The sequence below is a fragment of the Typopeltis vanoorti genome, chromosome 11, assembly GCF_054136105.1.
Source record: "Typopeltis vanoorti isolate ZY-2024b chromosome 11, IOZ_Tvanoo_1.0, whole genome shotgun sequence".
NCBI classification, from domain to species: domain Eukaryota; kingdom Metazoa; phylum Arthropoda; class Arachnida; order Uropygi; family Thelyphonidae; genus Typopeltis; species Typopeltis vanoorti.
In genome coordinates this window covers 68,004,705-68,259,501 of record NC_143559.1, presented here as the reverse complement: position 1 = coordinate 68,259,501, position 254,797 = coordinate 68,004,705, and the positions used below count along the sequence as shown (strand labels likewise).

At 35.8% G+C, this 254,797-nt stretch overlaps 1 protein-coding gene across 1 annotated transcript; it reads right to left on the bottom strand.

Annotated features, from left to right (window-relative positions):
- Positions 1–29,738: 29,738 nt before the first annotated feature.
- Positions 29,739–232,945, bottom strand: LOC150101694 (HAUS augmin-like complex subunit 3). Its single transcript, XM_090400697.1, has 14 exons — positions 232,914–232,945; positions 217,121–217,336; positions 206,797–206,898; positions 197,316–197,390; positions 180,151–180,262; positions 160,384–160,578; positions 135,387–135,541; positions 106,751–106,879; positions 87,546–87,729; positions 83,217–83,369; positions 68,805–68,889; positions 68,463–68,604; positions 56,225–56,405; positions 29,739–29,971 (listed from the first exon to the last, which is right to left on the bottom strand). Exons 2-14 carry the CDS (start codon positions 217,297–217,299, stop codon positions 29,843–29,845), a joined length of 1,821 nt encoding a protein of 606 aa, XP_090256823.1. The 5' UTR covers positions 217,300–217,336; positions 232,914–232,945; the 3' UTR covers positions 29,739–29,842.
- Between the last annotated feature and the right edge of the window lie 21,852 nt (positions 232,946–254,797).

The window sequence follows — 254,797 nt, the reverse complement described above, 5'->3', positions numbered from 1 at the left end:
TAAGCCATGTAAAAACAGTCCGTGACCACGGCGTCCAATCGGCAGTCGCCGTATGCGTGACGACACCGCTGAGTGAGGGAGCTGTTTTGAGGTATAAAGGTTTCGGCGGGGATTCGAATCGCTCTCTTGTCCCCAGATTTCATCGGCATCTAGTTTCCTGTCGGAGAGCTGTCTGGTTTCTTTACGGGAAAATCTCGCAGTGCTTTTTTCATTGTGCTAGTTTCAGTGTATTATATTTATTGTCTTTATCTAACATTCTACTAACTTTGTTTTGATTATTACTAACCTTTAACTTGCTGGTAGCACTTCATTTTGAAGTGCTACGGGATAAACTTTAGAGTCTACGGACTCTAATTCTTTTTTTTATTTCTTTTTCTAGACGCAGTGATCAAGTATGAGTCGAGTGATCCCCCCCCCCCAGGACTCGGACCTTAGGAGTGGAGATACCAGGGTTAGAGGACCCCCAGAGTGCTAACCAAAATCCTTAAGGAGCTAGTAGGAGCTCAGAATATCTTCTCCTTCACTTCTTACGGAGGAGGTAGATTTCTGATGGTAGTAAAGAATGTGACAACGAGAGAGAAACTGTTAGAGGGCTTCCAAGTCCAGGGGAAGCAGGTGACCCCTACCATGGTCGGGTGTGCGCCAGTTGACAATCAGCCGCTTCCCCATGGAATACATCGAAGCTGGTGATGACGTGCTCATTCAAACATTTAATAAGTGGGGGAAAGTGAGCAACATAAAGAAGAGCATCTCCCAGGAAGACCCTGCCTGGTTCTCCGGTGAAGTCACCTTCACCATGGACATGTGGCAACCAGTGCCAAATCTTGTGACCATTGGCACGGCGCGTGTAATGGTGAACTATCCTGGAGTGCAAAGACAGTGTCTGCAGTGTGGCTCGATTGAACATCTGGGCAGTGACTGCCCCCGAGCCAAGTGCTTCAACTGCTGCGTCGGCGTTGGGCACATCTCGCATCAGTGCCCACACCCCTGCCGTAAGTGTGCAAGCACCGAGCACACGGTAACATCTTGCTCTCTGTGCATATTTGCAGAGAGGGCAGGGGCGCCCATTGAGGCACTATCCCCGCAACCTATTAAAGACGCCGATGGATTTCCGGTACTCACCAACACCAACGGGGAGAAGACTTTCTCACAGACCGTCTTGGGGAAAATTAAGAAACGCCCCAGTGCAATAACATCAGCAGAAGAGACTGTTTCCCCTCCAGCAACAACATCCGCTGAGGAAGCAGTCCCCCATCGGAACAGGGACAAGAACAACAGACATCCGAGGGTACAGACGATGCTATGGATAGCACAACACCAGCTATCCCCCCTCAACAACATTAGAGGAAGTGTCGTCTATGGATGTTTTGCAAGCCCCCCCCCCCTGTAGTAACCAGTTAACCCCCTGCAGAAGAAGCTCAAATAAAGGAGGGGGGAAAACAACTACCACCTCCTAAAGAACCACCTAAAAAAAAAGAAAAGAAGAAGCTTCTCCAAAGACGGAAAAGAAGCACCGTACCCATTCAAGGAGAAGTAGGGAAACAACATCAGAATCGAAAATGGAAGTGGAAACCCCTCCTCACCGATCAGAGAGCATCAACTCAAAGATCGGAAGATATACCGGCTCCCAGTTCAACTGTTATGATTACAAAATAACAGAAAACAAAATCACCAGTTTGAAAATTAAGTACAGTCACTGCGAGTTCGAGGTTCTCTCGGGCTCGTGTGAAAAACTGGAAGCTGGTCTGCGAGGGGGGGGGAGGATACTCTGCCTCCTCCCTATGAGTCAATTCACTGGTCAAATACGTCAAACAACTACGTATCAAAGACCTAGGCCGGGTGTAAAAACTTAAAACATCGTAATGTCACCACCCCCCTTCTGTGTTGCCTCTCTCAACATCAGAGGGCTCCGTTCACCAGCCAAACAACAGGAAGTGTGGAACATCATGCTAGCATTTAACATCCGGCTCTTGTTCCTGCAAGAAACGCATTTCTTTCATTTCAAAGACATGCAGGAACTAAGCCATAAGTACCTCGTCCAATCCTACTGGAGTTTCGGCACAAATACCACCGCCGGGGGTCGGGGTACTTGTGCTAGTCCCCCTCCTCGGAGCCTTCCATAACATCCAGAGGGGAGAGTCCTTGCCGTCGACTGCAAGTACCGGGGCTGTACCACCAGGTACATTAACATCTATGCCCTGGTAGATGCAGATTGAACTTCTTCAACATCCTCAAAGAAGTTTAATGTGTCGGGGCTAACAGCCAACCCCGAGAAAACTAAGATCAAGTTGTACGGAGTCTGGGACCTGCGCAACATCGCTGCAGGCCTCGTCCCTCCTGCCGATCCCCTCACCATCCTGGGGGTCCCGTTTGAAGAACAGCCCGTGCTCAACATCGAACATCTCAACAACATCACCGTCGAGAAACTTGAGGACTGGAAAAATGGACAGCTGTCACTCTCCTCCAGGGCCATTGTCACCAAAACCACCGTATGCCCGGCGCTTCAGCACATCCTGAACATTACTAACATCAGCGAGGATCAGGAAATCCAGCTTTACAGGAAGCCCCTGAAGTTCTTCTGGGGAAATCTATGCCAGGAAGTTGGTCTCAACATCCTTCAGCTTCCGGAGAAGTAGGGAGACTTTGGCCTCCCCTCCTTTAACATCAGATACCTAAGTAATACCACTTTCCATCTAAACAGGGTACTGCAGACCGCACATCCTTGCAGCTATCCTGTGCAGTATTTCTTAGGTCACAAGCTTCCCCTTTTTGGGATCCCAGTCCACCAGGGTCCCAAGGCAGACATTGTTCCAGAAGACTACAACAGACTGTGCCAGCTAATGCAACAACTCCGCTCGTCGGGTGTGAACATCGCCGTGATCCGGAACAGTTATACATGGTACGAACACTTCTTCAACATCCTTCGTACCAATGTTCCAGATCTGGGGATCAACAACGAGATCCTCTTTGGCCACCTCTCCAAACATCGAGGCTACCCGTCGAGAAAGGACTTGGCATGGAGGATTGCGTATGGACACCTTCCAGTTAACACCAACATCTGGCGGTTCAACATCACCTGGAACCCCATGTGTGACTTCTGTGGGAGCCTGGACACCATGGAGCACGCCTTCTACTGGTGTCCCATTTCCATCTACATCTGGAGGAGGCTAAGCATCGAGCTCTGCATCCCCCTCCTACTGCAGGAGCAAGTCATCTTCCTGCAGTTCGCTTCCCCAGCCAACAAGCAGAAGTTAGTGGTATTTATTATTAATGAGCTCAAATACCACATCTGGAAGGTAAGAAAGAAATTTTCTAATCCTACTAATTCTCCCAATCTGTTGGATCTCTCCCGGATTGTTCTTTACAAGTTGTACGGTTCCTTAAGGAGATTCTTACATCTTGAAAGAGCGGCTCTGGGCGACACCGCATTTAAGATCAAGTGGTGTTCACCTCCAATCCTGTGTAATGTCAGCCACAACATCATCAAGTTCTGCCTGTTGCTGCTTTAAGATCTCCATCTGCAGCAGCAGCTCCACTCCGAGTCATTTCCTTGGTCTCTGCATTCCCCCTGAGGTCTGTTTTGTTCCCTGCTCTCCCACGGGGGTAGTTCGGAGGAAAAACCCAGGCAGCGCAGGCCTACTTGAGGCGGGTCACCTGGGCACCGGCTACCTCCGTGGTCTTTTCGATCTTGTGAGCCAGGCAGTGAGGTGGGGTGAAAGAGTATCATCTGATAGTGTGGAGCTAGAAAGATGTGAGATATGAGCTGAGGCCTACACTTCCTTTTTCCTACTCCCCACCCGCCCTTCCCATCCTATTCCCTCTCCTCTCCTTTTCCCCTTTCCCATCCCCCCTCATTTCCCCACCTTAACCTCACTGTCACTTCCCTTCCCTTCTTTCTCTTTTCTACTGGGGCACTCTGACCCCACTTCTTTTCAGTAGGCCAATGATGAGATTCCCCTCACTTAGTTTCCTGTCGGAGAGCTGTGTAGAGCTTGCCGCCAAGTGTAGCAAGAATCCCCCCTTGCTATGTATGCTATGTGGGCCAAGGCTGCAACTACAATTTATTCAGATCCATAAGAAGAAAGAGCCACTGATGAGATCGACGTCAGTGTTCAAATCTGTGTATGAGTGTTTTCGGTTCGTATGGAAACAAAGGAATAGCAAGGCGGCCATCAGTGAAGATACTGTAAGCAGACCAGAATATCCAGTTCAAGGCAAGAACGGTAAGTGTAAGATTTTCTTATGTTAAATGTTGGATTAAAGTAACCGTGGAGTAAGGAAGCAGAAGTTAAGGAAACATGCTATTTCCGTGTAGTGCTATAAGAACAGTCTGCGATTTGGACACTTTTGTCTGTGGTTGAGAAGAAAGCATATTAGGCTCCAGGCGAACAGGAGGCCGAGGTCCGAACTGTTTGTGTAATTTACGAACAGTAATGTTATATGGTCAGAACGTAATTAAATGTTAGCTAAAATTTTGGAGGGAGGATTAAGTAAGAATAAGAAGTATTACCCTAGAGAAGTTCATGTCAGAATTATTGAATTGTCTTGTGTATCTATGCAATATTACATGTGTGATAATATTAGGTAACTTAGTTATAAGAGTCTGAGAATAGACGTATGTATAGAAGTGAGAAATTTATGTCAAGTAAGGGACTATAATATAGAAGTTTTGGATGTGATTATTTAAGTAAAGGGAACCCAGACTCTTTTAAGATTAAGGATTTGATTAACATGTATATTTGTCTTTGTGCCATAATAAATGTATTTCTTTATATACAATGAAATGAGTTTGTCATGCTTTCTGCAGATTGAGCTACCGTTTGAAAACTTTACGTGCCGTGCATTAAGGGGGAAGCCAATAGTGATATAAGAATCGGGACTATGACTGCATGCCTCATGATCCCTACATTTTCTTTAAGTACTCTTGGATATTGTATCAGAGTTTAGTTGCCGGCTGGCGCAGTCTTTAATCAATACAAATTTGTCGGGAATATCTGATGTTAAGTGATACAAAAAATTAATGTTAACTGTAAAGTTGAAGTAAAGACAGTTAGAGATATAACAATAAGGTAGTCACATAGTCACACAGACCACATAAAAGTAGTATATAACACTGAGATAGGAGTAATGAGAGCTTTCTCCACCTTTGCAACGAGTTGCCTGGTGTTGCAGTACCTTACCCCCAGTCCTGAAGATACTTTCAGGCGCAAACTTTGTTTGCTCACACTTGGATAAAGGATTAAACTAAACTTATTATAGTCTAACCAAGTGAAAAATAAACTCTCAACATCCCTATCTTCACTTTTCATGTCACCTGCATCATCTTTGATTCCTTTTACAACACTTTTCCTGCATTTCTAAGCATTTTCAATAGCCTCCAGAACATTTTGCCTTCCTGATATTTATTTTCTATATTCTTACCAAAATTTTCCCATGACTTTTGTTTAGTTATAATACTTGTATATGTAGCTTAGTTCTCTTACTTTTTTTTTTTTTGTATTCTTTTAGGGCATCTGCTAACTTATTTACTAGGAACTTCTGTATGCTTTTTTTTTGTCCAGGACTGCTTGGTGTTCTTATTTTTGCTATTCTTGCATACAACTTTGCCACATACCTTATTAGCTGAATCAGTCAATGTTTTTTTTTTTTTTCCATAGGTTGCATTGAGACTCCAAGGTTTGGTCCTTGTTTTCGAACTATTTCATTTTATTTCTTTAATGATATTTTTTATCCTAATTAGCACTAAGCAGGATATAACTGGTCACTATATAGTGAATGAGGATTTTATTTCTTGCGCCTTCTCTCCATGTGAACTTTGCACATGGAGGTCGTTGCTAACGCCATGGCGTTACCAACTTTCTGAGCAGAAATCCAGCAGTTACCATTTATTTGCTTTGTTCTTTTCAAAAAGTGTTTGTATATGCATGGTAAGATTCGATTTTTTACTCTGCTGTTTAGATCTCCAACAAGGACCACTTTTTCCATTTTCTTTGTGTTGGCTGCCTGCTCTAATGACTTGCAAAATTCTTCCACTTCTTCCTTAGGAGAATCTTCTATGGGACTCTAGGCACAAATAAGTTTCATTGTCCATTTCCCCATTTTGAAGTGTGCCCATGTCACTCTACTTGAAACTGTACATTAAACAAGAAGTTTATCTTCACGTTTGGTGTTGAATGCTATCTCTATTCCTTCCTTTCCTTGATTGTTATTGCCTGAATATAACATCCTATACTTAATACTTAGATCTCGCTTGTTCTTGTCTTCTTTGTCTCATTAATACCAGTTATGTCCATGTGGTACTTTTTCAAGTCTACAAATTCAATTTCCTTTCCATTAATATTACTTTATATTGATAATACCTGTCTTCAGTTCCTCTGATGTTGGGTTTGAATCTTCTAGACATTGAGCCAGAGTTTGTTCCAGTAGCTGCTTTTCACGTTTCACCCTAGTTTCCTGATAAAAACACCGGGGGGGGGGGGGCATTGTTTAATCAGGCGATGTCCCAGCTGACATGAAATCCCTTGTTGTATCATCATTTCTATTTGTGGTTTAAGCCATAGAGAGTACAGTTTGCCAGCCCTTCCTCCTTCAGTACCCAGTGGATACTTACTAATGGGATGTTCCATGTGAAGGTGAGGAATGGACATTATGCTGCCTCTTACCTACCTAATTTAATCTCCTGATCTTTCAATCAATCAGATACCTTCTGAATAGAGACCAAGCAGCACTGATTTCCTTCCCATGCAATTCCTCATTCCATGATATTGCTTCAAGCCACCTCCTGAGTTTGAGCACTCCCAGTGAGTGCCCATCACCTTTATTCCTTAAAGGTGATGTGGAGGTATCTTCCCTGTTATTTGGCTTTGACCCTTAAGTGATCCCTAATTAGATGTTACAAAATATTTATGATTACTACACAGACATCTTCATGGAGTTTGAAGACCCACACACACATTGTGACTATTGTTCACACAGTGCTTATCATCTCTTCTTGAACTCATTTGACCAATTTCCAAGCAAACAACCTTGTTCTCATACACTTGCCAGCCATACTTTCTCTTGTGTTCTGTCATAGTGAAAAAACTGATTCAGCATAATCTATAAAACTCCCTTTAGTAATTCATGTTTCTATCATATATCTCCTCTTTTCAACATATCAACCAACTTTATAATCATTGGACTGTTAGTCAGTCCTTGTAAGAGAGCTGTGTATGTGTTTGATGAAATTCTGTCAAATACAGTTTAACACATCTTTCTAGTAGACATGTGTTGGTTGCTCATAACTATTATTTCTCAGGAAATAACATACTAAAATATCAATTATGATAAATTTAATCTGTGTGAAAAGTGCAGGCGATGATTTCAGGAGTAGAGCGAGTGTGCAAAAAAAGGATTAAGATAGCCAAGGATGTGGGGATGACATTTAGGTCTGGGGGGGGTGATATAAGTAATGATTGATAGGAATGGACAGACGGAGAGGTGTAGAGAAGTCATGTCTGAGAAGTGGGGTTAGTGGGACTTGTTATATACAGAAATGAGCTAGTGGGTATGTTTACAAATGCTAGAAGTATTTGAAACAAGGGGTATGAAATTGTAGAAGTGATAGTTCATTTGCCTAAAAATTGTTGGTATAAGTGAGACATGGTTGAATGAGGATGGAAGGATATGTTGCCTTTTGTGAAGACAGACAAAGCAAAAAGGAAGGAGTGGTTGAGATGCAAGAAGCAAAACACCAAGTGATTTTGAACCAGAATGGTATGGAGTTGGACAGGATGAAATGTTTAGTAGGGTGTTGCTATAGTCCTTGTAATATGGAAGGTAATGAGAAGGATCTGTATAGACAAATTGGTCTGGTTATTAAGAAAAGGGTAATCATTAAGGGCAATTTCAATTATGGTAATATAGACTGGAATGAAGAGACAGCATCAGGAACCAAAGAGAATGAATTTCTTGAGTTTTTAAGGGATAACTACCTTAAACAGAAGCAACATGTGGATTAAGGGTCTTGGATTTGATTATTTTATCAGAGGATATTGTTGTTGAAGTGTCACATCTTCCTCCATTTGGTGAAAGTGACCATGGAGTGTGATCACTTGGGTAGTGGCCAGCCTTATCTGGACTTGTGAGAAAGGGTTATGTGTAGAAGTATAAAGCAGGTGATTATGACAAACTCAGGAGGCGGCTTGAAGCAAAACCATGGAATGAAGAATTGCATGGGAAGGAAATCAGTGCTGCTTGGTCTCTACTTAGAAGGTATCTGACTGATTGAAAGATCAGGAGATTAAATAAGGTATGTGTAAAATGGATGATTGAAGAGGTGGTGTGCATTCTGGAAGAAAAAGGCATTGAAGAGGTGGCACAAGATGAGTGGAGATATTAGTTAAATGAGGAGTACAGAGAGCAAGGAAGGTGACTCAGTAAGGGTAGCAAAAGTGCAGTATGAGTAGCAGCAGTTAGCAAATGATGCTAAAAGAAATCCTAGGGAGTTTTTTTTGATATGTGGTCAGTAGAAGGAAGAATGATTACGGGAGAATGGTGTTGGTCAGTGAAAAGGAGGGTATAGTATAAGTGAGGAGGGTATAGTATAAGTGTTTAATGAGCAGTTCATTAAAGTATTCTCCTTTGATTGTAACATAATGCAGAACTTGAGAGCAGTGGGAATGGAGGAGGAACGATAAGGGTGAGTGAGCAGGAGGCATATAAGGAATTGAGTAAACTTGATGTCAACAAGGCCATGGGACTTGATGGTATGTTCCAAAGAGTTAGCATCAACTTTAATATACATTTTTAACATGAGTTGAAATTTAGGGGACATGCTACAAAGGTAACCAAAACAGAATATCAGAACAGCTAAAGGAGGCTGTTCTAAAAAAGAGAGGTAGATGGAATGCAAGAGAAGGTGGAGAAGTTGGTTTGGTAAGTTTTGTAACTGGTTTGTAAATGGGTGTTGACTAGCAACTGCTCTTTTCCTACTTTGATGAAAAGTGGAGGAATGACAATGGTGATTTCAGCAGAGCACTGTCAAGGCAGAAACTGAATGTCTGGGAGGAAGAGTTTGATCCTCAATCAACTGTATAACCTTCTTCTAGATGGTGTCAAGCAATTTTAGGATTTCAGTGCACCACCACAAATGTTTGAGCAGTAGTGCCTCGAGCAAGTAAACATACTTTTTTTTTGGCAATTGCTAATGCTGAAATGTATTTATTCTAGGTAAGGCTAAGATTCCTTTGGTTTATAAAATTCTAAGTTAACCAACCTACAATACCTTGCCATTAATTTATCTATTTTAGATTCTCTGGCATGATAAAAATTTACATTTATGTTTACACTGTCTGAATTCAGTATCTTTTTATTATCATCATTATTATTTTTATAATCAAGTGAAATTGAGTTGGATGCAGGAAATTTTTTTTTTTATGTTGAGCCCATACATGAAAGGTTGGTAGATCAACCTATAGTACATTAGTGTTATGTATGGGTTGGGAAAGAAGGTACTCGTTCACATTGGATTTGAATGACTGTATATATTGTATTCCTTAGGGAACACACCAAGGGGAAGACTGTTCCATAGTATAGCAGATGAAGAAGAAGAAACTTGTTCTGTGGGTTTCAAGGTGCACTGTAGGGATGTTGAGCAGCAGCTGCACGTGTTCCAACGAGCTTAGTACTAAGTGGGGGAATTATTGATGCTATTTCAGATGAACATTTTCCATGGAAATATCTGTAGAAAATACAGTGCAGAGACTGATCGTCTGTGCGAAAGTCAGGGACATGAGTTGGTAAGAGATGGGTCATTAATAAGTCTGATTGCTCTCCTCTGTATTGAGTCGAGCATTTTGAGGGAGCCCCACCCCATATGTGGGAGCAGTATTCGATAGTTGGGCGGATTTGTGATTTGTATAAGGTTAACAGCTGTTCAGGGGTAAAATAACATCTCGAGTGAAAGAGAAAGACTAGTTTTTAGAAGCTGAGGATGCAATGGTTATGTGTTTATGCCAAGAGAGGCTTGATATCAGGGTAATTCCAAGAAGAGAAATCACTGATTTTCTGGAAATTTGGGTGTTGTCAAAAATAATACTGGGAGAAAATGGTTTGTTTTTATGAGAAATGAGACAGTACAGGGTTTTATTTGCATTGAAATTGACTAGGTTATTTCAGCCCCATTGGAGGATGGCTTGGAGGTCGGAATTGTAATGTATTTGTTATAGGTAAGGCTAAGATTCCTTTGGTTTATAAAATTCTAAGTTAACCAACCTACGATACCTTGCCATTAATTGAGGTGAGTTGTGTGGAGTAAGGTTTATCAAAAGAAAGGGAGGAGTGCAACGTGCTGTTGTCTGCAAAACTGTGTATTGGGTTGGAGGTAAGCTGAAGTAGGTCATTGATATATAGTAGGAAGAGGGTTGGTGAGGAAATGGTATGCAGTGATGATACTGTTGGACTTTGCAATGGCATTTCACATGGAACTCTGTTGAAGCAAATGGAAAGGATATAATGCTGGTGATTTGAAGGTGGTTAATGGACAGATATCAAAAAAGTGGTGTGTGTGTGTGTGTGGGTTGGGGGGGGGGGTTGAGTCTAGGAGAAGGCAGGGCTCAGTATTTGGTCTTCTGCTGTTTATGTACATCAGTGACAACACAGGAAATCATTTAGGAGAAATATTCAGTTGTCAATGATGCAAAGCTAGGAAGAGCAATAGTCAATAAAGATTATGCAGAGATCCTGCAGGATGACTTAGACTAGCAGTTTGGGAAAACATAAATGACTGCCAGTTTAACATGACTGATCATAAGGATTCTTCCCAAAATGCATGATCAGTATGATCATGCATTTTGGGAAGAAGAGATCACACACACAGCATATTATATTGACAAAAGTGAACTGCAAGAAATCGAGGCTAGGGATTTGGGGATAATTGTGGACAGGGAGTTGAAGTTTAGGGGGGGAATGCTACAAAGGTAACCAAAACAGTAAGATTATGTTGCTGTTGAACACTATGACAAACAGGAATAGGACAGGGTATCCAGAGGTGAGTGACGAAGATTGTGACAGATCTATAGAATGTACCCTACGAACCCTACAATGGCAGATTGAAAGTCTGTGGGCTTAAAAAAAAAAAAAAAAACCTGGTAAGTGAAAACAAGGGGATATAGAAACATAAGCTATTAAAGGGGTTTTACAGAATTGACACAAACCTTTTTCAATACATAGCAGACATGGAGAGAAAAAAGAGGTCACTCCTGGAAATTGGTTAACATAGGTGTCAAATTAGATATTTTGCTTGGAGGGTGGTGAATGAGTTGCCAAAAGTAATTGTGAATTAAAGCCTGTAAATGAGTTCAAGGAAAAGTATGTTACATACTATGTGAATGATCATTAGAGTGGGTCCCCTGTGATGAGTCTTTGACTTCATGGAGATGCCTGAGAAAATTATTACTTCAACCTCCATTGAGTCAGACTCATCATGAGTGGCCCACAATTATTTTCCACTTTTGTTGTATATTTGAGATATGACATTTAAAACTTCCTTCCATACCTAAGTGTCTATGATGCACAGTTTATATCAAGAAAACCCTCTTATTAATATTTTCTCCTAATATATAAAGTATCTTTTTAGTCTTTCACAGCATACCTGATAGGATTTCCTACATCTTGAATCTAAAAATTTACTGAAGAAAATCTAAAATTTTATGTGGGCCTCTGAAGCCTTTTCTCCTAATTAACCAAAATATATACAAGATTTATCACTTGATAAAACTGTTTAGTGGCGATTTTCTAATATGATTTTGTGTTGTCTATTTTTTATTTTATTTTTTTGTGAATTTTAATTATCTTGTATTGTTTCTGGGTATTTATTTTGTCTTCCTATCCAGTATGAATTGCAGCAAAAAAAAAAAAAAAAAAAAAAAAAAAAAAAAAAAAAAAAAAAAAAAAGGTAGGAGACAGATGGGTGGGCGGGATGGATGGCAGTTCCTTCAAATCAGTCTAGTGTGAGATTGAAGCCAATAGGACAAAATAAATATATGGTTTGCTGTTATAGACAGGGGAGTTCCAAGGATGATATAGAAGACATGCATCCGCAAATTAGTACAATGAGTGCAATTTGAGTAATTATTTTTGGGATTTCAACTGTGAAGACACAGATGGAAGAAAGAAAGGGTGTATGGCAAGATGGAAATGGAATTTATACAGTTACTAAGGGATAATTACCTGAAAAAGCATGTAATGGAGGTGACCAGAAGGTAGAATACTGAATTTTGTAATAGCATCAGAGGATGGATTCATAACCACAGTTGACACTTTGCCAGTGATGGGAAAGTGAATGCAATCTCACCTGGAAGGTTGCTAAACCTTCTCTGTAAAGAAAGAATTTATGTTGACCTGCAAAGCTGGTAATTATGACAGGAGGCAGCTTGGAGCAGTGCCACAACTTAAGAAGCTACAAGGAAAGAATGTCAGAGTGCATGGGAAGTGGTCAGGATTGTTTGAAAGGAGCAGAATCAGACTAAATATCCAAGTCAGGAGTATAAACCAAGTGGTATTCAAGTACAGGAGTAGCAATATAAAGTAGGAGCTGTGGGGAAAAAAAAAAGGAATGATAACATTGTGCAGGGGAATGTAAAGAAATAGGTGATCAACGTAATCATGAACAGTACAAAGTGCAGGCAAGGAGGGTGACTACTATAGTAAGAGAGGCTAAATCAGACTATGTCACAAGTGAGAGGGAGAATATTAAGGAAGGATAATTTTAATACTGCCAAATGGTAGAAAAATGACAGAAGAAGAAAGCATCGAGTTATCAAGTGATAACTTTAAAGGTGCCTGTGGCATGATTATAAACAACAAATTACACTATAACCATAGTAATTAACTTTAATGAAATGAAAGTGGATATTTCATACTGAAAATTACAGTACATCATCAGTACATAGAAACAACCAAATCAAAGAAACAGGAAATGTTTCTTCAATCATTTCCTGTTTCTTTGATTTGCTTGTTTCTATGTGCTGATGATGTACTGTAATTTTCAGTACGAAATATCATACTTTTATGTCATTAAAGTTAATTACTGTGGTTATCATCTAGGTGGAGATTTTGTAGTCCTTGATGTGAAAATTGAGGTAGATGAATTGGAGATGTTCAGCATGTTGAAAAAACATCAACGTGATACAGCAGCAATAGTGGATGGAAGCATGTCAGGCTTGCAAGGTTCCAAGGGAGTGGAAAGAGGGTTAAATAGTTTTGTTACATGAAGGCAGCGCCCAGATTACTGGCCAATTAATATCTCAGGAGGTATTGAAAATGTTGGTTCAAGATAAAATCCAGCAGTCAGTGAATAGGAATACGATACTCTATAGTATGCAGCATGGCTTTGCAATAGGTCCTGCTTTTACTAATTTACTCACATTTTATAATAGAGTGGCAGCAGAATTAGATAAGGGAAATGGCTACACCATGATACTGCTGTACTTTGCAAAGGCATTTGACAGAATACTAGATGGAAAACTTACAAAAGTTTGAATAAATGGGCATGGGTAGGAAGTGGCTGAGAGAGATGCCAGAGAGTAGTATATGGTTGAGTGGAATCTATGGAGAATGAGGGTAACCAGTAGAGTGCTTCAGTGCTCTGTACTAGGGCCACTATTCTAATTTGTGTATTAATGATGTAGGGAAAGATTTAAGGGGGATATTCAGTTTTTGCTTGTGATGGAAAACTGGGGAGAGAAAATAGTTGATAAAAGTAATGTAGATATCTCGCAGGATGATTTGAATAAACTGATATTGTGGGCGAAGAATAACAATTTTGAATTTAATATAGAAAAATCTAAGGTTATGTAGTTCGGGTTGAAAAGGTTATATGTATATCAATTTCCCAATCCAGTATGATTAATGTGATACATAGTATATGTATCACATTAATCATACTGGATTGGGAAATTGATGAGGCTAGGGACTTGGGGTAATGGTGGTCAGAGAGTTGAAGTTCATAGTGTATATTGCAAAAATTGGCAAAACAGCTCAAAGGATAACTTGGATGTCGAAAAATATGCGAACAAGTAAGAAAGCTATTATCCCTCTTTATAAGGCCAGAATTCAGCTACATCTTTGCACAGATTTTTTCACCTGGGTTTCTTGTGGATCTGGAAGTGGTAGAGATTATTCAGAGACAAGCTGGTGACAGATCTGTGTGGAATGCTCTCTATGAGGACACAAGGTATGTGGGTTGCAAAGTTTAGTTTGCTACCCACATAGAGGGGAACATGTAGTAACTTATAACTTACTAAATGAGTTTTATGAGATTGACACAAAAGAAATTTTTCAATACATCATGAATGAATATAGAGAGAGAAAACTTGGAGGGGGGGGGGATTACCCCTGGAAGTTGTGTAAGAAGAATGCAGTTAGCAAATTCAGAGAATGAGTTTAAAGAGAGATAAGAGAGGTATTGTGTGAATATTTGTTAATATGAGTCTTTGGACTTCATAGAGATACCTGTATTATAATAGAATATCCAGATGGTTGCATATGATGAAAAAGTGGGTAGAGCAGTGGTCAATAAAAATGGATATAGAGATTGCAGTAAATGATTGAAAATAGACTGGTAATGGTTGCCAGTTTAACATGGCAAAGTGTAAGGTTTGGGATCAAATGATTATAAGTTGAATATTACATATGAAAATGGAGTGCAGAAAATTGACAGTGCTAGGGATTTGGTGAATGAACAGGGATTGGAAGTTCAGAGGAGATATAAAAAGTGAGCAGAATAGCTCAAAGAATCACATGGATGCTGCAGAGCACACAGAGATGAGGTTATTATTCTCTTTATAAGGATATAATGCAGAAACTGGGAACTACTGTGCATAGATTTAGTCATCTGGATTTCTTGGGAATTAAGCAGGAGAAAATGCAGATCAAGTGACCAAGTTGATGATGGGTCTGTAGAATACTTTGTGAGAGTTTGTAAGATTTGAGAGAGATATTTAGGGGGCTTGTAGGATTGGATGCAGAAAAAACATTTTTGGTACATGACATGAAGGGGAGGAGAACATGGGTCACACTGGCAATTGTGTTAAAGTGTAATTAGCAAGGGTGTGAGCATTAGATGTATCGCTTGGAGGTAAATAAATGCAATGATCTGCCAGAGAAGGGTGTTAACGGGTTCAATGTCTGACAGGTACTGTGTTAGTAATGGCCAGTATGAGTCTCTGACAAAGAGTCTTCACTCCATGGAGATGCCTACTGTATTTACTTGAATATAACTTGCACTTTTTCCCCCAAAATTAAAATTAAAAAATCATAGTGTGAGATATATGCAGGGATTTTTGGAAACTAAAGTTTTTCAGGAAAAAACTAAATTGACCTTTATAATTAAATGTTCAGTATTCATTATAATTTATAATTGCTCACATTATTCATAAAATTAATGCATTTAAATTTTAATTATCAATGTTATTTATGCGATTGGCTGCTTGCTCACCTTCATCATGCAATATATTTGAATCTTTAGCAACAATGCTTTTGCAATTAAATTAAAACAGTTTCATTATTGCTTGTCCTTTTATCATTTCAGAATCATTTTTGTTTGTGTCAAAATCACACATTAAACTGTCAATATCCTGAAAGGAAATGGAATAATCAGAGATGCCACTGAAAGAAAAATAGAAGGAAAAAGACCTAGAGAAAGAGTGAGGTTGCTGAATGGAGACATACAGATGGAGGATATGCTGAATGGAGACATACAAAACCTTGAAAGAGAAGGCTCAGAACAGAAGAAAGTGGAAGGAAAGTTTTTGCTATTAAAAGAAGAACCTGCTCAATTGCCATGTTTTTCTGCAAAATCAAAAACTTTGAGTTTAAAATCAGCACTGCAACTTGTATGTTTTTCCATATTTCAAGCAAAAATTACAGTAATTTACAAGACTTAAGATATGTTATAAACAGTGATTAAGTGAAAGTGGAGCGTGAAATGGACAGCAATGGTAGGCCAGTAGAGATAGAGCAGTAATGAAGATGTGCATATGATTGGTGCGGTATTAACAAAAGACAGCACGACTCAACACCAAAGGCAAGCCAACAATTGTTGAGTTGAAATGCTAATTCTATTCACCAAATTTCAAAATACCCAAAACTGCCATAATAACATTCACTATCTATTTCTTAAAGTTTTAAATTTTTTCGTGTGCGAGGTATATGCGAAGCTTTTTAATTTATTTTTTTCGTAAAGTAAAATCAGGGTTGTGAGATATATGTGAGGGAGAGTTATATTCGAGTAAATATATTTTTATTGATCCCATACATAAGTCGAAAGGCCTATGAGCACATCAGTACCATGAATGAATGTTTATGAATCTCTCACGCACATTACATGTTCCCATTGTTAACTCCTTAAAAGTAGAACAACCATACAAATCAACATAAGAAATACTGTTATTAAAAATCAAATAAATAACAATACAAAAAAATCCACTTCAATATCTGTGGTGTGGAGCCTGCACATTTGTTAAATCTGACATCCAGAGTCAGAGAAGGGCAAATCTTGAATTACCTCTTTATGATTTACTCTAGTTCAAAATTTCCTTATTAAATTCACAGTTGCATTTGTTTTTTTATTGCTCTGTCTCTATCACTCTTCAAATATTCTAATAACCCCAACCTATTTCAGTATTTATCTGTTGAATCTTGATTATTTTCAGTCCAAATACTCAAACTTGGTCACTTCAGTGTTGATAACTCAAGTGGATTCCATTTTCCTTCCACTATCTAAACTGGAAGAGATGAAAAGATATTTGCCAACAGCAACAATTTTTCACAATTTGTCATCTACCAACTGATAATCCGCTCCAACACTCCTGGTTTCCTCTTAATCAGTTCTCCTGAGTAACTGAACTAATTCTTGATGGAATGAAGGCCTTTTTATATAGTAAAACCTGTGGAGTATCCATAACTATAGAATAACGTGTATGCCACAGTAAATAACTTTTTTTTTTGTTATGTAAATAACAAAATGCCAGCCTGGCTGGCTGAGTGGTTAGTGTATCTGCTCTCCAGCCAAAAGGCTGTGGGTTCAAATTCCGCTGTGGGCATGGATGTTTGTGATTGTTTGTGGAAATACTAGTGTTAGTGGTTGGCGGTTGATGGCATTGGTGTAGTTGCGGTCAGTTGGTGGATTGTGAGTGGTGGAGACCGAGTTGTAGAGTAGGTGCTCTCCCTCAATGAATCTTTGGACTTCCTGGAGATGATATAATAATAAATATTTCGTCTTATGCATCATAAGACATCAGTACAACTATCAAACAATAATAGGAATTGAATTCAAAAAACAGTACTGCACATGCTTAAATTGGAATCCCTCTATGTATATAGTTGCATGTTCATGGATTAAAACTATTGGGCTGAAATTAAAATTAATTAAATTAAATTAAAATATAGCAGATAGTTATTTAATCCAATTGCGGTTAACAATTTCCCAAACTTTTGGAATAGCGAGACATTCATTCCAATTAAGATTAGGTCTATGAAGTAAGGCTTCAGCACTTTCTTTATATAAATGTTCATGTTTACATGTGAATCTTCTGTGGTTAGCGTTTTTGATTCCATGTTGTACAAGGCCAGATTTTGAATTCAATTCCTATTGTTGTTCTATAGTTGTACTGATGTCTTATGATACATAATAAAAAAGTTAGTTACTGTGGCATATGTGTTATTTTACAGTTATGAAGGCACCTGTTTTCTAACAGGTGTGCCAAGGCAGTCCAAGAAAATAAATCAGCATATTGCAGTGACTTTAAATCAAATCGATCGACAGCACCACACTTAGACTACATTGCAGTATGCCAGCAGCTGCAAAAAGACTATTAGCAAATCAAAGTCAGACTTTGTAAGACTCAGGGGCAGAAAAATTTGCTTCCTGCACAAATGACAGTTAGGCCTTCTGGTTGTTCTCCAGAGCCACTAGGCACAACTTCTGTTCTCAAATCCTAATGGTATTATTAAAATATCATCCTAAGACAAGGCTGATCTCTTGCAGTGATGATTGTCTTCATAAAGGCAATCCTCAGATTTTTTAAAAATGATTTAAATCCTTTCCATAGCTTTGTTTGATGCAGAATCATTAGCAGCTTTAAGATCTTCTATAACAAATGCTTTAAACTCTGATCTCTCTGCTGTTCCTCAGTTGACCAACAATAACCTCAAGACAGCACAGTGATGTCTTATTTCTTGCAAGAAAGATTACACATCAGTTCTTTTTACTCTTGATAATACTTAGCTCTGATTTTTTTTTTTCCTTCCAGATTTTTCTAGCCCTTTCCTGGCACAAACACGTCTCAGCTATAGCTTCTTCAGCCCTCATAAAATCTTGGTATTTACTTGAGACTACTTCTCATTAACACAAATCACAAACCTTCCCAACTTTGGAATACTGTTCACACATTTGGAATAGTGATCTGAAACCTCCCTATGAATGAGTGTCCAGAAGAGAATCTGACCTTGATATCCACATTTTTCTATAATGCAAAATGTACCATTAAAATAACATGGATACAAAGTTCAAGATGGTTGATATATTTCATCAACTATGGCCAGCTGGGTAGTTAACTAATAACTGTTTTGCATAAATTCACTCCAGTCACTCTTGCATAAGCATTCTGTTTCTGTCCATGTCTATTCTATTGACCAACCTTAAGACAGCACAGTGATGTCTTATTTCTTGCAAGAAAGATTACACATCAGTTCAATGGACAATGTTTTGCTGAATTGGCCACCATCATTTACCCCCACCTTTAAACTTAGTGAACAAACTTCTCTTTCTATTTTTCTTTGGAATAGCTTTCCTCACTCTGTGTCTGAAGGCTGTAATCCAAAAATGTTCAGATGTTCAAGAAACATGTCAGGAGATTCCCTTTCTTTTTAAAATCCAATCTCCCATATAGCACTGACGTATTACTGTAGGTTTTCAACCTTTTGCATATGTGTCTGATATGCAAAAAACTAAATGGAGATAGAGAGAGAAAAAAGATTAACAAAAACATGTTTGATGGGTGGAAAAAGACTCATGCAAATGACAAAAATAAATTTTGGTAGGAAGCTAATAATGTAAATTTATAGCAAATTTTTCTAGTGAGTCAGAAAGTAAATTATGCTATTCTTTTTATCCTTTACTGAGCAAACAAAAGTATGCACATTAATTCACGACTAGATACTTGTATGTAGAAGCAGTTACTTCACAACAAATTGCTTTAGTATGCTGTAATATGCATTGCTATGAATTATGGGAAAGGTCAGACTGGTTTCAAACTTCTCTCAGGTATCATCAATAGGAGCTAGATCTGCAGAGTAAAATTGATGGCAGATATATATATATATATATATATATATATACACACACACAAGTTTATCACCAAAAAATGTAAAGCAAAATGATATCACCATACTATTAAAATACTTAGAATGAGAGAGCTGTAGCAAAGTTTTTCTGCTGGTTTATAAAGTAAATTATACTTGATCAGAAATAAATAGATAAAGGATATTCTGCATTACAGAATACTATGGCAATGTGATGTGAAGTCAAGTTACCTGCCTCTATATATAAAAGACTAGTTGTGAAGCTACTTCATATCTGAACTTTTTGCTTGCTCAGGCATCAGTAAATGACTTTGCTTTCTAACTCATGGAAAACCTTGCTACAACTCTCTCATTCAGAGTCTTTTAATAACATGATACACAATTTTGATACTTGGATAGAAAATATGATACTTCAATTGATTTGGCCCTCAACATCTCCCTAGCTCCTTCCACTGATGAGATCTCAAATGTCAGAAGGGCAAATCTAGATAATGGACTCAACATACCATGAACATGTAACAAAATTTATAAATGTACATGTGCCATTCAACAGAAGAACAGTCAGAGGTGGATTATTCTTCCAGGAATAGCAGCCTGGAAGTGTATTTAAAACCACCATATTAGACAAAACAGAAGTCAACTCCAGAAGTGAAAAAGCAGGATAGTGCAATTAAAAGTGTGGCTTGACAATGTTCCACTAGCATGCATATGAAGAGATTCACAACCATCATCTCTTGGCTTACACTTGCACGAATCAGAGTAGAATGGAGTTTGTCCCCTCCCTTTCTCCTCGCATGCAGTGCAGATGGAAACTTCCCTGTTCATGCTCTCTACATGATAATTATTTAACTAGGCTGCCAGCCAGCACATCTACCATTTGAAGATACAGCAGTAAAGCATTTTTTTTTTGCAGGCTGCCAGATAGTACATGGAAATGAACCTGGTTGTATGAGTTTGGTAGGCTTCCTGATCAACGGGTGAATCATTCTGCTGCTGCTACCCTGCCAGGTTGTCAAAAAACCCTTCCTGATTGACTTTAACAACATCTGGGGATTCTAACATCAATGATGTGCACCACAACTACTGTGTATAGACAATCCAAACCAGATACATTATTCCTCACAACCTTAACTGGCATTTCCTGCAATTATATCTCACCACATTACATCATGCCTTTTGGAAAAAGGTTATCGATGCAAAATCTCTTTTATATGATCTTGGACCACTACTGTTCACTTTGTTCATTAACGATATAGGAAAGGATCTGAGAGGAACTGTTCATTTGTTTGCTGATGATGCAAAGTTGGGTAGAGCAATAGTGAGTGCACAGGATGTCAAAATTTTGCAGGATGATTTGGATAGTTTGGAGGACTGGGCTAAGGAGAATGGATGTCAATTTAATGTGGCAAAATGTAAGGTTATGCATTTTGGGGTGAAAAGATTAGCAGCAGTATATCACATTGGTGGAACTGTACTCCAGGAGATTGACGAGGCCAGGGATTTGGGAGTGTTGGTGGATAGAGAGTTGAAGTTTAGGGGACACATCGCAGAAGTGGCAAAATTGGCTCACCAAATCACTTGGTTGCCAAAAAATACTTTAACAAGCAGAGACAAACAGGTTATTGTTCCTCTGTATTGAGCCTTGATAAGACCCATCTAGACTACTGTGCCCAGATATGAGTGCCAGGATTTCTTCTGGATGGGGAGGAGGTGGAGAGGAGCCAGAGGCGAGTGACCAAGATAATAGCAGGTCTATGGAATGAACCTTATGAGAACAGGTTGAAGATTTGTGGGTTGCAGAAATTGGTTGATAGATGGAAAAGGGGTGATACGATTGAGACATTCAAATTACCGAAGGGTTTCTATAAGATTAATTCAGAAGATATTTTTGAGAATAGGACTGGTGGTGGGAGGACTAGGGGGCCATACATGGAAGCTCGGCAAGAGTGTGGTTAGTAAGGGTGTTACAGCTAGGTTTTTTTACTTGGAGAGTGGTGAATGAGTGGTCTACCCATAAGCATAAAACAGGACGGATCTCTGATCCTCCCTGTTTTATGGGTAGACTACACATACAGTCCTTTGGATACTTAAACATTCATAATTCAGACTATCCTCCCTTTTCTAATTTCACAGACCAAGCTGGAAGAGAAACGGAACTGTTTGCTCTAAGTGATACAAATTATTCACCAACTCACATATTAATTCAGATAATTCTCATTCTTGTAACACCATGGAATTTTTTTTAACTGGCTCTCACACAACTGATGTCAGTATCTTCTTGACAAGTATCACTAAAATGTTGTCTATGTTTCTTTTCTTTAGATTATCCTTCAAGTCAGCATCCTTCTTTACTTGTCTTCTTCAAACTCTGAAAGCCACTCAGACTTTTCTTCCATGAAGCTTGACTATTTGCAATCCAAATAGTGAAGTCATTTTGCTGGGTAACCTCAATGTCCAGAATTCCAGTTGGCTCCCTTTTTTCCAACACCACCAAGCTGGACAAGATGTGGAAATCTTTGCTGTAAGCAGTGACTTAACACAAATTGTACATTTACCTACCTGAATTCCTGATTACCCCTTCACTCTCAATCTCTTTTTAACAAGTTACCCTCCTCTTTCACAGAACACCCTTCTTCAAACTGCTCGCAACCTTACATTCTTTGGCACTACAAAGATGCCAAGTAGGATGACCTCTGGAATTTCTACTCATCCTTTCCATGGTCCGACTGTCACTTCCATTCCTCTGACCCAAACGACTGTTCTGAGTGAGTCACAGAAATTATCCTCACTGGTACAAAGGCCTTCATTCCCATTCTATCCAAAATTCTCATCTGCTTTCCAAGCCCAGTTCAACAGAAAGTGTACCAAAATAGTTCAAGGGAAAAATAAAAAACTCAGTTTAGCACAAGTGACTTGCACTGAGAACCCCATCTTCACACTCAACCTTTGCATATTTCAGTATAGGTTGAGTGTGAAGATGAGGTAAATGCAAAATGGTGATCAGCAGAAAACTTGTCTCCTGTCCAAATAGAAGCTGCACCCTTCTGGTCCCTTTGGATGCAATTTCTGCACTCTCACCTCCCCCTCTCTCTCTCTCATCCCGATGGCACCAGTGTTATAGCATCCAAAAACAGAAAACTGACCTCCTAGCATCAATCTTTTCCTTCAACCCCTGCATAGATGAAGTAGTCAAATCTCCTCCTACCATGCTAGTAGCTGAACACCGTATGCTTGTGGTTTTCCTCAAAAAAGTGATCACCAATATGGATTTTGTCACTCTCGCTCCACAGCAGATCCTCTAACAAATCTTATGCATCTTTGGACATAAGCTATTAAAAAGTTTGAAGAAACTCAAGATGTTACTCTTAATACTTCCAAGGTGTCTGAATCTCCATCATGGTCTCCTTACCAAGCTTACCACCTTATGATATTCATTGTTCTCTCTGCGAGTGAATTGCCAGCTATCTCTACAGTTGTTCATTGCAAGTCATAGTGGATAATTTCCTTTCATCAGATTTTTCAATCAGGGCTCTGTGCTTTCACCCATGCTCTTCTCTCTGAAAGCCAATCATATTCATAACTCTGCTCATGACAGTATGCTATTCCTCTTCTTCATTTGTCCAGTGAGTTTTAATCACAAAATTGTAATCTGTCTTATTTCCCAGAAGAAACAATGCTTCACTCCCAACAATATTCTGCTCACCAGCCAGGACGACCTTAGAATATTGTTTTTGCATTTGGGGTAATGCACCTAAAAAAAACCCTCAGAATGCTTGATTATATGCAGAAGAGTCCTGTTTCGTTTAATAGATATCTCTCTCTCTCTCTGACTTCCTCCAGTTTCTGTTCATAGATGCTCTGTTGCTGCATTGTACCTTTTCTATAATTCCATGGAGTCGGCTCCACTGAACTTTCCTTAAATCATGTATGAACATGATCAGCTGCTGGTCAAAATACATACATAGTTCAACTCCAAATGTATTGAAACAACTTCTCATCCTCCCTTTATTCTTGGAGTAGGCCATCCCAATACTGTTTTCCCCAAGACCGCAATCCTCAGTTTCATCTTCATGAAACAGATCATCAAATTTGTTCCTTCTCTCTCTCTCTCTCTGATCATGTGTCCACACACAATGACAATGTCATGTCATAAATTTTGCAACCTTTCGTGTGTGTGTGTGTGAGAAAGAGAGGGGGAAGAGACTGAAAAACAAACAAAAAAAAAAACTACCACATGGATAGAGATCAGTTCCAGCCCATCAGGACTTTCATCAGATTTGCCATCATTCTTTTCAACCAAACTTCAGACTCTTTGTTTCAACTGGAATAATGTTACTTGGAAAATTCAAAGAAGCTTTGGTGAAGTAAACACAAATTCCAATAAATCTTTCACAATTCTATATATCCTTGGCATCTCTGAAAATGTGGCCAAGATCTTAAAAAAATACAATCTTGTGACTATTTACAAACCATAAAGAACATTAACATCCCTTATCTGCTCTCCTAAAGACCAGCCACAACTTTTCCTATCATGGCAAAACAGGCAGGACAGCCAACATTAGGATATCAGAGCACCAAGACTACATCTGTTTCTACTACTTATCCAGGCATAGTGTATTAAACCTGAATAGTCAAAGGTTTAATACACTATGCCTGGATATCTGCCACAGGAACTGATGGGGGGAAAAAAAACCTCATTCTGTCAAAGCTAATTAAAATTTGGGAGGATTTTCCTCAAATCTACTTCTAAACTCATGAAGTATCCTAACCTAAAGAAATATGGTTACATGACACTGCCTCTCATATGGGAAACTCATCTATAGACCATCAGCCCAACAGCCAAGAACACTCAACCAAAGCCAATAGGTGATGTAATTTTTGGTCTATAGGTTGACCTGTACTTGTTCATTCTTATATTTACTGAAGTAGCATCTACATGCATGTTGATAGAAAAGTATTATGATTCTAAAGATGTCAATTTAACTTTGGTAAAATATTGGAAATAATAAGTAAATTTATTTAGTTATGTTGTTAATTTCCTTAAACAACATTATGTGTAATAAAATCAATGAATAAGCCTTAGCACCAAATTTTCATAGGGATTCTAAATACCAAATTTCATTTATTACATCTAGCCAGTGCAGAATTATAATTTTGCCAGTCAAATTACTCCAGTTGAAACCTAAATAGAATTATGTGGACTTACTCTCACATATGTCATAAATCCCAAATTTATTATTCCATCATAAATATAACTCTGCACCTCCACCAGTTATTGGAATATATAATTTTTACCATTCCAATGTTAAAATGCCCCTGCAAACATTTTATTGAAACAAAAATTTCTTGTAAAATCTATCTTTTCCTGGAATAACTCGCCTATAATAATAATAATAATAATAATAATAATAATAAATCTAATAGGTACTTAAACATTTTGTGAAACATACCTAATGATAGGAAACAAAATATATTAATGTTTAAAAAATGGGATTTTTTATTAATGTTTTGAGAGTGATATGAGATCAGTCTGTCAGGATCATATGTTTACTAAATGCTTATATATCATCAGTTTGGAATTTCAATAAGAAGCCATAAAAAAAAAAAAAAATGCTTTTTCTAATTTAGTACAATAAGTTACCAATGTATAATGCATCACTATGTATATCACTTTGAATTATTTTTTAAAACGATGCTTATGCACTAAAGCTAACTATGCTGGGCCTAGTTTTTCATCTTACTAAACAAGAAACTGGCATGCAACTGTCTGAAGATTTACTATGCAGATATGATTAATTTCCCTATCAAATCATTGATTAGATTTTCAAGAAGCCAATTACTTGGTCTCTTCTATAATAAAGGAAACATCTTGTATCTCTTCCCAGAAACTGGAGCACTCACCACACTCTGGTAACACACTCCACTTGTTCATCACCTGCCATGCAAAAAATTTTCCTTTTTCACTTCCTTACATGATCTTTGTATACAATTTCCAGCAATGACCTCTTGATCTCCCATTGCTGATTCCTCTAACATGCAGTTTTTCATGCCAAGATGTCTTGATACTGCTCAAGTTAAAATCACATAGCCACTTTCTCTCTCTCTCTGACTGGAGGTCAGAGAGAGAGAGAGAGAGAGAGAGAGAGAGAGAGAGGCTATCATCTCTCCTCTCCATATCCAACAAGCTCTGCAGACCATATTCCCTTGAACTGTCCCCGTACTCAATATTCTGGAATCCTGAGAACCACCTCTGCTCTCTCTCTCTCCCCCCAATGTTTTCCCTATTGCCAATATAGCCAGGTGAACAGATCTGTGCATAGAAATCCAAATGAGGCCTGCCTCCTCCTTATCCATACTTATGAGGATTCTTCACGCAGCAATTTTATGGGTAACCCTTACTACTTTTGCAGCACATCCTCCGAACATCAGTTCCCTATCGATCCAGATCCCTTGCCTCTTCCATCTTCTGAAGCAAAGTACCTCCACTCCAATTTGATAAACCTCATTCTATCTTCTTTGGCCAATATAAATTCACAGATGGTATTACTACATCCTATATTCTTGCACCATGAATTCCATGTGCTGCTTAAGGTAGTTTTTCTCTCATCTTAAATGCTTTCTCCTTCCCATGCATCTATAACTTAAATCATCCATAACGATGTTCCAGCGTATATATCCATAAGGTTTACTTGTCTATGCAGTTCACAGTCCTCTTCAGATGATGAAAGTTCTGTTATTTATCTGCCACCTCACATCCACCCAAACACTCTTTTTGTCTGTTGCTTGCATTACTCATACTACCAACATCACTATTTAGGATCTCTACTCAGGCTGCACTTAATTTCTATGCAATGATTAGCAACGCATTCTTTCTATTTTGTGTGTCTTGTCTGAATAGAACAGAAGATAACAATGATAGAATGTGATGGGCACAGCATATTGCTGTGAAGATCCTCTTCTGTTCTTCAGGTCTCACAATGCCAGTAATTTTTGATCTTATTTCATTCACCAAAGCTAAAAATTCAGTGCCTTTATTCATGATGCTTCTAACTTAGTGAATGCACATAACCAACCACCACAATAATGTGTTCAAGCTCTCATGCTTCACTGTTATACCTAGTTTCACTGAATATCTATTTTGCAGGAGAAATGAATATAATTTCTCCTGCATAGTTCATGCACTGAATCATTTGCACTCATAGCTCTCTGTCTCAGATCATTCATGCCATACTTGACAACATGCTCAAAATTCTGATTCTTTTGTTCTTTTTTGCTTCATTCAATAACTCTTTCATATCTTTTCTCAAAATAAATGAACTGCATTATCAATGAGAATGGGATATGAACCCAATAGATTAATAATCCACTGCATCTCTTTATACCATAAAAAAAGCAACTTCTCATAACAGATGCCATTATTTTTTACCCAAGTCATGCTTCTTATTAACTAAGAAAATGCTTTAAAAAAAATTACCCCCTCCCCCACCAACAGCTCATCATACACCTGTTACATTTCCTGAGATAGTACCACTACTGCAGTCATCATAGAGTAATTGCTATAGCAAACAATGCAGTGGTTCTCCTGAGACAAGTGAAGCAACAATCTCCACAGAGCATACAAACAAACAATTTTTTTAGGAAGAGATATAATTTGACAAATCATAGGTCATGTAATCTTTTATAAAATAAGGATTCAGGATTTTCAGTCTGCTTTTGTGATTTTGCAAGAAATCACAGCATTTGGAGAAGTAAGAACAAAAAGTGAACACACTCCTTTGATCCATCCACTTAGGATGAAGAAACTAGGATTTAATATATTTTTTACTCTATACGTAAAGAAAAATAATACTTCAGCCAACTATTTGGGAAAGGGATAACAGCTGCCAATTCAATGTGCCAAAGTGTAAAGTTATGCACTTGGGATGAAAAAAAAAGTCAGGTTGTCTATTATGCAGATGAAACTCAAAGGATAACTTGGATGTTAAGAAAAACTGACAAGTAGGGATAAGGAAGTTATTATCCCTCTGAATAAGCCTCTGATATGGTGTTGCAACATTTGAAATGTTGTGCACAGGTCAGCTGGAGTTTTTGCATATGTAGAAGTGGAGAACTCAAAGTTGAGTGATGAATGCTTCCCATGAGGGCAGAATGAAGATTTGTGGATTATAAAGTTTAGGTGAGTCAGAAAAGAGGGGATATGATAGAAACATAAGTTAATAAAAGCAATTTTATAGAGGATGATAAAGAAATTTTTCAAAATGTGACCACACAGAACGAGTAAGAGAGAGAACATAAGGATTATCTCAGGAAGTTGTGTAAGAGTAATTACCAAGGATATAAGGACTACATTTTTGCTTAGAGAAAGGTTGCCAAGACAATCATCAGTTTTTTTAATGAATGAGATTAAGGAGAGGCATGGCAGGCATTGTGTTATTATGGATAGTGTGGATCTCCCAGGATGAGTCTTCAGACTTCCTGAAGCTGTAACAATAATAATACTGAAATTGTGTGGTATACTGAAAAAAGATTTTCATAAGTAAGGACCAAAATGAACTGGTTATTAAAAAAAAAAAAAAAAAAAATATATATATATATATATATATATTACACAAATCCTAACTATGTAAGCAATTGTGTAACTAAATAAGAATGACACTGGTGGCTGAAGTATTTTTTCTTTTGAGCATATATCACAAACTTATTATGTGATTTCATTAAACAGGTTGAATAACACACAACTCACTGTATAGTTTTCCATTTGAATAATTCCTATCAAAGGATGTGAGGAACATTTATATAGACTTGACAACTCAAGATGAGTTAGGTCTTGTATAGAGGCGGCCAAGTTTTTCATCATGTGAGACATGCAATTTATGAATATACATGTAAGCAATTGTGTAACTAAATAAGAATGACACTGGTGGCTGAGATATTTTTTTCTTTTGAGCATATATCACAAACTTATTGTATGATGGAAGTTAATAAATCAACCTTTTGTGGGTAGGATTATTGCACACGCATACAGAAGGGAAAACATTCAATAACCCAGACAAATTGAAATCTTTAAATTGTGTTAATTGCAGTAGATTTAACTTAAACACATAATCATATGCATTATATATATAAAGTTGATTAACTTATTTTCCAAAATTAAAGTATTGCCAACTCATTCTTATGTTCAGGATCATCTTGATTGTAGGAAAATATATTATGAACCTTAAACTGGTAACATTCCACATCTTAAGGGAAAAATTTTAAATAACAATCTCATATTTCACAGAACTTATAATGCAAATGTAAATGGATTAAAGGACAGGGGGGGAAAATGTTTTGACACCGGATTTAAAAATGAAGGTTTTTCTAAAGAATGAAGAAAAGTTTATTTTTCACTTGGTTAGAATATAATAAATTTAGTTTAATCCTTTATCCAAGTGTGAGCAAACAAAGTTTGCACCTGAAAGTATCTTTAGGACTGGGGTAAGGTGGTGCAACACCAGGACGACTCATTGCAAAGGTGGAGCAAGATACTAGCACTCCTATCTCAGTATCTCCCATAATGCAAAACACATCTCCTTGTGGATATGTCTAATGTTATGCATTAAGGGAAAGGCCACTACCCAGACTAGTTTCGACCTTTATTGAGGTCTCTTCAGTGGGAGCCAGGCCCAAGTGGAGATACCAGCCAGAAGCATTAGCAAGGTCATCTCTACCACCTTATCCCAGTCCTGAAGATACTTTCAGGCGCAAACTTTGTTTGCTCACACTTGGATAAAGGATTAAACTAAATTTATTATATTCTAACCAAGTGAAAAATAAACTTTTCAACATCTTTCTCTAAATCCAGAGTAATTTATTAAAAAGGTGGCATACCATTTGGCAACTCCTATAGGTAGAGATGACCTTGCTAATGCTTCTGGCTGGTATCTCCACTTGGGCCTGGCTCCCACTGAAGAGACCTCAATAAAGGTCGAAACTAGTCTGGGTAGTGGCCCTTCCCTTAATGCATAACATTAGACATATCCGCAAGGAGATGTGTTTTGCATTATGGGAGATACTGAGATAGGAGTGCTAGTAGCTTGCTCCACCTTTGCAAGGAGTCGACCTGGTGTTGCACCACCTTACCCCAGTCTTGAAGATACTTTCAGGTGCAAACTTTGTTTGCTCACACTTGGATAAAGGATTAAACTAAATTTCTTATAAAGAATGAAGAGTTGAGACTTTAATCATCATGTTACATTAAGACTAACCCAATGGCACTGAAATGAAAGTATTCTATGTTATTCATATAAAGGTTAAAAACAAAACTGTATCCATATTTCAAAACAAATTCTAAATTTCTAAATAATCAAAATTTTTGGACATAAGGATTAAGGACTGCAGGCTAAAACCAAAAAAATAAGCCAAAAATTTATTTTTATTTGAGTACAGAAACAATACGGACATTATTCATTATGAATAAATCATGATAAGAAACTTGAATTAGTTATAAAAAATATCTTTACTGTTCTCTATTTTTTTCTAGCTTTGTTTCTAGAGATCTGACTTTCTTCACTAACTGCTTGGGATGAGTGAAAAAGTCTACAAACAAAGAACTCTCTTCTGATTTCAGAGGGTCTTCTTGTAGCACCTAGACAAAAAAACATTATGTTACTGAAGCCATAAAATTTATTTCCTGATTGTTCTATATAACAGTAACCAATTATAGGATGTAAAATTTTGTTGTTTTTCATTTATTTTATCTCCAATACATTAAATATTAAGTGTTAATGATCATTAATAAGAACATAATGTTAATGATGATAAATAAGAACCTGCTAATCATGATTGGCAGGTTCTTATTTATATTATGTAAACATTCATTTTATTTCATATATTGAGATATTTCCTGGAGCCTAGAAAATACCTCAATGCCAATATTTCCTTGCAAAAACTACATCCCCCCCCCATATGATACATTTTGATTGCTGTCAAGTAAAAAGGTCCCCTCTCCAGCAAAATTTGTCTGCCATACTTTATACTGGGATAACAAAATTAATTTTTATTATCTCAGTTTCAATATCATAATGAATATGGTAATCTTTTATGTAACCTTTGGCTTTCAAATTATTAATTGTTCAAGAATTCAGCTTAATAATGCCGAAGAATAAGCATTTTATATGAAGTATCTCATGTGGGCATAAAATACAAAAAAAAAAAAAAAAACCTCTTTCCATAAGTCTATCTTGTTATTACAAACAATTAAAGCAACATAAAATTCACTAAAGCATACCATTATTTACAAGTATGTTTTGAGAGGTCATGCAAAATATGTATTTTGCATGACCTCTCATGTCAATTTGACATAGTTAACAGTTAACTATGTCAAATGCTATTATATTATACTAAACTAGAAAACCCTCCAACAAAAGTTCCATTGGAACAAATCCTATTTCAAAGTGAATTCTCTAAAGCAAACAAATGCCCTGTTAAAAGTTGATTTTATGACCAAAGTGAGTACTTTCATGCTCTTTACTTTTATTGCCAAATGAGAATCATCTTCATTAATTTGCTAATTACTGTCCTTTTTCACAATATACAGGTGCACGCATGCGCACCACACACACACACACACACAAAAACACTGCTGCTGACTATGAGGCTTGTATCTTGTTTATTGAAATCTGTTTATGAAAGAAGTACTGCACTTTACTGGTCACTGAATTAGAAACTTATTTACTTTACAGACAGTGGTTTCCATATATATATATAGGTGTATGGCTACCAATACTAATCCTCTTCAATTCCCAGCACATAGTTCAGCGAGATGCAGGATAGGAACAGACTTCATTAAATGCAGGAAGTTCTGTTTGTCCGCACAAGCCTTCTCAGATGATGGCAATCTCATTCCTGACAAACTGTCTTAGAGCCACAGTTATGCTTCTTAGACAAGCAATGTGGGCTATATTTCCACTGATTAAACATCAGGGATATTTTACCTTTTGAGAAACCAGTCAGCTGTACTGTTTTCAAAATCATGGCTACAGCCAGATGGGCACCCACAATAAGCCTTTTATTGAACTTTGAAAGATCCTTTATTTTTTCCCCATTGTAATCATTCTTAAATAGTTACCTAAAACATGTGATGATGAACATGACCAAGTATTTTGCATATAATAAGTTGTGTAAGTGATGTTTACGTACATCTACATAAACGTTTCTCATTCTGTCGCTGGTATGTGTACAAAGAAAGTGCTAAAAGTACAAGCCATTATATATGTCTTCCTGTTTGCAAGCCTCTGAAAAAAAGAAAAAAAAAACATGGCACAACTAGATGACACTTGAAGATACTATGAGTTTCAACTAACCAACTAAGAGAGAAGTACCAAAAATTGCAAGCCACATGATGTTATAATTTTTACACCTATTCAGCATTTTAGAGTTAAGTAACTTACTTGAAATTGTAATGCCAAAGTTTAACGTGATACTATTATTTGGAAGTACGCTGTTTATGGTACTCACATGATAACCTTCACTTTGCTAAGATAAAACTTTCAGAAAGCAGTTTTATCTTAGCAGCTATCTCACTGCAAAACAATTACCATTAGCCTACTGATAACTTTTGCATAATCTGAAAATTATGTCATGACAGAGGATGAATTTTATTATTATTAATGCACAGGCACCTCCATAGAATCCTAGGGCTTACTGTAGGAGACCCAAACTATCAACACAATATCAAAAAGCACTCACAACTGACTCAGGCAACCCATTCCATTCATTCACTACTCTCCAAGTTAAAAATCTAGTCCTCCCACATTTTTTTACTCCCTCTAGCCAAGTGTTGAAATATTTCCTTTATATTAATCCTATAAAATCCTTTAAGTAACTTAAATGTTTCTATCATATTCTCCCTTTTTTTTGCCTCTCAACCAACTTTTGCAATTCACAAATTCTCAAGTTCTCTTCATAGGGAGTATTCCACAAAACTACTCACCATCTTGGTCTCTAGATCCTCTCCACAACTTCCTCATCCCCAAGATGCCCAGGTGATCAGACCTGAGCACAGATGTGGTCATATTAACACTTTACAGAGGAATGATAACTCCCTTATTTTGCTTGTTAGTGTGTTCTTCAATAACCAAGTAATCCTATGGGTTACCCTGACTTCATTAGCAATATACCTTCTAAATTTCCTTGGCTTCATCAAATCCCTGGAGTACATTTCCCCTCAATATGGTACACAGTTGTAATCTTTGGATCCCAAAATGCATACCTTTACACTTTTCCACATTAAATTGACATCTAATAAATTTTACACATATTGTCAGCCTATTTAAATCATCTGTGTGCTAAGTGTTAGGAGAAACCTGTGAGTGGCTTAATGGTGAAACAGTACTTTTCTGCAGACCATTTCTTTCCCACTGTTTAATAATAATATAATATAATAATAATTTAATTATTGCAAAAGCTGACAAACGGAAGGCTGCTTAGTTATTCAAGACAGAAGAGAATATGAGAGAAATTTTACATGACCAAACCCCTGAGATTAGTTTCATTCATGAATGCTACTAATGTTAAGTTCCTTCCTAATATCTTCATTTTTCATGATTTTTCTCTGAACATTCATATTTGTACTCTTCTGTCTTTGTTTTACTGCTGACCTAGCTCTTAAGAGCGCTTTTTTAATGTCAAGCCTCCTCGTCCTAATCTATCTTACTCTGAATTTAAAGCACTGAAATCACTGAAGAATAATAATAATTTAATTATTATAAAAGCTGACAAAGGGAATGCTGTAGTTATTCAAGACAGAAGAGAATAAGGGAGAAAAATGTCTTTATTGCTCTGCGACTATTCAACTTACAAGCCTCCTCTCATATCGGATCCTACCGGGAGTCAATTAAAAAGACTTAATTCTCTTATAGATAACGTATCTACATGGGATGAAGATCAAAATAAAAAACGTAAAACCTCCTTCGGTCGTCCACCTAGATTACATGGTCACCAAAAATTCATAAACCTGGTATTCTGTTAAGACCAGTTGTAGATTGTATAGGTTGTCCAACTTATAAAATTTCAAAATTTTTATCAAATTTACTCACTCCTTCAACTAGAAAAACTGCTACTTATATAAAAAATACTTGGGATTTCAAAAATAAAATTTCGGATCTTCATTTGGACACTTCGGATGATTAGTTTAGATGTTGTTTCATTATTTACTAATGTTCTTTTATCTGACAGCATTGAATTACTGCAACAAGAATTTCCTTCAGACATTGTTAAAATATTTGATTTTGTAATACATTCTGGTTATTTTTCCTTTATAAACAAGTTATATCAACAAGTCGAAGGAACAGCAATGGACAATCCTATTTCTCCTGCTGTTGCCAACTTCTTTATGGAGCACTTTGAACAACATATTTTTGAAAACATTTCACCTAGACCTACTCGTTGGTAGATATATGTAGATGACATTTTTGTTATCTGGAATGGCTCTTCTGATGAATTACAGCAGTTTTTCTCTAAATTAAATGCACTTCATCCAAGGATCCAGTTCACCCTAGAAGTAGAAGTAAATAAGCAGTTAGCCTTTTTAGATCTTTTAATTCTTTGCCAACCAGATGGTAACCTATATTTCTCAGTCTATAAGAAGAAGACTCATACAGGCCATTATATCCATGCTGAATCTCATCACCATAACAGTCAAAAGGTGGGAACTATTAAAAAACTGGTTTATCAGGCCCACTCCTTTTGTTCTTCAGATGAACTATTGCAGAAAGAATTGCAATATATTATTTCCTCTTTTTTATCTAATGGATATAAGAATTCCTTCATCAAAAGAACTTTGAGTAGCTTTGATACATTTTCCTCTTCAAATACAGAAGAAATAACGCGTATTCCTATCCCTATATGCAAGGCATTAGTGAATGCATAGCAAAAGTTTTAAAACCACTAAATATTTTGTTGCCTTTCGACCAATCAGAAAAATCTCCACCTTTCTCACTACTGGAAAGGACAAGCTTCCACATCTCAGTTATCCAGGTGTCTACCAGATTCCTTGCTCTTGTGGGTTATCTCATTTCAGACAAACAGGAAGATCTGTTTTTATTCGGCTAGAAGAACACAAGTATTATATTCAATACCTTGAACCTGAACAGTCTGGACTTGCAGAGCATGCCATCACCACTAGACATAGAGTTCATTGGAACAAGACAAGAGTCCTTCATTAAAGTCGGTTCTTCATGGAATGGCTTTATAAAACATGTGAAACTTTACTTCAATCTCCAAACTTAAACAGATCCGATGGTCTACGTCTATCCCTTTTGTGGGAGATAGGAAAGATTAGCTGATTTAAAAAGTACCAACTTTTTTAATTGTTGTGTGTGTGTGTGTGTATATATATAATTTATTTATTTCATTTTTATATAAACTGACTAAAAATCCCAGAATTATAACAAATTGAGATTTATTTGAAACTCAACATGTTTCGCCGGGATCGACTTCATCAGGCGTTAAGAACATAGAAAGTTATTAAAAGACACTGAAAACATTGAGACACTCTAAAGCTAAACAATTATAAAGCTATAATATTTGACTGTAAATTACAGTTATTATGAACTTGAGCTATAGTCCGTGTTAAAGTTCTATTGTTGTACACTTGTGCGTGTGTGGAACCACAAGATCTCCAGTATCTGATAGTAGAGCTGAAAGAGTCAGGCAAATTATAGCTGAGATTATTGTTCATATGAAGAGGGTCCAAGGTGATTTCTTTTGACACGACAATGTGCCGTTCTACCTCATCATGGCAAATGCGTAGGTCTGAAGTTGTTAAAGGTTTGGTACTGATGTGACCTGTGTCTGGTACAGACCTTTGATATCTTTGCAATATTAAAAAAAAAAAAAGCACTTAAGATCCATAAATCAAAATTGGTTAAACACTGATCTGTGTATAGCTAGTTTAGTCTTTTGACTAATTTTTCTCTTATTTCATATAAATTTATTTATTTATATTTTAATAAGTTAGGAAATTTAACGACTGTTTTTAGTTATCTTACATTAGCTACTTGGTGGTGCCTCTTGGAATTGTCAGTTATTGTTTAATTAGCTTTTTACATGTACTGAATGCCTCTTTTGCCAGGAACTTTACCTTCTATTACTGTTCTGAGAAGTCCTCCTTCCATCCTTTATATATGTCCAAAATATTTTAACTTTCTTCTGTCAATATCCTTAAGTAGCCTTAAAGTTCTACTAATCTTTTCTAACACCCATTCATTTGTACGCCTTTCATTGTATGATATCCTCAACAGCCTTCTGTAACACCACATCTCAAAAGCAGATATCCTTTTCTTATCTGACTTCTTTAGGTTCCAAGTCTTGCATCCCCATAAGTCGCTGTTGGAAAAACAATTGTGGTGGTGTTGGAGGTGGGCGATAGATGGCGTTGATTCGTAGTAGAGGTAAGGTGTAAAGACAGTTGAAGATGTCCTCCCGCGATGAGTCTTCGGACTCCTTGGAGGTATCAGGAATAATAATAATAATAATAATAACTTTGTTCCCATGGAGATAGATCCATCCTTCCAGATTTTAGACAGGTCTCTGACTGTTGTTTTAGCCATTCCTAACCTTTTTCTGACATCTTCTGAACAGCAATTCTTCACATTAATAATGGATCCCAGGTACTCAAACTTGCTGACTTCCTCAATTCTTTCTCCATTAAGATATATTCGATTCTCAAGAGCTTCTCTGTTTGTTTTTCCTTTGAGAACCATGAGTTGAGGCTGCCAGAAGGGCAAACAACAGGACTACATGGCGAGGCCTAGTATGGAACATCATCGAGCATCAGAGTGACCATATGGCATCTGTAGATGCCCAGTGAACATAGACAATTCCGTTATTATGTATACTTATGGTATTTCCTTACCGAAACATATAAGAGTGCTGACCTGGCTGGCCAAGAGGTTAGCATATCTACTGTCCAGCCAAGAGGCTGCAGGTTTGAATCCTGCCAAGGGCATGGATGTTTGTGATTGTCCTATTAACCAATTGCAATAGGTACTGATGTGACCTGTGTCTGGTACAGACCTTTGATATCTTTGCAATATTTAAAAAAAAAAAATAAATAAAATAAAATAAAATAAAAAAAAGCACTTAAGATCCATAAATCAAAATTGATTTAAACACTGATCTGTGTATAGCTAGTTTAGTCTTTTGACTAATTTTTTTCTTATTCCATATAAATTTATTCAGTTGACTATCCGCCAAAACAGATTAAATCTGTTGTCTGTTTCCATATTTAATTTATCTTCACTGAAAATTGCCTAAATAGTTAAAATGTTTACCCATTCTGGATTGCCAGCTTTCTGTCTGGATGCACGCTATGCATGGTGGTGGATGACTCCTTATCTTTTCACCTTGTGGAATCCTGGCAAAAGCCAGGATTCCACAAGGTTCTGTCCTCTCACCAACCCTCTTCCTGCTATATATCAATGACCTACTTCAGTTGACCTCCAATACAGTTTTGCAGATGACAGCACATTGCACTCCTCCCTTTCATTTGATAAACCTTACTCTACACAACTCACCTCAACCACCACCTCCCTCAATTCTGACCTCCAAGCCATCTTCCAATGGGGTTTAGATAACCTCATCAATTTCAATGCTAATAAAACTCACTTCTGTCTCATCTCTCATAAAAAAAAAAGAACCATTCTCTCCCTGTATTATTTTTGACAACACCCAATTTCCAGACAATATGAGATTTCTCTTTTTAGAATTACCTCGACATCAAGTCTCTCCTGGCATAAACATATCACAACCATTGCATCCTTAGCTTCTAAGAAACTAGCATTTCTCTTTCACTCAATATGTTACTTCACCCCTTAACAGCTGTTAACCTTATACAAATCCGCCCAACTATTGAACACTGCTCTCACATATGGAGTGAGGTCCCTAAAAGCTCCCTCAAAATGCTTGACTCAATATAGAGGAGAGCATAATAAATTTAGTTTAATCCTTTATCCAAGTGTGAGCAAACAAAGTTTGCACCTGAAGTATCTTCAGGACTGAGGCAACTCATGGTAAAGGTGGACCAAGCTCTCATCACTCCTTGTCTTAGTATCTTCCATAATGCAAAGCACATCTCCTTTCAGACATGTATAATGCTATACATTAAGGGAAGGGTCACTACCCAGGAGCCAGATCCAGTGGTCACCACCTCTGGGTCTGACTCCCACTGACGAGACCTCAATAAAGGTTGAAACCGATTTGGGTAGTGGCCCTTCCCTTAATACATAGCATTATACATGTCCGCAAGGAGATGTGCTTTGCATTATGGGAGATACTAAGACAAGGAGTGATGAGAACTTGGTCCACCTTTACGAGTTGCCTCAGTCCTGAAGATACTTCAGGCACAAACTTTGTTTGCTTACACTTGGATAAAGGATTAAACTAAATTTATTATAGTCTAACCAAGTGAAAAAGAAACTTCCAACAAAGGAGAGCAATTAGACTTATTAAGGACCCATCTCTTACCAACTCACTCTCCCCACTTTTGCACAGACATTTGGTTTCCACACTATGTGTATTCTACAAATATTTCCATGGGAAATGTTCATCTGAAATAGCATCAATAATTCCCCCACTTAGTACTAAGCTCATTGGAACACGTGCAGCTGCTGCTCAACATCCATTCACAGTGCATGAACAGGTTTATTTTCCTCCTCCTTCATCCTTGCAGCTCCTGTATTGTGGAACAGTCTTACCCCTGTCGTGTTTCCCAAGGAATACAATATAGTCTTTCAAAATCAAATGTAAACAAGTTCCTCCTTTCCCAACCCACCACACATATATGGTACTAATGTACTATAGGTTGATCAACCAGCATTTCATGTATAGGCTCAACACAAAAAATTCAGGATACACCTCAAATTTTCAGTGTGCATGTCTATTTTCATGGTCTTGTGCAAATTTGTTATGGTAGTCATTCTGTTTTGTTAAGGAATCCTGCAGACTTGTACTGGATTTATTTAGGAGTATAACATCATCAATTTTATGATATGTACCCTCAAGGGGAGTTCAAGTTACTATAACAGCACTATATGATTAAGTTGACATTATTATTAATCTCTCATCCACAGTTTCCCTCCAAATTAGTCTATTACTTATTAGTACTCTAATATTGTCATATTTAACATTTCATGCTTCTAAGACACTTCTAAGACACTCAGATTAGCTCTGCTTACACATTCATAAATGCTAACAATGTCAAGTTCCTTTCTAATATCTCCATTTTTAATGTAATTCTGCCATTGATGGCATCTGTTCACTCCTCTAATTTTACTCAGAACCCTCATATCTATAGTCTCTAGTCTTTGATCAAGTGCTTTATTTCTATCCCAACTCTCAGATCCATAACTTAAAACTGGTTCGAACACTGTCTTGTATACTGCTAGTTTGGTCTTTTGGCTAATTTCTCTTCTATTCCATATAAACTTATTCAGCTGGCTACCCATCACATCAGCTTTGCTTATTCTGTTATCTATTTCCAGATTTAACTTGCCATCTTGATTAAAACCTGTGCCTAAATAGCTAAAATATTTTACTTATTCCATATGATCTCAATTCTGAATGCAGTGAAGTTTTTCTATGTTCCTGTCTATTTTCATAGTTTTGGTCTTTTTATTGGTGATCAATTCAGTCAATTTAGTTAGAGAATCCTGGAGACTTGCACTAGATGTGTTTAGGAGTACAATATTATCCGCATAAAGCAAAGAGCTAAGTTTGGCATTTCCAATTCTAATATCAGGGCTAATACCGCCTTTCTTTCATAATGTGATTCATATAGATGATGAATAAGAGTGGAGATAATGTGCATCCTTATCTTACCCCTGATTTATCATCAAACTGTCTTCCTGCATTTCCTTCAATTCTAACTGCTGTCAACTTATATAGAGACTAAGCATTTCTCTGTATAAAGTTCCATTTACTCAATATCATTGTGATGTTTTGAAAAGCTTTTTTCTTGGCACCTTATCATATGCCTTTTCCAGATCTACAAAACTTAAGTACATCTTTGTCATATTCTCATGATTTCTCAGTTATACGTCTAAAGTGAAAATATGATTTTGAAAATCCCTATTTGGCCTGAACTTAGCTTGTTTCTTCTCCAAATTTCTCTCCCACAATCTTTCTCAACCTCTTTTCCAGTATAACTGCATAAATCTTCCCTGGAACAACAATTAGTAGAGAAATTCCTCTGTAATTCTCATTTTTAGCTTTATTCCCTTTTTTAATAGATGGGAACTATTACAGCTGTACTCTGAAATTGGACCTTCCAATGGCTTTCTGAATTATGCAGTATTAGCAGTGGTCTCAAACTCAAATTGCATGGGGCCAAATGCACGATGTGAAAGTAGCTGACAGGCCAGATTTTTATTTTTTTTTTTAACAAAAAAAAAAAAAAAAAAAGAAAAAAAAAAAAGAGACTGAATATATATATATATATATATATATATATATATTGAACAGTACTTACTCCTAATGTATGGATACCACCCCTTTATAACCTTTGTAATTCTGAAACCCTTTTATAACCTTCATAACTTGAGAATAAAAAATTAGAAACCTATTCTCTTCCTTTTATTTATTAAATTTTTCTTCGACACATACAGAAAAAATACATGTTTGTATGTAAATAATTATAAACTTCTTTATTTCTTCCTGCAACTTGACACTTGATGGCGTTTCGATTCTAATAAAGTTTGTAGCCTTGGACAAAAATTACTAGAAACTATCTTCATCACGGATTGTAGATGCTCATCAGTCAATCGGGTTCTTTTCTTAGACATATTAATTTTCAACTGCGAAAAAAACTGTTCACATATAAATGTACTCCCAAACAAAGCGATTATTCTTATTGCAAAAATTTGTAACTCAGAGTATTTATCTTTTGACAAGTACGAATAAAAGTTAATCAAATCTGTATCTTCAAATCTTTGAATAAGATTTATATCACACTGTAAATTAATTAGCTCCATTTGTAGATTTTCTGGTGCGTTATTCATCTTCGTTTTTAATGGTAATGAAAATAACGTAAAATCGGACTCCAAATCATTAAAATCTTTCTTCAAATTCTTGTCGTAATAATGCTATTTTTCTTGCATATTCTTGAGATTTTTCATTTGAAATAATAGGGCAGGATTTAAGATTAGGAAATGTACAAAATTTTTTGATTACAGTTGTGTTTCCCATAATTGCAATTTAACTTTAAAAGCTTTAATACAAGCATACATGTCAGTGATAAGTTTATTCTTTCCTTGTAGCTCTTTATTGAGAATATTTAAATGGCCGGTTAAGTCAACAAGAAATGCTAAATCTGTTATCCATGTGTCATACGTAGCTCGATGGTTTTATTTTTTTGTGTCATGAAAATTTTGATTTCATTTATTAAATCAAAAAACTGTTTTAATACATCTCCTCGACTTAACCATCTCACCTCATTATAATAAATCATTTCTCTGTACTCACTTTTAATTTCTTCAAGCAATGCAACAAATTTTCCTTTCATAGGAATTATTTCCAATTCATCAGTAACACCTCTTACGAAAACGGCACGTTGTAATATATCTGAGATGTCAGTACTCTCATCAACTGCTATTGAGAATGCTGCAAAATCTATACTTTTTTCTTTTAACTGACATCGTAAATCACTAGCAATTTCGTTAATACGTTCCGCTACCGTGTTGGCTGACAAACTAATATTTTTAAATAATTGTTGTTTGTCAGGACAAAGAAGTTCAGCAGACCTAATCAAACAATCTTTAAGGAATTCGCCATTAATAAATGTTTTTGATCGTTTTGCAATGTTGTGCGCGAGAGCAAAACTTGCATGAACTGTTGTTTCACTGGATTTGTAAAAAAAAATTGTTGTCGTTGTAAGCCAGATTTCAGAATCTGTAACTTTTCTTCCCTCAATTTGCCTTCCAACATTTCAAATTTTTCTTCATGATTCGTTTCGTAATGGCGACATAATTGTATTCTTTTGAAACTGATATTACCTTATTACAAATAAAACATACAATTTTATTGCGCACAACACCACAAAAGTACATAATTTCCCACTTATCTTGAAAAACATGTCCTTCTTCATCCACTTTTCTTTTACTCTTTGTTAAAGACATGGCTTACAGTTTAATCTCTTAATTAATATCACTATTATAATTTTATTTACAACTTTAATTCAACAAGATGAATTTTCGTATGAAAGCAACACTTAAAAGTTATGCACAAATAAACAGATTTAATAAGCCGTACGTTAGTTTGTCTTCATTTATATTGCATGAGCTGTGCATCGGAAACAACAGAATACTGAAGCGCCACCAACTGTTGGTTGGCAAACTAAATTTACTGATTGTAAATTGTAGATATGGACTGAGCTTATGCACACATAAGCTCAGTCCACATCTCTATGTCTCTAAAACTATAAGCGCCATATTTACAACAAATACATAATTGAAATGTATTCGCAGGCCGTGTAAAATTGCTTCGGGGGGTCAGCTGCCTGCAGGCCGCCAGTTCGAGACCACTGCAGTATAGCTATTGCATAATTTTATACTTCCATACTTAAAGCATATCTAGTTGAATATCATCTACTCCAGCTGCCTCTCTGCATTTCTTGCTTTTTCTAACTCAAGTATTGATATGTACTCCTCTTTGCATTTCTCTTGAAAATGTTATAGTATGGTTCTGTCGCTGCTTTTTTTTTTTTTTAATCAAAGATTACCTTTAACATCTTTGATTCCTTTTACAGTACTCGTTCCTCCATTTCTAAGCTTTTTCAATAGCCTCCAGAACATTTTGCAACCTTCCTGATATTTATTTTCTATATTCTTACCAATGCCTTTCCTTCACTTTTATTTAGCTACTTTTACACATAGCTTAGCTCTCTTACATTTTCCTCTGTATTCTTTTAGGTCTTCTGCCAACTTATTTGCTAGGAATTTTTGGTATGCATTCTTCTTTTTCAGAACTGGTTCTTTTAACTTCTTGTCCACCATAGTGTTCTTATTTTTCTATCCTTATAACAACTTCACCATATACCTCCATAGCTGAATCAATCAATATCTTCAATATTATTATTATTATTAAGAGAGACCTCCAGAGAGTCATCGAGGGAGGCCACATACTACACACACACCAGCTATCATACTTATTCTTGAATTCATTCACACTGCTTGCACTCACAACATCCAGTAGCAATCCATTCCAATCACGCACCACCCTATGAAAGAAAAATCTAGTCCTCATCCTCTTCTTAGCGGCCTTCATTCTCAGCTTCCAAGGATACCCCTCTCGTCATTTCCACACCCTCCATAATTTGAAAAAATACATCAATTGAAATCCTGTATGATCCTTTCAGAAGTAAGTCTCAATCATATCTTTCCTCTTTCTCCTGTCTACTAGTATCTGCAGTCTACAAATTCTCCTTTTACAGTACTTTTTCAATAGCCTCCAGAACATTTTGCAACCTTCTTGATATTTATTTTCTATATTCTTACCAATGCCTTTCCTTCACTTTTATTTAGCTACTTTTACACATAGGTTAGCTCTCTTACATTTTCCTCTGTATTCTTTTAGGTCTTCTGCCAACTTATTTGCTAGGAATTTTTGGTATGCATTCTTCTTTTTCAGAACTGGTTCTTTTAACTTCTTGTCCACCATAGTGTTCTTATTTTTCTATCCTTATAACAACTTCACCATATACCTCCATAGCTGAATCAATCAATATCTTCAATATTATTATTATTATTAAGAGAGACCTCCAGAGAGTCATCGAGGGAGGCCACATACTACACACACACCAGCTATCATACTTATTCTTGAATTCATTCACACTGCTTGCACTCACAACATCCAGTAGCAATCCATTCCAATCATGCACCACCCTATGAAAGAAAAATCTAGTCCTCATCCTCTTCTTAGCGGCCTTCATTCTCAGCTTCCAAGGATACCCCTCTCGTCATTTCCACACCCTCCATAATTTGAAAAAATCCATCAATTGAAATCCTGTATGATCCTTTCAGAAGTAAGTCTCAATCATATCTTTCCTCTTTCTCCTGTCTACTAGTATCTGCAGTCTACAAATTCTCAATGTCTTCATACTCAGTATTCCACAATCCTGATATCATTTTTAACACTCTGCTTTGTACTATCTCCAATATATCAGAATCACAATGGAAACCAGACCTGTGTGCACAATAATCCAAGTGAGGTCTTATCAAGGACTTGTAAAGAGGCAAAATAATATCCTTACCTTTACTTTACATGTGAATGTTTGCTTCAGCATTGCAATTATCTTTTGAGTTGTATTTGCAATCTTTGCCACATGACCCCTGAACTTCAACTTCCTATCTATTAACATCCCAAGATCCCTCGCCTCATCAGTTTCTTCTAGCCTAATCCCACCAATATAATACAACATTGGATATCTAATCACACTGAAGAGAATGTGACACCCATTTTCCCATGCCCACAATTCCAGCCTAATTCAAATCATTCTGCAAGTACTGCATATCAGCAGCATTCCTGATTACCCTAACTATCTTCGCATCATCAGCAAATAGCTGTATGTCACTTGTCAAATCCTTCCCAAATATCATTAATGTACAGATTGAATAACAGTGGGCCAAGCACTGATCCTTGTGGTACACCACTAGTTACCTTAAATCTTGCAGACTCACATTCCCCCGTATACCACTTTTTGATATCTGTCAGTCAGCCATCCTCTTATCCATGCTAATATTCTATAACCTAGATCCATTTTCTACAATTTATGCAGCAGTCGCTGTATTCTGTCAAAAGTCTTAGCAAAATCCAAAAGTATCGTAGTGTATCCATTCCCCTTGTCTAGTTCAATGGTAACATTGTTATAGAATGTGAGCAAGTTGCTAAAACATGATCTTCCCTTAGTAAACCCATGTTGTTCATTGCAAAGTAGAGATTCACTGTTATCCCATTTCTGAATGTCAGCCCTAACCAATTTTTCCAAAATCTTCACCACCACTCCTGAGATACTAATCAGTTGACAGTTGGATATATCAGTCTTTACACCACCTTTAAGCAATGGAATTACTATACATTCCTTCCATTCCTACAGAATCTTCCCTGTTCTGAGACTCATTAAACAGCCTGGTCAAAGGAATGGCCAGTTCAGCTGAACACTCTTTTAGCACATGTGCTGATATCCCATCAGTCCCCTATTGCTGAATTCTTATTCAATTTGTGCAACAGCTCTAATACCTCATCCTCATACACCTGCATTTCTTCATCTAGTGAAGAGGTAACAATAAGCAATGTTGCGTAACCCGTGTTGATAGCTTTTAACAAAATGGGTACTTGTTAACTGAACAACCTCTTCTGCATCTGTAACCCTCATGCCATCAGGATTTAGAAGAGTTATTCTTTCATATTCATTCTTTCTTTTACTTGCAGCATATCGATAGAATTCTTGTGGGTTGTCTTTAGCACATAGAGCCAGTTTCTTTTCATGCTCAGACTTTCCTTTCTGTACAACAGTCACAATTCTAGCCTGCTGCGTATAATGTTCATAGCTGATATCATTCTTATGCACATGGTATTCCTTCCACATCGTCCTTTTCTTACAAATCTCTTGCTTAATAAGATTACACATCCCTTTAACTCCCACTCTATTTATTCTTCGACCTCTCGGGACACATTGTGATAGCACATCACTCAAGTGTTGTTTAAATGCTTCTCATGCACTCTCGACATTTTTTCCATCCAGTAACCAATCCTATTCCACTGAACTCAGTATACTCCTCAGTTGGTCATAATTTCCTACTTTGTAGTTCAGTATGTAACCTTTTCTGAATGGAACATTCATAAACTTAGTCACTTCCCAAGTGAGAGAAAGAATTCGATATGATCACTGTCACCAATCGGAGGCAGAATAGTTATGTCTTTAACTGAAATGCTCTCTGACACTATAAATCTAACACTCTTTGCCCTCGAGTTCCTTCTGTCACATGCTGCTTGAGGAAGTTGTCCCACAACAGCTAAATAAATGCATTTTCATTCTTCTCATGAGATTCTACTGCTACCCAATCAATATTTGGATAATTAAAGTCTCCCATTATGATTACTCTTTTGGCACTCATCTTTTCTATTTGGTGATGCATTTCTTCATCATTAGCAACCAATCCACAATCTGTAACAACACCCCATTATGCAATTAGTCTTGTTACATTCCACCTCACACCAGATTGCTTCAAACTCGCTGTCACATGAAATATTGTCAGTAGTATTACTACAATCATAGGTCTCAACTGGATTCAAGCCATCTGATATCATTAGCAGCACGTTCCCTCCCCTCCTGTCCTTCCTAAAAATACTGTGCCCTTGACACTCAATACCAGTTAGTAGGTCTGATTCTGATATCCAGGTCTCACTAATACCTACAATCTGAGGTCGCAACATATTGACTAAGGCAACAAATTCTATCCTTTTGTTTCTGATACTCCTAGTATTTGTGTACAGACATAATAATCTACCTGTTTGTTCTTTTATATATACTGTATATCAGAGTTTGCCACTGAGATTGAATCCAAGGTTTCATTCTTGTTTTCAAACTGCTTCAAATTTTTTTCAATAATGTTTGTACGGTTGAGTCTACAGTTTACCTGCAAAAGCTGCTCAACTTGTAATGGTCACTTCCAATTTCAAATACTCTGTACACTTTTGTATGTTGAACCAGCATGAGGATATCATTATCAACAGTGATGTAGTCAATGAGGCTTATGCCTGTTCTAATGACTCAAAAAATTCTTTTACTTCCTTAGAAGAACCTTCTGTGGGACCATAGGCAGTTTCACTGTCTATTTCCCCATTATGATAACTGCCTAAACAATCAAGATGCTTATCTTCATGTTTGGTGTTGAATGCTATTGCTGCTGCTTCCTTTCCTAGATCATTATTGCCTGAATATAATATCCTATACTTATTATTTAGTAAAATCTCACGTATTTTTGTCTTTTTCTCAGTAATGCCAGTTATGTCCATGTGGTATGTTTTCTATTCTTCTGCAAATTTGATTTTCTTTCCATTAAAACTCTTTATACCGATGGTTCCTACCTTTAGGTCTCTGAAATTGGGTTTATTCTTCTTCTAAATGTTGAGCTGCTTTTTTTTTTTTTTTTTTATGTTGTGCCTATACACAAGAGGTTGGTTGATCAACCTATAGTACATTAATACCATGTATAGGTAGTGGGTGGAGAAAGGAACTTGTTTACATTTGATTTAAATGATTGTAAATTGTATTTCTTTGGAAGCAGCAGGGGGGGGGGACTGTTTCACAGTGCAGCAATTGCAAGGATGAAGGAGGAGGAAAAGAAACTTGTTCTGTTTGTTTCTAGATGTACTGTGAAGGGATGTTGAGCAGCAGCTGCACGTGCTCCAACAAGCTTAGCACTGAGCAGAGGAATTATTGATGTTATTTCAGATGAGGATTTCCCATGGAAATATTTGTAGAATACACATAGTGTGGAAACCAAATGTGTGCGAAAGTGGGGGGTGGGAGAGTGAGTTGGTAAGAAATGGGTCATTAATAAGTCTAATTGCTCTCCTCTGTATTGAGTCAGCATTTTTAGGGAGCTTTAGGGACCCCCCACTACATATGTGGGAGCAGTATTCAATAGCTGGATGGATTTGTGATTTGTATAATGTTAACAGCTGTTCAGTGGTGAAGAAACATCTTAAACGAAAGAGAAATTCTAGTTTTTTTGAAGCTGAGGATGCGATGTGCTTATGCCAGGACAGATCTGATGTGAGGGTAATTTCAAAAAAGAGATCTCAAACTGTCTGGAAATTTGGGTATCATCAAAAAGGATACTGGGAAAAATTGGTTCTTTTTTATAGGAAATAGGACAGAACTGGGTTTTATTAGCATTGAAATTGATGAGGTTATCCAAACCCCATTGTAGGATGGCTTGAAGATTGGAACTGAGGGTGGTGGTGGTGGTGGTGGTTGATGTTCTGTAGGTTGAGGTGAGTTGTGTAGGGGGTAAGGTTTATCAAATGAAAGCGAGGAGTGTAATGTGCTGTCATCTGCAAAACTGTGTATTGGGTTGAATGTCAACTGAATTAGCAGGAGGAAGAGGGTTAGTGAGAGGACAGAACCTTGTGGAACCCAAGTATTAATTGAATGGTGAGAGGATAGGGAGCCATCCACCATCACACACAGTGTGTGATGGTGTGTGTTCAGACAGAAAGTTGGCAATCCAACTACAGAAGTCCTGGGTCAGACCAAATGATGATAGTTTGCTTAGTAAGCCTTAGTGCCAGACCCAGTCAAAGGTTTTGGAGATATCAAGTGCAACCACTTGAGATTCACCAAACTGCTCCATGGCATTTGTCCAGAGATGGATGACATATGTGAGTATATCTCCTGTTGATTGGCAGTGATAGAATCTATACTGGCAGTCATTTATTAGATGGGTGTCTTCAAGGTAGTGTAGGAGTTGGGAATTGATGATTTTTCTCCATTACTTTAGACATGACTGACTTAGTGAGATAGTGTGGCAGTTGGAATGGCAGTGACTTGTCGCCCTTCTTGGGAATGGGTTGAACATATGAACATAGGCCAATTTTCAGTTTGTGGGATAGATTCCAGTGTAGCAAGAAAGTATATATAGGAGACATAGAATAGGAGTCAGTTTTGGTGCGCAAACTTTCAGGACAATTGGGGGAATGCCATCAAGTCCAGGAGACTTTTTTTGTGTCTAATTTGGACAGTATTTTTCTGATCTCATTCTGGCAAAAGGATATAGGGGCATTATATTTTGGGTGTCTGGAATGGTTAGAGGACATTTACCATCATCAGTTATGCATGAACTGGAAGCAAAGTGTGAAGCTAGAAGATTGGCTTTTTCTGCGGGTGATGATGGGATAGAGCCATCTGGGTATGATAAAGGTGAGAATAGTGCTGGGCAAAAGTTACAGCCAATTGCTTTGGCAAGAGACCAAAAGGCTCGGCTGCCGTTTGGACAGTCTGCTAGTTGCCTGTTTTTTGCTCTTTCAAACTCTGTTTTGGAAGCATTGACTGTTTTTTTTGCATCTATTTCGGGCTTCAGTATAAGCTCTAAAAGGAGGATGAGGTTCTTGATTTCAGTCAGTTAGGTATATCAGTTCAGAGTAGTGTGCAGAATGTATGTTTCCATGCCAGTGAGGATCTTTGGTAATAAGTTTGGTGCATATGTTTGGGTTGGAAGGACAGAAGCAATAGTCCCAACCATGGGAATGTGGCATAGAAGTTGCAGAGGCTGTGCCACTTGACACGGTTCTAATGCCAAATTACTCTTCTATGGGAGTGTCTATGAAAGCGTTGTTGCATGGAGGAGGAGATGAGCACTAGATTGTAGTCAGAATTACCTGGAGGGTGGGGGGGGGGGGCTCATTCATTATTTTCACTGTGTATTTGGAGGGGTCATTGGTGAGGAGGAGATCTAGGGTGTTTGGGGAGTGGTTCAGGTTATCTGGTATTCTGGCTGGCATCTGAACAAGTTGTATAAGGTTGATGGCAAATGTTTCAGCATCTCTACTTGCAAGATCTGTACAACTGGAAGAGGAGAGCCAGCTGGTGTTATGGACATTAAAATCTCCTAGGAGGATATTTTAATGCTCGCTGCTGGGAAAGTGGGATTGAAGAAAATCAATTTTTAAGGAGAGGAAATTGAAGAAGAGCTCAGAGTGGTTGGTTGCATTGGGGGAGCGATAGAGACAGCAAATGAATTTGACTGAGTGGGGAAGGGATATTTTCAACCAAAGAAGGTCAAAGTTGGGTGATTCTGGGTTGGGTGCATTAGCTTGTTCCTGTAGCTGACTTCTGACTGTTTACCCTGGTTCCCCAAGGAGAAAAGCAACCTGTGCTTAACCCAGGTGATGGATGCCCCAGTAGGCATGAAATCTCATGTTGTATAGTCATATGCATTTGTGGTTTAAGCCACCAGAGAGAGAGAGAGAGAGAGAGAGAGAGAACACAATTTGGTCAGCTAAGTCCCAAATTGCCAACCCATTCTCATTTCTTCAGTACATAGTAGATACTTATTAATGGGGTGCATCACGTTAAGGTTAGGGTTGGACATTAGGTCAGAAGCCGTAGTCGGTTCTCTGCATTTCTGAAAGGTGATGTGGAGGTCTCCTAGTTATTTGGCTCTGACCCTTAATAACTGAGATGAACACTTCTATTTTGATATTAGGTTTAATGCCAGTTTCTTTCATAATGTGATCCAGTAGAGCAGCTAGGAGGGGTGCGGAGGGGATGGTCTGCTCCGGGCAGCACTTTTTTTTGGGGGTTTTCACGTGAAACATGATTTTATTTGTTGATGATTCTTTTATTTATGTTAAATTATTAATTTTTATTACTTAATAAATAGTTTTTAATAACTATAATTACAACTAAAAGAAACAAAATATAAATATAACAAAACCATTACATCAGTGTTTCTCAGCATGGGGCATACGCCCCACAGGGGGGCAATTAGAAAACGTTGCATTCATCACCGATATACTCAAAAAAAACTCACATTGTCGGTGATAAATTATCGATGTTGCAACCCTGACTTTCCAAAAAAAAAAAAAAAAAAAAGCTGATATCGCTAGTACAGCAGTCAACATAAATACAGTATCAAGAACTCTCAGAAAAGCAAATTGTTGAGTCTATTAGAAATTTATTCAACATAAAAGGAACAATGGCATGGCTTTCTAAAGATAGAAAATGAAATACCGAAATTCAACTAGTTTTGCAATAAAATACTGTTGCCCTTCCCATCATCATATTTAGCTGAATGTGGCTTTAGTGCTGTAAATGACTTACTACTGAAAAAAAAGAAATCATCTGCATATCACAAATCATGGCAATTTGAGATTGAAAATGACTAAATTACTACCTCAAATAAAAACTCTTTTGCAGCAGACATCAAGCTCAAGGATCGCATTAACTTGGATTTTGTTTTCCTGAGTTCAGTTTGATTTATGTTTTATAATATACAAAGTGTAATATAAAATTTATATTCATTGAAGAAAGTCAAATTAAAAACAGTTTTACCTATGTTCCTTTTTTATTTAAAGTAGATATTTATGTTATACTTTTTCAGAACTTGGCTGATTATTAAGCTGGGGGGGGGGGGACATTAGGCCGTTGAGGTGGGGCATGATCCAAAAAACGTTGAGAAACACTGCTTTACATCGTACTATAATTCAAATTCTTAAAAAATAAAACAATAAAATGCATGGTAAGGTCATTGCTTTATTGGTTATTGCTTATACCGTGGCAGCTGCGTCTCAGCAGCAGGCACTGCACAGTCAGTAAACATTTGTGAAAACATGTTTTTTTTCTTTTTTTCTTCTTCTTCTAATTTTGCATATAACTAAGGCCATAGACAAGGTTTTAGGGTCCCGGTAATAATATTTCTGCAGTTCCCTATTATATTAGGGTTTTTGCTCAACCCTTTTGATGCGTTTATGCAGTGTATAAAAATTAACAGGCATGATTTCCTTTTTACCCTAAAAAATGCTAAAATGTCTGATTCATCATTAGTTTTTTTTTAATCTGTTACACATTTATATCATTTGCGTCATTATTGAAACTGTTGAAAACATATTCATTGTATTCTTTATCTATGGTTAGTCCAGAGCAGAGGTGAGCAACCCTTGGCATGCATGCCAAACGTGGCAAGCCAACGACTTTTTTTCTGGCATGCAACCCAGGGTTCACCTCAAAAAATAATTAAATAAAAAAATACATTTCAAAATCTTCACTGACTTGTATATTTTAAATTAATATAATACAATTTTATTAAGTACAGCGATACAGAATAAAAATGCAATGAAAAAGCAAACCCTACCAACTGTTTTAGTAATAATAAGTAATAAGAAACAAAGATCCTATATCCAAGCCATCTATCTCCGCAATATACTGATGTACAAGTTTCATTCGTCAGGCAGCCAGATGCTGCATGACTCCTTCACCATCATTTGATATATCTTTTATTTTGTGTTTTGTAAAGAACGTATCCATTTTCTAAAGTGTGTATATATGTGGATTTGGATTTTATTCAATTTTAAGTCATTAAAATATAGATTGGAAGTATTTCTTGTCAATTAATCTGTAAAGAGACATTTTGAAACTGTTCATAAGAAATTAAGTAATAAAAGTGAGCAAGAACAGAGAGAATTAATTTCTTATGAACTGAGCAAGACAAAAAACAGTCCAACACATTGATGAAATTTATTTCAGGTAAGCCTAGTTCCAACTTAGTTGCTGCTAGTTTTGAGGATTCAAAAGTTATTGAATCCTCAAAAAATTACATATAAAAGCAAATTTCCTTTACACTGGCATAAACATACTGTATTTACTCGAATGTAACTTGCACTTTTTCCTCCAAAAATTAAAGCTAAAAATCGTGGCGAGATATATGTGGAGATTTTCGGAAACTAAAGTTTTCATTTTTTTGTTGTAAAATCCCTGCATATATCTCGCACCACTATTGCTATTTCCTGCCTAGAGAGCAGTTTCCTTGTGTGCATCCTACCCATATAGCACCATCTTCTTTCCCATTATTTCAAGCAAATATTACCAGAAATTTCAAATTTAATGGGGGGTGGGGGGGGGGGGGGGTGGGGGGGGGGGGGGGTGGGGGGGGGGGGGGGTGGGGGGGGGGGGGGGTGGGGGGGGGGGGGGGTGGGGGGGGGGGGGGGTGGGGGGGGGGGGGGGTGGGGGGGGGGGGGGGTGGGGGGGGGGGGGGGTGGGGGGGGGGGGGGGTGGGGGGGGGGGGGGGTGGGGGGGGGGGGGGGTGGGGGGGGGGGGGGGTGGGGGGGGGGGGGGGTGGGGGGGGGGGGGGGTGGGGGGGGGGGGGGGTGGGGGGGGGGGGGGGTGGGGGGGGGGGGGGGTGGGGGGGGGGGGGGGTGGGGGGGGGGGGGGGTGGGGGGGGGGGGGGGTGGGGGGGGGGGGGGGTGGGGGGGGGGGGGGGTGGGGGGGGGGGGGGGTGGGGGGGGGGGGGGGTGGGGGGGGGGGGGGGTGGGGGGGGGGGGGGGTGGGGGGGGGGGGGGGTGGGGGGGGGGGGGGGTGGGGGGGGGGGGGGGTGGGGGGGGGGGGATATCCTGTACACCCCTTGAGGGTACATGGCAGGAATTTGATGATGATGATGATGATGATGATGAAGAATTCTCAATATATGTCCGGACAGTAATGAATCAAATTTTGCTATTAATCCCACCAGTTTTAAAAAATTACCATTATTGTGTTCATAGAGTTTATCTGATGATCCACGAAAGGATAAACACTGCTGTCCTAAAAATTGCACAATTGCCAAAAGCCATTCCAATACATTTTGCCAGTGACATGCTTCTGCATTCAAGATTCTCTGTTGGGTCTCATTAGTAGTTGTTTCAGACTTTACACTAACTTCCAATTCTATCCATTTGTTATGAGCTATTAAATGACTCTTACTGTTTTCATGGTCAATTAAAATTTCTCATAAATGTTTCCAGTCACTGTTACCTACTGTTGTCAATGCAATTTGAATAGACGAAAAAAGCTTACAACAAAAGCAAAACACTGTACTGTTTTTATGGGAATATATTAACCACGACCTTCACCATTATGTAATTGTCTTTTATAATATGATGGTTTGAAACGGCAACTATGACTGTCTTGCAGAAAATTAAATTTATTTTCTTCATCAGTTACCAATTTGTGCTAGTCCTTTCTCTACTATGAACAATCTCAATGAATCATTAATTATCTGAGGCCATTCTGTAGGATCATACGAAATTTCACTTCTTTGAGTTTCACTAGGGGTGCAACTGCTTGTAAATTCTTGTGATTCTATATTTTGCTTTTCTTTCAACACTTTGGAAAGTGGCGATTCGGAGATTAGTTCTTCCATAATTTCTAACATTATGATTTTCTCATTAGTTTCTTGATTTTGTGAAGTTGAAGCACTATTTCACTACCCCTATCATCATAATTATCTGATTTTAAGAATCTACTCAAGGAACCACTCATATTTTTAATATTTGCATCTTTTTCACTTTGCTTTTATGGTATAGAGCACCCGATAACTGTTTTATATCTCAACATAATTAACGAGATTTTTCAAATGCTTCCCTATGATGGTAGTCGTGCGAACACCACTGCGTGCCACCAAAAGTTTTAAGATGCGCAAAGTAAGCAAATCTGCATGATTGTGAATGTGAGTGCACTTAAGGAACTTGCTCAGTCAATCAATATTCAACTCGTGCTGTGTAATATAAATAAAAAAATATTAAAAAAATAATATGCCTGAAAATTTTGTATAAATTTATGAAAATTGGCTGCTCTTGCCATTTTCCGCCCTGGACAAATGCCCAGTTACCCATGCGGTAGTGGCAGCCCGTATTATGTGTAAAAATATCTCGTAGCACTAGTTAGTAGCTCAAATTTCATTTAGCAAAACTCTAAAGACACCATGTTCTATATTTTTAAAACTTGAATATATTTATATTAAAATATAGACTATTACCCACATTGATAATAGTCTATATGGATGAAATATATCACTTCTCATGCACTCTGTGTCCATTATATTTCAATGTAATATCAATCGTATTACAATATTACTATGCACTTCACATCCATGGTGACTTTGATATGTATACCTGTCAAGACTGGTTGTGTAGTTAATATTAGCAGATTACTGGAAAATCAACCCTGCTGATTTTCAAGTAATCTAGGGATCGTTAAAAATTGCCATTATTCTGCAAGTGTTGATGTGAGGTCATTTTCAAATAGTGTCACTATTATAGAAGAGTTCTAGAAAATGCAAAACTTTGACAGGAAGTAGCAGGATTTAAAGCCTTTTCTTGGAAAAAATTTTGAATTTCTCATAACAAAAATACAGCTGATAACATATTTTAAAAATTTCTTAAGCATTATTAGAAAAACTTTTGAATACAGACAAAATCTAATTCCAGTACTAATTTATTTTAAGATTTCAATATATGTTATCAAAAATCATTGAACACTCCAATTGTTTCCTACAACTGGAGTGTTCCTATATTGTCCATTAAGATAAGAGTAACTTCTCAGCTTGTGTTCCAAATAACGAGTATAGAAAAAGAGAATTTCACAGAGGAATAATAGTGGAGGTGTCATTTGGGATAAATACCTTCACAATGTAGCATTTAATTATTCTGAGACTTACAATTAGCAAATGCTGAAGAAATAAAGTACAAGAGACAATGACACCAAGACAATTAAGTAGGCCTAAAGTAGAACTGACAGGAGCTGCTCTTTGAAAAGGCTGACCTGACTATCTCATCTGTCAGAACCCAGAGAATCTGTATTTGGTGATAGCAAGATAAGCCATACCATGAGTGTTTCCATGATATGTAAAGAGCTGCAGCCTATAAGCAACAAATAGGCCTGGATCAATAGACATCAGTTTGGAGCCATACTATGTATTATTCCATTTGATGGAAACATTTCGGTAGCATCACTCCCAAACGTTAGCCAAGAAGATGATAAAGAGGTTCAACTTTATGTAAAGAGAGATTTATTTCTGACTAGATGATTGGAGTAGAGCTCTCGTAGTAGAGCTATATAAGTTGAGAAATCATGGGAATATGACAAAGATCTGTACTTAGGTTTTCTAGAACTAGAAAAGGTATATGACAAGGTGCCTTGAAGTGTTTTGAAAAGAAAAGCTTTTCAAAACACTAGTTATATAGGTTGAATGGAACATTATACAGAGCAATACATAGTCTATATTTGTTGTCAGTCAGCAGTCAGAATTAAAGGGAATACAGGACGATGGTTACATGTAAAATCAGGGATGCACTTTATGAAAGAAAGTGGCTTCAGGCCTGATGTTAGAATTGGATTTGTCAAACTTAGCTCTTTGCTTTATGCAGATGATGTACTCCTAAACACATTTAGTGCAAGTCTCCAGGATTCACTAACTAAATCGAATAACTGATGTAACAAATTTGGCATAAGGATCGGCAATAAAAATACTAAAAGCATAAAAAACTTAGCTGCATTCTGAATGGAGATTCTATAGAATAACTAAAATATTTCAACTATTTAGGCACAATTTTTAGTGAAGATGGCAGATTAAATATGGAAATAGACAGAATAAGCAAAGCTGGTATGGTGGGCAGCCAGCTGAATAAATTTATATGAAATAAGAGAGAAATTAGCCAAAAGACCAAACTAGCAGTATACAAGAGTGTGTTTAAACCAGTTTTAAGTTATGGATCTGAGAATTGGGTTGGAAATAAAACATTGGATCAAAGACTAGAGACCACAGATATGAGGGTTCTGAGAAAAATTAGGGGATTAAACCAAAAATCATATTAAAAATGAAGATATTAGAAATGAACTTGACATTGTTAGCATTCAAGAATGCGTCAGCAGAGCTAACCTAATGGAGGTACGAAGGTGGTATGGTGGTCACCTAAACAGAATGGCTGAGGAAAGATTAGCAAAACAGGTGTGATTCCAAGATGGCAGGAAGACCAACGTCTTGGTGGACTGATTCAGTCAGAAATGCTTTAGATGCACGGAATTTAGATATGTCAATCTTGGAGTGCTCACAAATAATAGATTGATTTGGAGGAAAATTGTCGATAGGAGATTAACAATAATATAAACTTAATTATGCAGTGCTGTTGTTGTAACCTGAACACCCCTTGGGGGGGGGGGGGTACATATCAGGAAATTGAAGATGATGATATTTATTTTAGATGGCCCTGGAGTGTATAGAATATATGGTTATGAAGAGCATAAAATAGAAAATTTTTTTGCTAGAGTTAAAGGGAGGTCAGGATCCTATTGAGATGACATACGTACCCTTTTTCTTTCTTCAACTTCTTTTATAATATCTGATAGATCTTCTTCAAGTACTTCTAATTTGTACTTTAGTGTGTTAATCACATCACCAAGATTCCTAAAATTTGAATTCAGAAGTCCATCTTTAAAAGTGCATTTATCTTTGGAAGTTAAAAGTTCGAGTGTTTCAAGACTATTTTCCCTGAAAAAAAAGGAGAAAACAAAATGAGACTGTTTACTTTCCACGTCCTGAGATATATTTACAGCATTTAAATGATGACAAATGAGAAACACACACTATATAATTTACATATTTATGCTTTATGCTAATACAAATACTCATTAGTATATTGGACAGACCATTTTTAAAAATTTCCTTGCTTTGATAGCATTTAAATTTATACACTCTGCAGGTAACTAACAAGTTATCCTAGAATGAATATATTACTAGACACTTATGATTCCATTCTTACTACAAAATATTATTATAAAAAGCCAAGCATACAATGTCTTCCAGCTTAGAAAACAGCAACACTTAATGGCACCATCTTCCTTTGGAAAATATAAATGTAAATAGAAGACTTAACAGTGATAGCAATTATTATTATTGTACAGGCATCTCCAAGGAGTCCTAAGACTCATCATGGGAGACACAGATTATCAACACAATTGTTGATACAATCAATGCAACATCAATTGTTGAATTGATTGTAATTGTTCATTCACCACTCTCCAAACAAAAAATCTAGTCCTCACACCTGTGCTAACCACACCCTTACCAAACTTCCAGGAATGCCCTCTTGTCCTGCCCCTCTAGCTAAGTGCTAAAATATTTCCCCTGCATGAATTCTATAAAATCCTTTAAGTAACTGAAACATATCAATCATATCCCCCCCTCCTCCCCTTTTCACCTATAAACCAACTTTTGCAATCCACAGACAGTCAATCTCTCATCATATGGAGTATTCCTCAGACCACTCACCATCTTGGTCACTCTTAACTACTTCTCCCACCACTTTCTCATCCCCAAGAAACCTAGGTGACCAGACCCAAGCACAGTAATTCAGATGTGGTTGTATCACAGTTTATAAAGAGGATGATAACTCTCATACATCTGCATGTTAGTGTGCTCTTCAGTACTCAAGTAATCCTATGAAGTACCCTAGTTACTTCAGCAATATGTCTCTAAACTTCAACTCTCTATCTACTACTACTCCCTGATTCAAGGCTTAATCAATTCCCTGGAGTCCAGTTCTCATAATGTGATACATAGCTTGTAATTGTGTATCTCAAAATGCATAACTTTTCGCTTTTCCACATTTAAATTAACATCCACCATGTTTTTCCCAAATGGTAAGCCTATTTAAATAATCCTGTAAGGTCTGTACATCACCTTGATTAACTATTACCTTACCCAACTTTGCATCATCAGCAAACTGCACATCACTCTTCAAATTATTTCCTATATCATTTATGTACAAATTAAACAAGTAGCCTGTGGCACACCACTAGTCACTTGCCTTCTCTTGGGGGGTTTATGCTCCTCCATATACACTACTTTTCAGTATCTATTCAACTATCATTTTATCCATATATGGATAAAAGGATATATCACCAATTTCATATCCATTCCCATGTGCTGCATAACATAGTGTCATGTGGTATCCTGTCAAATGCTTTTGCAAAATCAAACAGTATCATTGTGTAGTGATTCTCTTTATCCATATCAGCTGTCCTCCAAAAATTAGAAGATTACTAAGGCATGACCAACCCTTCACAAAGCCATTAGTTGCTCTTCACAGAGTATCATATTATTCTCCACCCATTCCTAAATTCTCTTTTTTGAGAAACTTTTCCAGTACTTTTATCACCAGTACTGAGACTGAGGTACTAATTGGTCCATAATTACTATCAGAGACTTCGTTCCTCCTTTATGTTGCCCTCCTTCCACTCTCTTACAACTTTGCAAGAGCTGAGACAAAATAGCAGCCTAGTCAAAGGCATCGACAGTTCCCATTCACATTCTCTTAAAATGCGAGCTGATATCACACAGCTGTATTTGCATTCAATTCAATATTCTGAAATATCCTAAATATCTCCAATTCATCCATCGCCGTTCTCACATCAGTCCCTGTCACATCTGCCATAATAATATCTTCACTTGCATAATATACCCTTGCAAAGCAGTCACTTAGTAGCTCAACAATTTTGTTGCCTCTGTCACTCCTCTGTAATCTGCTCATTAAGGTTATCATTCCATAATCATTCTTCCTCCTACTTGCCACATAATGAAAAAAAAAAAACTCTTTAGGATTTCCTTTTACCTGCTCAGCTAATTTCCTCTAATAACCTGATTTTGCTTTCCTTACCATGCTGGTCACCTTTCTTGCCTACTGCTTGTACTGTTCATGAGTTAGCCACTTATCTCCTTATATATCCTCCACAACATTTTCTTTTTTTTGCAGTCATGCTTAATGATACTACTCTCACCCATCGAACTTAATTATTTATTTTTATGTTGGGCCCATATATAAGAGATTGGTTGATCAACCTATAGTAACATATATAGGTAGTGGGTTGGGAAAGGAGAAACTTGATTACATATGATTGAAAAGCTTGCATATTGTATTCCTTGGGAAACACATCAGAGAGAAGACTATTCCACAGTACAGCAATAGCAGAAATGAAGGAGGAGGAGTAGAACAAACTTGTTCTATGGGTTTCAAGGTATACTGTGATGGGATGTTGGGTGGCAGTTGCACGTATTCCAATGGGCTTAATACTGAGTGGGGGAATTATTGACGCTATTTCAGATGAACATTTGTCATGGAAATATTTATAGAATACACAAGTTGTAGAAACCAAATGTCTGTGCAAAAGTGGGGGGGGGGGGGTGAGTTGGTAAGAGATGGGCCATTTATCAATCTAATTGCTCTCCTCTGTATCGAGCCAAGCATTTTGAGGAAGCTACTAGGAGCCCTACTCCAAATGTGAGAGCAGATTTGATTTGTGATTTGTATAAGGTTAACAGCTGTTCAGAGGTGAAGTAGCATTATTATTATTATTATGGGCGACTCAAAGGAGTCCTTAGACTCACTGAGGGAGGCCCTAAACATCATGTCCATCACAACTATTTGACATTCACACAGTATCTATCATACTTTGCCTTGACCTCATTCACTGTCATAGCACCCACAACAGACTCAGGCAGCTTATTCCATTCATTCACCACTCTAAAAGTAAAAAACTCAGCTGTAACACCCTTACTAACCACACTCTTGCCCAGCTTCCATGGATGTCCCCTAGTCCTCCCACCAATATCTTGAGTGAAAGAGAAATCCTAGTTTTATAGAAGCTCAGGATGCAAGGTTTTTGTGATGTGTTTATGGCAGGAGAGACTTGTTGTCAAGATAATTCCAAGAAGAGAAATCTCATATTGTCTGGAAATCTGAGTGTTATCAAAAATAATACTGGAGAAAATTATTCTTTTTTTGTGAGAAATAAGACAGAACTGGGTTTTACTAGCATTGAAATTAATGAAATTATCTTTACCCAATTGGAGGAATGGCTTGGAAATCAGAATCGAGGGCAGTGGTGATTGATGTTCCGTAGGTCGAGGCGAGTTGTGTAGAGTAAGGTCCATCAAATGAAAGCGAGTGTAATGTGCTGTCTGCAAAACTGTGTTTTGGGTTCAAGGTCAATTGAAGTAGGTCATTAGTATATAGAAGGAAGAGGGTTAGTGAAAGGGCAGAAGCTTGTGGAATCCCAGCATTAGTTGAATGGTGAGAGGATAAGGAACCATCCACCATCACACATAGTGTACATCCAGACAGAAAGCTGGCAATCCAACTACAGAAGTCCTGGGACAGATCAAACAATGTTAGTAAACCTTTGTGCCAGACCCAGTTAAAAGTTTTGGAGATATCAAGTACAACCACTTGAAATTCACCAAACTTTTCCATGACATATGTCCAGAGATAGGTGACATATGTGAGCAGATCTACTGTTGATTGGTAGTGACGATCAACAGTAGATCCATATTGGCAGTTGTTTATTAGGTGGGTGCCTTCAAGGTAGTGTAGGAGTTGGGAATTGATGATTTTTTCCATTACTTTAGATAGGACTGAGGTGGGCGAGATAGGGCAATAGTTGGACAGAAGAGACTTGTCATCCTTCTTGAAAATTGGTTGAATATAGGCCAATTTCCAGGTGTGAGATAGATTCCAGTGGAATAAGAGAGTATATACAGGCAACATTAGATAGGAGTCAGTTCTGGTGCACAAACTTTCAGGATAATTGGAGGAAGGCTATCAGGGCCAGGGAACGTTTTTTGTGTCTAATTTGTTCGGTATTTTTCTGACAAAAGGATATAGGAGGCACTGTATGTTGGGAATCTGGAATGGTTAGGGTGCATTTACTATTGTCAGTTATGCATGCATTGAAAGCAAAGTGTGAAACCAGGAGATTGGCTTTTTCTGTGGGTGATGATGCAATAGAGTAATCTGTGCATGATAGGAATTGGGCAGAAGTTACGACCAATTGCTTTGGAGAGAGACCAAAAGGCTCAGCTGCTGTTCGGGCAGACTGCCAGTTTCCTGCTTTTTGCTCTTCTGAACTCTGTTTTGTTCTTCTGCATCTGTTTCAGTCTTGAGTATAAATTCTAAAGGAGAATGGAGTTCTTGATTTGAGCCAGTTATGACATGTTTCGTTTTTCATTTGTACAGCTTTGGCACATCTTTTGGAGAACCAGGATTTACTTAGGGAATGGCAAGTCAGATTAGTGTGGGATTGTATTTTGCATGCAGTGAGGATTACTTTGGTGATAAGTTCTGTGCATATATTTGGATTGGAAGGCTGGATGCAATAGTCAAAGTAATAGAAGTCATGGAGGCTGTCCCACTTGGCACTGATATAATGCCAAACTACTCTTGTATGGGAGTGGCTGTGTAAGTGTTATTGTGGGGGGTGGGGGGGGAAAGAGCACTAGACACTAGACTGCAGTTAGAATTACTTAGAGGGTCCACTACATTCACTGTGTTGAAAGTTTTTTTCACTTGGTTGGACTATAAATTATATATTTAGTTTAATCCTTTATCCAAGTGTAAACAAACAAAGTTTGCACCTGAAGTATCATCAGGACTGGGGCAACTCGTGGCAAAGGTGGACTGAGTTCTCATCACTTTCTTTAGTATCCCATAATGCAAAGCACATCTCCTTGCAGACATGTATAATACTATGCATTATGGGAAGAGTCACTACCCAGACCCAGAGGTGATACCAAGGTTGAAGCAATGCACAAGTCATATTTCCATATGCCAGTTGCCAAAAGGTGTCACACCTTATTATTAAATTACTCTGGATTAGAGAAAGATGTTGGAAGTTTTTTCTCTTGGTTAGACTATAAATTATATATTTAGTTTAATCCTTTATCTAAGTGTAAGAAAACAAAGTTTGCACCTGAAGTATCTTCAGGACTCTGGCAACTCGTGGCAAAGGTGGACTGAGTTCTGATCACTTTCCTTAGTATCCCATAATGCAAAGCACATCTCCTTGCAGACATGTATAATGCTATGCATTATGGGAAGGGTCACTACCCAGACCAGTTTCGACCTTTATCGAGGTCTCAGAAATATGACCTCTGCATTGCTTCGACCTTGGTATCACCTCTGGGTCTGGCTCCCACTGAAGAGACCTCAATAAAGGTTGAAACCGGTCTGGGTAATGACCCTTCCCATAATGCATAGCATTATACATGTCCGCAAGGAGATGTGCTTTGCATTATGGGATACTAAGGAAAATGATGAGAACTCAGTCTGCCTTTGCCACGAGTTGCCCCACTCCTGAAGATACTTCAGGTGCAAACTTTGTTTGCTTACACTTGGATAAAGGATTAAACTAGATATATAATTTACATTCACTGTGTATTTGTAAGGGTCATGGGTGAGGAAGTGGCCTAGGGTGTTTGAAGGAGTGGTATGGGTTTTCTGGTATTCTGGTTGGCATCTGAACAAGTTGCGTAAGGTCATTAGCGATGGTAAATGTTTCAGAATTTCTGCCTGCAAGATCTGTACAACTGGAGAAGGAAAGCCAGTTGGGGTTGTGGAAATTAAAATCTCCTAGAAGGATGATTTTGCTGTTAGGAAAGTGGGATTGGAGAAAATCAATTTTTAAGGAGGGGAAATTAAACAGTTCAGAGTGGTTGATGACACTAGAGGAGCGATGACAGCAAATGAATTTGACTGAGTGGGGAAGGGATATTTTCAACCACAGAAGGTCAAAGTTGGGCGATTCTAGGTTGGGTGCATTAGCTTGTTCCTGTAGCTGACTTTTGACTGTTTACCCTGGTTCCCCAAGGAAAAAAAGCAACCTGTGTTTAACCAGGTGATGGATACCCAAGCAGGCATGAAATCTTATCATGTTGTATAGTCATATGCATTTGTGGTTTAAGCCACTAGAGATATTTTCAACCAAAGAAGGATATACATGCAGACGCCACCCTTGGGTCAAAAGGAGTTGAAGAGTATGTAGTTAGGTTGAGATGAATAGTGCTTTGTGGAGGCGAAATTTGAGTTTCTACCAAAAAGTGCGGGTGGGGTTTGATAGACTGAAGATAGTGGACACTATTAAGGTTGGAGTTGAGGCCATGGCTGTTAATGAAGTGGATGTGCAAGGTTCTGTGGGAATATATTTGACCACAAGTCTTGCACATTCTCTATGCAGTTCCTGCATACTGGTCTCCATGGTAGCTCACTTGATTTTTGCACTAATTTAACTTGTTTATAGCCGATGATTGAATTGCTGTCTCCATTTTGGCGTTTTTCTTCAAGTTGTCTTCGAAGATGATGACTGAGTGTCCTTGTTTTCTCTGGACAAATGTTGAATCAGGTTGAGGACATATGCACAACTGGAGGCAAGTGATCTTGAACGTGCTATTAATTTGGATGTGCTTGTCAGTCGATGTGTCACAGGTCACTTTCACGAGACGTGGAAAGTTCGTTCTATCCTTCCTTCCTTTTATTCATGGGTTCAAAACAATGGTACCTGACCATATTTATAACACCTACTCGATTTACACTCCTGACTTTGGATATTGGATATACAGTGTGATATTGTTTTCTCCAGATATCCCTTGACTATACTCCATGCATTGTGTACATTCTTCTTTTGCAGATCTTTATGTCATGTACTGCTTCAAGCTGCCTCCTAAGTGTATTATAATCATGCTTTATAGTTCCACATATACCATTTCTTAATTCAAGTAATTATCTCTCAGTAAATATATAAATTCCATTTCCTTCCTGCCATGTGGTCTTTCCTCCTTCCAATCTATGTCTTGGATGTTGAAGTCCTCAACAATAACTACTAAACTTATACTCATTGTACAAATCTACTGATGCATGTCTTCCACATCATCGCTTGCACCTCCTGGCTTAAAGCAGTAATCAATTTTATATTTTGTGCTATTGGCCTCAATCTCACACCAGAATGATTTAAAAGAATTGCCATCTATCTGACTACTTCCACTCTTGTTGGCTGCAATTCATCTGCTATCATCAACCCCCCCCCCCAATACTGTCTAGTCTGTTCTCCCTGAAAATGCTAAATCTATTGCATTCTATCTCCGCTACTATGTCATCTGCTGTTATCCAAGTCTAACTAATGCCTATAACTTTTGGCAAGGTTGCACTAACAGATACCAAAAAAATTCCTCCCTCTTATTCCTGATATTTTTAGCATTAATATATACCAATTAAATGAAAGCATTCTGTCTTATGCATTAAACAACCAATGCCTTGAACCTATTCTTGTGTGTAGAAGATGCACTTATTTTTAACTTAATGTAGCTATCTAAATAGGGACACCAGAGAGAGAGAGAGATTCTGGTGTCCCACTTTTCACAGACAATATCAAGGGGAAGGTTTCAGCTAGTTTTAATGTAGTTAAGTACTACATTAAAAGTTGATATACTTTTAACTAAAGATTATTATGAAATTTATAATTGCCTTCAAGATGTATCTGAGCAGATGGTTTTTGTCAAATATTTGAAATGTATATAGATTATAAGGAAAACAAAACAAAGAATCATTTAGGAGCAATTAAACATTTATATAAATCATATTTAAGTTTTAAAAAGATACTGTTCATATGGACATGCATAATACATTGTATATGGTCTAGTCTTGCTAAGCATACTATTCTGATAAACACAAGTTCAATGGAATAAAACTAAGGTTCCAAAGCCATTTTGTAATGGAAAGACATTATAAAAGAGCTATGAAGCTCTGCTCTACAAACCAAATTTAAACATGAATGATTGCCTTATTCTTTCCTAGTTTTGAGAAGTCATTCTGTTAAAGTTTTCAACACTGTTATTTTTTAAAACTTGAACTTTTTCTTGGTTTCATCCGTCGACCAGATATTAATAAATGATATGCACAAATTGTCAACAAGTTTCACCAGCTATTCTGTCTGGCTTCTTCAGGACAAGTATAATGGTACATACTAACATTTGCTAGTCAAAAAGAAGATTTGGAGTAACCCAGTCAAATAAATTAAAACTGATGTGTAACATCATAAGCATGGAACGTGATGTCTCAGTCATTGTTTATCGAGTGCATTATATAGTTTTTAGCGAAATGAAATTCTGGTAAGCTGAGTGAATTTATTAGGCTTTTCCAGATGTCTTTCAGAATCATTCCTTGATTTCTGTTTAGATTTTCTACAGAGCGGAGTATAACTGCGGCTTCTTTAAAGTATCTACATCAAAAATCTTCAATATAAGGCATGGAACTGTTATCCCAATCGATGATGTGGTTAAAGATCGAGAAGTGATGGGCTAATCCTGAAGTATCTGTTCTGTTGTTGTTCACGTCAACACATTTATATACGTTCTTCTTTTCGAATTTGCAGGTTTCTTGATGTTTGGCCTATGTAATTTAATCCACAGGAACATGGAATGTTGTCTACACCTGCATATTTAAAGAAGGCATTAATGTCTTTAGGAGATCTAAAAATGTGACGTATAGTTTTGACAGGTTTGAGAGCAACTATGACATTGAAAGACTTAAGGAGTTTGGCTATTTTTGTTGACACTGAGCCCGCATAATGGATGACGATGGATGATGTATATTGCGCGACAGGAGGTTGCTGCTATGGAGGGTTTCTATGAAGAATCTTTTTGATTATATTTTTTAGGTAACCGTTGTTTGCTAATGTTTGAGATATGAGAGTGAGTTCATCAAGGAGATCTTTTTCTTCTGAGATAATATTGTTCACTATTTTTAAGCATATGTATTATGCTGAGTTTTTGCACAATATGGTGAGATGATTTGAAGTGCAGGTAATGTCCAGTGTCTGTTGGTTTTTGATAGATTGTAAGCTGGATTTGTCCATTAAGTAAAATAAACTATTATTTTTTTCTTTCTTTTTAATGAAACTAAAATGGAAACTTAGATCCTAGTTCGCTGCTTGAAATTTCATGTCATTCTGTTCTGCTTTGTTTGTTCATTTTAATTTATGTAGCTAATAAAAGATGGCTGAATACTAGGCTGAAAATTTTGTTGAATAAACATATGTAAATTGTTATCTAATAATATACTTAGTAACATTTAGTATACATGCTGAGCTGCAGGCTATCCTATCATCCAAAGCATGGTATAGTTTCTTTTCACATTTACTTCTATGTCAAATATTCAGTACAATGCTGCTTTATATAATGTTGAAGAGATTAAATTAAAAATATATTTGTCTGTGTTCAATAAATGTAAATTTCAGAGAGTGGATTATGGCATCATTGCTAGAATCTGATTGGCTATAGTGAAAGCTGCTTCAAATGTTTTGAACTTTCACTGTTTGCAATAGTGAGCTTAAATTATTATTATTATATGGAGTATCTCCATGGAGTCAGAAGATTCATTGAAGGAGACCCATTATTCACGCAATACCACATGCGACAAATTAAAGGTTAAACTGCAATACTTCCATCATCCCACAATCTCCCTTACACCTTGTGTTGATTAGCCAACACCAGTTGTAAGGGAGTTGAATTCTCACTGAACAATACTTTCTCAAGACCCCCCCCCCCCCAGATCCCAAACCTATTCAAATGAAAGCCATCCACCTTATTTGTGATCATAGCTCTTCATCTCCACTCACTTGTGGCAAACAGACTCACAACTTTTATTTTCTCATTCTTCTTATTCATTTGTACCAGCAACTCTTTCACATCTTCTCACAATACCACACTTGTCACCTGCTAAATCATTTTACCAGCCAAAATAAACAGCTCCCTTCATCTTCACAGCATTGCCAACATCATTAATTTTGGTTCTAGAAAAGCATGATTTCATCACACTTGCCTCAAGCACTCCTTATGAATGAATGATCATACAAAATTTGATCCTTATTCTCCCTCTTTTTTGCTCTTTCATATTCTACTTTCTCTCCCCAATTCTTTTGCTTCTATGTCATATTTCTTCCAGGTGTTTCTCCAACCATTCAATCTTACATTTTGTTCTGTGAAGAACTCTACATAAGTGTGCTGTTATCTTTTATGTTACCATTTGGTTAATTCTCTTCATTTTCCACCATTTCATTCTTACTGTCAAGATCTTACCTCAAGATCAATATCGCTTTTCACAATCACATTTTCTCACATTCTGTCTTTTAACTCACTGCTGTTATTCTTCGTACTTTCTTTCACTTCTGGTATTTGTTCTTGAAGCACTTACGACATATCTACTTGCCAATCTCATTCTCCTTCCACAAATTTTTCATTCTAGACTTTTAGATAGACCTTTTGTCCATCCAGGAAATCTTTGAATTTAGAAACTCTCAACATCCTACTCTAGCACAACAGCTTGAAGCTATTTATCTTGTCCATATCTTCTTGCTGAGGGTCCAAGATTCAGCACGAAAAATGAAAGTCAAAAACACCAAGCTATTGACCAGGTCATGATTTAGTGGGGATAGAAATGTTTCTGTCCTTCCATATTTTCTGCATTTGCACCATTGCTGACCTTGCCATAGTAATTCTTTTTTTAATTTCTGGTTGCTTACTAGAGGAGCTCCAAGGTAAATGAATTTATCCACCTTCTCAAAGTCAATGTTATGGGCAAAATTATCATTTTCATCTATGCCCATGTATTTTGTTTTGTCCTGATTTCTTAAACCATATTTCAGGCTTTCCCATTCAACTCTTTTATTGAGGGACTCCAGTTTTCCTTTGCTCCTGTAATAAGAACAGTATTGCCTGCATACCTAAGATTATTTATCTTTTTGCCATCCAAATGAGAAACCACTATCATGTCTGTTAATTGCCTTTCTCATAATGTATTCTCCATAAAGATTGCACAGATCAGGGAAGAGTATGCATCCTTGCTTCTTCAACCTCTTCTTTTAAAATGTAAGGTTCCTTATGGAAGTCTCTGATGTCTTCTTTGGGGATTGAGATTGAATTATCTTTGTATAGATTTGAGCAACAGTCTTTCCACTAAAGATGTCCATTGGAACAGTAAAAATACAATTGTTGACACTAGCTATACTTGAATACTTCGGTTTAAATATGATAATTCATATAAATATGATGAATTAAATACAGAAAAATAAATAAATAAAAATCAATGAAAATACTACCACTGAAATACAAAGAAAATACTACAGATACATTCACTTAATAAGCAACAGACATGATTACATTCGCTTAATAAGCAATAGACACGAATTACATGTCATGAAAAAAAATGCTAGTTATTAACTGAAGCTGACATTTCACAGGAAACTATGATTTCAGTTGTGAAATCAATTTCTTTTGCAAAATTGAAAGAAATATAACAATATGACTACAGTTCCAACATATGCATAGCAGAAATATGATCAGCAGTAGAAATGAGTAGAGAGTAGCCCTCACTTTAGTTCAGCAGATGATAGTAATAGCATGCTATTATTTATTTATTTTACTAATGGTATAAAGATTTTATTAAATAGCAACTTCTGAAAGTTATGGATATGTGTTCTGAGAATCCTTTCATGTACAAGATGGTGATTTTGCTATTAAGTTTTGTGAATTCGGAAAGGGTGCACGTGGATTAGCTTCTTAATAAGGTGTGGATCATATATGCTGCTTATAATCATGCTTGCTTATGCTTTGATGACACAATTATTAATCATCGTCATCATCATTATATTAATGGTATATGTTTCTTTATCTGTGGCCAAATTAACATTTATAATTATAACAAGAGCAGCACTGTATACTCACATGTCAAGTAAATTTTGCATCTGATATGCAAAGGAGGAAGATGAAAATGACTGCTGTATGGAGAGTTCTTTTGACAAATGCTCAGCAACACTAGCAAGACCAGAATATGTTGGAAACAATCCTTTTTTATTTTGGTCATTACCTAGAACATGATATGAAAAATTTAGTTACATGGAATCTACTTGCTACCATAATCTATTTTTTTAACAAACACAATTAGCAATAGCATTATTATACAAATATCCTTTTTATCACATATGCAATATTTTAAAGTCAATTACTTGTTAATAAACAAGATTTTATTATAAATAATGATTTGCTATTATTTTAAACACAACATACCCAAAATTAGAAGGAGAGGCAAGTCTTGATTTTTTATTTCATCCACATTATTTGCTTCATTTTCTTTGAAAATTTTCATTGCCACCTTAAAAATACAATGACATACTGATAGAATATATCAACCTTAGCCTAAACAGGTCTTTAATAAATAGATTTCATTTGTAGCAATGGTCAAAATAAAAGATATTTATTAACTATACACTATAGAGGTAATTCAGTAAGTACAACTAACTAATGTAATTCAAAAAGTATAAAAGAAGTTACCAGTTTAATGTGTTTACTTTTTTTTTTTTTTTTTTAAACATTGATTCCATACATGAGAGGATGAATAATTTATAGGCATATCGGTGAAAAATATTACTGGCATTTTTCTTGAAGAGCTGTGGTTTTTTTTTTTTGAGAATACTTCATGGGGGAGGGCTATTCCAGAGGACAGAGGTAGATGGAATAAAAGAGGGAAAGGAAAAGCATGTTCAGTGTGTTTGCAGTTGCACTGAAAAGGAATGGTGAGCAGCTGCTGCTCTTGTTTTAACAGGAGCCAAACAGAAAATGGGGGAATGATGGTTGCCAGTTCAGTGACCATGGAAGTATTTGTAGAACAGGCACAGTGCTGAAACAATGTGTTTCAACTTTTATCTGTGAGTCTAAGGGAATGATCAGAATTTTTAGGGATATTTTAGGTGTGCATGAACAGTATTCTAAGGATGTATTCATTTCATGAGAAATAAAAATGTATTAGATAAAATAGGTAAACCCTGACCCTTGCAGGTTTTCTGCAATTGTATCAGTGATCTATGATCATTGCAAATCTCACAAAACCAATTCACGGCAATTTAATTTTTGAAACTTAATATAATATTTTACTAATTATATGAAGAGCCAAAGGCTTCAATTTGGCGACATGAACTTATTTAAGTTATGGGATATTACATCCCATATTGTTTCATGCCGAACATAGAAACTATATAAAGTTAGGCGATTCCAAGCATAAGCAAATACCTGGATAGTGCAACTGACCCATTTGGTAGTGCAACACTGAGGCAACTCATAGTAAGGGTGGAGCAAGCTCCGATCACTATTCTTGGTATTTTACCCATAATGTGAACTTAGCTCCTAGGAGCTGTATTACTGTTCTACATTATGAGAGAAGGTCACTACCCAGACCGGTTTCAACCTTTATTGAGGTCTCATCAGTGAGTAGGTAGACCTAGTTAATACTAAGTTTGTAGTGAACAGAACTCACATACCCTATTATGATAATTGCCAAGAAGGTGTTCTAATAAATTACTAATTATATGAAGAGCCAAAGGCTTCAATTCGGCGACATGAACTTATTTAAGTTAAGGGATATTACATCCCATATTGTAATTGTAATGGGATATTACATCCCATTTCTATATTCGGCATGGAACTCTTTGAGTTTCTTATTTGGCTAAGAAACAATATGGGATGTAATCCCTTAACTTAAAAACTTAATATAATATTTTTAGATAAGATGGGTAAGATGCAAGAAAAATAAATCTGGTACTGTTCTTCATTTGCGCCTCTGCACAAACAGTCAAAAGTATCAAAAACAGCTAATAGCTTGTCATTAATGTCAACTTCAATGCTAAAATGCACTCTTGTCTTGTTTTTTACTAAACCACAAAACCACATTTTCACTGATATGGTTGAACTCATGATTCAAACTTCTAGGACCTCAGAAATAGTTTGTTATAATGGATAGTGTGGTAGAATGAATTTCCTTTACAACAGGATTGTGTTTCTTAGGTTTTGAGCAAGAATTTTTTGATAGCAAATTTGTTATTGAATAAGTTTGTTATAATGGTGTTTGGCATAGTGAGAGTCGGCGTTTTCCAGCATAAACATAACACTCTTGGCTGTTAAGGGGAATGGCTTCTTGCCAGGTATTATTTTTCTTCTGAGCAATTACTTACTCTGCAAATCTCAAATCTCCCCCATCTCAGAACATTGTTCTTACATTTGGGCTGCTGCAATCTGTATAAAAATCCTTTATTCTATTTAGGAGAGAACAATTTAGCTAAATGATGCTCCTCTGTTATACTTCATTTCCTTGGAAGCTTTTTTTTGATTCTTTCTTTTTATCCAAAAGATAACCAGAGTTTATATTCATTTTTTTGTCCTCTGTACTTACCATCCTTTTGTGCTTTGTAAATTCAAGGAATATACTACATGATACGACAGGTATTATTATTAATAATATCTGTATATATTGATGATGATAACATCATCAAATTCCTGCCATGTATCCTCAAGGGGTGTACAGGGTATGATAGTACTACATGAAAAATTTAGATCATTACTAACTTCCTATCTACAATTTTCCTCCAAATCAGTCTGTTACTTGTCAAGACCCCAGCCTTCTTCAATTTACTGTTAAGCAAAGGCCTCTCCCAAATACCTCCACTCTTCTCTCTCATGGGCCACCCTCATCCAGTTGTTTCTTACTTTTTTTTAATTTAATTGTTTGGTGTTTTGAATAACATCAACAATTTTTTTGACCTGCCCAGTACTGAATTTTTGAACTTCACTGGTTTATAATTCTCAAATACTTATCTTCATTGCTTATTACTATAATCCGATTTTTGTACTTGTTTTTTAGTTAAAGACCAAGCTTTTAAGAGAGATGAACAAACTGCTCTTCAAATTTTTTATTTTTGGTCTTGTCCATTTTTGAAGGTTATCATTTGTTCCCATTACACACACACACACACACACACACACACACACACACACACACACACACTGGCACCAATACAATGTAGATGCCAATCTAGCAAGATAGAAATTTTGAGCTACTAGTCATGATTTTAGTTTCTGTAAAATTCAGTTCAAGTCTCACTAGTCTGCTTATGCTGTTTATTTCACTCATCATCTTCATCAATTTAGTGGGGAATTCCAAGAAGATGACAATATCATCAGCAAGTCAAAGATTTCTTTCCTAAAAGATACTGATACCCTTATCATTATCTTATCAGCATCTAGTGTTGAAGAGACATGAGAAAATAGCAAAGCTAATAGTAAGTAAATGCTATATTTTTGTTTAAAACGTGAATTGTTCTAAACATTTCTGTTCAGAAATGATTATAGTCATGTTTCCAATATAATGAGGTACATAAATTCACACCTAGAAAACGCACAGGATATATACAACAAACAAGGAACTGTGAAAATGATATAACACTTTTTACATAAAAATGTAAAAAAACAAACACAATAGGCAAAACATTTATGCAAAATTTTTACATGAGAACTTGTAATTTTTATTGATAGTGTTTGGTAAGTTCATAAAAGTGGGAACAGTTGGAATTTTCTTTTCTAGTCAGCTAGATAAAGATGTTTTTACTTAAGAGAGAGAGAGAGAGAATTATTTTCAATTATTTTCTTAAACATTTATTTGAAGGCATTTGAAGTGCTGATACAGTCAAAAATAAAAATGAGTGAGATGTGCATTGTAATATAAGCAGATTACAGTAGTCCGCGCGGTTAGCCTAGTGGCTTTGCGCTTCGCAACCATATGCCTGGGGAAGGAGTGTCCTAGGTTCGATTCCCGTCCACGACGTGAGGAGCTTAAGGATCTTCCTCAGCCATAGCCAAGTTAGCCGGTCTTGGGCGTGGGCAGCAGGGTTTTTTCCACCAGTTTATCTGGGGTTTTTCATCTCGCAAGCAGGCAAACCGGCCCCGTGAACACACAGGTTACAGTCATAAATACTTACGGCAAGGAAGGCAACGGGAAACCACCTTGCTCATAATCATCTCTCCCTAGAATGGTAGCATATAGCTACTCTCCCGCGGCCGTATGGCAGATGGGAACCAGAAGAAGATTACAGTAAAGTTATATTTTGTTTAAAACAGCATAATTTGAGCCCAGTTAAAGCTTTATTTATTTATTTACAGTTTTAAAACAAAGTATTTGCTTTTGTATATTTTTCTTTTAATTAATGTATTTTAGAATTATTAAACTATTTTCTTTTTAGTATTTTGTAGTGTGAAGACTCAATCCTCTTAATTATTGAGGATGTAAGATTGTTTTTTAAGGGTAGGAGAGAATTATCATTTGCAATATATACACATACTGGCCACTGAATTAGAAACTCTTATTTAATACTATGTTGGGCCTCCTTTAGCCTGAAATACAGCACATATACAGTTTGACATAGTTCCACAAGGTGTTGGATTGTATCTATGGCTACAACAAAACTGACTCAGATTTGATGGAAAAGGACTTTGTTCCCGGATCTGTTTTTCTAATATGCCCCATACATTCTCAATGGGATGCAGATCCAGGCTTTGTGGTGGCCAGGGAAAATGGAAGTTGCTGTCATGCTTACTGAACCACTGCTGAACAATTTTTGTGCGATGGACAGTAGCATTGTTGTCCATGAAGCAACCGTCACTTGCTGGATAAAAAGTCAACATTGCAGGATAGATTTTTATCAGCAACAATGTTCAGATATTCGTTGGAGGACAACTGACCTTCAAGTAATATCAGGGGATCCATTCTGTACCAACAGAATATGCCCCATGCCATGACACCACCTCCAGAACCTTGAGTTGTGTTTACAAGGCAAGCTGAGTTCACTGCTTCATGGGGCTCCTGCCAAACTCTGCCCGCTGTCGGTACAGATCAAGGTGTACCGTGACTCGTTGGATCGCATGATTTTTTCCAGTCTTTCAGTGTCCAGTTATGGTGTACCTGATGCCACTGTATATGAACTTTCTGGTTCTTCGCAGAAATCAGTGGTTTCTATATAGGCATGCGACTGCCAATACCAATCCTTTTCAATTCCCTTCACATAGTTCAGTGAGATAGGGGTTGGGAACAGTCTTCGTTAAATGCTTCAGTCAATTGCTGCACAGAAAGTTTGCTTGTCTGTATAAGCCTTCTCAGATGATGTTGTTCCTGACAGACTGCCTTAGGACCACAGTTATGTTCGCTCTTAGACAAGCAATGCGAGTTATTTTTCCACTCATTAAACACCTGGGGTATCTCACCTTTTGAAAAACCAGTCAGCTCTGCTGTTTTCAAAGTGGTTTCCCATATGACTGTTTGCTAGGCTTTTGCAGTCAGATGGGCAACCACAATAAGCCCTTTATCGAACTCCAAAAGATCCTTTGTTTTTTCCATTGTGATCAACATTATTGATGATTACTGACCAGCAGTATTTTTAAATAGCTGCCTAGAACACATTGTGATGCATGTGACTAAGTATTTTATATATATGCTACATAAGTGACATTTATGTACATCTGCATGAATAAAGGTTTCTAAAGTCAGTGGCACCAGTAGGATCAAACTTGCGTATTCAGATTTCAGCATAGAAATTTAATACCACTCATCACTGATAGAACAAATATTACAGCCAAGAGAGAACACAGCATCTTGTATGCAATAATTTTTGCGATATTCTTATCCTCCAATTACTTAATTCCACCCTTATCCACCAGTCCAGAGCTAGCCTTCTTTATATAATGGGACTATTTTGCCCTTTACCATTTCTTAGAACTTTAAAAGAGCTAAGACTTAAGCACCTCCAGTTCATCTACCTCTCTTCTCAACATCAGTTCATGTAACATATATAACTACAGTATCTCCACATGGATGGCACACCTTTGCAAAGTGATCACTCAGTAATTCAGCTATTCCTTCTGCTTCTGACATCCTTGTCACACAGTGAGAGTGAAAGAACTCTCTGGGTTTCCAACAGTTTGCTGGACTAATTTTTTTTCCTAATCTGATTTTGCATTCCTTATTATGATGTTTTAAGGAAGGTGAAAGGGTTATTTTGGATATTTAAGGATTTGCTTTCCAGCTGAATGGACTATCTGACTGAAATAAGATAGGCTGCAAGAGCATGGAATTGATAAACCTGTAGCAACAAAGGGAGAAGATTGTCTTGAAAGGAGCAATAGCTTGTGAATTTTGATGATGGGTTTTAAGGTGATAATGAGTTCAAACTTCCTGAGAACTTGCAACACATTCACAGGCACCTCCCATGACTAGAATAGGGATCTGTGGACTTTGTCTATGACCTGGAGGAGTGGTGAGAAATGTTCAATAATTTTTCAAGTCACTTTTCGATTGTATCCATAAAGACAATCGATATTTGCCTGACAGCTGAGATTTTTCTGTGGTTGGAGAACCCTAAGAGGAGCATATTGTGAGATCTGAAGCACCTCTGAACTTTGCAAGGATTCTCAGCTTTCCAGTTTCAGCTTGCTGCTACTTTCAAAACCATCAACTTTCTGTATCAGTTATTGCTGCCCCTCCCCTTCTCTCGAAGATGAAGCATTGCCCTTTGAAATTGCAGACACAGTTATCAGCAGGAATTCCTAAAAAAGTCAACTTACTATTGTACGCTCACACTTCCTAGAACCTAGTTTGGCGAATTGCCAAGAATAGTCGATTCATGCTGAAGGGGAGAAAGAAATAATGGATATATGAATTGGTCACCAACATGCGAAATCACGTGCTTTCTTGTCTGTTGCTGTAGTAGTAGCTTGATTTTTATCGTCGTTTTTTGCATTAATTTTTTTTATTATTAATTTGTATGATGGATCCAGTACAGTCAACAAGTTTTGGTGTTAAACCTTTCAGTAGCTCTTGCAAAAGAATATTGCATAATGTGCTGACATTCTCCAAAAAAGAATCATTAGAAGCCAGTCTCCTTGTTCCACTTTCTTATATCACAAAACGTGCAAGGTGAAATTGCAGGCATATCGGATTCGACTCTTAAAAGAATTCTGGAGGAGATATAAATTTTACAAAATTTATATCTCCTCCAGAGAAAGAAAACCACTGAAAACGTAGCTTTGAATGATTTTGATGTAGACGTTACAAGAAGTACTATTCACGAATTTTATGTGGTCGAGAAAAAAAAAAAGTGTCAACTGTTCCGAAATTGATTCCTGTGCTGAACAAAAAAATTTATTTTCTCTTGAAAAGAGAAAATTTAAGGAAAATACTTCATGAAATCAGATTTTGTTTCAAAACATACCAGAATGAAAGGAAACTTATTATGGAGTGAAGTGACATTGCTTTATCTAGAACACAGTATTTGAGAGAAATACGTTTCAGGTAGGAGAAAAGACTGATTGTGCATATAGATGAAACTTGGATTGACAGTAATTTAACTTATAGAAAATGTTGACAATCTAAAGAAGAATATGGAGTATTACAAACCGGAAATGCCTCGCAGGACATAATAATTTTGTGTGCGGGTGGAGAAATGGTTTTTTTTACCGAATTCAAACTTACTATACAAAGCCAATTCAACTACTGGAGATTACCATGGGCAAATGAATTCTACGATCTTCGAAAAGTGGGCAGAAGAAAAACTGATTCCAAACCTTCCTAAAAATGCTGTTGTTATAATTGATAATACTCCATTCAATTCAACAATGGGGTATCTCACCTTCTTCCAAATTCTTCTAATAAGAAGCAAGTCCTTATGGACTGGCTCTCTGCAAATAACATTTCTCATTCCCCAGATATGTGAAAAAAAAATTGAATTGGTCAACTTGGTCAAAAGAAACTCGCCCAGAACCTAAACTATTTAAATTCAACACGATGCTCAAAGAGCATGGATTCCTATCTTTGAGGCTACCACCATATAATTGTGATATTAATACTATTGAGCATGTTTGGGCAAAAGTGAAAAATTTCATTTGTCATCGCAACGTAACTGGGGATACTGCTATATTGAAACTTTTCAGAACAGGCAATTGAAAGTATTACAGTTCAAAACTGGGGAAAATATTGCTTTCATGTCACCTCATTGGAAAATATGTATTGGGACAGAGACGGAATTATCGAAGAATTATGCAAACCTTTGGTGATCAATGTAAGCGAAAATGATGGTGATTCGGACACCGATTCAGATGACTATGAAAATTAAAAGGATTTAATAATGGTATTTTTTTTTTAAAAAACTTTTTTGCATGGTTTTGTTAGAGTCAGAACAAATCATAAATAATTAATCGGTTTAAGACATTATAGTTCTCTCAACTGTAAGTTTAGAATATCTAAGTTCATTTGAAAAAATTTCTGTTTTTCTGTATAATTATTTTTATTTTATATAGAACTTTCTTAAAAATAAATTTTGTTATTTTATACCTTTTTTAATTTTATTAATACTATATGTATATTTTTTCCAGCTGTTATACAAGCAAAATAGTTACCACTTAAAAAAATACAATGTTCGTAAAAGAAAAGCTAAATTTTCCGACCTGTAATAATAAACAAACTCATCCCACAAGATGAATTGATTATCCTATTATCGGAATGGATTTTTCTTCTGACATGCACAGAAGTGTTGAAGGGTCTCGCATCTGTGGATGTACAGTAAACTCAACAACAGTTGAATTCAATGACAATTAAAAAAAATAATAATCAAGAATTATCATGCAAGGCCTATCAGAATATATGGTCTACAAATGGCCGCAAATCACATTGCTTTTTAAGGTCAATAATTGATTATGTTTGCATTCATGCTTATAAAAATGCCAAATTATTATCCCACATTACATATATGATCTCTCGTAGGTTGTTTGAGTTTGGGAGATCACTGTACTTTTTATGAGGCAAGATTTACATAACGATGTAAAGTAGATGATAAATTTGTTAATTGCTTAAATCATATGGTAATTGATAAAGTTAGAGGTAGAGATGACATATCTCCTCTGGTGGTGATCTTCTTCTTCAACCTTTTGGTTCTGCCCACTGCTGGACAATGGTCTCCCCCACGGTTTTCCAGACTACTCGGTTTTCTGCCTCTCCCATCCATCTCAACTCCCGCAACTTGTTCCAGTTCATCCCTCCACCTTCTTCTCAGTCTTCCTCTTTGTCTTGCTCCATCCATTGGTCTCCACTCTGTTGTTTTTCTAGTCCATCTCCCATCATTGCATCTGGCAATATGGCCAGTCCATTTCCGCTTAGCCTGTTTAATGTATTTTACAATATCAGTGACACCTGTTTGAGATCTTATCCAGGTGTCACTGATATTGTGTTGTTCTCATATTTCTCTCCATGTGATGTTGTGTTGTTCTCAGCTTTTTGTTTAGGGCTTCTGTTAAAGTCCATGTTTCTCCCCTGTATGTTAGGACAGGAAGTATACACTGGACGAAAGCTTTCCTTTGTAGACTCATAGGGAGATGTCACTTCTGAATATGTCTCTCATTTTCCCATAAGTCATCCATCAAAAGTGAATTCTTCATTCAATCTCTCTTTTTTGGCAATCCTCAAAGGATAACGATTGGTCCAAATATACATATGAGGACTAACTTGTTCTATTTCATGGTTTTCAACTTGGACAGTTTTTTGGTTTGTGTATTTATTCATCATTATTTTCATTACAATGAAAGAACGTTTCTTTTCCAAAATGTGGGAGTGTGTAATTAAAACTGTGTGGAATAATTTATTTTTTCCTTAGCTTCTTAACAGTGTTTGAACCTAGCATGCATGAGGCTACATTTAAAAAACATAACCATTGAATAACATGCAATCATAATCAAGTTTATTATTATTATTTCACTTTTTAGTAGTGATCAGATGTATGTAAAATGTAATCAATGTGCAATTTTGGGCATCTTTTTTGTTGCAATGATTAGAAACTCACAAGGGTTATCCCAATCCATAAGACAGATTCATTACATAAAGTGGAAATTACAGAAACATCATCAGTGAACAAAACAGAGAAAAATGGAGAAAGAAACAAGAAGAAAAAGTGAAATAATAATAATAATAAACTTGATTATAACTGCATGTTATTCAATGGTTATCTTTTTTAAATATAGCTTCATGAATGCTAGGTTCAAACACTGTTAAGAAGCTAAGGAAAAAATAAATTATTCCACACAGTTTTAATTACGCACTCTTAAACTTTGGAAATTAAAAGTTCTTTCATTGAGATTATGATTTTGAGGGTGTAATAAGGTTTCAGAGCTGTCTTTAAACAAACGTCCATGTTAAACCCTGCAGAGGACAAGCTCAGACAATGGAAGTAATTCATCATACATCAATTCTGCAAAAACAATAAAAATATATCCAAAAATATCTCTAACACAACAAAATTCCTTACAAAAACCTTTCACAGTGCCTTCACCAATAATCAAGACCATTGAATATATTTCCTGATATCCTTCTGATAAAAGAACAGAGGGGGTATGCTGTAGGTATTGTGGAATACTGGGATCTCAATACTGACATCAGTGACATGCACCACCACTTACAGGCATCCAAATCTGATCTGTTATTCATCACCGAATCCCAGTTGGTATCCTCTAAGACTACAGCTCACCTCACCTTTCCACATCACATCATGCATGATGGCTTCTGTAAGAAGGGTGGAAATATGCATTTGTCAGGTCTGATATTACATGCCAAATTGGCAGACCTAGCACTTGCTTAGATCAAATTATTATTATTAACATCTGATATCCATGGAGTCAGAGATTCATCATGGGAGGTACACACTAATGCACACAATGCTCATCCAATCATGCTTTAAACCAATTCAATGTGTCTGCATTCACAACACACTCAGGCAATGCATTCCACTCACCAACCACTCTCCCTGCAAAGAACCTTCTCCTCACTCCTCTGTTTGCACCCTCATACAGTTTCCAGTGATGGCCTCTTGTTCTAAACTGATGAATCCACCCCTCTCCTATTCTATGAAAAATCTCTTCCATGTCAACCTGATAATAACTGCTGACTAGTTTATATGTCTCAATCATATCCTCCCTCTTCCTCCTATTCATGAGGTTTTGCAACTTATATTCTCTCTCTCAATCTTTCCTTGTATTCCATGCCATCATTGCTTACCAAATCTCAAAACCTTACACTTTGCAACACTGAACTGACCATTTCACTTACCTGCTCATTCATGCAATCTTTCAAGTCCTCTTGACTTTGCATTGCTCTCCTCAGTTTTGCATCATCTGCAAACAGCTGCATATCACTAGTTAAACCCATCCCAATATCATTAACATACAAAATTAACAACAATGGTCCCAAAACTGACCCTGCAGTACACCACTAGTGACCTTCCTCTTTTGGGATACTGCACCCCCATACACAACTTTCTGATACTTATCTGATAGCCAGTCACTGATCCAACTCAGAAATCTGTTATCCAATCCAATCTGTTTCAAATTATTTACCAGCTTGTCATGTGGCAGTCTAGGTACAGCTAAGTACTAAGCTTGCATCCTGTTCAAATGGAAGTCAAGCCTTCTGTCATTTTGCTAAGGCTGTTGGGAAAAACTTCTGCCTTACCTCTTATCCTGATAGAACAATGGCAACATCTCCTAAAGATAATACAAAACTCTTGGCATCAGTCTTTTCCTTTACTTTTTGTTTAGATGACTAAGACAAATCTCCTTCCATTATTCCACAAACCACCTACAGCATACCTTCTCTGTTCTTTTGTCATCAGGAAAAATATTCAACAGTCTTGATACTAATATGTTTCCTGACCAAGATGGTATTCCTTCTGTTGCCACAAAGGCTTGTGCTCAAGAACTAATACCAATCCTTATCACCTTTACAAGCTATCATATTCTCTGGTACCTATCCAGCAGCATGGAAGCAAATTTTATCCAGTCTGTTGCTAAAAACATAGGAAATTACAGTTAATCATCTAACTCTTCTACTCTCACTTTATTACTCTCAAAAATAATAGTGGAAAAAGTCATTAATGATTAACTGCTTTGCAACTTGGAGACCTATGAATTAACTGATGATCACCAATATGGATGATTTCACCACTCTCATTCCATGGCAGATATTCTAACTAAATCTTACCCACCTCTCACACAAGCAGTGGAAATGTTTGGAGAAACTCAAGTAGTTGCTATTGATATTTCCAATGCCTTTGATCAAGTCTGGCATTGTGGATTTCTTACCAAGCCACCATCCTATGTTTCCCCTCCTACCCTTTGTGAATAATGGACTGTCAACTTTCTCTCTGGTCATTCAATGCATGTCATACTTCCCTCTAGTTGATTGTTCAATAAATGCTGAAGTTCCCCCACAGCACTATGAGACACTTCAGCACTGATGCAAGATCTATATCCTTCCTCCTACACATTAATGATATTCTCTCATTAATGCCCAAGAGAGAGATATTAATGTCATTCCAAGAAGAAAAATTCATCTTGTCTAGAGAACTGCTGAAAGTAAGGCTGAAAGAAATGGATTCTTTTTTGTGGAAAATAAAGCAACTGCATATTGCTAGCATTAAAATTAATAAGGTCATCCAAACTTCAGTGAAAAGTGGCTTGGAGGTCAGAATTTATGATATTCTGGAGGTTGAGATGGTTTGCAGAGTGCAAAGTTTAAAGAATTAGGAGGAATGCTGTCACCAGTAAAATTGAATACTGTGTTGACAATCAACTGGAGTTGATTGTCAACACAGTATACAGTATAGTTTTTATATCATAATAGGATGGATGAGAGAAGAGTCTTGTGGAATAACTTTTTTTTACTAGTGTACAGTAAATAGATTTTTCCTTACCATGTACTAGTGTACATGAAAAGGCAAAATCTAAAAGCAAAATAATGGATCTATAATGGGTTCCTTGAGCTCTCTCCCCTCCTTTGGCTAATTTCTATATAGGATATTTGGAGAACAAAGCTCTTAACATAGTTTCTCTCAAACCGTAGGTTACACTATGGAGATATGTTTGCCATTTGTCTTTCTGAAACATGCTACTATAGATTCTTGAACTCATTTAAACAGCCACCATCCTAAAATATACTTGATATTAGAAATAGAATAACTGACTGCTCTTTCATGACACAATAGTCATGCATCTTTCAAATGGTTCATTTTAATGTTTATAAAAAAAAAAAGCCAATGCATAAACAATCACATGATCATCCATCCCAATATGGAAACCTCAAAATACCAGCTCATAGAGTCAGGGCTATTTGTTCTAATGATGCAGTATGTTTGGCATGCTGCCCTCAAAGAGTATATATAATTCTCACTGAATACAGAAAGTGGAGAGGAGAGAGAAACTGGAATCCTTTCACTGAACTCAAATATGGTCACCCAGATCTCCCTATGTAGGGTTGTCTCTCACTGGGCAATGAAAGGTCATTTACTGATAAGAGGTCTAGGCAAATTGCTCATATTAGTCAAAACACATACTGATATCTCTCCACAACTTACATTTAAAAGATAACATGAGAGTTATATATATAAAAAAAAAAAAAGAACATGAAACATGAAAAAGAACTGGACCAAGAGGTAGCATGTATGAAATTTCTGGAGTAGTTATAGATGGCAAACTTGAGAGGTAAAAAAAAAAAGAAAGAAGATAGAGAGAATGATATAAGAGGATCTAGATTCTTTTAACAGGAAATTGTGTGTTTTCAGTAATTCATCTTCTGAAGAGTACCAGTAGTGGAGTAGGTTGACATCATTTTGGTCAGCTTGAATATGGATTTGTAGGTAATGCCCTCTAATGAGGAAGTGTGTGTGTGGGGGGGAAGGAGATTAATACTCAATACATATTTATTATGACGGTCGCAGTTTCAGAATAAATTAGATATCTATATTAGGTTGTCTATATTCAATCTACAGGGAGGTAGGGAAAGTCTCTGAGCAGTGTTAATGTAGTTAGCTAAAGTGCTCAATGTAAATTAAACTTTCTCTCAATCATTACTGGACTTTCATCTACTAATGACTGAGACCATATCAATCAATAATACTTTTACACTGTAACATTACTGACTGTATAAACTGCTTCCAAAGAAATACAACCCACAGAAGAAAGTAGAATAGGTAACATTGCCTTATAAATTATGTTGAAAGTAGTGTCCATTATGCTTCTCACATAAACAGGCATTATGAATCAAGATTTACAACCCTTGAATTTGCTGTAATATATCTGTCAATGTAGCATCTATTATATAGTAAATTTGAACCTTCATTCTTTGTGCCTATGTCTACGATTTGGATATGCAATATTCTTAAAAATTTCTAAAAACAAGAAAATCGACTGTAGATTTATTCTATTAATAGTTAGGTGAGGAAAAGGATGACATGTAGAATTTCTTTGAGCTGCATTTTAAAAACTCGTCATGAACAAAATGAAGCAAGAACTTATTTTGATAAAAATAATGGATACTACTTTTGACAATATCCATAATAATTTCTATAATATCAAGCCAAGGCAACATGATGTTGCCTTGGCTTTCTTCTATGGATTGTTGTTAACATACTATGTTGCATAAAACTGACATCAATTTTCATTTTATATAACCCATTTAATATAGAATTATAAATATGGATTCACAGTTAATGTGAGCAATGATAATAAAATAAGCTGAATACATTATGAACTGTAGAAACATGTAATAACTGAAAAAGATGCACAAACTTTTCGAAGACAAAACCCATTCCAGTCATCATCTGCCGTAGTCACCAGTTCTTTAAGAAGTTCTGATATTTCTTTTGTAATCTGCTCTTCTGTTTCGAGCATCATTTGCAGAAACATCTGTCTTGCTTGTTGAGAAAGTAAAATCTGAACAACCTATCAGATAGAAATGCTTCTAATATCATTCTTTTTAACCACACTCTCTCCAGCTAATGATTACTATAACTGCAGAAAATATGCAGGGCATGTAGTAATTAAAAATAAACTAGCGGCACTTATAGTTTATCATTAGTTATATTTTTAATATGATATATGCATAGTAATATATGTGAAATAACCTCATATAGCTCATAAATGTTAAATATTAAATAGCTTATAATATAATTAAATTTATAATTTATAAATTATAATTTATATTTATTTATATATTTATATTTATATTTATAAATTATAATTTACTATTTATAATTAAATAGCTCATAAATGTGAAATAACCTCACTTAATTATCATCTTTAAATTGCCTTGTAAATGAAAAAAAACTTTTGATATATTTATTTTAAAAATATTTACTATTGTTCTTCTTCCATATCCTTATCATAAATTAAATTACTTATGTCAATCCAGCTCATACAAAAAGAGTCATTAGAACCTATAGCACACATTACAAGAGCAGATGGATGGAAGGATGAACATATGGATTCACCATATGTTCATCCTGCAAAGGAGCATTGCAGAAAATTCAAACAATAATTAAAGCAATTCATAAAAACAAAGAGACAATTTGCTAAAAATCTACAACTAATCAAAGCAAGCAATCATTATTAGGGATTGCAATACTGATAAACTGATTTACCGGTAAGGACAAAAATCCTTTACAAATTTACAGGTAATGTGGTATTTTCTATTGGTAAATCCAAAATATTTTAATGCATGTTGTAATAATTTTAATACTGACTAAATATAAAATATACTTTCTTGTTTGAATCAACTGCTTGGACCTTAATGAGTCTTGTGTTAACATCTACTGCTTGCGTTGTTACCTCATTCTGTCCCCATGAATTACTCTGTGGCTTGTAACATGCTGATAGTTGGCGCCATCAATGCCATATATGGTATTAAGATAGCTTGCCAACATCCACTATGGGGGGAGAGAAAACTGAGGTCAAAGGGCCTGGTTGGCCAAGTGGTTAGCATATCTGCACTCAAGTTAAAAGGCTACGGGTTCAAATCCCGCATGGGCATGGATTTGTGATTGTCTGTGAAAATACTAGTGGTGGTAAATTGAGTAGGAGTTAGATGGATGAGAGTAGTCATTAAGCATGACTGCAAAAAAAGAAAACGTTGTGGAGGGTATAAGGAGATAGGTGACTATCTAACTCATGAACAGTACAAGCAGTAGGCAAGAAAGGTGGCCAGCATGGCAAGGAAAGCAAAATTAGATCATGAGAAGAAATTAGCTGAGCAGGTAAAAGGAAATCCCAAGCAGTTTTTTCATTATGTGGCAAGTAGGAGGAAGAATAACTATGGAAGGATAACAACTTTAATGAGTGCAGATTGTAGAGACGTAACAGAGGTATATGAAATTGTTGAGCTACTGCATGCAAGTGAAGATATTGTTATGGCAGATGATAGGGACAGATGTGAGAACAGAAGTGGACGAACTGGAGGTACTTTGGATATTGCAGAATCTGAATGCAAATACAGATGTGGGATTAGAAAAAACTTTTAATTAATACTTCCAGTATTTCAGCAAAGTCAAATTACCATCCTCAGAGAAACAAAGAAATAAATGTGATGTAAACAACAGGTGCCCTTCCAATCAATTCTATGTAGAGTATTCAGGGCATGATCAGAAAGGCCAGATTTACCATTGTTATGATTATGCCCTGAATACTCTACATAAAATTGATTGGAAAGGCACCTGTTGTTTACATCATGCCAAAATGTGATATCAACGTAAATTTAAGAAGGCCTGTGAAATTCTTATGAAGACCCTAATCTTAGCCATAATGGTCTAAAACTCCCAAGAATATGGAAGGCACATATTCTACTCACATAACCTTTCCATTTAAGAGTTAATTATAAATAGGACTGTATGTAATCCAGGATCTTAACTCTAATTTCAACCTGAAGGTTGAAACGTCGGGAAATTAAAGTAATTGTTTCTAATACATTTTGGAAAATTATGGAGACAACTACCGTATTTGAGTAAAACTTTTGTTTAATATAAACGAAAATCCACATTCGATTTCCACCTTTATATCAAGGTCATCTTCTGGAGCATATATACTATATAGAGAGAAACAAGCTGCACCACAATCTACATGGTTTGTTAAAGTTACTGACCAACCGTTACAACAATTATTGGCCTGACCTCTGGTGGAAAAAAAAAACTTAATACATCAATGCTAGAGTCCTATTATTAATATTATCTATTGGTTATAAAATTACAACATGGGAGCAACAACAAGTCTATATATATATATATATTAACACCATTATTATACATATAAATTCTAACCAGTTGGTATGGAATGGTTTCCAATACTAGTTGCCAATAGTCCTGAAGTATGCTGGATACTAAATATTAGGTAGGTCGAATGTGTGCCATCCAGGTTTTTGTATGGTGTAAAGAGCAGGTACTTTTCCAGTTGATTTGGTGTAAGGTGTTGAGAGCTTGATCTGAGAGGCCTGTTTCACCAAAATGGTTATATTTAATGTGTCTTATGTGTTCTTTCTTATGTATAGGGATTGAACGTCCTATTTCACCAATGTATGGCAAGTTACAGGTGCAGTGGATGCAATAAACTCCAGGACCTGCCAATGGGAGGAGAGGATCCTTAGAGGAGTTGAATATGTTTTTAAGTTTTGCACTACAATCTACAAACCATGTAGATTGTAGTGCAGCTTGTTTCTCTGTATATAGTATACCAGAGGGCTCCGTCCCCTGATGCCTACAGTGCCCAATTCCCCCCCCCCCCCCAAGTTCTAGACTGGTAGGCCGATTCTCCTTGAATTCTGATGACTCGAAAAGGGGTCCCCAACGATTACGGCGCCCAACTCCCGAGTTGCAGACAGCTTCTCCTTGAATTTTGATGACTCAAATTTTGAAAACTCAAAAGGGGGGGGGGTTCCCCCTTTCGAGTTTTCAGAAGATCCAATGGAAAAGCACCAAACTTCTACATAAATCCTCATATAAACATGAGTGTTTATATAAAGAAAGTGCTGAGGCCCTATGTCACAGACCCAACTTAAACCGTAATGACATTCTTACTATCCCTAAAGTCTGAGAAATTGTTCATCCTTAATTATGTAAAATAAATTTATGTGTTATTTTATTTTAAATTAATTCTATAACACGTTACTGCATGCATAATGAGATTCCATTGTAAGCATGTGTCCTAACTGTATGTTATTCCTGGTATTGTTTGAAATAACTGTACTGATGATGTCTTAAGACACTCAGGATGAAATATTTACTTATTAAAAATAATTTAATTACTGTGGTTCCGTGTGTATGTTTAGTTATGAATACTCCAGAAGTTTCACTATATAATAGAACTGATACCATTTTCTACTCTCAATGTTCAATCTATTCGATACCAAAATTTACTCATGACTGCATTCCCCTAATTATTTTCTATCACTTATCCTATTATGAGAAGCAGCAATGTTTAGCACTGCTCATCCATGTTATTAATTATTATTATTTTTTTTTATACCTTTTACTGAATCTACAAATCACAAATCATAATCAAGATGCTTATTACACACTAAGCAAAAATTCTATGAATAAATAATATTATATTTTTAAGTAAGTTACCCATATTTTTTTGAATGACATTCAAAAACTGCAATTTAAAAAACAAAGACTACCCAGTAACTTTAATTTTTTTAATTTATTTTTTGAGGGCGGGGGTTACTCTCTTTGGTGATCACTTTGTGTTTCAAAAAAGGATCTGACATCTCCCTTTCTTCAGTGACCTCTATCTGAAGATACAAATGAATAATCCACTTTCACAATGTTTTCTAATTCCTTCCCTATCTCTCTCTCTCTCTCTCTCCTTCCACTCTTTCCTCATTATATCCTCTCATATTAACAATTATCTTAATAATTATTAAAATGATACTAGATGCAAACCTTCTTCTGCACACTTAATGGAATTTCAAGCTAAATTGTAATTTCAAATTAAACCATGCACTGAAATCTAAATGGTAATGTAACAATATTCTGTATGCTGTATAGATTGTTACAACAAAGCTGACTGCTGTAGAATTTCATTCTATTTCATAAATTAAATATAAATGCTACTGTGGTAAACAATTCTTACCTGTTTTTGTTTATTATGAAAGTTTTGCTGGAACTCAATTTTGTGTTGATATTTGGACTGGATGACAGAACCTACACAGCTTTCTACAACTTTCTGTATAGCCACATTTATTTTTGGAAGAAGTGTGCCATTAATTTGATCCTCAATGGAATTAAATTTAGTCTGGCATGTTTGAATTTGTGTCCTAGTAAGTAATTCAAAATTTGAAGATATTAAATCACAATCATCTTTTACTTATCCACTACAATATTTCTTTGTATAATGCATTATAATATTAACACTGTATGTTGTATGTGTGAGGGAGGTATTTATTTTTACCTTCTCTCTCACACACTCCGAGTGGTTAAAACTCTTAATTTCAAATTAAAAAGAAAATACCAAACTAAACTCTAAATTAACCTTGCACACAGATTCATATCCCAGGATTTCTCATATGTAATCCCTTAAATTAACCTATTAACTAATTAAGAGATTAACTCTTCAGACTCTTGTAACCAAGTCTTTAATTTACAAAAAAGCAGAAATATATACAACAGAAAATCAATATAACTTAACAATGCAAGTGCCAATATCTTCATCACATCAAGAATACTTAAATGTGCACAACTTCCTTAGAATCACATAAACCAACAGTTATTATCCTATATGGAAAAAAACTCTTGGAACCTTAGTTGCCTGCCTCTTATAGAACTTTTATTCTTTCTTGATTTCACCCAGGAAAAAGACTAACACAAAAGTCCTCTCTATATGACAGCAACATAAGTGAGAACTCATCCAAGACATTCCTATAACTTCACTTTCTATATGAAAGTAAAAACAGCAAATTCTATTGAATAAACTACATCATCACTTTAGAATGAATTAACTTTCTATGTGAAAGACTCAACATTAGTCTTAAAACCTTATCAACTGTTTTTGTCATTTCAGAACAGCTCTGCCTTCTATATGAAAGTGTCTGAAGAAATAACTAAAGCCATGTGAACTGTTAGAAATCACTTGTCAGTGAGAATCCTAAATAAAATAAACTTTACTGGGTCCCATTCTATATGAAATGGAAATCAATAAACTCCACACTTATCTCTTCATCCAAGGATATCCTCTCCCAGTCTGCATTTCTAACTTTTCTTCTAATTTCTATCCTGTCTTCATATACTGAAGACACAGAAACTCCACAGTTTTTCTCCTTCTGTATTTCCTTCTTACTCCCTGAACAGCTGAATGCTTAGCAATGTTCAATAACATTCTTTTTACTTTTGTGCATGCTCAGAAATATACTAGAGTAACTTCTGCTCCAGTCCACCATCATGTGCTGGCAAAGATTTCTTCACCTCTCTCTCCTCTCAAAAAAATAATGGAGAAAAAGTTCTTTCTTCACAATGCAGAAGAGTTTATTTAATTATAATTTCATTATGAAACTGCCAGAATTTATAACAGTCTTTCATTGTCCTGTGGAAGCATTTAGTGAAATGCTTCCACAGGACAATCAGCACTCTTTGGTTTGAAAGATTCAACAATCTACTGAACTATTCTTTCTTTTAATGTTACATGGTGGTCAGCATTCATAATGAACAATTTATGGAGACAAAAACATACATGTTGAAGTAATTACCTTACTTATAATTAAGAAAATAACACTCAATTTCAACCTGTACATTAACGTCATCATCAGGAAAACATACATATGCACAGGACACAAGCTACATGACACTATAAAAAAGTAAGATAATCTAAATGCTTTGTTAATCGTTTACCTTATCCTGACCTCTGGTAAAAAAATAAAAAATAAAAAAAACTAACATAAAAAATAAAGAAAGAAAATAAAAATAAATAAATAAATAAAACATAAAAAAATTAAAATAAAATTTTTATAGTGGAACTACATTAAATACATCTATACGCTGCTCTTATATATTAAGGTTTTCTGTCATCGTGTTCTAGATATATATCGATTGCAAATAGATCCTCCAGATTCTTGGAATTACTAATCCATCATTCTTGTTTAGATTAGGATGATGTTTCAGCATCTCACAGGATACCTTGAACTTTCTTTCAAACAAGGTTTTGGTGCAGTGTAGGAACTTTATGTTTCCAGTTGATTCTGTGACATGGTCTGACAGGCTTGTTTTGTCATAGTGGAGGAATTTAATGTGATGTTTATGTTAATCTTTTCCTATCGGGATGCTGCACCCTGTTTCCCCTATGTAGAGCAGGTTGCAGGTGCACTGAATTTTGTACACCCCTGGGTGGACAAAGTAGGGAAGGGGATCTTTGGATGAGCTACGTATACTTCTTAATTTGGCAGGAAGTCTGAAGGTTTGCCTTAATGTTGCATTTATGTAGTGTTATATCTATTTTTTCTGATATTCCCCTAATGTATGGTATGGCTTGACTAATAATTTCATATTCTTTGTTCAGCACCTGCTCATTGGAGCAAATTGTTAGGGCACTATGTTTGAGGGTGCTGATGACCCATAGTTTTTGTGTTGCGATGCTAGAATGAATTATTATGTATGTATTGGCCTGTGTGCGTATAAGTTTGTGGTAGACTGTAAATTAAAAGTAGTCTGAAGGAAGACACGTGACAAGTGTGTCTGAAAAGGAAGAAAGTTATTGTTTCAATCTTGACGGTAAATTGGATATGTTTAAGTGTTGTTTATTCAGGTGGCTTAGGAACATATTTAATGTTTTGCAGACATGGGGCCAAATGGTAAAAATATTATCAACATAACTAAGGCAGACTTTGGGCTTGTTGAATCTAAAGCTCATTGCTCAGTCTTCCATGTAAAAGTTAGCTATGGAGGATGGGGGGGGGTGATCACATGGCTGCACCTTCTTTTTGCAGGTAGAAATTACTTTGGCACACAAAATATCCAGAGGGATGTAAGTAGGCAAAGAGGGTCATGATATCAGGCAGAAATATGTTCTGTATGAGAAGAATAGTATCATTGATCAGGACATTAGTGAAAAGGGCAGTTAAGTCAAATAAATCTTCATCATGGAGTGTGATGTTCTTAATTATGTTTGAGGTGTTGTGTATTTTTTTATGTAGGAGGGGAATGACATACCCACTCCTTGAGTGTAGCTGCTAATTTCTTGGCTAAGTGATAATTCCTTCAACTATCAGTCATGGAGGTGTGTTTGTTTTGTGTATTTTTGGGAGCCCATAAATGGGCCACATTATGGCCACACTCCCAGAATTTATGGCCTGCAACAATAATACCATTAAAAGCAGAAAAGATTACAAGAATGCCATAGCCACACCATATATTAGGGGAATATCAGAAAAAATAGATAGATAGAACACTACATAAATAAAACATTAAGGCAACCTTTAAACCTCCTGCGAAATTAAAAAAGTATATTCAGCTCATTCAAAGATCCCCTTCCCTACCTTGCCCACCCAGGGATTTACAAAATTCAGTGTACCTGCAATCTACCCTACATAGGGTAAACAGGGTGCACCATCACAATAAGAAAAGATGAACATAAACATCACATTAAATTCCACCATGATGGCAAAACAGGCCTGTCAGTCATGTACCCCAAACATTTCACAGAAACAACTGGAAAGCACCAAGTGTCTACACTGCACCAAAACCTTGTTTGAAAGAAAGTTCAAGGAATTTTGTGAGATGCTGAAACATCACCCTAATCTAAACAAGAATGATGGATTAGTAATTCCAAGGATCTGGAGGATCCATTTGCAACTGATATAGCATCTAGAACATGATGGCAGAACCCTAACACCTTAATATAAGAGGACTGTAGAGATGTGTTTAATGTAGTTCTCCTATAAAACTTTATTTTAATTGATTTAGATTTTTAAAATTTTTTAAAATATTTTCTTTCTTTCATTTTAGCTTTCATTTTATTTGTTTATTTATTTATTTTTTTCACTAGAAGTTCAGGACAGGGTAAACGATTAACAAAGCATTTAGATTTATCTTACTTTTGTGTAGTGTTATGTAACTTGTGTCCTGTGGATATGCATGTTTTCCTGATGATGACATTGATATAGAGGCCAAAATGTCGAGCGTTATTTTCTTAATTATAAGTAAAGTAATTACTCCAACATGTGTTTTTGTCTCTATAAAGCATACCGGTGTTTCTTCCAAATGCGCTATGGAGGTGCTTATTTTGGAAGATTTATATTGTTTTTGATTTATATACATACATATATATATATATATATATATATTAACAAGTCAAATATATGTCTAAAACAAAGTCATGCACACTTTTACTTACAATTGTTTGAGCTATTACCACTTTAGTTCACTAGAGTGTCAATGAAGAGCAGATAGTATTTTTTCTTCTTTATTTGTACTGAAAGGTAGAGTCAAGTGGCAAATAACACATAGTTTACAGAATTTTTAAACCCCCCTCCCAACCACGCATAAAACGAAAAATTTATAGCTTATAGTGTTGTGTGTGCAAGAAGAAAGAGGGAACCTGTTGATATGTTTTTTGAATAACCGGAGTTCTTAGTTCATGGGGAAAATGGTATAAGGCTATTCCAAAGTACATAGTTTGATGGAATAGGCTGTTAAAAGTTATTTATACTATATGCTTTCATTTCCAATTGGCATGAAAGAAAACTTTCTTTGGAGAAAATTATAATGTTATACTGCATTATACTCATAATGAACTGGATGATTTTAGTTTCATTTTTTGCCTAGTGTTGCTCAACATTAAAATTCATTGCATATCCATATCCAGCTTTCTTGGCAAAGACAGAAGAAAATATTATTACATACCTCCAAAGGCTCATCGATGGAAGGCAGCTACTCTACAACTCTCTGTCTCTGCCACTTAATCCATCAGCTACAGAAAACTGCAACTACCATCATCATCTACACCAACGCCATCTACTGCCCACCACCACTACTAATATTTTTGTGTGTAAATTGCACGTGTTGTAAAGGCCGATTTGTTTGTATGCAGGATGAAAAACTAAAGTTTTAGGGAGCAAAAACCCTGCTACCTCTTTATGAGCTCAGCTAACTCACTTTCAACTGAAAAAAAAAAAAAAAAAACATACAAAGATTTCTCTTGTCACGAAGAGAACTGAACTTAGGCCTTTTCCCATTGCAAAGGGTGCAGTATACCGGTGTTCTTCTAAATGTGCTATGGAGGTGCTTAATTTTGAAGAGTTATATTGTTTTTGATTTACACACACACACACACACACACACACACACACACACACACACACACACACACACACACACACACACACACACACATATATATATATATATATATTAGGGGAATATCAGAAAAAATAGATAGATAGAACACTAGGGGAATATTACATGTTTGAGCTATTCACTTTGTCAGACATAGTGGTCACCTACTTATTTGCAGCATGTTTACAATTTTTTTTTTTTTTTTTGTGAAACATCCAAATTATTTCAGTAGAGTATTGAACATTTTTTTCAATCCAAAGGATGCCTCCACACCTCTTAAACCTATCATTAATCATTAACCATCAACAAACAGCCGTTTGCCAATAGTATTATTTAATTAAATAAAATTAATTGTTAGTGAAAATTAATACTGATAATAATAGTACTTACAGTATTTTATTGTAATTACCATGAATTTTTTGTGAAACATCCAAATATAATACTTACCACACTGAGCTATTCATTTCACCATGGTGGCCATCTACTTTTTTTTTCCCCTACCCTAGGGTGAATGCTGCATATGCATATAACAATTAAACAACTTGTAGATGATATTTAAAAGACACTGTCACCTTAGAGAAAGGTTACAAATAATGGAAATAGATATCAGTATATCTAACTGGTTTTTGTATAGAGAATTTTCTCATCAACTTAGATAATTGCTATTTATCTATATTCATTAATTGTGGGATCTCACATTTCCTCTCTCTCTGTGTGGAGAAATCTTTTTTTTTTTTTTTTTTTTGTAAATTAATTATACTTAGCAATTCTACTGAAATGAATAAGGCAATTTAAGTTGCTTGATGATAAACTAAATTAGTATACAGAATAACAAAATAGTCATGTTGGGTAAATGGAATGTTTGCTACTTTAATGAAGAAATTGATTTTAAAAAAGCAAAAGGTTTCAAAAGTTTCATACTTTCTGAATTTGACAGTGATTAATTTGTTTCTTTTGGATAAAATAAATGATCAACTGTTTTCAGAATAAACTGAATATGGACAGAAAGGAACAATTTTTTTATATTATTATGAATGCCTTTTCTTCTATGAGTTACTTTGGATTCAATATGTGACCTTTTTCAAAATGTTTTATCTGATGTATCAAGGGACAACTATTTTTCTGTATAGTACAAACTTGAAAAGGTTGTTTTAATTATTATTATTTATTTTTTTAAGTGACATCTGAAAACTGAAAAGCTGCTGGTAATATTTAGATGAAGTGAAGAGAAATAATTGTATAATTTATCACAGGAAACACAGAGGAGAGATAACTGCAATTTATGAGTTCTGGGAATAAATATGAAAGAAGGAATTTCTTGCAATTACATGAACCAAGATCTATCGCAGGGTATAATAGTGAAGTAGTGAAGAAGAGAGTGAAAAGAAAAATATGTCCTTGCGCAACTTCACAGTTTAATAACTGTTTTTTTGTTTAATTTATTTCCAGATTTGGTACTATTAGTGTTTTAATGAGACCAAATTGTTGGAAGGGAGGAATGATGGTACAAACTGTTGATGGATAGAATTTCCCCTATAGACTGAAAAAGATATGCATTTAGTTGAAAGTTCACTAGAGTGTCGATGAAGAGCAGATAGTATTTTTTCTTCTTTATTTGTGCTGAAAGGCAGAGTCAAGTGGCAAATAACACATAGCGTACACAATTTTTAACCTCTTCCCCCAACCACACATAAAATGAAAAACTTATAGCTTATAGTGTTGTGTGTGCAAGAAGAAAGAAGGAACCTGTTGATATGTTTTTTGAATAACCGGAGTTCTTAGTTCATGAGGAAAATGGTATAAGGCTATTCCAAAGTACATAGTTTGATGGAATGAAAAAGGAGGAGGACAAGTTTGTGTGTGTGTATATATATATATATATATATGTGTGTGTGTGTGTGTGTGTGTGTATTTATATATATATATATATATATATACACACAGTCAATTCTCATAAAGCAAACTCATAGGGACCACAATAATAGGTTGTTATAGTGGAAAGTAGAGTGAACATTTTTTTTTTAGAAAAGAAGTATGCTACAGTGAACTTCCTTTAGAAAAGTACCATGCTTATGAAGATATGATCAAGATTTTTTAGTAGTCTCTTACAGTAGACAGAAAGAGAGTTTACATGTTTTTCATTCTGTTTATTTTGAAATATATTATTAATATTTAATCCATATACATTTCTGGATTTTTCTTTTGCATTCCGAAACATTTCAGACTTTTCAAAACTTTATTTCGAACTTATAACTTTCAAAAGCAAAGAGTCACTTTCAGCAAACTAGCTTGAACCAAATAGCTGCTAGGTGTCTTGAAAGTGACTACTTGCTGTTGGAAATGGCCCAACATTTTGTTAAATATATTTTTTCTTGCTATGTAAGCAATTGGTTCCCTGATAATTGTGGTATACTGTCAACCTAGTTGGCTGAGTTACTGTACTCCTCTCCAACCAACAAGTTGTTGCAGATTTTAATACCACATTGGGCATGGATGTGTAAAAATAATCATAATATACAATTATGAATCTTTTTATAATTGTTTCTCTATGTTAGTATATTATTGAAATTAACATCTCTGTTTAATTTTTTTTTCTTTTTTTTTTTTTTTCGGGTAAATAAATTTGTGATTTGTGCATTACACTGAACTGCATGAGGTAACATCATTTATGCTCCAATGAAACAGGAAGATGACAAAAAAAAATGTATGTAAAAAAAAAAGGATTTTGTGGAAATGAAGAGGTAGTTCTATATTTTCAGAAAAGACCTAACAAAGAAACTGATTTGAATGAACACTTGTTGTTTGTAGAAATTTATTGTGAAAACAAAATGTTCAGCCTGGTAGATATGACTAAGTATATGTTAAACAATCCAGTAATACAATGAGTCAGAGAATGAATGATTTCATTTTTTTAAGATAAGAAAATCTCTAAAGTGTAGACTTATTTTTATTTATATTTATATTTATTTAAATTAAATATAGTTATTTAATTTTATTTAAAATGTATATAATGTTTTAGTTTCATTAAATGTATATATCTTTTTATTTGGTCTTGAGTCAATTTTTCGGATTCTAAAAGAAATAGAGTCAAAAGTTATTGCACCAATCCGACTGAACTCTTCTCCAGCACTTTTTACACCGAGTGTTAAGTAATGTGCACATTACTTAACACTAGGTGTAAAAACAACTGCTTTACAGATATATAATATAAATGCCGCAGCTGAACAGAATTTTAAAATAACTGGAATGGATGACATGGCACAGCCGACAGGATTGGTTGTGACGACTTTATTTTAGACTCTAGAAAGTGTAATTTTAATTCAAGTAAAATGGCTACAGGAGAGAGTAATTCTAGTAGTGAAGTTTCTTCAATTAAGGATGAGGAATTTTTTAAGTTAGTTTATCCAAATTTAATAATACTTTTTTTCTCATGTGATTGTAATTAGAGCAAAGAAATATTTTTTTTAGATATGCAGAAAAAATTAGATTTAGGAAAATGGTCAGATTTCCATTTGTTAATTATACTTTGTAATAAATTGGGCAAAGCCAAAATGTTCTTAAACACATCTCCTTTATTAAGAGACACTGACAATTATGCAATCTTTAAAAGTTTACTGCTATCAGAATTTTCAAATGCAGGAGAATTAGGGCCTAACATTTGGAAAATTTATCAGTGCATTCAAGGTAATAGGAGTCTGTTTCAGAGTATTACCACAATATTTTGAGCACTGCATAAATTTAATGTTTCATCTGAAGACATATCTTTAGAATGGTTGCTGTTCATCAGTTTAGGCATGGCCTTAAAGATAATTTGAAACAGCTTACAAGAAAAAGGTTAAAAATCTTGAACAATATTTTCAACTTGTTAGGGAAAAGGAGGTGAAACATAGAGATATATTTCATTCCACAAACACTAAACAGGTAAACTCTTTTCAGTATAATGAAACTTATATTCCTAACACAGTGGCTGCAGATAAAGTGAGAGAAGGGAAGTTTCAAAAATTAAAATATATTAAGAATTTTGCTAAAGATGTTCCAGAATCAGAGTCCAAATTAAAGTCAGATGCTTTGGGACTTTTATTATTATTATTTGACACCTCCAGGGAGTCCAAAGACTCATCGAGGGAGAGTGCCAACAGCAATGAATGATTGGTCCCCTTCCAGCTACTAACCGCGCTCAAACTTACTTAACTGGGTCATTAGTAGCAGAGGCTCTACCAATCGACCAAATATTTCTTAGTGAAGAGATAGAAAGATAGCAGAGACCAACTGTGAAACGACAGGAACATCTGTTTAAGATGCTATCTGATTTAACTATTCAAGAATCCTCCTACAGATAATCAATCTTTCTCTTGCAAATTTGATGAAACAGGAATAAAACATCTCAAAAGAGAGATGTTTCTATGGTCCAAAATGTTTTAGATGCAGTAAACCTGGTCATTTTGCTGTTAAAGACTGTTGTGTTAGGGATAAACTTTGTTTCCAGCATAAGATATCTGAGAATATAGAAAAAATTAGAAATAATGATTTCAATAACATATTGGCAAGGACAGAAATGTCAAACTACTCATCAGACATGGGTAAAGCTAAAGGCAGCTCAAATACTGAAAGAGAGTGATGTAGCATTAGCTTCTTATACTGATGGAGATAATCCTTACAGTTCTACTACAAGGATTTATTGAAAATGTGCATGGTGAAATCTTACTAGACATAAGTGTACATATTTTATTCATTTCTTATAGTTTGTTTAAAAATTAAAACTCTAATTCCAAATGACATTTCAGTTTGAAGTTACCCAATTAAGCAAAAGGGAATATTTGAATCAGATAATTCAGTTGATAAGCAAATAAATGCTTTTATTTCAATCCTTTGTTTTCCTTTGAAAATTTGTCATCCATTGATAGTTTTTCCAAAATCCTCTAATCCAAAAGTACAAGTAATATTTAGAATTGATTTTCTGAAATCTCATGCTTTTGCATGTAATTTTGTTGATGGTGTCCTTGTGTGGACTAGAATATTGTTTAGACAGGGCATGAGATGACAAAGCAAAATTAGAGCAGTTTCCAGAAGTTTTTAAAAACACTGATGATAATGATCAAGTGTTTAAAAATGAGACTCGAAAAAAGGATGAGAGGGAAAACATTGAGGTAATAAAAGAGAACCCAGTGGAGAATTCAATGAAATTAGCAAATACTAATGAAGAAAGGAATAGGATTCTGAAATTCTTTAAATTTGGCTTTGAATTTTTCTCTGGTGTTTGCACAGAGGATATCAATTCAATGTCTTGCACTAATTCAGTAGAACACTCAGTGAAGATTTATACTCAATCTCCTATTTACATTAGGCAATATCAAACTCCATTGAAGTATATGGAGCATTTTCAGAAACTGCTGCAGGAATAATTGAGAAATTAAATTCTCTAAAAAGCCTATTAATTCCCCCACTGTGTTTAAGATTGAGGAATTATTAATGTTTGGAAGGAGCACAATATTTTACAAAGTTAGATTTAAATTTTGGCTACTTTCAGATCCCTTAGAACAGTGTTTCTCAAAGTGTGGTATGCATCCCCCCCCCGGGGAAGGGGGGGGGGCGAAAGGTCGTTAGGGGGTACATGGCAATTTTTGGCTATGCATAATTAAAGGAGTCATTATATTTTTCAACAAACAGTGCAATTAGAGACAACTAGGATAAAACGGCACTAACTAATGAATCACATCCCCTCTCCAACAGAAACAGCTGTATAGACCAAGCAAAACCACATGTTGCCGGTGGAACATATAGTTTTGCTTGACACCACCTCCCGTCGTTAATGTGTTAAAACTAAGAAACACATAGTGAATGTGTTTCAGATATTATAGAATTCGGTTGAAGGGAATTAGCATTTCAACTCAACTGTTGAAATGCTAATTTGTCTTTGGTTCGCATGATCTTTTGTTAATACCACACCAATCATATGCAGTTCTTCACTGCTCTATATCTCAAGTCTTGTAAATTACTGGTAATTTTTGCTTGAAATAATGGGAAAGAAGATGACCTTGATGATGCACACAAAGAAACTGTTCTCGATGCCAAAAGTAGTGATAGCGAGTAGGAGCTTCTTGGTAAATTGCACCATTTTCATTTTTTTCCTGAAAACTTTAGTTTCTGAAAATTCCCGCACATATCTCGCAACACGACTTTTTAGCTTTAATTTTGGGAAAAAAGTTAGAGTTATATTCAAGTAAATAAAGTATTTTTTTTAGCTTTCAAATTCTTACGTATGGCTCATTGGCTAAAGATTGGATTTATAAAACCCCCAAAAGAGAGCAATATAGCAAATACAAGTAGCTGTAAGCAACAATAAAATGTTGATATTGCATCTGGATCAAATGAAATTGATAAGCGTGTGTGTCGCCTGACATCTCTAGAGAACCAAAATTTAAAAATAAATCATATTTTTTGTTTACATGAACATATAAATTTAAATAAAATAGATATTTAATTTTAATTAATATTTTAAATTAATTAATTAATTAATGAATTAATTTTTTTAATTAATTAATTATAAGTACTTGGTAATAATGAAAATTTAAGAAGGGGTACATGGATATCTGAAGTTTGAGAAACACTGCCTTAGAAGAAAGAAAATACTTTGCATTTACTACTGGAAATATCAGCCATGTAGATTACCACAAGGTAAAAGAAATTCTGGCATGTCATTCCAGTCTTTAATGAATTTGGTCTTATCAGACAGTCTAGATAGACACTGTAAAATCCCGTGAAATGTTTTAAAGAATTAGATGGTGCTTTAAATGCCAATTTTTCTTAAAAGAAGTTGAGAATTTAGGTCATAAAATCAGCAACAAAGGAATTATGCCACCTCATCAAATGTAGAAGGCATATTATTAGCTAATCATCCAAAAATAGTTAGGCAAGGTCATAGATTCATTGGCATGGTAAATTTCTATAGAAAATGTATTCCTAATTGTTCACAGCTGTTGAGACCTATAGTGTACTTGAAAAAGAAAGATGTCAGATTGTTGGGATAAAGCCCAGCAAGAAGCATTTGACAACCTAAAACTGGCATTAACTAAAGTTCCAGTTCACATTTATCCTAAATATCTGCTGATGCATCAAACAACAGCATTGCTGCTTCATTAGAACAGAAATGAGATTTTAAACCAGTAGCTTTTATTAGTAAGAAATTATCAGGTCCCGAATTGAACTAGTCGATCTTAGAGAAGGAAGCACTAGTGATAATTTTTCCTTTGAGAAAATTTAGATACTTGTTGTTAGGGCAGCCTATTAAAATAAGATCTAATCATCAGCCTTTGTCATTCCTAAATACAATGAAAGATAAAAATCACCATATAACTAGGTGGGCACTGGAAATGCAGAAATATATTCCAGGAAAAAGAAATGTAGTAGCAGATTACCTATCTAGATTTTTAGGGTCTGATGATGATAAATCATCTAGGGAGAACTATTTGAATCAAGATGAAGAAAAGTCCGAAGTTCATGTTATTTGTAAGATGAATAAGGAACCTAGTTCATAAATTTAGGAAAAGGATGGATTGTTCAAGCTCAGAAAGATGATCCTGTACTCAAAACTTATGAAGCAGTACTGAGGGGTGAAACAAAATTAGATACATTTTTAAACCTGGAAAACTTATATTTAGATAAAGATGATTACTCTTATCTAGACAAATGGAAGAAGGAAGGTTGAAAGTGAAAATATTGGCACCAACTCAAATGATTCCTTGGATTATGCATATGTTCCATGATTCTGACTTGGCAGGACACCAAGGATTTTCTAGAACTTGGGAAAGAATAAAGGATCATTACATCTGGGAAGGTATGAAGAGTGACATATTTGCATATGTAAAATCATGTCATAAGTGCCAATTAAGATCCCCTTTCAGAGGTAAAGCTTCATTTCCAACAAGGCCTTTTCAGGCTGTCAATATTGATGTAGTAGTTCTACTACCAACTACTAAAAAGGGCAATAAGTATATTCTAGTAGCTATAGATATGCTAACTAAATTTCCTGAAACAGTCTCAATAAAAGATCAAACTGCAAAGACTATTTGCTCCTTGATCTGAAATTATTTTCAGATCAAGGAGCAAATTTTATATCTGAACTGCTGTTACGAGTTCAGAAGTACTGAAGTACTTTAAATCACTCTCAATGTTAAGATTTTTACTATACCTTACCACCCACAGTGTAATGGTATGTGTGAAAGGTTGAGTAAAAATATAAAGCAAATACTTTCCAATCTGGTGAACACTAAAACGAATGATTGGGGGACACACATTTTTCTCATGCGTTACCTGCATGTAGCTCTGCTTTATATTTCACTATCAAAGAAAAATCATCTTTTGCTTTATATGGTTTTGATCCAATCTTTTCTAATGAACTTGTTCAGTCATTTCTAATACAGGATACAATGACATAAATGAGCACCTGGAAACAGTGGTAGATAAATTTTCCACTACTTATAGGTTAGTAGGTGAAATAAGTAAATTAAGTTCACAGAAAACTAGGATTTTAATCAGTATATTAATTGTTTCAAAAAGTATGTCTTTTGCAGTAGGAGATTTATTATTGTTGGATGATAAATCTAGTATAAAAAGGATAAAGAAATTAGAAAGGAAAACATCAAATCCATATAGAATTTTAGACCAATTTTCTCCTTTGAATTTTAAGATTCAAGATGTGAGAAATCCTAATAAGATTATAAATATATACTCTGACAGGATAAAAAGGTCCCTTTTAAGAAGTAAAAATTTAATTATGTTAGGAGATAATATGAATTAAACGCTGAAAGATGAGGGTTGTTTTCCAGGTACATATTTTCATATACCTGGTGGGATTCATTTCCTGCTCTGCTGTTTGGATCTCCAACAAGAACCACTTTTTCCATTTTGGAAATCTAAACAGCAGAGTAGGAAATTAATTCCACCAATGTCAGCTGCCTGCTTTAATGACTTAAAAAACTGCCCCACTTCTTCCTTACGAGAACCTTCTGTGGGATCATAGGCACAAATAATTATACTGTCCATTTCCCCATTTTGAAGCTTGTCCACATAACTCTACTTGAAACTGCCCTCTATTCTAGAAGTTTATCTTCATGTTTGGCTTTGATTGTCATTGCTACATGTTCCTTTCATTGATTCTTATCACCCAAATATAACATCCTTTACTTATTATTTAGTAAGATCGCATCAGTTTTTGTCTTCTTTGTATTAGCAATGCCAATTATGTCCATGTGATACTAATAAAACAAAATTCAATAGAGTAAAAAAAATGAAAATATTTACGAAGAATGTCCATTACAACCTATAAATGCATGGAAAAAAAAAAAAAAAAAAGAGAGAGAGAGAGAGAGAGAGAGAGATTGGAATGGAATCAACATGCTAATAAGATGGACCCAAAGCGAATAATTAAACTGGCAAGTTACTGGAAACCAAATATGAAAAAAAAAACTAATTAGACCAAAAAAGCAATGGACAGACTGCCTGCATTAAAGTATTTGAGACACAACAAGCTGAAGCTTAAAGCAACAGGTAGAAGGAGGAATGTGTGAGCAGAGGTGGTATGGGTCAGTTAAGCAGAATGGAAGAGGAAAGATTAACAAGCAATGTTTGATATTATAGTAGAAAAATGACACAGAGAAAGACCAACATCTAGTCGGATTGATACAATTAGAAGTGCCTTAAACCCCCCAATCAGCCAGGATGTCAATAGATGTCCAGCTAAATCTGGATACGATTCAGACGACCTGTTGAAATAACATGTAAGAAGTGCAATTTAGCTGTCATGTCATTTAGAAGGTGTGATTATCTGTCACATTGAAGAGGACACTTAATCAGATTATCTCATGTTAAAAGCTGCATCTCAGTTGCCTATAACAAGAAATACAGTTCCTTGTTCTATGCTGGGTTAACCAGATTTTAGTTATATTGGATAAACTAAAAATATAGAAATAATATTTAATTTTGTTGTTTATTATTTTAACGGTATAATAGAACACAGAAACTAAGTAAATAATTTATTGACTTGATGCTGACAAACAGTGTTTTTGTGCTCTGAAGATGCTGGTTATAATACCAGCGAAATATCAGCATCAAGTCAATAAATTAATTATTTACTTAGTTTCTGTGTTCTATTATACTGTTAAAATAATAAACAACATGTTCGACGAACACATAAGTCTGTCCACACGTTTAATATTTAATTTTGTTTTCTCTTTTTATTGTACAATACAATTTTAGTGCCTGGACAAAATGAAAATCCTTGCATAGTTTCTTCACTTAAATATTACCTTTACCTTGGAACCAATTTCATTATTATTATTTTTTTTGCACTAATTTTTTCTAATCGCTTACTTGACAAAACATTTTCTTTGTTCTTGAAGAAATTAATTCATGATAATTATTTGAAATATTATTTAAAAAAAAATCAGCTGCCAACATTCCAGATTATGTTATTTTTGTTCAAAATCATATTTCAGAGAATACTTCACAGATTTCCTGAAGAACGTGCTTGGGTGACTTTGCTTTATAGAGAATAATATGAAATTCTTTAATCATATCACTAAATTTTTTTCCTTTATATCATAATCTGCTATTCTTTGCACTTTCACCTTCTTAGTTTCCCTGTATAATTGGTCATTACAAAATGAAATAAATGGTTATGATTTAAATTGATATGTATATATTTTCTGCTAATTCAGATATCATGCTCCAGTTTTAAAGCAAATGATACTTTTGCTTATACACACACACACACATAAAGTTTTGTAATAAAAATTTGTGCTACAATGAAGTTCAAAAGAATCAACATTATTGTCTTATTTCTTTTTCTCGTGTGAAAGGAGAAACGGTAAAATGTCACTCTTATAATTATAGCAGATGTTAAAAGTTTATTTTTCACTTAGTTAGACTATAATAAATTTAGTTTAATCCTTTATCCAAGTGTGAGCAAACAAAGTTTGCACATGAAAGTATCTCAGGACTGGGGTAAGGTGGTACAACACAGGGCACCCATGGCTTCGTTTCTCATTTACTGTGTTTAGTGCCTGCACGCGTCTTTATTGTAAGTTCCTTTGAAGATGGCAACATGACGTTGCCAAAATATTGGAAATATATTAAAGTTTAATTTAATGTATAGTCTATTGTACATGGTAATTTCCTTAAGTTATTTAGTAGGTTTAAGCCTTTCTACAAGAATAAACCAACCAGGTAAAAAAAAGAGAAAGAGAATGCTAGACTATCTTTTAAAGGGACCAACTGTGATTCTGAGCCTAGAACATTTGGTCATAACAACCTAAATTCTGAAACTGAATAATGATAACACAAACACACACCATATATATATATAGGGTCCATCAAAAAAATGTATACACACTTTAACAGATGTCATCTATGGACTTTTTTCGAAGTTGGATTGAATTATGGTAGCAATGTGTAGCATTCGCTCAAAAGATGTCGTTACTCACATGAATACTAGCATCGACACGTGAACGGTAGGACAGTCAAACAAAACGGCCAGGGCATGATTGTCATTCGAGGAATGCAAGACCATTTTAAAGTGGTATTTCAAATTTGAGAATGTTGAAGTTCAATGAGAATGGAGGCCTGAGTTTCCAACAAGCCTGACAATTGCACGCATTAGTGATAAGTTTGAGACCTATGGTACAATGTGTGATACGCACAAGGGAAGATCTGGGAGGACTCGCACAGCAACAAGTCCTGCTTCCTCAGCTATGGTATTGAAACAGTTTACATGCTTGCCACAGAAGTCTACCACACAATGTGCAAGTGAGACAGGAGTTAGCAGTGCATGCATATGGTGCATTCTTAAAGCACTAAATGGAAATTTTACATCCCAAGATTATTACATGCAATGAATGAAGATGATCCTGACTGAAGAATGCAGTATTGTGAGTGGTTTCAACACATAGTAGATGAAGAGTTTGTGAGGAAGATAGTTTGGTCTGATGAAGCAGAATTTAAGCTTAATGGAAGTGAATCGGCATAACTATTTACTAGGCTCAAGAAAATCTGGGCATTTATGTAGACAAGGCAGTCAGTAGGGGTTTAATAGGACCATTCTTTTTTGAAGATGGAATTTTTTCACTTAGCTATGCTACCAATTATATATTTGGTTTAATCCTTTATCCAAGTGTAGCAAACAAAGTTTGCGTTGAAGTATTTTCGGGACTGGGGCAACTCGTGGTAAAGGTGGTATAAGTTCCATAATGCATAGCAGTATACATACCAATAAAGATATGTGCTTTGCATTATGGGACACTAAGGCAAGTGATCAGAACTTATACCACCTCTACCACGAGTTGCCCCAGTCCTGAAAATACTTCAGGCTTTGAATAAAGGATTAAACCAAATATATAATCCTTTTCTGAAGGTACTATTACTGGTCAAGTGTATCTAGACATTCTATGCACATACATTTTACCTGTCATTCATGCACTTTATGGGAATGATCAATTTCTCTTCCAACAAGATGGCACACCACCCCACACTACCACTGAGACATGAGAACTTACCTCGATGAGAGTTTGCAGGGACAATGGATAGGATGAAGAGGTGCAGTTGCATCTCCCTCACATTCTACTGATTTAACACCCTTGGACTTCTACCTATGGGGGACTTTAAAGGATGTAGTGTATCATAAAAAACCAGCTATGTTGATAGCCCTTCGGAAAGAAACTGAAACGGCATGAACAACAATCCCATTGGACACTTTGGCCAACATTGCCCAAGCAGTAGTAGTTCGCCATAATAATAAGTGTCTGGATGCTAATGGTTTGAGAACCTTGTGTAATTGTAGAAGTCAAAGGTAACTTGTATTCATCTCTTGATGTCTGTATAAATTTAGTATTACAATTTTTAACTTGTCACATAATGATAATTTTTACAATTATCATTATGTGACACCTCCAGTGAGTCCAAAGACTCGTCGAAGGAGGCCACCCACTCTCTGTCTCCACCAACTACAATGAACCGCAACTACCACATCATCGTTTACACCAACGCCATCTACCTACCACCACCACCACTAGTATTTTCACAGATAATCACAAACATCCATGTCCATAGTGGGATTGGAACCAGCAGCCTTTTGGCTGGAGAGCAGATATGATAACCACTCGGCCAACCATGCCGGCAAAATTATTAGCAGAGCGTGGTTATACATACATATCTGGTAATGTTGGAGTCTTGACAAGTAACAGACTGATTTGGAGGAAAATTGTAGATAGGAAGTTAGTAATGATGTAAATTTTTCATGTAGTACTATCATATCCTGTACATCCCCTTGAGGGTACATGGCAGGAATTTGATGATGATGATGATAAAAAGTTATTTTCAATTTACCTTAAAAAAACAGTTCCTAAAACTTTATGGTGTCCTGTTTGTAAAACATTAATATAGACAATTATCTCTTATTTGTAAAGTATGCTTCCTTCAAAATTTAAAAAAAAAAAAAAAAATGAGAGAGAGAGAGAGAGAGACCACTTATTTTGAGTTTACTTTTCCTACTCTAACACTTTTCTTAGTTACCTGAATTCTTTTCTAGTTATTTACCATTTCCATATTAAGCAAACCTTCCAATCCTATAATCATAAAAGAGTGTCTATAGGATTATACAGTTTATAAAGAATACAAAGCAATAAATAGGCAATATACCAAAATACAGTCAACTGTCATTATAACAGCTATTGAAAAATCCTGGCCAGAGTGCTATATATGCTAAGCTAAAAGAAATTCACTATAACGAAATGTTGAAAGTTTGTTCACTTGGTTATGTTATAAATTAAAAATGCCAAGAGATTATATTCATAGCATCTTTAATTTATACTATAACAAGATATTTCTGTACTACCTACAAGTTTATTATGGCGAGAATCAAATGAAAGTGAAAAAAAAAAAAAAACAACAACAACAAAGTATTGCTTTTGCAGAGGGCAGACTAAAAGATTGACAGACAGTCCCTTAAAGAATAGCACATATTACCTGATTTCTATGGATGATGATGGTACAATGATATTGCCAGTGAGTATATTTTCAAGGAATTTGATCTTCCCCTTGGTTTCAAGTTCTTTCTGTAACCATTTTATTCTGGATTGATCAACAGTTTGAAGTCTGTAAAAGATAAGCAGCAAATAAATGTTTTTATATATGGTATATTTAATTCTAATTATTTCTTAGATTTTGATGCATTTTTATAAAAATTAACAAGTACTTTTCATATAAAGATGTACCAAAAGAAAAATGTTTAAAATACCAATGCTTTACCAACACCAACAACAACATTTCTAAAGCATATTTTTAAGCTCAATTTTAGTAATGAAATAATTTCACAGAAATTTTTTAATTGCCCTTTCCTGGAATACATTTTAATAAGGATAGGCAAGGTATTATGGTATTCAATGAAAGTAAAATCAGCATCACTTAAGCTAGTAAAATGGGAGGAGACACCCTACCCCATAGCCTATAAAAGAATGTGGAGAACCAACTTGTCTTTGCTCACACTGTTCAATCTTCACCTTATCATAATGTACCAGATATGTACCTTGATGTCACACTAGTTTGGATTACAAGCAGCTTTAAATAAGACATTTTGCTGCTTTTATAAACAGCGAGAAGTCAGGTATTGGTAGAACCTGAAATTTAACAGAATTGCAATAGGCACAACCATGTAAAAAAAAAAAAAAAAAAAAAGCATCAAAATGTGTTATCTTATCATCATCAAATTCCTGACATATGCCCTCGGGGGAGGGTGTACAGGATCTTATGATAGTACATGAAAAGTTACATCGTTACTATCAACAATTTTTCCTACAGATTAGCCTGTTATTTGTCAATGTTCCATTATCAGATCTTATACTTCCTGGAGAAAATAAACACAAGGTGTTTATTTTCTCCAGGAACTGAAGTAATTTTGACTCAGAGTCGGATCGAACTCATCGACAAAACTTAATCATATAACAAAGCTGAGGAAATATAATGCCAAAGAGTTGTTTTTCTAGATGCTTCATAAAATAATCAGCCAAGGGTGATGATATAGGATTGCCCATTGCTGTTTCTTCGATCTGTTTGAACAACTTATTATGCCATGTAAATAAAATTACATGGCATAAAAAGTAATATTTTGTTAATCACAAACGCATATATTTTGTTAAATGTGTAAGTCATGAAAGTTTTGAAATATGCATGGCACTGAGTTAGGATGTTTGGAGTTGTGGCTGGAGCAACTAAGACTGAGGCTAGAATATTATATCTGGTAATTGCCTGTGTTATTTGAAAGATCACATGCTTTTGCAGGAGGAAAACACTAATACGAGACTGGTTAATTAAGTTCAGATGAAAAACCATTATAGTCGACTTTGACTATTGACAAAATACTAAAAAGTTGACCAAATCCCAGAGGTACAAGGCTATACAAAAACAAATTTACTATAACACACTATCTACTATAACAAACTGTTCCTGTGATCATTCCAAGTTTTTCATAGTGATTGATTCTTCACATCATAGACGAAATTCATATTCTTTCTTTTTAACCCAAGGAAATCATCATTATTGACTGAATTACAGAAGTTGTAATTTGATTATGTAACTGCATAATGTTACACAGATAGCATAAAAAAAAAAAGGGAGGTGAAGTGCTTTTGATGATAGAAAGAGTTACAGGAAAACCTCACTTAACACAATTAATTAATCCATCAATGAAGGTGTGCTAAGCAAAATCCCATTAAGCGAATACAATAAACAATAGGCATACCATATTTTTCCATGACTGACACAATGAAAGCAACTGACACAATGAAAAAGGAAAAGAGGAACCCTACTTTTTCGAACCTAAAATTAAAAAATCAATATTTCAAACAGGAGTGCTTAAGGGTCAAAGCTGTATAACTGAGAGGAGACCTCCACATAGACTTTAAAGGAATGCGGAGAACCGACCAGGGCTTCTGACCTAATGTCCAATCCTCACCTTCTCGTGGTGCACCCTGTTGGGTATCTACTTGGATACTGAACGGACGAGGATGGGCTGGCAATTTGGGATTTAGCCTACCAAATTGAATTCTTATTGGTTAAACCAAAATATAGAATGATGGTACAACATGACAAAATTTCATGCCGGCTGGAGCGTCGCCTGGTTAAACAAGGCCCCCGTTGTTTTCCCCAGGGAACCAGGGCGAACAGCGAAAAGTCAGCTACTGGAACAAATCTGAAAACACACCCCAACTCAACATTACCAGAGTTAAAGATTGGTACTATCAACATAAGAAGCCTGAATGGCAAAGAAATGGAGCTAGCTCAGGAATTAGATAAGTACCAGATCAACATAATAGGGGTGGCTGAAACAAAAAAGACAAAAACTGGTGAGATTTTTCTGAGCAATAAATATAAAATGTTATATTCAGACAATGACAATCAAGGAAAAGAAGGAGTAGCCATAGTATTCAACACAAAATACGAGGCTAATCTTCTTGAATGGCAGGCAGTCTCAAGTAGAGTAATGTGGTCAAATATGAGAATGGGAAACTGGACAATGAGACTTATTTGTGCCATTGGTCCCACAGAAGGTTCTACTAAGGTATAAGTGGAGGAATTTTTTTAGGCTTTAGAGGAAGCAACTGACACAATGAAAAATGAAAAGTTGGTCCTTGTTAGGGATCTAAATAGCAGAGTAGGAAATGATTGTCAGACATACAAAAATATTTTGGGAAAATTTGGAGAAAAGAGCAAACCTAATAATAATGGCATATATTTGTTGGATTTCTGCTCAGGACATGGACTGGTTATTACTAACACCATGTTCCAACATAAAAATGTGCACAAATTCACATGGAGAGAAGAGGCAAAGAATAAGAAAAGTCTCATTGACTATGTTATTGTTGATAGTGATGTTTTCTCCCTGGTGCAGGACACCAGAGTGTACAGAGGATTTGAAATTGGAAGTGATCACTATTTAGTCTAGAGCAGGATAAAACTGAATTTCATATCGAAAAGAATAACATGCAAGAAAGTTTTAAAGCGAATAAAAGTTGAGCAGCTCTCAGATGTGAACTGTAGACAAAAATACACAAAGATTATTGAAGAAAAAATGAAAGAGTTTGAGAACAGGAATCAACCCTTGGAGATTCGGTGGCAAACTCTGAAGAAAACATTGATTAATTCTGCCAGAGAGGCGTGTGGTGAAGTTGTCTGCAAGGATAGAAAAATCAGAACTCCATGGTGGACACAGGAGGTTAAAGAGGCAGTGAAGGAAAAGAAGGAAGCATATCAAAAGTTCCTGATAAATAAGTCAGCTTGTGCTATTAGAGAATACAGAGACAAATGCAAGAATGCTAAACACTGTGTAAAAATAGCTAAATAAGTCATGGGAGGACTTTGGCAAGAATATAGAAAATAAATATCAAGAAGGTGGCAAAATATTCTGGAGGTTGTTGAAGAAGCTTAAGAATGGAGGAAAGAGTGCTGTAAAAGGAATTAGAGATGATAAAGATGACATGAAAATGGGAGAAAAAGATATCCTTGAAGTATGGAGTAATTACTTTGAAAAACTGCTAAATGAAACAAGCAGTGATAACAACACTGTAGTAAAAAACACTGACCAGGCATGCAGTCAGGAATACATATCCATACTTGAAGTAGAAAAAGCCATCAAAGGCTTAAAATGTGGAAAGGTAGGAGTAGACGATATTCAAGCAGAAATGCTGAAGTATGGTGGTATAAAAGTCTTACAGTGGCTGCACTGCATAGTTCAGAAAGCCTGGACAGAGGGACGAATTCCCGATGATTGGAATAGAGCTCTCACAGTACCCATACACAGGGTGTCCCAAAATTCACGCAAGAAGTAATTTTGATAGAAAACATAGGTTTTTAATTAAAAATTGAAATTTCTTATTGATTCATAAAGTATACAGTATAGGATTATGCATGGAATAGCATATCGGGTAAATGGCCTCCATGGCTTTGCTGGCACATACGCACTCTTTTGTCGAAATTTTCCATGACCGTTTTGCATAAATGTGGCTGAATTTCATCGATACAGCACTCAATTTCCTCCTTCAAGGTGTGGGTGTGGGCTTGTTGGCATAAACCTTTGACTTCAAAAAACCCCAAAGAAAAAAGTCCAACAGTGTTAAGTCACATGATCTGGGCGGCCAATTCTGATCACCAAATCGGGAAATTACACGACCAGGAAATGACGCATGCAGTAATTGAATTGTTTCTCGGGCTGTATGACATGTGGCACTGTCTTGTTGAAACCACATGTCATCCACATCCATATCTTGCAATTTAGGCACAAAATTTGGGGTTCAGAAAATCGTGGATTTTCTGAACCCCAAATGCGACAATTTTGTCAATTAATGAAGCCATCAAGATAAAAATGAGTGTCATTGCTGAAGATGATTTTGTTCGAAAAATAAGCATCCACTTGTTGTTGTTCCATAATCCATTCAACGAACTCTCTTCGCTGTGTGTGGTCAGTAGGCTTCAGTTCTTGAGTCAATTGAACTTTGTAAGCATAAAGATGCAAAACTTTCGTGAGAATACACTGTAGAGAGCTTCTCGAAATGCCCAATTCAAGACCATGGTGCCGAACTGATTTTCCTGGACTCTCAGCAACACTCTCACGAACTGCTTCGATGTTTTCTGTTGAACGACTTGTTGAAGGACGGCCAGAGTGTATAAGATCACTAATTGATCCAGTTTCCTTGAATTTTTTAATTAATCTTTTCACAGTTGATGAAGTTAAATCACTATTCCGTCAATTGAATACATTCATATGGAATAAGAGAGAAATTAGTCGGAACACTAAATTAGCTGTATACAAGACAGTGTTCAAACCAGTTTAAACTTATGGATCTGAGAGCTGGGTCAGAAGTAAAACACTTGACCAAAGACTAGAGACCGCAGATATGAGAGTCCTGAACAGATGGCATCAATGGCAATATCATATTAAAAATGAGGATATTAGGAAAGAACTTGACATTGTCAGCATCCAGGAATGTGTTAGCAGTGCTAATCTCAGGTGGTATGGTCACTTAAACAGAATGGGAGAGGAAAGATTAGCATAACAAGTGTTCTCTGCCAGGTTGGCCGGAAAACCACCCAGAGGAAGACTAAGATATAGGTGGATTGATATGGTACAAAGTGCCTTAGACAATAGAAATATAAGATCTGATAATGTTGGAGCCTTGACAAGTACAGACTGATTTGGAGGAAAATTGTAGATAGGAAGTTAGTAATGATGTAATTTTTTTCATGTAGTACTATCATATCCTGTATACCCCTTGAGGATACATGGCAGGAATTTGATGATGATATTTCAAACATAAAACATTTGATATTTAGGTTAAGGGATACTACATCCCATACTGTTTCTTAGCCGAATATAGATACTATATAAAGTTCGGCGATTCTAAGCGTAAGCAAATACCTGAATAGTGCAACACCTCACCCATTAGGTAGTGCGAACTGAGGCAACTCATAGTAAGGGTGGAGCAAGCTGCGATCACTATTCTTGGAATTTACCCATAATGTGAACTTAGCTCCTAGGAGCTGCATTACTATTCTACATCATGAGAGAAGGTCACTACCCAGACCGGTTTCAACCTTTATTGAGGTCTCATCAGTGAGTAGGTAGAATTAGCTAATACCAAGTTTGTAGCGAACAGAACTTACATCCCTTCTATTAGAATTGCCAAGAAGGTGTCCTAATAAATAACTAATTATATGAAGAGCCAAAGGCTTCAATTCGGTGACATGAACTTAAGTTAAGGGATATTACGTCTCATATTGTTTCTTAGCCGAATAAGAATTCAATTCCTGCCGCCCAATTGAAGCCTTTGGCTCTTCATATAATTAGTAATTTATTAGGACACCTTCTTGGCAATTCTCATAGTTCTCATATGTTCTATTCGCTAAAAACTTTATTAACTAAGTCTACCTCCTCACTGATGAGACCTCAATAAATGTTGAAACCGGTCTGTGTAGTGACCTTCTCTCATGATGTAGAACAGTAATGCAGCTCCTAGGAGCTAAGTTCACATTATGGGTAAATACCAAGCATAGTGATTGGAGCTTGCTAAACCCTTACTATGAGTTGCCTCAGTTTGCACTACCAAATGGGTCAGGTGTTGCACTATCCAGGTATTTGCTTATGCTTGGAATCGCAGAACTTTATATAGTTTCTATATTCGGCATGAAACTCTGAGTTTCTTATTCGGCTAAGAAACAATATGGGAATATCCCTCAATTTAAATAAGTTCATGTCGCTGAATTGAAGCCTTTGGCTCTTAATATAATTAGTAATTTATTAGGACATTTGATATTTTTTTAAAATATTCAAAGTATATTTAGTAATTAGGTAATATTTCCTAATTTTTCCTAATTAGGTAATATTTCTGAAAATAAAAAGCTATTGTTTTTTATTTTTGGACATTTTTATGGGCTAGTGCTCAAAATATTGTTAATGCATTAACTTACCCCGCCAATGAGTTGCAGATGTATGAATGCTTTCAGAGTTCTTATTAGTTTATTCAGAATCAGTTGTTAATAGCATCAATTGACAGAGTTAACAAAGGCTAGTGACTGGCAGAAGTCTGTTCACAGAGACAATATTTTTCTACAGCAACTGCAGGTCTGTCAACCGATTACCCCCGTGTATAAGATGACCCCAAATTTTTGGACTAAAAATTTTAGAAAAAAGTATTGTCTTATACATGGAAAAATACGGTAATTATAATTCATTCATGAGTTAGCGTAAATTTCAAAAAAATAAAATAAAATAAAAATAAAAATAAAATAAAATAAAATAAAAAAGAAATTAGAGTCTAAGTTATATTAGAGGATAAAATCATCAAAGTCAAAAATCATTTGCTTAAATTTTTATTTAATGTCTAAACATATGATTGAGCTACTTTTTCCAAAAAAAAAAGTAAAGATGATTGCATGGTGCTAGACTTTTTCATCTTGTCATGCAATTTGCGATGGCTGGCGACCGCTTTATCAAGATTTCAGTGCACTTTGAAGCTTCGTTCTATATCAAGATCAACATCAAACAAAATTTTCTTAGCATGTGCAATGTGACTGAAAACTAGCTAAAGTTCTATTGCAGTTAGATTCTTAGTCATAACATTCTCTTTTTGTTCGCACTCCTTATCTTCTTCTTCTTCATATGCACGGTGTTCTAGTTGAAGATCATTCTCGCTTAACTGTTCTGAATGGGAATCGAGCAAGTTTCTCACATCTTTATTATCCAGTTCATTAAATCCAAGTTCTTTTCCAATTGTGTTGATTTCTTCAATAATGTTAGATCTTTGGTTTTGCGCACGATAAACTAACATATGCTTGAGTTTAAAGTTGCCTTCTATACTGTCTCCTAATAAAAGCGTAAGACAATCTTTGGATACTTTGTATCCTAGTTGAAATGCTTCAGTTTTAGCTAGGAAAGTTTTTGTCAGCATATGCTTCCAAAAGAGACCAGTTTCGTCGATTGAATATTTGACGATCATCATAATCACCCTCCTGAATTATCCTTTGTAATTCTTCAGGTAACTTGGCTGGAGAATATTTATCAGCACTAGCAGATTTCCCAGTTATTCTTACATTATGCAGTTCAGCTCAATTTTAAAATGGTCAAACCATTCTAAACTCAGAGTAAAGCTTTCACATTCCTCTTGAAATTTGGTTTCTTTCAATGAGATAAAAATATTGAGAGCTTCTGCTTGAATATTCCTTATACTAAGAGGTATTTTTTTTTGGTTACAATCATCAATCTAGAGTGATAGAAGACGATCCATCTCGATCATTAAATGGCTTCTATTTTGGGTGATCTAGAATCTCCATAGCTCAGTCGGTATAGAAAAAGACCTTTGGTAGGAAAGACCTGGATTCAAATCCCATTACCGACGTGAAGAACCTTTATCTGGTCTCTTTTGACAAAAGGTAAGCTAGCCAGTCTCATAGGGGGGGGGGTGGAGTTTTTTCCACCCAGAAACTTGGGTTTTTTGTTCCCCAGAACAGGCAAGCCAGCCCCTTGAACACACACATCTACACAATAGGACACACTGGGAGGCATAGGGCAAACCATCTTATCCTCGAGTTACAGTTGCGAAGTAGTCAAGTCCAAGATTACTTGGAAAGGTCGTGGGTGCTTCAGTGCCTGTTAGGACCACTGATTGATAGATTTCGGGTGATCTGCATGGCTAAAGAAGCAGTAGCAACCTTTCTTTGTTCTTTGTATTTTTTGCTCTTATTTAATACAGTCTGAACTGTAGACTAGCTGTATCCCAGGTCTAGAACAATCACTGTATTACTAGCGCCACTTTCATGTGTCTTAATGACTTTCAGCTTTTCCTCTAACATAATTACTTTTCTTCTCTTTTTATGTCTTTCTCTTTTCCATATCAGGGATTGAATATAATAAAACCTTATAGGTATCTAAAATTAAAGCAAAATGATGGAAAAGTGACTGAGCAAGAGAACAGTGTTTGCACATGTGCTTGCAATGAGAGCTTTGAGTCAACTGCTGAGAGTCGGCACCACTGCTCCACAACACTGCCTGCTACGTTGGCAAGTGCCCTGCTGCAGATTGGTAACAAAAAATTTTGCATAACATAAAATTTCGCATAATGTAAAAAATTGCATTACTGATTAATCACTCGCTTAAAGCGGAAAATAGTATCATCTGACTCAATTGTGCTAACTGATTATCGTGCATATCGAATTTGTGTTAAGTGAGGTTTTCCTGTATGTCCACACAAGATAGAGATGCAAGGGGGAAATAGTGATAGTGGTTTTTGAGGCAGTATGGTGTGAGATAGAGGTGAATAGAATGAAATACTTCGTTGGATGTTGCTATAGATTTGATAATGTGGAGGGTAGTGACTAGGAATGTATAAACAAATTAGCCAAGCAAATGGGAAAAGGATGATCATTATGGGTGATTTTAATTATGGCAATACTGACTGAGATGACGAGATGGCAACTGGGAGTAAAGAAAATAGGAAGCTTGGAACTATAGAATGTAATGAGTAATTGGGTGGAAAGGAGATTAATGCTGCTTGGATGATATTCAAGAACTATCTAGAAGGAGCAATGTCTAAATGTATTCGAAAGGAAGAGATTAAGCATGCAATACAGAGAAAAAAGCATTATGGAGGCAACATAAGCAGAGTAGTAATAATCACCTGTAATAAAGATAATAGTAATAATAAAATGGTGAGCACTGCCACCAAAAAGGCATATCTTCCCTAGTTGGATGAAATGGCAACTTAACTTCTAGGTGGTAGATGCCTTTCATCACATGGTGAAATACAACCACCTTGCTTATTAGAGACCTGAAGTGGCTGCAGCCATGTTTGATTGCTAGAGAAAGGGTTCTGGTTTCTGTCTCCCCCACTCTTCTCGCATGCAGTGAGAGTGATATCCTCAAAGACATACCAATCTCACTGTAGGAGGGGGTCCAGAACCTTCCCCATTTGAGGGTGCAACAGTAAAATGGTTTTGCAGGCTGCTGGTTAGCACACAGGACCAAACCAGATAGTAACAAACCTGGAGTTTTTTCAATCAGCTAGCAAAAAATCCTGCAACCATATTTTGCCAGCTTGTGACTGGAGGAAGACCAAATATTGTGGCTGCAGGGGGAACTGTCAAGGCCATTTGGACAGGAGGCTGACTCCTCTCTGTGTGGGTGGTATGTTTGCAAGTCTGTCACCTCTTACTGCATGCTCCACTTCTTTTTTATCTCTTCCTCAAATGCAATGAGCCGCAACAGCAATATAAATGATGTGCACCACTACCTACAGTCATCTAAACCAGAACTGCTATTCCTTTCAGAACTCCAACTGCCCAAACTATGCATTATACAGCTCTTTCTGCCATAAAGGTGGCACTTATGCATTCGTGAGAACTGACATACCATGCCAGAGACTGCAAATCCTTGAATCCCCACTATTTGATCTGCATTGGCTCAAAATTTCTCTACCAAATCAACCTGCCATTTTCATATGCTCCCTCTATCACTCTCCACACTCTGTTAACCACTCTGACCTCTTAAACTTTCTCTCTCTAAAGCTCAACTTTTTGCAGTCTAAGCAGTGAGGCAATCCTTCTTGGGGACTTCAATGTCCACAACTCATATTGACTCCCCTTCCCCAGTTTCACCGATCAAGCAAGCAGGGATGCTGAGCTGTTTGCCATCAGCAATGACCTATCTCAGATCACCAATCCTCCAACCAGAATGCCAGACAACCCCCCACCAATTTGCCAACAAACTGGACCTCTTTCTAACAAGCTCCCCTTCCAGGTATACTGTGGTTGTAGGTTCTCCATCTGGAAACTTAGACCACAACTTCATACAAGTCTCTTTTGTTACAGAACAACCTACACCCACCAGTTCACAGTTTTGTGTCCTTTTGCACTATTGCTTCAGTTCTTTTGATCCAAACACTTGCTCAGACTGAATAACAGAAACTATCTCAGGAATGAAGCTTACATCCCCTATCCCAGTCCAAACTCTCAGCCACCACCCAAGCCTTGGTTCTTAAAAAAGTGTGCCAATGCTGTAAAAGAACAAACCTCTGCTTACTACAACTGACTCAAAACCAAAACTCCAGCTACCCTCTCTGCAGCCTGCAAAGTTGCAAAAGAGTCATCACCAAGTCAGACTTTGAAAGGGCCAAATGCTGCAAACTCACCTCCTGCCCAAATGGCCGTCTCTTCTTCTGGTCCCATGCCAAGTCTATTGACATGGGACCAGAAGAAGCAACTTACTTCTTCCTACCACTCTCACATCAAGATAGTACTGTAGTCACCTCACCAAAAGACAAGGCCAACTTACTTCTGACAAAAGAAGGCATCTGGTCCTGATGGCATCCTACCTATTGTGTGCTAAAAAATTGTGCCATAGAACCCAACACCTAGGCTGTATCCACATGTAGGTGCTAGGTTATTCATAAACTAAAATGTTTCTAATTGACATTAAACAAAATAAAATTGTCTTTCAGGTTAAATTAATAGGAATTTATTTTATTATTTTTTAAATTAATTTAAAAAATAATAAAATAAATTCCTATTAATTCTCTGTTATAATTCATTCACAAAAAAAGTTATAAAATACCGAAATTTAATATTTTAAAATGTTAACGTTTTAAAATATTTATCTTAACAGAATTTTAAATAGCATTTTAAAATATTTATCTTAACAGAATTTTAAATAGCGTTTTAAAATATTTATCTTAACAGAATTTTAAATAGCGGTAAGTTCAAATCATTTAGGTAAGGAACAAAAAAGAACCAAGAGTTAAATAGTAAAATAGTGTGATGTGTGAGGGATAAGGAAAAATAATCGATACCTAAATCATATATCACTATTTAATTTTGATATTTTAGTAAAGTATGAATAAAGCATAGCTTGAAGTTCTGTACCCCTTCATGGCTTGCGCCCTAGGCAGTTGCCTAGTTTGCCTAAATGGTAGCACCGGCCCTGGCTGAATCACCTCTTCAATCTATCCTATTCACTGGCCTGCTCACCAAAACTGTCATCCTATGGTCTGCCTTCCCAACTCTGCAACTGGATTGCCAACTTTCTCACTGGGAGCTCACTACATGTCATGGTGCACTGCTTATTCTCCTCTAATTTCCCTGCAAATACAGGATTACCCCAGGGTTTTGTTTTTTCATCTGCTCTCTTCCTCTTGTATATAAATGACCTGCTCTCACAGACTTCCCATCCTATACATAGCTTTCCTGACGATGGGACACTCCATTCCTCCTTTTCAGTAGACCAACCTCTTAGTGCTCAAATATTAGAATCCTCAAGATCTACTACAACTAGGGACCCTGAACTCAGATCTCCTAGCTACATCCTAGTGGAGGAAGGACAACCTTGTAAACTTCACTGCCACCAAAACTCAGTTCTATCTGATCTCTTGCAAGAAAGAGCTTGCATCTTTCCCATTACCTTCAGTAATACTCAGATATCAAAACATGATCAGATTTCTCTTCTTGGACTGACTTACACCTCCAATCTTTCCTGGCACAACCATATTTCAACTATAGCTTCTGCAGCCACCAAAAAACTTGGTGTCCTTTTCTGCACAAGACATTACTTCACACCTTCACAGCTGCTAACTCTATACAAAGCCAAATGCATCCAGGCATGGAATATTGCTCCCATATTGGTGTGGTGCAGCAAAATCCTCTCTAAGATTGCTCGTTTCTATCCAGAAGAGGACAAGCTGGCTAATTAATGATCCTTCTCTCACACAGACATCCTTTAATCCCTCTTTCATAGATGTTCAGTTTCTGCCTTTTCTACAGATACTTTTATGGACAGTACTCTGCTGAATTGGACACTATTATTCTGCCACACTCTCCTCCAAAATCATTGAAACAAGAGCCATTGCTAACCAACACCCTTTTACAGTCCACCTTAAAACTCACTGAACCAACTTCACTGCCTCCTCTTGTTCCATCTACTCTATCCTTCGGAACAGTCTCCCCCATTCTGCCTTCCCCAAAGATTACAATCTTCAGCTGTTCAAGCAAAATGCAAACAGACTCCTCCTTTGTTCTATTCTTCTTGCTCAGATATGGCACTAGTGAGCTATAGGTCTTGCGGACTAGATATTTAAAAAAATATCTGTGGACTAGATATTTAAAAAAAATTTTTTTTGAAATCAATTCCACGAGGAATACAAAGAACAGGCAAGGAGGGTGACTCAGAAAGAAAGGGTAGCAAAAGTTCAGAATGAGTAGCAGTTATCTAATGAAGAAAAAGATAAAAAAAATGAATTATTTTGATATGTAGCCAGCAAAAATAAGAATGATTATGGTAGGATGGCATTGAAGAAAATGGTATAAGGACAACTGCTGCAGAGGATATAGTTGAGATATTTAATGAGCAGCTCATAAAGGTTTTTCATCCTTGTGAAGGTGACATAATAGAGTTTGAGAGCAGCAGATGAGGAGGAGAGACTGACTGTGAGTGAGGAAGCAGTATATGGGAAAGTAAGCATTGATAATACGGCTGTAGGACTTGATGATATATCACCGTGTGTTTTGAAAGAATGTACCTTGACATATTTGTTTAATATGAGTCTTACCTTGGTTCAAGTTCCAAAGAAATGGAAGGAAGGCAAGATTGTACTACTTCATAAAGGAGATGACAGAATTCAAGCATCACATTATAGGCCAATCTGTGTGTCAGGTGTTGCAGTTAAAGTGCTGGAAAGACTGGTAAAAATCAGGATCCAGAATTGGGTTGAGAACAATGGCATTATCTTTGATGGACAACACGGATTTGGTAAAGGAAGGTCATATTTTAGTAATCTACTTACTTATTGCAAAGGCTTTTGATAGATTACTGCATGATAAGTCGATAGTCAAACTACAGTGGATGGGATTAGATATTAGATTAGTTCACTGGATTGTAGACTGGCTGCATGATAGGTATCAACAAGTTGTGTATGGGGGAACAATATCCCAGAAAAGGAAAGTCACTAGTGGTGTGCCTCAGGAGTCTGTTTTAGGGCCATTGCTGTTTAATCTGTATGTTAATGATATTGGGGAAGATTTGAATGGGGATATACAGTGGTTTGCAGAGGATACAAAGTTGGGATGAACTAGGAGGAGTGGAGCAGATGTTGTAGCCATACACTGAGTGACTTTTATGGGCATGTGAGTGAAGATACCAGTTCTATGTAGAAAAACTTAAGGTTTTAAAATATGGAAAACAAAGATGGGATGTAGAATTTACTCTTGGTGGGGATATATATTGTTGGAGGGAGAGGAAATAAGAGATCTTGGGGTGATGGTGAATAAGGATCTGAAATTTAGAGGATTGCCCAAATTGTGAGGACAACACAAGAAATTCTGGCAATGATAATGAGACGCTGACTTGTAGAAGTAAGGAAATTTTGGATACATTAGATGAGGCTCTGATTAGGCTGTATACAACGTGGAATAGTCCACATGGAATATCCATGTGGACTATTGTGCACAGATTTGGTCAGCTGGTTTTCAAAAGAATGAAGAGTTGTTGGAGAGGGTCCAGAGGCAATTGTCCAAAATGGCTTCTGATTTCTGGAATGGTGAATATGAAGAAAGGTTGAGACGATGCAATTTGCAGAGACTGGCGATAGAAGGAAGAGTGGCGATATGATAGAGACATACAAGTTAGTAAGAGGTTGTTATAGGATTAACGACGAAGTGGTTTTTCATAAAATAGTGGAAGACTGGGGAGAAGAAGAGGTCATACCTGGAAGCTGTATAAGGAGGGCTGTGCATGATTGGAATGCATTACCTAAGATTATGGTGTCTGCAGCAAATTTGAATGTGTTTAAGGCATGGTATGATGAGCTGTTTGTGCATATTACAAAAGGGACCTACGAGATGAGTCTGTGACTCCATGGGATCTTAGGATAATAACAACTATGCAATACCTCACGACCTAGTCAATCTGCAGAGCAAATTTCCACGTAAACCTGGAAGAAAATGGACCGGGGAACATCCAAATGGAACAAGATCACAAATTAATCATATTTTAATCAATAGAAAGTGGGTGAGATAAGCTCGAATTGCAGAGCTTATGTAAAATAGTGTAGAACTAAATTTCGATCATATGATAAGTAAACGGTAAGTGCACATATAAAACTTTGTCTCAGCACTTTTAAACCTAATAAAAGATTAACAAGTAAATATCACTGGAATGACCAGCTCTTCCTATCATACAAATTCAGTATAAAGAAGCACTACAAAACCAAGTAATGGAATGCTCAATGCCTGAAGAACCATCCCAGAGCTTTGCTCATATTGTACTATCTATCCATGAAGTAGAGGCAAAAACTTTAGTCACTAAGACTTTATCTTCTCAAAGGAAATGGGTAACACATGCCACTGAAGAATTGGTAAAGAAATGCAATGACATCATGCAGCAATATATGAATGGATGCACAAGCTACATATTCGGTTAAAAGAATTAAGTGATCAAGTATATATGGCCTTTTGAAATGACAAGGAAAATCCTACACAGGCTAACTATCAAAATACTCATAAAAACCACAGAAATGTCCTTGTAGCTAATTTGTTATGCATCACAGAAAATAATTATTATTAATAATATTATTATCAACATTCCGCCACTGAGTCAAGAGACTCAATGTGGCAGGTCCGACTCACATGCAGAGCTTATTATACCTCAACTTATATGCATTCACTGTCCCTGTACTCACCACACTCTCAGACAATGCATTCCAATTATTCACCACTCTACATACAAAAAATATACTCCTCAAATGCACCTGCACTCTACATAACTTCCAGGGATGGCCTCTCATTCTTCCCCCACCCCTGCCGTCTCCAGATATTCCATGAAAATTCTCATCCATGTTAATCTGGTTGTTATCCATTACCAACTTATACATCTCAATAATGTCTCCCCTCTTCCTTTTATCCACTAGACTAATTTGCTTCTCTCAATCTGTCCTCATATTCCACATTCCAGAGACCAAGTTGGTCAATCGACTCTCCAATATCTCATCATCCTCTTGAAAACTAGGCTTCAAATCTGTGCACAGTAATCCATATGTGGCCTGATCAAAGCCTTATATAATGGAATCAAAACATCCTTACTTCTATAACTTCTATATGCCAGTGTTCTCCACATCATTCCCATAATCTGCTGTATTGTTCTTACAATCACAAAATGTCCAGAACTTTCAAGTGTCTATCCACGATTATGCCCAGATCTTTCATTTCCTCCACCTCCTCTAAAATATCCCCACCAATTCTATACTCTTCATCCTATCTTTGCTTCACAAATTTTAAAACCTTACACTCTGCTCTATTAAACTAACATCCTACACACTCGCCCATTCAGACAATCTATTTAGGTCCTCTTGCAAAGCTCAATCTGCTCTATTTTTCATAACCTTCTCCAACTTTGCATCATCTGCAAATAGCTGTATATCACCATTTACAAATTTATCACCAATGTCATTTACATACAAATTAAACCACAATGACCCCAAAAACAAACCCCTGGGTGTGCCACTAGTGACTTTTCTCTCCTGGGATATCACTCCCTCCCATACACAACTGTTTATACCTATCACACAGCCAATCTCCAATCCAATGTGCTAATCTACTATCCAACCCCATCTGTTTCAATTTGGCAATCTATCAATAGATTTTGCAAAATCTAAACATACTGCTGTATATGCATTCCCTTGTCCAGTGTATTCATCAACTTGTTATAAGTAAGCACATTGCTACAACACAATCTACCTTTAGCAAACCCATGCTTTCCATTAACTATTGCAGTCAACCCAGTTCTGAATCCTTGTCCTCACTAGCTTCTCCAACATCTTGGCCACAACTCCAGATAAGCAGATTTGCATATAATTAAAAGACTGAAGTGGAACAATTTTGTCCTCTTTCCACTGCTTTGGAACTTTGGCAAATTTAAGACCCATGTTAAAGAAGCAAGTTAAAGCTGTTGTTAACTCCCTGGAACATTACTTCAAGTTTCATGGCCTTGCTGACATCAAATTTGCTCAATTCCTCATATGCCTCCTGTTCACTAACCATCATTGGTTCCTTCCCATTTCCAGTGCTTTCAAGTTCTGCATTATGTTACAATCACAAGGATGGAATACTTTAATGAACTGCTCATTAAACATCTCTACTATATCCTCCTCAGTGTTTAATAAATTTAGTTTAATCCTTTATCCAAGTGTGAGCAAACAAAGTTTGCACCTGAAAGTATTTTCAGGACTTGGGTAAGGTGGTTACCTTACCCAAGTCCTGAAGATACTTTCAGGCGCAAACTTTGTTTGCTCACACTTGGATAAAGGATTAAACTAAATTTATTATACTCTAACCAAGTGAAAAATAAACTTTCAACATCCTCCTCAGTGTTTATCAATTGCCCATTATCACTGACCAACATCATCCCCCATAATCATTCTTTCTACTGGCCACATATCGTAAAAACTCCCTAGGATTTCTTTTAGTGTCATTTGATAACTGCTGCTCATACTGTACTTTTGCTGCTACACTTATTAAGTGAGTCACCTTCCTTTCTTGCTCTTTGTACTCCTCATGTAACTGATTATCTCCACTCATCTTGTGAACCCCACCCCTCTGCAATGCCTTTTTTTTTTTTTAGATTGCATGCTTCATCCCCTTCAGACGTTCATTTTACACCTACCTTATTTAATCTCCTGATCTTTCAACCACATTCAGTCATTGCCTCTGCCAGACACTTCCTGAGACCAGACTAAGCAGAGTTGATTTCCTTCCCATCCAATTCCTCATTCCATGATATCGCTGCAAGCTGCCTCCTGAGTTTGTCATAATCACCCGTCTTATAATTTCACATATAACCCTTTCTCACAAAAGTCCTGATATGGCTGGCCAGCACCCAAGTGATCACTTTTACCAACTGCAGGAAGATGTGTCACTTCATTAACAACAATATCCTCTTATGAAATAATCAAATCCAAGACCCTCAATCCACATGTTGCCTCTGTTGTTGGCCCTTAAAAACTCACATTCATTCTCTTTGGTTCCTGATGCTCTCTCTTCATTACAGTCTATATTACAATAACTGAAATCACCCATAATAATTTTATTATTATGGGCTATTCCATGGAGTCATTAGACTCATTCAGAGAAGTTCTAAACATCATGCCAAGCACTATCCAACACATGTGGTATCTATCATACTTTGCTTTGAACTCATTCACAGTGATGGCACCTACAACAGACTTTGACAATCTATTCTGCTCATTCACCACTCTTCAAGCAAAAAATCTAGTTCTAACACCCTTGCTCAGTTTACAAGGATGGCTCCTCCCACCACCAGACCTGTTCTGATATATATACCCCCCCCCCTTGTTAACTGAAAATTCCACACATTTAGCCATCTCCCAAGTCAAAACCATATGATTATTCTCACCAACTGGTGGCAACGTCATATTTTTTACAGACAAATTCTCAGATGCAATTACTAGATCTAGCACTCTCAAATCCCTGGTATATTCCATCACATGTTGTCTCGGGTAATTATTCCTCAGTAAATGCACAAATTCCATTATCTTCTTCCAATCTATGTTTCCATAGTTGAAATCCTCCATAATAATTATCTGCCCAGCATTCATTAAGCTTATTTGCCAATGCATACTATTCCCATTATCTTTTCCATCCCTGGTCTACAGAACATCCAACTGCATATTTTGTTATCCTTGAGTCTATCTCACACCAGATAAACTCAAATGTGCTATTTATACTGGCCTGCAGTTGAACTTCTACTCTCTTTGGTTACAGTTCATTGGCTAGCATCACTAACACTCCATCCCATCAATAACATTTTTCTATATCCTCCATGAACACACTATACCCTTTATATTCTATCCCACTAACTATATCATCTTCTGTTAGCCATGCATCACTAATGTCAATAACCTTTGGCCTTCCTTTTGTTCTGAATGCTCCTGGCATTAGTGTACATAAAGTTGAAATGCCCCTTAGGCCCACAGCTATTCTGATGTTTTATACTAACCATCCCATTCTAGTTTGTTATCCAGTGGTACTAATGTTGTACAGCCTGCATCCACTGAGCTTCATTGCCAAAACATGGCATCCACATCTTCTTGTGGATAGTTGTGCAGGCTATGACAGAGGCAAATTAAAGAGAACGGTAGTGATTACAAATGATTCAATGCACAGAATGTGCAGAAGAAATGGTGCAGATGTTATAGACATATGGATTGAATTTGAAAGGCAGAAGGACTATCCACGGGAACATCTTCTGTCCATCAAATTCAATCCATAAACTCTACACCATTCCTTCTACAAAACTTGTGCATCGATTCATTTGTAATCACTGCAGTTCTCCTCAGTTTGCATCTATCATAGCCTGGAAGCAAACTTACAATCTTCACCTGATTGCTATTTTTTTTTTATTTCTTCCAATAACTCTTTGGTTACAGTTCATTGGCTAGCATCACTAACACTCCATCCCATCAATAACATTTTTCTATATCCTCCATGAACACACTATACCCTTTATATTCTATCCCACTAACTATATCATCTTCTGTTAGCCATGCATCACTAATGTCAATAACCTTTGGCCTTCCTTTTGTTCTGAATGCTCCTGGCATTAGTGTACATAAAGTTGAAATGCCCCTTAGGCCCACAGCTATTCTGATGTTTTATACTAACCATCCCATTCTAGTTTGTTATCCAGTGGTACTAATGTTGTACAGCCTGCATCCACTGAGCTTCATTGCCAAAACATGGCATCCACATCTTCTTGTGGATAGTTGTGCAGGCTATGACAGAGGCAAATTAAAGAGAACGGTAGTGATTACAAATGATTCAATGCACAGAATGTGCAGAAGAAATGGTGCAGATGTTATAGACATATGGATTGAATTTGAAAGGCAGAAGGACTATCCACGGGAACATCTTCTGTCCATCAAATTCAATCCATAAACTCTACACCATTCCTTCTACAAAACTTGTGCATCGATTCATTTGTAATCACTGCAGTTCTCCTCAGTTTGCATCTATCATAGCCTGGAAGCAAACTTACAATCTTCACCTGATTGCTATTTTTTTTTTATTTCTTCCAATAACTCTTTAATATCTTTTCTCACACAATAATTTTCATCTTTGAAATCATCAGTACCAGCTGAAACAATCAATTCTTCAACTTTTTAGTACTTTTTTTTTATTTAAAATAATTTTTTCTTTACTGTCTGACTTGTTTATTCATATGATCTTTTTTCTTAACTCATACATCTTCCTTTTTCTCTGTTCCAGCTCCACTATTCTCTTGATGTTTTTACAATCTTTCAATTTCATGTTTTTTCCTGTGAAATACTAAATGTAAGTGTTCTATTCCCTTTTTGAGGTTCTCTTCTTCTCCTGAGCTTCTAATCCCCCAGACCTGTCAATATTGTCTACATTACTATTATGTATTTTACTCAATCCACCTAATCGGCACTTATTCTGTAAACACTAAATATTCACTCACCAATCTTACTTTCCTTCCGCAAATCTTTAAATGTTCATACCAAATACATCTTACACACACAATACCCTGAACAAAATCTTGCATATTTAACTCACCTAACAAAGATATCTTGGCAGCCATTGTTTTCTACTACATACTGGCACCATATTGACAATATTTACTTAGCACAATAGATAGTAGGGATGGTATGGAGAAATACTAATTAAGACCAAGCTAACAGTATAGAAAATGGTGTTCAAAACAATTTTGACCTATGGATCATAAATCTAGGTTAGAAATAAAACAGTTAATCAAATAGTGTAAAGCACAGATATGAGAGTTCTGCAGAAAATTAAAGTAATCCATAGATGACGTGATTCTTGAAGTGTGGAATGGTATGTAGAATATTAGTAAATTAAGTATTGATACTTGAAGAAAAAAATGACAAGAACAAGATCCAGAGGAATGCCAAAATAGAAATGATTAATTCAGGCCTGTAAAATAAAATATCTTGAATAAAAAATGGTGAGTGAAAACTAGTGGAGAAATCTTAATGTTGCTAGACTTTAAAAATATCTTATCCTCTTGAAAGTATATACCAAATAATTATCATCATCAAATTCCTGACATATACCCTCAAGGGGAGTACAGGATATTATGATAGTACTACATGAAAAACTTACATCATTACTAACTTCCTATGAATTTGTTATCTGTCAAGATTCCAACATTATCAGATCTCATTTTTCTGTCTTCTAAGGCACTTTTCACTGCATCAATCCACCTATTTCTTGGTCTTCCTCTGGGTATTTTTCCTAAAGACTTGCAGAGAGCACTTCTTTTGCTAATCTTTCCTCTCTCATTCTGTTTAAGTGAGCATCCACCTGAAATTAGCACTGCTAACAATGTCAAGTTTTTTCCTAATATCCTTGTTTTTAATATGATATTGCCACTGATGCCATCTGTTCACTCCCCTAATCGGTGAAGTGTTTTATTTCTAACCCAGCTCTCAGATCCATAAGTTAAAATTCGTTTGAACACTGTTTTGTATACAGCTAATTTAGTGTTTTGACCAATTTCTCTCTTATTCCATATAAATTTATTCAGTTGACTTCCTACCATACCAGCTTTGTTAATTCTGTTGTCTATTTTCATATTTAATTTATCATCTTCACTAAAAATTGTGCCTAAAAGTAGCTGAAATGTTTTTTTTTTTTTTCTATAGGTTCTTTATTCATGATCTGCCTATTTTCATTATCTTTGTCTTGTTATTGCTAATTTTCATAAATTTATTACAACAATTATTCAATTTAGTCAGGGAATCTTGCAGACTTGTACTGGATCTATTTAAAAGTATAACATCATCTGCATAAAGTAAAGAGCTGAGATTAACATCTCCAATTTTGATATCAGGTTTAATACTGCTTTCCTTCATATACTACTTTCTCTATATCATATGTTATTCATAGATAATGAATAACAGAGGGGATAATGTACATCATGTCTGACACCAGATTTAACATCAAACTATCTTCCTGAACTTCCTTCAATTCTAACTACTGACTTACAACTCAAATAAAGACTAAGGATTGCTTGATATAATGCTCCATTGACACCAAATAACTGTAGCGTTTTGAAGAGCTTTTCTCTTGGCTCCTTGTCATATGCCTTTTGCAGGTCTACAAAACTGAAATACAGATCTTTGTTATAGTCCAATGATTTTTCAAATATTTGCCATAAAGTGAAAATCTGATCCTGACAGCCTCTATTTGACCTGAATCCAGCTTATTCTTCTTCACCAAGCTTCTCTTTCACAATCCTTCTCAACCATTTCTCAAGTATACTTACATAAATCTTACCAGGAACACTCAGTAGAGAAATACCTGTGTAATTCACATTGTTTTATTTCCCTTTTTATGTATGGGTACTGTGATTGCTCTACTCCAATCATCTGGAATTTGTTCCTCTCCAGGCCTTCTGAACTATGCAGCACAGCCACTGCATGACTTTTATGCCTCCATAAAAGAGCATTTCCACGTTTCAGCGTTTTCTACTTCAAGCATGAATATGTATTCCTGATTGCATGCCTGTTGAGTGTTTTTTGCCACTGTGCTGTCACTGCTTATTTCATTTAGTAATATTTCGCAGTAATTACTCCATACATCAAGGTTATCTTTTTCACATAATTTCATTTTTATCTATAATTGAGATTTCATTCTCTAATTCCTTTTAAAACACTCTTTACTCAATTTCTGAGCTTTTTCAACAGCCTCCAGAATATTTTGCCACCTTCCTGATATTTATTTTCTATGTTTTTATCAAAGTCTTCCTATGTCTTTTGTTTAGCTACTTTCACATATAGCTTAGCTCTCTTATAACAATGATAATAGAATACACAAAGATGGTATGATGAAGAGCCAAGTGAAGAAATTTATACGAAATCATTGAGATTTCATATAAATAAATCCCATAATCAAAATTTGTGTGAAATAAGAAATCAGACAAATGCCACAATAGTAGTTATACAATGTAGTGTTCATACCAATTTCAACTTTTGATTTGAAATTTGGGTTAGAAACCTAGAAGACTAGAAAACAGAGATATGAGAATTATGTTGAAAATTAGAATAAACAGATGGTATCAATGGCAGATCCATATTAAAAATGAAGACAGTGGAAAGTAACTTGACATTGTTAACAATCAAGAATGCATGAACAGAGTTACTTTAAGGTGGTTTGGTTGCTTCAACAAATGAGAGTAAAAAGGTTAGGAAAACAAGTGTTTCATAATTAGTGACATTCTGGAAGACAAAACTGTAATATCTCACAGTATTGGAGACAACAAATAACAGTAATATAGTAAAAAACTAGTAGCAAGCTAGTAATAACACAAACTTAGTATAATAACACAAACAAACTTAGTAATAACACAAACTTTTAGATAGTACCAAACACAAACTGTTTAGTACTATCGTAGTATCTAGGCAAATATCAGGAAAGGGCAATGAATAAAATTAATTAATTAATTACCATCTTTTTACCTATAATTTCCTAAAGTTAATCTGTTAAATAAATAAATTCTGTGTGATGATGCAGCATTCCTCCTTTATACGGGAGTTCACAGTACCATCTAGTCCCCCCAAATTTTATCCGGTCTCCGGAACTGGCATAGGCTGATGAATCAGACCTAGGGCTGGGTCAGTATTCCTGATTAACCCTCCTTACCTTAGATATGCAATTAATATGGCTTCATCTAGATGTCCCTTAACTATCTCCCATGCACTATTAACATCCTTTTCCTTGTGGGGTTTTATGCCATGGCACAGCTTCGAGATTCTAGATAATAAGTAAGCAGATTACTAAAGTGTGAAACTAAAAATAAAGCAAGACCACCAAGAGAATTCTGCAGCTGTCAACTCAGTTCTGAATCCTATACTTTGACCACAACTCCAGACAAGCAGATTGGCTTATAATTCAAAGCCTTAGTCTTACTGTCTTCTTTATGAAGCAGAACAATTTTGCCATCTTTTCACTGCTTTCGAACTTTGGCCAATCTAAGACCCATGTTAAAGAGGTAATTAAAGCTGCTGTCAACTCCCTGGAACACTGCTTACTCACTATCAGTGGCTCTTCCCCCCCCCCCCACCCTTCCTTTCCACCACTGTCAAATTCTGCATTATGATACATTTACAAGGATGGAAAACCTTAATGAATTACTCGTTTGACATTTTCATTATATCCTCCTTAGTGGTTATCTTTCTATCATTATTACTGATAACATCATCTTTCCATAATTATTCTTCTGACCACATATCAAAATACTTCTTAGCATTTCTTTTGGCCTCATTTGCTTCTTCTACAGCATTTTTTGCTACCCTTAACAAGCAAGTCATGTTCTTTGCTTCCTCTTTGAACCTCTCTTGTAACTGATTATTCCCACTCATCTTGTGCTGCTGCACAATTATCTTTTTCCCCCACCAGATTGCATACTTCACCTCTTCAATCATTCATTTCACAACTACCATTTTTAATCTCCTGACCTTTAATTTATTTATTGATTTTCATAACAGAAGGTTATGCTAGTTACTGTGGCTTACTATAGTACAACGCTAGATTAATTACTATTCTTTACTTATTTACTAAGGATTAATTACTAAGGTCAAAAAAATCAAAAAATTTAAATTTATTTTTACTCAACAAACAGTAATTGTACACAAAATCTCTTCTGATGTATGGAGCACATCATTCAAAGAGGAAAAACTAAATTTATAATATATTCAAGAGTATTATTTAAAAAAAAAAAAGAATTTTATCAATAAATTAATTATACAGATGTTTTATCAAAACAATAAAAATAATGTTTTTAATTAAATAAAAAAAGTACAAAAAAAAAAGTAAGAACGAGAATGGGATGGCAATTTGGGATTTAGCCAACCAAATTGTATTCTTATTGGTTTAAACCAGTGCTTCCCAAACTTATGGATGTGAAGACCCCCTTGAAAAAATTAAAATATTTCACAGCCCCCCATCAAAAAACAAATCGTATTACAGACATATATTATTATAATATTTATTGTATTTATATTCAATACAAAACATGCACAGCTAATATTGCAAAAATCAAATGCAAATATTACATTACCTGAGTATTTTTAGCATCTTACATACACATTTGACATGGCACACTTAGTCTTAAAACATTTTAAATTTGTTTTCATTATTTCATGGCCCTGAATGGGGCCGCAGCCCACAGTTCGGAAAGCGCTGGCTTAAACCACAATGTAAAATGGTAAAACATGACAAATTTTCATGTCGGCTGGGGCATCACCCAGTTAAACAAAGCCCCCATTGTTTTTGTCAGGGCGAATAACGAAAAGTCAGCTAGTGGAACAAATCCTGAAATGCATCAAAACTCAACATCACCAGAGTTCAAGATTGGTACTATCAACATAAGAGGAATGGCAAAACTAGCAGAAGAATTAGATAAGTATTAGATCGACATAATAGAGGTGACTGAAACAAAAAAAGAGAAAAATTGATGAAATCTTTCTAAGCAATAAATACAAAATGTTATATTCAGGCAATAACAATCAGGGAAAAGCAGGAGTAGTTATGGTATTCAACACTAAATATGAGGCTAATTTTCTTGAATCACACAGAATGGGGAACTGGTCAATGAGACTTATTTGTACCTATGGCCCCCTCTGAATAATCTACTAAGGTAGAAGTGGAGGAATTTTTTGAGACTTTTGGAGAAAGCAAATGAGGTCCTTATTAAAGACCAAATGATTTGGTCCTTATTAAAGATCTAAATAGCAGAGTAGGAAATGGCTGTTCGATATACAGAAATATTTTGGGAAAATTTGGAGAAAAGAGCAAATCTCACAATAATGGCAAATACCTGCTGGATTTCTGCTCAGGATATGGACTGATATGTACTAACATAATGTTTCAACGTAAAAATGTGCACAAATTCACATGGAGAGAAATGGCAAGGAATAAGAAAAGTCTCATTGACTATGTTATTGTTGATAGTCTGATATTTTCTCACTGGTGCAAGACACTAGAGTGTACAAATGATTTGAAGTTGAAAGGGATCACTATTTAGTCTTGAGCAGGATAAAATCGAATTTCGTATTTTAAATAAAAACATGTAAGAAAATTTTAAAGCAAATAAAAGTTGAGCAGCTCTCAGATGTGAACTGTGGATTAAAATACACAAACATTAATCAAGAAAAAACGAAAGAATTTGAGAACAGGAACTGAATATTGGAGATTCAGTGGCAGGTCATGAAGAAAACATTGATTGATTCGACCAGAGAGGCATTGTAGTGAGGTTGTCTGCAAGGATGGAAAAATCAGAACTTCATGGTGACATAGGAAATTAAACAGGTAGTGAAGGAAAAGAAGAGAGCATATCAAAAAGTTCCTGGCAAATAAGCCAGCTTGTGCTCTTAGAGAATACAGAGACAAATGTAAAATAGTTAAACACCGTGTAAAACTAGCTAAATAAAAGCCATATGAAGGGAAGATTTGGTAAGGTGGTAAAACATTCTGGAGGCTGTTGAAAAAGCTTACAAATGGAGGAAAGAGTGCTGTAATAGAATTAGAGATGATAAAGGTGACATGAAAACTGGAGAAAAAGATATCTTTGATGTATAGAGTAATTATTTTGAAAAATTGCTGATGAAACAAGCAGTGACAACACAGCAGAAAAAAACACTCAACAGGCATGCAATCAGGAATACATATCCATGCTGAAGTAGAAAAAGCCATCAAAAGCATGAAATATGGAAAAGCAGTGAGAGTAGATGATATTCAACCAGAAATGCTCAAGTATAGAGGTTATAAAAGTCTTGCAATGGCTGTACTGCATAGTTCAGAAGGCCTGAATAGAGGGATGAATTCTAGGTGATTGTAGTAGAGCTCTCATAGTATCCATAAATAAAAAGGGAAATAAAACTGAATGTGAGAATTACAGAGGTATTTCTCTACTGAGTGTTCCTAGTAAGATTTATGCAGGTATACTTGAGAAAGGGTTGAGAAGGATTGTGGAAGGGAAAATTAGTGAAAAATAAGCTAGATTCAGGCCAAATAGAGGCAGTCAGGATCAAATTTTCACTTTACACCAAATAGTTGAGAAATCATGAGAATACAAGAAAGATCTGTATTTAAGTTTTGTAGGCCTGCAAAAGGCATATGACAAGGTGTATTCAAAACACTACAGTAATATTGGTGCCAATGGGGTATAATATTAAGCAGTACTTAGTCTTCATGAGTTGTAAGTCAGCAGACAGAATTGAAAGAAGTACAGGAAGATGGTTTGATATTAAATATAGTGTCAGACAATGATGTACATTATCCCCTCTGTTATTCATTATTTATATGGATCACATTATGAAGGAAAGCAGTTTTAAACATCATCATACAAAGGGGGCAATCACAGAAACTTCAGTATTGAAACAAGGAATTATAAAGATATTTAAGGGAATGAGAGGGTCAGGGTTCTCTCTCTCTCTCTCAGTTCTTTTTTCATTTGTCCTTTACCATGCTCACAGGATCCAATTCTGATGGTGAGGAGACGAGGCATTACCTGTGGGTTCCTACTTCGATGCATGGAAGAACGAGAAGGGGACTACATGAGAATGTGACAGAGAGAGAGAGAGAGATCAACAGTTAATTCCTAGCAAGCTGATAGAAGATCGTAGCGGTTGTGTCAAAGGGATATCTCCCCGACATCATACTATTTCCAGGACATGGCCCTCTGCATGGATGCGAGTTCTCCTCAGTAAGGACCAAGTGACCGACCAGTGAGGGCAGAGACAGCCATTGTATGAAGTTCAAAGAAAGGATATCGTCCACAACCCTAGCTTAGAGCATCGTAATCGTCTATGGAGCACCCAAGTGACTATTGTACTCAGAAGTAAGGGAATAGAAGCAAGAAATCCAGACTGAAATATTATTCATGTGACTGGACTGTGAAATGTACTAACAGTAGACACTCTTTGTTAATGTTTTCTTTTCTTAGATGTATAAGATTATAATTAGTATGAGCGATATTTGTGCTTACAGAAAGGAGCTAGTGTGAATTTGAGTTTAGAAATGTAGATACACAAGTGTTATGATTATGTACAAAAAATGGAAAGAGCTAAATTAGATTAGAAAGAAGGGGACAATTGCTCCTATCTTGTAAATTTGTTGAACAACATCCTAAGGTTACGTGAAAGCTATGTGTTGACCATTAATTGTATGTTAGGCTGATTTGGTAGTTTGGTCAAGAGAAGTAGGTTCCTCCTCATGAATGTATTACTTGCAACATCTTACTAGTTAGAAATAAACTTGTTTTATTTGATTAAAGACGTTGCCTGATCTTTTGCCAATGCACTGTCTTGAAATAACTGCAATCCTGTGTGCAAATTGATTGAGATTCACCATGACATGCTGCATGAGTAGATGTAATTTAGCTGTAAATCTTGCCTATGTTCCCCTTCCTAAAATTCTCAGACTATATAAATTCAATTAGGCTGGCGCAGTCAATAATCAAACAAATTTGTCTAGTTGAGAAGTACGAGAATTTTGGCGAACTGCAAATCGTAAATTGGACACAATAGTAATCTTAAGGCCTGCTTTGTATACAGCAGGAACTAGGGACAGAGTTAAGAAAGGACAAAGAAAAAAAGGGTCAAGTGTAAAGTAGAATTAGTCAAAATAAAGTAACAAGGAGTCATTTTAATAGCCCATATTAAATTTTCAAAGACTCATTCAAGGATCTATCTGAGAGTAATTACATAAGAGTGAATGACCCAATGTTTACAAATCCAAGTATACAAAATCTGTCACGACAGATTTATAACAATTGAGAGAATATAACACTATCATAATATCCTGTACACCTCTTGAGAATACATGTCAGAAATTTGATGATGATAAAAAAAAAGTAATCTTTTTCATTGGATTTATGAATTCAATGAAGAAACAATAAACTGACTATATTGAATAATGTAAAAGTAAACTGTAATAAGGAACTTTAATAAAATCACAAATACAATCACTGCAGGAATTTTTTTTTCTTTTCTCTTTAATCAATGCAAAGGAAACTTACACATTCTTTAACCTATTCATTTCTTTCACTTCACATGAATATTTGCCTCCAGAATCTTGTAAATTGCTTTGAAATGCACTTTGCAAGTTCTTTGCTTTATTTTCTACATTGCTATCTTCAAGTAATATATCATTCTCAAGGAGTGAAGATAATGACTAAAGGAAAATATAAAGATCATATAATATAGTCATATTACTTTATATATATATTAACTAAGTTGGTTGATCTCTCACTCTTACTTTAAATATACTATTGAATAGATATTTCAAAGAGCCTGTGTAGCTCAGTAGAAGTGGCGTTTGCACTCTACGGTGCTTGACCACACGAAGAAAAGATTTGGTGGTTCAAATCTAGTCACTGACTAGATTTGAACCACCTACAACAAAGCTATATCCTATTTATAACATCATCAGAGAACAAATTCATATTAATACTTTTAATATTTTCAATAATTTAAATTAAGGACTGTACAATATCAGTTATGAGGATAGGCTGAGGAAATGTGGACTGCAGAGTTTGGTGAATAGAAGAAAAAGAAAAGAGATGATATGACTGAGACTTTTAAACTGTTGAGAGGCAGTTACAGGGTGAACATTGGGGGAGTTCTTTTGCTTGGTGGAACAGAGGGAAGGAGTGATGACAAGGAGCCATCCCTGGAAGTTATGGAAGGAAGCTGTGAACAAGATGGTGAGGAGTGGTTTCTTTGCATGGAGGGTAGTTGAACTGTGGAATGCATTGCCTGAGAGAGAGAGAGAGAGAGAGAGAGTGGTGAGAGAATGAGTTCAAGGAGTGGTACGATAGACTTTTTGTTTCCTAAGAAAGACCTCCCATGATGAGTCTCTTGACTCAATGGAGGCCTGAATAATAATAATAACAAAAAAGTTATGTAAAATATGTTCCATTAATATTCTTGGGATTTTTAGATCACCATTATGTAAAGAACAGGTGCCTTTCCAGTCAGTTTTATGTGGAGTATACAGAGCATGATTAGAAAGGCCAGATTTAACATACTTAATAAATTTAATGTGCAGTTTATGTTCTTTCTTTTTTTTTTTTTTTTCAGTTAGGAAGTGTGTGTCCTGTTTCACCTAAATAAAGCAAATTACAGTACAATGAATATGGTATACTAGGGTGGGCCAGCGAATCCTTGGAAGAGTCTTTAAAGAACTTAAAAAAATAAGTTCTTTAATTTTGCAGGAGGATTAAAGGTGGCATTAAGGTTGTATTTCTGTAGTATTCTGTTTATTTGTAAAATTATGTAAAATTCTTCACATGACTCCACTTAAAAAGAAAAATAAACTAGATTACAATAAAACTGTAGCCATTCCATACATCAGATAAAATCAGATGATATCAGATAAAATAAACAGAATACTACAGAAATACAATCTTAATACCATCTTTAAACCTTCTGCAAAATTAAAGAACTTATTCAACTCATCCAAGGATCTGCTTCCTCCGCTGGCCCACCCTGGAGTATACTGTATTCATTGCACCTGTGATTTACCCTATACAGGTGAAACAGGATGCACAATTCCTATCCAAACATAAACAGCACACTAAATTTAATAACTGTTAAATATGGCCTTTCTGATCATAGTTTATACTCTACATAGAATTGACTGGAAAGGCACCTGTTCTTTACATCACAGCAAAACATGATATGAGAGCAAAGTTAAAGAGAACTGTGAAATTCTTATCAACCACCGTACTCTTAACAATAATCGTGGTCTAAAAATCCCAAGTATATGGATGGCACATATTCTACCCACTTAACTTTCTGTTATAAGAGTTTATCATAATTAGGACCATGATCCATGATCTTATATTAAAGCTAAGATCCATGATCTTAGCTTTAATATAACAAACACTTATGTTAAATTATTAGAAGTATTAATATGAATTTGTTCTCTCACAATGCTACAAATAGGATATTTGTTATAGGATATAGCTTTGATGTACTTCCCCCACTCCATCCCACTTAGAGGTCAGGTCAGTAGAATAACAGCTGATCAAATCATCGTTGCTTTGATATACTGTTTGAAATGAAATATAGCTTATCTTTGTGTATGTGTGTACTCCAGGTGATATCCTTAATATGAAGGTCGAAAAGTAAGAAAATTAAAGTAATTATTTCTAACATGGTTGTAGTCTCCATAATTTACTGAAATGAATATATCAGCAAATTTCCATATGTTCTAATAAATTAACAAAATTTTAAAACAAATTTTCCTGTTGATAAGTTAATACTGCCAAATATTTGGCAGTATTAACTTATTTAACAATAACTTATCAAGTATATAATAATTTTTTTAGACATCTTATCAACAGAGCCAAACAAATGACATGAAATTACATGCAGAATTTACTGATAATATACAACTAAATTAAGATATCTTGTGAGCATATCTGAATTAATCAAATTTTACATGCCAATATCTTAGATAAAAATATATTATTATTATTAAAAGCGATCTCCAGGGAGTCAAGAACTCAGAGGGAAGCCATACCACTTGCAACAGCTGTAATATCTGTTCTTGAATTCATTCATGCTACTTGCACACACAACATCCAACGGCAATCCATTCCAATCATGTACCACTCTATAAGAGAAAAATTTTAGTCCTCACACCCTTTGTGACAACATTCATTCTCAACTTCCAAGGATGCCCTTTTCCATGCTCCATAAAATGAAAAATTCTATCTACTGAAATGCTGTATAACCCTTTCAGAAGTTTGTAAGTCTCAATCATATCGCCCCTTTTTCACCTGTATGTTAGTGTCTGCAGCCTACAAATTCTCAATCTAACTTCATAATCAGTATTTTGCAATTTTGATATAATTTTCAACACTCTCCTTTGCACTCTTTCCACTGTATCAGAATCACCATGGAAACAAGGAGACCAGACCTGCACACGATAGTCAAAGTGAGGTCTTATCAAGGCCTTGTAGAGAGGCAAAATGACTTCCTTATCTTTGCATGTCAAGATTTGTTTCAGCATTGCAATTATTCTATGAGTTGTATTTAAAATTTTTGCTATATGACCCTTGAACTTCAACTTCCTGTCTACTGAAACTCCAAGATCCTTAGCCTGATCAGTTTCTCCCAGCATAATCCCAACAATATAACATGACCTTGGATATCGAATCACACCAAAGTGCATGACCTTACATTTACTAACATTGAACTGACAGCCATTTTCACATGCCCACAATTCCAGCATATTCAAATCATTCTGCAAAGTACTGCATATTAACAACACTCCTGATCACCCTACCTATCTTTGTATCATCAGAAAATAGTTGTGTCAAATCCTTCCTAATGTCATTACTGTACACAATGAATACCAATGGATGGATCGATTCTTGAGGCACACCACTAGTTACTTTGAATCTTGCAGATTCACAAATTCACCCCCCCATATATGACTTTTTGATATCTGTCAGTGTCAGCCATCCTCTTATCCATGCCAACAGTCTATAATCCAATCCCATATTCTCCAATTTATGCCAAGAGTCTACCAGCTAATTTCTGCAAAATTCAAAAGTATCATGGTATATCCATTCCTCTTCTCTAACTCAGTAGTAACATTATCATAGAATGTGAGCAGGTTGCTAAAACATGACCTTCCCTTAGTAAACTCATTTTTCTCATTGCAAAGTAGAGATCCTCTGTCAACCCATTTCTGAATCAGAAATGGGTTGACAGAGAATCCTAACCAACTTTTCCAAAACCTTCACCACTACTCCTGAGATACGGATTGGTCGATAGTTAGATACATCGGTTTTGCACCACCCTTGTACAATGAGATTACCATATGTTCTTTCCACTCATGTGGAATCTTCCCTGTTCTCAGACTCAAATTATATAGTCTTTTAAAAGGAACAGTCAGTTCAGCTGAACACTCATTTAGTATGTATGCTAATATCCCATCACATTCCTATTGCAGAATTCTTATTCAGTGTGTGCAACAGCTTTAGTGCTTTCTCCTCATACACATCAGTTTCTTCACATAGTGAAGAGGTAGTGATGAGTTCAATGTTGCATTATCAGGTTGATAGCTTTTAGCAAGATGACAACTCATTAGTTGACAAATGTTTCTGCATCAGTCACCTACACACCATCTGCATTTAGTACAGTTATTCTTTCAAATTTATTTTTTCTTTTACTTTCAGCATAACAACAGAATTCTTTAGGTTGTCTTTAACTTGCAGAGCCAGTTTCTTTACATACTCAGACTTAACTTTCCATACAACATTTGTGACTTTTCTAGCATCTTATGCACACAGTATTCCTTCCACATCATCTTTTTCTTACAAAGCTCTTGCTTAATTAGATTACACATCTATTTCACTCCTGCTCTATTTTTCAAACCCTAGAGACACATTCTGATATTGCATGATTTAAGTATTTCTTTAAACACTTCCCATGCACTGTCAAATATCCTTCCCATCCAACAAATGATACCATGGTGCAGAATCCAGCATACTCCTCAGGTGGTCAAACAAAACCTTATTTGCTTTGTTAGACAATTGCTGCTTCATCAGTCACATGGATACCATCTGCTTTCAGTACAGTTATTCTTTCAAATTTATTTTTTCTTTTACTTTCAGCATAGTAGAACTTTGTAGTTCAGTGGAACATTCATAAACTTACCCACTTCCCAAGTGAGTACTGCATGATCACTGTCAACCAGAGGCAGAATAGTTATGTCTTTATCTGAATCCCCCCACCCTGACACTATAATCAGTTCTGACACTCTTCAAAATGAAAAGCCAAGTTCCTTCTATTATATGCTGCTTGAGGAAGTTATCTTGCAACAGTCAATAAATTCAGGTTTGAAGCCATCTGGTGTGAGATGGAGTCACACCAGATGGCTTCAAACTCACTGGAAAAACTGTTACTAATATTGCAGTCTCAACTCTAATTGGATTCAACTCATCTGATATCATTAGCAGCACACCTCCTCTCCTATCCTGTCTATCCTTCCTAAAAATACTGTATCCTTTGCACTAGATACCAGTTAGTATATTTGCTTCTGATAACCAAGTCTCATTAATGCCTACAATACGAGGTCCCAATATATTAACCAAGGCAACAAACTCTATTCCTTTGTTTCTGTATAATCCATTCGTGTACAGACATGATAAGTTACTTACGTGATGCTTTTAAGTATACTTTTGTCTAGCATGCATTACACAGTTCCACAACTTACAGATCTCTGTTCTTATCTAGTTCCTTACTTATGCAGATCTTTACACATGCTTGATAAATCATTTCTAATCATTTCCATAATAATAATCACTCCCATCATTAACACAGTTACCTAATATTGTCACTTTCACCCACAGATTCTCATGATTCCTCCCATTAGAATTCAGTTTCCCTGACTCTGTGATAGGTCTCATATCAATTAATAATTGCTCAAGACTCTTGATGCCCTATAAAATATAAAATAATATATAAATAAATAAATATATATATATATATAAAATGCCATATAAATATAAAAATGTAAATGTTGGAATAGTTTTGCTGTCTTGTACCTCAAGTCAAGATATTTAGCTTGCTGAAGACTCAATCTTGAACACCTGCATAACTGTGACTAATACCCAAAATGCAAGACCAGCGCCAACTGACTTAACATTCCCTAAATTGTTATTATTTTATCAGCATTTGCTCATATTATTTAATTTAAAAGATTTTGTGCATTAGTGTAACTAATACACAAACATTAGTAACACTAATGCACATGATATTTGATATTCTGATAACATATAGTGCTGATTTACTAACAGAGGCAGATCACATAACCACGAGGCTACTCTCTGAATCATAGTTGGGATGGCTTGAATTATAGCTGAAGTAACTAAAGCTCAAGCTTTGAGACCAGTGTATTATGTCTGTTAACTGTTTTGTATTTTCTGACTGGTTAGTATGTTTTGCAGGAAGAAAAATCCAAGTTTCCAGGATTAAAAAAATAAATTAAAAAAGCCCACAAGATTGGCGACTTGCCTTCAGATGAAAAAAATACAAGGGAGCTCATTTGTATTTTTCTACTGAAGGTGGATTACTGGATTACTTACCTGAACCTACAGTACATAAGATAAGATTTTATGAAGGATATGCGCATGAGAGAAAGACTATTATTAGAATTTGCTTACACAACTTTTCAGATCAACAACACACACACATTGAAGTTGCAAATAATGACAGCCCCTCTCATGTTTAGTGGCAGCTTATGATTCACAAATATTGATATGCTAATGCTCTTACAAAACAAACTGAAGCATAACAAAATGAAATAATTAATATTTTATGTAATATTTTATGTATAATATAATTTTGTTGTTTTAAGGGTCAAAGCTGTATAACTGAGAGGAGACCTCCACATAGCCTTTAAAGGAATGCGGAGAACCGACCAGGGCTTCTGACCTAATGTCCAATCCTCACCTTCTCATGGTGCACCCTGTTGTGTATCTACTTGGATACTGAACGGACGAGGATGGGCTGGCAATTTGGGATTTAGCCGACCAAATTGTATTCTTATTGGTTAAACCAAAATATAGAATGATGGTACAACATTACAAAATTTCATGCCGGCTGGGGCGTCGCCCGGTTAAACAAGGCCCCCGTTGTTTTCGCCAGGGAACCAGGGCGAACAGCGAAAAGTCAGCTACTGGAACAAATCTGAAAATAAACCCCAACTCGACATCACCAGAGTTAAAGATCGGTACTATCAACGTACGAAGCCTGAATGGCAAAGAAATGGAGCTAGCTGAGGAATTAGATAAGTACCAGATTGACATAATAGGGGTAACTGAAACAAAAAAGACCAAAACTGGTGAGATTTTTCTGAGCAATAAATACAAAATGTTATATTCAGGCAATGACAATCAAGGAAAAGAAGAAAAGGCAGTCTCAAGTAGAGTAATGTGGGCAAATATGAGAATGGGGAACTGGATAATGAGACTTATTTGTGCCTATGGTCCCATAGAAGGTTCTACTAAGGTAGAAGTGGAGGAATTTTTTGACGCTTTAGAAAAAGCAACTGACACAATGAAAAATGAAAAGTTGGTCCTTGTTGGGGATCTAAATAGCAGAGTAGGAAATGATTGTCAGACATACAAAAATATTTTGGGAAAATTTGGAGAAAAGAGCAAAGCTAATAATAATGGCAAATATCTGTTGGATTTCTGTTCAGGACATGGACTGGTTATTACTAACACCATGTTCCAACATAAAAATGTGCACAAATTCACATGGAGAGAAGAGGCTAGGAATAAGAAATGTCTTATAGACTATGTTACTGTTCATAGTGATGTTTTCTCCCTGGAGCAGGACACAAGAGTGTACAGAGGATTTGAAATTGGAAGTGATCACTATTTAGTCTTGAGCAGGATAAAATTGAATTTCATATTGAAAAGAATAACATGTAAGAAAGTTTTAAAGCGAATAAAAGTTGAGCAGCTCTCAGATGTGAACTGTAGACAAAAATACACAAAGATTATTGAAGAAAAAATGAAAGAGTTTGAGAACAGGAATCAACCCTTGGAGATTCGGTGGCAAACTCTGAAGAAAACATTGATTGATTCTGCCAGAGAGGCATGTGGTGAGGTTGTGTGCAAGGATAAAAAAATCAGAACTCCCTGGTGGACACAGGCAGTTAAAGAGACAGTGAAGGAAAAGAAGAAAGCATACCAAAAGTTCCTGTCAAATAAGTCAGCCTGTGCTCTTAGAGAATATAGAGACAAATGCCAGAATGCTAAACACTGTGTAAAACTAGCTAAACAAAAGTCATGGGAGGACTTTGGTAAGAATATAGAAAATAAATATCAAGAAGGTGGCAAAATATTCTGGAGGTTGTTGAAGAAGCTTAAGAATGGAGGAAAGAGTGCTGTGAAAGGAATTAGAGATGATAAAGATGACATGAAAATGGGAGAAAAAGATATCCTTGAAGTATGGAGTAATTACTTTGAAAAACTGCTAAATGAAACAAGCAGTGATGACAGCACAGTGGTAAAGAACACTGACCAGGCCTGCAGTCAGGAATACATATCCATACTTGAAGTAGAAAAAGCCATCAAAGGCTTGAAATGTGGAAAGGCAGCAGGAGTAGATGATATACGACCAGAAATGCTGAAGTATGGTGTTATAAGAGTCTTACAGTGGCTGCACTGCATAGTTCAGAATAGGCAGAATCATTGAAAATGTCAGCTGAGTTGTGAATTGTGAACCTGTGGAACAAGTAAAACATTTCAGCTACTAAGGCACGATTTTTACTGAAGATGGTAAATTAAATATAGAAAGAGACAAATCAGAATCAGCAAAGCTGGTATGGTGGGAAGTCAATTGAATAAATTCATATGGAATAAGAGAGAAATTAGTCAGAACACTAATTAGCTGTATACAAGACAGTGTTCAAACCAGTTTTAACTTATGGATCTGAGAGCTGGGTCAGAAGTAAAACGCTTGATCAAAGACTAGAGACCACAGATATGAGAGTCCTGAGAAAGATCAGAGGCGTGAACAGATGGCATCAATGGCAATATCATAATAAAAACGAGGATGTTAGGAAAATACTTAACATTGTCAGCATCCAGGAATGTGTTAGCAGAACTAATCTCAGGTGGTGTGGTCACTTAAACAGAATGGGCGAAGAAAGATTAGCAAAACAAGTGTTCTTTGCCAGGTTGGCAGCAAAACAACCCAGAGGAAGACCAAGATATAGGTGGATTGATACGGTACAAAGTGCTTTAGACGATAGAAATATAAGATCTGATAATGTTGGAGTCTTGACAAGTAACAGACTGATTTGGAAGAAAATTGTAGATAGGAAATTAATAATGTAATTTTTTTCATGTAGTACTATCATATCCTGTACACCCCTTGAGGGTACATGGCAGGAATTTGATGATGATGATGTTTTTACATAAAGTACAGTGGCATAAAAAATGGAATCAAGTGATTTAATTTTGTTTTTGCCCCTGCAGTTATGTAAAAGAATACTAATGCATTTTCAAGGTATTGAATCCAAATCTGTAATCCATAAAAATTCCATCATCTGACAAATTTATTTTTAATTTTTTAAAATTTATTATTATTGTTATTTGCTGTAGATTTGAAAATGAACAGACACAGTCAAAGCAAATTTAAACCCATTTTACATCATTGAATGCTGCAGCTAAACTGACCACCTCATTTGCATGCAGATGGCACTAAATCTACTCTTTTAGTTTTTATATTATTACTGTCACATTTAAAGTCAGAAGCAGATCATGTAACAGATTACTACTTCTGTATCTGGATTTTTAATAAAAAACAAACATTTGACATTGAACTTTAACTCTGAATCCATAAGACCATGACTCACATTTAGATCTTTTAATAAGTGCCCAACCACCATTGCAAGATATTGTGGTCATGATGGAAAATAAACCTACTTCCAGGAAGTCATATTATGAAGTTACTAACCTAATCTGAGTGAACAAAATGAATTAAAATAGTTTGTTAGAGATCTGTATTTATCCACATAAAACTTGAATTGCTTGAATCTCATTTTCAATGATTTTCCTAATTAGTTTCTGTAACAAAAATATCTGTTTTAAGAAATAGAAACAAAATCCTATCATAATGTTCCAAGACCATGAATGGAATTAGTTATTGCCATAACACAAATGACATTTGTATTAAATGAATTTTTTGGAGAAATGAATGCAGTTTATGAAAAAACATCTAACTCAAAACTTAATTTTTTTTACAAAGAATTCCAACTTTGTGGATGCCTACAAACAAGTTTAAAAACAGCATGATACTAACAAGAAGCTATCTATACCTCTTGCAATTAGAAAACATGTCTAAGCTGAAGTAATAAGATTAATGTTACATTTATTATTATATATAATAATAAATGCAAAATCTATTTTGCATATATAATATTATTATATTAGGGAAATCAGGGAAATGAGGGAACATTATGTCAAGAAAATAAGCCTTTCCTAAACAGATTTTAAACCAGAAAGAGGAGACATAAAACACAAAATTTTTATTGATATTAAAAAAAAAAAAAGGTTTCCTGCCACCAATACATTATTAAAATAGGCTGTATGAAAAACTTTTAAGGCACTGAACTGGTATATACTAAACAGCAAGAATTCCAAAAATTTCAGAAACTAAATGTAAAGAAGGTATTTTGTTAGACCTCTAATTGGGGCAGTATTAAAAGAAGAATCTGAAAAGAGTCTAGAGAGACTAGACTTTATTTCAAATATGCAGAAAGGAAACAGAAAAAGAATGAGGTAGTGTGTGAAAGAAGATCATGGTTAATAGTGTTCTGAAAATACATGCTTATGTCATAAAATAAATTTAGTTTAATCCTTTATCCAAGTGTGAGCAAACAAAGTTTGTGCCTGAAAATATCTTCAGGACTGAGGTAGTACAACACCAGGCAACTCGTAGCAAAGGTGGACCAAGCCAACATCACTCCTATCTCAGTATCTCCCATATTGCAAATCACATCTTGCAGATATGTATAATGTTATGCATTAAGGGAAGGGCCACTACCCAGACCGGTTTCGACCTTTATTGAGGTCTCGTCAGTGGGAGCCAGGCCCAGAAGTGAAGATACCAAGGCAGAAGCAATGGAGAGAACATCTTTACCTATAGTAGTTTCCAAAAGGTGTGCCAGCTTATTATTAAATTACTCTGGATTTAGAGAAAACGACCTCTCCATTGATTCTGCCTTGGTATCTTCATTTCTGGGCCTGGCTCCCACTGACAAGACCCCAATAAAGGTTGAAACCGGCCTGGGTAGTGGCCCTTCCCTTAATGCATAACATTATACATATCTGCAAGAAGATATGTTTTGCATTATGGGAGATACTGAGATAGGAGCGATGTTAGCTTGGTCCACCTTTGCTACGAGTTGCCCGGTGTTGTACTACCTTACGTCAGTCCTGAAGATATTTTCAGGTGCAAACTTTGTTTGCTCACACTTAGATAAAGGATTAAACTAAATTTATTATAGTCTAACCAAGTGAAAAATAAACTTTCAATATGTCATAAAAATTGGTGGTACTGCCATTTAATTTGTATTAGATTAAGTCTGTATTAGTTCAGATTTAGAAGTTTATTAAAATTTCAGAATATTGTAAGATAAGTGAAGATGCTATTGGAATTTGTTTACATGTCTGATTTGCAGTCAACTGCTGTAAAGGTAAGTTTTTTTTTTAATAATTAGCCTTTATGCATGACTATTTTTAATTAAATGCATATGTAGTTAAGTATTTTTAATAGTTATTTATATATACTGATTAGTGTAAGAATGTGTGCATGTGTGAATGAAAGCAGTGTAAAATCTTTCTTGTATAGAAAGATTTTAGAATAATAAATTTAGTGTAATCCTTTATCCATGTGTAACCAAAACGTTTGTACCTGAAGTATCTTCAGGACTGAGGCAACTTGTAGTAAAGGTGGACCAAGCTCTTATCACTCCTTGTCTCAGTATCTCCCATAATGCAAAGCACATATCCTTGCAGGCATGTATAATGCTATGCATTATTAAAGGGCTACTACCCAAACTGGTTTCGACCTTTATTGAGGTCTCGTCAGTGGGAGCCAGACCCACAAGTGGTGATACTTTGGTCCACCTTTACTATGAGTTGCCTCAGTCCTGAAGATACTTCAGGCACAAACTTTGTTTGCTCACATTTGGATAAAGGATTAAACTAAATTTATTATAGTCTAACCAAGTGGAAAATAAACTTCCAAGATTTTAGAATAAAATTTCTTCTATACTGATTTTACTTGGGAAATGAAAATAATATAATAATTTGTAATTTGATTAATACTTAACTCATTTTTGCTGTAATAAACCTGAAAAAAATTGTTAGAATAAAGTGTAATAAGGTAATTGTACAGACAAAGAAATAACTCAGACAGAATTAAGAATGTAAGACCTGAGGCTATCACAACTCGCGAAGGTCAACAAAGTACAGAGTTTCCTGCCTTAACTCAGCGACTGCAGGATGGCTGAGAAGACACCGTCAAGAAAAATCAGGGCGATTCAATCTGTAGGAGTTCCAAGATCGGGAGAGCAGAATAAAAGGGGGAAGAATCAATGTTGGAATTTGTTTACGTGTCTGATTTGCAGTCAACTGCTGTAAAGGTAAGTTTTTTTTTAATAATTAGCCTTTATGCATGACTATTTTTAATTAAATGTATATATAGTTAAGTATTTTTAATAGTTATTCAGGCTCGGCTTGGTGTTCTGGTTTTCTGTTCCTGTGCTTGCTGCGAGGAGTATCCAGTGTGCCGTGCCGTTCCAAGGATGGGGACCCAAGTCCCACCAGACGATGATAGGCGGTTCGTATTAGCAGTGACGGTCTGTTACAGAGTTCCCACTGCTGAGTTCCTTGATGATCTCCGCATGTGAAGTAGCATCGATGTCGTAAAAGGTGCCCATCTGTGAATTTTACCAGAAAATAGAAGGTGTTAATGATCTCTAGGATCTTGTGTAATAAACTGGATGACAAAGCAGCAAGTAAGACTTTTGTATAGGATTTTCCTAGATGTGAAATTTATGGCAAATGCTGATTTTATAGTTTGTTTGCATTAAGAACAGTAGTAAAGACAGAAAGCAGTTTTGTTAAATTAATTGTGAAGTAGTTTGTAGAGTTTTGAGGAATTAGCTAATGTTATATGTTGAAGAGGGAATTGCATGTGAAAGTAGTTTAAAAAAAAAAAAAAAAAAATCAGCTAACGCCTTTTTATTCCCCGTATATAGGGAGTAAGTGAGGCCGTTTAGCCCTTTCTAACTTTTGGCGACTGAGCGGGAAGTTCAATCTCCACTGGTACCCAATCAGAGATAGCTGGCCCAAGGCTATCACTAATTAAGTGGCACGCAGTGAAGAGAGACGGCTCAACAAGTGCCGCCATCTCGTGGTCCCTAACACTCGTATTTAATGTCTGAAAACAATGTGGGTTCTACGGTCGATTTTCTCGAGTTTAAGGGATGAAAAACCAGAGTTTCTGGGAGAAAAAACCCGCTTGCCCATGCCGGAGATAGACTAACTCGGGAACTGGTCAAAGAAGGGCTTAGAAAACTTTCTTCTAGTTGCCAACTAGATTCGAAACCAAGAAGTCTTCCTTTGTGCAGTCAAGCGCCATGGTGTGCCAACGCAACATAGTCTGAGTTAAATTAATGTAAAATGTATGCAAGTCTGCTTCTGTGTCTGATTTATATGTGAGCGTATTTATTGCATTAGTCATTGAGCTTAATCGAGAAATGTTTAATTAATCTAGAGGAGAACCAGACACGTGAATTTTATATTATTTCCATGTCATTTTATCTAGTGAATTTGATTTGGATTATTTTAGTATGTATTGTGTTACCCTTTATATGTACCTTGATTTAGCATGAATAAATTGTTTTGTTTGTCAAATAACTTGCCTGATTCTGCCTGACCAATGCACTTCTCATAAAAATATAGAACCTGTGTGACCTTACGAGTAAAAGTAGCCATGACTGATGAATAGTATATTTCTGATTTGCTTGAGTTAGAGATAAATATTAGCGACAATTCCGTGTTGTGCTGGGCAATTTTCTTACATGAATTGGAAAGATATACAATTCCTCTATGCAATCTCTGATGACACAGTCATAAATACAAATAAATTTTCAGTGATCAGCATGAGAAAAAGCCAGCTATTTGGACAAAGGAAATGGCTCCTGCCAGAGGCAATTCCAAATTCGTATTCTAAAATACGAAAACACGTGAAGTAGCATAGTCACGACCTTGAGAGAGGGGGGAAGGGGGAATAAACTGACAGAAAAGATTAAAGGCTATTCAAGCAGTGAGATTACAACTCAGAGTTATGACTAAGTTGAGTTAATTAAGTAAATAAGTTAAAGAAATCAAGTAAAGAAAAAATACTGAATTGAAGACATTTCGAATATAGTATAAAAAACAAATTAAAATACATATTTTTGCAGCAGAGGTCTCTGTATGAATTTGGTATGAACAATTTCATATGGCGTAGTGTGTACAGAATGCATGTGCTCATGATTATAAGTTAGTTAAGGTAATGAGAAAAAGTGGTGGTGCATGATTACACATAGGTATGCTAATTAGGCTGATAGAGGAACATGAAATGTTGAATGCAAGTGAAATTTTTGTAAGCAAGAATGCAAGTATTAGAATGCAAGAGGGTCTTCTTTCTGATCTCAAATCTTTCAAACTACTATCAGCATGAAAGATCTGTCAGAGTGTAGTAAAGATAATATGAGAGAATTAAAAAACCTGAAGATATCCAACTGTAACATGATGTTAGAAATTTTGAGGCTTGAAAATGAAACACATGAAATAAAATAAAGGTAGGCTCACAGGAAGCACAAACAAATAAAAAGGATAGTCACATAACTGCTTGGAAAGAAGTCAATGGACACCCCCCCCCTCACAGGCAAGGAGCAAGTGTCATGCAAATGAGTCATGTTTTTAGTATAAATTGGAGGATTATGATGCTCCTAAGTCAGTGCAACTGTGTCTGGGTGAAACGGCTGTGAGAAGGGAACTGACGGAGTTTAAAAGAGGCATTGTGATAGGATGCCATGCTGCAGGCCTATCTGTTCAGCAATTTGTTGACAAATTGGGCCATCCCAGGTTAACAATCAGTGATGCCATATTGAGATGGAAGCACAGGGAGTAAACTGCAAGTGCTACCCATAGTGGATGACCCACCACACTCACTGAATGTGACTATAGGGTACTATGAAGGATAATATGTAAAAACTGCCATTTGTCAGCCGACACATTGAATATACAGTTCCACACATCGACTGGAACACGAATATGCACAAAAACATTCAGAAACTTTGAAAGCTGTGTTATCAAGCAACAAATCACACAACACTCTCTACTAAGCAAATGGACGGGTGTAGCAGATGCCTGGTGAATGTCTGTTACCAGAGTGCATAACTCCAACTATGAAATTTGAAGGTGGCAGTGTGATGACATAGTCCTGTTTTTCATGGTTTGGTCTCAGACCTCTGTTTGCGATGCCATGAGCATTGAACTCTGAGAGGTAACTGCATGGTTTGTAGATATCAATGTCACCACACTGGACTGGCTTCCACAGAGCATTGGATGAGGTCAAGAGATGTCCACCACACAACATTCCAAGAACTCATTACATGCCTACTGGAAGAATGGTCTCCAAAATTCCCTTTGACTGCTATTGTATACTTGTGGAAAGTATACCCCATAGGATTGCTGCAGCCATTGAGCAAAAGGAAGTCCTACATCTTATTAAGGTGAGTGAAATGGCTGTTTGTTCCTCACACTGTGGTGTCCATTCACTTCTTTCTAAGCAGTGTATAGTCATTCCAGGATTAGGGGTATACCGGATGAGTGAGCAACAAAAGCATGTTTTTGGAGAGTGAAAATTTGTAATATGAGTGAAGAAATAAACTAGTAAAACGTGTGTGTGGGGGGGGGGTGAATATGGTTGTGTTAATTAGAACAAACGCTTTGAAAGAAAATAGGTATAGAGTATAAGAAAGAGTTTTTGAGTGAGACAAAAATAAACGAGTAAAAGAGTCAAGATTTTGAGTCAATTGCACAGTATGACAGGAGTGAGCAAAGGAACAGAGCTGCAATTGCAAATGATTCAGTAAATAGATTGTGTATGAGAAATAGTGTACACTATGCTAATGTAGGGAGTGACCATGATGAGTGAAAGGATTTGTACTTGCAAGGTAGACTGCAGTTGAATGGTTCTGGTGCCAGGTCATTGGAGAAATGGTTGTTCAGTGAAAGAGCGAATGTGAAGGAAATTAGAATATGTCCAGGTGGATGCACCAAAGCATGCATTAAATTAAGTGACAAAAATTGTGGGTGTAATGACAACCACAATGAGAGTGAGAATAACAGCTTGCTAAGGACATCCCCAATGAAATGCAGACCTGGTTATGTCAAGAAAGAAAAGTAAAGTGTCAAAATAAGGAGGGGGGGGGGATTTTGTTGAATGAGAAATAAATGCAAGAAGTTTTTAGCATTGGAAAATGTAGCAGGACTAAAAATTATCGACATTAGTGAGACCTGGCTGATGGAGAGTATGTTACAGGAATAAAATGCAATGTGTTCTGCATAAAGAACACATTGAATTTTCAGAGAAAACAGTAGAGATAGGAAGGCTGGGGGAGGGGAGGAATACTGCTAATGGTTGCAAAGGAGTTTGATTCAAACAGAGCAGAAATCTACAATGTTGGTTATAGTATGAGTAAGTATGAGTAAGACAGTGAGTTTGAAGCTGTGCGGTGTGAGACAGATATTAACAGGACTAAATACACAATTGAATGCTGCTACAGACCAGGTCATCTGAAGAAGAGTGTGAACTGCATAGATGGATAAATCTTATGGATACAAAGAAGATCTATCATTAATGAGTAACTTCAACTATGGTGATAGAGACTGGTGTGAGGAGAATACATCTAAGTTGAGAGAAAGATAATTTATAGAATTACATACGAATATCTATCTACCTTAACTGGCACTTGATGGAAGGGATTCATGGTATTAGAACACTGGATTCAGTTGGCATAATAGTCAGCTCATTTATATGAAGATTCTTATATTCTATTTACTATATCCGTGTTCTAATATCACAATCAAAATGGTAATCAGTGAGAATGATTATGCCATTCTAACCTGGGAAGACAACAACATGTGAGCTTTAAAAAGTTGCATATGTGGAATTATAAGGCAATGTGGATAATAATAAACTGGAATAACCTTGAAGCTTGCCTTTGCATGAGAAAAGCATGCTAGAGGAATCACAGTTCATGGGAGGTCAAAGAACATTTGAAGGTAGCAATATCTGACTATATACCTAGAATTAGAGGAAAAAATTGCATGGGAATTAAATGGATGAATAACACATTAAAACAAGATCTGCATAAAAACAAAGAGATGTTGTGGATCTAATATTGTGAAAAGAGTGATTACGAGACAAAGAAGCACAATATAATATATAGAGCAAATCAAGAAAGTGAGGGCCATGGCAAAGAAGATCAAATCAGATTATGAATTTTTTTATTCATAATTAAAATTTCATAATTTTATTCATAATTGAACAATTCAAAAATTTGAACTGTTAGTCAAATAGTTCAAATAAATGCAAGAGAATTTTATCACTATGTAACAAGTTAAAAAAAAGTGTGATCATGGAAGAACATCTGCAGTTAATGCAGATGGCAGAAAGTGATGGATCCACTCAAAAGGTTGAGTTGCTATGTATAACTTATTGAAGTAGTCACATTTTAAGTAGGTCCATTAGCTCTGTGGATGTAGAGAGAAAAGTGGATGCAACAACATAAGTAGATGAGCCAAGGTATTAGAGATATTACAAGATCTTGGTGTAAACACAGCAGTTGAAATGGATGGAATACTGGCCAAAAGAACATGCAAGAGAGTTAGCAATGCTTTTGAACTAGTTGTTCAATTTGAGTGGAAAAACGAGCAAGATAATTCCAGTATAGAAAGCTAAAGCTAGAAATGATGCAGCAAATTACAGTCCTTTGGTGTGGTCATCAAGGTTTTGGAAGGGCTGATTAGGAATGACCTTCTAATCAGCATAAATTAGGATGCTGATTACAATGTAATACATTAAATCACTATTCATTCAGCACAGATGGCATAGATTTGTTAAAGAGGGAGGGGATCTTACATTAGCATTCAGCACAGGTTGTACAGTGACAGTAGAGTTAGATAATAGGAATGGGGATATCCTGATATGTTTGAATTTTTTTCATACTTCTCTCTCAAAGGGACAGACATGAAAGTTAAAAAAAACCGGCAGGCTGACCTAGCTGACTAATTTCATGGGAAAATAGTAGTGATGCAATTTAATGCTTCTAAATGTAAGTTATGCATTATGGATGAAGAAAATTGCAGACAGTGCATCTATTAATGGGAATCTGCTGTAAATAGTCAATAAATCAAAAGATTTGGGGATTATAGTGGAGATTTAGTTAAAATTTAGGGGTTAAAAAAGTAGTTAAAATTACCACATAACCTGCTCTTTTTAAGAGATCGCTAACTTGTGATGCAAAATAAATGATACTCAGTTTTATTAGGCCATAATAGTAGAGATGATCATATTGATTAGTTTCACCACATATTCTAGCAGCTTCTGGGTTAGGAAGAACAAAAAAAAAATATAATATAATAAAAGGGTAAATGTGAACCATTACATAACTAAAAAACAGAACATAGAAACTGGTGTGGGTCAGTCACTGTTCAATAAGTGCACGTGATCCTATCCTATCCTATGAGTGGTTCTAACAGGCACTAAGCACCCATGACCTTTCCAAGTGTTCTTGGACTTTGCAACCATAACTTGAAGATAAGAAGATTAGCCCTATGCCTCCCGGTGTGTCCTATGTCAATAGGTGCATGTATTCACAGGGCCAGTTTGCCTGTTCTGGAGGATGAAAAATCCGAGTTTCCAGATGGAAAAACTCCCTACCTCTGTATGAGAACAGCTAACTCACCTTTTGTCAAAAAAGCCCAGATAATGGTTCCTCACACTGACAGGAATCGAACCCAGGTCTTTCTGATCAAAGGCTTTGTCTATACCGACTAAGCTACAGAGGCTCTAAATGCACGCGATAGTTGGTAGAAAAGTTGAGTCTGATGTGCGGAAAGATCTAATAAGTGACTTCCAAATATCACATAGAATCATTCATTGGTTTCTGTTTACCTTATGTACCTTATGAGTGGATAACCATCACAGATTTTTTTGATGTTGGGAACACTGAAGTTGTCCTCTATGTAAGACATTAGGCTCTTATCGAATTCAATATTATAGTGGATGTGGGAGAAGTGGGAAAGCTAGGCCTGAGATGTTGTTGTTAACATCTCCAATATGTTCTTTTCTGTTGTTGTTATTAACATCTCCAAAATGTTCTTTTGGTCTTGTTTCCAAACTTCTAATTGTTTGCCTTATGTAAGAAAGGCCACAAGGACATGGATTATATACTCTAGATATTTGTTGTGGTCCTCAGGTGAATGTAATAAAGCGTGTATAGTTTCAATTGGATTTCAACACTTTTATGTCATGAAATTTCAGGAGAATAGAAATTTTGATAGAAAGCCTACCAATATAAGGGATGGAAACTGAGATTCTGTAGTGAACAAATGTCAGGAATTTGTCGTGGAGCAGGAGTAGAGAATAGTATTCTTTCTACCATTTTCTTAGAATATCCATTGTTCACCAGTAGATACTGTAATTCTTTCGTTCTTTCTTCATCTCTTGTAACAGAGATCACCCTTTTTTTTTTTGAGTCTATGTATAATACCTAATTTTTGTAATATATGGTGCAATATGCTAAGAGAGAGAGGCCTCCTTCTGCTTTTTTTTTTTTTAATTAAAACACCTAGGAAAAGTAATTTTCCTTCATTTTCAAGTTTAAAAGTGAATTTAATTTTATGATGGAAAGAATTGATAAACGAAAGAAAATCATGCAACTCAGAAACACTGTATTTCCAGATAATAAATACATCATCTATGTATTTATCTCTCATCTATAAATCAAAAACCTCCACCAAAGTGAAGGCTTTTGATTTGTAGATGTGAGTAAATGTTTTTCAAAGTTTTTCCATGAATAAGTCAGCACCTATAAATGCCATAACTTGTCCACAGGAACATTGGTGAACAAGGATACAATATCTAGACCAGCTAGAATATCCGATGGTAAGAGGGAATTTCTCTGAGTTTTTGATGAACCATATGCCTGATGTGGTTCTTTAAATGTTTAGCCAGATGTTTTGATAACAGATAAGTAGGCAAATTAATACCATCGACGATAGGCCAATGTCAATTATTTCATGTCATGTTTGTTTCTTGGTCAAAAATTCTGTATAATCATCAAGATCACTAAGAAAAAAGAAATTATTCTCCAACTTTACAATCCTTTGATAAAACCATATCTGGACTACTGTGTAGATATAGTCACCTGAGTTCTGAGGAGATAGCTGAAAAGATTCAGTAGTGAGTAACTAAGATGATAAATGGTCTATGGAATTATGTATATGAGAATATATTAAAGAGATGTGGTCTTCAAAGTTTGAGGAACAGTTGGATGAGAGGGAACATGAAAGAATTATATAAGTTAGTAATAGAATCTTACAGTATAGATATGTGAGATTTTTGTAGACTAAGAGTGATACAAGCAGAATTCAGAGTTATCCCTGGAAACTGACTAAGCATGTGGCTAGGAAGATTGGAGGTGCAGATTCTTTTCATAGTATGTGTGTGTGTGTGTGTGTGTGTGTGTGTGTGTGTGGAATGGGCTGCCTTTAGATGTTGGTGAGTGTTTTTAGAGTGAATGTGTTCAAGGTGAGATACGATAGGAATTATTCTCTCTCTCTCTCTCTTGATGGTTCTTGGATTCCCTAGAGGAGCAAACATAAATATAAGAAGAAGAATAGAAGCTGTTTAAAGATATTACTGAAGGTTTTTTTGGGAAAATAAAAGGTTGAAAATTATAAAGAGTTAACTGACCAATTTTTAAACCAATATCACAAGATTAGGGAAAGGATGTTGCTAAAGATTTACTTCTTTCATTCTCGCCTAGATTTTTTTTTGGAAAACTTTAGGGTAAAGTGGGAATAGTACCATTAGGACATCGTGGTAATGGAGCAAAGATACATGGAAAATGGAATGCTAGGAGGATAAGAAATCACTATTTGTTTCTTCAATGAAAGACATGTGATGATATTTATATGAGGAAATGAAGTAGATAATTATAAGCACTTCTAAGTTTATATATATTTTTTAACAATTTTTTACTTTCTTCCTTTGTAAATAAAGTATAAAATATGCAAGCACTTGAATTTTAGTGCTTATATTTGTTTTATGATTTTCTTTTTTAATTCACAATTTTTTTTTTTAAATGTTTATCACTGAACAATACTTAGTCAAGCTAATGTTTAACATACATCTCATACTGACATGATGGAAAAAACTAGTTCCATTTTTAAATTCTATGCCCTAAAATACATATAATTAAACTGATTTGATCTTGGTTACAAGATCCTTGTTGATCAGTTTTATTGTTAAACCTTGTTTTCATAATTATGATTTTCCTTCCTTAGTTCCAGTCTAATGGACTATAATGGCAGTTCAGATGGAGCTCATTTGTAATTCCACGTTTTAGTGCATAATATGAATTACTGTTTTATTCTCTTTCCTTAAGTGATCACCTTACTCAATGCTATGGCAAAGAAAATGATTTGGACTCTTGGTTGAAAATTATACTATAAGTGAAAATTTTCACAAGTTTAATCCACATAATATTATTAAAACCAGTTTGCTAGTCTCTTTGTCTATGAAATGTAGCTCATCTAAATGACTGACTGTGCTGCTATCTGTCAAAATACTAGGTAGCAAGATATTCAAAGTTTCTTACTCTAGATACAAAGGTATTACTTGTATCATGTTGAGAACATTTTCCATTTAAACATTTCACTATCTTAAGAATGTAGTTATTGTCAGTTAAGCTTTTAAATGAAAGGGCAAATTTATAGTTGGACTGAGGTGATCATAATGAATTTAACTTTGGACAGGACTGGTTGCTGGATAGTTTGCAAAAAAATCTTTTAATTTTTTAAAATATGTTTTTGCAAATATCTATTAAGGTGCAGCGGGCCTGGTTGGCCGAGTGGTTAGTGTATCCAGTCTCCAGCCAAGAGGCTGCGGGTTCGAATCCCAAATAGGCATGGATGTTTATGATTGTCTTCCACCGTCATACAATCATTCACCCAAGTATAGATACACTCTCCCAATATACTGAGTCACCATGGGAGTAGTAGACCCAAACCTCCCTCAATGGGAGAGGCCTTCACACTGCAGTGGGTAGAAAAATAGGCTGTTCATCATCATCAAGAATGCATAAAATTTGATATGCAGAGTAATTTGCTAGCTTAGGTGGCAGAGAGAGAGAGAGAGAGAAGGGGGGAGGGATATGTCTCATTTTTGTTACCAACAGACTGTGAATTTGAATTCTATAATGATATAGATATTCGTGAATGAGTTTATTTATTTAATTATTTTATTTTATTAATTTTTCATGTGAAACCCATCCATGAAAGGCATAAACCTATAGTACATTACCATCAGTGCCAGAGTCATACTAAACATTACATATTAAATGATTATTTTGTGTGGAGTAGTGTTTTTAGGAAGCTACTATAAAATTGGTGATCCCCCCCCCCCCGATTTATTAATTTTCATAAATTAATTTGTGCATTTTTAGCATGTTATTGTAGTTTTTAGTGGATTTATTATATTTTGCCAGCCTAGTTGGCTGAGTGGTTAGCATACCCGGACTTCAACCAACAGGCTGCAGGTTCGAATCCCGCTGTGGGTATGGATGTTTGTGATTGTCTTAGGTGGAAGATGAATTTCATCACCTGATGTGAGACCACCACCCTACTTATTGAAGGTCTGAAGTGGTTTGAAAAAGTTCCATGTTTTATCTCTAGAGCAGAATTTCAGACTGCTTCAAAAATAAATTAAAAATATATAAAATTGATAAAAATAGGAGAAAAAAAAATCCTTAGCCCACTCATGATACAAAATGTACTATAAGTTTGTAAATAACCTTTCATGGGTGGAAGAAACATTAAAAATAAATAAATAAAAAACTAGTGCATTTAGTAATATAATTGTAGATATATTGTTAAACGTAGGTTGTTTTAAAACTGGCAACAAAAATCTTTAAGAACAAAGCACAAATTAACAAAACTTCTGGAGATGGAAACCTTCATACAGCTGGGCAGAAGCATTGCAGAATCCTTGTTAAAGATGTGAGGATAACTTAATTTTTGAAAAATCCCGATTAAAACAAATTATCACACAATCGATGAGAATTAGAGAGTTGGAAAAATTAAAGAAACTCGGACAGAACAAGAAGAAAATGTTGAAGCAGGTAAGGTAATATTTCAAAAAGGTAAGTCAGTCAGAAGATAAGAAAAACATAATATGGTATGGGGCGATTTGATCAAGAAAATTGCACTTGCTGAAGGAATTACTACTTTTAGCTTTCTGGATTAAAGATATGGCAAATGTAATAGAGAAAAACAAAAAAAAAAGTAAAGGAGATGTTAGTGCTTGTTGAAACTAATGATTTAAGTAGTAGCATAAGTGTGTTTCAGAACATATGATATTGTGGTCTGTATCTATTCCATGTTTTGCAAGGACAGATTTCTCGGATTTCTTATTGATGGCATTAGACTGGTGTTCTAGTATTTTTATTTTCCCCCACTGAATGTCCAGCAAAAAAAAAAAATCAAATAAACTAGAATACAGTTATTGTTTGATGAAGTATAAACATTGATGGGAATACCAGAGACAAACTAAAACTTTATTTTGCTAGAACCCCCCCCCCCCCTTCTATGGTCTGCCAAAGATCCAGAAGGAAGGCATTCCTATTTGTCCAATTGTTGACTACACAGATTCTTCAACATATCACACAGCAAAGTTTCTGCCACATTTATTAAAAGCTCATATTAGTAATTCCTGCTCTTTCATAAAAAATTCCACTGATTTGATAAAGTGAAAAAGTTTTCATACAGCCTAAAGATTTAACGATAGGTTTCAATATTGAATCGCTTTTCACTAATGTGCCTCCAGAAGACACAGTTCATTTGCTCTCACAAGCTTTTCAACCGAATACAGTGAAATTATTCAACTTTGTCATTCACTCTGTTTTTTTTTTGTCAAAACAGAATCTACATGCAAGTTGAAGGAACTGCTATTGGAAATCCACTCTCTTCTGCTCTTGCCAACTTGTATTTGGCACATTTAGAAGACATTATTATCGCATTAAATAGATGACAATTCTGAGATTTGGTCCCACAACAAAGTTATATTACCTGACTTTCTAGCAACCATAAGCAATCTGCATCCATGAATTAATTTAATTATGGAAACAGAAAAAGAAAACAAATTATCCTTCTTAGATATTCTACTCTGCCCATCGTCAAGTGAACTAATTATCTCCATGTATTGAAAACCTACTTTCATGAGATGCTATATTCAACAGCAATCAGCTCACTATCCCTTTCATGCAAAGTTCTTGCTGTAGTTATTTGCAGCATAGAACAAATGATGTGAGCACATCATAATAAAGATTAGAATTATCAAAACTTTATTATCATGTGCTCACATCATTTGTTCTATGCTGCAAATAACTACAGCAAGAACTTTTAAATATCAAACGATATATGAAACTCAATGGCTTCTCACACCAGACCACACAATGTCTTTTGGATTCCTATATTCCAAGCTCAAATAACGAGGACACAGTACATAGCGTCACTATTCCATCCATTTCTGGCATCTCAGAACCAATTTCTAGAATTCTTAAGAAGTACAATCTAGTGGCTACATTTATTCCAATCAACAAACTATCATCATGGTTCCCATCTTCTAAAGATAAATGAAGACAAATTGAGAGTATGTGGACTGCAGACATAGGTAAATACGTGAAAGAGTGGTGATGTGATAGAGGTCTATAAACTTCTGACAGGGTTATCAACTGATGAAATTTTTCGTTATATGGAAGGTGGGAAGAGGACAAGGGTGTGTATGATTAAGAAATGGCCATGTGAGAGCTAGTGAATGAAACAGTTTTCCCCTTGAAGTGATCACTGAATCCAGCGTGAATGAGTTTAAGAAACTTGATGAGTCCTTGGTTTCCTGGAGGCCTCTGATAATAATAATAATAATTTTTATTGTGAGACTGTTACCTGCTTACTGGAAGCACAAAGTGTTGAAAACTGTGTTTTGCACAGTTTTCAATTTATGTAATCTCTGGCAGATCCATGGTATTAATATGCTATGGATTTCCTACAGTATGTAAGTGGATTGCCATAAAAAAAAAAATAAGAAGGATGTTAAAATGAACTATTAAGAAAAAAACAGAAACTGCACCTTTGAAAAATGCTTTTTAACAAATATATCCAGATTTTTTAGTACAGTATCCTCAGCTATTTGATATTCATGAATATCAGTATAAGATAACAATGGCATTTGTCCAGTGGTTTCTATATTTGTTTGCATTGCTTTGTTTTCCTCTTGAATAAGTGATTGCAGATCTTTCACAGTAGCCACCAAGACACCAGTTTCCTACAGGCATGAAAAAAGAAATGAATGCAATGAAGACTTCAACATAATTAAAAAAAAATTCATAATAATAAGAAATACCATATATCACATATATATACATATATAAATATATAATACGTTATATATATAAAATGTATTATATATTTAAAACATATAAAATGTAAAACTTACAATTCCTACACTAATATGTTACTTCAGCACTTTTCTGAAACTACAGTTTCATGTTGTTCCTGTAATTATAGTAATGATGGAAATAGCTATGCTTATTGGAGCTATCTCCTTATCAACCATATGCAAATTTACATTTAATATAAAATTTAGATTATATTAACAATAGTTAAAAGAACATACTGGGTAGGTTTCAGAAAGTAGGGATAACAAGATATTTGGAGCTAAACTTGATAAGTCAAAAAGTAAAATGCGAGAGAGAGATGTTGAGAACGAAACTCTGTTATGTGAAAGTTAGATATATAAACTGAATAGACAAAAATAAAATAAACATGAATATAAACAGTAAAGAAGAAAGATGATGAATGGAATGAATATAGATTTAGAATCTAAAATTATGAAACCTAAAATTTTGGAAAAAAGTAAAATCAATGAATAAAAGGAAACATGCAAACAAACAAGCAAAAGATAGTAAAGTATATATAGAAACAATGACATAATGGTCTATTGGCTATTTCCTTGGGGTAGGGACACATCAGATTATGAACGGTGCAAACCAACAGTGAATTTGTGTAGTTATGATTATGTATTAAGAGGAATTTGGGTAGTTCAAGATTAATGGTGAGTAATGTAATTTATTTAACTGCCAAGAGAGTGAGACGAGAAACATTATTTTTGTGTTTATAGCATCCTGACTGGTTGATTTGGAGCAAAATTTGGTTTCATTTTCTTGGAAAAAATCAATGAAAACTTCATTGATAATTTGTCAATTTCAGGAGTGTGTTGGATCATATAGTGAGTAATTATATTTTGGGAGTGGGATTTTTATTGATATTATTAGTATGGGGGATATTATAATCATGATCATATTCCAATATGCGAGACTTTAAAAATGAATGTTTGATTCAATGCAGCAGGTACTGTATCCTCATTGGTAGTTAAACTTGTAAATGACATCAGACCATAGTAGTATATCAGTGTGAGACATTGCATTCTGTTTTAGCAAATTTTGTAGTTTATTATTTTGGTAAAAACAATTTTGTAATTAGAATATGTGAAGATGTGTTTGATGGTTATGTAAATATTGTAAATATAAGAGAATATCAGAATGGTGTAGAATTTAGTTAAGTTGCTTTGGGAGTGAGAAATGCAATTTTGGGTTGCGTAAATGGCATAATTCTTGTTGGAGGTATTGGTGAGAACAGAACAAGTCTTTTAAGTATGTGATTTCTTGGTTTAGGCCAGTAATCAAGGAAGAGTATATGTAAGCATTGATGAACTGTGCAAAGATTAGAGAACATTTTAATCATTTAATTTAAAGAGTGATAGGAAGAGAAATATAAGTAGCTTCAAATCTTGGTAGATTTGTGCATACTTTCATACTAATGGTCAGATCTAGCAACAGTTAAAAAAAGTTTATAGATTTATCTTTCTTATATTCGATGGAGAATTCAATCTGTGTCTAAAGATATTGAAAGTTACAGTGAGTTTTTTTTATAGCATTCTTGTTACTGAAACATAATGGAAAGGATGATAAGAATTGTTTCCATGAGAGCAAGGAAAAGTTCAGCAAGTTCACTGCTAATATTTCGGCTTATGGAGAGACTGAAAATCTGTTCATAAATATGACCATTATGTTTAAAGAAATTTGCTGAAATTATAATCTTAATCAGAGAAAGAATGATGTTGGAGGGGGATAATTATGTTTTTGATAGATTGTGGTCATTTATAAGAGGTGTGTGTGTGTGTGTGTGGAAGTCAATGTTGGTGTATAAAGGAAGAAGAATTGAAAGAAGAGGAAACATTGCTGGGTAATGTGATAATTTGTTTTATATGTTTCTGGAGCTTATCAGCATTTTTTATCATAAATTTTGTATTTTTAAGTAATAGTTTGATAAATAGATAGACATTTCATCATGTCAGATATGGTGATCTCAAACAGCAACTGTATTCAGTGAATTGGCTGCAAACAGCATCTGTACTCCATGTTAGGAGCAGCTGAATTCAGGTCAAGGAGAGGGGGGGGGGGTTGATACTTGACGAAATTTAACCATTGAAACTGAATGAACTCAAACCAACCTAAAAATGCATGCAGGCTCGACCATCACCTGGTCACACAAGGATCATGCCCACTATTAGGGAACCAAGATAGTGAAGGCGAAAAATATGTTATTGAAACAAAACATCGCATAGACAAGAAAAACATAAGCATAGGAACATGGAACGTTAGAACCATTTACCAAAAAGGAGCACTGAAAATACTACTACATGAATTAGAACCAGCACTTCCCAAACTGTGGGCCATGGCCCCCTTGGAGGGACAGTTAATTTTGTTGAGTGGGGCTGTGAAATAATGTAAACAAATTTAAAATGTTTTAAGACTAAGTAGATATTTTTTATCTTAAAAGAAACGTATTTAATTTTTATTATTTCTTTTTTGTTATTTTTAAATATTTTGATGGAAAAATTTACACATTGGTGTTGGTTCACAAATTTTGCTTCCTGCGTATTTCGGCATGAAATTTTAAAATTTTTTCAAAGGGAGCCTTGACATCCATAAGTTTGGGAAGCACTGAATTAGACAACTACAGATAGGAAGTGATTGGACTCTGCAAAACAAAATGGACTGGAAAAGGAGAATTTCACCATGGACAATATGAAATTTCAACTTCAAGCAGGGAGGACAACAAACACAGGCTCAAAACTCTCTATTGTTTTACAATCCTATCTCACCTAGGATAATTAAAGCAAAATTTAAACATCAATTGGATCGCTGACTATTATTCAAGTCAGTGATCCAACTTCAACATCATCAGATGAAGAAGACACTGAGGAGTTCTATATGGATCTGCAAAAAGCAGTACAGCAGGCATCAAGCCAAGATCTAATTGTAATGGGGGACTTAAATGCAACAAGTAGGCTAAGACTGGGATACATGGCGAAGAGTAATCAGACAGTTTGGGTATGGAGAAAGCAATGAACGTGGTGAAAGACTGCTAAACTTCTGCTTAATAGACTAACAATAACCAACACTTTCTTTAAACAACCAAAACCCCAAAGAAAATGGACATGCATATCACCAGACAGACAAAACCAACAATATGACTGACTATATTATTGTAAACCAAAGATGGAAATCAAGTATCCTAAATTGCGGATCCCTTGCTGCAGACTGTGGATCAGACCATAAACTAGTACTAGCAAACCTAAGAATAAAGTTAAAATCTGAAAGCACTTTTAGAGTCAAAAGGAGACTGAATGTAAATAAGCTACAAGACAATAATATTCTAAGAAAATATCAACTAGAACTAGATAAAAACCTGAAGGAACTACCAAAAAAGAATATAAGCATCGAAGAACATTGGTGCAAATTGAAAGAAATAATATTAAAATTTGCAGAAAATACAATAGGTTACTCAAGAAAGAGAAAATAAAAAGCATTAGATCTCAAATGAAGGAAAAAGGTTAAGTGAACAAAGGAAAAGCATGAAATTAAAACAGGACTATAACATCCTATCCCTCTCATCCATCCTAGGACGGGTTGAGTTTCCTCCTAATGAGGGGTTACTGGCGTATTAATGCAGCGGGTTTGCCACTACTCTGCTGCATCCCCTAAGGGTGATATTCATGACTGTAATCCGTGTGTGTTCACAGGGCCGGTTTGCCTGCTTGCGGGATAAAAAACCTCAAATAAACAGAGGAGAAAAACCCTGCTGTCCATGCCCAAGACCGGCTAACTTGGCTATGGCTGAGGAAGATACTTGAGCTCCTCACGTCGTTGACGGGAATTGAACTCAGGACACTCCTTCCCCAGGCATATGATTGCAAATCGCATAGCCACTAGGCTAGCCATGTGGATGGACTATAACATAACTGTCAGATTTTAGGGCAAGAAATCTTATACTAGAATATTAATTAATACTTCCTATATTTCAATAATGTTACATTACCATCTTCAGGATCACAAAATAATGATATGTGCACACAGGCACTAACATTAAGCAAATACGGCTGAAAAGCAAATAAGACTATAACAGAAATGAATATAACAGATTAACCAGAGAAATTAGAAAATTAGTTAAAAGAGACAAGAATAACTGGTTAGAAGAAAAATGCAAAATGACAGAGAAGCTATCAAAAGAAAATAACTTCCATGGATTATATAAAGAAATAAAACAAATAAGACACAGACAACAAAAATGATAATGATCAAAAACAAAGAGGAACAACTAATTGAAAGTAAAACAAAAAGAATTTCTAGAGGAAGAATACTTTAGAGCATAGGTTCCCAAGGTGGGTGGTACCGCCCCCCAGGGGTGCTGAAGCCTTCTCTGGGGGGGGCTATAGTAAGATCAGAAGCATTTGGGGGCTTCAGGCAGTCAGGGGTCGGTGGCCCTTTATAGAAGAAATTAATAATATATAATATATATTAAAAATTAATTATTTTCATGATTTTGCGATTAGATAATCATTTAAAATTTAAATATTGAATTTTAATTCATCTTATGCCCGTCTTTCACGATCAGTTTTTATCAATTTTCTATTCATTTGAAAATTTACCATGTCAGAAATAGATGTCAATTTTCTATGCCAATGAGAAAATTGAACGTGTCATACAGGATATTTTAACTTCTATTTTTTATATACTTAAAAAATTTATTCATTTTTTGCTATTGGAAAAATTCATTGTGCCATACAGGCTTTAGTCTATCCACGCAGCAGACGAGTCTTAACTAGTAGTATGTCGGTCAACTATTATGTAGGTAATTCACTCAATTCAGCATGTTTTGACAGGAATATGGGTGCTTGCAGTGACTTGTTCAAAGCACGAGTACGATGGTATTGCAAACAAGTCAATGCATGCAAGTCGATTTGGGCTAGATTTCAAATCTATAAATACCAGTGGTTTAGGAATAAGTTTCATTATTTTTTGTGTGCTTTGGCAACAATCAACAGTCGAAAGTGTAATAGATAAGTGGAGTCATACAAAGTGTAAATTAAATCTTTTATTTTGTGAATATTTTTGCACATTTTATTACCGCATTATGTCTGAATATAAGAAGAAATGTTGGCAGTACAGTATTGAGTATTTGAAATATGGTTTTATTCAGTCTCAAATATTTGAAATATGGTTTTATTCAAAATGTTATAATGGGGGCGTTACAAAATTTATGTATTGCAAAGTGGGCGGTGGCTAGAAAACGTTTGGCAACCTATGCTTTACAGACTTATATAATAAAAACAGCTCTCAGGATATTATTATTCCAGACACTGAAATGGAAGAGGAAACAAATATCTTTACCAAAGAAACATTAGCACACAGCATAGATAAACTTAAAACTAGGAAAGCACCTGGTATTGATCAGATACATGCAGAATTCTTAAAAGCAGGAAAGGAACAACTTCTGGAACCATTAAAAGCATTATTTGAAAGGATCTACAAAAATGAAGCAATACCTACTGATTGGAGCAAATCAGTTATAACTCCTATACTCAAAAAAGGAGATAAAACAGAATGAATTACAGAGGCATTACCCTCCTAAATATTCCAAGTAAGGTTATAAATTTCATAGACTTTCATTAGTCATTTGATTCAATCCATAGAAGGAACTATGGAAAACTATGAAAGAATTTGGAATTCCAAACAAAACTATAAGAATAATAAAGAATCTATATGAAAAATCCGAAAGTGCAGTATGAGTGGAGTAAAACAGGAATGCAATCTTTCACTAGACCTATAAATTAAAGATACAAAAAAAAAAAAAAAAATACATACTTGGTTTAATCCTTTATCCAAGTGAAAGCAAGTTTGCGCCTGAACTATTTTCAGGACTGGGGTAACTCGTATAAAGAAGCTAATGACTCCACATCACTTGCCTTAGTATACCATAATGCAAAGCACATCTCTTTGAAGAAATGTATAATGCTATGCATTATAGGAAGGGTCACTACCCGTTACATTTACGTTTACATTTATTGAGGTCTCATTAGTGGGAGCCAAACCCAGAGTATACAATTTCTTGTATATAACTAAGTATATAATTTCTTGGTATCTTGAATTTATAGTATAACCAAGTGGAAAAACTTTCAACAACTTTCTCTAATCCAGAGTATTTTAGTAATAAGATGTGACACCTTTTGGCTACTTTTATATGCATATATGACTTCTGCATTACTTCAACCTTAGTATCACCTCTGGTCTGGCTCCCACTGACGAGACCTCAATAAAGGTTGAAACTGGCTCAGGTCTGGCTCTGCTTTGGGGTCAGGTTTTTGCCTGTCTCTGAGTGGGGCCACTGCTGATATCATGGCTCTGCTTGGTGTTGGGTGAGCCTGTCACTGAGTGGAACAACACGGAGTTGGGCGATCTTTTGGGATTGTCTTATTTTTAGAATCCACTTCACCTATACAAAGGTCAAAACTGGTCTGGGTAGTGACCCTTCCCAAAATGCATTGCATTATACATGTCCTCAAAGAGATGTGCTTTGCATTATGGGATACTAAGGCAAGTGATGTGAAGTCATTAGCTTCTTTATACAAGTTGCCCCAGTCCTGAAAATATTCAGGCACAGACTTGTTTGCTTACACTTGGATAAAGGATTAAACCAAGTATATAATTTCTTGGTATCTTTAATTTATAGTATAACCAAGTGGAAAAACTTCCAACAACTGCCACCAGACTGTTCAATCTTACACTGGAAGAAGCAACCAGTAAGGCCTTAAACAAAGAAGACTCTGGAATCAAAATATATGGGGAAAATATAACAAACTTAAAATTTGCTGACGATACTGCATTACTTGCAAGCACAGAAGAAGATCTACAATGAATTTCTGATAAAATAAAGCAAGAATGTATGAAATTTGGATTAAACCTAAATATAGACAAAACAAAAATTATGCAAATAGAAAAAAGAAACACCAATCTGAAAATTGAAATTAATAGTAAGAATCTAGAGGCAGGTAGAAAACTTCACCTACCTCGGATGAGTAATCGAGTACAACGGTGAAATTACAAAAGATATAAACAGACAAATTAGACAAGCATCCCAAACTTTTGGATGACTATATAAAATATGGAAGTCAAGAGACATGAAACAAGTAACAAAAGTAAGAATCTATGAGACAATGGTCCTCCCAATACTTCTCTATGGAAGTGAATGCTGGAATCTCAACAAAGCTGAAGAGAAAAAATTAACTACTGAAATGGGTTGGCTAAGAAGATTACTTGGAGTATCTCTGCTGGACAGCCTAAGAAATGAAGACATATGGAAACAACTAAAACAAGAAATAACAATAATAGACAAAATCCAAGAAAGAAGACTGCAATAATTTTCCCATGTGACCAGAATGGGAACAAAAAGATTACCAACTAAAGACCTGTATACAATGATGGAAGGTAAAAGATCCAAAGGACGGCCCAGAATTAGATGGATAGACAAAAAATAAAAGAGGACCAAAAAAACCAAATCGCAACAAGTGACACAAAAGTGGACAGAACTGTTCACTCTCCAGTGACAGACAGAAGTGAAAAGAGTTCATTCGACCTCATCATCATCCACATAGATGATGGAAGAGAGAAGTAGTTTGATAAATTAGGAAATAAATTTGGATGCAGTGTGTTTATAAGAATTTATGGGGTAAGCAGGATGGTAACTTCTCCGAGTATAGTAGGTGTTCTTTAAGTTCATGTAAAAGTTTTGCAATTTGTTTTATGATGTTTTAGGTACGGTTTTCTATAATTACTTTATAAGTATTAGTATCACTGACAATGTCTACAATTTTATTGTGGTAATCAGATTTGTCAATTACAGTAATATTGCCCTTAACATTAGGCAGATAATTTTTTTTTTTTTTTTTCAATTTTTTTATGGCTTTTGTAAGATGAGTGGATAAATTAGGTTTTGGAAATATTTTACTATTTATGATAATGTTTATTTAAATTATATCTATGTTTGGATCCTTTTAAGTTTAAATTCTATTATATGCTCTCTCTTTTTTTTTTTTTTTAGGAAAGCGTTTTGGGGAATAGTAAAATTTAAGCCTTTTGTTTACTACTTCAATTTCATCCTGAAAAACTTGTATTCCTCACAGTGGAATACCAATCCCCAACATATTGGATTGCACGAAGAGCAAGTTACTCTGATTTTCCCTGAATCACACATGAAGTAAAGGAATAAACCATATGATGCTTTCTCTCTCTAAGTATATACATTATCTCTAATATTTGTGAGCCTCCATAGCTCAGTTGGTATAGACAAAGCCCTTTGGTTAGAAAGACCTGGGTTTGATTCCTGATGTGAGAAACTTCATCTTGTCTCTTTTGACTAAAGGTGAGTAACTGGTCTCATGTGGAGGTAGAGGGTTTTTTTCACCCAGAAACTTGGGTTTTTCATCCCTCAGAAAATGCAAACCAGCCTTGAACACACATGGATCCACAGTCAAAAATACATACTTAAAAATCCCTCATTGGAGGGCTCAACCAGTCCTAAGCGATGGTTGAGGAAAATTGGGGGAATCCTACATGACGACGACAACAACAACTAACAATTGCCCAGACACTCTTGTTATTTGGAACATTCCGGGTTTGTTAATAACAAAAATCAGTGTACAGATAGTAGGAAGCAGTATTTCATCATAACAGTTATGATGGTGATGTGATCAACAAAATGAAGATGTTCTGGCATTACTAGCACAGGAAAACACTCAGGATGGCTGCTGAAAATGATTGACAGGGAAGGAGGGTGTTAAAATGGGGTGGTTAACTGGCTACAATCGACACGGACCATCCATGATGAGTTCCAGAGCACCAGTAACACCATGGTGAGCATTAATACTGTACAAAAAGAACCCCATTTACTGGGTTTCTACAGAAGAGCAGTGGCACACAAGCCAAACATCACAACAACAAACAAGGCAACTTGTCCGGCCTAGTGCAAAGAGCATGTGAACTGGACAACTGACCAGTGGAAAATGGTACTCTGGAGTGATGAACCAAGGTTCACCTGCTTCCAGTCTGATGGCAGCGTGTGGGTATGGAGGCAGCCTGGTGAATGCTTGTTACCACAGTGTGTTGTATACCCATAGTAAAGTTTGGTGGTGAAAGAGTTGGTGTGGAGTGGGACCACTGGTCATTATCCATGGTTCCATGAAAGCAGTGCAGTACCTGATATTCTGGATAATCAGGTGCTGCCTACACTGTGGAGTTTTTATGGAACAGACCTGTGTTGCTATCAAGACAACAATGTCCCATGCCACAAAGCTGCAGCTTTTATGGAATGATATGAAGAGATGGTGTTAAACAACTGTCCTGCGCAGAGTCCTGACTTCAATCCCATTGAACACCTGTGGGATGAATTGAAGTGGCAATTAAGGCCCAGAGTCATGTCCTCAATCTGTCACTGAACTCAGTGCTGCTTTGATGGAAGAATGGAAACAAATTCCGCATGATGTCTGCCCCATATCGGTGGAAAGCCTCCCTCAAAGGGCACAGGAGGTGATCAAACCCAAAGATGGACATACCTGATAATAGGGTTTGCCAGCTGGTATCAATTGTAAATTGCTAAAGTGTCCAGACAATTATTGGTAGATAGTGTGTGTGTGTGTGTGTGTGTGTGTATATTCAGACTTCTTGAGCTATATTTGCATTATGGAGCAATGAGATTGCAGGTTATGTTCTATAATGCAAATATAGCTCAAGAGGTCTGAACAGACAAAGGATTTGATTATAATCACTTCCTCTGTCTGGGAGAGGTTATTATTGTTCTGTAAGGCTTTGAATATATGGACTATGCCTGGATTCCTTGGGGATGGGCAGAAGAAATGCTGGAGAGAATCCAGGAGCACATGAAGTGACTAAGAGTTCTGTGGAATGCTCCCTATGAGAATAGAAGTTGAAGTTTAGTTCAATTTTCTAGTGAATTTTTCAGCGAATTTTTTCTGTGATGAATTGTCCATGACCCATTAGTAATCTCCTATCAACAATTTTTCTCAAAATTAGTCTGGCGCTTCTCGACACACCAATATTGCCAGATCTTATATTTAAGTCTTAGGCACTTTAACTGCATGAATCCACCTAGATCACAGTCTTCCTCTGGATCTTTTTCCGCCATCAAACACCTGTTTTGCTTTCCTCTCTCTCATTTTATTTAAGTATACTACCTTAGATTATCTCTGCTCACATACTTTTCAATGTTAATAATGTCAAGTTCCTTCCTAATATCTTCATTTTTAATAAGGAAACATTTTACTATCGATACCATCTGTTTGCTGTCCTAATTTTTCTCAGAACTCTCATGTCTGTGGTCTTTGGGCAATGATTGTTTTATTTCTCTAACCCAACTCTCAGATTCATAACTTCAAACTGGTTGGAATGCTGTCTTGTATACTACCAGTTCAATGTTTTGGCTAATTTCTCTCTTATTCAAGTGGCTTCCTGCCATACTAGTTACACTTATTTTGCTATGTATTACCATATTTAATTTACTATCTTCACTAATGTTCCCACATAGTTAAAATATTTTACTTGTTCTGTAGGCTCTACTGAGAAATGCAGCTGAAGTTTTCCATGTCCATCCTGCATATTTCCATAGTAGTTTTGGTCTATTATTGCTGTTTTCATGCTACAGCAGTTATTCAATATAGTTAACGAATCCAAGAGATGGACTTGCACTGAATTTATTTAGTAGTATAATAAGTTTGATTTCCCCGATTTTGATATCAAGTTTAATGCTACTTTTGTTTATAATGTGATCCATTATAAACATATGATGAATAAGAATAGAGATGGCATGCACCCTTGGTTATAATTGATTTTATATGAACTTCTTTCTATATGTCTTCCATTCAAACTGCTGACTCACAATTTAAACAGACTATGTATTATTTAGTATATAATGTTTATTTACTATAACAAACTGTAGTATTTGGAAAAGCTTTTCTGTTGGCACCTCACATGCTTTTTCCAGATCTACAAAACTAAAAGTACTGATTCCTGTTATATTCCCATGATTTCTCAACTATTTGTTGTCAAGCAAAAATCTGATCCTTACAATCCTTATTTGGCATGAACCCAGCTTGTTCTTTTCCAAGTATTTCTTTTCACAATTTTACTCAACCTTGAATATGTCTGTTATTATGAATATTAATTATTGTGTATTAATTGCATACTAACTCTGATAGGCTATCATAATATCTGGTACACACCTTTCTAGGTATACAGGAGAAACTGACGATGATGACAACAACGTATATGTGTGGAAACAACACCAAATTTATTATATATAACAGATCATATAGATAGAAAAGTCAATAGGGATAAAAATAATTGTGCAGATATAGAACATTATATAAAGGAGAAATCTGAACTTCTAATCCTGTCCGTAGATGCCGCTAATGTGCTACAGGTTCTGAAACTTCTCTTGTGGGATATGTTAGAGGTTGAAGAATTGGAGGTGCTTAGGCTATTGCAGAACCTTAATGAGAACACTACCATGGGGTTAGATGGCATATCAGCCCATGTATTATGTGAATGTACAAAGGAATTATCAATTCATTTTATTAAGATGTTACTGGGAAGGTGCCAATGGAATGGAAAGAAGGCAAAGGAGTCTCACTGCATAAGTATCTTAAGGGTGATAGGTAAGGCACAATTCCTAAAAGACAGAATTCAGGACTGAGTAGACAGGAATATAATGCTTTATAAGGGTTTTGTGATTCCACATGGAACTCAGTTGCATAAATTGGAGCAAATGAGAATGAATATGAATCTGGTGATTTGGATTGAAAGGTGGCTGATGAACAGATATCAAAGAGTGGTTTATGGAGAAGCCAAGTTCAGAAGGCATATGACTAGTGGTGCACCACAGGACTCAGTACTTGGTCCTCTGTTGTTTAATCTGCACATCAATGATGCAGCTCTACAGCTGCAATCACCTCTTAATTCGAAGAAAACCGTGACCAGCGAAGAAGAGTTTTAGTTTTGGGAAGAGATAGAAGTCAGAGGGAGCCAAATCTGGGGAATAGAGTGGATGTTCCAACAATTCATAGCGCAGATCCCTTAATTTTTCCATTGCTAAAACACCTTTGTGGACAGCTGCATTGTCCTGATGAAAGATGATTTTTTTCTTCTGCAAACCGGGTCTTTTCTCATGAAATTTTTGTCTAGTCTGGTTAAAAGATCAGAATAACATTCCCCGGTTATTGTTTTATCCTTCTCAAGATAATTAATAAACAAAATGCCTTTAAGCATCCCAAAAACCGATGCCATAACCTTTCATGCTGGTGGAACTGACTTTGTCTTCGGCACTGAACAACCAGCTTCTCTCTACTGTTTTCACTGCTGTTTGGATTCTGGTTATGTATATGTAATGGTGAATCCAAGTCTCATCCACAGTAATAAATGGACGCAAAAAAATCAGTTTTATTCTTGCTAAAACAATCCAAGCACTATTCAGAGATTTTCATGCCAGTGCATTTTTGATCTGCTGTGAGCAAGTGTGGCACCCATCCTGTGCAAAGCTTTTTTCATTTGCAATTCTTCATGCGAAATATATCCTACACATTCTTTAGAAATGCCTATAGTCTCAGCAATTTCACAGACTTTGACTTGCCGGTCATCCAATACCATTTCATGTACTTGATCAATAATTTCTGGTGTTGTTACACTTTATGGACATCTTTCAAGTGGATCATCTTCAAGGCTGGTACGGTCACATTATACTCGGCAGCCCATTTCTTAATTGTCAGAAATGAAGGAGAAGAGTTCCTATAAACTTTTATGAACTTTGAATGAATTTCATTTTTCTTTAAATCTTCTTTTACAAAGAATTTTATAACCGCATGATACTTAATTTATCCATTTCAAGGGATACAGACAACTTTTGCTTCAGATAGCTGTATAAAACAAACTACTTGATAGAATGACTTGCAATTTCACATGGATGCTTATGACAGATGTACCGACTTAAATAAAAAATAAATTAAAGATAGTAAACCAAGTATATAATTTCTTGGTAAACCAAGAAATTATATACTTGGTTTACCAAAGGTAAGCAAACAAAGTTTGCACCTGAAGTATTTTCAGGAACTGGGGCAACTCATATAAGGAAGCTAAGACTTCACATCACTTGATTTAGTAATTCATAATGCAAAGCACATACATGTATAATGCTATGCATTATGGGAAGGGTCACAACACAGACCGGTTTCGAATTTTATTCAGGTCTCTTCAGTGGGAGCCAGACCCAGAGGTGATACTAAGGTTGAAGTAATGCAGAAGTCATATTTTCACATATATATATATATATATATATATATATATACATATATATACGAGTTGCCAAAAGGTGCCCAAGTCTTGAAAATACTTCAGATGCAAACTTTGTTTGCTTATATATACTTGGATAAAGGATTACCCGAAGTATATGATTTCTTGGTATCTTTAATTTATAGTATTATTGAGTGAAAAAACTTCTAACAACCTTTCTCTACTCTAATCCAGAGTAATTTAATAATAAGGTATGACACCATGTCTGCAAGGAGATGTGCTTTGCATTATGGGCTACTAAAGCAAGTGATGTAAAGTCTTACCTCCTTATACGAGTTGCCCCAGTCCTGAAAATACTTCAAGCACAAACTTTGTTTGTTTACACTGGATGAAAGATTAAACCAAGTAGATAATTTCTTGGTATATTTAATGGGGTGCTTAAGGGTCAAAGCTGTATAACTGAGAGGAGACCTCCACATAGCCTTTAAAGGAATGCGGAGAACCGACCAGGGCTTCTGATCTAATGTACAATCCTCACCTTCTCGTGGTGCACCCTGTTATCTACCTGGATACTGAACAAACAAGAATGGGCTGGCAATTTAGGATTTAGCCGACCAAATTGTATTCTTATTGGTTAAACTAAAATAAAAAATGATGGTACAAATGACAAAATTTCATGCCGGCTGGGGTGTCGCCCGGTTAAACAAGCTCCCTCCCCCCCGTTGTTTTTGCAAGGGAACCAGAGCGAACAGCGAAAAGTCAGTTACTGAAACAAATCTGAAAACACACCCCAACTCAACATCACCAGAGTTAAAGATCAGTACTATCAACATAAGAAGCCTGAATGGCAAAGAAATGGGGCTAGTGGAGGAATTAGATAAGTATCAGATCGACATAATAGGGGTGACTGAAACAAAAAAGACAAAAACTGGTGAGATCTTTCTGAGCAATAAATACAAAATGTTATATTCAGGCAATGACAATCAAGGAAAAGAAAGAGTAGCCATAGTATTCAACACAAAATACAAGGCTAATCTTCTTGAATGGCAGGCAGTCTCAAGTAGAGTGATATGGGCAAATATCAGAATGTGGAACTGGACAATAAGATTTCTTTGTGCCTATGGTCCCATAGAAGGTTCTACTAAGGTAGAAGTAGAGGAATTTTTTCAGGATTTAGAGAAAGCAGCTGACACAACGAAAAAGGAAAAGTTGGTCCTTGTTGGGGATCTGAATTGCAGAGTAGGAAATGATTGTCAGACATACAAAAATATTTTGGGAAAATTTGGAGAAAAGAGGAAAGCTAATAATAACGGCAAATACTTGTTGGATTTCTGTTCAGCACATGGACTGGTTATGACTAACACCATGTTCCAACATAAAAATGTGCACAAATTCACATGGAGAGAAGAGGCAAGGAATAAGAAAAGTCTCATTGACTATGTTATTGTTGATAGTGATGTTTTTAACATGGTGCAGGACACCAGAGTGTACAGAGGATTTGAAATTAGAAGCGATCACTATTTAGTCTTGAGCAAGATAAAATTGAATTTCATATTGAAAAGAAAAACATGTACGAAAGTTTTAAAGCGAATAAAAGTCAAGCAGCTCTCTAGTAGACTAACATACACAAAGATTATTAAAGAAAAAATGAAAGAGTTTGAGAACAGGACCCAAACCTTCTGATTGATTCAGAGAGAGAGAGAGGGAGGGAGGGAGGGGCATGTGGTGAGGTTCTCTGCATGGATAGAAAAAGCAGGCAGTGAAGGAAAAGAAGAAAGCATATCAAAAGTTCCTGGCAAATAAGTCAGCTTTTGCTCTTAGAGAATACAGAGACAAATGTAAGAAATCAAAACACTGTGTAAATTAGCTAAACAAAAGTCATGGGAGGACTTTCGCAAGATCATAGAAAAAAATTTCAAGAAGGTGGTAAGATATTCTGGAGGTTGTTGAAGAAGCTTAGAAATGGAACAAAGAGTGCTGTAAAAGGAGTTATAGATGATAAAGGTGACATGAAAACAGGAGAAAAAGATATCCTTGAAGTATGGAGCAATTACCTCGAAAAATTGCTAAGTGAAACAAGCAGTGATAGCACAGTGGTAAAAAACACTCAACAGGCATACAATCAGGAATATATATATATATATATATATATATATACATACTTGAAGTAGAAAAAGCCATCAAAGGCTTGAAATGTGGAAAGGCAGCAGGAGTAGATGATATTCGACCAGAAATGCTGAAGTATGGTGGTATAAAAGTCTTACAGTGGCTGCACTGCATAGTTCAGAAAGCCTGGACAGAGAGACGAATTCCCGATGATTGGAGTAGAGCTCTAATAGTGCCCATATATAAAAGGGGAAATAAAACTGAATAAAATGAAAACTGAAAATTACAGAGGTATTTCTCCACTGAGTGTTCCTGGTAAGATCTATGCAAGTATACCTGAGAAACGGTCGAGAAGAATTGTGAAAGAAAAGCTTGGTGAAGAACAAGTAGTATTCAGGCCAAATAGAGGCTGTCAGGATCAGATCTTCACTTTACGACAAATAGTCGAGAAAGCATGGGAATATAACAAAGATCTGTATTTAAGTTTTGTCAATCTTGAAAAAGCATATGACATTTTGCCAAGAGAGAAGCTATTCAATACGCTACAGTTATATGGTGTCAATGGGGCATTATATCAAGCAATACTTAGTCTGTATTTCAGTTGTAAGTCGGCAGTTAGAATTGAAGGATGTACTGGAAGATGGTTTAATGTTAAATCTGGTGTGAGACAAGGATGTTCATTATTCCCTCTGTTATTCATTAACTATATGGATCACATTATGAAGGAAAGTGGTATTAAACATGATATCAGAATTAGAGAAGTTAATGTCAGCTCTTTGCTTTATGCAGATGATGTTATACTTCTAAATAAATCCGCTACAAGTCTGCAAGATTCTCTGACTAAATTGAATAACTGTTGTAATAGATATGGTATGAAGGTCAGCATTAAAAAGACAAATACAATGAAAATAGGTAGAGTTGTTGAAAATGTCAACTGTGTTGTGAATGGGGAACCTGTGGAACAAGTAAAACATTTCAGCTACTTAGGCACGATTTTTAGTGAAGATGGTAAATTAAATATAGAAATAGACAACAGAATCAGCAAAGCTGGTTCTGTTGTCTATTTCTATGGTGGGAAGTCAACTGAATAAATTCATATGGAATAAGAGAGAAATCAGTCGGAACACTAAATTAGCTGTATACAAGACCGTGTTCAAACCAGTTTTAACTTATGGATCTGAAAGCTGGGTCAGAAGTAAAGCACTTGACCAAAGACTAGAGAAAGCAGATATGAGAGTCCTGAGAAAGATTAGAGGCGTTAACAGATGGCATCAATGGCAATATCATATTAAAAATGAGGATATTAGGAAAGAACTTGACATTGTTGGCATCCGGGAGTGCATTAGCAGAGCTAATCTCAGGTGGTATGGTGACTTAAACAGAATGGATGAGGAAAGATTCCTGCCAACCTGGCAGAGTGTTCTCTGCCAGATTGGCAGGAAAACGACTCAGAGGAAGACCAATATATAGGTGGATTGATACAGTACAACGTGTCTTAGATGATAGAAATATAAGATCTGATAATGATAATATTGGAGTCTTGACAAGTAATAGACTGATTTGGAAGAAAATTGTAAATAGGAAGTTAGTAATAATGTAAATTTTTCATGTAGTACTATCATATCCTGTACACCCCTTGAAGGTACATGTCAGGAATATGATGATGATGATATCTTTAATTTATAATATAACCACGTGAAAAAACTTCCAATAACTATCCCTATGCTGCTGCATGTGTGAATGAATGATATCCTTGTTTTTAGATTTACAGTGAACTGCTTAAGTTTCATTGTCAATATATGATTAATAGACAAATGCAGACACAAGAAATTAATAATAATTTAATAATGCAGATATTTTGATCTGAATCTAATTGATCATCATGATTAGTGCAGACGCAATCAAAAGCAATCAACCACAATAATGTTTTTTTTTTTTCTTTTTCCCCTTGAACATATATGAGCTGCTCTAGAGTAACACCACACATGGATGGTAAGGAATGAGAAAAATCAAATACAGAAAATAATATAAAATGAATTAGACAAAATAAAAATAAAATAAAAATTACAAAAAATATATATAAAAAGTGGAGATTACTGTTTGGCAATGATCAAGATGAGGCTCCCAAATTTTTATTTTTACTCTCTTCGAAAAATTGCTCAAAAACTTAAACTGATAGCTATGTAACATGCAAGTCTTGGATCAGAGGATATTATGGTCAGTGTCTACTTCATGCTGTGCCTTACCATATTTTTGGTCTGGGACAGCAAACAGTGGAAAATGACCACATTTATGGATGATGTAAGATCAGTGTTCCTGCCCATATATATTTGTTAGTTATTTAATTTTAATGTAAGTCCTTCACAAAGTCATTGACAGGTTTTTGATAAAAAGCATAAAATACAGTTGAGAAAATAAACATAATATTAATGCAAGTATTAGTTCAAATCTGATATCCTTGGATTAATGGAGATGAACTGGACAGCATAAAAGGAGATGTGAGGTAAAAAAAATCATTTGGTGTGGTGGCAGGAGTTGGATTTCATCTCAGTAGAAGAAAAAGAGAAGCAATATTAAGATACAAACCTGTAAATGAAAGAATCACATACAAGATCAATCCTAACATTGATTAACAAAAAGGAAGCAACATGAAACTGCAAAACTACAGAACAATTGCTTTAACAAGCCATGTAGGAAAAGTATTTATGATGATATTAACAGAAAGAATAAGGAAAAGTAATGGAAACAAATCTGGAAGATGAGCCATCAGAATTTAGAAGACACAGAAGTACTGTGCACCCAATATTAGGATTAATTGTGGAGAAAGCTCAATGTAAAAATAAAAATGTTTATACCTGCTTTGATGACTTTCAGAAAGCATTTGACAGTATAGTTCCGAAAGTGGCATGGGCTGCACTCAAATCTTATGGAGTGGAAATCTGTATATCTATTGCAGAACATTAGTGACCATACAGAGGCTGATGTGAGAAATTTTGGAGACATAAGAAGAGGCACAAGACGGGACCAATTATCCACATGCATCTTTATTATGCTTTTGGAAAGAATAGATGTCATAAAGGATAATATAAGGAGAATTTCAATTCACAGTACAAAAATAAATAATTTAATCTGCAGATGACATAATCATTGATGAAATAGATGAAGAGGAACTAGAAAGAAAGAATAGTGCTGAAGTTAAATGAAGAAGGAAAGAGATACAGGTTGATAATGAACACTGAAAAAACAAAAATGATATTTAGAGATAGAGAGAGAGAGAGAAGAGGATGAAACAGCAGATAAAGGTCAACAGACAAGAGCTGGAAGAGGGTTAGGAACTTCACATACCTAGGGAGCAACATGATACATAATTTAGACTGTTAAACAGAGATAAGATCTTGGATAACAAAAACAAAAAGTAAATTTATAGGCAATGGACAAGAGATAGAAAAGTAAATCAGTGAGCCTTCCCGTAAAGCTGGGAGGATTGCTGGAAACATGCATATTCACAAGAGCTCTCTCTATGGCTCTGTGAGACGAATATTGGTTTCTGAAAGAACATGCTATAGAAAGATGCTACAAATGAGTAACAAATGAAAACAATATAGCAAAGTAAACTGCAAACAGAATCTAATGCAGAAAATAATTTGAAGGAAACTAAAACTTTTTGGACAAATCTGTAGAATAGATAGCAGTAGAAAAATCACCTTCATGCTTGGTACAGTGGATGGTATAAACTGAAGAGGACTGCCAAGCCAAGAATGGGTAGATGATGTGAAGGAGTGGTGTGGAAAGCGTTTACAGGATTTGAGTCAGGCAATGGACAGAGAGAAATGGCAAAAAATGGGTGAAACAAGCATGAGACACCAATGGGCACTGGACCCATGGGTCCAGTGCCCATTGGGGATTAGCTCTAATGATGATCAGTTCAAATGCTTTCATCATGTCAACTTGACATTACATCAATAAAGTTACAGTAAAAAGTTGAATATGAAAAGGATTTTAAAAATGACAAAAAAAAAAAAAAAATAATTTACCTTTCTTCCTAAGGTAATCTCTTTTTGTTCCTCTATATATAATTCATGTTTCTTTTGATTAATTAATTTCTGTAATGCATCATTTTGATGAGCAATCTGTATCTCTTGAGTGCTAATGCCATAAAATGTAAATATATTCTTAGAAACTACTTACACAGCATTTTAAACAGAACTGATTATTATTATTTTACCTAACCTCTCAAAATATTTATTTTGTGATTCATGCTAAATTCTTTTGGAATAACTCATAATCAAGTATTATTTTTAGCTAAGAGAGAAAAAGAAGAAACTCAATTATCAGATGATATGATCAGGACAAAAAACATTAATTTACAAAATACAGTAATCTCTCAATTATCGAACCTTCAAATGACCAAACTTTAAATTAACCAACCCCTGAATTTGGTTAGTGTATCAAATGATCTCTGGTACAGTCCTATGTAACTGAACCATCAGTTATCCAACTAATAAACTGCTTTCTTGCTGTAGTCAGATAATTGAGAGAGTACTATATGAAGGCATTAATTTAACTTTATTAATTATAATAGTGCTAATTTTACATAGACAACACCAGAAGAACAAGATAAATAAATAATTTACTAAGTTACTAACATTTTGCTAGATTCTAAGTCCTTCCACCTAACAATTAAGGCTAGCCAACAGCACCTATAAAATTTTAGTCTTTATGTAGTCTAATTTTATTTCTTCCACTTGTGTGTTTTTGCATGTGTGTTTTTACAATAGCCCTATAACTGTGACAAAGATGAAATATTGAAACATGCTATTTCATTATTCTCTTTGTGCTGCAGTTATGCTATTAAATTATATTATGAGTGTTTCGATATTACTTAAACTTCCTCCAACACACTTGTTACCCTTTGAGCTTAAAGCCTTGAAATCTCTGAGATTGAAAATCTATCTAACTTTTAAGCTTAAAATTCCTCCATCAAACTTGTCACCCTTTGAGTTTAAAGTCTTAAAATCTCCGAGACTGAACAATAATCTAACTTTTAAAATAGCTGACAAAGGAAGAATGACTTAGAAAAAACGAAAAATCAACAAGAATGACAAAGGAAGATCTGCAGCAGTTATGGGTACTACTGATTATAACAGAAAAATAACTAATTTTTCTTATGCGAAAGAAGTATTTACAAAAAGAGAGTGAGTACAGTGACACAAAAACTCATATCAAGATACTGAATTCTTTATCTGACAAAGTTATTAGCTGGGAGGATGAGGGTAACTATCAAGAAACTGAAACTTGCTTTGGTAGAACTACCCCTATTTTTATGGTATACCAGAAATTCATAAAGTAGGTTTTCCTCTAAGTCCAATCTTACAGTGCACTGATCTCCTACCAACCATTTAGTAAAATTTCTGAAATGGCTCTTCGTGTTCTTACTGGCTATGTCTATTCATTTGTAAAATATTAATCAGAGTATGGAACAAAATTAACCTTTACAACCTACAGATATTTGGTGCGTAAGGGTCAAAGCTGAGAGGAGACCTCCACTTAGCCTTTAATGTCCAATCCTCACCTTCTCGTGGTGAACCCTGTTGGGTATCTACCTCGATACTGAATGAACAAGGATGGGATGGCAATTTGGGATTTAGCTGACCAAATTGTATTCTTATTGGCTTAAACCAATATAGAAAATGATGGTACAACATGACAAAATTTCATGCCCGCTAGGGCATCGCCCGGTTAAACAAAGCCCCCGTTGTTTTCGCAAGGGAACCAGGGTGAACAGCGAAAAGTCAGCTACTGGAACAAATCTGAAAGCACACCTCCAACTCAACATCACCAAAATTAAAGATCGGTAAAGAATAATAATAAGTACCAGATCGACATAATAGGGGTGACTGAAACAAAAAAGACAAAAAACTGGTGAGATCTTTCTGAGCAATAAATACAAAATGTTATATTCAGGCAATGACAATCAAGGAAAAGAGGGAGTAGCCATAGTATTCAACACAAAATATGAGGCTAATCTTCTGGAATGGCAGGCAGTCTCAAGTAGAGTAATGTGGGCAAATATGAGAATGGGAAACTGGACAATGAGACTTATTTGTGCCTATGGTCCCACAGAAGGCTCTACTAAGGTAGAAGTGGAGGAATTTTTTGATACTTTAGAAAAAGCAACTGACACAATGAAAAAGGAAAAGTTGGTCCTTGTTGGGGATCTGAATAGCAGAGTAGGAAATGATTGTCAGACATACAAAAATACTTTGGGAAAATTTGGAGAAAAGAGCAAAGCTAATAATAATGGCAAATACTTGTTGGATTTCTGCTCAGGACATGGACTGGTTATTACGAACACCATGTTCCAACATAAAAATGTGCAAAAATTCACATGGAGAGAAGAGGCAAGGAATAAGAAAAGTCTCATTGACTATGTTATTGTTGATAGTGATGTTTTCTCCCTGGTGTAGGACACCAGAGAGGTACAGAGGATTTGAAATTGGAAGCGATCGCTATTTAGTCTTGAGCAGGATAAAATTGAATTTCATATTGAAAAGAATTACATGTAAGAAAGTTTTAAAGCAAATAAAAGTTGAGCAGCTCTCAGATGTGAACTGTAGACTAAACTACACTCATTCAGGAAGTCTGATCATCATTAATTTTAAATTATTTTTATTATTATTATGAAGCAGTTCCAGCAAGTCCAAGAATTCATTGAGGAAGGAACCTTTTTTGATTTTGATTTAATTTTTATGGCTCAAAGACACCAAAAGTCATACTGCACCAAGACACAGAACTGGGTTTTACTAGTGTTGAAATTGACGAGGTTACCTGAGCCCCATTGGAGGATGGCGAGGTCAGAATTAACGGCAGTGGTGGTTGATGTTCAACGGGTTGAAGTGAGTTGTGTAGAGTAGGGTTTGTTAAATGAAAGGGGAGCAGCGCAATGTGCTGTCATCTGCAAAACTGTGTATTGGGTTGGAGGTTAACTGACGTAGGTCATCGATATACAGAAGGAAGAGGGCTGGTGAGAGAACAGAAACTTGTGGGACCTCAGCATTAGTTGGATGGCGAGAGGATAGGGAGCTGTCTATCTACCATCACACATAGTATGTGTGTGTGTGTGATTCAGAACTTCTGCAATCCATCTGCAGAAGTTCTGAGACAGTACAAATGATAGGAGTTTGCTTAGTAAGCCTTTGTGACAGACCCAGTCAAAGGCTTTAGAGATATCAAGTGCAGTCACTTGGGATTCACCAAATTTCTCCATGGCATTTGTCCAGAGATGGATGATATATGAGAGTGAGATCTGTTGATCAGCATCGATGGAATCCATACTAGTGGTCACTTTAGCTGGGTATACCTTCAAGGTAGAGTAGGAGTGGAGAAGTGATAGTTTTCTCCATTACTTTAGATAGGAGCTGAGTGAGATAGGGCGGTTTACATGGCAGCGATATGTCACACCTTTTAGGAATGGGTTGAATATAGGCCAATTTCCAGGCTTTGGGATATATATATACCAGTGGAGTAAGAGAGTATGTTCAGATGGCATAGGAGAGGAGTCAGTTCTGGTGCACAGACCTTCAAGACAATTGGAGGAATGCCATGAAGGCCAGGAGACTTTTCTCTTGCTGATCTCTTTCTGAAAAAAGGATACAGGGGACATTATATGTCGGGCAGTTGAAATGATTGGAGGGCATTTGCCATTGTCAGTTATGCATGCATTGGATGCAAAGTGTGAAGCCAGGAGATTAGCTTTTTCTGTGGGTGATGTTGAAATTGAGCAATATGTTTGATAGGAATGAGAATAGTGTAGGGCAAAAGTTACAACCAATTGCTTAGGCAAGAGACCAAAAGGCATGGCTATCTTTTGAACAGGCTGCAAGTTACATGCTTTTTGCCCATTCAAATTCTGTTTTGGAAGCATTGATAATTTCCTTGCATTTCCTTGATTCTGTTTCAGGATTCAGTATTGAAGGAGGAAGGAGTTCTTGATTTGAGGCAGTTGTGGTATGTCTGATTTTTCATTTGTACAGCCTTGGCACATCTTTTGGAGGATTTAGATAGGGGACGGCAGTTCAGAGAAGTGTGGGGAATGTATGTTTTCATGCCAGTGAGGATTACTTTGGCGATATGTTCGGTGCATACGTTTGGATTGGAAGAGCGAAAACAATAGTCCAACCTTAAGGAATTGAACAACGTAGTTAAGGATATAAATTAAATTATACTTTAATAAATATTTTCCGATATTTCGGCAATGTCACATTGCCATCTTCTAAAGGAACTTACAAAAAAGCACGTGCACGTAGGCACTACAAACACAGTAACTGGGAATGAAGAGATGAAGCTATTGTTCTCCTAAAAGTCCTGATGGTGCCCTCTAGACCCATTGGGCTGAAGGTCTGCTGATGTAAGCCTCCCAAATTTGGGGCAGTCGCATACAACCAAATTTGGAAAATTTGGAGTAGTGAATACACTATACAACAGGGCTAAACTAATCTGTTCAAACGACTTGGCCCTAAACACTGAACTAAATCACATCCTCAACACTTTCTCAGCCAGTGGCTACCCCCCAAAAAAAGTCCAAAAAATATTAGAACCTACAAACCACAGATCCCCTCCACAACAAGGATTACTCTAAGTCCATCACCATTCCCTACATTCGAGGCACCTCGGAAAAGATTACCAAAATCTTAAAAAAGCATGACCTGACCTCCTGTTACAAACCTTACAGAAAATTGGCATCCCTTATCCGCTCCACTAAAGACCAACCACTTCCCCTAGACCTACCTGGTGTATACCAGGTCCTTTGCAGTTGTAATCTGTCTTACTTTGGCCAAACAGGCAGGACAGCGAATATCAGAATTTCTGAACACAAGGACTACATCCGGTTTCACAAGTACAGCCATTCTGGTCTTGCGGACCATGCTCTGGATACACGCCACAGAATACGGTGGAAGAAAGCTACAGTAATACACCGTAGCAAATACAAATACGAAAGACTATTCATGGAATCAGCCTCAGCCCTAAGAAATTCTCCAAACCTCAACAAATTTGGTTGTATGCGACTGCCCCAAATTTGGGAGGCTTACATCAGCAGACTTTCAGCCCAACGACCAAGAACACCTACTTAGCCCGCTAGAGGGCACCATCAGGACTTTTAGAACAATAGCTTCATCTCTTCATTCCCAGTTACTGTGTTTGTAGTGCCTACGTGCACGTGCTTTTTTTGTAAGTTCCTTTAGAAGATGGCAATGTGACATTGCCGAAATATCGGAAAATATTTATTAAAGTATAATTTAATTTATATCCTTAACTACGTTGTTCAATTCCTTAAGTGTTTTAATAATAGTCCAACCATGGGAACGAAGCATAGTAGGTAGCCTCGGAGGCTGTCCCATTTGGCACGGTTATAATGCCAAACTACTCTTGTGTGGGAGTGACGGTGTAAGTTATTGCATGGGAGGAGGAGATGAGCACTAGGTTGTGGTCAGAATTACCCAGGGGGCTAACTACATTCACTGCATATTTGGAAGGGTCATTGGTAAGGAAGAGATCTAAGGCATTTGGGAGTGGTTCGGGTTATCTGTATTCTGGTCAGCTTGCGAACAATTTGTGTAAGGTCATTAGTCATGGCAAATGTTTCAGCATCTCTGCCTACAAGACCTGTACAACTGGAGGAGGAAAGCCAGTTGGTATTATGGACACTGAAATCTCCTATGAGAATGATTTCACTGTTAGGAGAGTGGGAATGGAGAAAATCAACTTCAAAGGAGAGGAAATTAAAGAGTTTAATGTGGTTGGTGGTATTAGGAGAGTGATAGAGGCAGCAGATGAATTAGACTGAGTGGGATAGGGATATTTTCAATCAAAGAAGGTCAAAGTGGGGCGATTCTAGGTTAGGTGCTCTCTGGCAAGGTATGTCAGAGCGGATATATGCATAGATGCCACCCTTGGATTGAAAGGAATTAAATAGCGTATAGTTTGGAAGGTTGAGATGGATAGTGATGAGGGAAGGTGAGATTTGAGTTTCTGTTAAATAGAGTAAGTGGGATTTGGTGGACTACAGATGGTAGTGGACAGTATTAAGGTTAGAGTTAGTGAAGTGGATATGCAAGGTTCCGTGAAGCATAGATTTGATGGCAAGGGTCTTGCAAGTTTCCTATTCAGTGCCTGCGTATTGGTCTCCTTGGTGGCTACTAATGGCATCACTTGATTTTTGCACTACTTTGGTTTTGTTTGTAGTCTATGATCCAAACTGTTGTCTCCATTTTGGTGTTTTTCTTTCAGTTGTCATTAAGGTTAAAGTTAGTGAAGTGGATATGCAAGGTTCCGTGAAGCATAGATTTGATGGCAAGGGTCTTGCAAGTTTCCTATTCAGTGCCTGCGTATTGGTCTCCTTGGTGGCTACTAATGGCATCACTTGATTTTTGCACTACTTTGGTTTTGTTTGTAGTCTATGATCCAAACTGTTGTCTCCATTTTGGTGTTTTTCTTTCAGTTGTCATTAAGGTTAAAGTTAGTGAAGTGGATATGCAAGGTTCCGTGAAGCATAGATTTGATGGCAAGGGTCTTGCAAGTTTCCTATTCAGTGCCTGCGTATTGGTCTCCTTGGTGGCTACTAATGGCATCACTTGATTTTTGCACTACTTTGGTTTTGTTTGTAGTCTATGATCCAAACTGTTGTCTCCATTTTGGTGTTTTTCTTTCAGTTGTCTTCGAAGTTGGTGTCTTTGTTCCCTCTGGGAAAAAGTTAAATCAGGTCGAGCACGTAAGTGTGATTGGGGGAGGTGTCCTTTAGCTTGTTATTTATCGCCGTTATTAATTTGGATGTGTTTGTCGGTGTGTCGCAGGTCACTTTCACAAGAAGTGGAAAGTTCATTCTGTCCTTTCTTTTGTTTATGGGTGTGAAAAAATGGCATTTGACGATATTTCTGGGATCGTAGTTGTGTTCTCCTGCTAATTTCCTGATGTCTTCTTTTAATGATTTACCATTTTCTGCTGAACAGTTCAGAATAATTGTGTTGAGTCTCCTTTTTTGGCTTCGAGCAACTTGTGTACGATTGATGCAATTAGGTTGCGGAGTTCATTAGTGGGCACGGGTGCACTTGCAATTGGGCACTGTTCGTCGAGTATCTTGAGCGTAGTTTCCAACTTTTGGATTTTGGAAGAGAAAGTATTGCTCATAGTATTAAGGCATTGTTCAAGTTTTCAACTTGTTTGCCTAGGTTCAGTAGCTGTTTTATGAAAGGAAGACATATCGAACAGAAGAAAGGCTGGATGAAATCAGTAAAAAGCTTGTATGCCAATTCATCTATTTTCGTGAAGGAAGCATGTAGCCAGTGGCAACAGAAATCGCATAATATACCTTTTTTCTTTCGGTAACTTCGGTTTCACAGCTGCGGCACTTCATATTGTCATTCAGTTTGTTGGTGATTGGCAGCATTATGCAGACTGGACTTGAGGTAATCTTTTGTTGTTGGCCTTTGTTGCCACCATCTTTACTGCACACAGTAGGCATAGCAGGTACTTTTATGTGGCTGTTTTTTTTATTATAAAAATAACTGATTTGATGGGCTATTGGTACTTACAGGTGGTGTGGAAGTAATCGCTCCATAGTACACTCTGTTAGTTTTCTGTATACTAATTATTTGTACAGAAAACAATTGCATTAACGATAAAATGCAGGAGCACAAGTTTAACGTAACTTATTCACAGGTGCCACCTATCCTTAATATCACCTTGATCACACTATCCTTATACAGCTCTTGTTCTCTTCCTATCTTCAAACATTCTATGCAAAACCTCTCCGACATCACTCTGGTAATAACCTCTTAACATCTTATATATCTCAATCATATCCCCTCTCCTCCTCCTATCCACAATTTCTGCAAATTGCATTTTGTCAATCTGTCTTTATAATCAACATTCTAGAGACCAGAAACCACCTTAGAATCTCTGTGAACCTTTTCCAATACATCTTCATCTTTTTGAAAACCAGATGACCAAATCTGCACACAGTAATGTGTGCAGTAATCCACATGTGGTTTGGTTAAAGCCTTATGGTTCCCTTCTGAAATTTAACGTTCTTGTCTACAATCACTCTCAGATCTGTCATCTCCTCTACCTCTTCCAAGATATTTCCACTGATTGTGTACACTACATCCTATATCTGGTTCCGAAATCTCAAATCTTACACTTTGCAACACTGAATTGACATCTCCCCACTCATTTACCCATTCATCCAGTGTATTCAAATCCTCTTGCAAAGCCACAGCATCTGCTCTACTCCTGATAGCTCTCTCCAACTTTGCCTCATCTGCAAATAACTTCATAACACCATTCAGACTTTTCCCGATATCATTTACATAAAAATTAAACAGGAATGGACCCAAAACATATGCTTGGGGTACACCACTAGTAACTTTCCTCTTCTTGGATATCGCTTTGCCATAGACAACGTGCTGATGCCTATCAGAGAGGCAATCTCTAATCCAGTGAACTATACTGATCAGCCCCATCCAATTCCAATTTAATTAACAGCTTGTCGTGTGGCAATTTATCAAATGCCTTTGCAAAATCTAAATATACCACTGTATATGCAACATCCTTATCCAATGCATTTGTCACTTTATTATAAAAAATTATATTATATTTATTATATATATTATTATAAAAAGCAAGCAGATTGCTAAACCATTATCTTCCTTTAACAGTAAGCTTATCTTCCTTTAACATGCTGGCCACAAAGAGCATTTTCTGCTGTCAACCCAATTCTGAATCTTGGTCCTAACTAACCTCTCTAACACAACTCCAAACACACAGACTGGACTGTAATTCAAAGCCCTACTCTTATCACCTCCCTTTTGAATTAGAACAATTTTATACTCCTTTGGAAATTGATACGGTGCAAGACTAATGCTGAAAAGATAAAAGCTGTTGCTAACTGTCCAGAACATTCTCTCAAAACACGTGGTGAAATAGCATCAAGTCCTACAGTATTATTTACATCAAGTCTATTCCATTCCTCATATAATTCCAGTTCACTTACTAACATTTCCTCCTCCTCCTTTCAAGTTCTGCATGATGTCACATTTAAGAATGAAATACCTTTATAAATTGTTCATTAAATATCTCAACTACATCCTCCACAGTGGTCATCATTTCTTCATTTTCACCAATCATTCCCATCTGACCATAAATATTCTTTCTTCTACTGGCCACATTTTGAAAAAATTCCTTAGGATTTTTTTTTGGCCGAATTAGCTAACTGCTGCTCATACTGCACTTTTGCTATCCTTATCAAGCGAGTCACCTTCCTCACCTGCTCTTTGTACTTCTCATGCAACTGGTTGTTATAACTATTTATCTTGTACTTCTTCCAGATTGCATACCTCATCTATTGATTTATTCATTTCACACCTGCTGATATTGCCTCCACCAAATAGTTCTTGAGTAGGGCTCAAGCAACATTGATATCCTTTCCATCCTGGCCACCCTGCAAGTGATCACCTCATGGCCACTCTCTCTCTCTGACCAACTGTTGGAAGATTTGACACCCCTATTTATAATAACATCATCTGATAAAATGATCAAATTCAACATTCTTAATCCTTGTGCACTCTCCATTACATACTGTGTAAGGTAATTGTCTTTCAAAAACTCAAGAAATTCATTTTATTTGCCTCCAGATGCAGTTTCTTGATTCCAGCCCATATTACCATAATGATCACTCATTTCTTGGCTAATTTGCCTATACCTTTCTTTCCCATTATCTTCCATATTAACAGGTCTATAGCAACACCCAACTAAATCTTTCATCCTATTCACCTCCATTTCACACCACACTACTTCAAAACCATGGCCACTAATTGCACTTTGCAAATCCACCTTAGATGAGCACAACTTATGCAGTACTCCTCCTCCCTTTCCTCTCTGTTTCTCTTCACGAAATATACCATATCAATTCCTGTCAGGATGTCTCACCAAATCATTGACTTGCTTATACCAAGCAAGTCAATGAATAAACTCAAGCAATGGGACAATTTCGTTCCCCTTATTTCAAATACTTCTGGCATTAGTAAACAAACATAACATCACCAATTTTGATATTAGATTTAATATACACTTTCCTTCATAATGTGATCCATATAGATAATGAATAATAGTGGAGATAATGTGCACTCTTGTTGCACCTAATTTTACATCAAACCATCTTCCTGTACCTCCTTCAATTCTAACTGCTGACTTACAGCTTAGGAATTAGATAAGTACCAGATCGACATAATAGGGGTGACCGAAACAAAAAAGACCAAAACTGGTGAGATCTTTCTGAGCAATAAATACAAAATGTTATATTCAGGCAATAACAATCAAGGAAAAGAAGGAGTAGCCATAGTATTCAACACAAAATACGAGGCTAATCTTCTTGAATGGCAGTCAGTCTCAAGTAGAGTAATGTGGGCAAATATCAGAATGAGGAACTGGACAATGAGACTTATTTGTGCCTATGGTCCCACAGAAGGTTCTACTAAGGTAGAAGTGGAGGAATTTTTTGACGCTTTAGAAAAAGCAACTGAAACAATGAAAAAGGAAAAGTTGGTCCTTGTTGGGGATCTAAATAGTAGAGTAGGAAATGATTGTGAGACATACAAAAATATTTTGGGAAAATTTGGAGAAAAGAGCAAAGCTAATAATAATGGCAAATATCTGTTGGATTTCTGCTCAGGACATGGACTGGTTATTACTAACACCATGTTCCAACATAAAAATGTGCACAAATTCACATGGAGAGAAGAGGCTAGGAATAAGAAAAGTCTCATTGACTATGTTATTGTTGATAGTGAAGTTTTCTCCCTGGTGCAGGACACCAGAGTGTACAGAGGATTTGAAATTGGAAGTGATCACTATTTAGTCTTGAGCAGGATAAAATTGAATTTCATATTGAAAAGAATAACGTGTAAGAAAGTTTTAAAGCGAATAAAAGTTGAGCAGCTCTCAGATGTGAACTGTAGACTAAAATACAGAAATATTATTGAAAAGAAAATGAAAGAGTTTGAGAACAGGAATCAAACCTTTGAGATTCAGTGGCAAACTCTGAAGAAAACATTGATTGATTCTGCCAGAGAGGCATGTGGTGAGGTTGTGTGCAAAGATAAAAAAAATCAGAACTCCCTGGTGGACACAGGAAGTTAAAGAGGCAGTGAAGGAAAAGAAGAAAGCATATCAAAAGTTCCTGGCAAATAAGTCAGCTTTTACTCTTACAGAATACAGAGACAAATGTAAGAAAGCTAAACAATGTGTAAAACTAGCTAAACAAAAGTCATGGGAGGACTTTGGCAAGAATATAGAAAATAAATATCAAGAAGGTGGCAAAATATTCTGGAGGTTGTTGAAGAAGCTTAGGAATGGAGGAAAGAGTGCTGTAAAAGAAATTAGAGATGATAAAGGTGAAATGAAAACAGGAGAAAAAGATATCCTTGAAGTATGGAGTAATTACTTTGAAAAACTGCTAAATGAAACAAGCAGTGATGACAGCACAGTGATAAAAAACACTGACCAGGCATGTAATCAGGAATACATATCCATACTTGAAGTAGAAAAAGCCATCAAAGGCTTGAAATGTGGAAAGGCAGCAGGAGTAGATGATATTCGACCAGAAATGCTGAAGTATGGTGGTATAAGAGTCTACAGTGGCTGCACTGCATAGTTCAGAAAGCCTGGACAGAGGGACGAATTCCCGATGATTGGAGTAGAGCTCTCATAGTACCCATATATAAAAAGGGAAATAAAACTGAATGTGAGAATTACAGAGGTATTTCCCTACTGAGTGTTCCTGGCAAGATCTATGCAAGTATACTTGAGAAACGGTTGAGAAGAATTGTGGAAGAAAAGCTTGGTGAAGAACAAGCTGGATTCAGGCCAAATAGAGGCTGTCAGGATCAGATCTTCACTTTACGACAAATAGTCGAGAAAGCATGGGAATATAACAAAGATCTGTATTTAAGTTTTGTCGATTTGGAAAAGGCATATGACAAGGTGCCAAGAGAGAAGCTATTCAATACGCTGCAGTTATATGGTGTCAATGGGGCATTATATCAAGCAATACTTAGTCTTTATTTGAGTTGTGAGTCAGCAGTTAGAATTGAAGGAAGTACAGGAAGATGGTTTAATGTTAAATCTGGTGTGAGACAAGGATGTACATTATCCCCTCTGTTATTCATTATCTATATGGATCACATTATGAAGGAATGTGGTATTAAACCTGATATCAAAATTGGAGATGTTAATGTCAGCTCTTTGCTTTATGCGGATGATGTTATACTTCTAAATAAATCCGCTACAAGTCTGCAAGATTCTCTGACTAAATTGAATAGCTGTTGTAATAGATATGGTATGAAGGTCAGCAATAAAAAGACAAAGACAATGAAAATAGGCAGAATCATTGAAAATGTCAACTGTGTTGTGAATGGAGAACCTGTGGAACAAGTAAAACATTTCAGCTACTTAGGCACAATTTTTACTGAAGATGGTAAACTAAATATAGAAATAGACAACAGAATCAGCAAAGCTGGTATCGTGGGAAGTCAATTGAATAAATTCATATGGAATAAGAAAGAAATTAGTCGGAACACTAAATTAGCTGTATACAAGACTGTGTTCAAACCAATTTTAACTTATGGATCTGAGAGCTGGGTCAGAAGTAAAACACTTGACCAAAGACTAGAGACCGCAGATATGAGAGTCCTGAGAAAGATTAGAGGCGTGAACAGATGGCATCAATGGCAATATCATATTAAAAATGAGAATATTAGGAAAGAACTTGACATTGTCAGCATCCAGGAATGCGTTAGCAGAGCTAATCTCAGATGGTATGGTCACTTAAATAGAATGGGAGAGGAAAGATTAGCAAAACAAGTGTTCTCTGCCAGGTTGGCAGGAAAACGACCCAGAGGAAGACCAAGATATAGGTGGATTGATACGGTACAAAGTGCCTTAGACGATAGAAATATAAGATCTGATAATGTTGGAGTCTTGACAAGTAACAGACTGATTTGGAGGAAAATTGTAGATAGGAAGTTAGTAATGATGTAATTTTTTCATGTAGTACTGTCATATCCTGTACACCCCTTGAGGGTACATGGCAGGAATTTGATGATGATGATGATGATGATGATGACTTACAGCTTAAACAGAGACTATGTATTGTTTGATTATTATGTCCCATTTACACTATATAACTGTAGTGTGGTGTCGTGAAGAGCTTTCCTCTTGGCACGTTGTCATGTGTTTTCCTGATCAACAAAACTTAAATACAAATCCTTATTATATTCAGAAGATTTCTTAACTATTTGTCCTAAAGTGAAAATCCTATCCTGACAACCTCTATTTGACCTGATCCGGCTTGTTCTTCACCAAGCTTTCCTTCCACAATTTTTCTTAGCCATTTCTCAAGAATACTTACATAAATATTACCAGGAACACTCAGTAGGGAAATACCTCTGTAATTCTCACATTCAGTTCTATTTCCCTTTTTTTTTTATACATGGTACTATGAGAGCTCTGTTCTAATCATCTGGAATTTGACACTCTGACCAGGTCTGAATTATGAAATGCAGCCACTGTAAAACTTTTATACATCCATATTTAAGCATTTCTAGCAGAATTTCATTTACTCCAACTGCCTTTAACATTTCAGGTTTCTGATTACTTTTTCTACTTTAAATATGGAATTGTATTTCTGACTGCATTCGTGTTGGGAGTTTTCTACCACTGTGCTAACACTCTCGTTTCATTTAGCAGTCATTCAAAGTAATTACTCCAGACATCTAGAATATCTTTATCTTCAGTTTTCATGTTACCTTTATCATCTCTGATTCCTTTTATAGTACTTTTTCCTGGATTTGTAAGCTTTTCAGCAGCCTCCAGAATATTTTGCCACCTTCTGATATTTATTTTCTATGTTCTTACCAAAGAGGACTCTGATAAGAACACAGAACGTCTTCTATGACTTCTGTTTAGCTAGTTTTACACAGTGCTTTTTATGTTTTTCTCTGTATTCTCTAAGAGCACAAGCTGACTTACTTGCTACTAACTTTCAGTATGCTTTCTTCTTTTATATAACTGTCTTTTTAACTGAAGTCCGCCATGGAGTTCTGATTTTTCTATTCTTACAGATAATCTCACCACATACCTCTCCGGATGAACCAATCAATGTTTTGTTCAGCATTTGTCACTGAGTCTTCAGAATTTGGTCCTTGTTTTCAAACTCTTTCATTTTTTCTGGAATGATGTTTGTATACGATGGTGGTTTGAAAAGTTCTCGGCCTCGACCACAGATGGCAACACGATTAGTAAGATTTTTTTTTTCCAAGTTGGTACATCTGTCATAAGCATTCATTTGAAATTGCAAGTCATTCTATCAAGTAGTTTGTTTTAAACAGCTGCCTGAAGCAAAAGTGTTGTCTGTATTCCTTGAAATGGATAAAATCGAGTATCGTGCGGTTATAAAATTCTTTGTAATATAAGGTTTAATGACAAAAGAAATTCATTCGAAGTTCATAAAAGTTTATGGGAACTCTTCTTCGTTTTCGACAATTAAGAAATGGACTGCTGAGTTTAAATGTGTTGAAGGACGTCCAAAAAGTATAACAACATCAGAAATCATTGATCAAGTGCACGATATGGTATTGGATGACTGGCAAGTCAAAGTGCTTGAAATTGCTGAGACTATAGGCATTTCAAAAGAACGTGTAGGATATATTTTGCATGAAGAATTGCAAATGAAAAAGCTTTGCACAGGATGGGTGCCACACTTGTTCATAGCAGATCAAAAATGCATTCGCATGAAAATCTCTGAACAGTGCTTGGAGTGTTTTAACAAGAATAAAACTGATTTTGTGCGTCGATTTATTACTATGGAAGAGACTTGGATTCACCATTACACACCAGAATCCAAACAGCAGTGAAAACAGTGGACAGAAGCCGGTTGTTCAGCACCAAAGAAGACAAAGTCGGTTCCATCAGCAGGAAAGGTCATGGCATCGGTGTTTTGGGATGCTAAAGGCATTTTGTTTATTAATTATATTGAAAAGGGTAAAACAATAACTGGGGAATATTATTCTGATCTTTTAACCAGACTAGATGCTGGAGCATTGTGAGAAAAGACCCAGTTTGCAGAAGAAAAAAATCATCTTTCATCAGGACAATGCAGCTGCCCACAAAGGCGTTTTGGCAATGGGAAAATTAAGGGATCTGCACTATGAATTGTTGGAACATCCACTCTATTCCGCAGAGTTGGCTCCCTCTGACTTCTATTTCTTCCCAAAACTAAAACTCTTCCTCGCTGGTCAGCATTTTTCTTCGAATCAAGAGGTGACTACAGCTGTAGAGGAGTATTTTGTAGATCTTACTGAGAACCACTACAGGGACAGGATAATGGCACTGGAGCATCACTGGAATAAATGTATTAATCTTAAGGGAGATTATGTTGAAAAATAAAAATAAATTTGAAATTATAAATTCGTTTTTTCATTGTTAGGCCGAGAACTTTTCAGATCACCCTTGTATTTGAGCCCTGGAAAAAATGAAAGCCCCGAAATCAAATCCTCTGTATACTGTTGTGTCCTGAACCATTTGGAAAACATCACTATGAAATGCAACATAATCAAAGAGACTTCCTACTCCATTCTTTAGATCTCTAACAAGGACCAGCTTTTCCTTTTTCATTGTGCCAGCTACCTTGTCTAACACCTCAAAAAAAATTCCTTCATTTCTTTGTTGGTAGAACCTTCTGTGGGATCATAAGCACAAATGTCTTGTTATCCATTTCCCCATTGTGATATTTGCCCACATCACTTTACTTGATACTGACTGCCATTTAAGAAGATTATCCTCATATTTAGTGTTGAATGCTAAGACTACTCCCTCTTTTCCCTGATTGTCATTGCCTGAATATAACATTTTGTATTTGTCGCTTAGAAAGTGCTCACCTGTTTTTGTCTTCTTTGTTTCGGTCATGCTAATTATGTCAATCTGATACTTATCTAATTCTTCTGCTAATGCAAATCTTGAAGTCTGTTGATGTTAAGTCGAGACATATTCCGTGATTGTTCCAGTAGCTGACTTTTCGTTGGTCACTCTGGTTCCCTGACGAAAACAGCAGTTCCGCCATCATAAAATTCTGTCATGTTGTACCATCGTTTTACATTGTGATTTAAGCCAGTAAGAATACAATTTGGTCAGCTAAATCCTCAAATTGTCAGCCAATCCTCATGCATTCAGTATTTAGGTAGATACCTAAAATAGTGCACCATGAAGAGGAGAGAATTGGACATTAGGTTAGTAACCCCAGTCAGTTCTCTGTATTCCTTAAAAGACTACATGAAGGTCTCCTCTGAATTATACAGTTTTGGACCATAACACCCCTCTGAGAGCTCTGAGAAAAATTAGAGAAGTGAACTAATGGCATCAATGACAGAATCACATGAAAAATGAAGATAATAGGAAGGATCTTGATATCGTTAGCATTCAAGAATGTTCAAGCGGGCTAAGGTAGTATGGTAACTTATACAGAAGATGAGAGGAAAGCCTGTAAAAACATGTGATTTGTGTGAGGATGGCAGGAAAAAAATCCAGCAAAAGACTAAGATCTAAGTCTGATGCAGTTAGAAGTGCTTTAGAAGACTGAGATGACAGATAAGACCAAATGGAGATCTCACAAATAACAGATTAATCTGGAAGAAAATTGTTAATAGTAAGTTAACAATTAGTAATAACTGTACTGCAAATGTAGTTATGTAGTATTACCGTCATATCCTGTACACCCTTTGAGAATACATATTAGGAATTTGTTGTAATAAAGCTACCAGCTGGTGTAGTGATAATATACAATTAAGAAGAGGGTCATTTTCATTTCCATAATGTGTTATCATAATCATAACACATTATGGAAATGAAAATGACCCTCTTCTTAATAGTAAGCCACACACGCTAGCTGCCATGACTTATTCTTTATTGCAATGATACCACATGAAATCAAATTTTCAATCATTAAAAATGCAACTTTACAGAACAGTTACAGTTTTCTAAATTGTTAAATTTTGTGTGAATATTATTGCACAGAGTTGTATTTATAAAATAAATCCAATTTTTAATTTCACATGAAAAGTACATTTGATGTGAAATTCCAAAAACAAGTTACCTGAGGATATCTTTCTGTACATTCAAACGGGAAATACATTTTTCTAGACTTTTCAGCTCTTCTTCTAGCTCTTTCCTGTAAATATAATTCATTAGGTTTATCAACATAGAAACAACTTCATGTTATTATTGTCTTAAAAATTTAAAACTCAACACAGCATTTAATCATGAAACAACCTAGATCTTATACATAATAAAAAACAGACTCAAAGTAAAGTGACAGAACTCTTATTATAACGTATACATGGTTTAGTAAAAACCATGTATACATTACTAAATAAGCTGATAAACTTATTTTACTATCTGTCCTACATTTAAGTGGGAATTAATCAACTTTATGCATATGTAGCATTAATGTGCTATAGGTGTCTACAACCTTTCAGAAGAAGATTGTTCACTCACTCACTCACTCACACACACACACACACACACACACACACACACACACACACACACACACAGAGAAAAAGAGAGAAAGAGAGAGAAATAATTATAACAATAAATAAAATAATTAAAGTACATACGTTTTAAGAAGAGATATACTGAACGAAGTATCATAATATGTTTAGGGGATTGTTTAAAAATATAAAATTATCCTCATCTCTTAACACTTGTATGCACTCCCTCTGTACCATGTACTTTCAAACCCAAATCTGACAGTAATATGGTTGGTTCCTATTCCTGCAATCTGCTAAGTCAGTTAACTGGGTCTGGTCAATTTATCAGGGATAGAAAAACTCAAGTTTCCAAAAGGAAAAACTTTTCCACTTATTTATAAAACTGGGTTCATCAAAACCTAAATGGAATGTGAATGCTAGTCTTCCAACTGGAAGACTAGCATTCACATTCATTGAATGTCCACCTAAGGGAGCAAAAACTCTCGGTAGTAAGGAAACTGAAGTGTCAGAGAGGTTAATTTTCTGGAAGCAAACTCTCAGTTGGCGCATAAAGAATTTACTAAAATAAAGAGCCAAAAGGCTTCACCTTCAGCGATATTATATAAATTAAATGGATATTAAATCCAACATCATTTCAAAGCCAAATACAGAAACTATAAAAGTATTATCTCCAGTATAATATGATACTGGATATCTCATCGTGCCAAAGTGCATAATGCGCACGATTCCAGCCTATTCAACTCATTCTGCAGGTACTGCATATTAACCACACCCCTGTTTACCCTACCTAATTTGCATCTCCACAAATAGCTGTGTCGTCGTTCAAATCCTTCCTGATGTCATTAATGTATAAATTGAATAACAATGGACCAAGGACTGATACTTGTGCCACACTACTGATTACCTTCAATCTTCCAGACTCACATCCCAATGCATCATTCCTGTAATTGCATTAAAATGGTAACTTTGTAGTGTACTAAAACCATGCTATTATATTATGAACTTTGGTACTGGATATAATATAACAGCAGTAGAACTACAGTCTAAGCAAGCCTATTCAAAGCACTAATGATTTTTTTTATGTGAATCTCACTCATGAAATGTTGTTAGTAATGCATAAATTACTAATGTAATTAATGAATTACTACAGGTTAAGAATTAAATAAACTGCTTATTGTTAACTATATCTTATATTTGGTGTAGCATTAATTATTATTATTAAGCAAGATCTCCAGGGAACCAGGGACTCATTGAGGGAAGACATATCTGCACCAGCTGTCATATCTGTTCTTGAATTCATTCATACAATTAGCAACCACCACATTAAATGGCAATCCATTCCAATCATACACCACTCTATGAGAGAAAAATTTAGCCCTCAGCTCTCTTGACAGCATTCATTCTCAATTTCTAAAGATGCCCTCATGTCCTTTCCCCACTTTCCAAAAAATGAAAAATTCTATGTACTGAAATCCTGTAAGACCTTTTCAGAAGTATGTTAAGTCTCAATCATATCACCCTGCTTTCTCCAGTTGGGTAGTGTGTGCAGATTGCAAATTCTGTATCTATCTTCATAATCAGTATTCCACAATTCTGATGTCATTTTTAACACTCTTCTTTGCACTCTCTCTCTCTCTACTGTGTCAGAATCACCACAGAAACTAGGAGACAGACCTGCATGCAATAGTCTAAGTGAGGTCTTATCAAAGCCTTGTAATAAGGGCAAAATTCAAAGAGAAGGACTTCCTTCTCTTTGAATGTCCACCTAAGGGAGCAAAAACTCTCGGTAGTAAGGAAACTGAAGTGTCAGAGAGGTTAATTTTCTGGAAGCAAACTCTCAGTTGGTGCATAAAGAATTTACTAAAATAAAGAGCCAAAAGGCTTCACCTTCAGCGATATTATATAAATTAAATGGATATTAAATCCAACATCATTTCAAAGCCAAATACAGAAACTATAAAAGTGTTATCTCCAGTATAATATGATACTGGATATCTCATCGTGCCAAAGTGCATAATGCGCACGATTCCAGCCTATTCAACTCATTCTGCAGGTACTGCATATTAACCACACCCCTGTTTACCCTACCTAATTTGCATCTCCACAAATAGCTGTGTCGTCGTTCAAATCCTTCCTGATGTTATTAATGTATAAATTGAATAACAATGGACCAAGGACTGATACTTGTGCCACACTACTGATTACCTTCAATCTTCCAGACTCACATCCCAATACACAACTTTTGATATCTGTCAGCCAGCCTCTTATCCATGCTGTATTCTGTCAAAAGCCTTAGCAAAATTCAAAATTATCTAGTGTATCCATTCTCCTTGTCTAACTCAATGCCAACATTATTACTGAATGTGAGCAAATTGCTCAAACATGACCTTCCCTTAGTAAACCCATGCTGTTCATTGCAGAGTATAGTTTTCATCCATTTCAGTATGCTAGTCCTAACCAGCTTTTCCAAAATGTGTGGTAATAATTTGTCAGCATCCCTGGAGTGGTAATAATCCAAAGATTATTACCACTCCAAAGATGCTGACAAGACGTTAGTTGGATACATCAATCTTTGCACCACCCTTGTGCAATGGGATTACCATACATTCTTTCCTTCCCTATGGAATCTTCCGTGTTCTGAGTCTCAATTTATATAGCCTGGTTGGGGTGCTTAAGGGTCAAAGCTGTATAACTGAGAGGAGACCTCCACATAGCCTTTAAAGGAATGCGGAGAACCGACCAAGAGCTTCTAACCTAATGTCCAATCCTCACCTTCTCGTGGTGCACCCTGTTGGGTATCTACCTGGATGCTGAACAAAAGAGGATGGGCTGGCAATTTGGGATTTAGCTGACCAAATTGTATTCCTATCGGTTAAACCAAAATACAAAATGATGGTACAACATGACAAAATTTCATGCCGGCTGGGGTGTCGCCTGGTTAAACAAGGCCCCCGCATTGTTTTCGCCAAGGGAACCAGGGTGAACAGCAAAAAGTCAGCTACTGGAACAAATCTGAAAACACACCCCAACTCAACATCACCAGAGTTAAAGATCGGAACTATCAACATAAGAAGCCTGAATGGCAAAGAAATAGAGCTAGCGGAGGAATTAGAAAAAGACAAAAACTGGTGAGATCTTTCTGAGCAATAAATACAAAATGTTATATTCAGGCAATGACAATCAAGGAAAAGAAGGAGTAGCCCATAGTATTCAACAGAAAATATGAGGCTCATCTTCTTGAATGGCAGGCAGTGTCAAGTAGAGTGATTTGGGCAAATATCAGAATGGGGAACTGGATAATGAGACTTATTTGTGCCTAGGATCCCACAGAAGGTTCTACTAAGGTAGAAGTGGAGGAATTTTTTGAGGATCTAGAGAAAGCTACTGACACAATGAAAAAGTTGGTCCTTGTTGGGGATCTAAATAGCACAGTAGGAAGTGATTGCCAGACATACAAAAATGTTTTGGGAAAATTTGGAGAAAAGAGTAAAGCTAATAATAATGGCAAATACCTGTTGGATTTCTGCTCATGACGTGGACTGGTTATTACTAACACCAACATAAAAATGTGCACAAATTCACATGGAGAGAAGAGGCAAGGAATAAGTCATCACTATCAACAATAACATTGACTATGTTATTGTTGATAGTGATGTTTTCTCCCTGGTGCAGGACACCAGAGTGTACAGAGGATTTGAAATTGGAAGTGATCACTATTTGGTCTTGAGAAGGATAAAATTGAATTTCATATTGAAAAGAATAACATGTAAGAAAGTTTTAAAGCGAATAAAAGTTGAGCAGCTCTCAGATGTGAACTGTAGACTAAAATATACAAAGATTATTGAAGGAAAAATGAAAGAGTTTGAGAATAGGAACCAAACATTGGAGATTCAATGGCAAGCCTTGAAGAAAACCCTGATTGATTCAGCTAAAGAGGCATGTGGTGAAGTTGTCTGCAAGGATAGAAAAATTAGAACTCCATGGTGTACACAGGAAGTTAAAGAGGCAGCGAAGGAAAAGAAGAGAGCATAACAAAAATTCCTGGCAATTAAGTCAGCTTGTGCTCTCAGAGAATACAGAGATGAATAAAAGAAAGCTAAACATTGTGTAAAACTAGCTAAACAAAAGTCATGGGAGGACTTTGGCAAGATCATAGAAAAAAATTTCAAGAAGGTGGTAAGATATTCTGGAGGTTGTTGAAGAAGCTTAGGAATGAAGGAGAGAGTGCTGTAAAAGGAGTTAGAGATGATAAACGTGACATAAAAACGGAAGAAAAAGATATCCTGGAAGTATGGAGTAATTACTTTGAAAATTTGCTAAATGAAATAAGCAATGATGACAGCACAGTTATAAAAAACTCTGACCAGGGATGCAGTCAGGAATACTTATCCATACTTGAAGTAGAAAAAGCCATCAAAGGCTTGAAATGTGGAAATGCAGCAGGAGTAGATGATATTCAACCAGAAATGCTGAAGTATGGTGGTAAAAAAGAATTACCTATGGTAAAAAAGAATGAACTATGCAGTGCAGCCACTGCATAGTTCAGAATGCTTGGACAGAGGGATGAATTCCAGATGATTGGAGTAGAGCTCTCATAGTACCCATATATAAAAAAAAGGAAATGAAATTGAATGTGAGAATTACAGAGGTATATCCCTACTGAGTGTTCCTGGTAAGATATATGCAAGTAGACTTGAGAAACGGTTGTGGAAGAAAAGAAGAATTCTTCTTTTCTTCCACAAGAAAAGAATTCTTCTTTTCTTGTGGAAGAATTGTGGAAGAAAAGCTTGGTGAAGAACAAGCTGGATTCAGGCCAAATAGAGGCTGTCAGTATCAGATCTTCACTTTACGACAAATAGTCGAGAAAGCATGGGAATATAACAAAGATCTGTATTTAAGTTTTGTCGATTTGGAAAAGGCATATGACAAGGTGCCAAGAGAGAAGCTATTCAATACGCTGCAGTTATATGGTGTCAATGGGGCATTATATCAAGCAATACTTAGTCTTTATTTGAGTTGTGAGTCAGCAGTTAGAATTGAAGGAAGTACAGGAAGATGGTTTAATGTTAAATCTGGTGTGAGACAAGGATGTACATTATCCCCTCTGTTATTCATTATCTATATGGATCACATTATGAAGGAATGTGGTATTAAACCTGATATCAAAATTGGAGATGTTAATGTCAGCTCTTTGCTTTATGCGGATGATGTTATACTTCTAAATAAATCCGCTGCAAGTCTGCAAGATTCTCTGACTAAACTGAATAACTGTTGTAATAGATATGGTATGAATGTCAGCATTAAAAAGACAAAGACAATGAAAATAGGCAAAATCACTGAAAATGTCAACTGTGTTGTGAATGGAGAACCTGTGGAACAAGTAAAACATTTCCGCTACTTAGGCACGATTTTTAGTGAAGATGGTAAATTAAATATTGAAATAGACAACAGAATCAACAAAGCTGGTATGGTAGGAAGTCAAATGAATAAATTCATATGGAATAGGAGAGAAATTAGTGGAACACTAAATTAGCTGTATACAAGACAGTTCAAACCTGTTTTAACTTATCGATCTGAGAGCTGGGTCAGAAGTAAAACACTTGACCAAAGATTAGAGACTGCAGATATGAGAGTCCTGAGAAAGATTAGAGGCGTGAACAGATGGCATCAATGGCAATATCATATTTAAAAACGATTATATTAGGAAAGAACTTGACATTGTCAGCATCCAGGAATGCATTGGCAGAGCTAATCTCAGGTGGTATGGTCACTTAAACAGAATGGGTGAGGAAAGATTAGAAAACAAGTCTTCTCTGCCAAGTTAGCAGGAAAACGACCCAGAGGAACACCAAGATATAGGTGGATTGATACGGTACAAAGCGGCTTAGACGATATAAGATCTGGTAATGTTGGAGTCTTGACAAGTAACAGACTGATTTGGAGGAAAATTGTAGATAGGAAGTTAGTAATGATGTAAATTTTTCATGTAGTACTATCATATCCTGTACACCCCTTGAGGAATTTGATGATGATGATTAAAGGAATAGCCACTCCCGCTGAACATTCTTTTAGCATCCGTGCTAATATCATCGGTGCCCATTGCAGATTTCTTATTCAGTTTGTGAAAGAGCTCTAGAATCTCCTTCTCATACACCTGAGTTTCTTCATCCACTGAAGAGGGAGCTGTGAGCTCAATGTTATATACACCAGGCTGATAGCTTTTAGAAAAATGGCCACTCATTAGTTGAACGATTTCTTCTGCATCTGTCACCTGCATACCATGTGCATTCAATAGTTTTCTTTCATATTGATTCATTGATAGAATTCTTTTGGGTTGTCTTTAGCTTGCAGAGTTTCTATTCCATACTCACCTTCTATTCATACTCAGACTTTCCATGCTACAGTTGCTTAGACTCTTCTGTCCTGCTGCTTATAATTTTCATGACTGGCATCATACTTATGCACACGGTAGTCCTTCCACATCATCTTTTTCTTACAAATCTCTTACTTAATTAGATTACACATCCATTTCACTCCTACTCTATTAAGGGCGCTGATATGATTGAGACTTACAAACTTCTGAACAGGTCATACAGGATTTCAATTGATGGAATTTTTCGCTTTATGGAGGGTAGAGAATGAGAGGGCATCCTTGGAAGATGAGAATGAATGCCGCTAAAAAGAGTGTGAGGGGTAGATTTTTCTCTCAGAGGGTGGTGCATGATTGGAATAAATTGCCATTGGATGTTGAGAGTGCAAGCAGTGTGAATGAATTCAAGAATAAGTATGATAGCTGGTGTGCGTGTAGTATGTGGCCTCCCTCAATGAGTCTGTGACGCCCTGGAGGTATCTCTTAACAATAACAATAAACACCTGGATATTGAAGTATGCAATGTCAAGGTTTTGCAGATCTTAATAGATCTCATCTTAGTAAAGTGGGTAAATACTACTTTGATTTTATATTCCTTAAGTATTTTGGCTAGTTTTATGGACACAGAGCTAACATATGGGAGCATGATGAATCCTCTGTTTTCTTCTTGATTAGAAATTTCTCTGGTCTCATGTCAGTTGAGTAGAATGAAGATGGTATGCACACTATAGCCATTCTGAAGGAAAGTTTTTCTTAAATGTTGAAGTTCTTTGGCTAGTTCATCCTTGTCAGTGATGAGTCAATGGGCTCTTGCTCTTAGTGTGGAAAGGTCTATAATTTTTGAGGTCTATAATGATAGGATGAGGCATGTAGATATCTATCAATATGTGTGTGCTTTCAAAATATAGAGACTTTTAATTTATTCAATTCCTTAGTTAGTAGAAGGTCCAGAAATGGGAGTGAACCATTAGATTATAATTCATAGGTGAATTTTATGTTAGGGTGTTGAATGATTCCGATATTCATGAAAAAGCAGAAGTGAAGGTAGTCCATGGTTTTCCAGACTAAGAACATATCATCAACATACCTTTTCCATAATTTTATTTTATGATGGTATTCTAGTCAGCCTGGTTGGCTGAGTGGTTAGCATATTCACTCTCCAGCCAAGAGGCTGCAGGTTTGAATCCTACCATGGAAGTTTATGATTGTCCTACTTACACTGTATGGAAAGGGCATCTGTCAAAACATGGTGAGGTACAGCACCAATGGATGCCAAATGTGAAAAAAAAATTTTATGGTGTTCTTCTAGGACCTAGTTTTCAAGTGTTTCCATATAAAGATTTACTAAAACTGGCAAAAGAGGCCTGCCCATTGCTAGACCAGAGTTCTGTTTGTATACCGAAAAAAAAAAAAAAAAAAAAAAAAAATATATATATATATATATATATATATATATATATATATATATGATACAATAATATTTTATATATATATATATATATAATTATGTGTGATTTGAAACTGAGAAGCAGCCACTCCGATTCAAGTTTAGATAATGGAACAAGACTTCAGTGCTTTTTTAAATAAATGTTCAAATTTATGGTGATACTGTTGGAGTGAGTGTTTCCAGGACCATAAGGTATTGTGGTCAGTATCTATTTCATGATATGCAAGGCCAGGCTTCCTAATGATGGTGTTTAGGATTAGCAGCAGATTAAAAAATCCTAATCTTAATAAATATGGTTGTTTTAAACTTCCCAAGAGTTGGGAAACTTTAATTCTTAGGCCTCCCTGCCGACAGCACCCATAGAGGGTGCCGCTCATAGGACTTTAGGCTTTCAGTCAAATCTTTTCAGCTTACTGTTTTGTGCAATTTTGTGTGAGTTTTTATAATTTTAATATTGTCTCCCTGACAATTACTCAGTGATGACTAAGACAAAATATAGGATTAAATAAATGCATGATTAATTATTTATTTGTGCTATTTTTATTCTATTAAATCTTATGAGTTTATTTAAAGGAAGTGTTGAAGCTTTGTTCTATCATCCAAACTTGAAAGTGAAACCCGACCCTTTCACTTTCAAAAATATGGGAAAGTCTTATTCTAATCACACACATATTAATTTTTTAATAATACAATGAAGCACTAGCTAATAATATTATGTTTCCTGAGTTTTTGCTTTGTGCTCTCATGTATAGCATCACATGGTTTTCGCTGCTTTAAATTTGTCCATTGTTCTAGTTCTACCTTGTATTCTATTACCTAATGGCATTGAAGATGATCAGTGATTTTCAGATTGAAATATATGGCTTTTTAATAAATTTTATTCATCCTTTTGTTGTGTTTTCAGAAAATTTTCTGTGGATCCACCAAATAAAAATCACTGCCAAAATTAATAGGATATCAGGAAAAATTTGAAAAAAAGTTTTTTTTTTTTTCCAGTTTAAAAAAAAAAATTAAATAAAATAACTTGCTTTCAACAAAATCCAAAATTATGTAGCTTTACATCCGTTCAGATTTCACTAGGAATGACCATTTCAAAATATAATCAACACTCACTATTATAGCAAGTGCCATGTTGAATTAACTATTACCAGACTATTAGAAATATTGCCCTAGTTAAAGTCCAATAATATCAGTGTAACAATAAATGAAATTCACTACATTAAATTATAGTCAGAAATGTAGTAAAACCAGCTTAATTTGAACTCACCTGTTTTTTGATGGTGTACCTTTCGGATTAATACTACTTAGTAATTTTTGTAAATTTTCATTATCTAAAATACCCTGTGATGATAACTCAAGTGCTTTGTATCTAGAAAAAATATAATATATAAAAAATAAATGTTTGTTTTAAATAGATATTATTTAATCATCAAATACATATATTGTATAAATGCCAATAATAATCTTTAACAATAGTTTGAATAGCCTCTAATGCTGGACTATGAATGGCTGAAGTTGGGAAGCTATTGTTTTTTGAATACATCCAACTTTTAATACTAATGTTTTAATATTATTATTATCATCAGACTTCTACGGAGTCAAATAAGGATGACAAACATGATGACACAGGGGGTCCTCCATCACACACACAACTCATTAAACCATTGACTCGAATGCAAAAAAACCTACTCCTCATCCCTTACTCCTACCCTCCTTATACAGCTTCCAGAGATGGCTTCTTGTTCTCCACCCATTTAACTCCTTACCAGCTTATATGTCTTGATCAGTGGCATCGCATGCCCATTTAGGTTGGGTGTGATGTCGTGTAGGTTATGCAACCCGCACTACAAAATTCATGTCAATTTGACTGATTGCTTTTTTACTGATGTATAAAATTTTAAAAATCCATAGCACATCAGCACTTATCTTAACGTGTCCATTGCAATTAACTGTAGGATAACTTTGAATACTTTAAGTTATCAATTAATATAATTTGAAATATGGAAAGCATAAAGGTTGAATGAAAAATATCTATGCTTCATGCATACCCTTTTATGTGGGAAACACATATGGTTTATGCTTTGTGGGGGAGATTAGATTATCATTGAATTTTAATATGATTTTTAAACAGAGCCATATAATACACATAAAAATTGGAAAAAGTAATCACTTGGGTAATTATTTTTCTGGAATCAACCAAAGAAAGGCTGAAATAACTTAAATAAAAAAAAATCAAAAAAAAAATCAGCTAATGCCTTTTTATTCCCGTATACAGGGAGTAGGTGAGGCCATTTAGCCCTATCTAACTTTTGGAGACTGAGTGGGCAGTTCAATCTCCACTGGTACCAATCAGAGATAGATGGCCCAAGGCGATGTCGTGTAGGTTATGCAACCCGCACTACAAAATTCACGTCAATTTGACTGATTGCTTTTTTACTGATGTATAAAATTATACATCAGTAAAATCTCTCTTCACTGTGTACTGCTTGGGTACACAGTGAAGAGAGATGGCTCAAATATGCCGCCATCTCGTGGTCCCTAACACAATATATTTAATGTCTGAAATAATGTGGGTTCTACGGTCGATTTTCTTGAGTTTCCGGGACGAAAAACCCGAGTTTCCGGGAGGAAAAACCCGCTTGCCCGTGCCAGAGATCGACTAACTCAGGAACTGGTCGGAAAAAGGCTTAGAAAAATTTCCTCTAGTCACCGACTAGACTCGAAACCAAGTCTTCCTTCCTGCGGCCAAGTGCCGTGGTGAGCAAACGCCACATCCACTGAGCTACATGGGCTCTTCTGAAATAACTTATTTTATTTAATTATTTATTTATTTATTAATTGTTTATTAATTTATTATTTATACACAAGTTCCAACCATCTTCAACTATAAGCATACAATAAATTAACGATGCCAGGAAATTATATATATTCTTGGTTTAATCCTATATCCAAGTGTAAGCAGACAAAGTTTGCTCATTGAGTAATTTCAGGACTGGGCAAGTCGTTTAGAGGCTAATGACTTTGCATCACTTGCCTTAGTATCCCATAATGCAAAGCACATATCCTTATGGACATGACTAATGCTATGCATTATGGGAAGTGTCACTACCCAGACTGGTTTCGACCTTTATTGATGTCTCATCAGTGAGAGTCAGATCCAGAAGTGATACCGAGGTTGAAGTAATGCAGAGGTGATCTTTCTCTAATGTATCTCTAGTCCACAGTATTTTAGTATTAAGGTGTGGCACCTTTTGGCTACTTGTATGGAAATATGACTTCACACACAAACTTTGTTTACTTACACTTGGATAAAAGGGAATATAATTACACTGGGAATATAATTTCTTGGCATCTCTTATAGTATAACTAAGTGGAAAAACTTTCAAAATCATACAATTCGCAAAAGCTCTGGCACAAAATGGGACATTCAGTAGATCATCAACACTGTTTCCCAATGTAAATACAGTAAACCCTCGATTTAACAGACCTCGATTAAACGGAAAAAATTTCCGGTCAATATGTCAGGTGAAAATTAACACCCTGTTAATTTTAAAATGATTTTAACCAAGATTTGCTTATAATTAAATTAACAGGTTATTTTTGTTATTAATTTCCTGTTATTTTTAACAAATTTTGGCAAATAGGCCAGCATATGTTGGAAAAACACTGTAGTAATTTAGCTGACATAAATGAGTCACTGGTCATAAAACATTAGAATGTGATCACAACAATTGCACTGTAATTGGTTCTTTTGTTGTGTGGCGTGACTTTCTGTGGAAGTTTTATTACACACATTTTCATAATTTTAGGGAGTTAATTATAAAAAAAAAGCAGAATTCAAAAGTTCAAAAAAAAAAAAAAAAAAATTTATAATTTTTTCAAAGCAGGATTACTTAAACCAAGCATCTCAACATCAAACATTAACTTCACATTAACTTATCTAAAAGTGTGAAAATTGTGTTAAAAATTGTGTGTAAAACAATTTTTTTGTTATTACAGTGCCAATATTGATAAAATTGCAGTATAATGTTACAGATATTTTTATTTTAAAAAATTTGCGATTTAAAGGACACCCCTTAGCTCCTATTAGTCTGTTACTGTGTGGGCAAAAAATTTATAAATTATTTATAGAAAATTATATATTAAAAACTTGTCTATATTGGTGTCCTGCTAGTGACTGGTGGAGGAGAATTACTGGTGTTAATTCCCTTCAGGAGGATTTGAACAGACTTCTAGCTTGGACAAATATATGGGTTGTTAGTTTTAATATTAATAAATGCAATCTGCCACACTTTGAACACAGAGATCTTGGTGGAACTATACAAAGAGGTGAACAAGATTGAGATTTGAGATGATGACTCAAGTTTAGAAGGCATATTGCAAGTGATGCAAAGATTGCCTTGCTGCTATAATAAGGAGTACACAGACAAGAAGAGATAAGAAGGTGACTGAGTTACTGTATAAAGCATCATTCACACCAAATAAGGACTGCTGTGCCAAAATTGGTCACTAGTTTTTTGTGATGTGGTAACATTGGGAAAGGACCAAACGTGTTACCAAGGCAATATCAAGACTCTGGAATGTTGGCTGTGTGTGTGTGTGCGCATGCGTGTGTGAGTGCATGTGCACGCACGAGAGAGAGAGAGAGAGGTTAAAGGAATGTAAATTGCAAAGTGCAGAAAATAGGTGATGTGATAGTCATTTAAGTTAGCAAGGGGATTTATAAAAAGTGTAAAACGTATGATGGAAAGAACAAGAAGCCTCTCTGAAAGATATGTAAAGGTGTAGTGAAGAAAGTCGTGAGGAGTAGATCTTTTAAATAGAGAATTGTCAGTGAATGAAATACATTATCACAATGCATTGTGAATGGTGGGAGTGTTAAAGATGCAAGGTCCCATATGATAAATATGGGACCTATGTTGATCATTAAGCGAACCTTCCCATAATAAGTCTGCTGAGTCATGGAGATTGATATAATAATAATGCTATCCTACTTATTTCAACACATTATAGAGATGGAAATAGAATGAGGGTATAGATAACCTTGCAAATGAAAAAAGGACAAGAGTGAAGGAGTACTATTAATGCTAGTGTAAAGGTGTTTAAATTGTTGGGAATAGGTGTCAGTGCATGTAATAGCTTTGAAGCCATTTGGTGTGAAGGCAAAATAAATGGCATAGCATATCTAATATGCTGTGCTGTTTGACTCTTCAACAGAAAGCTGTTATTAGGTCTGAGAATGTACAGAGAAAGTATTATGAAACATTTTGACAAATTTCATAAGTATGAAGATAATTGCCTCTGTTGAACAATGATTCTATCATTGTTCAACAGAGGATCTTCTTGCTTTCAAACCTTTAAACTCCCTGGACAGATGTCACTAAAATCACTAAAGCTTCCAGAATATTTACTTCTGAAATCTTAAATTCTAATTCGAAATCATTTTATGGGTGTTCTGATAACTTTGTTAATTTCAATGCTAGTTAAACTCAATCCTGTTTTATTTCCAAATCTGTAGACAAATGAGAGTTCTCTTCTTGGGATTACTCTAAATTCATATCTCTCTTGGCATAAACATATTACAAATATTGCCTTATCAGCAACCAAAAAATGAGGTTCTCTTTTGTTCAATACCCCTTCACAGTTCAACTTCATACTCACAAAACTAAATTTACTTCATATTCATTTATCACTACTACTACTACTACTACTACTACTGTCTTTTGGAGTGTGCAGTAGGTTGTGGGTGTAAGAGTGTAGGGGGTACAGGAGGAGAGTAAGGAGCAGACCTTTACATGGAGAATGGTGGGTCACCAGATGCTGTGACTGTGAAAGTATGGATAAGATGCAACAATTGTTTTATGTATACGTCCAAAAACATTAAAGATTTATGGAGTGTTAGATCAAACGATAAAAAGGAATGTATTATAGTATGTGTGAGAAGTGCAATGAAGGGCTAGGACATTCCAAAAATGAGAACAGTATTACCAGGAATAATCAGAAAATGGACGGAAGTGCTTGCGACAGTAATAATTCAAGTGACATGGAAGAGCTTAGGCAAGAGTTAATGAAAACGAGGAGTCAGGTTATGTGTATGGAGGAAGAAACTGAACAGTTAAAGAGGATCATAACTAATGTAAATGACAAGGAAGTTAATATGAAGAAGCAAGTATCTAAAGATGATATGGTTGCTTTATTTGGTGACTAAATCATGAAAGGTGTGGTAAAAAATAAAGTGAACAAATCATGTTTTACAGGTGGCACAATAAAATAAATATCAGATGATTTGCATAGAAGGAAAAAACAGGTGTCAGAATAAGTGGTAGGCACAAACAACTTGTATAATGAGACAAAGAAGATGGAAAGGGATTTGAAGTTGTTGTTGCAGCAAATGAAATAATAGTGTCATTAGGAAAGGACAAGATTGTCCAGATATGACAGTAGTGAGCTGGGAAGGAGAGCAATGATACTGAATAGCAAGATGGCTGAATTGTGTCAGCCAGAGAGTGTTCAATTTCAGAATGTATGGAATGAATTCGAAGAGAAGTTAGAATGATTCAAAGCTAATGGAATGCATTTGAATGGGTTTGATGTTGGTCATTTGGAGTGATAATTGTTCACTAAGAGTACACAGGATTCATATGAAATTAATAGCACTAAATGTGAGAGAGAGAGAGAGATTGAGAAGCAGGTTGCGGAATGATGGGAAGAGGATGGATACAAAGGTGAGGAAGTGATTATAGCAGAGCAAAATGATGCAATGCAAAATGGTGGGGGATGATAAGAATATAAATGAAAATCAGAGTAAATCACGGAAATGGGGATGGTCAGGACAAAGAGAGAAATGCACTATAGCAGAGAGAGTGGAGAATTTTTATGCTTGTATACTAATATACAGAGTATCAGAAATAAAAGGCCAGAGTTTGTAGCACTGATTGAATCAGTATGACCCAAAGATAATTGGCATAAATGAAACTTAGTTGACTGAGGATGATATACTGTCAGGACTTTAAATGGTGGGATATAGAATTTTCCAAAAGGATAGAAAGATGAAGAGAAGAGGGGAGGGGGGGTATTGTTAATGGTAGCAGAGGAATTGTGTTCTTTTTAAGAGTTAAAGTGGAAAATAGTAGTAATAGTAGTACGTGTGAAGATTTTGAAGCTGTTTGGTGTGAAGTTGAGATCAGTAAAATAATATATCTAATAGGATGTACTGTTATAGGCCAGGGAATGTGAAGAGTATTGATTGTGTAATGTTTAGCCAAATTAGTTGGGCAAGTATAAGGAAGATTTTCCTAATGGGAGATTTTAATTATAGGAATGTGGATTGGAAAGAAGAGATAGTGTATAGTAACAAGAAAAGTGAATTTGTTGAGTTTCTGCAGGATATCTATCTAAAGCAGCATGTGATGGAAGCAACATGAGGTTTATCAGTATCAGATTTGGTGGTATCCTCATAGGATGTGGTTGTGAATGAGGTATCAACACTGCCACCTATTGGTGAAAGTGATTGTAAAGTATTGGTTTGGAAGGTAGTCAAACAGGAAAAAGTTACCAAGAAGGTTTATATGTGGAATTGTGAGGAGGGTGATTATCAGAAGCTCTGTAGTCAACTAGCATTAATGAATTGGATTGATGAATTGTGTAGAAAAGATGTCATGGGAAATGATAAGGCAGCATCTAACACAAGCAATGCATAACTGCATACCAAGAGTTAAGCGAATAAACAGAGTAGGAGTGAAATGGATGAACAATGAAATCAAGTAAGCAGCGTGACAAAAGAAGTTATGGAGGAAGTACAAGACAGTTTACTTGCATAAAGTGCAGACTAGAAAAGTGACAAGCATGGCTAAAAAAAGAAAAAGTAGAATGGCCAGTTAAGTCAAAGCTAATCCAAGGGAATTTTTCTGCTATGTGGCAAGCAAGAGGAAAAATAATTATGGCAGGTTGATGGTGGATAGTTATGGTAGCAGATTAACTATAGCAAATGATATAGTGGAATTATTTAGCAATTATATACACTTCAGCAGTGTATATCATAGTGGTATGAATGATGCTGTGCAACATGTACAAGGGAGGCAAAAATTAGCTGAATTAAAGGCAAAAGAATCAGAGGTGTATCAAGTGTTACTCGAGTTAGATGTTAATAAGGTTGTGGGAATGGATGACATATCACCACATATTTTTAAAGAATGTGCAAAAGAGTTAGCCATGCCCCTGACCAGGTTATTTAATGAAAGTCTTGAAGTGGGGAAGGTTCCTAAGGAGTGGAAAGAAGGCAAAATAATACCTCTCAATTATAGATCGGGTTGTATATCTGCAGTTGTAATCAAAGTGTTTGAAAAATTGGTTAGAAATAAAAAACAGAATTGGGTTGATGAAATAAGATTCTCTATGATGGTCAGCATGGATTTGTGAATGGCAGGTCTTGTTTTAGCAATCTGCTTATGTTTTATGATAAGGTGACAAATGTGCTGGATAAGGGAGAATCACATACGGTGATATTCTTGGACTTTGCAAAATCATTTCATAGATTACCACATGATAAGATGGTGTACAAGCTGCAGAGGATTGGAATAGATAGTATATTGGTTAGATGAATCAGAGATTGGCTCTCGGAATGATACCAGCAAGTTCTGTATGATGGAACTGTGTCTCAGAAAAGGAAGGTGACTAATGGTGTGCCTCAGGGTTCTGTTCTTGATCAAAGTGTTGAAAAAATCAATTAGAAATAAAATACATGATTGGGTTAATGAACATGAGATTCTCTATGATGGGCAGCATGGATTTGTGAAGGTCAGCTCTTGTTTCAGCAATCTGCTTGTGCTTTATGATAACTTGTTTGTTAATGATATTTCATGTGGATTGACTGAGGATTTTCAAATGTTTGCCGATGATGCAAAGTTAAGTAGAATTATTAAGTAGTGCTGATGTTAATTCTCTACAGGAAGATTTGAATAGACTTTTAGCTTGGACCAATGAGTGGGGTTACAGTTTTAATGTTAATAAATGCAAGGTGTTACACTTTGGGATACAGAGACATAAGACTACATACTGTATTGGTGGAGCTATACTTCAGGAAGTGGATGAGATCCAAGATCTTGGAGTGATGGTAGAGAGTGGACTGAAGTACGGAGGGGACATCGCATGTGTTGCAAAGACTGCACATCATATAGCTGCTATGATAAAAAGCACATTGCCATGTGAGGGATAAGGAGGTGGTGCCTCTATATAAGGGATCAGTCAGGCACATATGAACTATTGTGTTTAGATTTGGTCACCTAGTTTTCACTGTGATGTGGAAACACTAGAGAGGAACCAAAGACGAATAACCAAAGTAATATCGGAACTCTGGAGTGTTGGCTATGAAGGGCATTTGAGAGAATATGGATTACAGAGGTTGGTGGATAGGAGGAAAAGAGGAGATATGATAGAGACCTTCAAGTTAGTTAAGAGATTCTATCAGATTAATGCAGAAGAAATTAAAAGAGTGGATGTTAAGATGGGAAGAATGAGAGGCCATCCCTGGAAGTTGTATAGAGATGTGGTGAAGAAGGGTGTGTGGAGTAGATTTTTTTATGTGGAAAGTGTCGTTAGTGAGTGGAATTCACTGCCTGAGTGCATTGTGAGTGCAGGTAACGTATATAACTTCAAAGCTCATTATGATGGACTTGTTGCTGATTGAGTAGGCCTCCCACGATGAGTCTGTTGCCTCTCTGGAGGTTACCAAATAATAATAATCATGAAAGATGCAGCACTGGGTGAGTGTAAACACCAGCCCAATGACTTGGTGGAGATTTGTTAATAATAATAAGTACAGAATAGTGAACATTATCAGCTCCTCATAATAAAGGGATATTAACATTTAAGGAGCTGAAAGTAAAGATATGGTTAGTTTTCTTTATTTGTAAAATGCAGGATATCAAATAAGAAAAAGCCCAGTGTATCAGAATAAGCAAAACTGCAGATGGATTAGATGGATTTCTAATAACTAGAGGGCACTGATACTGTTAGAAGGAAGAAGGTATGTGAGAGGACAGAAACTTGAGGTATTTCAGAATTAATTTTAAACGTTTAGTTTTAGAATAAAAATCCATCTTATGTTCATATATTCAATGTGAACTTAATTGCAAAAGACTGAAGTCAGATAACAGGATAGAGGCTAACTTAAAAAGCCTTTATGGCAGAGATGATCACATATTTTTGAGATGTCAAGGCAATGCTCAGTCGCTCAGACATTTTCTGAACACAGTGGGTGATATACACATGGTGATGATGATCTCTAGTTAAAGAAGCTAAATAAGCAAAAGAAGTTTAGAGAGCATCTCATGGAATTTTCCATTATTTTGAAAGGAATAAAGTGAAATAAGGCAGGTGAAATAAATGCATAAAATTAGTTCAACATCTGAGATAATGATTTCTAATACAAAAAAGAAATTAATTCTCTCACATTGGAATTAATGATACATTTTCCAGTAATCAAAAATGAAATCTATCATGCTAACGATTTTTAGCATTGTACAAAACAGATCACTTTATAAAACTCAAAGGAACATACTGTAAAACTGGATGAATGAAACGAATTAAGATTGTGTGTGTGAATTAATACAAATAAAATCCATTCCTTATTTCTGTCAAGAGAAGTTTAGAGAGTTTTTCATTCACTTTTCTATTACTCTGAAAACTGCAAATTTACATGCAATAGAATAAATACATGAGATTAAGTTCTACATATGATACTTCTGTGCTTAATTATTTCTAATATAACTGCATTTTTTTAACACATCCTCAGAGTACATTAATATTCTCTCACACTGGAAATTATACTTTTTTTTTTAGTATATGTGGAGGGGGGGATGAATGAAATTTATAAAATATACTGACCATAACTTTAATCAAATAATGATATATGCACATAAACACAAGAAAGATATTTAATTAACCAAATATTTCAGTCTGGAAATAGCAGACCATCCTCAGTGGTATTACAAGAACAGTTTTAAAAAAAATACAAGCTAGAATACTAACAACAGATCGTTAAAAATAGAACACGCTACATGATGTTATATCACTAAGTATGAAATGGAATATTTTGAAGATCCAGGACTCGCCTCTTACATAGATCCCGTTATAGGTTCGAACGTTTGTTCAAGGAAAGTGTGGAGGCCTTGCTCCATCGTCCCAACCTGAATCGTAATGACTGTATATCTATATCAAAAATCTGGGAGAGTCTAATCAAGATTACTCATTAATTTTTATTTATTTTATTTATTTATTTATTTTTTAATCATGTTTCTACTTCAAAATATTCCGTTTCATACTTAGTGATATAACATCACGTGCCATGTTCTATTTTTAATGATCTATTGTTAGTATTCTAGCTTGTATTTTTTTAAAAACTGTTCTTGTAATACCACTGAGGGTGGTCTGCTATTTCCAGACCGAAATATTTGGTTAAATATCTTTCTTGTATTTACGTGAATATATCATTCAGTCTTATGTCATAAGTATTCTTAAAGCAGCAAATTTAATTAAATAATTTTAATCTTCATAAGTACTGCTAAATGAAAAAGAATTCAAGGAATGCTTACTCTTCAAGTTCAGCTTCAGTCAAAAGGTTTTCATTATTGATTAATCCACAGAATTCATTAAGAAAAGGTGCCATTTTTTCATTTTCAAACATCCAATCAAAACTGGCTGCTTCTAATTTATTAACTGCTGGATAACTTATTTTAACCAAAACATCAAAAAAATTTTCTCCAAGATTCATTGTGACAAGATGTAAAGGAACTCTAGACGACTGATTGCTGCCAGGGTAGTAAAAAATAAAATAAACAGATATGTCATAAATGCTTTCAAAACAATTTTAGAGATATATAAAAGAAATATTAATTTTTATCATATCATATAGCACATGCAGTTATTATTGACTTCAATCATGGAGTTAAAAGACTCATTGTGGGAGGTACACACTATCACACACAGCTCATCAAACTGCTTTTTTAAACTCATTTGACAATGCTGCATTCATACTCCAAGGCAATGATTCCATTTACCACCCACTCTCTATTCCAAGAACTCACTCCTTACTTGCTTACAGTCACCAGGAATAGCCTCTTGTCTTGATGGTCCCCTTTTCCCATTCTATGAAAAATTTCTTCCACATTAACATGGTAACAACCCCCCTTACAAACTATATCCCCCTTTCCCCCCTCCTATTCATGATGTTTTGCAAATTGCATTCCTTCAATCTGTCTTCATACCCCACTTCCCTAAGACCAAGTCACAATCCATATTGTGACCAAAATCTGTACACAATAATCCATTGTATAAAGCCTGATCAAGGCCTAACAGGATACTAAGGCAAGCAATGTGAAGTCATTATCCTCTATATACGAGTTGCCTGTCGTGAAGTTACTTAATATTATTATTATTATGCAACACCTCCAGGAAGTCCAAAGACTCATCAATGGAGGGCACCTGCTCTACAGCTCTCCATCTCCACCATTCCAATAGCTGCATCTACCTTCATCATCTACACAGGGGTCTTCAACGAATGGCCTGCAGGCCACCTGCGGTGCACAGAGCTCTTTGCCGTGGCCCAGCTACCATTTTGAAAAAATAACTAATTAACATTAAAATGCAATTAAATAAAAAATAATTTCAATGAAGCTCATTGCCCACTAAGCTATACTGCGGTATTTAGAATTGTAAGATGAGTTCCAGATTCACAAGGAATGCTGTGCATTTGATACTTTACTTAAAATGCTATAAAAATAAATATTAAATAGACATGCTTCTTCAGCCATCTACCAGCGCCAAGCGGTACATAAGTACTAGTACTAACGTCGCAGGTAGATGACTGAAGCAGTAGTTTGTTCGAGTGCGCTGTCTAGTGCCTTCCAGATAAATCTCAAAGGTTCTCAATACTTCATTATTTTCATATAAATACAAGAGGATCTCATCCACAATCAGTCAGTCGTGAACAATTTAATATTCGTGTATAAGTGCATGCAGGTTCGTCATGTCAGCCATAGCCTATTGTGGTTTTATATTGCCAGACTTTTTTCATTAGTGTGAGGCATATTCAGTGGATAATAACTGTTACATGCCATTTTGGATCATTTTTTGAGTTCACTTTCCACCACTATGGCATCTACGAGTAAAAAACGTAAATCAAGTGATTGTTGTCAGGTTTTTAATGAAAAGTAGACCAATTTCTACTTTTTTGTGCCGATCGACGATAAGCCAGTGTGTTTAATTTGTCGTGAGTCAGTGTCAGTATCAAAAGAGTACAATATAAAATGACACTATGAGACAAAGCATGCATCCAATTTCGATCACCTTCAAGGGCGGCTTTGTGTGGACAAAGTGAACCATCTCCAAATCATTTAAATGCCAGCAAGGTATGTTTAAAAGGCAAAGGGAAGAGAGCAAAGCGTGTGTCAAAGTAAGTTATGTAATAGCTGAAAAAATTGCTAAAAAATCAAAAGCCTTCTTGGATGGCGAGTTTGTGAAAGAGCATCTCATCGCTGCTAGGGATATTCTGTACCCAAATAATAAGGAAGTATTTAAAAAACCGAGTTTGTCTAGGGTAAGTGTAGCACGATGTGTCGAAGAACTTGCCAATGACATTGAACTTTACAAAAATGGTTGTCCGAATTTACGTCACATTAACTTGCTTTTAGATGAGAGCACAGATGTGAAGGATACAGCACAACTGGCTATCTTTGTTCGTGGCACTGATCAACAAATCAATGTGACAGAAGAACTGCTAGCGCTCATATTTATGAAGGGAATGATGAAAGGCACTGATATTCTTGAAGCCACCAAGAAAACGCTCCAGCGTTTCGACCTCAGCTTAACCAACCTCGACGGTGTGGTAACTGACGGTGCCCCTGCTATGGTGGGTTTGTTGCACTGCTAAGGAAAGAACCGGAACTAGAAGGAAAAGATTTGATCCATTACCACTGTTTAATCCACAAGAAGAATTTGTGCACAAAAACTATTGGATTTGAGAATGTCAAGAAAGTTATTGTGACTGTTGTCAACATTATTAGGGCGAGAGGATTGAATCATCATCAATTCCAAGAGTTTTTGACCCAAGAGTGCGAAGTGGATCACGGCGATGTGGTTTATTATAGTGATGTGCATTGGTTGAGCAGAGGGAAGGTTCTTAAGAGTCTTTGACAAATCTAATTGCGGAATTTAACAATCCGAAGTGGATGACAGACTTTGCCTTTGTGACTGACATCTCGCTGCATATGAATGACCTAAATACTTGGCTACAATCCAAAGATCAGCTGGTGCACATGCTGTTTGATCACATCAAAGCTTTTATGGCCAAGCTCAAACTTTGGGAGGCACAACTCACAAAAAAAGACTTAACTCATTTTCAGCTTCTCACTGAGTCCAACTGTTTGCCTCTTGATGAATACGCTACAAAATTAGCCGTGTTTCGAAGTGAGTTCGAAGAGGGTTTAGTGATTTTTATAATCAACAGTCTTCTTTAGAATTATTTTCAACGCCATTCAGTGTCAATGCTGCCAAAATGCCAGGCTCAGTACAAATGGAGCTGCTTGAACTCTAAAACAACTCTTCTTTGAGAGAAAAATTATTCAATGTGCCCTTACTTACATTTTACAAAGACTACATTTCTGAGGATGCATTCTCTAATCTTTGCCGGCATGCTTTGAAGATGTGAGCAGTTTTTCTCCAGAATGAAGCATGTAAAGTCCAAGACAAGAACTCAGATTACAGACCAACATCTCGAGAATACTCTACACATAGCGACTTCCAACCCTGATGCCAACATCGATAAGCTGGTCAAGAAAAAACATTGCCAAGTTGCTCATTGACATTGTAAAAAAATGAATATTTTCTTCATTAAATTATCTTTTTTCAAGTATTGATTGTATTTACTTATCATGAACCTGACTCCTACCTATGCTTTTTAAAGCTGAGTTTGTTTATTTTTATAGTATTTTATGTAAAGTATCAAATGCAGCGTTCCTTGTGAATCTGGAAAGCATCTTACAATTCTGAATACTGCAGTATACCTTAGTGGCCCGCAGGCTTCATTTAAATTTTTAACGGGGCTCACACTTTCTGAAAGGTTGAAGACCTCTGAACACCACCACTATTTTCACAGACAATCACAAACATCCATGCTCACGACAGGATTCGAAACATCAGCCTTTTGGCTGGAGAGCGGATACTGTAACAACTCGGCCAACCAGGCAGGCACTCTCCATTCCAAGAACATACAAAATGTGTGCAACAATGCGCAAACTGTGTTTGCTTACACTTGGATAAAGGATTAAACCAAGAGTATAATTTCTTGGCATCTTTAATTTATACTATTACTACAACACATATGCTAGTCCAGTAGTCTACAAAATTCCCCCAACAGAGTGAATATTTATATTTAAATATTGTCTATTGTGTACTGATCACTTATCAAGAGTGACAGTGATCACATGGGTGATGGCCAGCCACAGAAGACTTCTGTGAGGAAAGGATATACGTGGAACTACAAGGCCAGTTATTATGAAAAGCCTAGGAGACAGCCTGGAGTTATAGCATAGAGTGAAGAATTAAGTGGAAAGGAGATAAATGCTGCTTGAGTACCGGCCCAGGGATATTTAACACCATCACTGTAAAATGTATTACAAAGGTCAAAAGGTGAATTAGGAAGGTCTCAGGTGGATGAAAGAAGAGATTAAATCTGGAAGAAGAAAGCACTATGAGGTAACACATAATGAAACATGGTGATATTTAGTTGCATGAGGCGTATAAAAAGCAGCCCAGGAAGGTGACTTATTTGGTATGAACATCAAAAGCAAGTAAAAAATAGGAATCAAATAAAGAAAATTACTAGTTTTTTCTGATATGTAGCAAGTAGAAGGAAAAATGATTATTGCAAGATGTTATTGTAATGGATGAAAAATGGTAAATTGGTTACTGCTACAGAGGATGTAGTCAAGGTATTTGGTGAGCAATTCATCAGGGTGCTTCATCCTCATCAGCATGAAATCACGAGAAATCCAAATGTAGGAGGAGCGGGAGAAGATGGCTTAAGGAAGGTTTTCTTTTTTTATTTTAACCCAGTCACACTACATCTAGTTGAGTATATGTCATATTAGTATTTTTGAGAATGAAAAAGTGCACGGGGAATATACTATGGGAGGATAAATTAAAGATGCCAAGAAATTATATAAATTACATATAAAAATTATATATAATGGGAGGAGATAGACTCTTAAACAAGTTGCCCATACAGAGCTTCCAGTCTCCATGATATAACATGGCTTCAATAATGTCCCATACATACCACTACAAAAGCTCACTCTTGGCATGATCTGTCAGTGTATATGACTACAGAATTATCAGGAAGAAACCTAAATATACTGGTTTCTATAAATTAAATCACAGTTTTTCTTAACAAAGAGAAAAACTGTGATAACAGAAGGGGGAAGGGGGGGAACAAGCACATGAAAGTCTGATACATCATGTAAAAAAGTGAAGGTGGGTCTGGTTATCATATACAAATGAATAGCCCTATCAGCAGTATGTGCCAAATGAACCATGGCATAAAAGTGAACGTTTTAGAGTGGCTTCCAATTTTGTGTATGGAGCGAGAACAAGACATTTTGTGATAGTAAAATTTTTATTCATGGCTGCAAGACATTATTTAACTGATGAATTGAGGTGGGAAACCATTATATAACTAGATGTGGCCAAAAGTCAGGAGGATTATTATTATTATTTAGGGCAACTCCAAGAAGTCGACAGACTCATCAAGGGAGGCCCTAACATCATGTCAAGAACAACTATTCGACATTCACACAGTATCTATCATACCTCGCCTTGAACTCATTCACGGTCATAGCACCCGCAACAGACTCTGGCAGCTTATTCCACTCATTTACCACTCTCCAAGTAAAAAACCTAGCTCTAACACCCTTGTTAACCACATTCTTGCCCAGCTTCCATGTATGGCCCCTAGTCCTCCCACCACCACCAGTCCTATTCTCAAAAATATCTTCTGAATTAATCTTATATAAACCCTTCAGTAATTTGAATGTCTCAATCATATCACCCCTTTTCCACCTATCAACCAATTTTTGCAACCCACAAATCTTCAATCTGTTCTCATAAGGTTCATTCCACAGACCTGCCACCATCTTGGTCACTCGTCTCTCTGGATCCTCTCCACCTCCTCTCCATCAAGAAGAAACCCTGGTGCCCATATCTGGGCACAGTAGTCCAGATGGGGTCTTATCAGGGCTCAATATAGAGGAACAATAACTTGTTTGTCTCTGCTTGTTAAAGTATTTTTCAGTAACCAAGTGATTTGATGAGCTGATTTAGTCACTTTTGCAATGTGCTCCCTAAACTTCAACTCCCTATCCACCAACACTCCCAAATCCCTGGCCTCATCAATCTCCTGGAGTATGGTTCCACCAATGTGATATACTGCTGCTAATCTTTTCATTCCAAAATGCATAACCTTACACTTTGCCACATTAAATTGAGATCCATTTTCCCTAGCCCAGTCCTCCAAACTATCCAAATTATCCTGCAAAATTTTGACATTCTGTGCACTCACAATTGCTCTACCCAACTTTGCATCATCAGCAAACAAGTGAACACTTCCTCTCAGATCCTTTCATATATTGTTAATGAACAAATTGAAAAGTAGTGGTCCAAGAACAGAACCCTGCGGCACACCACTAGTCACAAGCCGTCTTTTGGACTCCACTCCTGAATAAACCACTCTCTTGTATCTCTCCATCAATCACCCTCCTATCCATCTCACCAACCCTATATCCATCCCCATCTGCTCCAGTTTACTGATTAGAGTTCCATGGGGTATCCTGTCAAAGGCCTTGGCAAGGTCCAGTAGAATCACTGTAAACCCATTACCCTTATCCAGTTCAGCTATCACTGTGTTATAAAACGTGAGCAAGTTACTGAGGCATGATCTACCCTTCACAAAACCATGTTGCCTCCCATATAGTATCCCATTTTCATCTATCCAATCCTGTATTCTTCTCGACTAGTTTCTCCAAGACCTTGGCAACGATTCCTGATATGCTAATCGGTCAGTAATTTACAACAGTAGTCTTGGAACCTCCTTTATGCAGTGGAACTATTTTCCTTTCTTTCCACCCCCCCCCCTTGGGACTAACCCAGACCCGAGACTCAGATTAAACAAAATGGTCAAGGGTACTGACAATTCTTTAGCCGCTTCACGTACAACACAAGCTGGTATACCATCGAATCCCACAGATGTATTGACATTGAGGTTTTGCAATAGGCTACTCACCTCCACCTCATTCACCACAATTCCCATATAATCTATTGGTTCATTCATATCTCCAATGTCACCACCTGGATGATATACTCTTGCAAAGTGCTCACTCAGTAATTCAACTATATCAACTGATTCAGTTACCTCCCTACCATTCGCATTCTTTAAAATCATTCTGCCATATACATTTTTTCTTTTACTTGCAACATATCGAAAAAACTGTTTAGGATTCTCTTTAGCCTGCATGGCCAATGTTCTTTCGTAATCCTTTTTTGCTTTTCTTACCACACTCGTTACCCTTCTGACCTGGGCTTTATACTGTTCGTGTGCCTGCCAGTCATCTTTCTCCTTAAATTCCCTCCATAGTTGTTTCTTTTTTTGCAGCTCAAGCTTAATGGTGTTATTCATCCATTTAACTCCTACTTAATTTATTATTCGGACTCTAGGTATACAGTCAGTTATTGCTTCATGCAAACACTTTTTAACCACCTCCAATGCACTGTCAACTTCTAGCCCTTGCAGTTGTACACGCCATGGCACTGTACCAATCAATCTCCTAAGCTTGTCATATCTACCAGCCTGATAATTCCACATGTACCCTGTCTTAATTGTAAATTCCACACCTTTAGCCACCTCCCAAGTCAAGACCCCATGATCACTCTCACCAATTGGTGGCAACGTGGTCATATTCGTTACAGCCAAATTCTCAGATGCAATTACCAGGTCAAGCACTCTCTGACCCCTAGTATTTTCAATTACATGATGTCGCAGATAGTTATCCCTTAATAACTGCATAAAATCCAATTCCTTCTTCCCATGTGTCCTCTCCTCCTTCCAATCAATGTTATCATAGTTGAAATCTCTCATAATAATTACCCTCCTTCCACTCATTTCTTCTATTTGCTTATGCATACTCTCGCCACCATCTATTCCATCACCTGGTCTATAGCAGCACCCAACTATATATTTTGTTCTGCTAGTTTCAGTCTCACACCAAATAGCCTCAAATGTGCTCTTTTCTCTATCCTGCAGTTCCACTTCTATTCTCCTTGGCTGTAGCTCATCTACTATCATCAATAACACACCTTCCCCCATTTTATTCTCCCTGTCTCTCCTGAACACACCATACCCCTCACATTCAATCCCACTAGCTGTGTCATCTTCTGTCAGCCATGGTTCACTAATGCCAATAACCTGTGGCCTGGAAGTGCCAACCAAGGCCAAAAATTCTTCCCTCTTGTTCCTAATACTTCTGGCATTTGTATACATGAATTACAGAAGCCAACTTGTCCCATCCCTATTTTGATGCCTTATACTAACTATCCCATTCTGATTCATTGTCTTTCCTACTTGCTATAAACAGATAGTTGCATGTGAGTCATTTTGTGGTTTAGAGACTGTGGAATCAATTCCAACAATCAATTAGCATCCCAGAGAAATGGCGAAGGAAGTCCAGGGACTACAATTGCAGTGGGTGATCGATATCTCCAACTATCTGCTAGTCAAAACAGAAATCATACTCTGAATCAGCTACTATTTTGACCTCATGTTGTCTAGAGGAACATTAGTATCTGCTTTAACTATGTGCATGTATGTGTGTGCGTGTATATATATGGCAGGCTTCATGAAGGTGGTCTGTATACGAGAAAACTGGCAGTCTGAGTACCCCCCCCCATCCTCCACACCACAGGAAAAGAGCATTTGAAATGGGCCAGATTCCACATCAACTGGATCAAAGACCAATGAGAGTTGGTATTGCTCTACAAAGAGATACCAAGGGTGCTCTGATCAGGAGAGAATCAGGGGCATGTTATCATTCCTCTGATATCCGTGAAAAGAGACACTTATGATGATTTGGGGAGCAGAACCATGAATGCTGAAACTTATAGAAACAAGATCTTGGATTCCTATGTTTATCCATATGCAGATTCAATAGCGGAGTATATATCCTACAAGACAATAATGCTCGTCCTCAATGAGTGAAGCTCATTTACCAAGATCTTCAAGAGACTATTGTACATATGGATGAGCCAGCAAGGTCAACTGACCTTAATCCTGTTGTCTAGAATACTCTATGTACATGTGTTGCTGCTGCCAATGCCCTCCCCAAAAACCTTGAGGGACTTAGAAGAGCTTTGCAGGCGAAATTGTTATTATCCACTGAACGCCTGGACACCATTATAAACACTATGAAACATCGTTGTGAGGGGTGACCACATTCCTTATTGAACTTGTTTTTGACCGTTGTCTTCATGTACCTATTTTACTGAATTACACTATTTATTCACAATTTTTGTGGATGAATTTATAGAATTGCAAAAAAATTTCATCATACAGTTTCTGAATTATTGCGATTTTTCTCTTTGTTCCTTAATTTATGGAAACTAGTGTACATCAGGTTCAATCCCATGCACACTCTGCCATTCATGTGCAGAACTGCATTAATGCTGTACTTCTGAAGAATGGAGGAATAGTATGTTCTGGTATGCCTTTGAGAGACATTAGACATATTGCATGTTAGAAGATTCAAAGAACAGAAACTAAAACCCTACTCTGGAAACTAAAAATGGCAACAGTCGTTTCAGTCCTCCAATAAGCAGGATATTGGTGATTTATTGGGAAATTGTCTTTAGGAGAGATAAGGAAGATATTACGTTATTATGGGCAGGCTGGTCATTCTGCACAAATTCATCTTGAAGAACATCAGAATACATTTCACTTAAAGAACCCAACAAATCTGGTTTAGCAAGCCATGCATTGCCTACAAAACACAGGATTCAGTGGAACAAAACCAAAGTGTTACATTACACAAAAGTTATTTTCTTCTGGAAAGACCACAAAGAAAGCTGTGAAGCACATATTCACAACCCAAACCTGAACAATAACAATTGCCCCAAACTTAATCAATTTTGGGAAGTTATAGTCACATGAATGGTGACTAATACTCACCATTCATGTGTTCCTTAATTTGTAATTAATTTACTGTTTATATTTAAAAATAATTTATTAACTAAATTATTTTATTGTAATTTATTTTGGATATCTATTAATACAGATGGAGCTATTCTCCTGCAGCTGATAGTGCATAATATCATGCACCTTCAAATGAATCGAACGTTCTCTTTTTTGTATTTTTCTATAATTGTATAAACAATGGCTATCAAACTTAGCTAAAAATTTTACAAATAAAAGTATTTCAATTAATATAAGTGATTCCATTATTAATATGTTATGATGAATTCTTCTTCTTATGTTGTCTTGATTTTAAGAACAACATATTACAATTGAGCTGAAACTTAAAGGTTAAAGAGAATGTTGGATGAATAAGAATATAAATTCATATTATTTTGTACAGTTGTCAATGAAAGGAATAAAAATCAATCTCATTAAATTATTATTTCTTTTTTGTTTGTTTAATGGCATCTCTGTTTTTCTGTAAGAAGAATGGTGATGACTGCAATCTATACAACATAAAATGTTTTGACAATTCTTGACTTGGCATAAGTTTATAGCAAAGTGCGAGAGATAAATAGAACCACCTGTTGCCATAGATTGGAATTACTTTACCTTTCTAAAACAGCCAAACTAGCAAAGGGTAGAAAGGTTCATGAAGAAATTAACTAATTAAATTAATCACATAACGGTAGTATCTCCTGGATGCATATAATACTTGAATAAATTCATTGGTGGTTGCCTGCAATAAAATAATTTGGCAGTTCCATTCACAAGTTGTTTCTGATAGCTCACCTATGGTAAGTCAGCAAGTGGATTTCTGGAGCTCTGTTCAAACGAACATTATCATTATTATTACGTGACACCTCCAAGGAGTCCAAAGACTCATCGAGGGACAGCATCTACTCCACAACTCTGCCTCCACCACTCAATCAACCAACCATAGCAAACTGCATCATCTACACCAGTGTTCCCCAATGTAGGTGTATAAATTTGAATATCTTAGGGTGGGGGGACAATTAGAAAATGATGTCGTATTTTTTACCTCATTACCGATGTGGTCAAAAAATCACCATTGCAGCGATAAATTATCGATGTTGCAACCCTGACAACATTAGTACAACAGTCAACATAAATCATAAATACTTGGCAGTGTAAGTATGTTGAGGTTAGATCATAGCATCTGTCACTTCTGAAAAGTAAACAGTGCCAATTTAACTTTGTGCAGTTTTTGTTGTAGAAACAAGGCAAGTTTGTTTATTTATTTTTTATGTATTGTCAATGCTTTTCATGCTAGTACAGACGTTTTTTTATGTAACATTTTTACATGTTGTTAGTTTTCTGGTTACCTAAAACTTGTGCTACTATCAATTTAAATAAAATTAACACTTTGCCACAATTGTATTAGGTTTTTGACAGTTGTAGACATAAACATAATTCTCATATTTCCATGTTTATTTTTCTCTGCTTATGACGATAGACTTTTAAACTTTACTTTTTTATTATTGTAACTTTTTATTTATTATATGTGTTTTGAAGTAGTATAAATACATATTATACACATTTCCTTATTAATTTCCTTGTGTAATCCACACATGCATACAGTATACTTTATAAACCTATTTTTTTCCTTTCAGTTGTTAATTGCCATGCATAAAATGAGTAGTGCTGGTAAGAAAAAAGTTTATCAGTATTCAGATGAGTATTTGAAGTTTGGTTTCATACCTGCTGCTCAGGATGAATGGTCACCATTCTGTCTATTGTGCGAATACTGTTTGACCAACAAATCAATGAAAAAAGGTTGTCTCAAAGCACATTTGAAGGCAAAACATAGTGCTTATGTGAACTATGATTTGAACCAATTTAAGTCTCTAAAGGAGAAGTTTGAGAAAAGATCAACAATAGACTCATTGTTCTCTGCACAAACTGCTACCCAAAAATCATACTCTTGAAGCTGGTTATGAAATTTCTCTGTTCATAGCTAAATCGGGAAAAAATCATACTATAAGGGAGGATTTAATTAAGCCAGCAATATTAACTTTTCTCTAAATAGTTCTGGAGAAAGATGACAAAGGAATGCCACTGAGCAATAACTCTGTTATCAAAAGAATAGATGAGATGGCTAAAGATGTGGCAACACAACTTGTTGAAAAGTTGAGATCAAGGAAATTCTCAATACAGATAGGTGAATCAACTGTATGAGAGACAGTGAGGCTGTATTGATGGCCTATGTAAGATATATTGGCAATGGTGAATTTATTGAAGAGATGTTGTTCTGTGAAGCATTGAAAACCACCACTACTGCCATTAATATATATACAATAAATTCAAAAATTATTTAGATAAAGCTCAAATATCAATGAAAAATGTTACATCTTGTGCTACAGATAATGCTCTTGTTATGATGGGCAAGAAATGTGGCTGTTTAAATTAATGAAGGATGGCAATCCTGAAATGTTGCTTGTGCATTGTGTTATTCACAGAGAAAATTTAGTTTCCAAAACACTTTCACCTGTTCTAAATGAGATATTGAATTAAGTTATAAAATGCATAAACACTATCAAAGCTTCCAAATGTGAGTGTCTTTTCAAACAGTTTTGTGTGGATAAAACTGCTGACCATGTAAGACTATTGCTCCATACCGAGTGAGATGGCTGTCACAAGGGAATTACCTGAGACGATTCGTGGAACTATTTGATATTCTTAGCAAGTTTTTGAATGACAAATCTCAAATGAAACTCCTACAAACAGTTAATGATCAAGCATTTGTGAGTTATTTGATAGATATCTTTGAAAAGCTGAATATGTTAAATAAACAACTGCAAGGAGCAAATAAGACCTTTGTTAATGCAAAGGCTAAGATTTGGCTTCGTTGCATTTCTGCAATTATGTCAAAGAATGTTTCAGCCAAAAAAGTTGACCAATTTTATTGGCTAAATAAGTGAAAGGTAACTGATGCTGCTGCCTGTTACTGCTGATCACTTGAGCAAAATGGCCTGTGATTTAAACGACAGATTTTCTGATTTAAAAGAAGTTGATTTTCCATCTTGGATAACTCAGTCAATGCTAGTGGACTTAACTGTTGTGGCCATGCAGTATTAAGAACAACTCTCAGAAATGCAAAATGATGAGACTATCAGAACTTTATTCAACATGAAAGGAACAATGGCATGGCTTTGTGATGACACAAAAACAAAATACCCCAATTCAACTAGTTTTGCTAGAAAATTATTGTTGCCCTTCACGTTGTCATATTTAGTTGAATGTGGTTTATTAGTGCTGTAAATGACTTGTTACTGAAAAAAAAAAGAAACTGTCTGGATATCACAAACCATGGGGGATTTGAGATTGAAACTGAATTAACTTGAATCACATTAACTTGGAATTTATTTTCTCAAGTTGAGTTCGATTTATGTTTTATAATATACAAAGTTTAATATAAAATTTATATTCATTGAAGAAAGTCAAATTAAAAACAGTTTAACCTATATTCGTTTTTTAATTGAAGCACTTATTTATATTATACTTTTTCAGAACTTGGTTGACTATTACGCCAGGGAGGGAATCAAAATCTTTCAGGCATTGAGGTAGGGCATGATCCAAAAAAGTAGAAATTAGTCTTCTACACTGATGCCATCTACTGCCCACCACAACCACCACTAGTATTTTCACAGACAATCACAAACATCCATGGCGAGATTCAAACCCACAGCATTTCAGCTGGAGAGCGGATATGCTAACCACTCAGCATATCAGGCTAGCATTAACAGAAGACATTAATGTTCAGAGGCCTTTGCTGATTTCAAACATGTTTTGTTAATGTACTGTATTCACTAAACATTTTCTGTGAGCAAGTTTCAGAGCTGTCAAAATGTATAAAAATGGTATCACCCTTGCACCAATTCGCATTAAAGAACAGCCTTTCTCATCATGCCAGTGCAATAAACGACACATAATTTCAAATTGCTTTTATTTTAATTTCAAAATACATGTTTTGCATTTATATTGTAAGAAAGAAATGTATTGTGTAAAAAATAATGAGAAACCCACCCTTCATCTGCTGAAGAGAATAAAAATGGCTAATGACATTTGCATGTGATACATGGATGTGACTCATTTTGCTATCTAATGTCCAAGTATGTCACCATAAAGATCTTATAATTGCAAATGAAAAGAGATTCCTGCTATAAAAAGAAATAAGAAATGTGCAAAAACTTACCTATATACTGCCAAAAAATGGTACAAATTAATCACATAAAACATCTTTATCAAATCTGTGATAAGGACTCAAGCATCTGTTAACTTTGTATTTATTTATTTCTAAGTACTGTTAGTTTTGTACTTTTGATGTTGGTTATTATTATAAAGTTCACCTCACTATATTATTATATCATATCATGAAATCAGATTTTATAGACTGTGTATGGGAACAATCCTATAATTAAAACAATTAGAGCAAAACATAACTGAAGATCTATTCTGACTAATAGTAGTAAGGACAAAGATTACTGATATTAAGAATTCCATTAAGAACAGTTAGTGTCATTCCAATCCAAAAGATCTGCAATTTTTTGCTTGTCCAGCATTTACTATATCATTCAATAAAATGGAAGGGCAAATCAGTGCTTAAAGCTACTAGCCCAACTTTTAACTTTGATTACTTTACTCATGGTCAAATATATGTGGCTGGATCAAAGGGTAAGATGGGAAAGAATTTGTTTAAGCTAGCAATCACAAGAAAAACTAAACACACCATGTTTATGTACAGGCATGCTTATAATAATAATAGAGCTGTAATGAAAGTCATCATCATTGTTACATTACAAATAAGTTTGTATTCGGCATATTATTCTTAGTCATCATAAGACCTAAATGACTTTTTTTCCGACATATATTTATTGTTCTTAATGGTAAGCATCTTTCATCAACAAGAGGGACAGAGGATAACAAGCCAAGATGTTCCAAAATATTGCTTACTTACAAAATATTGTGTACTGAACTTGAAAAATAAAATGTTGAAAATACTTTTGTTTTCAAATCTCTCTCTCTCTCTATATATATATATTTATTTATTTATTTATAGAACTGGCTCTGAATCTACATTCCGAAACTTTTGAAAAGCAGACTGCAATTCAGAAGGGGGGAAAATTTCTCAAGAACCAACAGATTCAAAAACTGTTCATTAAAATGAATGGTAACAATAAAAAAATAAGCAAATAATGCTCAGTAGCATCAGTGTTATACATCTTTTTTCATTTTCTTCAACATCTTTTCATACACTGCTGTTCTTCAGCTATGCTACTTCTACACCTTAGCTGCTTCTATATACTTCTACTGAAAACACTTCAGGTGCAAACTTTATTTGCTTACACTGGGTAAAGGATTAAACCACGAATATAATTTCTTGGTATCTTTAATTCTTAGCTGCATAAGTTCCTTGGATCAACTTAGTGCTTAATTTTGACCATTTTTCATTCGTTAACATAACCAGTCCATCACTATGCTTTACAATATTTCACATCCTTTACTCCAATCATCCCACAATTACTATTATTTTTAATTCTATTCGCATTTTTTAACATACTGCATTCTTCTTTCCAAGGCTCTTTGGGCCACATGCTACCTATCTTTCTGTTTTCGTCATTACCTAAATCTCACTTCTATTGGTAAACACTGGTTTATGTACACCTCCTAACAGATATTTTTTTATGAGATACAGAAATATATTTATTTCTCTGTATCTTGTTTATCGCATGGGCATATATACACATACTTACCAATTACATCAGATTTGCAGAATAACATACTTTAAAACAGCTTTTAAATATGCAGGTCCTCGTAGATAATATTTATGCTGCTAGAAAAGTGTCCTTTTTTTTTTTTTTTTTTTTTAAGGTGTGATTTGTCTCCTTGCTTATCATCTTGTTTTTTGCATGTGTGTGATTATGTACATATTATACACAAAATATGCACATCTCACCATTTGCTCAGATTTACCGTACACCGCATTTAAAAAAAAATTAATCGTCATTGCATAAACACGAAACCATTACTGTAAATATCGTATTTTTCTTTTCATGAGCATTAATTTACAACCAACAAAATCGAACATTTACCTCTCAATACTACTTTGAACCGAGCGCCAGAAAGTTTCACAGCTACTACGTTAGGATTAATGGTAAGATATCATATCAAAGAATTCATTATCACGCTAAACAGGCAAAAAAATAAAATAAAATAATCGGCGTTATATATAGCGTTAAAATAAATAAATAAATAAATAAATATATATATATATATATATATATATATAATTAATTAATTTTTTAACTTGGGGATACTGTATAGGGTTACCAAGTAATTTTATAAGCTTGGTTATTTAACTCCTAATCCCAAGTAAGAGAAAACCAACGAGAAAAAAAAGACAGCGTGACAGCTGACAGTTCAGGGTTATTAAAAATGGAGCGCTACACGAAAGAACAACGCATTTTCATTGTTGCGCAATATTTTAAAAATAATGAATTTTGGCAGCTACAGTTCGCTATTTTCGTACAAACTATGGTCAGAATAGTGATTTAACTTCATCAACTGTGAAAAGATTAATTAAAAAATTCAAGGAAACTGGATCAATTAGTGATCGTATACACTCTGGCCATCCTTCAACAAGTCGTTCAACAGAAAACATTGAAGCAGTTCGTGAGAGTGTTGCTGAGAGTCCAGGAACATCAATTCGGCACCGTGGTCTTGAATTGAGCATTTCGAGAAGCTCTCTACAGCGTATTCTCACGAAAGATTTGCATCTTTATGCTTACAAAGTTCAATTGACTCAAGAACTGAAGCCTACTGACCACACACAGCAAAGAGAGTTCGTTGAATGGATTATGGAACAACAACAAGTGGATGCTTATTTTTCGAACAAAATCATCTTCAGCGATGAGACTCATTTTGATGTTGATGGCTTCGTTAATCGACAAAATTGTCGCATTTGGGGTTCAGAAAATCCACGAGTGATTGTTGAGAAACAAATGCATCCACAACGTGTCACTGTTTGGTGCGGATTTTGGGCTGAAGGCATCATCGGTCCATTCTTCTTTGAAAATGCGGCTGGTAAGGCAATAGAAAATGCGGCTGGTAAGACAGTTAATGGTGCTCGCTATCGCGACATGATAATCCAGTTTTTTGTGCCTAAATTGCAAGATATGGATGTGGACAACATGTGGTTTCAACAAGACGGTGCCACATGCCATACAGCCTGAGAAACAACTCAATTACTGCATGAGTCATTTCCTGGTCGTGTGATTTCCCGTTTTGGTGATCAGAATTGGCCGCCCAGATCATGTGACTTAACGCCGTTGGACTTTTTTTTTTTTTTTTTTTTGAAGTCTAAGGTTTATGCCAACAAGCCCACGACCAGCCACCCCTTGAAGGAGGAAATTGAGCGCTGTATCAGCGAAATTCAGCCACATTTATGCAAAACGATCATGGAAAATTTCGACAAAAGAATGCGTATGTGCCAGCAAAGCCGTGTAGGCCATTTACCTGATATGCTATTCCATGCATAACCCTATAATGTATACTTTATGAATCAATAAGAAATTACAATTTTTAATTAAAAACCTGTGTTTTCTATCAAAAGCACTTCTTGCGTGGATTTTGGGACACCCTGTATTTCCTATAATGTAAAACTGTAAAGCACATCTCACTAGAAGATGTATACTGCAATACATTATGGGTAGGGTCACTACCCAGCGGTTTCAACCTTTTTCGAGGTCTCCTCAGTGAGTAGCTAGACCCTAAATACCAAGGTTTTAGTAATACAGAGCCTTATCAACTTTACCTATACAAGGTGTTTTTATTTTTAATAAAAATCTCTGGAGGAGATATAGATGTAATTAATTTCTTAACTAATTAAAAAATTAATTTATTAACTAATCATCATCATCATCATCATCATACGTATCAAGGATTTAGGCCTAGTATGGCCTGTTCCGGCCTTAGAAGTCATCGTTGAATCGTTTAAGAGGACGTCCTGGTTTTCTTTTTCCTAATGGCTTGTACTTTAAGGCTTGTTTTGGTAATCTTTCTGTTTTCATTCTTTGAACGTGTTCCATCCATCTATGTTTATATTTTTTAATTTTTTAAATTACTGGTTCTTGGTTTAATTCTTTCATAATATCTTCGTTTCTTTTGTGATCAAATAGGGTATACTTTGCAGTTTTTCTCATAAACTTCATTTCTGCTGTTGTTAATCTTTGTTTGTCTTTTTGTTTTATTGTCCAGATTTCGCTTCCATACATTAAGACCGGTAGGGCTAATGTATTGTATACTTTTAACCTGGTTTGTTTTTGAACTAGGTTTGGTTTAAATATAGAGTTAATTACTCCTGTTATTTTTAAATATTTTGCAATTTTGATGTTTATATCTTTTTCATTTTCATAAGTGATCATACATCCTAGGTAGCTAAATGAATTCACCTGTTCTAAGATCTTATTATCTAATGCTATTTTAGTTCTTGCTGGATCTTGTCCTTTAAAGGCCACACTTTTTGATTTTTCCGTTGATATTATCATACCATAATCTTTGGATATCTCATTTAGATTTAAAATAGCTTTCTGTAAGTTATCTTCAGAATTAGTAATTATTATTTGGTCGTCTGCAAAGAGGAGAGTGTTTAAGTTAACTATAGGTGAAAGTTTAATTCCTTGATGTAAATTTTTACTCCATTTTATTATTATTTCATTTAAGTAGATATTAAAAAGAGTTGCTGAGAGGGGACATCCCTGTCGGACCCCTTGGTTTATCTCTCTCTTGTATATGATAGCTCGTGATTTAATATTATTTGTATTTGATTATTTTCATATATACTTGTGACAGCTTTTAGGATATTATTTGGTATTTGTCTTTCTTTTAATATGTTAAATAATATGTTTCTTTTAACTTTGTCAAATGCTTTTTCAAAGTCGATAAATGCAATATGTGTTTCTAAATTATATTCTCTTGTTTTCTCTATTATTAATTTTAGGCAGAAGGCTGGGTCTATACATGATCGTCCTTTTCTGAATCCATTTTGTACCTCTAGAATAAAGTTTTCGGAATATTTCATTAGTTTGTTATTTAAGATTCTGCTGTATATTTTGTAACATGAATTTAGTATACTGATACGTCTATAGTTTTTAGGGTCATCTCTATTACCTTTCTTAAAGATAGGAATCACAATTGCTTTTTTCCATTCTATTGGGGGGATACCAGTTGAGTAAATTTTATTTAAAAATAATAAGAGTCTTCCTTTGAATCGTGTTCCTGCGTATTTATATAGTTCTGAACCTAGCTTATCTTCTCCAGGTGATTTTCCGTTTCTTGTTTCTTTCAGGCTGATTTCTAATTCTTCTTCAGTTATTTCCTTTTCATTTTCGTTAATTGTTTGCCAGTTGTCTTTTTTAAAATATTTGTCTGTCCACAGTTCTGTGTAGTAATTTAGAAATTCTTCTAATTTCAATTCAGTGTTTAATTTTATGTTTTCTTTGGTATCTGCATTTAGGTGTTTCAAAATCTTATATACATTGGGTCTTATTTTATATAAATCATGTTCTAAATTAGAAACAAATTTATTCCATGATTCTCTATGTCTTTTTCTGACTTCTCTTTTAGCTATGGTTCTTATTCTTTTATATTCTATTTCATCTTCTATAAAAGAATAAGAGCCATAGCTAAAAGACATAGAGAAATCATTTTTAATTAATTAAAAAATTAATTACATCTATATTTCCTCCAGAGATTCTCATTAAAAATAAAAACACCTTGTAGCAACTTGTATAGGTAAAGTTGATAAGGCTCTGTATTAAACCTTGTCCCTAAGACCCTAAATACTAAAACCTTGGTATTTAGGGGCTAGCTACTCACTGAGGAGACCTGAAAAGAGGTTGAAACCGGTCGTGGTAGTGACCCCATCCATAACGTATTGCAGTATACATCTTCTAGTGAGATGTGCTTTATATTATGGAAAATACTAAGAATAGTGATCAGAGCTTTACTCACGTTTACAATGAGTTGCCCTGGTGTTGTACCATCTTTTGACTTGAGCTATGTTTCAGGTGCAAACTTAACTGTTTGCTTACTTGGGATTAGGAGTTATATTATAATTTCAATTATATATATATATATATATATGTATATATATATGTACAGGAGCTTGTGTAGCTCAGTGGATGTGGCGTTTGCCAACCACCGCGCTTGGCCGCACGAAGGAAGACTTGGTTTCGAGTCTAGTCGGCGACTAGAGGAAATTTTTCTAAGCCTTTTTTCGACCGGTTCCCGAGTTAGTCGATCTCTGGCACGGGCAAGCAGGTTTTTCCTCCCGGAAACTCGGGTTTTTCGTCCTGTAAACTCAAGAAAATCGACCGTAGAACCCATATTATTTCAGACATTAAATATATTGTGTTACGGTTAGGGAACACGAGATGGCGGCACATTTGAGCCGTCTCTCTTCACTGAGTACCGCTTAATTAGTGATAGCCTTGGGCCATCTATCTCTGATTAGTACCAGTGGAGATTGAACTGCCCACTCAGTCTCCAAAAGTTAGATAGGGCTAAATGGCCTCGCCTACTCCCCGTATACGGGGAATAAAAAGGCGTTAGCTGATTTTTTTTTTTTTATATATGTATATATATATATATATATACAGGGTGTTCGGGATAAATTTGACATATTTATAATTAATTATATTTTTCCGTAAGTTACATGTATTAACACACACTTCTCTTCATTTAAAAGTTTGGACCCTTCTTCATTCATATACAAGATGTCAGAAAGGATGGATAGCTGGAACCCACCTGAATCATGGAAGAGAATAACTTGTATCATGATGATTCATGCCCGCCATCAAAATAAGGATATTACGACTGCTGCCCAATGCTCCCTGAATACAGTAAAAACAATCAGGCATGAACTAGAGACTTGCAATGGTGACTACCAGGATGTAGCAAGAAGAAAGATCCCTAGCAGACGATCTGATTGCGTTCGTACAGCAGAATTCCTCGCAAATCTGCAAGAACAGGTGTTGAAGAACCCTGGCATTGGAATTCGGGCTTTGTTCGTGGAGTTGCTAACTGTAGTCAAGCCCTGGATAACAAGGGTAGCCAATGGTAGGCCGTTTGTATGGCAGCAGGATTCGGCCCCTTGCCACACCTCTGGGAAAAGTCAAAAATGGTTGTCTGAAAATTTCTACGACTTCACCAGTCCAAATGTTTGGCCTCCAAACTCCCCAGACCTTAACCCAATGGATTATTTTGTATGGGGCGCAGTTGAAAAAGACACCAATCGCACTTCCAGTAATACAAAAGCCCAGTTAATGGATAAAATTAAAACAGTTTTTGCGGCCCTTCCCAGGGAGACTGTAGCATCAGCTTGTTCGAGGTTCCGAAGCAGAATTGAAGCTGTGATCGATGCTAATGGTGGTTATTTTGAGTAAATCTTGTTGATAGTATTGTAATTAACTCTGCCTGTAATGTTTTTTGTCAATTCATTAAATTTAATAGATACAAAGAAGATTTTCTTTTTCCTTACGAAACTGTCAAATTTATCCCGAACACCCTGTATATATACTTTTTTCAGCCACTATGATATCGGGTGTATTACATTCCAAGCTTTTGTCAGTCTGGATTTTGAAATCCTAGAGTATTTTAGCTTTTTCATTCTCAACTACTTTCTGGTAAACTTTATGCTTCCAATAGTCTTTAGATACTTTAAACCCAAACTGTTTACATAAATGCCAGTAATATTACATTAGCTACATTATCATGCTTTTTACGGTACTCAGGTTGTGCGATTTTGCTGCATCCAGTTATAATGTGGTCTACCGTTTCTTCCTTTCTTTTGCACAATCTGCATTTACTGTCTTCTTGAATTTTTGGTATTTTTGCATTCATAACATTGGTTCTAATGGTCTTTTCTTGCGCTGAAAAAATTACGGATTCTGTTTCTTTCTTTAGTGCTCCATTTCTCAATCATTGCCAGGTCAAGTTGCTGTCAGCGCTGTCCTCTATGCTGTGAAGGTATTTTCCATCTTTCAGTTCTCACTTTTACTTGGTTGGTTTTGTATTCCAAATTTGACTCCATGGGTTTAAATAAACCCTCTTTCCTTACCTCAGTTAGAAATTTTTCCGTTATTTGCTGCAGATAATCATTCAAATTTCGTTTTTCTTCTTCAATAACTTGCTTTGCTTGGAATAATCTTTTACATCTTTTTTTTGCGTGATAGATAGAGCCTAACAATATCACTGCGAGGATTGAGAGCATGGTGCATTGTCATTAATTTTCGAGTTTTTCGGTTTAAATCTTCGACATCTAGCTGGGTCCATTCAACAATACCTGCTGAATATCTCAGAACAGGTATGACGCAGATATTAATTGCTTTTATCAAATTTCCAGCATTATGCATTGACTTAATAAGTTTTCTTAGTCATTTTATGTATTCTGCTATAGTTCTTTCTTTTATCTTATTGTGTAGAATTTCTGATGCTTCTAAACTTCTCAAATATTTGTAGCTGTCTTCGAATTTTATTGCCTTGATTATTTCACCATTGAGCAACTCGACTTGGTTCAGATCTTTAAACTTTCCTCTTGTTATTCCTGCAATTACACATTTATCTAAGCCAAAATCCATTGATATATCTTGACTGAATATGTGCACAGTATTAAGCAATGATCCGGGTTCATTCTCGGATTTTGCATACAACTTTAGATCGTCCATGTATAAAAGGTGAGATATCCTTGCGCTTTTTTGCGCAGTTTGATGACCATGAGCAGTTTTATTTAAAATTCTAGTTAAGGGGATCAATGACAAGATAAACAATACAGGAGATAATGAGTCTCCTTGAAAGAAGCCCGTTTTGATGTTTACCTCTCCAATTTCTTCTCTATTCAGAACAAACGTTGTTTTTCAGTTTTTCATGCTGGATTGCAAAATGTTTTGCACGTTTACGCTAATACTGAATAGTTCTGTGCATTTTAAACTCCAACTATTAGGTACCGAATCAAACGCTTTTTTATAATCTATCCAAGCCATATGAAGGTTGGTTTTTCTACGTTTGCAATTTTTCAGAATCATTTTATCAATCAGCAATTGGTCTTTTGTGCCTCTTGTATTTTTGCTGTTACCTTTTTGCTCAATTAGGGAAATTGAATTTGCTTTAAGATAGCTGTACATTTTATCAGCTAATATGCCTGTGAGTAGATTAAAAGTTGTTGGCAGGCAGGTTATTGATCAGAAGTTTTCTGGGTTTGGACCTTTTTCTTTATCCTTTATGATCAAAAACGTTTTCCCTGCTATGAGCCACTCTTCTTTGCTGTTTACTTCTAAAACATCATAAAATTGGTTAACAAGTCGTGTAAGCCTGTTAGATATTGCATCCAGTTGCCGTGTAATTCATCCTTCCCAGGCGTTGACCAATTTTTATCTTTTTAGTTTGCTTTTGAACCATTTCATTTGTTACTTTCAATTGGTCCATTTTTCGTTCTTGAGATTCATTTGTAATTTGTTCAATCCACTTTGTCTTGTTATTGTACCTCTTAGGGTTGCCTCATTGGTTTATTTTTTCCAAAATTTAAGTGGATTTTCTTTGTCTCTGGTATTTATGTTTATATTTTCTTTAAGATTATCATTCCTGCAGCAATCAATTTTCTTGTAAAACTGGTGCTTATTTGCACGAAACATCGAATTTTGCTTGTACTGTTCAATGCGTGCACTGTATCTTCTTATTTTAGCTGCAACTGCAACTATTTTTTGCTTCACTTCCTGTAATACTTCATCAATAGGTCGTGTTCCAGCATTATATCTCTTTATGAGGTTATTTCGGATTTTTGTGTTTTTCAGCTTCTTTTCCTTAAGATTTTTCAAATTGTTCACGTCTGGTCTGAGTTCTCCAGTCGATGCTTCCATTTTGGTTCCTGAGTCTCACTGCTTTTGGGTTCACTAATCTTATATACTAATTCAGATGTTACGACGTAGGCTATTGAGTACATAAGTTGATTCGTTTCACCAATAGGAATAGTCCTTGCAGCTTTAATGACCTCTTGTAGGAGTTCCTTCAGTCGTTGTTGAGGTACTTGTCTCAGTACTGGAAGCCTAACTCCTTCCTGGTTGCTGTTCATTTGGTCGATAATTTTTCTTGCGAGTTCTTGTTCCTTATCTGATAGCTTCCTTTTAACTATTTGTTGAAACGGAGCTATCAGAAAATAGGCCTGAAAAACAGAGTTCGTCTTATACGCCTATACTCAGTTTTTTATTACTTTCATTACATTAAAGCAAGATTTCGTTTTGAGTTGTGTGGGATTTTAAAGTTAAGCGCCTCCGTAGCGCAATTTGAAGAACGACGGTACATTGCGCCCTTCGATTGGAATAGGCCTAAGTTCGATTCTCGTCGCGACGGAAGGAATCTTTATCTGGACGATTTTCAATCGAAGGCGAGTTAGCCGATCTCATACGGAGGTAGCAGGGTTTTTTCTACTGGAAACTCGGGTTTTTCTTCCCGCATACAGACAAATCGGCCCGTCAGAACACACGCAATTTACAGACAAAAAATACTAGTTGTGGAGGTGGGCGGTAGATGGCGTTGATTAAGATAATTCGCTGTAGACGTTCGGTGTAATGGGTGAGACAGTTGTATCAGTTGAAATCGTTTTAGATATCCTCCTGCACTGAGTCTTTGGACTCCTTGGAGGTGTCAGGAATAATAATAATAATAATAATAATTTCTGGAAATTTTCTCTGTTCCGAGTTACGCGATTTCTCTCTTGCTTCCTTGTGGTGTGGGAGAACATTCAAGTTACGTAGAATTCAGTGGATGCGAATGTTGTCGCGGTTGTTGTGAACGGTGATAATTTCTGCGTTTAAATTTTCTCTAAATTTCTTAGCAAATTATGGCCAAGAAATTCAGAAAAATGTCGGCAGTGCCAATATTGCATACAAGCTACGTATGATTGTGTATGCTAAAGCACATGGAAACTGGGCTGCAGAGAGCCATTTCGGGCCACTCCCAACTGAGAAAATGATAAGAACTTGGCAGAATCAGGAAAAGGATCTGAAAAAGCAACTCACAGTAAACATAACCAACGAAGTGGAACTGCAAAATGGCCAGAACTTGAGGCAGTGTCTCAAATTTTAGTGTCTACAAAAATGATTATTCATCAAGCGAAAGCGACAGCCACTAACAGAGATATTGCCAACTTTACTGGATCAACATCATGGTGTTCAAGATTCATGAAGAGAAACCAGCTATGTATGCGGACTAAAACAAAAATATCACAAAAGATGCCAGCTGAATATGAAGAAAAAATTATTGATTTCATCGATTTGTCATTAACGCATGGAAAAGAGAAAATTTTGAACTTATGCAAATAGGAAACATGGACGAGGTTTCGCTGACTTTTGATGTGCCCTCAAACAAAACTGTAGCTTCCAAGCGTACAAAAGGTGTTGCTGTTTAAATTTCGGGTCACGAAAAAACTTACTACACGGTTGTTTTATCCTGCTCTGCTGATGGGACAAAATTGCCGCCACTCTTGATTTTTAAAAGGAAGACGCTACCCAAAGAAAAACTGCTTAAAGGAGTGTTAGCACATGTTCATGCAAAAGCTGGATAGATGGAGGAGGATTGAAGTTATCGATAGTAACTTCCCAGATGAGGCTTTGATTCCATGAGGTCTTGGATAATAATAATAATAATAATAATAATAATAATAATAATAATAATAGTAAATTTTGGTTTAGGCGCCTTGTTGAAGAAGCCTGCCATGCTAGTATGGGATCAGTTTCATTCTCACAGAACAGAAGATGCTAAAAATAAACTCAAGGAATTGAAAACTCAGTTAGCTGTAATTCCAGGAGGTCTAACTAGTTAGCTTCAACCTTTAAATGTCTGTATTAATAAACGATTTAAGAGATTTATGAAGAGGTGGAACAGATAGATGCAGCCTTCAGATTTTGAGGTTAAGCCATTAGGAAGAAGAAAGAGGTTTAGCATTTCGCAAGTTTGTCAGTGGGTCAAAGCTTCGTGGGATGCTGTGAAAACTGAGACAGTGGCTTAATCATTTTAGAAGTGTGGTATTAGTAATGCACTGGATGGTACAGAGGACAATTTGTTGTATGAGGACTCAAATTATGATTTAGAAGAGGTTTCTGTTGAAGAGGCCTGCCCTGCTAGTACGGGATCAGTTTCGTTCTCACCGAACAAGAGATGTTAAAAATAAACTGAAGAATTTGAAAACTTAGTTAGCTGTAATTCCAGGAGGTCTAACTAGTTAGCTTCAACCTTTAAATGTCTGTATTAATAAACCATTTAAGAGATTTATTAAGAAATGGAACAGCTAGATGCAGTCTTCAGATTTTGTGATTACGCCATCAGGAAGAAGAAAGAGGTTTTGCATTTCGCACGTTTATCAGTGGGTCAAAGCTTCATGGGATGCTGCGAAAACTGAAGCAGTGGTTAAATCATTTAAGAAGTGTGGTATTAGTAATGCACTGGATGGTACAGAAGACAATTTGTTGTATGAGGATTCAAATTCTGATTTAGAAGAGGTTTCAAGTGACGTTTCATTTAGTTCTGGAGATGAATTTCTGGGTTTTGATGAAGTAGATTAAAAGGTGGGTACTCTTTCCTAGTTAGATTAGGTATTTGTTGAAAGTGGACCTACTTATTGCTTTATGATTGAAATACTGTAAATTCATTATAATATTCAATGATATAACGTTTTTTTTGCTATAAAATGTGTTAAAAAAGGGGGATGCATCTTATAGACTGGTGCGTATTATACGCCGGCAAATATGGTATATATATATATATATATATATATATATATATATATATATATATATATATATATATATATATATATATATATATAAACAAAACTAAAACAAACAAACAAGCAAAAAAAATATATATATATATATATCTATCTTATCCGACCACAGATGCGAGATCCCTCGACATTTCTGCGCATGGCAGAAGAAAGCGAATCCATTCCGATAATAGAGTAATCAGTGTATTTCATGGTATGATTGTTTATTATTATACGTCGGAAAATTAGCTTTTCTTTTATGAAAATTCTAGTTTTCAAAATAGTAACTATTTTGCTTGTACACAGTTGGAAAATTTTACCTGTAAAGCAGGTGATTTCTCGTGTTTGTGACGAATTTGTATATCGCCTTATTCCTTTCTCCCCATCAGCATGAATTGACTCTTCTTCGCAATCTGCCAGCCAAGGTTATATATATATATATATATATATATATATAAGGTTTTTTATATATACTGTATATATAAGGTTTTTTTTTATATATATATATATATATATAAGGTTATAAGAACTCGGGAATCGGTCGAAGAAAGGCTTAGAAAAAGTTCCTCCAGTAGGAGACTAGACTTGAACTGAAGTCATATATATATATATATATATATATATGTAGAATGTATTTTACCTTGGGTATATTAAATGTTAAGAATACCAAGCAATTTTTAAACCTGGTTTTACTCCATTTCCCAAGTAAGCAAACAGACAAATAAGTCAAGTTTGCGCCTGCAAATGATGCAAGTCTATCTGATCCTACAGGTAGTGCAAGACCAGGGAAACTCGTGGTAGACGTGGAACAAGCTCCGATCACTAATCTTAATATTTTCCCTTAATGCCAAAACACATTTCCAATAAAGGGGATGTATGATGTTTTGTATTAAAGGCAAGGGGCCACTACCCAGACCGATTTCGACCTTTATTGAGGCCTCATCAGTGGGAGCTAGGCTAGGCATTAAGGGAAAATATTAAGATTAGTGATCGGAGCTTGTTCCACGTCTACCACGAGTTTCCCTGGTCTTGCACTACCTGTAGGATCAGATAGACTTGCATCATTTGCAGGCGCAAACTTGACTTATTTGTCTGTTTGCTTACTTGGGAAATGGAGTAAAACCTGGTTTAAAAATTGCTTGGGTTAAACACCGAGATAAAAATTCAAGAGATTTGATAAGGTTTCACTACTAGTTTCATCGGAAATGCAGATTTCGTAAACAAGTAGTAGTTGTGTTTGAAATTGAGTCTGAGCGTTAGTTCTGGCGTGAAGCACACTGTGCATGCGAATGATATCATGAATACACCAAAACTCGATTGCAGCGCTATGTGAATGAGGCAGGCTGAAACTGAGATTGCTGTTTAAATGGGTAGGGACGAGAGCTATTTCTTTAGAGTCTAAGATACGAGTTTCTAATTCATCAGAGAATAAAACGTGGCTTGATAGGATATTAGCCTGTTATACGAAATGTCATGTTGGTGTTCTTCTAGGTGCAGAGAAATGGACTTTTCTGTCTGACCATAATATGGTTTACCGCAACTGCAAATGATTTTGTATACTCTAGGGAACAGAAGAAGGTTTTGTTTTACTTTAGGTTGACTGATGTAAGATCGGAGTTTTGGAAAGGTGGAGAAATATGTTTTAACATTAAATTTCTTCAGGAGTTTCGCTAGTTTAGGAGAAAGAGAACTTATGGTATATACGTAAGGAGATGTAGGCTGTTGGGTTTGAGTTATCTTCATTACTATGTTGATTAAGTATACTTAGACGATATAGATATTTTTAGGAGAGTAACTGTTATTTAAGAAAGTCTTTTTGAGGTAATTAAGTTCTTCTTGAAGTTCGTCTTCTGACAACAAGGATTTTGATAAAATCTTTGTTATCGTGTGATTTATGTACAAATTAAACAGTAACAGTTCTAGCAGTGAACCTTGCGACAGCCCACCACCACTAGTCACATGTTTTCGTCTGGATTCTGTACCTCCATATACCACATTTTGATATCTGTCCAGCAGCTACCCTCTTATCCACTTAATCAGTGTCATATCCAACCCCTTTATTTTAATTTGCATAACAGTGTTCCATGTTGTATTCTGTCAGATGCCTTAGCGGAATACAGCAGAATCAATGTGTAGCCATTTCCTTTATTCAGTCATGCTGTCACTCTATTATAAAAAGTTAGTAAATTACTAAGGCATGACCGACACTTCACTAAGCCATGTTGCCCCTCATAGAGTATAACATTCTTATCCACCCATTCTTGAATTCACTTTTTGACCATTTTCCAGTAATTTTATCACCACTCCCGAGATACTAATTAGTCTATAATTTGCTGTATAGTCTTAGAATCTCCCTTATTCTAAGGAATAATGAATGCAAAGGTTAGAATGCTAGTAAAGAATCCTAAAAGGAATCACAAAGCGCTTTTCAGAATAGTTGGTTTAGCATTAGGCTATTTTTACCGCTAAATGAATATTATTTTATGCCATTTATAATTTTCGTTGAATAGTCGAACTGCCAAAATAACCTAGTAGTTATTTACGCATCTGTTTATGACATTATTCTCCAACCGGTTTGTCTATTTCAAGGGATGAAAAACACGACTTTCCAGGAGTAAAAACTTTTGTCACTTCTATATGCATGAGACAGCTATTGTGCTCTTTCCCATATTTATGATGCTGCATAATTAGTATTTTAAACTACCTTTCAGAAACTAGTACTCTCCAAATCACATTAAGCTATCGCAAAGTTACTTTTTAATATGAATTTACATGACGTTTTGACTGTCATACGATAACCCTTATGAATGACAGTCAAAACGTCATCTATGATGAGTGTATCTATGATGAGCAAATAATAAATAGAAGTGCAATAATAATGTTACGCGACTATTCCATTCTAAACTCGGAATAGCGTTAAAATAGCGGCTAGTGTTCATAAAAATAACGATTATTTGTAATTACTCACATCTTGTTAGGTCTTGTTAGTTAAAACCTGAGGTTATTTCGTGTGGGACATGGAAGAACACAGGATACAAGCAATTTGCTATTTTCATTCATTCTGATATTTATCTTTAGCAGGTGAGCAGGCAACTGTGTTAACAAAAAACGAAAATCTGCTATGTTATTCCAACATAATTAAAGTTTGAAGAATTGTTCAATCAATAATTTTCTTGAAACTTGTTTTGCTCCACTTTGTTAAACTGTACACCACTACTGTCATCACTTGGAGGTTTATCAACTAATTCATCATCATCATCACGAATCATGGGCTCACTGCCCGTTGATGTCTAATGCCTGTTTCATTATTTTCTTCCAACTTTCTTTGTCCAGGGCACAGTGTCGCAGTTTTTGTACACCCATTCCACATTAGTCTTTTATATCGTCTATCCATTCTCTGTATGGTCTACCTCTTCTGTTTAAACCATCCAAAATACCAAACATAAATGTCTTTATCTTCCAGTCCTCACTCATTCTACAGATGTGTCCAAATAATTGCAGCTTCCGTTTTATAATCTTCTGCATTAGATTCTGTTTTGGTTTTATCTTCTGATAGAGCTCTTCACTGGTGATTTTCTGTACCCATCCTATTCTTAGAATCTTCCTGTAACAAGTTCTTTCAAATGCCAAAATTCTTTTTCTTGATTCCTTATTTATTACCCACGTTTCAGATCCGTACAGTACACCACTGAAGATGCATGTTTCCAATACTCTTAGTTTTGTTTGCAGACTGATCACTTTACTTTTCCAGATGTTATCCATGGCCTTCAGATTTGTTCTTCCCTTTGCAATCCTGATCTTTATTTCTTTTTTACAGTCCAAGTCATATGTCAGTTTACTTCCCAAATATGTGAATTGTTCTACATTTTCTATATCAGTTCCATCCACTTGTATCTTTTGTTTCATGTTCTTCTCACCAAATACCATTGTCTTTGTTTTTTCAAAGTTCATAACAAGTCCAAATCTCTTCCCTTCCTCATTTAACAGTTTCAGTGTTTTTTGTACTTCTCTTTCATCTTCTTCAATAATAACAATGTCATCTGCAAATCTCAGATTGTTAATTCTCATTCTGTGTACAGATATTCCTTTGGCATCTTCTTTCATTTTATCCATTGCTCTTTCTAGATGTGCAATGAAAATGCTTGGTGATATTGGATCTCCCTGTCCAGTACCTCTGCTTGTTTTAAACCATTTCCCCAAATCATCACCTATTCTAATTGCTTCAACTGCATTCTGGTAAACATCTTTTAATAGAGCTATTAGTTTTTTATCAATTCCATAGGATTCCAGAACTTCTAATGTCACTTTCTGTTCAATAATGTCAAATGCATTCTGAAAGTCAACAAAGCAAGTATATATGTTTTTGTTTTTTCTCCTAGCTTTCTCTGCTATTAACCTCATTGTCAAAATCTGTTGAATTGTAGTTCTATCCTTAGTAAATCCTGCTTGCTCGTGTGCAAGGTATGCTTCCAATTGTGTTCTCAATCTTTCTGTCAATATGATCATCATCACTTTACCAAAGTGACTTGTCAAGGAAATTGTTCTATAATTTTTACATTCTAGTTTATTTCCTTTTTTGTATAATGTTACTAATATTGATTTCACCCACTCCTCTGGCATTTTCCCTTCTTTCCATACCATATTGCATAGTTGGTGCATTTCTGTAACCATACTTTCACCACCATATTTAATCATTTCTCCAGTAATGTTATCGTTACCAGGACTCTTGTTGTGTTTTAGCCCTCCTATTGCTTTTTCTACCTCTCCTCTTAAAATGTCCATATCATGCTCATTTCCTGGTGGTGATATCTGCTTCAATTCTTCAGTGAATTTCCCAATGCTATCTGAATCTAGTTTTTTTCATATAACTCACTACAGTATCTTGTCCACCGCTGTACAATTTTTTCTTTATTCACCAATACTTTGCCCTTTTCATCTTTAATTGTGGTCTGTTTTGGTTGACACTTTCTATTAATGGTTCTGATCATTCTGTATACCTCCCTTGTTTTATGCTCTCCATAGTACCGTTCTATATTGTTGCACTGGGCTTCTAACCATTTCATTTTATCCATTCTGAACTGCTTTTTTCACCTCATTACACTTTCTTTTATATTGCTCTTCTATTTGTTCTGATGTATCCCTTCTTATCTTCAACATTCTTTTCTTCTGTACTAACTCCAGTGTTTCTGGTGCAATCCATTTCTTCTTGATCTTCTCTTCTTCTGGTACTGTTTTTTCAACTGCATCTTCTATCACCTTCATTACTCTTTTCTCTTTTAAATTCGAGTTTTTTTCTTTCTTCACACTTTTAAGTTTCTCTGCTAACACTGTTCTGTACCTTCTTCCTATTTCTGCTTCACTTATTCGTGCTGTATCTCTTCTATTCTGATGTTGAGGTTTATATTTCTTTTTCAACTTCATCTTGATGTTTGCAATCACTAAACTATGGTCCGAGTCTATATCTGCTCCTTGAAAAGTTCGACATTGCTTTACTGATGTTATCCATCTTCTTTTAATCATAATCATATCAATCATGTTTTTGGTTTTCCCATCATTTGATCGCCACGTCCATTTTCTACATTCCCTTTGTTGGAATCTTGTGTTACAGATTATCATCTCGTGGTCCACAGCAAATTCTAACAATTTTTCATCTCGTTCATTTTTTTCTCCGAAACCATATTTTCCCATCCATCATTATCTATTCCAACTTTGTCATTCCAGTCTCCTTCAATAATTAACACATCTTGCTTTATTATTGTTTCTATTGTCTCTGTCAGATCTTTGTAGAATAAGTCAATATCCTCATCTGTGCTGTCAGATGTGGGTGCATATATCTGGACTATTGATATGTTGAATGGCTTTGCCTGAAATCTTGCTACTATCATTCGTTCATTAACTGGTTTGTAGCCTAACAGTGCTTCTGGTGCTCTTTTGCTGAGAAGGAAACCAACTCCTGCTTCGTGCATGGTGTCATGTCCTGACCATATTACTTCGCATCCATTGATCTCTCCAGATGATGTCCATCTCATCTCTTCCAATCCTATAACCCACCGATATCTCTTCATTTCCTCACGAAGTAGTTCTAATTTTCCTGACATCCAGAGTGTCCGCACATTCCATGTTCCTACTGATAACAGTTCTGTTAGTTTCAGTTTCTGTTTCCTTTCGGTATCCCACTTTTCGATCCAACCCCGATTGCTCGATTGGTATCGCGGGCCTTGTTTATCCGGGCGACGCCCGAGCCGGCATGTTGTAGCTGTTGGTTGTATAGGCATAAAATAACAATCGTGTTTTTTCTTTACGGTCAAAGCATCGACACTCATCTGACCGACCCTCCTCCTTTATCCAGGCTTGGGACTGGCATGAGACCCCTAAGGATCCCATGGCGGAGTTTATCAACTAATTAGTGACCAGCAATATGAATTTCGTCACTTCGTTCCACATCTGATCTTCTAGCCTTCACCACCCAGTTCTAGACTAAAGTCATGGAAATGTTTGAAGAAACTCATGTGGTTGTTCGATATTTTTAAGGCATTTCATCAAGTTTGGCACAGAGTTTTGCTTAGCAAACTACTATCGTATAGTCTACATTCTTTTGCAACTGAGTTGAGCGCTTCCTCTTTGGTTGCTTGCTACGTATCAAAGTAGATCTTTTCCTCTCCTGAGATTCCTTCACAAGTGCAGAAACAGCTCAGGGCTCTGTATTTTCACTTACTCTCTTCCTCTTGTGCACAAAATGGCCTTCTCGTGCCTAATTGCTAATCTAGCTTTGCTAATGATAGTGCGTTTGGCTCTTCTTGTTAATGTGCCCTGTATTGGCCAATCCTTAGAGACTTCAAGAATTTCCACAACCAATTCCTTAAACTATGATCTTGCAGTTCTTCACTGGGGCAGGATATCCTTGTGAACTTCAATGCTACCAAAATACAATCCTGTCAATTTCTCATAAGAAAGATTTCACATAACCTCTCCTTACTTTCTATAATATCCAGTTGTCTAAATTATATCAAATTTCTCTTCATGGATGCATCTCTAACCTTTCTTGGCACAAAGATCTCTGCTGAAATTTCTGCAGTCTCCCCAAAAAACTCGGTGTCCTTTTCATCTATGTACCCGCAAACACTACAAATCCGAAATCCACTTAATCATTGAACGTTGCTCACATATGGGATGATGTACGGAACGCTTCGTTGTAAGACTGCCTTCTTCTGAATTCAGAAGAGGGAAGAGTAAATGATAACGTCCCCTCTCTCACAGAATAACTCCCGTCTCTCTCTCTCTCTCTCTCTTGATAGAAAATAGAACACAGGCCAATTATGATTATTCAAATCATTTATTTCAATCAATATACTCTCCCTCAGCTTTGATACATCGTTTCGCACGGTCAATTAATTCGTTAAATGAGTTTCCTAAATCAGTTTTTGGGACACTCTTGAGGGTCGTGGTAACTGCCGCTTAAACGTATTCAGTGGTGTCGTATCGCTTTCCTTTCATCGGAAAATGAAGTCAGGGGAAGAGAAAGAATTCACAGGTTGCTAAATCAGGTGAATATGGCTAGTGATCCAACACACAAACTTGGTTTTTGCTCAAAAACTGTCTCACAATGTTTGAACGATGAGATGGTGCATTATTGTTCAAAAATGACCAGCTGCCTACATCACGATATTCATGCAGTACGCGAAGAATTCTCGTTATCAATCGCTTCAAAATTTCGAGATAAAACTCATCATTGACCGTTTGGCCAGGCGGAACGAATTCTTTGTGGATAATTCCGTTGGAATCGTATAAACAATATGAGTATTGTCTTTACTTTTAACTTGTCCAAGCGACTTTTTTTCGGATGTCCCTCTTCTGGTGGTCTCCACTCAGCACTCTGGCGCTTTGTTTCGGGCTCATACTCAAAACACAACGTTTTGTCACCAGTAACGACGTTTCAAGGAAGTTTGAGACCTTACGAGTGGTTTTAATGAGGTCCTTGCAGAGTACAATTCGATACATTTTTTGGTCGTCGGTCAAATTGTAGGGAAGAAATCGCGAATTCATTTACGAAGGCCCAAACTCTCGGTCAAAATGTTGTGCACAGTTCACGTTGGAATCCCAAGTCATCTTCAATCAATTTCACGGACGATTTTGGGTTTTCATTGATGAAATCACGCACTTTTTGGATGTTAACTTTGCTCAGTCCAGTTTTTGGACGGCTAGGCTTTCGTCCTCCTAAAGCGTCTCATGACCACTTAGAAATCGCTTAAACCACTCATAAACTTGAGTACGGGATAAGCATTCATCCCCGTATGCTTTTTGAGGCATTTGATGCGTTTCGGTAAAACCTTTACCAAGTTTAGCACAAAAGTCAATTGCAGCTCTCTGTTTGAAATTCATTTTCCGACCGTTCGTCAAAACACACTGTCACTCTTAGCACTATAACTCGACTTCTAATGAAACAAACGTCATAAACAGTTGACACAACACTAAGGAAGGTTGCCTCTTTCGCCACAAATAAGATACAACAGGTAGCGCCACTAGTTTCTTCTATTTTCGAAAAAGTTCGGTTTCTTTTTGGAAAACTTTTGAAGTTTACCTTTAAAGTAAATTTTAGAAAAAAAAGCAGTGATTTCTCATTATATAGAGAAGAAAGGAAAATGGCGCCACACATTTTTCTAAGAAGATCACAAGTATTATTAGCGAAAATTAACTATTCCGTTTTGAAAGAGAAGTATAGTAATCGCAAATTATCCATTTCCTGCACTGGTTTTACCGTCGAAATCATCCACAATGTTTTCATATTGTCAGTGGCAGATTACCCATTAAGGCAATGAGGTACGTGCCTAGGGGCCTCAAGCTTTGGGGGGCCCCAAGACAAGACATTTTTCTGTAGTGTTTTAAAATAGATTAATGTTTTCAATAAACATCATAAAAATCTTGATTATTTTAAGCGAAAATTTTTTCAAAACAATTATTATGTTTTAATACGTATTTTGAACAGCGCGCACTATCTAGGCTTTAAATAATGCCGAAATACCAATGTTGGCGCTAGTTGACAAGCTTCATCATTTGTATTTTGAACAGCGTGCACAATCTACGATTTAAATTAAACCGCATTACCAATGTCGGTGCACGGCGCTGTTGACAGCTTCGAGGTCACGAAAACTGATTGCATTGCCGAGAAAGGAAGTTTCGCCTGGTTGCTCCTTAACTTCATTTGCTATTGAATCGTGTAAGAGTGAGGTGTTTGTTTCAAAAATAAATTTTTAGTGTGACTTTTCGTGTTTTCATTATTTGAGTATAGTGCAAGTAAAAAAAAAACTTTGTAAAATTGTAATAAAAAATCTGATAAAAAAATTAAAAAATAGAAATAAAATAAAAACAAAAAGTTTTATTTATTATCCTTTAACCCTTTAACAGGCAGAAAAATCTAGAAGTTCAAAAAATTCAAAAGTACAAAATTTCATTTATTTGCTGCCTAACTTTTATTATTATTATTATTATTATTATTATTATTATTATTATTATTATTATTATTATTATTTTGGAGGAACCCAAATATAATTTGTCTAGGGGCCCCAGCTATCCTTAACCCGCCACTGCATACTGTAGGCAAGTTTTGTCTCCTGTTTTATGTATAACATTAAGGAAATGATTTTCAGATAGTAACTAGAAGAGTAGTTTAGTGATATGTCATTTGAGAAGATAATTATGATATTCAAAAGATCCATTTATACTTCTTCATATAAAAGCAATACATTACATTTAAAGCAATATTTTAAACGGTTTAAGTTTACCCATTTATGTCCGAAATAAAATATTCAGTCATATAGCTGTAAATATGCTGACAGCACTTACTTGCTTTAAGAGGCTAGAACAACAATGGTTAAATATCGATAACTTTAATGGAACTGTCCAAACCTTTTACTAATTTATTATTATTATTTTTTTCTTTTGTTTAATGCATAGATGATGAGGAATGCTGTTCGGCAGAATGATTCAGAGCTGCTTAGCAGTTTCTGACCAGTAAAGTTTAGACAATGCATCTGAACTCGGAAATTATATTGGCGATAAACTTAGAAGATATTTCTTTCTGGTTGATAAATCAGGTGAGTTGTTACTATTACAAATAATTAAACGGTTATTTTGCACAAAATGCTTATAGAAAACTCAATGTATAAACTACTTTATACATTGAGTTTTTATGCTATTCTATATTAATCTATTCTAGTCCACTGGAATAGAAAAAGGAAATAGAGGGAAAATTAATGCGATGAAAGGGAAGTAGGGTTAATATATACAGAATTGTACATACATATATATATATATGTGTGTGTGCGTGTGTGTGTGTGTGTGTGTAGAAAGATTTTTCCTTGGGTATGTACTATGTTAAAGGTACCAAGCAATTTTATAAGCTAAGTTTTAATCCTTTTTCCCAAGTAAGTCAAGTTTGCGCCTGCAGGTAGTGCAAGCCTGAGGCAACTCGTGGTAAAGGTGGAGTAAGCTCCGATCATTTTCCTTAGTATTTTCCCCTAATGCAAAGCATATCTCCTTGCGGAGATGTATGATGCTATGCATTAAAGGCAAGGGCCGCTACCCAGACCGGTTTCGGCCTTTATTGAGGTCTCGTCAGTGGGAGCAAGACCTAAAAATGCCAAGGTTGAAGTAATGCAGAGCTTATAAATTTTACCTAAAAAAGTTGCCACATGGTGCTTTGACTTTATTAAATAAAAATCTCAGGATGAGAGTAAGATGTAGAAAGTTTTTTAACTTGGGTATACTATGTTAAAGATACCAAGCAATTTTATAAGCTAGGTTTTAATCCTTTTTCCCAAGTAAGCAAACAGACAAGTAAGTCAAGTTTGCGCCTGCACGTAGTGCAAGTCTGAGACAACTCGTGGTAAAGGTGAAGTAAACTCCGATCACTCCGATCCTAAAGTGATCGGCTACAATCTAAAGATAAACTGGTGCACACTCTGTTTGATCAAAGTTTTTGTGGCCAAGCCAAACTTTTGGAGGCATAACTTGCAAAAAAGAGAGAACTCATTTTCAGCTTCTCGCTAAATACTCTACAATATTGGCCGTGTTGCGAAGTGAGTTCGAAGAGAGATTTAGTGATTTTCTTAACCAGCAGTCTTTTTTAGATTTATTTTCAATGCCATTCAATGTCAATGCAGCCGA

Coding starts and splice junctions, on each gene's coding strand:
- LOC150101694 (XM_090400697.1), bottom strand. CDS start 217,299: ATGAATCTTGGAGAAAATTTTTTTGATGTTTTGGTTAAAATAAGTTAT. Junction 197,391..206,796: donor GGTACACCATCAAAAAACAG/GTGAGTTCAAAT, acceptor TTATATTTACAG/GAAAGAGCTAGAAGAAGAGC. Junction 68,605..68,804: donor GCCTCTCCTTCTAATTTTGG/GTATGTTGTGTT, acceptor ATCATGTTCTAG/GTAATGACCAAAATAAAAAA.